The sequence below is a fragment of the Prionailurus viverrinus genome, chromosome C1, assembly GCF_022837055.1.
Source record: "Prionailurus viverrinus isolate Anna chromosome C1, UM_Priviv_1.0, whole genome shotgun sequence".
NCBI lineage: Eukaryota > Metazoa > Chordata > Mammalia > Carnivora > Felidae > Prionailurus > Prionailurus viverrinus.
The window spans coordinates 4,130,034-4,385,708 of record NC_062568.1 but is presented as its reverse complement, the minus strand read 5'-3'; the positions used below and the strand labels follow the sequence as shown (position 1 = coordinate 4,385,708).

General features: G+C 41.3%; 2 protein-coding genes across 19 annotated transcripts; one reads left to right on the top strand and one right to left on the bottom strand.

Annotated features, from left to right (window-relative positions):
- Nucleotides 1–16,866: 16,866 nt before the first annotated feature.
- TRIP12 (thyroid hormone receptor interactor 12) lies at nucleotides 16,867–157,744 on the bottom strand. 16 transcript variants are annotated; one of them, XM_047872864.1, is made up of 43 exons: nucleotides 156,716–156,858; nucleotides 117,040–117,186; nucleotides 101,294–101,419; nucleotides 99,802–100,457; nucleotides 99,655–99,714; nucleotides 85,791–85,896; nucleotides 82,431–82,567; nucleotides 76,488–76,571; nucleotides 75,301–75,396; nucleotides 65,711–65,859; nucleotides 63,116–63,151; nucleotides 62,940–63,035; nucleotides 61,950–62,042; nucleotides 61,584–61,745; nucleotides 59,650–59,718; nucleotides 59,393–59,558; nucleotides 56,298–56,415; nucleotides 56,024–56,183; nucleotides 54,050–54,203; nucleotides 52,714–52,942; nucleotides 52,272–52,390; nucleotides 49,762–49,969; nucleotides 47,112–47,212; nucleotides 46,707–46,881; nucleotides 45,142–45,283; nucleotides 44,139–44,330; nucleotides 42,497–42,648; nucleotides 40,647–40,819; nucleotides 40,199–40,272; nucleotides 39,918–40,117; nucleotides 39,138–39,265; nucleotides 37,394–37,545; nucleotides 36,362–36,504; nucleotides 35,123–35,279; nucleotides 33,678–33,776; nucleotides 27,213–27,327; nucleotides 26,748–26,902; nucleotides 25,848–26,012; nucleotides 22,460–22,624; nucleotides 20,551–20,664; nucleotides 18,799–18,893; nucleotides 18,167–18,270; nucleotides 16,867–17,410 (listed from the first exon to the last, which is right to left on the bottom strand). In XM_047872864.1, the coding sequence occupies exons 2-43, from the start codon at nucleotides 117,135–117,137 to the stop codon at nucleotides 17,214–17,216; spliced, it is 6,120 nt and encodes a 2,039-aa protein (XP_047728820.1). In that variant the 5' UTR covers nucleotides 117,138–117,186; nucleotides 156,716–156,858; the 3' UTR covers nucleotides 16,867–17,213. The 16 variants fall into 16 exon arrangements, with proteins under 16 accessions (XP_047728820.1, XP_047728821.1, XP_047728813.1 ...); XM_047872865.1 differs by having other exon boundaries at nucleotides 40,647–40,804; nucleotides 56,027–56,183; XM_047872857.1 differs by lacking the exon at nucleotides 156,716–156,858 and adding an exon at nucleotides 157,724–157,744 and having other exon boundaries at nucleotides 99,655–100,457.
- Nucleotides 156,919–253,793, top strand: FBXO36 (F-box protein 36). Of its 3 annotated transcripts, none has more exons than XM_047872872.1 (5): nucleotides 156,919–156,958; nucleotides 157,333–157,449; nucleotides 214,493–214,601; nucleotides 230,807–230,979; nucleotides 245,367–245,876. In XM_047872872.1, the coding sequence occupies exons 2-5, from the start codon at nucleotides 157,354–157,356 to the stop codon at nucleotides 245,553–245,555; spliced, it is 567 nt and encodes a 188-aa protein (XP_047728828.1). In that variant the 5' UTR covers nucleotides 156,919–156,958; nucleotides 157,333–157,353; the 3' UTR covers nucleotides 245,556–245,876. The 3 variants fall into 3 exon arrangements, with proteins under 3 accessions (XP_047728828.1, XP_047728829.1, XP_047728830.1); XM_047872873.1 differs by lacking the exon at nucleotides 156,919–156,958 and adding an exon at nucleotides 240,341–240,467 and having other exon boundaries at nucleotides 157,183–157,449; nucleotides 245,367–245,457; XM_047872874.1 differs by lacking the exons at nucleotides 156,919–156,958; nucleotides 245,367–245,876 and adding an exon at nucleotides 253,656–253,793 and having other exon boundaries at nucleotides 157,183–157,449.
- Nucleotides 253,794–255,675: the final 1,882 nt, after the last annotated feature.

Sequence of the window (255,675 nt, the reverse complement as noted above, 5' to 3'; positions counted from 1 at the left end):
GCTCTGCGATGAGCGGGGAGCCTGCTTAAGAGTCTTTCTCTCTCCCCCTCCGCCCCTCTCCCCCCATTCACGTGCTGTTCTTCTCTAAAAATAAAAATGAAAAAAAGAGGGGGGGGGAGCCACCTGGGTGGCTCAGTCAGTTTAGTGTCTGACTTCAGCTTAAGTCATGATCTCCCAGCTCACGAGTTTGAGCCCCGCGTCGGGCTCTGCGCTGATAGCTTGGAGCCTGGAGCCTGCTTCCGATTCTGGGTCTCCCTCTCTCTCTGCCCCTCCCCAAATCACGCTCTCTTTCTCTCTCAAAAATAAATAAACATTAAAAAAAAATGTTAACTTCTGTCTGTAAAATTATTATAATATGTAAGGTCTTAATAGGCCCAGTGACTGGGTCTAGAAAAGGACATGGATAGATGGAAAGAAACATCAAGCTGGAAAGAAATACATTGAAAGACAACATCGACGTCACGTTCAATATCAGTTTGCACTATGACCTGGTGGCCGAGAGAGCAAACGCAAGCTTGGGCTCCGTGGATGCAAGTCAAGGGTCTAATGAGAAGGCATCTCACATGGGACTGTGCCAGCCAGACCCGTCACTATCCTTTCAGTGCAAGCGCTACCATTTGGAGAGGGGACATGAACAAATGACAAGATGTCAGATATCTGAAGAGAGTGACACGGGCATTGTGTTCAAGGGACAGTGTGGGAAGTCGCTGGGAATGTCAGGAAACGTGTGAGGTGCCTCTGTGAGAAGAAAAGTATCAGGATGGGGAAATCAGAAGCAATGAGAGTCTATTCTATATATGTTAAGGGCCACCTCATGGAAAAGGGATGACATGTTATCTAGAATGATCTTGAAAGACTGGACTGGGATAAAAATCACCAGGAAAAAAAGAGGGAGATTCCAATTTCCTATCAAGATGAGTTTTTCTACCTAGAAACATCTTCCTCCTTTTGTTTGAATTTAGTCTCAACAGTAATTGAAAGCTGTTTAGATAAGCAAGCAATGTTTGGTATTCCCTTGGATGTTATCTTAAGAGAGATTTCTGTGAAATTACCAGTAATAAACCCAGGAAAAAATGGGAGAGCAGAGAGAAAGACTCATTTACTATAAACCATCCATTTTGTCCAAAGAAAATATAAATAAAGAACAAAGACTTCTATTAAATGTTTTTGTCACCGGGTTCAAAAAATCAGCTATGGAAATAAATATAAAATGCTTCTCCAGCAAAAAGAATTGGAAAAATCTTTTAATAATCAGAGCTTTTATTAAAAGAGAAAATGTTAATGTTTATTTCTGAGAGAGAGAGAGAGAGAGAGAGAGAGAGAGAGAGAGAGAGAGTGTGTGCAAGCAGGCAAAGGGCAGAGAGAGAGGAGGACAGAGGATCCAAAGCAGGCTCCATGCTGACAGCGAGAGCCCGATGTGGGGTTCGAACTCACAAACCCTGAGAAAATGACCTGAGCCAAATTTGGTTGCTTAAACGACTGAGCCCCCCGGGCGCCCCTAATAATTAGAGCTCTTAACGAATGGAACGGAAAGCAGGAGGGGTCAAGGGGTGAAGAACAGGGTCCTGGTTGAGGACATGGGGAAACATGTCACATTGGGTGGGAGGGGCGGGGGACAGCTCTAATGCCCCTGGAGCCACAGCTCTCTAGGCTCAGTCTGGGCTTGTCTTCAGCTTGTCTACATGATCAAGTTCCCGGACCTTTCTTGACCCCTTTTTTTTTTTTCATCTGAAACAGGAGAAAGCTGGACCAGATGATTGCTGAGAACTTCACTTGCTCTGACTGGTAGGTAGGATTCAGAGAGAGTTACCAATAGATGTCTGTTCCACACACTTCTGCATCCTTTTAACAATTAAAATGGGCCAACAGGGGTGTCTGGGTGGCTCAGTCGGTTAAGCGTGCAACTTAGGCTCAGCTCATGATCTCATGGTTTGTGAGTTCGAGCCCTGCATCAGGCTCTCTGCTGTCAGCACGGAGTGTGCTTGGGATCCTGTGTCCCCCTCTCACTCTGCCCCTCCTCCCCTCAAAAATAAATAACCTTTTTTTTTTTAATGGGCCAGCGCTGGGGTGCCTGGGTGGCCCGGTAGGCTGAGCATCCGACTCTTGATTACGGCTCAGGTCATGATCCCAGGGTCATGGGATCGAGCCCCACATTGGACTCCGCATAGAGTCCATTGGACTGAGCATAGAGCATGCTTAAGTCGCTCTCTTCCTCTGCCCCTCACCCCACTGTCTCTCTCAAATAAAAATTAAAATATATAATAAAATGGGCCCACGCTGAGACACTTGCCATCCTACTAGGCATAGAAATATTTCAAGAGCAGAGAAAACAGGATAAAACAAGTCTCTGTGAAAACACGACACATGTATTCAAACTTGACGTCTCTCAACAGGGGAATGAGACCCAGTCCGCCCATAACACCAACCACAACCTGGAAAGGTCACCAAACACTTGCACGGAATAAGTGCATTTTAAGCTGCGAGTGATTCACAGCACATTTTGTCACCTGCACCGAGAAAAGAAACGCCTCTGAATATTTAAATATGCTCCTAAAATATTAAGCACCTCCCACAGGCAGTGACATTGATATCTCTTCCCAACCCGAGAGTTCAATGTCCTTTTGACCACAGGAGGATCACAGGTGACAGCCTCCTCTCACTTGCAGGGGCTGCTGCCTGGACCCGCCCGCCCCCCCGCCCCCCACCCTGGCAGTGGCAGGTGACAAGGCCAGAAGCCCACTGCTTCCATTCCGTGCAGACCCGCAGGAAGGACCTGGGCACGTGGCCCTGCCCTCTGGTTTTTCTCTTTAAGCTGGAAACAGGAGTTTCCTTTTCTCATTGTTTTTTTTGTTTTTGTTTTCGTTTTTGGTTTTTTGTAGGAAAAGGCGTTCATTTTCTAACTTAGATGATGCCAAGTGTTTTTTTTTTGAGCCAAATAACGGAAAGGCTTCATGGCTCTGAAGGTGAACTTGGCTTAGGTACAAGGGCCTGCTACTCTGTTTTCTGTGGCTCTGAACTGATTTATTTTCTCTGGATTGCTCTCCACACAGCTGCTACTTCTCTGATTTATTTTCTCTGGATTGCACGCACACAGCTGCTTTTTTGCCTCAGGCTGTCCAATGCCTCTTCCTAGTTCGGGGACGTGGACCAATCATTTCGGTCTTCAAACCTCGGTCTCCTCATTTGTGAAACAGAATAAAAAGTCAGCCTCACAGGTGTGTGTTATAACAAATGCCACCAGCCAAGTGCTCTGCAAAGTGTGTCTCAGGACCATCCGCGTTCCCCGACCTCATCACTGACTGGGGCAGGTGGCTGTGTGGTCTCGTGGCTCAAGTTCTCCTCCCTGGAGTAAGGTCTGGGTTTAAATCCCAGACAGCATTGAGTTTAGGACCGAACCAGGTATGTGGAAGGCGCTCAGGTAATCATAATTAACTATGGTCACTGCAGACAGCAAAGTGCGACACAATCCTTTTTCGTAGGAGATTTAATGTTTATAAAATGAAAGAAAATTAAGAATTAGGCAGAAATCCACCTTCAGCAGATATTTTGAGTTGTAAGTAGAAGTTGCCCCAATAAATGAGTTGCATCCTTTCTTTACCAGTTAACTCTTCTCTTCATCGAGAAATTACTGTCCACTGCATCGAAACAAGGAGCTTGAGCGCTTTCAACAATAGCCAAAGTATGGAAAGAGCCTAAATGTCCATCAACTGACGAAGATGGTTAAAGATGCGTGTATATATACAAGGAAATACTACTCAGCAATGACAGAGAATGAAATGGAAGGTCTTATGCTGAGTGAAATAAGTCAGGAAGAGAAGGGCAGGTATCATATGTTTTCACACATATGTGGATCTTGAGAAACTTAACAGAAGACCAGAGGGAGGGGAAGGGGAAAATAGTTACAAACAGAGAGGTTGGAGGCAAACCGTAAGAGACTCTTAAATACAGAAAACAAACTGAGGGTGGACGGGGGCCTGGGGGAGAGGGGAAAACAGGTGGTGGGCATGGAGGGGGGCACTTGTTGGGATGAGCACTGGGTGTTTTATGGAAGCGATGAACCACAGGAATCTACCCCAAAAAACCAAGAGCACACTTTATACACTATATGTTAGCCAATGTGACAATAAATTATATTTTTAAAAAAATAATAAAAAATAAAATAGAATAATGCTGTGGGTTTGGTGCTGAAAGGAAAGAAAGAAAGAAAGAAAGAAAGAAAGAAAGAAAGAAAGAAAAGAAAGAAGAAAAAAAGAAAGGAAAGAGAAAGAAAGAAAGAAAGAAAGAAAGAGAAAGAAAGAAAGAAAGAAAGAAAGGAAATAAAGAGAAATAAAGAAAGGAAAGAAAGAAAGAAAGAAAGAAAGAAAGAAAAAGAAAGAAAGAAAGAAAGAAAGAAAGAAAGAAAAAAAGAAAGAAAGAAAGAGAAAGAAGAAAGAAAGAAAATAAAGAGAAAGAAAGAAAGAAAGAAAAAGAAAGAAAGAAAGAAAGAAAAAGAAAGGAAGAAAGAAAGAAAGAAGGAAAGAAAGGGAAAGAAAGAGAAAGGAAAGAAAGAAAGAAAGAAAGAAAGAAAGAAAGAAGAAAAAGAAAGAAAAAGAAAGAAAGGAAAGGACGGGACAGGAAAAGGAAAGGAACAGAACGGAACACGCTGCTTGGCCAGAATCTCTTCCCATTGTTAAAATGCAAGAGATGTAATTATATTTGTCATATTATTTCTCACATTCATAAAGGTGGGTGTACATATCACTAACTAGCCGTGACCTTGGATAAAAACAGTATTAAAACGAAAGCTCAAGATGGGAGAAAGATGATTTATGCAAATAGTATTTGAAAAGAAAAGCAACATTTGCTGAACGTTCTCTCTTTTAATCCTTGCAACCTTAAGAGAGGGGCCCTATTACCACCCCATTCTACAGAGGAGACAACTGAGGCTCTGGAAGAGTAACTAATATGCCTTAAATCCGTATTTAGAAAGAAATGGGATCGACTATTCACTAAAACCCCTCTGGCTCTAAGGTCTGCTGTCTCCTGTTCCCGTGTCTCTGCTGTGAAAATATAATATTAGCACAAGCCCAAAGCTACATGCTCATCCGTCTTCAGGTTAGAGGCTATAAGTATTTGTAAGTTTGGGGACACAAACTTGATAGGATTTTATCATCATCCATAGGGCAATACTTTGCTTCATTCAATTGGACACCTTCTCTTTCCCTAATTTTCCCTATTTTCATATACAGCAACTTTCATACATTTTTGAGTCCCTTGACTTTAAAAAAAAAAATTTTTTTTAATGTTTATTCACTTTTGAAGGAGAGAGAGACAGAGTGTGACTGGGGGAGGGGCAGAGAGAGAGGGAGACACAGAATCGGAAGCAGGCTCCAGGCTCAGCTGTGAGCACAGATCCGGAGGCGGGGCTCAAACCCATGAACCCTGAGATGCCGACCTGAGCCGAAGTCAGACGCTCAACTGGCCAAGCCACCCAGGCGCCTCTGTATTATTTTAAATGAAAAAACCCTTGTGATGTGGGGACTAGTTATCTTCCCATTTGCAGAAGAGGAAATTATTACGAGGGACTTCTGGGACCCTCTAGCAACTCTCCTCCCACGGAGGGGCCCGAGTCAACACCGTGAGAGCAATTCCAGCGCATTAAGCTGTTCCAGACTGGCCCACAGATCTATTCGGAACCCCCACTCTCCATTTCCATTTTTGCCACCGGGTGATTTGGAAACGTAATCGTCCCGTTCAACGTGTAAATGACTTGGCCACGCATGTCCACATGTCGCTGCCTGCCTGCCTCTTCAATGTTAGTACAGTAATTTTTTTTTTTTTTACAGTTTTGGAGGGGTTTTGTTTTTTTTTATGTATTTGTTTATTACTATTTATTATTTATTTATTTAATGTGTTTATTTGTTTATTGTTTTTTATTGTTATTGATTGTTTATATTTATATTCAAGTTAGTTAAGGGGTGCCTGGTGGCTCAGTCGGTTGAGTGTCTGACTTCACCTCAGGTCATGATCTCACAGCTTGTAGGTTCGAGCCCCACATCGGGTTCTGTGCTGACAGCTCGGAGCCTGGAGCCTGCTTCGGATTCTGTGTCCTCCTCTCTCTCTGCCCTTCCCTGCTTGTGCTCTGTGTGTGTGTGTGTGTGTGTGTCTCTCTCTCAAAAATAAATAAACAATTAAAGGAAAAAATTTAAATTCAAGTTAGTTAACATACAGTGTAGTCTTGGCCCCAGGAGTAGGACCCAGTGATTCACTGCTTACATACAACCCCCCCCCCCCCCCCCCCCCCCCCCCCCCCCGGTGCTCATCCCAGAGTGTCCTCCTTAATACCCATCCCCCTTTTGCCCCTCCTCACCCTTCCCCCATCTACCCCCACCCAGCAACCCTCAGTGTGTTCTCTGTATTTAAGAGACTCTTATGGTTTGCCTCCCTCTCTGTTTCTTATTTTTCCTTCCCTTCCGCTATGTTCATCTGTTGAGTTTCTCAAATTCCCCAAAGAGTGTAATCATACGATATCTGTCTTTCTCTGACTTCGTTTCCCTTAGCATAATACCCTCTAGTTCATAAAACAATACCAACTATACGTCTACATTTTAATTTTTTTAAGTAGATATAGAAAATAGAATTAAAAGAATTGATTCCAAAGACGACCGAAAGAAATTTTTTTTTACCGCAAGCCAGTCAGAAATACATTTGATGCTATAACTAATTATACACACGCATATACTTGTAACTGAAAGAAAAGCTTCACAAAAGAACAGTTACCCCTACCCCCTGGGATACCCTCTGCACTCCATTTCAATATTCTTTTTACACAAAGGCCATCTCTAGCTGCGGCCTTTGGGGAATCGACTTTTTTTTCTTTCGTTTCCTTTTTGCTTTTTTGTGTTTTCTACAGCCACCCCTTTCTGTATTATGACAAAGCAAACAACGAAACAAGAACAAAAATTTTTAAATCATTTTCTTTGAAGTAGCACTGGGCTCCAGCCAAGTTTGGTCATGGGGGAGAAAAACCAGGCTGGGCCCTTGATCCCTTTTCTAACCTGCTCCTGCAGGGTTCAAGGTCTTGTTGGAAACTACAGTAAATGCCTTCAACTCTCGCTCAGTGTTGAAAAATACGGAGAACGTTGACTGACAGCCCATGGAGCAGGCATGAGGAGGAAATTACAGAAGTAAAGTGTTCTCGCAAACTTAGGTGACAAAACCAGTTGTTGTGTTCAAGGCGGGGAGTGTGAGACCCAGAAGCAAAACTCACCTCTGCAGCTGCCACCCTCACTCATGAAGAGCAACTCGTCTGCCAAGCGGAATACTGAATGAAGTTGAACTCTTTGCATTTTGCTTTGTCCTGGAGAAGTGAAAAAATACATTCAGAGGACTTTTCTGTGGTTTCCATGGAAAGCTGACAAGCCGGTGCTGGAGGAACGTGATTCTAGTACCAGACCCAGCAACACTCACCAGCTCGATGTCTCCTCCCCTGTCGGGGACTTAGTTTGGGCTGTGGGTGCTAGGTGGCTTCTTGGGGACCCATCATAATTTAATCCTCATCATTTCCTGCTCTTTCTCCCCAGTTTGCCAGCTGGTCCAATTTTTACTCCCTTTTTGTTGTGGCAGGAAAACCGTGCCTATAAACCTGCAAGGACTTACTTGTATAAAGTGTTTGTTTGCTCTAAATCACTGAGGCTTGGCCACTGATACATAAAAGCCAAGCTCTTGGCATTCAAAAAAAGAACGGAACAGAAAAAACCAGACATCTACGTGTGCACACACACACATTGCCAAAAGCCTGTTTTGTTTTGTTGGAGGGGTGAGGGGCGAGAAGCTGTAATTATAAGACCGCTATCCATGAGAGATGCTCTACTTAGAAATCTGAAAGCCAGCAATTTTCTTGACTTTCTGCGCGGCCTTCCTACTCAAAACTCAGTGCACATAAAAGCTCCTGCTAGTGCTGAATGGCCAGGAAGGAACAGGAATCAGAAAGCAGGGATGGAGTGGGAGGGCAGAACTTTACTTTAATATTTCTGCATCATATCCTGTCCTTTGGGCATTGGGAGAGCCCTTGTACCCCTTCCTTTGGGATGGGGGTCTTAGTCACCAGCGTTTTGTCCGCCCTCCCTTGCCACAATTTCCATGAGCTTTAATCTCAACTGGGAATGAAGAGGGTTGAAAAACCATACTGAAGTGTTATAAATCTCACCCTATTTCTGGCATAAGTATGTGATCTTGAGGGGCACCTGGGTGGCTCAGTCGGTTGAGCGTCCGACTTCGGCTCAGGTCATGATCTCGCCGTCCGTGAGTTCGAGCCCCGCGTCGGGCTCTGGGCTGACGGCTCAGAGCCTGGATCCTGTTTCAGATTCTGTGTCTCCCTCTCTCTCTGACCCTCCCCCGTTCATGCTGTCTCTCCTGTCTCAAAAAGTAGTTAAAAAAAAATTACAAAAAAATAAATAAATAATAAAAATAATACAAAAGAAGTATGTGATCTTGACCAAGGTGGAGCAACACAATCATTGTTCAGACAGAAGGTGGGCTTGCTGTTCTAATGACCCTCCAGCTCCAAGAATCTACTCCAATGGCAACAGCTATAAACACCCCAGTCCCACCTGATCTCACTTCCTAACTTGACTACTGATAACTGAACCAACCACCCAAAACCCAGTAGGACTAACACTAAGATGAATTTAAATGACCAAGGCATAGGATCAAAATATTTATTCCTCACGCATTTTAGTACTGGCTACATGACCAAATGCAGGTTCAGAGTATTTCCAAAATAGACCCTGCGCTTCTCTTTTGGCCAGTTGAAAGTATGTAGGAAATAGTTATGTAATTTTGTTCAACTCACTTGGAAGACGACCTATGTACACTCTTAAATCAACTGCGTTGATGTGAAAAAGATAGGCCACGGACTGTGACAGATGTTAGGAGCTTAGGAGTTGAGAGCAGGAAGGGAATTTAGAGTTCATTTCATCTGCTCCCATTTCACAGATTAGAAAATACTCAGTGAAGGTTACGGGACTTATCCAAAGTCAAATTCAAGACAGAAGCCAAACTCTCAAAATTCAGAGCCCAGACATCAATCTACAATACCATGGCAGTTAAACAGAAATCTTCGTAACAAGTTTTATAATGTGGGAACAGATTCCACACTGAGATTCCACAGTATTTTGCCAGTATTTTACAAAATTCTGAACTTAAGCAAACGGCAACTTTAAGTTTACAAAAAACCTTCATCATCGAGAAAACACGATTACGGAAGTCAGAACCAGCCCCTGTAAATGTATCGGCAGTCATAAAAGGCGCTGTGTTGACTTTCCCTCTCCTGGACTGCCGGGTACTAAGAAATATATTACAACTCTCTACTTGCTATCCTCCAACTGATTAAAAAACAAAGTTTTGTTTCCCAAATGGACTTTTGTCTTCCCTGTAATATATCTATTATGCTGAGAGAAAGAAACATTAAGATCCTTTGTCATTCATTAGTTTTGCTATAACAGAGCTTTTTTTTTTCTTTTTTTTCCACTAACACTGATATTCCTAATCATTCCTAGCTCACCCTACTTGGTCACAAATCTAAGTTTCCTTCCTGAGCAACCTCTGATTTTTGTTTGGTCTTTCCAGGCCCAAGTGAACTATTTACCATAAAAATACAACTGGTGAATTTTTACAGACCCACATAGTTCAGCAATTGACTATATATATATATATATACTATATATATATATATATATATATATATATAAAAAACGTTTCAGTTCCATTTTGCTTTCTACTTGAAGTTCGAGTCCTTGAAGTCAGAGCACAGCTTCCACAGACAACCTGACTGGCAAAGAGGAAGGACCACAAATGTAGAACTCCTCATTTCTTCCATGACTATGTGCATGCCAGGCGTCATGCCAGGCACCAGAGGTGGGAAGACCCGGAGGGGTGGCATCTCCTGCAGATGGAAAAAAGGGAGCTCAAACACATCACGCTGCTAATTGACCAGAGAGCCTAGTGAAAAATCTCCCTGTAAAGAGAAAACAGTGTTTTTTCAAAAAGGCCTCTCTAAATTCATTGACTTTGGGACGGATGTCAAATGGACCGATGACTGAAGGTTTCCCCATCACACTTCCACCCATCCCCATGTGGTACCGTGAGATGGGCAAGAAAAATGGCGCGCTGGAAAGACCACAAAAATCCCAAGTTTTTACCTCTATTTGTCGAAACACCATTTAATGCTTTGGGAGGAAATGGATTTCATATTCCCTCCATCCATCTGGACTGTTATGCATCAGAACAATGGGGGACAAACGAATCTATTACGGCACTAAATTGTCCATGGAGGAAAGAAAGACTGTTTTGCCCACCCCATTAGCCTACAATGCAAAGAGACCAATTTACTTTGAGAAAGTAGTTCCAGAAAGTCGAAAACACTGGCTTGGGTATTTACTAATCATCTTCTAACATCGGTTAGCACTACTGAACTTTTCTAGATGAATTTAGTTAAGGTTGTTTTTAATTTGCAAAAGGGACAATTGTAACGACAGTTTCTGAATTTAAAGTTCTCTTAAGGTTGGTGGTCATTGGAAAGAAAAAAAAAGAGGAAATCCTCTTTCTAATGGTGTGGAAGTTCTCACATAAGTCAGGTGTCAGAACCTTAAAGATAATGTCCTCCCAATGCACGGAAGGAGGAAGGGGGAGCAAAGAATTGTGGCTTTTCTGACTAAATAATTGTTTCCCTCTTTTTTAAAAAATATAATTCATTGTCAAGTTGGCTAACATACAGTGTATACAGCGTGCTGTTGGGTTGGGGATAGATTGCTGTGATTCATCGCTTACATACAACGCCCAGTGCTCATCCAACAGGTGCCCTCCTCAATGCCCATCACCCATTTTCCCTCTCCTCCCGAGGACCCCCCCGCCATCAACCCTCAGTTTGTTCTCTGTATTCAAGAGTCTCTTATGTTTGCCTCCCTCTGTTTAAAACTATTTTTTCCCCTTCCCTTCCCCATGGTCTTCTGTTAGGTTTCACATTTTCCTCTTCCTATCCCTACCTTACGCCTCCTCGTAAGTCACAAAACGTTTTGATTTATTTACCAGAATTATCAGCTGAATATCTGAATGCTTCCTCAAAGCCGCCACACGCGGTCACTGTTTCTCAGCTGGAAGGACAACATCCTGATATTTGGGATCTCTCCAAGGGTTCAAGGGCATTCTGACCTGTCATGATGACAGCTACTGAGATTTTGAGCAGGAGCCAGGGAGGCCGAGTGCTTCACAACAGCCCCTCCCGCAGGGAGAGTTGTCAACCCACATGCCCATGATGCCCTCCTTGAGGAGCACTGGAAGACAATTCAAAGAATCGTACCCAAGACTGTGACAATACTAACATTGCAACATGACTTTAGACGACTGAACTGCTTTGGTCACCGCTGAGACCAGGGCGTGAGGTGAGGGATCGCGACTCTCCCTTGGAGGCGGGTTGGGGCTCCTCCTGGTCCCCAGCATGGTTCTCACCAAGCCCTCTACACGGCTCTGTGCAAGCTAGCATGCGGCCAGGGGCCGTGCCTCGATTCTAAGAGCTGTAAGTTCTGTTTCGCAAAGTGGAGTCAGGATGCACTTCGGGAATCGAGGCCTGGCTGGAAGAAATAGTTTTCACAAAGGCCCAAATTCCTTCGCATTTTAAGTGAACACCAGATGGAGTGCATGGGGCTTTCTCTTTATCACTGTTTATTTTAGACAGTCATTTCAAACAACCGCTTCTTGTGGCAACTCTCCACGGGACATTAAACATAAACACTGCCCCGTCCCTTTAGCAATCTCGACTGTTGTCGGCCCATGTATATTCCTTAGTACGAATTTTTTCATAAAATGAAACTTTTCTTTTTTAATGTTTATTTTTGAGAGAGACAGAGCATGAGGGTGGAAGGGCAGAGAGAGAGACACACACACACACACACACACACACAGAATTCAAAGCAGGCTCCAGGCTCCGAGCTGTCAGCACAGAGCCCCACGCCGGGCTCGAACTCACCAACGGTGATCATGACGTGAGCCACCCTGGCGCCCCGATAAAATAAAACTTCTTAATATAATGTCCTGAGGAATGTTTCGATGTAGGAGAGTAACCCAGAGAGTACTAGAACCCACTCCAGAAACAGAACTCCTGGGGAGAACACAATCACCCGGGTGTGCCTGGGCCTTGCAGCCACCACAGGGTATTTGAGATACAAACACCTTACATGCCTATCAAGGTTGCCTTCAGTCGTGAGGCGAATTCTTGGAGACCAAGTATGCATTTGGGGATTCTGGGAGCTGCATCCCTGAGGCCCCCACATAGGCAGAACAGCACCTCTTCAGGCTCCAGCCTTCAGTGCTCCGCAGAGCATGTGGGAGAGGTGGGAACACACAGCAGACGGCAGGAAGGTCACCAGCCTGGCTGAGGACAAGAAGGAATGGTGGTGAGAATGGCAATGAAATGTCCACCCCACCCCCACCCCAAAGCACTGGTCCCAAGCGGGTCTGAAGGCATACTGGGTCTTTCTACTGGAATACTGGCCCAACAATTGCCATCAAGACTCAAAACTTCTATTTAACCTGTTAACACACCAACACTGATTCATGCAGTTCCATCGACTAAAATTGTGAAGTTACTAGACACCTGCCCCTGCCGCCCCTGTCCCCCCGCCAGAACTGGTCATACAGACAGCTCAGCATTTGTTACCAACTTCACCTCCGCGCCAGTCTCGTTGATAGGCTTATACCTAATAGCACCTGTCACCTAGGATTTGAAGTCATTTTACAGACCAAGATTCATCGAGGGAAAAATGTGGTTTTGTCCTTAGGCAGGTAGATCAACACGGTATGTAAGAATGTGCGTGTGTGTGTTGTCTATCGTCCGTATTACGTATGGATTTCACTCACTCGTTCTCTTGAAAAGAGCAACAATCCACTCCCACCCTCAACTTCAGCCGTCACCCTTCCACAATATTTCCATCTCCTTTGCAATCCTAAGTCGATTCTATTTTTTGGTTTCAGTGAAACAGACTGATCCGGACACTTGTCAAGGGCACGGCGGCCAGTCACGAAAGCCAACAGTGACTTCTCAGTGGTCCAACCGGGAGGTCGCGCACAGGGTCACATCTCTCGATCCCAAAGGCACCACGTCCCTGCTGCATGGGAATATCTTACAAGTGTTAATCCTCACCCCCAGCAAGCAAGCATTAGAGTCATATCGGAGTAGATTTGTCTTAGAACTCTCTCCACTACCTGCCTCCAAAGAAGGCCAAGATTACTGTGTTACCGCCACAGAAAGCTTTCCAAAAATCACCCAAACAAGCACACAGCTTTCAGAAGAGCCCTCTAGTTGTGCAGAAGAGTTAATAAAACTGACCATGTAGGATAATGCTGTTTATTAAAAATATATTCAGGGAGAAGGAAGTCAGTGCATTTATGCAATTTTACATACACATCTATAGTTTGAGGTTCCATTATTCCAACAGTTCATATAAATCACTGTTTCAGGTAAGAGAAAAAAAATGCTTTACACAGGAGATCAGCAATTGGTTATAGGTTTGGTAATATGAGTAGGCTTGTTGTAAAAATAAAACCACCTCTTCCATTAGTAAAGAATGTCTCCTTTATGCAGAACAAGTCTTCAGAGTTAAGAACTTTGCTTGCATTAGCCTGAAGTTCTTGGAAAACAGCCAATCCTCCGTTTTCTAGAAATATAAATGCTATCTTTTGCCTGGATTTTTTTTTTCCTTTGAGGTAACAGAGGAAGCATTTCAGTGATCTGTCACCAGGTCATCCTTCTACTGGGTGTGCCCAACTACTGCAACGTCAAACCGAAGACTCGTACAGAGGCATTTCCGAGAATTAGAAATACAGAGCATGACATTTCCAAACAACGAACGTTCTCATTACAGGAGGGAAAAGAAAATGGGTCCAACAACCAAAGCCGAAGTAAAGGAAGTAAATCTTTGCTAATGGAGAAGGAACAAGGGCACCTGGGACCCCACGTAAGGATCTGGTTTGTGAATGCACGCTTATGCCTTGGCCCTGGAAGTCTCCCTTCTCAGTTACACACACTTTCCTGCAGTGTCAGGGACGTCCCCGTTCCCTGAGTTCGTAAGCACGGACAGGAATCGGGAGCATAGCCTCCACAGCTGATGAACCAACCAGAGGGAAGACAAACTTACAATTTATTTGCTGGCGATAATCCTTACTGTGTTAAATCAAGGGTTGCATCTAACTTCTGGGATGCAGACGCTGGGGCCTCTCCCTGGGTCTTCCGGTCTTTCTGCACAGGATGCCCCTGGGAAGGAACTCTGGACCAGGAAGTGACTGGTCAGTCAGGTGCTCCACCCCTTGTCATGTCATGTCCCCAACTCACGAGAACCGCCAAATGCAGGAGACAGGGACTTTAGGGATACTACCTTCTTAACAGAATGCTGAGGTCAAAGAAACTACTTCTCTGTCACTACAAATGCAGGAACCAGAGCTGAATCACAGGAAGAGAGAAATCTGTATTCTTACAGTGACTAGCTGTGTGAAAGTTTTCTGCTGGGTTCGGCTAAGGCATCTAGAACTCTGTGTCTGTTCCTGATTAGACTATCTAGAACTCACAATTAACTTTTTGGAGGGGCTGGGAAGAGGGAATTACATTTAATTACCTCTTCCTTCCTTCCTTATTGTGAAATAGTTTAAAAAAAAAAAAAAAAAGATGTTCTCATATACAAAAGAAAAAAAAAAGGCAGATCAGATCAGTAACTGTAAATGACACCACAACATAGTATTAGCTGTGACTAACCTCTGACTCCGTCTCAGCAAAAATTAAAGGGCAGTAAAATCTGTCTCTACCCAACTGTCTATGTGTATAAAGCATAGTTAGAAATCAGTGCTTGTTGGTAGGATTACTAAGCAAATAAATTTAAGGCAAAATCGGAGTAACAAGCAAATGAAATATACACTTTCTTCCCTACGATGCAGGATTAAGGTCTCTGCAAAGAGACGTTGCTTTAAAATGGGAAGAGTCTTCCTGCCCCCAATTAACAAAGGGTCCCACACATTAAGGAGTAAGCTAAACAGTAAAAAGCATTCAAACAGGTTAACTACCGACTTTGAAACCATCAACCTTCAGAGTTTGAGTCAAAACCATCAAATGTACTGGCTGATGCTGAAATCAACGAGGCCAAATCTGCCAGGGCCACAAGAGATCTGGATAAAACATCAAATACAGATATTTTGGTATGAAACATTGCTTTGTTTATACATGTCTAAAATTTAACAATGAACCCTTTAAAAAATGAGGAAACGCTATGTTCACACAAAAATCCTTGTGCTTAGTTGGTAAAAAGGTATCAGAACAGTTCTAAAACCAAGTGGCTCATTCTTGAACACAAATTTCACCTGATTAAACTGCTCGGCTCCTATGCTGTCAATGTCAGAACCGCAGAAACACAACAACTCCCCTTCTCGGACTTCATGGTAAAGCCGCTCCCTGGTCAGAGCCCCTGCAAGAACCAGGGAAAGACACCCCCTGAGCTCTGTCACCCTCAGTGGGGGGTCACTGCCCAAGTTCACTGTGAAAGTGGGGGGGGGGGGTGCTCCCAACAAGGCCATGTAAGTGTAAAATGACAAAATATCTAAAGAAAAGCAAGCTACTAAGTTTCTTTTCGGTGGAGGGAGGGATGGGAAACAAAGGGGCTTCTATACCAATTAAATCAGACTTTGGAACAGTCTGTAGAACAAGAGAGAATTGATTTCTCAAAGTTCAATAAAAAAAAAATTAGCTCATCTCTCATTTTCAAAAAGATACATTATGGAAATCCTCTCAAATTTATGCAACAGGCTTAATTATGAACCTTAGGAAGGAAGGAAACTCCTCCCATTTTCCTGCCAGATTTTATGTTCTTCAAGTTGCAGTCACAAATTCTCTCCCTAGTGGTATCAGCCATGATGTGAATCATGGAGATGGGACGATTTGCTTGCACTGAAATACGGCCACACAATGGAGAGTTATGCATACAGCACAGAACTATAACCGGAAAGGTGAAGCAAACTTTATTTATTTTCAGGTAAAAACATTAACCTGACGGATTATTGCAGATTTGAGAAATCAGCACATGAAACAACTGGACAGAGCTTTGCGGACAGGTGCTTGTATCGGTGCCGAGACAAAGGCTGAACTGTTTGTCCCAAGTTAGCCCTGGGAGGAGGGGAAGGGGAGAGAGGAAAAAAGACGACCACGAACAAAAACTTGAAAACAAGGACAAGGGAGTAAAAGCATTCTTGGACTCCAACGGGGAACGAAAACTGCTAATTTTGTTGAAAACGTTACATCAACTCAAAATGCTCTGGTCGTGGAATAAGAAAATACCGGCCAGCCCAAGCTGTAGACTTTTCAAGCTACACAGGAGTGAGCGGGCTTTCCTGGCCTCCCTTCCAGAAGCTGCTGTGGTTGCCAGAATCACCGTGTAAACAGTCCTACGGGGTCACTGGGCAAAGGCCAGCCATACCCTACAGCTATATTAAAACTAAGCTATGAGAAAGGTCTACCGAGCTACAAAGGCGGAATCACACTGACGATATATTTCAGTTCAATGAATTTTAAAATTATATCTTAATTTGAGAGAGAACACGGAACAACGGGAGCCCATGGCTAATGAAGATGTGACAGCCGTGAGTGTCGCACACAAAAAAACCCGTGTGGACCGCGGACAATACATGAACCGGGGAGGGAAATGAGAGGGGAGTGAGATGCACACAGAGCTAACCTACCGAACCGGATTTGTCAAACACACGTGAGCTTTCGTGTCTGTACTTATGTACAAGAGTGGTCTTTGGAGGAAACAAAACTGCAGACTTAGCTAGATGGACACACACAGCCCAGAATTAAACTGCACAGCGACATTTATTGTTTCAGCCTGAAAAACATCCCTTTTTTTTTAAATTTCACACAGCAAAGCAAGTTAAAAACTTCACTCATCAAATAAATGATAATTTAAACAAGAACTTGCTAAAGAAACCTCATCACAACAACGTTTTAGGGCCTGATCACTTTAAGTCCATGGGGCCATTAATGAATATCAACCAAGTGTCTCTTGTATAATCTGCAAGCCATTTTTCCTACAACAAGAAGGCGTAACATGTTTCCTTGACTCAGGTGATACATTTAGAAAAGAAATCATGATTTTTTTTTCTTTTGCTGTAACAGGCAGACACCGCATTTCTCGCTGTGATCAGGAAAGATGGAACGACTGCTGTCCTTCTCTGGCCGCGATCAACAGTTTCTCACGCATGATCTCAATGCTCGAGTAGTCCGGCAACTTAAGATAGTTCACACAAGTCATTACGGAGGGCAGGAAGTCATCCGGGTTTTCTGTCGATTCGAATGTCTTCCGGACAATTGTCAAAGGTGGATTCAAACTCCGGAAGCCTGAGCAGAAGGGGAAGGAAGAAAGACCAAGGGAAGTTAGTAAGTTAACAGGCCGCACACAGCTAACTCCGAGCCAGATGTTTTTTAGCCACAAGAAGAATCCGTCTGGAATCACAAACGTAGCCTTTCTGTGCTGCTACCATCAGGAAACGTCACGCTGCTTGGCTGTACGGTGTTACCACACACGCAAAGTGTTCCTTCTTGCTGGGCAATTACGTCTACACACGTGATGTACGTTTAGTGTATGGACCCCAACATCTGCTTTATTTACTGGAAAAAACCACTGTAGAATAAGGAGGCCAACAGCTCCTTCTGCTTTTTGGCTTTTAAAACCGAGTACCAATTTGACTCCTATTAGGACTGACTCACTCCTAGAAAAGTAGACTTTACAATGCATTCTCATCCAAGAGTCTGTAATGTACAGCTGGCCGGAGGATCTGAATTTCACCTAGAAGAGTAGCATTACGTGTTCATTAACAATCCTACTTCGGTGTGTTTAAGATGATCCCTATGAATCTCCCTGCCGGCCGAGAGCTCTCACATATCGCAAAGCCAATGGAAAACTCAAGAAACGTTAGGATACTAGAGTAACGAAAAGGCACTATTGGGTCAAATGCAGAATATCCTGCTGGTGGTACCGAAGTCTCTGTCCGTCTCTCCCTCTCTCTCTCTCCCTCCCTCCCCCCCCCCCCCCCCCCCCCCCCCCGACCCCACCACCACAGAATGGCAGCGGCCAGGCGCCTAGGGCACACCCACCTCCAACAGGCAGTCTCGGGCTACCGGTCACGAACTGGAGAAATAACCTCTGCTGCTCGTTATCAAAACTACTGAGAATCTCGAACAGGAACTTCACGGCGCGACTACAACAGAAACAAGTCAGCAAAATCATTTCAGCACGGGACTGTGCACCTTTCAATCACACCGCACCGCACCGCAGACTCTCAGAGCCAGCTGCAGACTACCAAATTTCAATACGACTACCTACGAATTTGCATTAGGACGCATTCGGAAACCAACGTAGTTTTCTGTTGTCACAGCTGGAATTCAAAGGGAATGATTACTGCTGTAACAAACAAGACTTGTCGGGAGTGTACGGATATTTCCATTTTACCGCCAACAAAAACGGGTAACGGGTTTGACCTGTATCCTCCTCTCTTTCCTCCTCCCTGTTCACTTACACAGAAATACCCGAAAAAGAAATCTTTGAGTCCTAAGGTCTTGATAGAAATGAGGCCAAAATATCAGAAAGCCTCCTTTAAAATAGGCAGACAAATTTAAAAACGGCACCCCCCTGTTGTTGTTCATAACGTACGTATACACACGCATGCACGCACACACCACCAAATTCTTGACCCTCAAACGAAAGCCCAGCAGATCCGGGTACTCACCTGTCGTGAGTGTAACCGTGGTCCGGCCTGCAGCACTCCATCAGTGTCTTTGCATCCCAAGTGTCTGCTTTACTGCCGCACAGGAGCTGGTCCAGCTGCGTGGTCACCCAACAGAAACAAATTACTAAGGACACGGCTGCATAACTCAGTGAAAACTCACAGGACATGCTGTTTTGCAGATGCCAATATAGCACAGGACTACCGTGCACCAAATCAAAGTATCATTTTCAATACCGAAAGTTCTGCGCAGGGACCTCTTTTTTCGACAACGTGCTCTTCTACTACGGTTACAGACTCAGCCTCCTCTTCTGGTGCCTTTAAAGGCACCCTGCCCACCTGCAGGGACTGGCTTCTCGAGAAGACTTTAATCGCAAACAAAACATACCTGAGACAAACCTTTGTTTAAGCTTTCCTAACGCCTCTCGTGTCTTTACAGGCTTTAACTCCATAACCTACATCTCGCCAGGGAGATTTCATAAATCCTGTTTTCTAGAAATGCCAGAAGCCAAGACACAGACTAGCGAGCTGGAGAGAGAAGTGGCAGAAAGCTGAACTGAGGCCCAGCCAACGGGCAGCTTCCTCACTTTGTACAGAGGCAGATGGCTGCCAGATGGTCGGCTGGGGCTGCCCGGGGACCAGGCAAGCCGTTCCAGGGGGAACAGGAGAAAGCAAGAAGTGCTTGCGTCCCCTTGGAAAATCTAACACCAGTTTCACATTAAGCCATCTTTTCTCTGGTGACCTGCCCACCTGCAGAAGGACTGCGTGCTTTGAGAAAATTTAATACCTACTACGCGTCACTCACTGGCAGGTACTCTATGTGTCCCGTTCAGTAAGACAGAGGTTATCCCGATCTTATGGACGAGGCAGTCGGGTCAGACACAACAGCCTAGACAAGGTCATACGGTGAAGCGGGAAGGACCAGAATTCAATTCCAGGAGCAACCCTTGCTGCTTTCAATTCCAGGTGACACTTAGTGCCTCAAAGCGTCAGCTACACCACATGCTCCCGCAAGCAGCAAATCAGAGTGGACATAAAAATCGTAACTGAGATTGAAATGCTACGTCCAAGTCATTCAAAGGGATCCGGATTCAGCCAGTAATATATGTGTAAAGTTATCATTCAAATACTAAACAAAAAGGATCCCAAACTGGAGAAACCCCACACCTCGCAGACCCTTTCTGTGCCATCTCCCCACTCGAGAGCAGTGTTCCAGATTCTTGTTGCACTTAAGAGGGCTGGAAAACTGCACACTCATTTGTCCCCACTCTTAACGGTACTTGCAACACTTCCTTAACTCCAAGAACGGACTCCAATCATAAAACAGTGTCGCACCCAATCCAGGAAGTTTAGGTTAAAAAAAAAAAGCGCGCTCTCCTCAGCGACCGCAAAGACGCGCATCCCATTCTGCACTGGCCGGCATCCAGGGTCAGGTGACCGACGACGAGGCTGGGCTCACCCAATCTCACACACAGACCCCACTCCAATACTTCAACTATAGTTAATATTTATACAATATAAAACGATATATTTATATTACATCGTATTACACTTAGCATTTGATACTCTTCTTTGCTCAGAAATGATCTTCTACCTTTACCAACATCCACCCCTCGGCTCACAAACCCACTCGGCTCGCCCCCCAGTTCTCTCGTTTGCAATCCTCTTCGGCCAGATGGCACAGAGACAGCGTGCTACGATTGCTACAGGTACACAGTGAGCAATGGGCAATTTCTTCAGACACAAGCTACTCACTTCTTCCGGGTAGAAGTACTGGAGGTGACTGAGTGGGAAGACAGATTCAAATCCATCTCTGAAGGAATCGAATTGCCTAGAAACGCCTTCATTTAGTGCCCAGAATATAACCAGCTGTAAAAAGAAAGGTCTTTTAAAAACCGTGACAAGATTTCCTATCTCTTTCCTACCCAGTACATGGCAAAGTACAGTGAAACATCCATCCCGATCACTTTAAAAACAACAGCAACAACAACAACAAAAAACCCCACACGAGTGAAGTTTCTAAAACATCTCTCAGAAAACCACATAAGAGATCTCTCAGGTCAACTTCTAACTCGGGGCCTGGCCAGCAAGAAAATGTAAAAACAATTACGATGAGCATTTATGTTTAGTGTGTTTTAAAAATTCATTTACATAAAACCCTGATGGCACAGAACGGTACCTTACTAGATGAGAAGCAGATGAAAGTTTCTCAAGAGGATAAAATGTTATTAAGAATTAAAGATAATGTGTCAAGATGCATAATAACCAACTGTGAAGTGTTCTGAATTTTTAATGTGAAATTTTTCTATCCAAATCCCGATTAAGTTCTTAGAACCCATGCTTCTGAAGTGGACCTTCACTTAGAAAAAGGCAAACTCTGGAAATGCAGTCACGTGACATTGAAAAGGAACAGAAAGCATCTGTTACTGGTTCAATGATATCTAGTCATCAATGACTCCAGCTAACCCACTGGGTTCAAGAAATACAGGACACACTCAGATAAAAATGAAAACAACAGCATTTTGCTGACAGAAAAATACAAGCATCATCACAAATTCTTTTCAGAGAACTTTAATCTGGACATTAACTCATCATTTACAAGTAAGCTGAAAGGTCAGCTTTCTCAAAGTTAGGAAAAGCAGCAGGTAAGTTTGATCAGATAGTCCTGTGAATATTAAAGAATGTGTTTAACAGTCACAGAACAGTTGGGTATGCCAAAAGATATCTGAAGACCTTGGCTATCTACTCTTTCTCTAACAGACGAAGAAACCAGAGCCATTTTTCAGAGGTTCTATCTAAAATCCCACTGTATGGGCACCTGGGTGGCTCAGTCGGTTAAGGGTCCGACTTCAGCTCAGGTCATGATCTCGCGGTTTGGGAGTTCGAGCCCTGTGCAGCTCTGTGCTGACAGCTCAGAGCCTGGAGCCTGCTTCGGATTCTGTGTCTCCCTCTCTCTCTGCCCCTCCCCCGCTTGTGCTCACTATCAAAAATAAATAAATATAATTTTTTTTTTTTTTTTTTTTAAATAAAATCCCACTGTAGGGTGGCAGAAAACCCGAGTCTGGGTATAGGTGGTTTTCTATCTTGAACCCAATGCTCTTTCCACTCAGGGTCAGAAATAAACCAAAAGAAACTTTTCAAAAAGCAGTAGTAAAGACCTATATAGCATGGAACTTAAAATACAATTTCTTTTTAATACAAAATTGTTTTCCCTTAATTTAACAAATATAGTCAAGGGCTATAGATTATCTGCAAGTCCTCACTACACCCATAAAAATGTGTTTGTGTGTGTGTGAAGAATAATGTCTAGTTTTGCCTTGACAGACAGAATGCAGTTTAATGAGAACACAAGTGATGGCTCCTTTTCACTGATTTGTTTTAAACGAAGACAATGAGAGTTTAGTAGTATTCAAACTTCAAGACAGAAAATTCAAGGTCATATATAAGGCTTCGTGAAATATCTGACACATTTTGTCAAGCGCAGACAGAAATGAGGGCCTGAAAAAGCGGATGTTGTGCAGTGATCTTGGGTGTCGAGGGTCTCAGGCAGGGGAGGCAGGCTCCCGGGACAGGTGCTTCCCCCTTCCCCCAGAACAGTGTCCACAGAAGTCCTGTGTCGCCCACCACGCTGGCCTTTTCCCCAAAGGGTGCCACAATTACGTACTCTTAAATATTCTTCTAAATTGTGGATAGTGACCGGTATATCCTTTCCTCCTTTCTTCAGTTCGATGTTGGGAAATCCTGGCAGAGTGAAATCCAATCCTAGATCCTCAACTGAGCAGCCGTTCATAGTCAGGGTTTCTAATGCATATTGTAGACTCTCTTTGGTCTAAACAAGGGGGATGGGAGATCAAGCACAGTAATTCAGTTGCTTGTATGTCTGTGTTTATAAAACAAAAGATATGCTAATACATTTTATGGGTTCCTTCAGCTCTTACAATACTTCTTTTATTGTCATATTTACACATGACACAGATCACAAAGGAAATAAGCACTTTAGAATCCAACTATTTTTATATGGGGGAAAAACAAGATCACTTAAGTGTTCCTTCAAGATGAGAGGTCTGCTACTCCATCTGACTGAATTTCAAATCACCTTGACAGAATGTCCCAATAGTTTACATGATGGTTAATTTAAGAGTAGCTAATAGGGCCAAACTTCTCCTAAATCCTATCTTAATCCTACACACACACACCCCAAATACCAAGCAATAGTTAGGAAACTGTAAATACAAATAACGTACTATCTACTAATGGTTATAATTAACATTCTTCCTGCTGCAAAGCTCAAGTCTAAGGAATACCCTGGGGATTCCTCATTCAATTACTTCAGGACTAGACGAACAGATCTGTATCCACAATGAAGAAAAGTTCCAACAAAGCCCTCAAGTCCTACTCTAAAGGCAAATATTAAAAAGCAATTTGTATTATTCACCTTTTTAAACGCTCAAGAATACGAAAGGCTTACGTAAAATTTCTTTAGATTAGAAATCAAAGACCAACATGCAGAACTGCAAATACTATCTGAAAATAAAGGTGTTCAGTATAGGAGGAAGGGGCCAAGTGACTTTCCAAACTGGGGATACCCGTACGTATGAAATTCCTAGCAGCCAAAGAGTCTAGGTACAAGAAATTAGTCATTTAAACTAAAAAAAGCTAGGAAGTTCTGGCTTACAGTCATTTTTAGAAGTTCTCATTTAAACTTAGTCATTCTTTAATTAAAAAAATATATATTTGTTTATTTATTTTGAGAGAGTGTGTGTGCACACTGATGAAGCCACCCAGGCATTTTTAAAATTAGTCATTTTTAAAAAGGGAAATAAAAGCTGCCTAGGATTCCACATGATTCAGAACGCAGGAGGGGTAACAGCACGAAGACTGAGGTATAATGTGCCTGGGGACTATGGCCGTCTGTCCTCGCCTGTAAAAGCCTGTGTTTACGTCTTTCCTCGGCCTCAGGTGCACATCTGAGGGCACCTGAATGAAGACCTTTCATTGCCATCATTGGGACACCTGGGTGACTCAGTCGGTGCAGCATCCGACTCCTCACCTCAGCTCAGGTCATGATCTCACAGTTCGTGCCCCACGTTGGGCTCTGCTTGGACAGCGCGGAACCTGCTCGGGACTCTCTCTCTCCCTCTCTGCCTCTTCCCTGCTCACTCTCACTCTCTCTCAAAATAAAAAAAATCGCTCTCATTGAGAGGAATCTAGAATATACAGTGTCCTCGAGATGCTTAAAAGAAATTCACTATTCGTTTTTTCAGATCTTACATTAAATCGAAGGCTAATAAGCTTTAGCCCATTTCCCATGTATCTTTTGAGGATTTAAACTACCGAGTTTGCTCCATCCATGTACTTTATAAACGATGAGGGGAGGGTTTGGAACCCACGCCATTCCTCACGTGCTGGATGAAAGTCGGTTAACATGGTACATCGGTTTCTGGAATCTGGTTTCCGTGCTGTACATTTTATACTTTTAAAGTGGCAACATCAAAAATAAAGATAAGAACAAATCTCAAAAGATATGAGGAAGAAAACCGGGTGGCATATTGCAAAATGTGTAACGGTGAAGGTTCCAGAGCAAACAGCCCGGGTGTGAACTCTCAGCCCTGCCCCCACTTCTAGGTATGTGACCTTGGCAGGTTACTCAGCTGGTCTGCCCTGGGTTTCTTGTGTGTAAGGCAGGAATATCAGAAAGACCTAAATCTCCCAGGGGCGTTGTGGATGAAATGAATTGATAGACATTAGGCACTTGGAACAGTGCCATGAGTTTTACTTTCTTTTCTTCCTTCATTTTCCCCTCATTATTTACCTAAGAGATAATCCTAAAGAGGACTGTATTAGTTATTAAAATTTATCAAGTTGGGAAGCGTAAATCTAATGGATTCTAGAAAACCTGAAGACAACAAACCTTACATGGCCTCTTTTAAATACCAATTTCTCCTAATAAAACATTTTTCCTCAAGTCACTCAAGTCACTCAAGTCAATAAGGGAGATAAAATTATTTCCCTTACAAATCATTTTCTTCTCTGATAACAAGGCATTCTAAAACCCATCTGTCTACAGTAAGCCCTTCTCCAGCTTATCAGGAGATGTGACGCTTCCCTACAGAATCTCCCCTATTCTTACTTTACATAATTTATAAAATGGGAGCTGCTTTAAAATCGGGCCGTGTTACATGCCCAGACATAGCTATTTGAGTCCGTGCCACTTTTGTCTTCTTCTAATGTCTGACGCAGAACTGCTATTAATCTCAGACTGGGTAAATAATCTTTAATGTGTTATCAATATATAAAGAATACACATTCATGATATAAAATGAAACATTACACATTCTAATAGCGAAATCTCAACAGGTGTTCCTGAGAAATAGAGAACACCTACCATGACCTTTAAAACTATTTTCCTGAGATCTTTCTAAAAACAGGCGGACTGTTCTTCTTTCCAGAAAAACCATCTATCCTAAGCATAGTTTTTATTGATTCAAATGCTTACTAAAAGAATTCAGGGGGGCCTGGGTGGCTCAGTCAGTTGACTCTCGATTTCAGCTCAGATCACGTTATCACGGTTTCGTGAGATCTAGAGCCACGTATCAGGCTCTGTGCGCTGAGCGTCCAGAGCCTGCTTGGGATTCTCTCTCTCCCCCCTCACTCTATGCTCCCCCCACCCCACTTGCATTCGCTCGCTCTCAAAACAAATAAATAAAAACTAAAAGAAAAAAAGAAAAAAAAAATAATTCAGTATGATAACACTACCTGTCCAGGTACGTAATGCCCATCTAAATTTAATAAACGAGAGCCCTATGGCTTCAAGTCAGGACTGTATCCTATTTGTTAATCAAGCTGTTTATTTATCACCTGCTGTTACTATAGGTCATCTTACCCACTGTGAAGTCTTCTCAGTTATTCTAATAAAAAAATTAGAACTCCTCTAAAATACGACATTAATATAAAATAATAACTGGATCAAATATAAAGCACTTAACAAAGACCTCATCTCGCAACGGTAAGAAAGTGATCCACTTGACCGCTTTCTTATCTTCTAGGCTCACCTGGGATTTATCTTGTTCAAGTCTTTTCTTCTGTCTGACAATGTCTTCTAGGTGATACACTGATCTGGCTACAACCGGGTCAATGTCAAACAAATCATGCGATGTCAGTGAAGTTTCTTGCCGTAGCATCCACTTATAAAAGGGTAAGCCAAGGGGAAGGTCCACCTGAAAGGGAATATACACAAAATAAAACAGTCATGCTAAGCTTCTAGAATTGCCTCAATTTTATAACTGACACTTTAAGAGATCATTTATAAAGGTTGAGTAGTACTCCCCCAAAACCCTCACATTTTGGAATGGTTTCTCTCATTACACACAACTGTTCCCATTTAAACCCAATTTGGAGCCCTGATATTGTGAAAAACTTAGTACACCGAAGAATCCTATTTAAAAAAACTGACGCTAAAAAGGTGATGGACATATATATTCTCCATAAGAGCCTCAAACTAAGAGATGTTTATAGGAATCTTACTCTATTTGGGGTGGTGTAAACTAAATTCCACTGAAGTTTGTATTACTGCACATTTGGAAGAAAAAGAAGTTAAAAGGAAGGACCAACTAATTAAAAATGAAAAAATGTAACTTCTAAAATAACTCAGGGCACCTGGGTGGCTCAGTTGGCTAAAGCATCTGACTCTTGGTTTCAGCTCAGGTCATGATCTCATGGTTGTTGAGTTCGAGTCCTGCACTGGGCTCTTCTCTCTCCTTCTCTCTCTGCCCCCCGCCCCTGCTCGCATGCATGCATACACTCTTTCTCTCACTCCAAATAAAGAAAAACATTTAAAAAATTCAAAAATAAAAATAAAAAATAAAATACAGCATTAAGTGCAGGGGATTAAGATACTTTCATAGGACAGGTACAAAACAAAACCGTCGACAAGCGAATAATCCTACACTTACCAATCTGAAATCCATGATCGCCTTGGCCATTAATTTGCCTAAGAAGCGAAACTTCATCTTAACCTTTGCGATATGAGCGGGCTTAGCCGTCCTACCAAAGGGAAGCGCAAACAGGCCCTGGAGGTTTTGAATGTACTTGGTCCCTTCTTGGCTTCCTATAAAATGAGCAAGTCACGAAACTTTAGGTGCGATTTCCCAGAACAAAACAAAATAAGACAAAACCTGGTTAACTAATAACACTTAAGAAATTCAGTATTCTCAAAATCAGAAGGCAGATCACAGAATGAAGACCTCTAGAGCCGGAAGGCTCTCTTATTTGATAACAGAGAAAACAAAGGCTAAAAGGTAAAAGGGATTGAGGTCGGAGAGCATGTGAGTTTATTAGAAGCTAAATATATTTAATGAACTGTAATGGCCCTTTTACCTGATGTGGAAAACCCACAGAAACTCACAAATTGATGGTACCTTTTGGATTGCTGAGAGTCACCTCTTCACCTCTCCAGAGACCCAAGTCGGCTCTCTGTAGTTCCTGAGATACAAGTGCATAAAACTCCAGTGTAGGCCCAAGACCGGTACCAACCTACAGGAGAACAAAAAGAGAACGATTTCAAACTTCAGATCTGACGCTGCCTTTTAGACCAGCCAACCTTTCTGCAACGCAGACGCTAACAGCAACCATTTTTTAGACGTGTTATTGCCCAGACCATCCTATCTTCCTTCCGTCTTGGTCGGCCAGAACAAGAACCAGCAGCCCTGTATTTCCTCTTTCTCCCCAGGACCTAACACTGTCACTGCAAGGGTCCGGCTCCTACACCGGTAACAGTGCCACTGCAGCTGTCCTGCCCCCGGGGAATAAGATGGCTTTGTCTGAGTACGAATCTCTTTCCCGAGCTCTCGTGGGTGAGCTGTTAGCCTGAAACCAGTTCAAATGTCATCTCCTCAGGAGAAGCCTCCTTTTCTGCCCAGTTACTCTGCCCACCCCCCTTTTTTTAGGATTTCTAGTTTAGCTACTTTAGTGCTTATCACATCATAGCACCGCAATTTTGTTACGGGCTCACGTTTCTCACTCGAGGATAACTTTAATTCACCTTTGTACCTTCAGTGGTGCCTGGGCACGCACCAGTCATTTAACAGAGGTTCGTTGAATAAAACAAGAATAAGGGAAGGCCAGAACCCACGCCAGCACCCACACGGCTAACTCAGCTTCGGAACCTCACGGTGCACTAGCAACTCCGGAGAGCTTTATCGGTATGTACACGGGATGGGGAGCATGTCCTGAAGACTCTCAACTGACAGGTCTGATTTAGAGCCTGGCCCAGCTCCAAGGCGACTGCACAGCCTTGAATGGAAACCCCTCCTCTGTGAGACATATCCTGTGTCCATGTTCACAGTCTCGTTATTCCTTCATGTTGCAAGGTCCTGCCAGCTCAGACCATAACTTAGATATTTGGCTAATGACAAGTTAGTATCATAGTTTATATGCTGCATCCACAGTCCTGGTGAAAAAAACAAGAGTTCCCTTATAGATCATTGTAAATAACTGGCCTTATTTTATTACCACAGTTACTTTTAAAAAGTGCCTCTACTAGTTCAAACGATAAGATGCAATCCACCAAATGTTTGACTCTAACTTTGCCAACAGTGATCTACCAGGCTGGATGCGGTGGCACCTTGGGGATCCACTTCCATCCCTTCGTTAGTTTTCCTCTACGGCAGTAAACGGCATCTGCGTTCACCCCAGACTCCAAAAAACCTTGGCTCATCTCTTTTTCACTCGCCGCATTCCAACCCATCGCTGAACACTGTAAGCCCCACCCTCACAATATATTCTAAACCGGTCACCGCCATCACCCCTCATCTGGGCTACCGCCAGCCCTCCTCCAGGGTCTCTGCACCAGCAAGCTTGGCGTCTCCTGTTCTAGGCTCACGGCGCTGACAGAGGCCTCCGTCTCTCGCAAAAGCAAAAGCTCAAGTTCTTCCACGCAGGCCTCCGTGACCCCTCCTACAGCTGGACTCCGACCTCCAGCCAGTCATTCTGCGACAGGCCAGGTCTCCGTGTCAGGGCTTTTGCTTCTCAGTTCTTTTGCTAGACACACCCTTCCCTAAATGGTAATGGCTCCCTTCCCCATCGTGATCCATCTCATTTAGATTTTTCTTCATCATGCGGCCTAACATATACATATGTTAATAATATTATTAACATAATAATTATTACATAATAATATGTAATAAGGAAGTGCATACTGGCCTTCCCAAACTGAACAAAGTTCTGAGATGGTAGGAATTTTGTATGTTTTGTTCTTCACTGAATACTGGGTAGTGGAGGAGAGGAAGAAGGGGAAAGAGAAGCAGAGAAAAGAAAAAACTGCAGTAACATCTGTCATCCACCAGAGGGCAGTTTAGAGCTGCTTAACTTTTTCTCCCTTTAGCATAATTATCCTAGGCGAAAGAGAAATCACAAATCAGATCAAATTCCTTCATCCAAATGATACTGTTCTTTTTAAAGGCAAAACAGACTTAAAATATTAAATGGCCTGGGTATCACTATAAACCTGTCACCACAGCAAATCTCTGTGAGGGTGGAAGGAACAGGTCGAAGCTGCCCTGGCATGGGGCGCCTGGGTGGCTCAGTTGGTTGGGCCTTGGACTTTGGCTCAGGTCATGATCTCGCTGTTTGTGAGTTCGAGCCCCACATCTGACTCTGTGCTGACAGCCCAGAGCCTGGAGCCTGCTTTGGATTCTGTGTCTCCATCTCTTTCTGCTCCTACCCCACTCGTGCTCTGTCTCTCTCTCAAAAATAAATAAAAACATTAAAAAAGAAAGAAAGAAAAAGATGCTCTGGCAATTCTTCCCAAGCCCTGCGCTGGCCAACAGTGCTGCTGTTCACAACCTGATCTTCTCAGGCATCTTTGTTCTACTCAGCCACTCCAGTAAAAAGGTAGGGAGTTTGCTTTTGCTTCATTTGTCTTTAAAGGAAAGAAAAGCATAAAGCTTTAGAAATCAAAACAGAGAAGACCAAGTTCTGACAACTTGTCTTACTCGAAGTGCTGCGAGTCTTTTTCTTTCAAAAGCTAACCCTTATGTACCAGCAATTACCATGTGCCACTGTTCTGTTCTGAGTGTTTTTCACACCTTAGCTCATTTAAGTCATTCTAACAACATGATGAAAAAGGTCCATTTCTTACACACTTGTTGAGGCATCACCGAGGAGTTTACATAACGTGCCCAACGTCACGGTCAGTCAGTGCCGGCACCAGGCTCCACAGTCCATGCTCCTAACGCTTCACCGCCCCAGAGGCTGGTCATTCGTAGCCCCAGCGAATCCTGAGGCTTGAAGACTCTCTGAGCCCAGAGACGGGTTTGGTTCTTCCCTGGCTCACCAATCATCCTTGTTCAAGCTAGGGCCCATTTTGATTGGACACTGTGAACTAGGATTCTTCTGGAGCTACTCTGAAGTCTTCCCAAAGGTCACCTGCATACTTGTATAGTTGAATAGGATTTATGATTTAGATACACCCTTTGTATCTAAAAAGACAGTACTCCTCCCAACCCCTGTTCCCCACTGAAGTCAGCTCCTGGAATCTTTTCCAGCGTCAGTAGTTAGGACCATCCATGAAGATTATAAGCTCATGATTTCTGCATCAGTAATTCATTCTTGATGATCCTCAGATCAATGTGATGCTACTCTGAACTTGTTTAGGCTCCATGTAAGATGCAATTTGAAGAGAGGCACAAAGGATGAGAGAGGAAAGGAAAGACATTCCTGGCAAGAAAACAGTATGTTGGAGTAAAAAAGTAGAAAGCATGTTAAAATAAATTCGGTAAAAGAAGTCAGAGCTGGAGCAGAGGTCTTGCAGTTTTATGAAGAAGAAACGTGGGCACGTAAACATCTAAATCCTGTATCCTCTGAGCAAGTGGCCCAATCACCTTGGAATCAAAACTCGATCCCAATATCTTATCCCAGCATGCAAGGCCTTGCCCCAATGTCCCCTCACCCCATCACTTCTGGAGCCGGTACTCACTTCTGCTGCTTACCACACCACCAAGCCCAATCCTTTGCTCAAGCCACAGTATTTTTTGGTCCCTTAATGCTCCCACTCTCTTCCATGAAGGTCTAACTCTATGGCCTACTGGTCCTCATGGCTCCCAGGACAGTTGTACTTGTGTGAAAGCCTCGTTCTCTTGACACCTATATCACTCATCGGCCATATACCTTTGTCCTAGGACTTCCCAACTACACCGTAATATCCTTTGACCTCTGTAATCCTTTGAATTCTGCTATAACCTGTATCACTAGGGCGCCGTATATTTCCCAGTACAGAAGTACTTAGAGTTTTAATTTTGATGACCGAAGACTCTCAAATTATCTTTTCAAAAGCCTTAAGGAGAAGATGAAAACGCTTAAGAAAATGAGTGAAAATTCAAAGTCATACTTAAAATTACTTGCATACTACAGGTCATACTGTAGACTATTAGAGATTGTGCTATAACCCACATTTTACAGATAAGAAAACCGAGAGACAGAGAGACTGGCTATTAGAAATAATTGGCGTAATAGAAGATTTGGATATTTTACGTCTCTAAGAGTTTCAGAAGTCTGAAAACTCTGAAGTTTTGTCTTAAAAATATTTAGGGGAAAGAGGGAGGAAAGTATCCCCAAGAAACTCCGTACTTCATGGTAAAAAGAGACAGAAAATAAGTATTTGGTGTACTGTCCTGGCTGTTTAAAAGCATCTCAAAAGAAATAAATGACAAAGATTAGAAAGGAAGTAAAACCATCTTCTTTCACAGCCGACACGACTGTCTAACAACACAGATCAGTAAACTGCACCTCTGGCCCACTTCCTGTTTTGTACAATCTGCAATCTAAGAATGGTTTTTACAATTTCAACGGTTGATAGAAAAATCTTGAATATTTCACAACATGTGAAAATTGTATGAACTATAAACTTCACTGACAAAATTTTATTGGAACATGGCCAGGCACATTTGTATACGTACTGTCTGTGGCCACGTTCACGCTTGTGCAAAGGTGAAACTGAGTAGCGGTGATGGGAGGCTGCAGGGCCCACACCACCTGAATCTGGCCCTTTATAGAAAAGCTTCCCAAGCCCTGGAATCCTAAGTGATGTATTACAAAGTTATTACAACTGGGGTGCTTGGGTGGCTCAGTCGGTTAAGTGCTGACTTCAGCTCAGGTCACGATCTTGCGGCTCCTGAGTTTGAGCCCCATGCCAGGCTCTGTACTGAAAGCCTGGAGCCTGCTTTGGAGTCTGTGTGTGTGTCTCTCTCTCTCTCTGCTCCTCCCCCACTCATGCTCGTGTGCACACACTCTCTCTCTCAAAAATAAAATAAATATTAAAAAAAAAAAATTTTAAGTTATTAGAATAATTAAGTTTAACAAGGTCGAAATCTGAGGGTCAGGGGAAAATTTCCTGGGCTATATAAAAGCACAAACTAGAAAAGAAGAATTGATGAATTGGATTTTATCACAATTAAAATCTTCTGCTCTTCCAAAGACCTTTCACGGGGGAACTGAAAGATGAAGTACAAACTGGAAAATATCTCTAAACACCTATCTCATGAAGACCTTGTGTCCAGAGTAATGAAAAACTCAACAACTTAATCATAAAACCCAATGATGAAAAAGTGTACAGAATGCTTGGGACACTTCTCCAGAGAACATGCATGAGTGGCCGATGAAACAAACGGGAATGAAAATATCATTAATCTTCAGAAAAGTGCAAATACAACACATTAAGACATCACTACAAACCCACCAAAATACCCCAAATTAAAAAGACAGTACCCAAGGGCTGGTGAGTATGTGAAGCAATTGAAATTTACACACTCCATCGCTGGTGGGAATGGAAAATGGCAAAGCTACTTTGGAAAACAGTTTGGTGTTTCTCATCAAGTAAACACATGTCTTACTAAATAACTTATCAATTCATCCCTGAACTATTTACCCACGAGAAAAAAAAAAAAAACCTAGGTCTACAAAGACTTGTACACAAATGTTCATAGCAGCATTATTCAGAAGTATCAAAAACTGGAAACTAGGGGTGCCTGGGTGGCTTAGTTGGTTGAGCGCCTGACTCTTGATTTCGGCTCAGGTCATGATCTCACGGTTTGTGAGTTCGAGCCCTGTGTCAGGCTCTGCGTGGATGGCACGGAGCCCGATTGGGATGCTCTCTCTTCCTCTCTCTCTGCCCCTGCCCCACCCGTGCACACTCGCACGCTCTCAGATAAAGAAACTAAAAAAAAACAACAACAAAACAAAACAAAACTGGAAACTAAAATGTGCATGCCCTAGTGATTGAACATTTTGTGAGATATCCCTACCATAGACTCATACCAGTGATAAAAGGAAACAAACTGATATATGGAACAACAGGATGAATCTGAAAAGCACTACGCACTAAGTGCTAGAAGAATGACACAAATGGCTACGCACCACAGGTGTCCACTGCCTACTGCACTGTGAAAAAGACAAAACTATGGGACAGAAAACAGACCAATCAATGGTTGCCTGGGGGTGCGGGTGGGGGTGGGGTGTGTACATTTGGCCACGAGAATTTGTACAATTAGAACTGGACATGTTAAAAGTGTGCATTTATTACATAGGTTATCTATTTCGGTAAATGTAAATTTTTAAAAAGGCAGTTCAAACATTCTGAAAGATACGGCTTAAAACACTCTTCCACTTTATCAACCTAACAACTGCACAAACATTCGTTCTTAGGCAAGAAAAAAAACTCTCTCTTAATATACAACTGAACTTTGGAAAATGGAGAGCTTAGATCACCAGCAGAGCACATCTCCAGTTTCCAGATAAATTTCCCAACCGTCTTTTAGAATTTCAGAGGACCAACAAACTCTTACGAAAGCACAAATGAAGCTGAAAAGCGTCAACACTCATAAGCTCACCTCATTCTCATACTGGATTTCTAACATGGCCCGCGAGCTCCCCAGATCCTGCATCACAGACTCGGCTTGTTTCAGCAGCTCCTCTCTGTTCACAGTACGCTAAAAAAAAAAAAAAAAAGAAAAAAAAAGAAAGAAAAAAGAAAGAAAGAACAAAAAAAAGAAAGAAAGAAAGAACAAGGATGAAGAAACTAGACTCATATTACACTATAATAAACAGGTGGCATTTATCGAAGTGCAAAAAAAAAAAAAAAAAAATCAATTCGGTTGTTTTAACTGTTTCTTTAAAGCACGCCTCAGAAAAGGGTAAGAGAGTGGCCGCACGGCTACAAACACAGACAGCGAGGCTACATGGGAAGTGTCCTCTTGAACCCACGACAGGTTCAGAAAATTCAAGGTGGAGAAGAAAGGATCTCTGTGACCTTGCCCAAGACCAGTGCAAGTCAGGGCTGCAGCTGCATGAACCACCCCCCAGGCACACGTACATTGACGTAACGGAGAAATAGGTATGGGGGTGGCTGCTGACACAGGGGAGTGGAAACTTCCTGGTTCCGACCTGCAGAAACTACAAACATCTACTCAGGAGATTCAGGAGGACAAGAGAGGTCCTGCTAGATTTCCAAATCCCACTAACACCACTGTTTACTCAATCCTAATGACACAAGTAAAAATAGAAATAGCAAAGCTTAAAAAAAAAAAAAAAAAACTACTTTTTGGTTTCTGCTTCTCATTCCTTCTAACTCCTCTTCTAATGTCATTATACTAATGGCTCTCATGAGTCTTGGAATGAAAGGTTTTGGAAGGACAGACCTGAGTAAGAATCTTCAGCACAAAAGAGGAAGATAAAAAGGCAGTGCAGGGTCAGCAATGTTGGATGGGGTCTCTGCAGGAATGGCTCAGAGCAGTGTGGTCAGATCTACGAATGTGCAGCCAAGATGAGAAGCCCAGGAAAATGAGATCAGCAGCACAGGGGCTGACTGGGCTTGAGCTGGGAATCACACCATGAATCCTGTTTCAGTCATTTCTGATCAGAGTGATTTGTGAAGGGAAGAAAGTGGATCTGATTAATTCTACCTACTGCATAAAGCATCAATTATAAAAGGGAGGCTACAGTTTGAGTTCGTAATTTAAAAAGGAAAAGAATCCTCACTAAGAGAAGACGAGATTCTTTGTTGGCACGAGAGAGGAAAAAGAATTGCAGACATTATTTCAGAAACAGGAAGAAGGGACTCTTACCTGCCGGGTGAAGAAGAACCACAAAGAGCCCAGTTCCAAGAGCTTGAGAGTAAAACATCCAGGTGAGAAATCAGACAAGCCAAGAGCTGGCTGTGGCTGAGCTGCGGCCCTGTGCCAACAGGCACGTTCAGGTGCACCCCATTTCTAGTTTCCCCATTACTTTCCAAAGGCCGGTTTGGTTTACCTTTGAATATCTGGGGGGAGAAACTTACTTTTTTTCTATCCAATCTAGGTGCAACTCTGCTATCTTGAGAATCAGACTGGTTGATTTCTGGGTTGGTGTCAAGTAATCTCTGCATCGCTCGGTCCCGATCAAACGCAGTTACGTAAAAAAGCATTTGCCGGGTATCAAAAGGGAAGAAAAATGGGCTGTAAAAAGATGCGATACAGATGATCTGAATTAGAATCAGAAACCATACAAACCCTTGTATTAGAAACAAGTTTTAATACGATACAGAATAATAACTGTAAACATAACCAAAAATGGTCTAGGCAAACTAATTTTGAACAATTTTCATAATTCTTTTATGAAATGTCTAAGTGATCAAGTAATAATGTATTAAGTAGTTTTTTGCTGTGAAATCTGAAATCCAACTATTCATATCAGGTCTATTCAAGATTATCTTTGATCTACCCAAAGACCTTCAGGATGCATAACACGACTAGAGAAATTTTAAATTTAAAATATAGTTTTAAGCCTGGTCACATTTCACTGCCATCCCATCCCCATACCACATATACACAAATAATAGATAATGGCTTTACTAGCTCACGATTTTCCTCCCAGCTTTGGCATTTCTAAGTCACTCAAGCATGCCAAACGGCCATGCTGATTTCCAACGAATGAACCCTACAGTAATACAGGTTCTATTGCTTCATGATGTAGGATTTTGGTAGTTCTTGACACAGAGTGGCTAAAAGCACTTCCTTTGAAGACCCCAATATTCAACATTTGTTCTGTCCAATACAGGTAGCCACATAAAGATGTGGCTATGTGGGACTAAAAACTAATTTCTAATTTACTTAATTTTAATTGATCTAAATGTAAACAACTGTGTGTGGCTACCGACTATCATACCGATCAGTGCAGTTCTATGGTCTGTGAGAATGTAAGTCTGGGCCCAAACAGGCACAGAAAAATCAACTGACTATACCTCTGGAGTCCCCATTTTGTGATGACAGGGGATTTTAATCTCCTTAACGATCCTTGTGTACTTTCCTATTTCACACACATAGATACACACTGCCACAAAGATCTTGTACGAGCCCCAGCTAGCCTCCTCTGGATGCTAGAGCCACTGAATATTCAGCAAGCTGTCATCAGATATGATAACGTCACTTAAACACATTTAAACAGGTTCATCAAAGACTATGCTTCTGTGACAAAATGTATAAAGACCAACACAACGATAACACTCCCAAAGTCGCCGTTTCAGAAATGATCGTCTTACCAGGTTTTTCCCAGTTCAGTCAGCCATGTTGGGATGTTTCCGGTCATGATCACTAGAGGATCTTGAAGCTGCCTGTTTGCTTTTGCTGTCAACTTACTGTTAATAAATTCACTAGTTGGAATAATCTCCTTGCACATTGCATTCTGTAAAATGTTAAAAAAAAAAACAAAACCCAAAAACAAAAAGGTCTGCATGCAGGAAAACATTAGGATTATATCCACTAACTCTTTCTTTACCTGCAAATATGTACCCAGAGTGCCTGGATTCCAGCCGGTTCCCAACATACAATACACAGCTTTCCACAGGAGTGTCCCAATCTAAATGACAACTTCTACAATGCCCAGCGGAATGACCGAACTGCTACAGGGCACCAGTACTGTCCCAGTCACTGATGCGGCAGCTAACGCTCATGCGAGGCCAATTCCTTCATTCTGCTTTGTATTGTATAAATATCAAAGGTAGTACTTAACTTTCACTTCATTTTTTACTTAATATATATTTTAACTTAGACAAATGTAACTTTTGTTTAATGGAGAAAGAATTTTAACTATGTAAATTCACATTCATATTTCTTGTTGCAGCCTACCTTAATAAAGTTACAGCTAGGAAAACATTAATCCAAAATATAGGCCAGCAACGAAAAGTGGGGGAGGGGCGCCTAGGTGGCTTAGTTGGTTGAGCGTCTGACTTCAGCTCGGGTCATGATCTCACAGTTCGTGACTTTGAGCCCCTCATTGGACTCACTGCTGTCAGGCTCCTCTGTCCTTCCCGTCCCTGATCTGTCCCAGCTTGTATTCTCTCAAAAAGAGTAAATAAACATTAAAAAAAAAAAAAAAAAAAAAGTGGGGGAGAAGCTCCCACTGTGAATAAATTGTATTTCACTGGGCTATGATCCCTGCATTTAACCGAATCATTATTTCTGTTTCTAGTACAACAGAAATTAAATTCATCAACTACTAGACAGAAAACTATGGGTAGTGTGCCGTGAACACCACACCATGGGAACCATCATCAGCGGGCCACATTACTCACATCATACAAGTAATACCAGTATCGACTGATGGCATGTAGAACTCTTAAAAGAAGAATCACATCTAACGACGGGTCTTCAAAAGTTATATTTTCAGGTGGCGTGGATATGAGGTAAACTTCTAAAGGATTTGATACCGATGGGCACACTCCATCTAGAGGGCAAAAGATCAAAGTTAAGTTTGATCAAGGTTACAAAGGCTATGCCAGTGGCACTGGTGTCACCTTATCACACCTAAAATAGTAAGCACAAGCTGTGAAGATGTAATGTTTGGTATCTTATTAGGGTATTGATAGCTTGAACATTTTTTCCCTTTTATCTTATACCAAAATCATCCAGGCTTATAAAAATTTCACTTGCCTCCCATATCAAAATAAACACTGACTGACTCATACGCATTTCCTCTTTCAACAGAAACAACAGCTAATAATAAAATAGCTGGGAAAGAATAAAGACAAAAGGAAAAATGTGTAAATTTAAATTCACAGATATAAATTTCTTGGATTTTTAATTTTTATATCCAGCTTAAAATGGCCATGTAAAATAGACAAACACTCCCAATTGTAAATCTGTAAGAGATTTGGTTATTTAATTCGAGGCTTAGGATAGAAAAGACTGTGATGATTTCTGAAGGGATCTAGGATGCTTTTCTTCTTAGATTTCACTTAGTAGCAGCATGGTGGGGAAGGGGGTTGTGGGGGTGTGGGCTGTTGCCATTTACTTTGTTACCATGCACAGGAATCAAAATCACAACATTATCACTACAGAAAACAAAGGGCAATTTCTAACACCAAAAACACAGAAATAAAAATTTCAAAATATAAACCCTTTAAAAAAGAACTTAGTTGTGGGGGAGGATGCGGGGGGGGGAGAACCACAGCAACAACGAACCCCAAAAATATTTGTTACAATGTCCTTATTTCTGAGGACCAGAAAAATTTTTAGCAATTGACACCATTTAGTTTGGAAATCCCTAATAGGGATGGTCTCTGTGCAACGACCCTGCAGCCAATGCCCCGAGGCACTGCCACTACCACAGAAAAAACGTGGAGGGTTGTCGGGGGTGGGGGTGGGGGTGGGGGTGGTGAACAAGCACATGTAGACTGGAAAGAAATACTACAAAAGAAAAGAGCTCAGACTGGGAGACGCTACTCCATTCAGTAGTCATTGTATTACCTGGCAAAACTTTTCATTTCTTCTAGAACTGTTAGAGTACAATAAATGATGAAAATGAAGCGCCTGCCTGACCACGATCAGTCTCTTCTTCAGTAAATGTGCTCTACTAATGAAATGTGTTTTAGCCTTCATGAAAACAAATTTTTCGGGGCGCCTGGGTGGCGCAGTCGGTTAAGCGTCCGACTTCAGCCAGGTCACGATCTCGCGGCCGTGAGTTCGAGCCCCGCGTCAGGCTCTGGGCTGATGGCTCAGAGCCTGGAGCCTGTTTCCGATTCTGTGTCTCCCTCTCTCTCTGCCCCTCCCCCGTTCATGCTCTGTCTCTCTCTGTCCCAAAAATAAATAAATGTTGAAAAAAAAAAAATTAAAAAAAAAAAAACAAATTTTTCATGGAAAGAGTATCTGAGTCTTTTCCAATTTTCTTTCCAAATTTAATTTTGCAGATACTTAATTTTTCATTTGTGGTAATTTTGTATTTTCTAAATTATAAAGATTTGACTGCTAGGTATAAATCAGAACAAGAAGTCTACTGCCCCATGGCGATGGGTTTTCCCGTCCCTTGCACGAACTTACCGTGCCATAACTCATCATGCTTTTTTGCATTTCTGGGGGATGTTTTTGTTGGAGCTGTTTGGGCTCTTCCTCTTTTACCACCAACACAATCTTTATTACTTTCTTCATCCTCTCGCACGGGTTTGTACCTAAATCGATTGGAGAGTACGTAAACTAAATGTAGATCTTAAGAATAAAAACCGTTCTACAGGGGCCAAAGGGTGACCCACAGACACTGGAGTTTCTAGAACTCTAAGATCTATCCAGTTTCTCTTGACTTCTGGGTCTGGAGAATTACCAACGGCACCGCTTCCAGAAAGAGACCACAAATAGACCACATTCCCAGGAGGGGCCACCTGAGGAACTCCGGGGGTGGTCCAGGGGAGAACAGATCTCTTTAATTAAATGTAAGTAGCAGACATTCATTCACAATGTGGGAAGCTGCATCCAAGTGCCTCTAAGGGCTTAAAGATGCCAAGCTGCTCATTACCCAAAGGAACTTCATCTTATGGAGATGTTTCTGTCTTATTTAAAGATCTGAAATGAATCTAAAAAGGTGATGTAAGCTAGGATTACTGCCCTTGAACAAACACGTTTTGTAGTTGACATAACGAAGGTAAGCACACACATACGTATGTGCATGCGTGTAGGCATTCGTGCAAAGTATTTGAAGTGGCTTTTGATAATAAAATGTAGGATTTGGGTCTCCTCCCCTTACTTAGGCCAGCCATTCATATGAATTCCCAAAACACACAAACAGTAACAAAGCTGATGAAAACAGAACGAAGTCATTTTACTTGCCATATTGTATGAGTCTTTGTCCAAATACCAGCTCTTCCCAGAGGATTGCTCTCATCGTCTGTGGACTCCCTTTCATCTTCAGCCTGTATACTGAACTGTCGGACTGCCTGATACACAGTCATGTTATACGGGAGCAAGTGTTCTCCAATGTAAAACTGTAGCCGGTGTCTCACATTTCCTGAATTTAAGAACTGAGCAGCCTAAATGAAGCAAAAGAAAATCCAGTTAAGCTACAGGCCCTGAACTTCATCCATTACAACATGGTGAGAACAGCACCTTACCAGAGACTCGTCTATTTCCTCATCAGAGCCATCATCATCACTGTCTTCATCATCTTCTCTTACTCTTCCATACCCTAAGGATGCAAGAAGGCTGTTAAATTTCTAGCAACTTTACATGCCAGGGCCCACATATACCGGTTAAACTAATATGCTCTTAGAAAAACACGTGTATACTACACCTTGACCTATGAAACAGAAGGATTCAAGAAAACGGTCACATACAAAATGCCATTCCCACTACCTTACATTCCAGCTGACTGTAAGCAGTCAGCTCCTAGGAAATTTACCACATTTCCACATACTACGTGTTAAATAAATGATGGGAAGCCGAGTTCCTGAAGCTAGGTTTGAACAGAAGTAGTAATACAAGGGAAATCATTTATATATCCCCCAATATTCCCAGCCCACATGTACGTATGGAAACAAAACACACATATAGGGAAAGTACCTCTGACCACAAGGTATCTCTCGATAGCTTGTACCAAAGCCAGGGGATCAATCTTGACAGGCCCACCCTTCCACTGTTTCACATTTGCACAGTCTGGATGTCTTTGTAACTGGCATTTTAACTGATGGGTGTTGAAAAATTTTAAAGCCTGTGATCCTCTGTTAAGAGAAAAGCTCAAGATAATTTGTGAAAAAAAGTTATTCTATTATTTTCAAAATCAACATAATAATTCACACAAAAGCAAGATAATACAAACTGCATTTTTTAAGGCACAAAATAAGCACTTACTTACCAGTTATGTAAATAGTGAAGTCAGCAATTTGACTTACTTAGTAAAGTTGTTAAAGTAAGAAATAAAAGAGGGTGTGTACGCACGCACATGAGAACATTAAATCATCATTCTCTGTCCTACCATAAATCCAAGCGGGCAGAAATCCCTCCCCACCGAGATTTAGCCATTTCTCTAGAATAAACATTCCGCAACCACTGTGCATGCTCACTTCCGCAGTATTTTGCCACTGCCTAACTAAGTTCTATGGATTTAAAAACAAAAGAAAAAGCCCTCTTTTTTGCTTTCAAATGCTTCTGCTACAAAATTACTTTAAAAACTACCCTTTACAATTTACTTCACTATATTCTTTTGAATGAAGCAGTTCAAGAGCTACACCAGTCTGACCCTGAAAATGAGAATTAATCGCTCATTTCTGAAAAAGGGCTGACAACATCAAGACACAGGCAGGCTTAAAATGCAGTTCTCTTTAAGATTCCAGAAGGCATGCAAACTGGGGTATTGGAGAGGAATATTGCATTAAACGGATACATATGTAAACATACAGACTTTACACAAATCTGGGTGAAAATGAAAAACGTCATGGTTTTCTCAGGCATAGATGAGATACCCCCTTGTTTCATAAAATCCTCCAGTAGGATGATTAAAACCGAATACCACTTTCTGTATTAATTTTCAAAGCCAGAAAAAGCTCTAGCCCACACTGCTCCCTCTATCTGATCCAGTAATGCATATTGTTTTAATTCAATCACAAATTTAAATGCTTCCAAATACATCAGACTGTGTATTTTTAAACCAAACTGATCTCAGGGGCACCTGGGGAGCTCAGTTCTTAAGCATCTGACTCTTGCTTTTTGGCTCCGGTCATGATCTCACAGTTCCTGAGATGGAGTCCCGTATGGGGCCTGCACTGGTAGCACGGAGCCTGCTTGAGATTCTGTCTCCCTCTGGCCCTACCCTGCACACACATGTTCGCACTCTCTCGCAAAATAAATAAACTCAAAACGACCAAACTAATTTCTTATTTTGTATGCTTCCAGTCGTGACATTCTAGAAACCTTGTAACATTCCATAAAATACAATAATGAACCTTCACAGTGAATTCTTTCTGTGGCACTTCATGAGTCCAGTAAAAGTACTATATTATAGAAAAAAATAGAAAGTTTTATTAAAACAAGAAAACTTCAAAATAAACTTATTTGTTAAAACCCATCAAAGGTATAATCACATCACACAGGAAATCCCAATACTGCACAGAATGCAAATATTTTATCATCCATGCCTGTAAAATTCACGGAGAAGCATTCTAGCTAGATTAAAGTAATGGAACACTAAGCTTATTACAGGTTGCCAACACAGTCATTGGGTTATAGATTTCCAAAACACCATGTTTAAAAAACACAAGGGGTGGATTTTAAATATAAAAAGTATTTTTCTTTAGCCATTACAACCAAATGGTCTTTGGGCAGATGAAGATATTACCAGACCTCTTGCCACTTGACCTCAACAAAATTAAGCACAAAGTCCAATGGCAAGGGCACACCCAAGCCATGATTCTTACCTGCCTCCTGTCCCATTCCCACTGGGGAAGTCATGTACTTTGACTGGAAACTGTTCCATCTGGCTGAGGCAGTTGTTCATCTTGTGAACTAATGCCAACAAAGGTGCATTACCCACTGGTTCTACTCTTCCAATGGGCTCTTCTCCAGGAAGCTGAAGTTATAAATAAACCAATCGGTTAAGCAAGGCCTCCTGAAAATGGAACACTGCTCAACAAGAAAATTTAACAGGCAGTTTTGCAGACGAGAACCATTCATTTATTCTCTTTTATCTCTTGATACATTTGGTTGGAATGGTTACTTCCAAATAAATTATTTCAAAATAGAGACGCTTTTTGCGCAGGTCCACAATCCTTTATTCCTAGTTCCTAGGTCCAAAGGGCTTGAAAACACAACTTGTGTGGTGGTGAAACCTGACCCAGACACAAGGCTATCTGCAGTCTTTACGTTTATTTAGTAGGAATATTCACATGCTTTGCTGCAAAAACATTTAATGTGTGTGGAGTGTTATTTATCCACTGGGATATCAGGTAATATCTATGTACTGTATTGAAGAACTTGTGAAAACCATCCAGCCCCAAGGAGTTTCAGGTAAGAGATTACATATCTACCTGTACATAATCTTAGGCATAGTATAAAACCACATCCAGTATTGCTACACATCTAATGCATCTCTAACAAATACCAACTCTGCCTCAGGTAGCTCAAGTTAAAACAATACAAGAGGGGTGCCTGGGTGGCTCAGTCAGTTAAGTGGCAAACTCTTCATTTAGGCTCAAGTTACGATCCCAGGGTGGTGAGATGGAGCCCCACATTGGGGTCCATGCTGGGCATGGAGACTGCTTGAGCTTCTCTTTCTCCCCCCTCTCTGCCCCTCCCCCCGCTCCCTTGCTCACTCTCTCTCAAAACTAACAACAAAATAAAAAAATTAAAATTTGAAAAAATAAAACAAGAAATGCTCAAAATGACTACAAACACTGAAAGGAAGGCATAGTGAAGTAGTTTCCACTAACACACAGAATCATCCTTAGCCCTACTACACAGAAGATCCAGAGACATCTCCAGGGATGCCTTATCTCAAGTAGTTGTCAACAAGTAGAATGATGTTAAGTCAATATTGTCCAAGAATAGGTACATTCTTGCTCTTACCCACTGAGGCTGAAGGTAGGGGAGCCTCTTTGTGGCCTCTGCTCTTGTAATCCAGATTGTAAGTGGTGACTAAGTACTCTCGAATACAACTGTTAATACTGTATTTTATATGCAAAATGGAAATGTCCACTCTATCTTACGTCTATAGCTAGGTTTACTGTATTTCCACTACAGTATGTTTAAAAACAAATATTGAGCATAAACACATTCACAAGTGAGAGACTACTATTAACGACTGGGCTTACAGGAAAAACAAAGACTCAGGATAACACAGATCATAAAAACTGTGGCACTGACACCATTAAATCACCATTCTGTTGCTTTACTAGTGTATGTGATCTATAAAAGACCAAGGAATCCAACTGTGTATCAGAAGCTAGAAGCTTTACCTGAGTATCTTGACCAGCACCTAATGGAAATCATGGAGATGAAAATACACACGTTAGTGAGCAAAGATTCCCGTAATAACATACACAAGCATTATAGACAACTTACTGGTGAAGAAAAGAATACATGAAGGAATCTCTTTAATCTGATCTCTCTGCTCACAGCATCCTTTTCACTTTTAGATGTCAAATAAAGCAACAGCTGCTTCACGAATCCACTATGCTGGATTTCAAATGATGAAACGTCTGACTCTGAGACTATGCTACGGATTTCTACAAGGCACTCAGCTCCACCATCCACCTGCAAGAGTTGGGAAGAGTATTTCTATGTTGATTTAAACAGTCCTTACTAAATGCACAATTTACACTTCCCCCAAAGGAACAGAATACATTCTCAACACCTTTAAAAAAGAAGGCAGGGGAAGTGATGCATTCTTGGTAGATCCTTGGAAAATACGATCTTAACCGGCATCCACACTACTAACATAGAAAAGTCTCACACTCAACCGACGTAAAACAAACAAAATAAATAAAGACAAACAATGAGAATATAAATTGAGGGGTAAAGAGAACACCAGAAGGAGAAGATTAAAACAGAATATGAAGTGTGGCTTTAAATTAATACATTTAAAACCTAGATGAAATGGACAATTTCTTGCAAAACATGTACTACTCAAATTGCTCAGGGTGCACAAAAAAATGTAAAAAGGCTAAGAATCAGATGAAATTTAAAGTTTATTCAACCTCCCTCTTCAACTACTATGAGACCCAGTTAGGTTAGGGAGGGTCCCATCCACTCTAATACCCAGAGTTGAGGAGATATACTCAAGGGACATTTCTCGAGTCTCTTCTTTTGTCAAGAAATACGAGTTGTGAAGAGAACAAAGTCAAGGAAGAGATTTCCCAGTACCGTTAATGATAAAATGATGAAGCACGAAAGTCAAGGGACCCGTTACAGAAACGTCAGTGCTAGAGGTACATGTCTAGCTAAAGAGTTGATCTAGGACAGCAAATCCGTGGAAAGCCAGAGAGTCATCGAGGGAGGAACAGGAAGACAGAAGAGATGCCAAAAGAGACTGTGAAGGACCAGCAAGGAGCACCCAACGCGGTACCTGGAGGTTGAGTTGTTCGGTCGCAGCACAAAGTCTCTGAAGGACATTCAGTGCAGGGTTGCTTCCATCCATGTTCTCAGAACTGAAGTAACGTTCTACAAATTTATGCGCTTGTTCCTTAATCCAACCTTTAATTTTTTCTCTGCACAAAGGAAAAACAAGATGTTAAGTTTAGTCTCAGTGTACAAAAAGGATTTCGACTGTAACTACCCAAAGGCAAACTGCTGCTACATTTTTAAAAAACCCTTTTGGGCCTATGCTTATAGATTCATGAACTCAGATTCCATATTAACCAAATTTAAGTGTCATTTTGAAAATGGGTTAAGGTGTACTAGAGAAATGCACAGGTACTTAAAATATATTTCAGGTCATGACATGAAACATATACAAAAAGTTCTAACTCCCTGGAACTCTACCACATTGATAGTTTCCTTCCTAACTATTCGCCTGATAACAACTTGACATGACTGTTTCATTGGGTACAGACACACTTGCTTTGTCCTTTATTTGTGTTCCTCGGAGAGGTGAGGTAAAGAACTATAGACCAGAAACATGCACCTGTTAGATGTACAATTAACTGAAACCTCGCTGCTTAAATTACAAATTCTGATGGCTTTAGAAATACACGTGCTTAATTATTAAATGAAATTCAGGAAAACAATAACCAACGCAACCAATCAACCAAACAAAAAGAGCCTGTTTCTTTGCCAGTGGAATCTGATTTTTAAAAATTTCTTGGTTGCAGAGGAAATAATCCATGTTGGCGTGCTACATCCAGAGTCAAAAGAACAACTCTAGAGGGTTTTTAAGAAATAATTGTTGGGGCGCCTGGGTGGCGCAGTCGGTTAAGCGTCCGACTTCAACCAGGTCACGATCTCGCGGTCCGTGAGTTCGAGCCCCGCGTCGGGCTCTGGGCTGATGGCTCAGAGCCTGGAGCCTGTTTCCGATTCTGTGTCTCCCTCTCTCTCTGACCCTCCCCCGTTCATGCTCTGTCTCTCTCTGTCCCAAAAATAAATAAAGGTTGAAAAAAAAAAATTAAAAAAAAAAAAAAAAAGAAAAAAAAAGAAATAATTGTTAATAGCCACAAATTGGTGTGTGAAACAGTTTAACTGATACAGTTCTAAATTTCTTAAGACCAACCAACCGACCTCTACTCTAAGATCTTTAAGTCCTAATGTAAAAGGGTAGAGGAAGGGGATCTGAGAAGCAGGTGAGTGTGTGTGCGTGTCTGTGTGTGCATGCAGAAAATGCCAGCTTTTACTTGTCTAGAATAAAACTGAGGAACAGGTTCCACAGGGAGAATTTATTTGGTTTTGAACGTCTACAACTCCCAACGAGAAATGCTGAAACATGTTTTAAGATGTAAGATTGAAATTCAGGACAAAGCCAGGCACGGAGTTCAAGAACTGAGAAATCTACTTCATCTTTGAGCAATACCACTACTGAGCATAAATTAAAGGTCTGTGTCCCATGTTTCATCTCCATACAATACACGTGCTGACTGAAATAATGCTCAGTTTTGCTAATCCCAAGCACAGAAGCAATAGATGATTCCCCCACTTCACCTATTATTGGAGATGGTGTCCTTTGAGGCAGCCCTGGCAAGACCACTGACTCCCGCGGTTCGTGCTGGTTCAATGTTGTTGCTGTTGGACTGTGCGCTTAACCTTCCCCACGTTTTTGGATTCAAGCTTGCCAGGAAAGAAGATTTAGGTGACTGAGTAGTGGTGGGGCTTTTAGCTATGAGAAGAAAAGGGAATAACGGTTAAACCACTTTAGCGTAACTGATGAAAACCAACTGAAATTTAACATTCCTGTTCTTATGAGATGAATTAGCTGAAACAACTTAGAACACGGAGTAAACTCCGGTGTACTTCAAAGCTATCAGCAGCTTTCGTGAGATACGTGTCTCTAACTGGTACCATCTTTCCCTCTGCCTTCCACCCCCACAGTGTCACCAAAGGAATTACCTTGATTGTCTACTTTGTCATCATCTCTTGGAGGTGAATACTTTGGCCTTCTTGGCCCTCGTTTTGGCAGTCGCTTTCTCTTTAGAACATCGCTTAATCGACTATCACATGAGAAAATATGGGAGAAGTTTAGCAATTACCACGATTTATTATCACTCACTGAAAAGCAAACTAAAATGGCAGAAACAAGGAGCTGTAAAACACTGCCATAACGGTATTTTTCATTCAGTGATTACCTATTTAATGCAGACTCTGCTCCAGTCATGATCTAAGAGGTACAGAGACACAGAAGATGATGCATTCAGAAAAAGCTATTTGACTATACTGAGCTACTAAAAGTAAAACCAAATAGACTATTTGAATAATCCTGTGGTAAACTCTTACTATAAAATGTTGTACACGTACAGAAAAGTACATAAAATAAATTTACAATGCAAAAATAAAAATTTAAAAAGACCTACGCTATCAAACTAGAAATAGAATGTTAAATCTGATTACCGTTATTTCTTCCCTAACCTAAATGACAAGAAGTAACACTCATGACATTGAGTGTTAATATTATCAAAATGCTTTCCTGACACTGCCCAAAGTAATTTCACAGTATACAACTGCCATAACATCCTAAATGAATTCATTTATAAATAGTTTAGGGATTAAAAAAAAAAAACACCTCAAAATTACCTATAAACAGATCAAATCATAGTATGAATAACCTATTCTGAATTAGAATACCTGAAATAGAACATACGTAGCCTGTCTTATTTTCACTATTCCTAACAGTAGAAAAAGTTTGAAATTATCAAATGATTCTTAGAATAACCAAACCATGTAAGATAGATAAGATGGGAAAAATGTTCTGGTTCAGTTGGTCTGTGACCCACAATAAAATTAGAAAAATCTGAAAAAGTTTTAAAGTTCTTCCAATATCTGATGTCTATTAAAAACACTAATGTGTTTGGGGAGCCTGGGTGATCAGTTGGTTAAGCGTCCAACTTTGGCTTAGGTCATGATCTCACAGCTTATGGGTTCGACCCCTGCATTGGGCTCTGTGTTGACAGCTCAGAGTCTTGAGCCTGCTTCTGATTCTGTGTCTCCCTCTATCTCTGTACCTCCCTTGCTCATGCTCTGTCTCTCTCTCTCAAAAATAAACATTAAAAAACAAACAAACAAACAAACAACAAAAAAACAACAACAGTAATGTGTTTATGCTTGACAAGCAAAATGAGTGAACGTCCAGATATGTATGGGTAAAATATTCCCCCTTTACAAATTTATATGAACTTTTCATTAGAAACCATATTAAAAAGAAATGGAACCACTTAAAACTCCAAAAGGTTGTTTCCGTTTTGTTTTGTATTGTTTTTTTTTTTTTAGAATTTTCAATTATTAGACTATAATCAAGTCTAATCCTTCAGTGGCTCAGAAACAGCGTCTTTCTCTGAGCTGCACCACATCTCACCAAGCGCCTGCTGTCTAGGGCACCATGCCTGCGGTAGCGGAAGTTACTACAGCAGCCAGGGGGAAGGAATGGGGCTGGAAAGGAAGGAAGAAGAGAGGCAGGCAGACAAATCCAACCGGAGAACAGAGAAGGTGGAGGGTCTCCAGTATTGTTCAGGCCCAATCTCACAGGACTGGATCCATGACACAGGCACCACCCAAACCTAGAAGTTTCCTAAAATAACAGCCACTGTGTCTGTCAGAAGTCCCAGCGGGTAGCCCAAGTCCAAATGCCAAAATTCATACTTAAGCTAGAGCGGATAACTGCCACCAGGTGGCACCAAAAGGAGCTGGATCCTTAGCTGGCCAGCTTCTTAGAACAATGGTACCTTGCAGTTCACAGAGGTTCAATTTTTGGACCTCACTTATTGACTATATGTTTCACCCAGATCCACGTTACAACTTAAAAGGAGTAAAAAGGAATATTACACGGAGTACACTCTGAATTCCAGAACCGAGTCTGGTTGATCATGCACCATTCTTACAGCCATATTAAGTTTCTGATGTCAAAGAAACAAAAACACTTTAGAGTATAATTTGTTTTAACCCAACAAAATGAAAGCTAATATGAGGGTTTGGTGGCGATGTTCTCAGTAGCACAGTACAACAAGGGGATTAAAAACAGATAAAGAGGTGGAAGCAGACACACTTAAGAACTCCCATTTTCCTTTATTAAGAGCAAAGTTCTCATTTGCCAATGGAAGATAAATGGGAAGTCAGGTTTTTTCCTGTACGTTCTAAAAATTCTGATTTTAAAAATTTTTCATATGTCACTACTTGGATGTCTCAAACCTGGAACGTATGCTACAATGCAGTAAATATTCGCAAGATCAGGGAATTAGAAATGAGGGCTCAAATCCTACATCTGTAAAAATCAGTGTGTGACTTTGACACATCATTAACTTCTCTGAGCCTCAGCTGCCTTCACCGTCCCTGGAAATACCTAGTATCTCTTGTGGTTCCTAAACACGGCTTTGTAATACATGTTCAGTTTCTTCCCACCCATTCCCATTAAAGGTCTAAGAAGATACAGACGGGAAAATACAAGGTGTACTCGCGAATATTTTACCATTTTATTCCCTATGGGAATCTCAGGTCCCAGGAGACAGTTAAAGGCAAAGAGCATAAAAACCACCACAGAACTCTGACTTACCCTTGAGGGCTCAGATCTAAAGAATCATCTCTGCTGTGCTGCAAGCTGGGAGATCCCACGTCAGCCGCAGCATTAGTGGCAGCCGTGGCTGTTCCACTGCTGACTGACGTCGTGGACCCCAAGGATCCTGACCCATTCGTACATGCCTTTGGTGGACTTGTCAACAAAGACTCTGATTCTGCTAAGTGTTTTACTTGATGCATTACACCTATACAGTAACAGATTTAAAAGAGTCAGTTTTAATTAGAACCACCTCCCACGATTACAAAATCCCTAAATGCTAAACAGGGAATGAATCAAAAGTATCCAGCGAATTGGGGGGGGGTAGGAGTGGGGGTGGAGGCCCTTAGGTGCCAGGGTTTTCAACTTGACCCATTCGAAAGAGTTGTAGGCAAATTCAACATTAAAGAAAGATATTGATATTGAAAGATAATTATTTTGAACATCATCTAATATTCAAAACCTGGTAACAGGAAGTTTTAATAGGGTCACACATAAATACCTAATGAAAATTCAAAATACCCATTATAAAAACAATCAACTACAAAAACACAGTAGCGCACCTGTGGTTCGATCGCCACAAGTAAAGAAAGACCTGCTACGATTATTAACCAGCTTCAAATGCTACAATGAGACGAAAGTAACCGTGACGCTGCTGCCAAAAGAGAGAACACCAGCAACCCAAGGATGGGGATTTTCACAACCTTGGAGGTGTACAAGGAGAGCCGAACTGTAACTCATGAAGGCAGGGGTTCATATCTGGGCTAGAATCACAGGAGAATGTAGGTGGGGCGGAGGGGAGTGCCACGAACCATTAACTGTATGCAAAGGTGTATGTCTGAGTATATGAGCGCATGTTCACACATTCACGTTTTTTCCGGGATAGAGTCCAGAGTTTTCCATCAGATTCTTAAAGCAAACAAAAAAACCTCACAAGACCGCAAGATGTCTGAATGATCTCAAACTTCAGGCATTGACTCCACAAATACTGTTTGCAGCAATCATATGCCAGACTGTGCGCAAGGTACTAAGAATATGACCATCGGTGAGAAAAATGGACTTAGGGCACTTACTGGGGAGAAAAAATAATTTTTATAAGAAATTGCAAATAGAGTAAACTGCTCCTCAGAGAGAAAACACAGTGCTGATGGAACACACAGCAGGAGGATCTAACACAGATTCTAGAAGGCAAGTCCTCAGGAAAAAAATGACAGGTGGAACTGGACAGAACAAATGCCAGATGCAAAGTAGCTGAACTAATCAAGCACCACCACCCCCCAAACTTCATAATGTATACACTATATGACTATCTGGGGGGTGGAAAATTCAATTTGATGGCATAGTGTTCTTATACATGTAAAAAGAAAAAAAAAATCACTTCGTGAAAAAGACATACTCTCATAAGACTTCCAAATCAGAGGGCGGAATATACCGAAAGGCAGAACTAAAGGCTAACACCAAAACCAAGATACAAAACAAATTATAAGATAATCCAAGGCTAAAAAAACCACATACCAAATGTTTATGTGAGCACAGAAACATCTATTCATACAGGCACCCCATTTGTAAACCACAGTTATGGAGTTTGCTTTCCACTTCAAATAAATATGCAGCACTGGAATTTTTTTTTGACTGTTTTTTAAACAAAACTAGTAAAAAATGGTGAAAGCCTCTTCCTATTTAATACTCTTACACTAACAGGACTACAGCATTCTCAAGATGTGAAGAGATACAGAGCCAGCATCAGGTGATGAAAGAAGGGAAAACAGACCATTTGCAGAAAGAACTAGAATTGTTGGTAAGATGGAAGATGAAGCTAAGGATTAATTCAGTATAAAAACACCATGATCTCCTGTGTCCTCGCAACACCAAAGTATCTCTAAAAGACCAAAAGAATTACAGAGACCTGTTTATGAGAAAGAACTTCTTTTAATATCTTGGAATGCTTGAAAAGGAGAAAACACCTGAATGAGCAACAAGAGTCTTTGAGGTCTTCAAAAAGAGAACAGACAAGTACCATCTCTCCTAGGCTGATTTCCACATTCAGATTCCTCAAATCAGGGAACCAGACCAGTTGCATACTAAAGATTTCAGTACATAAATAAATGGAGCCTAAAAATATTCCACTAGGCACACGACGAAGTAAATAATAATCCCTCTTACAAGTGTTCTGATCTACTAATGGGATTCACTGGGAAAGAAAGTGGCCTCTGACTTTCTCGAGGCGTCTTTATGGGAGCTGCACGTTATCTACATGAAAGGAAATGTTAATGATTACTTCTGGGCCATAAACATTCAAATCATTACAACTTACTGTTTATCAACAGACTGTGAATCTCACACAACTTGTATCAACAGATTTTACAAAGGACACACCCTGTATGTATGTGAGCTGTAAGGATGGAGACTTCTCACGTAAGAGGTTGTTCGGAATTAGAACTATACATGCCATTGCAATACTACGTAAACGAAAAGACTAGCCATTAATGAATGAGTATGGAGGACATTACCTTCTCTTCTGAAGTAAACACTAAAAATATCAGGTAACTTCTGCATTAAGATCTCTGCCATCTGAAGCGCTCCGACTACTATCTTCAGGTCTTGGCTTGACAGCATGGAAGCAATGTGACTAAAAAAAGAAAGCATTCATATATAAAACATCTGTCTGAATGTGAGAATTATTTTGGGCCATACTACTTTAACTCTGAGAGCAAAACATTTTAATTATGAAAACAGTCCACTACAACGACAAGTTTTTCTTAAACGCTCAACTTTTGCATTTGTTTTAGTCCTTCTCAAAGGTGTGTATGCATATAAAGAGACAAGGGGCTCCAGATACTACAAATAAACTGTTCTGTGCATATTTTTTCTATGTTGTCACTTTTAAGGTTTCTGAAATTACTTGCAGAGACTTGAATTTCTAAAAAGTCTTCACTATTTTCATGAACACACCTTGAAACAGCATGATTTTTCAGGACATCCTTCAGAAGTTCAGCATCCGCAAAATAAATTATCCTAAGAATTGCTCTAAGGCACTTATGTCTGACCGCAGGTCCTGCCGAGGAACTATACACTTCATAAAGGACACCGAATAACGTCTTAATGAAAGCCTTAGCCAGTTCCGGATCCTCTTTCATAAGCTGTGCTCGAGCATCATCCTTCTTTAACTCGGAATATCCGCCTGTTGTAAAAAAAACGGACAATCCTAAAGTGACAGACCTCAGAAACACAAGGAAGTAAACAACATAAAGCACGCAAGCTGCCGTGATTATCTGAAATGTTATTTTAAAAATTTGGTCATGTAACAAGTCAACTTATCTAATATGACTGACTAGGGTCTACAAAGATGCCACGAGCAGCGTTTAGACAAAATGTAGCCAGCTCGAAAGAACAAGCCACCAGCACACTGTACCTCTTATTTTAATAATATATACTTAACAAAACACTAAGGATGTTCAGTGTTAGCCACCTGAACCACTGGTAAGAAACAGAGTTCAAGTAATGGACAGAGGGTACGTGACTAGAAGCTACGGAAACACAAGATGATCTGTTGCTTTCCTTAGGGGGAATAAAGTACAGGGGAAAGGAAACTGATGAAAAGTAAGCTCTAGATGAGGGGTTGGCAAAGTCTGGTCCAAAGGCCCAATGTGGCCCAGCACCTATTTTTGTACAGCAAATCTTACCAGAACATAACCACGTGCGTTTGTTTACATATTGTATATGGGGGCTTTGGAGTCACAACAGCAGTGTCGAGTACAGGGACCGTGCTGTCCAAAAGGTTAAATATTTACTATCTGGCCCTTTCCAGAAAAAGTCTGCTGACCCCTGCATTCTAAACTAGAGCTGCAAAAGCAATAGATGGTATGTATCCCCAAGGACAAAGATAAATGTCAGAAACCTGAAAAAACAGTCAAATCATCTATTGGTCATTAGTTAAGAAGAGAACGTTCACGGGAAAGTATAATCTATAAGGTTGGAAAAACTAATCTGACAGGTGCAAGTGGATCTAGAGGTAAAAGAGGGAGAACAGGATCAGATAAAAAAACTGCATGGGCCAATTCTCGCTGGAATTCCGGAACACAGCAAACCACACAGCAGAAAAATAATGCGGAGGGTACCATTTCGGCAATCCTGGCTTATTCATCAATTAAAACACGATAGAAACAACAAGAAATTAATTACTCCTATGCAGCAGTCTTCAGCTTAAGAAAGACACTCAATGAAACAATCACCGCAAATATTATTCACATGACAGTATCGTACTACTATTAACTCGAAAGGTACTTACTAGTGTTAGTATTGGCTAAGGGGTTAGGTTTTCTCTGAATGGCACGTGCTGTTCCCGTGTCCTCATTGATTTGCTGCATAGAATTAAAATCAATAGTATAAACTCGTCCCAGAGTGGACAAGCTTATCTCATCCTCACCGACCTGATGGGCTGCCTGAGAGCAAAGAGAGAGAAACCTTGAATATAAACATGGAGAAATTTATTAACTTAAGACACAGTGGGGAACCTTCATAAACGCTAACTTACAGATTTATTGATCAGGTTTCAGATGGTGAAGTCAAAGAATATGGAAGATTTAATAGTGTGGATGTGACAACACTCATTTATTCAATAAATCATTTTTAATTAAACACAAATAAACACCACAGGCCCTTTTAGGCCCCTGGAGTCATAAATAAATACAGATAAATTCCTGATGAAAGATCCAGTCATGGAGAATCAGTGACATGAAGATGACACCATTTGTATTAAGGAAGCTTTTAAGACATTGCTGATAGAAAAAAAAATCGTTATCCATAAAATCTTAGTATCTAATTTTTAGGTTAAAATGTTATTTACATCATGGATTCTTAGCAGCCCACCAAAATCTTCTTTAAACAATATGCTCCTATAAAATTACCCTTAGATCAAAAGGCTTTCCATTTACACCATGCTCTAAGATTGAAAGGGACACAACTGGACCTGAGAGAGCAATGCTTAGGCTGTGCATGCAGGCACTGTCCGAAAAGAAAATGACACGCTTTGACACTACGTGCTTGACATAAGACAGCCAAAAGAAGTGACAGAATATTCATTTTTGTAACAGTCCGATGTATGGAATTCCTAGGTTAAGTGGCAGACAGGCCTCCAGGGAAGTATAAGAGAGTAAGCAAACAGGGAAAATGCAATTAATAAGAAAATGCTAAAAGAAGGCGGCTTAGCACTGACCACGTTAGACCATGACCTGCTTACACACTAAGAGAACACACAGTGGACCCATCACACCTAAAAGCTGACTCAAAACTTGGATGTTTTCAGAAGAACTTCTGATTTGGTAACAGTGGTTTCAAAGTTGGTTTTCAAAAATTTGGTTTTAAAAACTAACAGGTAGAAGACATCTTTAAAGAATGTCTCTTCAAGAGTGATGCTCTATAAAGATTCAAACATCACAGGTCAAAATTGGGAAAGATAGTATGACTTAAAGGTATCTCACACACTGAAAGTATTAGTAAATGATGCATGGTACCCCAATTAATGCTGTGACCAACAGTTCTTACACAGGGCGATTTTCCGGACCTGAAAATTTTTTGAAATATTCAATGCATACTTAACATGGAAGTAATGAAAAGAATAAAATCACACAAAAAATCTTCACAGGAAAACACTAAATATTTTTTGGTGCACCTCTCTCCTTTGTATTATTCCTTTTTCTATTATTTTGCTGAGCTCCCCAAAGAGCCACAAAATTTGATTATTACGTGGTCATTTATCATATCCCATTTTATGTCACTTAAAATTTATCCCAATGGATTACATGAGGCTAGTATGTATCAAAACCTACTTAACCATTTCACCTAGACTTTGATATGTAAGTTGTTTCCATGTTTTCGCTCTTTAGTAAGTGCTGAGAAACAGCGATTTGTATGCAAATCTTTGCTTATGGGAGGTTTTCTTCTGGGTAGGAGACAGAAGGGACTTTTAAACATTTGGCCTAACTCCTCCAATGTTTCCTTTCAGAGATGAGGAAACTATGGAACAAAGAACTTAAATTACTTGCTCCAAGTCAATCAGGTAGTTAGCAGCAGAAGCAGGACTAGAACATCATGTTTTCTGACCTGAACAGAAATGAGGACCTTGTTCTCAGGAGACAAAATGAGAGAATCTTGAGTTAATTCAAAAGCGAGCACATTGAAGTACACACATCCACCTCCCCACTCCATCCCTACACCCACTCTCCACCAAAATAAACATCTTTAAACGGTACGATGAAACTACTACCTCAATGATCCGGCTGTCAATCCTGTTATAGGGATGCCAAAGGCCACGGTCGTCACGCCACTGCCATATTGCACCATCCGTGTTCTGCGCATTTCCCTTCTTCAGCATGGTATCAACTGCAAAAATGCCTTCTTTTGGTAAACATGGCATAAGTTCGCTGAAAACAGAGGTGCAATTATTTTATTAAGTAGCTTCCTGAACTATGAAATGACAGACCTCTAAAGTGAAACACCCACCTATAAACCACAGTTACTACTGGCCCGATCCTTACCAAATCAGAGACGTCAGCTCGTACAGTTCTTGAGGGCTTCGTGGAACAAGATCAATCTGCTCCTGACAACTTCCATTAGAGGCACCGCACAGGAGGAAGTGAAGTGTTTCTGCAATATCTGTAAAACCAACAACAGAAACCAAAAGCTCACGAAAGTTAACGTAATAGGTAATCATTCCCGGGGGGGGGGGGGGGGGGGGGGGTGGCAATCAGAATTATTTTCTTAAAGTCAACTATACATGAAAAAAGTAAAATGAATTATTTTCTTACAAAACAATTACTACAGAAATTACAAGTCCAAATGAGTTATAATGAAAACTTAAAAAGAAATTTATGAAGATTTTAACAATTTCTTTCTAAAGACTTCAGTCTAGCAGTGCCTGGGTGGCTCAGTCAGTTAAGTGGCTAACTTCAGCTCAGTGGGGGTTCGAGCCCCGTGCCGGGCTCCATGCCGACAGCTCAGAGCCTGGAGCCTGCTTCAGAGTCTGTGTCTCCCTCTCTCTCTGACCCTCCCCGCCTTGTGCTCTGTCTCTCTTTCTCTCAAAAACAAACAAACAAACAAACAAACAAAAAAAAAAAAAAAAAAAAAAAAAGACTTCAGTCTCAAGTCCAGCTGTACATTTAATCACTAATCCACCCCCAGAGACTTGGGGAACTTTTAAATTTTGTGTTGCATTGAGGAACACAGTGCTTCGTGCAAAGGCACATTCAATGCACATTTTAATCCCCAATTCAAGTATATTCGTGTATTTGTCTTATACTGAAAACCCGGGGTCAAACACGGTAAAACCTATATGTTACAAGCATCTGAATGTTACCATACTGTGATCAGGAAGTAATTACTTACAAGACAAGCATGCCAACTTAATGCAAAGATCGTTAACATATCCTCTACCCTAAGTTTCCATTCTCAGAAGACATCAGTTTATAGAGTGATCTGCATGAAAACCAGTCTGATGTACGGATGCTGTGACATGAGGAAGCCCCCATTACCCACACAGGTTTAGTCATTCAAATAACTAAAAGTAACAAAGCTAGGTCTTTGTTTGTTGTGGCTGTTTCCGCAAATACCATACTATACGTGTGCAAAATGTAAACGTTTCATTGAAGTGTTTTATGTCCCGTAATTTCATAAAAATGTTATCAAAGAAAGTATTCACTACTGATTGGGGCAGAGTGTGGATAGTTAAATTGCTGCCCCACAGAAATTTCACTGACAGTGATTAGAAATATTCTAAATTTCTTGGGGTGCCAGGGTGGCTCAGCAGGTTAAGCATCCAGCGCTTGATTTCAGCTCAGGTCATGATCTCATGGTTTGTGAATTTGAGCCCCCGCATCGGGCTCTGCGCTAACAGTGCAAAGCATAGTTAGGATCCTCTCTCTCCCTGTCTCTCTGCCCCTCCTCTGCTTAAAGCTCTCTCTCTCAAGAATAAATATAAATTTAAAAAAATATTTTAAGTTTTTTGAAAAACTAGTTTTTCCAACTTTCCTAAGAAATGTGAATTCATGGCAATGTTACATTATAAGGACTCCTTAATTTTTTGAGAGATTAGAGGGTGACAAAATTTTTCCTTTGTGTTACTGCTGAACGAAGAAAACAAAGGTCTAGTGGCGTCCACATGATAAATGTGTGGCAAATTTCATGCATGGAGTATGCAAAAGGTGAAAATATTCATCATGAGGAAAAAAAATTCAACATGGTAAAGCAAACAAGTCAGTGAGCAACTTCCCAAACTGGTTTTAGGGAAATGCTGTGCACCACATGGTAACAAGAAATAATCTGCACTCAAACTTCAGGAAAGAGGGGAGATTCAAAGGGCTCCTAGGGATTTTAACAAGCAAAATGCACTGTGATGATTAAAGAAAAAGCTAAACCTTTCCTCAGCTTCTCACTTTGGTTATGACACGAGCTATGCAGTTTTCTCTGGAATACCAGGTTTGGGAGTGATTCACTGCATTAAGAGGAATCTTTTCAATAGAACACCTCAACAACACTATTTTTCTGCAAAATCCTGGGCCAATGTGCTTACTCACAAGAAATGTGACTAAATATAAAACTGACCCCCCCCCCCAAAATAGTATTATGTGACATATCTGAGGCAGTGACAACAAAGGCTATTTTGTCAGTGAATACCATCACCGCGGTGATGTCCTCAGAGATTAGAAGCACGAAATTACCCACTATAATACGCACTCCATACAAATGTGACCACTACTCTCCTAGCAATAACCCTAACATACAGATGCTTTCTGAGGCCCACTGTTTTCTGACATTAACCTGGGGAATCGAAGGTTTCTGAGACAGAAGCAATAGCAACACAGCAGTGCAGGGAAACTATATTTATAGATAAGGTTGAGAAAGGTTTAGAAAATACTAAAGCAGCAAAGATGAGAGATTCAACTGTGTAAAGAAGTTCCGAATTTTTGAGGGAGTAAAGCACTGTGAAATCAGATAAGGAAAAACTCTAATGGGGGCAGAAAGGACCACCTAGAAGCAGAAGACAAGCAGTTACTGGCAACATAAAATTCAAAATTCTCCCAATGAAGCGTCACTACATCATTGATATTGTAGAGAAGGCAATGATCTTGCACCTTTAGCCCTTGAATCACCTAGGATAAAATTTTAATATACTACATACCCAAACAATTGTATGTAAGGAGCACTACTATGTTGTTCCCACACAAATTTATTATATAGCAAAACCTTGCTTTGTGAGCATAATTTGTTCCAGAAACATGCTTGTAATCCAAAGCACTTGAATATCAAAGCGAATTTCAAGAACCGTTGGCTTAGCTGTGATCACGTGATGTTTGTCGACATGTACTAACTACTTGTACGGCAAGACGTCGCTCATCTATCAAGTTAAAATGTTAGAAATGTTTGCTCATCTTGCAGAACACTCGCAGAACAAGTTACTTGCAATCTAAGGATTTGCTGCGTCACGTTAACATTTTTCTTCCTTTACTACCCAGTGTCTGAGCTATTAGCAAGCTCTTCTACTTGCTTATGTTGGCTTTACTTAATAAACATTTAAAAAAAAAAACCAAAACAACCGCCTCTCTCGCCTACAGCAGGATAATAAAGTAGCACTTACTTTGCTTCATAAGTTGAACAGCTAAAGTCGGACAGTTGGAACACATCAGAGAAAACATGCGAACCACCATTATAAACATCCCAGAACTTAAAATTGGTGGGGTCACTACCAGTAGCTGTTGAACATTTGTAAGCAGATCTTTGGAGGCAACCTGCTGGAGTAAATTCTTCACAAACAGAAGGAAAAAAGATACTATTATATTGTGATTCAGCAATTTAACCTTTTCACAAAAATACCACCAAAGACTACATGCTCACCTCCTCATGTTGGAAGTTGTCCACCAGACGTGCAAAACAAAGGCAAGTGCTTTCAACCGACTTTTTGTCCTATTTTTTTTAATAAAAGAAAAAAGTTTGTTAATAGAAAACTATCTCATATTATTACCTAATTTTCTTCCTATCCCCAAATTCTTCAAGGCCAGCCCAATTAGATGGGCTCTGAAAACCCAATGAGCCTTTATAATAAGCAAGGTACAATCAGTAACACCATGATTTCAAAGCAAAGAGAATCACACTGAGAGAGCTTCTCTCCTCCGTTAAGGCCCCAAGAGATAAGAGAAAATATATAGAAAGGAAGGAACAACTTTTGTGCTTCTGCTAACTTAATACCTAAACACAAATTATAATAAAGATACCACTCTAAAAAAGCATTCCCCATAGAAAGGTTTAAAACCTATATACACTAAAAAGTTGGAAACAGTTCAGTATACAAGCATGAACCAGAGGTTTACTGATGATGTGCGAAACCAGGTGTAGATTTGTTGTATTCACTATGAAAAACTAGTGCAGTGGCCTCATTCAGAAAACATATGAAATGTCCTTATTAGAATGGGAAGAATAACTTAACAGCTAAGCAAGTGTTTTGACACTGCTATTTTTTCTTCCTATCGATCAAGGGGCTTCAGATATGAAAACCAGACGTGCTTGTATAAAAGAATAACTCTGGTGTTATAGAAGCCCTATGCCCTCACCATCAGTACTTCAGTCTAGACAGAGTGCTACAAACAACAGAGACCAACTACTAAACTTCTCTGATTCTCACACTTTATTTCCAAAGTAAGGTACTGAAATCACAGCCAACCCAAGAATATACTTCTATCCCTGATAAGCACAGGCCATCTCAGCCTAAGTTTTAACATTAAAGAAACAACGAATGGCCCGATTTGTGTCTTGATCATCTTAGAAGCAAAACATCTCAGAGTGACTCAATCATTATTTTATCTATCTTATATAAAGCCCTTATTTAGCATATTCTCTACCTAATTTTCCCAAAAAGATTTTAAACATATTTTGTAAAGGTGACTTAAAAGTCACATTTCCAAAAATCATTTTAGCAACAACACTTTAAAAAAATTGGTTTGCAGGGGCGCCTGGGTGGCTCAGTCGGTTGAGCGTCCGACTTCGGCTCAGGTCATGATCTCGTGGTCTGTGGGTTCGTGCTCCGAGTCGGGCTCTGTGCTGACAGCTCAGAGCCTGAAGCCTGCTTCAGATTCTGTGTCTCGCCCTCTCTCTGCCCCTCCCCTGCTCATGCTCTGTCTCTCTGTCTCTCTCTCTCTCTCTCTCAAAAATAAATAAACATTAAAAAGAATTAAAAAAAATTGATTTGCATTAAAAAAAATTTTTTTTGATTTCCCCACAATGAAGCTTAACTCACGGTCCTCCACACCAGGGTCTCCTGCTTCTCATCCTCCATCACCAGGCCCACCGCTTCCATCTCCCAAATAATGGCTCCTGCTCTTCCCCAACCTCAGACAGCCACAGTCTGCATTTTTTTTCCAGTTCATTTCTATTTGGGACACAGTCTCTTCTCACCTCCGATCTGAGCCCATAACTTCCTAGTCTTTCCTGACTAACCCAATGCCTTACAGGCGAGATGATCGTTCCGAAAGGAAATTCTGATTTTATCACACAAGAAACATTCAATGTTTGCTGAAATAACCATTCCATCCCTTAAAGTCAAAATACCTGAAGACATCAAGCATAAGAAATGCTGGTCATTTGGGTAAGCCCACCAAATTGTGTAACACTACCTAATGTGGTACGTGACTGGAAAGCACAGAGGAAAGAAACATGGATCAGAGTATTTCCAATTTATCTATCCAGTTGGAAGAGTGAAAGCCCTAGATGAAAGTGGCATTTTCAAAGATATAGTAGAAACATGTTATGACACACAAAACAGATTCATGTTTTACCTGATGGGTTAGCCTTTGGGTGAGCAACGGGAGGGAATCTGCCACAAAATGAAATTCATCCGGCGTGATACTCTGGCAGCAATTGGCGGCGATCGCTAGTGCATTTCTTTGGGCATTTATGCTGAAGAACTCTAGATACAGCAAGCAGTCCGCCAAACCACCCTAAAACACAGGAAACCGTTCAAGTGAAGAAATGCCCTCTAACAGCAACTAAACAAACAAACAAACAAGACTACTAAGAAGTCTAACACATCACTTTGGAAACATCATGCGTACCTTACAGAGATTGCAATCTAGGAGCTAGGACAAATGTGGATCTAAAATCCCCCTTGAAACGAAATACAGTCCTTGGGTGGCAACACCTACCGCCTGTAGAATGGCTTTACTGTGTCTGCGTGATAACATCTCCAAGGCGGTCAAGGCCTGCTCTGCCACATCAATACACTGAATAACCTGCAGCTGAGAATATAAAAATAGGTAACTTAAGCCCATCATTCAAGCTCTTTTCTAGTCGCTTATCTTCTACACGAATAAACAGTTATTTTCTCTAATTTCCATCAATCTGTATACTGCCTCTGACATGAAACCCACCATAGAAAACCAGTGATTTATGAGCTTAAGCTATAACATACAGTCACTATGGTTTCCTTCCGACTACCTTGCTCTGTTTTAGGACACAGAAAAATAGGTTTTCCATAGAGAGTAAGCTAAACCCAATGAAAGGACTTGAAATCTTCAGATTTACAATAAATGGGTGGTTTTATGTAACAAATTTTAAAAGTTAGCTTTTACGCTTTATATCCTATTCCAAGGTTATCAGACAATGCAAATTTTATTATGCATTAAAAAAGAAAGAGGCCCTTAAAACAGACCAAAAACACAACCTACCACAGGCCACATGAAAAAATTTCCTTTCTCCACTGACTCACTTTATGACCTTGAACAAGGCACTTTGTCTGTCTCAGCCTTCTCAGCTGTAAAATGAGGGTATAAATAGCTATCAACCTCATTGGGATATTTTCTAGAATGAGATTATTTTAATTAAGTGCTTGAAGTTCTTCTCTGAAAGATTTTATAGTAATGTGGTAAACTGCTTCCATTAAAAATTATAAAGCTGAAATGATTCTATGAAATGCTTTATTAGCATCAACTTTAAACTACTGGTCTGCTAAACATAAAATATTTTTCTGGAATCTTGGCTAAAAAATATACTTTGACTAGAAAATAGACACTAAAAAAATGTCCTTTAAGGTGGCCTTACAATGTGATGTACCACTTTAGAATTTAGAAGTCAAGAGTCCTCGACTGGATTCCCCTACACCTGCTACCGAACGAGCTGAGCAAAAGCAGGATTACCTTTTCTAAGAAGACGGGAATTGCATCTACGACAACAGCAGATGATCGAGGAAGTGCTTCCATCATGTATGTTAAGGCTCGACAAGCATGGTTCATCTGGAAAACAAGAAGGCACTTTTACTCAATGAGAGCCCAACATTTAAATTTGGGATATTCAAAATATACCACATACTTACAATATCGAAATTATGTTCCATCTGCAGTAATGTTATCTGTTAAAAAAGATAACAAAGTGTTAGAAGCTATCTATATTCTTAGAGGAAAGCCCTAGAAGAACGGTTTCTTCCTCTATGTCAACGGAAATGGAAAGTATCATTCAAGACTTTTATCATACAAAAATAACATCAAGATAAAACCTAGCACACACACAAGAAATGATTTATATTAAGGACGGCATGACTCACAGACTATAGAGCTCACTTCGGAACTCTGCTAGATGATCATCCCCTTTCATGATCCAGGTCAACAAGAAAGCTTTCTTGTCACCTATAACCAACTACTCTGGTTACCTCCAGCCCCCCTTCAGAATCCCAGGCATCAATAAATACTTAATACATAAACGAACAGACCGGCAATGCACTGATGTTTGTGAACAGCTGTCAGTACAGAGTCAAGGCCAATGCTTCATCTCTTGTAAATAAGCTTCTCTACAAGTTGAACCAAACACCATTTAACTCAGCTGTAATATGCACAGTAGTATAGAATCTAAACACAAAATTGATCACATCAGAAACAAATTATGCACTAATTAAAACCCAAGTTAATGTAATTATTCTACAAATACAGGAGAGAGTCTAAATATTTTATTTACTTTCTCTTGTGGAAACGTCCTTAAGCAAATTTCAGCCATGTTTTTCAAAGGTGGGAATACCCCTATACAGAAGTATATATGTATATATGTAAATTGTCCATCCTCCTGAAGCAGCCAAAGCTACCAAAGAAATTTCCTATTTGGGGAAGCAATGTGTCACGGTCTTCTAGTTCTAAATGGAAAAATTTTAATGCGTAGAATTTAAGCTATAAAGTACCTTTCAATTAAATTATTTAATAATGGACGTGAGATATTCTAATACAATATTCATTTCACAGGAGTGCCTTCTCAGCTTTGAATTATGCTCGGTAAGGTATACACACATACTAAAGGACCTGATAACTTTTTGTTAAAACGCACACACAAACACGTACACACATGCCCCATTTTGGGGTTCAGTGGCACTCAAAACCATCCACAATCAGTCATCTAAAACACCCACTATAAACTGAAAGGGGTTGTTAACGTTAACAAGAAAAGAAACAAGTTCTTCAATTCTTAAGGTAGAATGAACCTTACAGACCATGTTTGGGAAAAACTGCTATAGATTCCTCATCACCAAAAATGACTACAGTCACACAAGTGAATGGTGATGGATGGATATATAATCACAATATTCAATTATGATACAAGATAAATCTGGCCGATTCATTAACAGCAGTCAGTATTAATAGCAAGAGCTGACTTGTACAGGCCTACTGAGCACTCAAATCTAATCAACAACTAAGAAATTAAGTAAATTACATTATGTGCCAACATCTGTGCCTAGATTTAATAACCTCTTTATCCGACTAATAAAAACTGCATTTTAGGTAACATAAGATAAACCTAGCTCTTTGTGGTTATTTTGTAACGAGGGGGGAAATGAGTGGGGTGAGTGTGAATATTAACAGAGGCAAAATGTAAAGACAGAAAAATAAATACTGCTTTCATTACACATTCAGAAATCAACATTCCAGCCTTCAACAGAATGGCACTGGTAATATTTAAATGCTAGTGTCCATTACCCAGAGGTCTGCGTGGCAGAAGGTAAAGAAACCGGCCCATCCTTTATCACCCCTGCCAGAGCGGAGCCACCCAACAAGAACGGACAGAACAAAGACCATGTCACCCTGTGTTTCAATGAGCTCATTCAACTACCCCCACGATCTGATAATGTGATCAAGTGGGGCGATCCCATATCAACCAAATTTCCGTCAACAAGACTTAACATGACACTTATTTTTAACTTCCAAGGTAAAATATGCTGAGTGTGTTCATGATGTTTATGTTAGTCTTTTAGTCGACTTAAATTTTAATTTTCAATTATAGCCAAGTGTTCTCATCTTGAACTCAGAAAACTACCAAGCCACTATTTAAGACTCAGGGGCACATATTTAGTAGTGGCAATTTCTCTTCCTGTTGTTTTCCATTAAAAGGCTTAAGCGATTAAGATGTTAATAAAATTTTAAACATCAACTCACAACCGTGTTGAAAAGTCACCAGAAGATTTTTTTGTTTTGTTTCTTTGATGTTTGCTTAACGTAACACCTAACCTGGAAGGATTCACGTGGTATTCTGGCTTGAATGCTCTGCCATTGCATACAATTATCAAACATGAAACCTTTGTGACCCACAAAGCCAGCCCACAAGCGAGCCGTTTAGTACTGCGTATGTATCACCAGTTTAAAAGAGAAAGCGTGTCAATTTTGGCGCAGTAAGTCTAGGTCCTACCCGATGGGACAAACGACTGGAAATTGAAGACGAGTCATTTACATATCAAAGATGGGTAACTACTTACAAAGAAGTAGTTGAGCAGATGTACTGATTCATTATTACCATCAGTCACGAGATCTCTAAGCATGAAGCCACAATCCGCTCTTAGTTCTACCGTATTTTAAAATTCACGATGACACTAATTGTGCTTTCACGGTAGCATCCAGAGAACAACTAAGGTAGAAAGAGGGGGGATGTCTCTTACCAAAGCAGGAACGACACTCTTGACGGGAAACCCTCCCAGCGTCTCTTCATTTCCCATGACCAATAACTGACACATTTCGATAACCGCCTGGAGTTGCTGGCTTTCATCACTCGCCTGCAGTCCTTGCAGAAGCTGCTGGGCCTTAGAGCCTTCACAGGAAAGAAAATCGTCATTTTCAAACATGCAAGGCAACGGTTCCTCGGTATAAGGTGGGACTCTACGTGGTAGCTGGCTGCTTGTCTTCTTTGGATCCCCATGAAAGGCTGGATCTATTCCAGTGCTAACACAGGGTGCTGATACTTCAAGGCAGAATTAAATGAGTTGGATTTAGTCTACCTTAAAGTGATCTCACGGTATTTACAGATTTTTGTCTTTTAATTTTCCTTTTAAATCAGACAAGCTGACTGGCTCTTACTAGCTGAAACAAAAAAATGGTATCTGTGAGATGAATATAAATTGTTACCTTTAACATGTATTTTTTTTATAAAACCTGTTAAGTTTATTTATTTATTTTTAGAGACAGAGTGAGTGAGCGAGCGAGCAGGGCAGGGGCAGAGAGAAGGAGAGAGAGAGATCCCAAGCCGACTCCGTGCTGTCAGCGCAGCAAGGCCTGACGTGGGCCTTGATCCCACAAACCCCGAGATCATGACCTGAGCCAGAATCAAGAGCCAGACGCTTAACTGAGGGAGCCACCCAGGCGCCCGTGCGATGTCCTGTCTTAAAAGGAAATGCCGCATACCTCTAAAGACCTGGTCAGCATAAATGGAATCCAGGTTAACAGAGGGCAAGAAAATAAAGACAGATGGAGCAATGCATCTAAGGAAAGAGATTGCAGAGAATGAAGCAGTTCTAAAAACAGGAAAAGACTGGGTTTTTCACCTGCTCTCATTCCCAGTGCAGATGCTGCCATCAGAGTGCGAGAGAGTACTTTCACTTTTAAGGCTCAAATCCATTGCCCAAACAACTGAAAGACACTAAGATTCAGCCACCACAGAGAAAGACTTGTCAGTGAACTGGATAACATACTCAAAAATAAAGTGTGTTTCAAATTTTCACGAACATCTTCCTACTTGTGAGCATGGTTAACTCGATTAATGCTAACTAAATTATAACTGATGCTACTTCAGGCCCCTTCTCTTCCTATACCTTTTCAAGTTGTTTGTGTATGGGATTTTTCCACTCCTGTATTATTAATGAAATGGCTTAGAAATGGCACACATTTGGAAACTGTCCAATGAATGTGGAATTCACATGAAAACCAAAGTTTCTTTAAAACTGAATTAAGTTACAGTGATCTTGGGGCGCGTGGGTGGTGCAGTCGGTTAAGCGTCCGACTTCAGCCAGGTCACGATCTCGCGGTCCGTGAGTTCGAGCCCCGTGTCAGGCTCTGGGCTGATGGCTCAGAGCCTGGAGCCTGTTTCCGATTCTTTGTCTCCCTCTCTCTCTGCCCCTCCCCCGTTCATGCTCTGTCTCTCTCTGTCCCAAAAATAGATAAACGTTGAAAAAAAAAAAAAGTTACAGTGATCTTCCTGGATGGCATAGCCTTTCAAAGGGACACATGGTGATCCTTGAAAGATTTATTTTTCTCTATCGTGTAAGACTGTGGCTAGTGAACTGGACAGCTATTACTGCCTACATAACTTTAACATAACTAAGAGTCAATCCAACAACAGACCGCAAGAAAGTCAAATTCATATGGCTTGCCATCTTTAAACTTTTCCAAATAACGTCAGTTCCAGTAGAGCAGGCTAATCGTTTCTGAGTTGAAATGTGAAAGGCCAAACAAATGAATGGAAAGTAAACTAATGAAAACAAAAGAATCCTCGGTGGCTTCTAGATTTGCTTTTCAAGGATGAAACAGCTCATAAAAGTATACACTAATAGCACAACCACCTAAAATAGGAAAAACGGACACATGCCACTGGCTGCCTTATCAACACAGATGTCTTATCAGCACTGGATGTCTAGGACATAGATGATGTTAGCATGATCAAAATCATCAACAATAACCACTGAACCTTTAGGATGTTCCTAAAAACACCCTAAACCAAACCAAAAATGACAATAAAAAGCCAAAGCTATCGTTTATGCTCTGATCAATTTTGGTTTTAGAACCTCTTTGTACTCTTAAAAATTGCTGAAGAGCCCCAAAGCACTCTTGTTTATGTGGTTTATATCTGCTGATATTTATAAATATGTTTGGAATTAAAAGAGAAAATTTTTAACTATTTGTTAAATCATGACATATTAATATAAACAAAATTTGTGTGAAAACCACCCTACCTTCTAAAACAAAAAAATTCAGAGCTGACTACGTTTTCTGTTGCAAATCATTTAAAGGTCAAGAATACAAAAAGAACAAAACAAAACAAAACAAAAAAACTAGCAACAACAACAAAACCAGCGGTATGACCACCTCTGCATCTACTGTCAATCTGTGGCAACACGGTTTGAGATGAAGAATGTGGAGAACACGGGCGCCAGTTTTCACAAAGACTATTAAAAAGACATGTACTTACTGGTAAAGACAATACAGTTAATAACTTTGCTTAGCAAGGGCATCCTCACGTAAAAAAAAATGGAGTTATTTTACTAGGAGCCTATGGTATTGAAAACTACAGTGACTGTTCGTGCAGTTTGGAGCCACTGCTTTGATTCTTTCAATCAAACACCGACACTTTTACCTACCACAGCTTTTGCACCATCAACATCAACAAAATTCAAACGTGAAACAAAGTAGAAGAGGCAAAACCTCAGCAATTACTACTAGAGTTCTGGCCTATGGATTCAACGTTAGGGTTTCAGGAACAGCCAGCAATCCACGGACGCACACTTTAAGAACCACCATCACAGGGGCGCCTGGGTGGCGCAGTCGGTTAAGCGTCCGACTTCAGCCAGGTCACGATCTTGCGGTCCGCGAGTTCGAGCCCCGCGTCGGGCTCTGGGCTGATGGCTCAGAGCCTGGAGCCTGTTTCCGATTCTGTGTCTCCCTCTCTCTCTGCCCCTCCCCCGTTCATGCTCTGTCTCTCTCTGTCCCAAAAATAAAATAAACGTTGAAAAGAAAAAAAAAAAAAAAGCCCTTTTAAGAACCACCATCACAGATCAGGGTTGGTAGGCAAACATTTTTTATAAAGAGCCAGATATTAATATTTTCGGCTTTAGAAGCCATAGGGTCTCCGCTGCAACTATTCAACCCGAGCACAAAGGCAAAAAGAGACAATACGTAAACAGATAAGCATGGCTGTCTGTATTCCAATAAAACTTTACGTACACTAGAATCTGATGTTCATTGAATTTTCACGTGTCAGAAAATATTACTTTTGAAAGTTTTTCAGCCATTTAAAAATATAAACATCATTTTTATTAGTTCACAGACTCTATAAAACCAAGCAGGAGGCTGAATTTGGCCACTGGGCAGCAGTTTGTCAACTGCTGATATGGATGGAGAGAACCCATAGTACTGCTGGGAGTCACAGGAAGCTGATGTTTCCAACTGGTCCAATGTTTCCATTGGTCCCACCGGACATGTGCTCAGTTCTAGAGCTGTGAAGAGGGCTAGGGATGAATCAGAAGTTTTGGTAAGACAGAACAAAACCTCGTGCATTCTCACGGTGCTCCAGAAGACAAAAGTCCCTACAGAGGGAGGAGGCCTGCTTCAAATATGTACAGTCAGTAGGCCCTACCCCCCAAGACATCTACAATATTTTCAAATTGCATAATGAATGAAGTCTCAGTCGACAGAGACCTGCAAGGTTCTCAATCAACACCGTGGGAGGGTCACAACATACAAACAGCGATGAGCCAGAGGTGTAACGAGTCATACAAAAATTGCAATTCTAGTCAAAACAAGCTAATGCCCTGAAGGGAACAAACTGATTAGCATCTGACCCTTAATATTTAAATACAGAAAAGGGGAAACCTTTACAGTAGAAAACCTCACTTGGGGTCTCTCCAGTTCTTCTATACAAAATGTCTAGCACATAAATAACTACTAGACACATGAAGAGGCAGGAAAATGTGACAGATAATCAAGAGAGAAAAAAATGGAAACAGACCAACATCATTAGAATTTGAAAACTTTTTTTTTTTTTAACTTTTTTAATGTTTTAAATTAATTTCTGAGAAAGAGAGACAGAGTATGAGCGGGGGAGAACAGAGAAAGGGAGACACAGAATCTGAAGCAGGCTCCACGCTCTGAGCTGTCGGCACAGAGTATGACATGAGGCTTGAACTCACGAACCGTGAGATCATGACCTGAGCTGCTGTTGGACCCTTAACTGATGAGCCACCCAGGTGCCCCTAATTTGAAAAGTATTTTATGACACACATAACCAAAACTGCAAATATAACCAAAGATAGACAACATGAATAAAAATGTAAAGCATTTAATAGAAAACCAGAATCTACAAAACAAAATCAAGTTATCTGTCCAGAAGTGGAAGTATCTGAAATTAAAAACTCATTGGTGGGTTTACCAAAAGATTAAAGATTTCAGCAGAAAAAAGAATTAGTGAAATCTGAAAACTGATCAATAGAAAGTTTTCAAACTGGACAAAAGGGAAAAAAAATAATAAAGTAAAATAGAGCCAGAGAAACATGCTGGATGAAGCCCAAAGTCTGAACATGTATGATCTTGATACTCCCAGAAGGAAAGAAAGAGGAATATATGAAGAGACCATAAGAGAAGCAGTTATTTCATGAGATAATGGCCAAGAATTTTCCAAACTGATGAAAGGTATCAAACTCACAGACTCAAATGCTCAGTCAAACCTATGCAAATTAAAAATAAGTCACTAGGCTGAATACAAACTATTAAGAATTAATACTAATTTGAAAAAAACAAATCTTAAAAGCCAGAAGAAAAAAGACATTGCCTCGGAAGGGCACCAGTAAGACTTCTAAATAGCAACTATGGAAACCAGAAGACATTACAAAGTGCTAAATGAGAATTTTATAGCTGGGGAAAATATATTTTCAAAATTAAGGCAAATCAAGGATTTCTCAAAAGCAGAGAAAAATCATTACTAGCAGTCATTCACCACATCAAACAAAGTTCTTCAGGCTGAAGGGAAACTTCTGATTAGAAGACAGGAACTGTAGGAGGGAATTAAGAGCACTGAAAATGTATGTGGACAAAGGAATATGGATGATCTACAACAAAAATTAGGTCTTACTGTGTTTACTAACACATGTATAAGCATAACAAATTAAAACAACAGCATAGAGGATGGCAGGAGGTAAAAAGAGCAAAGATGTTGTACTCCTTACATTGTCTGGGATGTGGTAAAGTATTAATATAAGGTTGGCTATAATAAACCAAGGACACGCATTAACATCTCTACAGTAACCACTAACCGAGGTCTACAAGGATATATACCTAAAAGGTTAGAAGAAAAAAAAAAAAATGACACCACGTTGTTTGTTAAAGAAATACAAAAAGGTACAACTTCAAAAAAGGCTGATTTATAATAATCTATCCTAAAGATGACGCAGGAAAAAATACAAAAGCTGTGTTTTACTACTGCAATACAAGGAAGACTGGAAATGACCTGAATGCTCAACAGAGGACATGCTAAATAAACTTCAGCCCCACGGCGGAGCACTATGCAGCAGCTATAGAAAGTGAACCCCAAAATATTGTTAAGAGCAACATAAAGCATATAAAGTTTACTACTCTTATCTTAAAAAGGCAGCGCGTGTGTGGAATAGAGAATATGAATTTGTTTTTGTTTTCTAAAGTAAATAACAGAAGGACAAGCCATAAAGTTAACAAAGGTTTTTTTGTGTGGGAGGAGGAAGCAAGGCAAAGGGAATCGCAAAAGATGATAAGACGTCTCTAAACATACCTTATTTATTAATAATTTGACTTTTTAAAGCATGTGAACATCCCATAAGTATAAAATTGAAGTTAAAACTTAAAAGCAATCTCTAAGAGTTAAAAGCAACACAAAGCAAATGAACCAAACCAATGTGGCAGCCTGAATATAGAAGCAATCATTTCAAATTACTTTGAAATCCAAAAATCGGACCACAAAGTGAGTCCCAACAAACACCATAAGAAAAACCGTTCAAAAATTAAAACATTCTCATTCATATTACTTTTGGTGTTACACTGAAGTTTGTACTGTAGGAGAAAGTAAACAGAGGACTATGATATTATCACTGGGAACTGGAATTTGTGGCATGGGAGATACACGATAAAGGTAAATAAAAATCTTGCAGCCTAAAATTTGAATTGGCATTAAAAGTAGGAACTCCTTATTTTTATTTTAAAAGATAAAATACAATTATTTTCTAGGTTTGTTCATTACAAGCATCCAATAACAAAGATCACCCAGATATAAACGAATATACCTAGACTCTAGGCAATGGGCTCTAAATACTATTTCATGTAAAAGAAACCAGGGTGTTCTGAAAAAATCCCTAATTTCAGATATTTGGGGTGGGGGTGGTGCCTGACATATCAGAGAGGAAGGAAATTAACAAAAACTACTGGGATCAAATCAAAAAGATTCAGAAGCCAACCTAAAAAAGACGCCATTGCCCAACATGACAATTTAATCGGTAAAAACCACAGAAATGTCTAAAAACATGTCTGCACTTGACAGTGATATTTAAAACCACAATGGCACTTTGGAGGAAGCAAAAACCAACTACTTTCCAAACTGGTAAATAAAGGCGAGACAACCACTTTTCCTGTTACTCTTCTGTGTAGCAGAATAGAAGGGAGATACTCTTAATAGATTTCTACTTAAAAATCACCTCTTTTACTTCTAATAAATGAAGTCTGGTCATCAGATGTGAGGTACCATCATTTTATACTCCCTGTCATCTAGACACTGAGTTTTGATGGCAGAAGAGACAATCAGACTTTAAGGTACCTTCTCGTATTAGAACCCACTACCACTTCAGCAGTCTTTCCCCACCAAGGGACTAAAGAAAGAATCAAACTTGAATCTGAAAAATCCTCTGGATCCAACTGCCAGTTTATAGAAAAACACACTGATGATATTCAACAGATGGAAACTTGACACCCATCAGACGGTAATTATTAAAGGAATCACTAGTTTAATTTTTTGGGTATGATAACGATAATCTGGGGGTGTGTATGTGTGTTTTAAGGGGCATTACCTTGAGCTACATGATAAAATGTTTATAGGTAATATTATATAATGTCTGGGATTCATTTCAAACAATGTGGGAGAAGGGATGTGGGCAAGGGTAAAGACAAAGACTGGCCGTGGAGTAGGCAGTGCTGAAGCTGGGTCACAGGCCTGGGGGGACAACACTTCTTTCTACTCTGGTTCTAATCTATGGCCCACATTAATTTCATATGCAATGGTCAACCCTTAATATGGGTTTGAGATACTTTACTCTTAATACTCTCAGGCAGCCCGGCAACATGTTTTCTTCCTAGCCTTTTCTAAGAAATAAATGAAGTGGCAAAATAAATGCATCAAATTTCTCTCAAGAGAAAAAAAAAAAAAGACAACAAAGAAGAACTTAAACACACTAACTGATGGCAATGTACAGATCACATTTTGGTCCTGATTCAAACAAAAATTTTAACTGGATTTCTGAGAGGCCTAGAGCATTTGCACTCTAAACAGGCATTTAATAAAAGTAAGGATTCCTCTTCACAGGACCACAACACTGTCTAAAAACTTTTGTCCTTATAGTTACAAATTCAATGACATGCAAATGAAATGGTGCCTAGGACTGCCTGAAAAAGGATTTGAGAGAAAGGTTGAGGATGTAACTGAAACAACAGTTGCTGTGGACTGGTAATTGTTGATGGGTTCATGGTTCATGGAGGTTAGTCTACTACTATACCCTCAACTTTGGGGTGTATTTGATCATTTCTGTAATAAATATGTCCTTCCCCTTTCCTAAGGCCTTCAGTGGTTCCTAAGTACATGTACTGGGTTAAACCCCACACTGGCCCAAGGCCTGCCAAGCCCTACCTGACCTGTCAAGTATCTACCCCTCATAGATTTCATCTTTTACAGCTTAACTCGTTCCGCAGGCCCCTCCTGCTATGTCTCCAACATGCCAAGCTAATTCCCACCTGTGGTGGCGCACTTCATCTCCCCTCAGACCCGTGTGGGGCTGGCTTCCTCACTTAAGGATCCACAAACTCACCCTGCCTCTGAGAAGGTTTCTCTCACCAGCCGACTGACATCCTTGTTTTGTTCTGTTTTCCTTCACTGCACTGATGCTATCTGAAATTTTTCTATAGGCCAGCTGTCTTCCTCATTGTCAGGGTCACCCTCTAGCATGGAAGCTCCATATGGGAAAAACTCTGTATATTATCCTGTTTATGATTCAGGACAATCCCAGTACCTAATAAATGACACTAAATCAAAATCCTCACTCAGAAGTTCGTGAGAACTTTGCAAAAGGGCACTATCTGAGAGCTGAGTGTCAGCGCAGCAAAAGCAAAACCACACCAAACCCAAATACCAGCTGCTTCTTAAATTTCCTGTCAAATGCTAAGGCCAGAAACTTGAAAAGGACTTAAGTATAAATACACACATGTGAGCATATGTCCGCACAGCGCATCAGGTTTAAAAAACAAAAAACAAAACAAAAAACACCTTAGAATACTTGATGGAAAATTCTATGAGCACATATTAGTAAGGTCAGAGTTAATAGGTTTCAGTTAACACTTCAGAAATTTTAAAGTTAATCAAGACAAGTCTAAAAATAGCCTGCTGATTCTATGGAAAACATTATCAATGGAGTTATTAAAAAATGCTTAAATGCAAATTTTGTTTAAGAAAGCTAAAGATAGTATGCTATACCAAAAGAATTTAACTGGATTTGTAATTATGCAAAAGTTATTCTTGTTACAAACTGCCACTTCAAGAGTCACTGTTTTGTCTACCATATATGACAAGATCTCTGGATTATAATATGTTAATTTGATTAAATGAGTCGAGCGACTCGTAATTCTGCTGAGAAATCTTTTCTCTAAGGCTCAGCTCTACGACTGTCTCATGGATTAAATTTTATTATGCCACAAAAAAATTCAAGATTCAAACGTATGCAAATCATGCAATCAGATGCTATAATATAATCAATGCAATCATTTGAGATTCTTTACTATCCTAGAGTTAAACAAAGATCCAATCTTGCCATAAACTCTGGATGGTTTTCTAATGATTCCAATTCAGTAATCAAAAATAAAAGTACAAGGGGCGCCTGGATGGCTCAGTCAGTTAAGCGTCCAACATCAGCTCAGGTCATGATCTCACGGTTTGTGGGTTCAAGCCCCACGTCGGGCTCTGTGCTGACAGCTCGGAGCCTGGAGCCTGCTTCTGATTCTGTATCTCCCTCTCTCTGCCCCTCCCCCGCTCACACTTGTGTGTGCGTGTCTCTCTCTGACAAAAAATAAAAGTACAGAAGAACTTCGAGTTGATGTGTTTAAAGGCAAGAATGCGCACAAACCCTATTTTTAAAAACAAGTTAATATTCGTGAAAAGCTCCTTACATGAAAGCCTCTTTACATCAATACATAAACAGTAAAAACAGCACTCAACTATTGAAGGTTTTGGAGGGGGAGGGCAAATTCAAAAGTATTCACTTACTAGCTCCGCTTCCAATTGTTCTATGGAAAAGCTGTGACATCCGAGGACCAAGAGGGCCAAACAGATGAGGGGGAAGACCCCTGGCCTCTAACAAAGCTAAAGAAAAAAGAAAGGCGGGAGGAATAATTGAATTATGAATGCAGCTGATCTTACCTAAAAATTTCAAGCAACTGATTCATCTCACATAACTGATTTAGACAATGTTACTTCCCATTTCTAACTTTAAGAGAAAGTACCTTAAACTTTCAAGATCATTCTTAAACATTAATATATAAGTTACAACACCCATGTGCCGCTCCACGGCATCTTAAGGTTTTATGGAGGTACTAAATATTAGTGCCAGAGGGGACTGTCTCAAATGATCCAAGAAAAACCCAGAGTACATATTTATTTTGAAAAAATTATAGGTTAAGTACCCTTGTGTTGTTTTCCCTGTAATATTATCTACCAATCAAACACTGGTCATGAGATCCTCTAAAAACATGAAAAATTATTTTTATAATGTCTGTAAAGAGAAAAAATGGGCTCACAAGACCTCTAGTCAAAAGAGACTGCTGTAAAAGTTACTTTAGGAACTTAAAGCGATCTGAAAGTGATTTATAAATGTTTCTTATAAGCCTCACACTGGGGATCTAGCATATAAACCAACTATCTGAAGACAATAAAAATACATACCCATCCACCTGTAAAGAGTGTATACATAATATAAGGTTGCTTCTTCAAAAGCACATTAAAATACCTGGTGTTTATGTATACACTTCGCATTCATTTTTAAATGCTGACCAAGAACACAAAAGAACAAACACAAAAAGCACCCCACTGGATGTATTATGTTAATCAGGCACCATGCAGCAATATACTCAACTATCCCCTTTTCAAGATCTTTCTTAATTTATTACCAGCTACACAAGCAAACATAATAAAGAACAATTTAAAAACATAAAAAATAAACATATAAGATTTTGTTTAAACAATAAAACTAAAGAGTGAGACAGATCATCTTCCAAATCCAAATCATCACTAAATAAGCAGCTTTTTTTTTGGGGGGGGGGGGGGGGGGGGAGTACAGGCATTGCTAGATTATGTTTAAATGAGCTTATCTGAATTAATTTCAACAAAGCACAGAAGTAACAGGTGGCATCTGGTAATGGCTTCTTGTTTCTTATAAGCTCATTAACCGTCTTTACCTTGTAATCGTCCCATCTCGGAATCATCGGATTCACTCTCCCCAGAGGTGGTCATGCCCACAGCCCCTGCAACAGAACTAGAAGCTTCAAAGGGAGGGAAAAAAGAAGGTGAGGGTTAGGAGAGGAATATTCACACTTATTATGCCTGGTTTATCTTAAAAAAAGAAAAAGAGTTTTACGGACTATAGTGAATCATGGCAATTAAATGTGTCTGCCCACTGCACACTCAACTGTTCTTCTAGATTTCATCCTGTAGCTTTTATGAACAAGATGGCTCAACTATCTTAGTGTTCAAGAAGCATAAAACTACAACCTTTACATCGCATTCATACACGGCTTTGACAGATTCCTCACGCCTTGTCCTGAACTCGCCTACCAAAAGTCCGCGAAGTTCATACTGCCAAAACCACTGTGGTATTTAATGGCTGGGCAATTAGTCACAAACAGAACAGAAAGCAAAACTGACATTTGGGGGACATGTTCCGTGTAGATGAGTGTCTTCTTCGGTCTAACTTATTTCTGGACTGCAGCCTCGACACAATCCCTTACACGTTTTAAGGATGTGCAGATTACACGCTTATTTCCAGGACCAAATACTGAAGATACACATTAACTAACAGCCCAGCACTGAAATACAAAAGGGAGGACAGCTAGGATGTCAGAACAAGTGCAGAAAAACAAGAGCTCAGATTTAGAAGGATTCTACTCCCCAAAAAGCTAACCTGAACAATGATTCGGTCTAAGCAGAGAGGTGGAGTCTGTTACGAACCTGCCCTGATGAAACACTATAGATAGTCCTGTAAAACCAGCAGTTGTTCTGTTCCTCCTCTCCATGTCCGCTGAGTCTTTAAGCAGTTTTTCTACACAATTAACCCATGTTATGTCCGCATTATCCACAATACCCTAAACCCTGCACACTTGCCAGATGACGACAGGTCAGCCCAAAACAATATTGCTGATTGTTAAAAGAAGCGCAGAGATAACGTGAATTTACAGAGCTTTTCTGAAAAGATGCTAACATACCAGCCACCAACTGTGTATTTTCTTAGTAGTTTTCTTCACACCTCATTAAGTATCTTCTATGATTTCACTGGGATTTTTAGAAAATTCATCAAAAAAATGGGTGATTTAAGAACAAGAGTTCTCAAACGGCGGCCCACGGGCCAAATTCGATCCAGCACATCATTCCGTCAATAAAATTTTATTGAAACACAACCAAACTCATTCTTTAACAAGTTGCCTGTGTCTGCTTTCAGTCTACAACCACAGAGCTGGGTAGTTCCAACAGAGCTGATATAAAGCCTAAAATATCAACTGTCTGGCCCTTCACCAGAAAGGTTAGCAACCCCATGGTTTATAGTTACAGGCGAACCAGAAACGCTCATATAAAAGCGTATCAGAGCTTGACAAAATGCATACTTTGGATGAAGAAAAAAGAGTAACAACACTCTCTAATGCCACCTACACATGGCATGTATAAAATGCTCACCATACGCAGGCTGTGTCTGTTTCCTCACAACCATACAAGAGGGTATCGTGAGCTTTTTCGCACATGTGAGCAAACTAAGGCCTTGTAACTTGGAGTGCACTTGCCCGAGGTCAGACAGCTAACGATGGAGCACAGATGCGAGCACAAGTGGCCTGACTCTTCATAGGCTGTTCTCAAGTACTGCATTCTATTGCCCCCCTGAATATATTCTGCAGTACTGATTTTTTTATTCCAGTACAGCTGCTTCTTCATATTCAACAGAAATCTTGTTAACAAATACTGTTATTATATTTTTTTAATTTTTTTAAATGTTTCCTTATTTTTGAGAGAGAGAGAGACAGACAGACAGACAGACAGAGACAGAGTATAAGCAGAAGAGGAGCAGAGAGAAGGAGACACAGAATCTGAAGCAGGCTCCGGGCTCTGAGCTGTCAATACGGAGCCTGGTGTGGGGCTCGAACTCACGAACTGTGAGATCGTGACCTGAGCCGAAGTCGGGACGCTTAACTGACTGAGCCACCCAGGCGCCCCAACAAATACTGCTAGTAAGGTCCCAATTATGACTTCATTTGTTAAAGTGACTCTTATGCTTGCTTTTAAACTTTTCCAAGTATGTGGAGAGCAAACAAAAAGCTTTGACAAATGATTTTTTAAAAAAAATTTTTTTTTTAATGTTTATTTTTGAGACAGAGAGAGACAGAGCATGAACGGGGGAGGGTCAGAGAGAGGGAGACACAGACCCTGAAACAGGCTTCAGGCTCCGAGTGGTCAGCACAGAGCCCAACGCAGGGCTCGAACTCACAGATCGCGAGATCATGACCTGAGCCAAAGTCGGACGCTTAACCGACTGAGCCACCCAGGCGCCCCATGAGGTAGATTTTTTTTAATGTACATTCTGGTACCACACCTTTAAGGGAAAAAAAAAAACCCAAAAATTCACTTGGGAAGGTAATGCTGGTTTTTTCAGTTTCTGTATTAGAGGGTCACCATAAGAAGAGGCAAGGATATTCTGATTTTTCATGGAAGTGGAGGGCCTGTTTTAACAGAAATCAGTCACTGAACCCAAAGGAAAAAAGATCCTTCGCCAGCCCACTGAAGGCAAGTATCAAGCATTAGGGTACTAAAGTGCCCTGTGAGAATCACAAAGTTAGATAACCAGTCTGTGAGTAGCGGGTCTGTAAAGTCATGCAGGCAAGGAGGTGTCATCAACCAACAGTCAATGACAAAGTTCTTTAGTCGAGGCGTCAAACCTCCTCGGGCAACATGCACAAGATCTCTCCTGATACAAATATAAAAACAAGACCATCAAGCAGAGAAAATGTGATGCCAGATTGTAAGAGGTGTCCATCTTTTTTTGCTGACGTTTACACCAGTTATCTCCCCATCTACTCTTATCTCTCCCATCTTCACAGCACCTCGAAAGACAGTTTCTAATACACAGCTGAACGAAAACAATGGAAAAAATATTGTTTAAATTAGAACACAAGAAATTTATCCCAGAGCCCCATGGTTTTACACTTTAACTGATAAAGCCTCTTATGCAGAAAGAAGTGATAAAATATTAGAAAGCTGACAGAGTTCAATTTTACTGGACAGGAACCTCCAAGGGTTCACCAGATACCTAAGTACAAGAAGCAACGGGAAGATGTTTTTCTGAAGCGTAATAAAAACTTTTGAGGAGAACCAAAACAGTCACTGTCAGTAATGTAATTCTGCCTTATTATAGGCCCTGGTATCAGGTGATACGGAAGCAATCTAACTTTTAGTGATTCTAAACAAAATTAGGAAGATAAAAACTTAAAAAACTGGGTTGCTTTCTTTTTACAAAATGACCCTGTTTATTTCTTGTGAAATTAGGATTCTCAATGCAAAATCAGGTGCCAGGACATGGGCTATTTTTCCTTGCCATCTGATTGCTTTGCAGGTGTAAGGAAGAATATTTCTCACTGTGGTGTCTCTAGTATTTGCAAGACTTCACCAGCACTATGAAAAGGTACACAGTTCTGATAAAGTCAAAAACGAGACCCGCCCCCCCCCAACTCGTGGGCAAGCATGGAGAACACTTAACTTTCAACTCCAAGAGCTGGCATCTCTTCCACAAAGAGCCAAGAAGTTGTGCTCCATAGAACATTATGTTTCAAGGTGACCGAGCAGGCACACTGTTGTCAACAAATGTTCTTAAGAGTCAACGACACTGGCAAAGTCAGGGTGATATGAACAAGTTTGCCCAAGATGAAGCAACGTTTTCTCACTACACATGTAAAAAGAAGTAAGTTTATTTTACTGATTTCATTAAAATAGATCAGAAAGATGGGATCTCTATAAATAAGTAACACTGGGGATAAAAAACCACACCAAAAACACTGAAGAGATTAAACCAATCTCCTTAAATGAGTAAAAACATTATTTCAAAATAAATGTTTCCAATAAACGGCGTCTTCTACCAACTGTCTAAGAGCTTCCTGATAACGGATGCTTCGCAAAAGATGCTCTACGTTACCATCGTGGATTTATATTCCGCGCTAACTTAGAGGGTTTTATTTTTCTTTGAATTCCAATTTTGCATACTGAGAAACTAAAGCACATTGCACTGAAGACTTAAAGCTAATAAGGAATCTGCCTCTTTCCGCAGCACTACTGTAGTGAGCTGGCAGAGAAAGTATTCCTGCAGGATCCATAAGGCATCCTGCTTCCAAAATAAAATTAACTAGTGCTGCTCAAACACCAGTCAGCGTGCCACATGCATCTTTTACAGAAACTTGGAAAACACCTAGATCACACTGTGATTGCAAGTAAGAACGACAATGAACACAAGCCTTCGGGGGGCAGGCGTACCCACCTAATCCCTTGAAGGTTTTATCCTCTTAGGTATACATGCCAGGGATCAAAGTTTTACACACCACCTCCTCACTCTGGCCTCCAATTATATCCGTACGGATTAAACAAACTCTCGTGACTACGGGGGAAGCAGAATGATACAGCCTTTATAAATGCGCCCTTATTTTTGAAAACCTGGATTTGGGAGCCCCACACCTCCAGGCAAGCTCAACTATCATGTGTCTCAGTTTTTCCTCGTTTCCAAAATTAGGGTAACAGCACTCACACCTCAGCATACTGTTTTGAATATTAAAAGAGAATATACATGGAGCTCTCAATACCCTGTCTGCAGCAGCCTACAACTTTATAAACGCTGGCTACGGTAATTCCTGTAACGAGTCCACTTTAACACCACGCTCAGCAGCGCCATCTGTGTTGTCCGCACGGGAACTGCCCCACTTCCATATGCAGATGCGAAATAAACACTAAGACATTGGGAAGCACAGCCCGTGTGGCATGAAGAGTTTCAACGAGTTGTACTACAATGGACTGGACTTTCCCTCAAATTTAAACTTTCAGAAAAACTAGTCTAAAGAAAAGCACGTGAGAAAAGTCCCCTCCTACCAGAAGAAGTGCTTCAAGTTCACGGTTCCGTTTATCATACAAAAGCAAGAAAGACAGTAGCAAAAACGTTAAGGTGGACAGAAAGTGCAGACAAAAAGCACAAACCATGAATAGCTGCGGGCAAACTCGAAGCTTCCTGGCAAACTAGGACACAGGCTCCACCACAGGGATGAGAGAGAACTAGCACATATACTAACGTTACAGTAAGTGGAAGTGCTCTGTTAAAGTCAGTCCTTACCTAAACCTAAGCCCATGTGTATCATTCGGACATAAGGGACTCATCATACCCAAGTTCATAATGATAGACTGTGACATTTTTCCATCTGTACTTACCGTTAGTGAAAAATGCTCACAACAAGCTACATTTTACAACTGTCATCCACAATTAATCTTTGAATTATTAGTCTCCTATTCGTATTGGTGATCAATACATATTTAAAGCTGAAAGGGGTGGGGGGCAGCCTAATTTTTGTTGTGCTGAGGTATCAAGAAGAATAAAAATAAGCCCATAAAAACATAAATAGCATTCTTCAAGTTCCTTCCAAACTGAATACGTCTTACTTTTTAGAGGCTACAACATATTCTACATCAAAATTTACACATATACGAAGAAGCAATTCAAGCCACATCCTTACATTCTGATTATAAACTCAAATTTTCACACAAATAATGGGCAACTATTGTATGTCCGCATGGGCAGTGAAGAATCTTAAACAGAGAGTGACTTATCTTACCTAAAAGCCTTTTGAATGTAATCATCACAAACTTGGATTTGGAAAAGAATTAAAACAAAAACAAACGAACAAACCAAAAAACAAATGAATCCGACTAATCAAAAAAGCCCAAACCTATAAAGTAAAGCCAAAGAGAACCAAAAGCTTATTTGATGGTAACATCGAGTATATTTCTGTCCCCTCTCTTGCATTATATTTGGTACGCCTACAAAGCAGTTGCTCTCTAAATAAATCTGTAAGACACATAAACGCATCTCGGGGCTAGAAGTGCCAATCTACCTGCAGCTCCCTGGGGGGTTTCGTCTGTCCGCGCAGCTGAAGAATTTACTGTCTCCTGGTTGCTTTCAGGGTCCGCCATTTTCTCCTGTCGACGAGCTTCAGCTGCTCCTCGTTTGCCCAGGCCAGAGCCCCGCCGACTGCAACAGAGAGATGCCATCATAGGCGGCACTACCAGTGACCAGGAGCAATGTCCACACAGCACAAAGCTCCAATGCATGGAGCACAAAGCCAGTTTCTTCTTTTTACATAAAAATTGTTGCAGAAAATCACTATGGGTAACAACCAAGACTTTGTATATTTAAAATTCTTCCAAGTTACGTCGCATTCACAATACACGCTTTTGTGTCGCTATGAGCTGTGGTCATCTTTACAGACAAAAATGATTTTTAAACACTTCAACCAAATGGAAAAGTGACTCCTGCTGAGAGAATTCAACCATTTGAAATAGATCCCTACTTCCAGGCTAAATAGTGGAGCAATATACAGACTTTACACTTGACAATGAGGGGGAAGGAAAGTGGAAGACAAAAAGGTCGGGGCTGGGGGCGGGGGGAAGGTAGGGATTCCCATCACTAAGTTCCAGACAACTTTAATCATCAACAAAAAATAACTATCCCAATAATGAGCAAGAGTTCCATCTTTTAAAATAAAGGATTAAAGGGGCGCCTGGGTGGTTCAGTCAGTTAAGCGTCCGACTTCAGCTCAGGTCATGATCTCGTGGTCAGCGAGTTCGAGCCCCGCATCAGGCCCTGTGCTGACAGATCAGAGCCTGGAGCCTGCTTCCGATTCTGTGTCTCCCTCTCTCTCTGCCTCTCTCAAAAATGAATAAATGTTCGAAGGAAGGAAGGAAGGAAGATATAATATTTATAAATACATACAGATGACACTGAGGAAGACACTGGTTTCGGATTAAGTAACAGTGTAATATGCATCAGAACATCAATCAATCATCTCTCATAAAGCAAGTAACATTTTACTGATGACAATTTTTTCTATTTTAAAAGAGAAATCAGTAAGCAAATTAGGTAAAAACAAAAGATTTCCCCAGGTTATTACAACTTGGTACTGTTTAAATATGTAGCCTCCAAAGTACCTTAGGAAATGAAGAAAGACACTAAGGAAATGTTTTAGACCAAAGTCAATCTGCAGTGGAATTGGATGCTGGCTAGTAAAGAACAAGAAGAAGGCAGCAGGCATAAGTGACATGGAAATGAAGGCTCTGAATCTCCAGACAGTGCTAGAAGAGTCTGTAATCCCCCCTACACGGGAATTTGCTTAGCCAATCTTCTCTTCCACGGAAACAGCTCACTGCAAACCCAATTTACCAAGCTACCACTTAGTGGGATTCAAATTAATCCATCTATTTAACATTCAATTTGCACCAACCCCGTAACACACGCCATGCTGAACACTTGGGTGGCTGCCCTCAAAGAGTCACTGGTCTACAGAGATGAAGACACACCCGTAGCAGGCTATGAAAGCACTAAATTCAAGAGGCATCTCAACTAATTCAGAAAAAATTCGAGATGAAGAGGTCTCCGGGCAGGTGGCTAGCTTGCTTGTGTAGAGCATAAGCACGTAAACTGTAAGTAACGTGACATGCTCTAAGAAAGTGGTCATGAACAGAAGGCAGCAAAGATGGGACCCTTAGATTACCTGACTTCACATCAACCTAAAATTAATTTTCAACCACAGCGAATTCAGTTTACCTCTCAGATGATAAACTCTGGGTAAAAACTGGATTCAAAATCTAGCCCAAAATAAGACAAACCCTTTGAGGAACTGAGACATTTTCTCAAAAGAGTTCTTGGAAAACTATGGCCAAGAAACCTCAAAGGCCAACAGGTACACTAACTCCACAGATTTTAACCAGTACATTAAATAATCCAGATAGAAGCAGAAAATAAGGGGAAAAACACAGTTAAAGTGGAACAAGTCCTTTTCTTCTGACCTATAACAAGTCTCACTGCTTCCTTACGTCCCCACTGGACCCGGCACTGAGAGCAGTCAATGTCTCTTACCTTAGAGCGGAAACAAGAGCTAAGCCCTTTTAGCTCACCTGAGGGAGAGTAGGGGAAAAGGACACTCAAACCCTCTGCCCCACCACTGTTTCGTGACACACTTCGTAGAAAGAACAAACTACATATAAAAGAGTGAATAATTAGCTTTGCAAGGGCATCTGAGCAACTGACCACGCCCCAAAATGTGAGGCAACTGTAAGAAATTTTTTTTAACTTTAACTTCAGATTCTCAATCAGTTAACAAAAGCATGTGACAGAACGCACCGTGTCACACACAAAGGTAGTGGATTTCCTGAAAATGAGATCCCATCCAGCAACTGAGGGAAACGGGGACTGGAGTCCTGAAAAGCACACACGCAGAACCTACATCCGGCCTCCAGGGGTAGGTGTCGTCCTACATGTGAAAGTGAAGCATCTCTCTCCCCCTGATCCATTCAACTCCAGTGGTGCCCACATTTTCAGAAACTAAGTAGGCAATGGTACAGCCATTAAAACAGGCATCCCTTTTGATCCATTAATCACACTACCGGGAAATTTAGCTACCTTTACAAAATAACCCAAATCTGCATAAAGATGCTCATTAGAGATTTATTGGCCGACTGGAACTCTGAAAACAGCCTCAAGTCCAACTACTGGCAATAACTCTGTGAAAATGTTGTAGCAACAGAAGACAAGACAGATGGTTAAGAGTGTTGTCAAAAAATAGCATGAGGGGCGCCTGGGTGGCTCAGTTGATTATGCGCCTGAGTTTGGCTCAGGTCTTGATCTCACGGGGCTCATGGATTCGAGCCCCACGTCAGGCTCTGTGCGGACAGTGCAGAGCCTGCAGCCTGCTTCAGATTCTGTGTCTCCCTCTCTCTCTGCCCCTCCCCCGTTCACACGCGGTCTGTCTCTCAAAAATAAACATTAAAAAAAGTTGTGTTTTTTTAAATTTTTTTTTTTAAACGTTTATTTATTTTTGAGACAGAGAGAGAGCATGAAGGGGGGAGGATCAGAGAGAGGGAGACACAGAATCTGAAACAGGCCCCAGGCTCTGAGCTGTCAGCACAGAGCCCGACACAGGGCTCAAACTCACGGAGCGCGAGATCATGACCTGAGCCGAAGTCGGCCGCTTAACTGACCGAGTCATCCAGGCGCCCCTAAAAAAAGTTTTTTAAACTAGCATGAATAAAGCTTAGCAAAAACATATAAACACTGGGGAAGAATTCATTTACATAGGACAAATAAATGTCAAGTGAAATTTCAGTAAGTTTTGAAAACTTGTAAAAGGAAAGATTTTGATCAGAGTGGAACAGAAGACGGCAAACTGATCATAAACCGGGAAAACCCCATGTGTTACCTGGCACTAGCACAGGAGCCCGTGGTCTTTTGGCGTGTGCTCCGCCTCAAACTGGGGAGCTCAGCAGGTGGGGATTCACTGCGCTTCTTGGTAGATTTTCTTAAACCTATACGTGTGAAATGCAAGATCAGTTTTTGTTTTTAAAAGTTATCGTAAATTAAAAAGTGCAAAACTCTTCAGGTCAGAAGACCGCAGCATCTTCCGTGGCCTTTGTAGCACTCTACCAGGGTCCCTTCCCAGTTGGCCTTTACTTACCTGACTCATACTGGCAAAGCTAACACGGGACACGCCGCACTCCTGGTCAGGATAGAACCTTCTCACGTAAGCCCAACCTTGACTCAAGCTATGCCACCCCACGAGTGACAGTACTTCTTCTCTCATCCTATCCCCTTAAATGTTCTGATCACAGCTGTACCGTTCCACTAACTAAGCCAAGAGATTTTCTTTTTCGCATTTACTACGTATTTCAGGTTTTTACTAAGTTGAAAAAATTGCCTAAATTTCATTCTCATTCATTAGCACTTTATTACATGGCCTTTAAACTGTCCCATTTCACCTAGTTTATATAAAGTTCGTCAATTAAGACTACGAGAGCACAAAATGCTTTCTTTTCTTTACACCACCCCATCAACAAGGAATATACACTGGAGCTGAAGGCTATCAGGATGTCCAATATACAGATAACTGGATAATTCGGGGTCAAAAGTAAATCAAGCACACTTCACATGTCATTCTAGAAGCTAACTGATACCCTTTATAGGGTTAACAGAACCTAAAAAGGTACAGCATTAGGTAAAGGTAAAGTTTATTACTATTTTATAAACAACGGTGAAGCAGTCAGAGTGCTGTTCGCCCTTCCCCCCGCCCCCCCCCCCCCCCCCAACAACGTTATCATCCATGATGACACGCTGGGCAGTGTGCTGGACCTAAACAAAGATCTCCAACAGTGAAAGATCTCCAAAGTCAAAAAGCCTATTTCCAGGAGAAGTACAGCATCATCTGACAGAGCCCTTACCTTTATCTGAGACTAATTACATAGTAATAACAACTCTCTAGCTCACTTGTTATTTCCCCCAGGAAGTTCTAATGTTTTGGACCATTTCACTGCTTCACAGTGGAAAGATCAGAAATTCCTTACTCCCGACTAGGATAAAGACACCAGTAACGGCCTGGATAAGAGGTGGTTTTTAAAAAAAAAAAAAAAAAAAAAATCCAGACATCTTCTTGGGCTTCTAGCTGCTTAATTTAAAACTTCAGTTCATTTAAGTTGGGATGGTCCCCATACCACGTATAATAAAAGCTGCTAAGTAAAAACAGCACACTACTAAAGAATCTTTAAATACCAAACAGAAGTTATGCAGACAAAAATCGATGTTTAGACAGGCATTACTACCATTCAGAAATCTAAACCAAACCTTCCACGCCTTTTTTTTGTCTCCCCCAGAGTAACTTTTGGGAAATTTTACGCAGACTCCTCCAACTAGCATAAAAGGACCAAGCTGAAACTTTAATTGGGGAAAGACTGGCCTAAGAGTTTCTTAAATTTCAATTGTGTTTTTAGACTGATTTTCTACACAGCATATCACCACAGTTCCTCGGTGCAATCACCAATCTATGCCTGATACCCTATACTAGCTTTCCTCTGCCTGGACATACACCCCGTCATCTGCAAGACGAACATGGCACGTGGACAGATTACGGGACTAGCCTCATGTATTCAGCTAATTTAATCTGTAAACAACTCAGAAATTATTTTTAAAGAATGTTTTAGAAAATATTCCACTCATCTATTTGAATTGTGCAACTAAGTTAGAATAGACTAAAAATGTACAATTTACAGAAAAAATGAGTGCACACTGCATATGAACACTCCACAGTGTTTTTTTACCTCTAAAGCACTTTAAAATCCCTTGTTATTATCACTAATATTACTTAATATGATACTAAATGTCTTTATACATATACCGTGATACAGCAATGGACATTAGCAAACATTTTTGTACCTATTCAGTGACATCCCCCCAAAAATTCAAATAAACACACTGTGGGTTACTCCTATATTGCTAATGAGGTGACAGTATAGTTTTTGACCAAACTTTTACACTTTCACTACCCATACCCTACTTTAGACTTCAGTGTTTAACTTTCTTTTAAATAATTTCACGCATATGTCATTTTCTTATGATAAAATGTACTCACTTTAAATTACGGGGTTCAATATGGAGTTTAACAAACGTACCGACCCATATAACCAACACGACAATCAAGACAGGATGTCTCCATCGCTCCAAAAAGTCCCTTCATGCTCCTTGCTGCTAATTCCCTCCCCCACATTTCGGACCTCTGGACACCACTCGTGTGCCTGTCTGGCATTACTGCCTCTTCTAGAATTTCATAAAAATGGGAGTCCTGTAGTATTTTGGAGATGAATTCACATTGCTGCACAGATAAGTAGTCCATTCCTTTCTATTGTGGAGAAGTATCCCTTCGTATGGATGTGCCACAATCTTCATCCATTCTTGGTATTAAAATTTAAGAGAAACGTACTAAACTGCAGAAAAGTAGGACAAAGGAGAACCACAACAACAGAGTAGATAGATATTTTTAACAGGTATTATAATCCCGCTGCAAAGTAAAATGGCTGTCAGGCTACGTGACATGACTCCATTTAGCCTGATAAACTAGGAGAACCCCAAACGTTCTGTTTTCTGAAAGGCAATCCAATGGTAAAGGAGCTGCTACATGTAACGCTTTGGTGGAAAAGAGGTCTCTATCTGTAACATTACCTGAACCCAGGATGGGAGACAAAACTAGCGGTTGTATGTATCTCTGCTCCAAAATCTGGAACAGGGGAACACCTCACAATTGGCAAAGAGTGATAATTAATAACTTTTCAGTATTTCTAGGCAAATCAAGTCAAATGTTGGAAGAACTCTACAAATTCTCCCTCCCAAATCTAAAACATGTTAAGATTAGAAATGTCAAACTTTCGGGGAAAAAGGAAAGCTGAAGTAGTGTGGCAAACCAAGCTCTGCCTAGAAATGGGGAGAGCTTAACTTTCTTTTGGCCATTCAGCTGTCAGTTCTAGAACATTTTTTTTCTAAGTGAAGTATACCATCAAGCCTCTTTGTTTTTAATGTTTATTTTTGAGAGAGACAGAGATTGGGGGGGGGGGGGGGGGGGAGGGACAGAAAATCCAAAGCAAGCTCTGCTGCTGACAGCAGTAAGCCCAATGGGAGGCTTGAACTCACAGACCACGAGATCACGACCGAGCCAAAGTCGGGATGCTTAACCGACTAAGCCACACCCAGGTGCCCTAGAACATACTGTCTTCACAATATTAGACTGGCTTTAGTTTTCAAAAGCACTTTCAGATATAAAGTTATGATTATTCTTACTTTTCAGACACAAAAATATTAACTGACTTGCTTAAAGGTGCGTAACCCAGCCAACTACACAATTCCTAAGCTTATTTTGAAGCAAAACAGAGGCTACTACATCTTTACTGTACTTCTGGAAAAGCATTAAAATTACAACTCTACCCCCACAATAGTGATTTGTTCAAGGCCCAAGGAAATGAGGGGCTTTCTTACAAGTGAAATTCATTAATGACTGGATAGTAATCTTGGGGAAGGTAGGGTGAGGGAGCCGTAACACAGGCTGGGGACCGACAGGGTCATCTTTATTTGAGCTCCTGGATCCAGCCAAGCCTGAAGCAAACCAATCTCCTGACTTTACCAGTCATGTGAACTGACTGGTGTATATATGTATGTATGCCACATATCATATAATATAGGTCATAGAATATATTTACCTTATATAACACAGAATTATATTAAAATTATAAAAAGGCAGGTGTTGACAAACTGCAGCCTATGGGCCAAATCCATCTGGCAGCCTGTTTTTGTGCATCCCACTAGCTAGGAATGGTTTTTTACATTTTTAGTAAGTTGTTAAAAAGAAGATGTGACAAAAAACTTATGTGGCCAGTAAAACCTAAAATATTTACTTTATGGGACTTTACAGAAAATATATACTGACCTGGACTTTGAAGAGAAAAAGGAAGAACAGTATACGGACTCATCTAAACTTCAAAAATCAGTTAAATATTTAAAAAATAAGAACTTGTCCCCCCCCCCCCAAAAAATAGAAACAAAAACCTCTTGTGTTTTAAAAAGAAAAACAAGGGGCGCCTGGGTGACTCAGTTGGTGTCCAACTTTGGCTCAGGTCATGATCTCACAGTTCATGAGTGCAAGCCCTACGTCAGGCTCTGTGCTGACAGCTTGGAGCCTGGAGCCTGCTTCCGATTCTGTGTCTCCCCCTCTCTCTCAAAAATAAACATTAAGAAAAATTTAAAAATAAAGAAAAGAAAAATAAGACTAGAAAAATAAGCTAAGCAGTATTAGTTTCAGTCCTAATTTTTCTAGATTATTAGTTATTTTGATTTTTTTACTTCTAAGTTTTGCAATATTCCCACAGATAACAAATACATCTCCATTTTAAAATGGAGTAGACAAACCAAGGAATAAGGTACACAAACCAGTATTTAAAACAAGGGTATTCAAAATCAATTCATTTATATTTAAAGGTATCAAAGGATGATCAGGAATGATTTTTGAAACACAAATCCCCAATTTGTTTATACATTTTAAAAAGCTATGAAGTATCCATTTATTTACACATGTTGAATCTATTTCAAAAGGTTTTCAGAAAGACTTGTTTTTTCTTCATAAAGGGAAAAACCAAATAACATGACTATTATCGCACATGGAGACTTCAATTTAGAATCCTGCAATGGGGCCATTTTGCTACTGGAAAAAGTGAACCAAATAAAGAGAATTAACTAACAGTGGGAATATTTTCAGTAACTAGATCTTGATCCCTTCAGCCAAAACAGAATTGTGAGAACCTGGTATAACTTGGTAGTGTTGCGTGTCTACTTTCAAGTATATACATCCCTACTAATTAATGGTTACTTTACCAAAATAAATTCACAAAATGGAAAGTAACCTATCCTATTAAAAGGGATCATAGATGTTTATTTTAAAATCACTCAATAACAATAAAAGATAAGTTTTGCAGATGACAGTAAGCTAATTCCCAAATGGAATTTTCTAAGCCAAGTTTTTATTTCCTAGTCAATGCAATTTCATGCATGGAGTTGGCAATACAAATTAAAAACATTAGACATGTACAAAGATATTCATCTAAGCATTGTTTTTAATAATGAGACACTGGAAAAGAGCTAAATGTCCAATAATAGGGAATGGTTAAATAAACACCAGTATAGTAATAAAAACTGCAGAACACAGTATTAGCTAATAAGGATTTGAACAACTGGCATTTTACCCTATTAGTGGGAATGTAAATTCATATATTTCTAGGGGCAATTTCAAAATAAATCAGTATTTAAAAAGAACATAACCAGAAACCTAACAAGGAGATAATGATGTAAATTACAAAGCTCTAGTCAATATAAAAATTTAGAACAATATAAATTGGGAATGAGCTAAATTAGAGTACATCCATTTACAGCCATTAAAATGATATAGTTTTTTTGAAAGGAAAAAATCTATTAATAAGCGTGTAGGCAAATAAAAGCACTTTGGTTTCTTCATACCAAAAACACGGATGCTACCTCATTCTGTTGTCGCAAGGACAGAATTTAGTGTGTGTCACATGTCCAGCATGGAGCCTGGCTTATAATATTAGGGCATTCTACTGTCACACAGAGCAAGCTCCAACTTTTGAACAAGTATGTGCATAAACATCAAAAAGTATGTGACTTCCGGCTAAAGACAGACTGAATACACATGCATTCGCTTCTGTCCTCTCCTAGAGCTCCACTAAAATGGCATTAAAAGAATCTGAGGCAGGGGCACCTGGGTGGCTCAGTCAGTTAAGCATCTGACTCAATTTCAGCTCAGGTCATGATCTCACAGCTGGTGAATTCATGCCCCCATCAGGCTCTGTGCTGACAGTGAGGAGCCTGCTTGGGATTCTCTCTCTCTCTCTCTCTCTCTCTCTCTCTCTCTGCCCTCTACCCTGCTTGCTCTCTCTCAAAATAAATAAAGAAACTTTAAAAAAAAAAAAAAAAGAATCTGAGGCATAAAACCACAAGGATGAGAAGAAGAGATTACTATCGCAATACAATTTTACAAGATGAAAAGCAGAAATTTTAGCACGAGAAATTCCAGAAAACTGAGATAAATTGCCAATGAGAGGGCCACTCAAAATCTCACAAAGGTTCAGGAATTGATGGTACCAGGTACCTCTGGGATGGCTCTGGAATTAAAACTGAGGATTGGTTGACAGGCTGCTTATAAAGCAGTCAGATCCCCAGATCCCCTCCCCCACTTGTACAGCTGGGTAACTGTCCCTCTGCTGACCCAGCAAAACACAAGACCTCTATTCTTAAGAAAGTATAAAACAAAGAAATTCTCAAAGGACGGAGTTGCATATAGGTGCACCATATCAAAATAAGAGGAGGGCAGGAAGATCAAGCATCAACAAGACATATTAGATGACAGGTGGCCTCTTTTCCTGCTCAGCCCCCAGACCTCGGTCAGGTCCGCTTTTAACTCCAGGCAGGAGCATAAAGGAATCTTCTCTGTGGAATTTTACCAAAGAAAAAGATCTAAAAATAATGATAGAGGAGGTTTTGTAATGACTAAACCAACCAGATCACTAGAGAATGAGTTTCAGTCAAATCTCATCTCTGTGCTCAGAGCTGACAAATTGGATTTTTGGTCCCCATACACTTGAGTATGAGGAAACAACCAGGAATTACCAAAGCCTGAGGAAATTTCCCGGTATGAAAATCAAAACCAAACCAACCTCCCTCCCCAAAAAAACGTCATAAGAGAATAGTGCAAAGAAAACTCACCATTAATGTCGTCAAAAAAAGAAAGGCGTCCGTAACAAAAAGGAAATGAGAACAAAATAATCTCTTGAAAATAGAGAGCAAACAAAAAAAACTCAATAGAAAGGCTGGAAGAAGTTGAAGAAATCTACCAGAAAGCAGAACAAAAAAGTAAATCAAGAATGAAAAGACCAGAACTTTCCAAGAGGATAATCATCCAAAACAACAGGAGATCTAGAAAGAGAAAGAAACAAGGATACAGTGAACAACCATTTCGGTTTGCTTGGTTCTAATCCAGGTTTTAAGGTGAGAGTCCCAAGGGAAACCAGGGCTGCGGGGTACCCTAACAAGAAATGAAAACCCAAAGGGAAGGCAGTATCATGACACAGAGGTAAAGAGCTGCAAGATTCCAGAAAAATGGGTTACATATACAACAGATTAGGAATCAGAATGTTTCCAGTAAAAAACGCTTAAAAATAATGTAATTCTTCAAAATTCTTAAGAAAAATAATTTCTAACTCAGAACTCTATGTTCATTCAAACAAGTATCAAGGTTAATATACTTTCAGACATTCAAGATCTGAAAAATCAATAAATAAAAGGCCTTTAAAAATCTTGTATGCACGCTTTCTTAGAAAGCAAGTGGAAGTGAGGTTCCATCACACAAAATAGTAATCCAGGAAAGACAATGTGGGATCTATTAACAGAAAACTAAACCAAAGACTGAAGAAACCAAAGACTGAAGAAAATACCCTGGCTAAATAAAAACAGTCCACAGGCATAAAAGAACAGCCATCCAGAGACTTTATTTCTTTAGGAAAATTTAACAAACACAAGTAGACAGCTTGAAAAAGATTTAGACAATTAGCAAAGAGTTTGGAGTAATGGGTTCACAGAAAAGGAAAACAACATCAACAAAATAATTATTTAAATCAAGAAAAACAAAAATATTTAAGAAAGGAACCCTTCTGACACGACTGTAAATGGCATTTCTGTCTCCATACAAACATCAGGCACTGATCATGACGGGGCAAATGGGAAGTGTATGCAGTGTGTGCTTGGTGGGTACAGAGGTGCGGTAACTTTCATAAAGGGTGTGTAACAGAGCACACGTTGGAGGGGGGAGAAAAGCAACAAATAAACATGAGTACATAATCCAAACACATGGAAAGAGATACCAAAATAATCCAATGGGGAAGGGCAATGTGGCGGGAAGACTGTTTTTTCCTAATCAATTTATATGTAACTTCAGTAAAAAGTAATCTGACCAAAAAAATTCTTATTCTAACATGGCATACAAAAATACATACCATGGTTGGTTAAAATTCACTGGGTAAAATAAAACAAAGCCTTCTCAACAAAGAAGCTGATGATACTTGTTTCCATTCAATGTTCTTGAATTTGGCAACTCATTTTCCTAATTTAATTTTTTTAAAGCCTCAAAATTATTAGGAATCATTGGTGATTTTTCAAAGTAATTACATACTAGAATTATTACAGTGTTAAATTGCCAAATTAGTTCAACAGCTGTCTTACCATATAGAAAACTGTCACCACTTCATTCTTTTCCCTTTAAGCTCCTCAGCCAACACCTCAGGAGGTGGAAAAATAATTTAATTATATAAGCTCGGCATGTATGACCCTATAAGACTCTAGGTGAAACCAAGAGTGTAACTCTTAAATTCTCTCCTTCTCAACTCATTCTTATTTCTTCCTTCCAGGCTGGAGGTGCAAAGCACCATGTCTCAGTCTCGGGCTGACGGTAGAGTCCTGATCTAGACTGAATTACCTTCCCAGAATTCTGCATCCGCCTGGTTCTTGTCTAGTTCTAATAATGGCCACAGGCTGCATGCAAGGCACCAGAAGAGTAGAAAACTCAAGCTGGAAATAAGCTGATAACTGCTGCTATGTTATTAATAATGTGCACATGGTGTCCACTTAACTAATGAGAGGAAACCAGATCTGCAAACAGACATATCAGACTAGAAATATCTTTACGTTTTTCCATAAAGAAGTTCCGTAACAGCCCAGATTTTGATCACAAACTTTCTTACATTTCTATGCCATCCATCACCTACTACACTCAACACGTACTTTGAAACAGTCCTATTATTTCAAATTTAGCTTAAAAAGGCAAATTAGCAAAATAGATCTTGAAGCCATTAATAATTGTAAAAACATTTGGAGATACATTAAGATATAAAATATTTTCCAAAATCATTTGAGTCATTACATTGCCCCACTGGTTATACATTTACGCTACGTAAATTTTGAGAAGGTCTGTTTGCTTACGTTTAACAACACAGAGCAAGAATAATTTCCTAATGCATATTAAAAATTGTCACGTAACACTATCCTTTCTGGGGCATTCTCAAGACTTCAACCAACTGATACAGTGTGTGACCTTTGCCACTGAGCTATTTTGATCAGTTGCAGCTGGCAAGCCACAAGGCTTTGGGAAGCCCATCACAAAAGTAGCTGTTTCACTAGTTCTCCTGCCAACTCTAATTCCTCAGCAGGAACCTGCCCATCAGTCTGTGAACAGTTGCCGAACCAGCACATTGGGAAAGGTCTTCTTGCTTAAGTGTCCCAACTAAATGTATTGTATCATTTCCCAAAGGTGCTCCTTGGACTACTGCTGTCTCCCGAGGTAATGACCTGTGGTCAGGCAAATCTGTAAACTACGAGGTTAAGCAGAAGTTACCATGAGGTTTCTCACAGCCTTCGATGTGTTAACGCGTATGCTCCACCTCCCGGAGTAGTATTTGGAGTAGTATTTGGCTGTGGGAAATGAGTTTTCACAAAGTATCATGTAAGTACTGATCCATGAAGTTTTACTGACCAATCAGATCAGTGAGCCTTTACCTAAGAAAACATACCATATTCTAATTAACAGGTTCACTGAATGCTAACAAGTTGAAGAAAACAAGTAACTACCCAACTTGGAATGCTTTCTATCTCACAAAGTGGTCTACTCCATTTTTTGGGTAACTTGCAGATTCTGGTTCCCCGAGATACACTAATCAGAAATCTGCCTCTCAACCTCTACCCACTGAATCTAATCTTGTCCCCGGGTTGACGTGCAGGGTGGGGCGGGAGGGGATTCCTCATGCATAAAGAGCCCTTCAAATATATGGCAGTAACTCTCAAGTCACCATTTTATATGTCTGCATGGCACGTTAATTTTACGAAGTTATTTTTACATTCTTTTATTGATGCTTCACAAGAATATTGTTTTACATGTAACATCAGGGGCTAGGCTGCTACTGTAACTATAGCCGAATGATTGGCCCAAACACACAAAACTAAGAAGAAGTAATATAACTAAATCAAGACCTTCCAAATTTAAAAATAGCTATGCTTTAAACTGATCACAGGCTAGGATTTATCAGTCCTTCATTCTCAAAAGGTTGCTGAATGTTTTCTGTCTTAAGACACTCAACTTCTAGTGTACACTCTAAATTCTATAACGCATCTCATATACTAATAAGCACTATGCTAAGTCTGCTCATTTATTCCTCGAATAAACGGTTATGCCCATTTATAAGGAAAAGATGACGAGCTTTCCCACAGTTGCCAGCTGATAAAAGAGCAGAACTAGAATTCAAACCCAGGGTTTTTACCTGTATAATAAGAGTTCACTATCCCCAAAATGCCATTTCTTGAAACTCAAGAGATCCCCCAAAACTACCTTACTTTGCCCCTATGTTCTTAAGTAAAATTACCAAGTACTGTCAATTCTATCGCAGTATTGCTTCTTACTTTACAAACTCTTTCCCGAAGTGACACACGTAATCATGCCTAAAATCCACCCTGCCCTGTCTGACTTCAAGAAGCCTTCCTAGATTTAGCTCACCCAATCTACTCAATCCTATGCTTCTAGTGTCATGACTGATTTCTGGAACCAGATGGCCTGGGTTTCACTCTTGGCTCTATCACTTCTAAGTTCTGTGACCTTGGGCAGGCAACCTGACCACTGTCCCTGAGTCTCCTTACCTGTAAGAATAGTATCTGCCACACGGGGCTGATGAGGAGTAAACGACATGATCCGTGTAAACTATTTACAAGTTATCAGGCACTTGTAAGAACATTACACGTAAATATTCCCTACTATTTTGTTCTGAAATGATTTTCACCTATTTGAAAATAAACAAATCTGTAGTGAATGGTAGGATATAAATCCTTGGGTTCACACAACATTCACCTCTGAAGATGAATCAATCCCAGTAAAGAAGGATCAAACTGGGTTTCGTCTCCTCTGGGAACTTAACGTCTCTTAACGACCCAAAACACGGCGTATCAGCACAAGACAGAGCTCCCAAGGTTGAAAAGGAAGCGGCAAAGAGAAGCTGTGGCTTCAAGTCACGCGTAGCCTCCATCTTCCGATCGCTGCTCTGCCATCTGTGAGACACGTTACCCGTGCAAGTTCTCACCTCATGAAATACGTTTCCTTAATAACTATCCTTAAGCACCATTTTTTAAAAAAAAGTAAGTGGATGGCCTATGTAAAATACCTCGTACTTATCAGATGCTAAGGAATTGCACCTTCTCTTGTTTCAACAGCGTAGGGCTCAGAACTAGGGTAGTGGTCGTGAAAATGGGAAAGTGGTATTTGTGACCATACAACACATAGAGATTTTGTGAAACTGAGGAAGATAATCCAAGGGGAGTTTTAAACTACTCCGTTTGTGACCACGTGCAGAGTGAGTTTCATAGACTGTTTTATTACAGCAGAGGGGTAGGTGGCAACAGGACATTCAGTGCTTTCTCACTTAGAGAAACCAAGGACAACCCACCGGGGGCTGGGTTTTCTTTGAAAACTCCTGTTAACAGACTGAAGAAAAGAAAACGAGTGACCAAGAAGAGTTGAGGACATGACACTCGAGAACAATCTGAACTCACCCTGCACTGGACTCCCCAGAAAAAAGAGCTGAAAGTGGTAAGCTCTTCAAGTAAAGCCAATTGGAAAGCAGAAGTGGAGAAGTGAATTCCACTGAACATGCCACAAACTCAACCTGGCCTGATGGCTGTGGAGGTCACGCAGCTACTACAATGGGTACGTACGTATGTACATGTGTACATATGTATGCGCGCGCGCGCACACACACTCTCACACTTCTCTACTTCCTTAAAAACAGAGAAGAAGAGGTATAAAAGGGATAAGCTAACTCCAAGTGCCTAGAAAACCTTGGCAGATCCAACGGGACAGTTGGCTGTGCCCTTTTTTACCTGGCTTTTAATTCCCTTTTGACTTGAAGATACCAATCTTTTTTTTTTTTTTAAGGTTTATTTTGTGGGGGGAGGGGCAGAGAGAGAAGGGGAGAGTGAGAATCCCAAGCAGGCTCCGTGCTCTCAACACAGAGCTCAATGTGGGGCTCCAACCCACAAACTGTGAGATCACGACCTGAGCTGAAGTCAGATGCTTAACCGACTGAGCCACCCAGGTGCCCCTCGAGATACCAATCTTAATCTTAATCCAGTATCTGTACCTTGAAATTCAAAAGATTTTAGACAGATGTAAAGTGTATTTAAAATACTAAATTGGGAGTGCCTGGATGGCTCAGTCGGTTGGGCATCTAACTCTTGATTTTTGGCTTAGGTCGTGATCTCACAGTTTGTGGGATTGAGCCCCATGCCAGACTCTGAGCCGGCAGAGCAGAGCCTGCTTGGGATTCTCTCCTTCTACTCTGGCTCTCCCCCACACCCCCGCATGCACTCTCTCTCAAAATAAATAAACTCTAAAAACTTAAAATAAAATGCCAAACTGAACAAAATGCTGCAACGTAAAAGATGTTATTTTCACAATAACCCTATGGTACAGATTAAAGACAAGATTTTATGTGGTGCCTACTAGTATTCCTATCACAGTTCAGCTAATATTGAATCAAGTGAAAGTACAGATAGTAGGGTTAAAGGAAACAGTGCTGACAATTGGCTGTGATTCAATATTAGGTTAGGCTGATTCAATATTAGCTAAACTTTGACAAGAATACTAGCACGCTATATAGAATTGTCAAGAACCAAGAAAAGGTTCTAGCCCTAACAAAATATAAATCTAAAATGTTCTATGAGGGCAAGGAAAAAAAAGACGGTCAAAAGCAAGCTTCCTGGATAAATACTACAAAAGTTAAATGCTTAAAAAAAACTATACATAAGGGCTATATCATTCTTTTGTGTGTTTTAGATTTCTCAAAATAGGAAAAAGAAAAGAACACCCTTCAGTGTGACAGCAATCATGTAACTGAAGAGGACCGCCACCAGTCCTAATCATTCTAATGACATGAACATTTGGCTTCCCTGAAGAAGCCTTTTGACAAAAAGAGAAAGAGAAAAGTGCCTCAAGATCCCTATCTCCCATCTAGTTTGTTTCTCTGCTTGAAATGTTATTATTCCCGAATGTTAGCTCTCTTCCGCGGTTCAAGAGGGCAACACTCTTTCCCATTTATGTGGGACAAAACAAAGCCAGTGTAGGGAACATAAGAGGTATTCATCTTTAGACCAGACTCCTTCAAGGCCACAAAACAGGACATGTGAATAAGGCTTAATTTATACGAGGATACATTTATTTTGAAAACTTAGCTCACTCAGTATTTCCATACATCAAGAAATGTATCATCCCCAAAACACAACCCACCATGTGATTTTTGATCATGGTCCAAAGCGACTCATAACTGAAATAACTTTCTGGTCTGCTTATAGAAAATCCAACTTGATGTCCTGCCCTGATAACAGGAAATAAGTTAAGAACTATAAGGAGAAAGACACAGGCACTAAAATGTGACCACTTAGTAATAATAAGAAGGCAGCATTTCTTACCGGTTTCCTTCAAACTAAAGGCAGCATCAATTATTATGCACTGTTACAAACAGATCCGGTAATAAACCTGAGACTGCCTCAGGCCGGAAAAAAAGCAAAACAAATCTGACTACCTTGAAAGCATAGTCACTTCTGACAAACCAAGAAACATTTCATTTTAAAAAGAGATGTCGCCATCCACTTACTTGCCAATTTGGCCTGTAATCCAGAAGGGCCAGGTTTTGATGTCTCTGACTTAGAAGACCCTGGAAGAGACAGTTTGGTTTTAGGAAGGCTAACTTTAGGGCTGAAACGAGCAGCCCAATCGAATTTTGAAGAGCCACCAGTTTTACTCTGTTCCTTTTCCCTGCTACTTCTTCTGGGACTGGGACTGGATGCCGAACGGGAACGCCTGGCCTTGTTCTGGTCTTTTCCTTGTTTCACCCTGGCCCCTGGTGGCACGGCGGAGGAGGCCGAGGCAACAGCGGAAGAGGAGGAGGAAGTAGAGGCGGCAGAGGAAGAATCAGTGATGGAGCTGCACCCAGCCTTGGCCGAGGCGGCGGATTTTGAAGCCAGCTTGGTGGGTTTTGCAGATCGCTCTTCGGCACCAGTGGACTCAGACACAGAACCACTCTTTATACAAGAACTCTCTGTCCTCTTTCTTTTCTGACTCCGTGAACTGCCAGCGGCCCCACTCTTTCTGGTGTGAGCCTTACTTGTCGATGGCGAGTGTGCAGATTTCAGTTGTTGCTCCTGGTCTAAATGTCTCTTCTTTGACTTACTATGTGGCTTATTCGTTTCTGAGGGGGATTCAGTACGCTGAAGTGCTTTCGGTTTTTTGGCAGAGCTGGGAGAGTTGGTCCTGTTGTAGTCTGGACTAGCACTGCGTTTCACTCCTCGAGAATTGTCTTTCTTAGGCACCTGCCCCGTTTTTTGCCTTTCTGAAGGATTGGCTCTGTCTGGATCCTCTGGTTGTGGAACTATGACAGCAGATGATGAACTGCAGCTTCTGACAGGGTAGATAAGAAGAGAGTTAGTATCGGCCGGCCATCATTAAACCTGTCCTATAATACTTATTAACTTCTCAAATCTATGCAATAAATGCTTTAAAAATAAAAAAGGTGCAAAAGTTTTCCTGATTGAGTCCAGGGCTTAATAAATACAGGTTTTCAAATGGTTCAAAACTGGGGGCAGTGGGGGGGGGGGGGGATAGGTGTAACTTTAAATGGCTAAATATTTGATGACATGGTCAAATATTTGATTAGATCAGGGCATTTCTTCAGCCCAAAGATTACTGACACTAACCTCCCCACCAATCACAAAACATGAATTAAATTTACAAGAAAAAGAATGCTTAGAACCAGTTGAAGCTAGAATACTGACGCTCTATTTGTAAATACAACTTCTTTGTCAAAGCTTTAAATAACCATTAATGTATGCACTTTCGTATGCAAATGAAGGCAAGAAAGTTTTATAGTATTGTGTTACTCCTTTCTAAAAGACTCCTACCAATTAGATCTTAAGAAATCAATGACCTTTGGCTCTGCCAATAAAAAACCTAAGGGTTTCGGGGGGGAAAAAAAGGTAAAATGGCATTTCGGATGCCTATAAAAGTTTGTTAAACAAACAGGTTCTCTAAGCAAGGGCAAAACTGCATTGTCTAGAGTCCGCTGCACTGACACCACTGCAAAGATAATCAACTATTAACCCTCAAAGTTACATTCAGGGAACAATGAAAATACCTATCACAACATTTTGGGATAACCTGCTAAATTTTAATATTATGCAATGATTCAAATGCAAATAATTCTGCCTTGAAAATGTACAAGCAATGTGAAGATTTACCTTTTAGAAAGGTGTCCCCTTGACAGTTCAGAAGTAGTATTAGACTGCACTTTGGGTGCCTTAGAATTAGATTTTCTACTCTCAGGAGGGCTATATCCCTTATGTTTTGCCTGCCCTAAATGTGACCTGTCAGCAGAAAATCAAAACAGAAATCTATCAGGACACTGAGATGCAAATACAGCACTGAAAGTGAAATATGTTTTCATTTTTTTAAAAAGCCTCCCAATGCTTCATTATTGACTACCCTTTTCCCAAATATTTCCAAAACTAAGTTATTGCTCTACCAAATACCCTTGCAAAAAAACTTGCCTTAGAACCGACTCAATACCCAAGAGTTAAATCAATCTTATTACCACTTTTCTTGACTGAGTAGCAATATTAGAGTTACTTAAGCAACAAAGAATTTTTCAACAGTTTTACTGCAAATTCACATATGCTAAATTTTTGCAAAGCACAAATCCAGACTTTAGATCTAAACCCTACTTTTAATAGATAACGTGAGTATAACAGCTTAAAAGCTTTGGGGAAGAGGCAGTCTGTGACCCATCCCTACAATGCTGCCGATTCCCAATTTGTAGAATTCAGGTTAGCACAGTAAATGCAGAGACAGATGAAATCAATTCTCAAACAGATTTTACACAGAAAATCATCAGAAGCACTCAACAGTAAATAAACTTACATGAAATCAATAGAGTGATATTTGCTAAGAATGTAATGTACTAATCAATAAAAAAAAGTACAACAAAAACCAAGTCCTAGAGAAAGAGATAAAGAATTGACCACAAAATATTCCAAACACATTCAAAAGATTCCATTACTGATATATGGTTAGGTTATATTTATAATAAGACATATTCTTGTGCCAGCATTGTTCTAAGAGCAAGTTTGCAGGACATGAATAAACTGTTTTTCAGCGGTTAGGTTTTTTTTTTTAACCTCAGGCAATGATTACATTAGATTTACATAAGCAATAAAAAGAGAGCATGCATTAATATATACCCAGAAAAGCTGGTGTTACAGAGGTGAGGGGTATTAACATAACAGATGCAACTATTGTAATTCACAGACAACATCCATCCTTCATGTAAGGAACATAAAAGAGCATATTCTAATGAGAATAACAAAGTCTCATTAATACCAAAGCTGTTTACTCTGTTAAAAAAAAAATCTTTCAAAGGTTTTAATTCTAACATCATCTCAAAGGAACTTATAAATCAGTCACTGAAACCTCACATGATGATTCTAATTGAATCTGTAAGAATGCCAGAGTTCTTAACATATCATACAAGTTCCACCATTTCTTCAAAAAGATCCTCTAAGGTTTCTCGTCTCTTATTTTTTTTCTTCCATTTTTCCAGAAGAGTTCAATACTGGATTCTTGAAAGAAGATATGAAATTAGCTTCTCAATAAAAAAGAAATATTTTTGGATCCATAATACCACTTTCATTTTTAAGATTCTAATAAATGATAGACTAGAACTCTCCAAAGACTTACTAGAATAGGTCAACTACTAAAAAACTCTAAGCTGGTCTTTTCAAGTGTCTTAGTCTTGTGGGCTTAGTCTTTTCAAGTGACTGTAGTAATGAATACAAGTATTTTTCAAGCTACTTAATATTTTTTCTGTGTAGCCAAGCTGAACCTTGTAAGATTTATCCACTGTGATTTAGTTTATGCATTTTTCCTAAATAGTCTTCCAATGCAGAGTGAAATTTTGTTTTAACCCATGGGTTTCCTAATATAGAGATTTAATTTCTGGGAACTGCTTTTGGTTTTGTTACATTTCTACTAACAGATCTGAGAGTTGTATATAAAAAAAAAAAAAAAAAGGAAAGAAAAAAATGAAATGAGTAAATTTTCAAATCATCCCATAATTACTTTTTAAAAGGTATGTTCTGTTTTCAGGGTGTACAATTTAATATCCATGGAACAATACTTATAAATTATGTCATTCTTATTTTAGTAAAGTTTGCTAAGGATTAATTTTTTAACTAAATCACAATTTCTACTTCATTATAAAATTTAAAATACCCCTTGCTATGTTCCTTGATTATAATTTTAAAATCATTTTAAAAGAAAACTTTAAAGTCTAAAGTTAGACTACTTTGTGGTAACGTTCACTTAAATATTCAAATGGCAATCTTAAAAATGTGAATCATTAACATATTCCTAGTTAGGTGTCAAAAGAAGGAAGGGAATTCATTCTCTTTGTCAACAGATTTTGACCAACATTAACCCAATGCCTACAGTGGTATAGAAGTAGCTGTCCTCCTCTTTGTAAAGAAATTGTTCCCTGATCTTAAATACATCTAACTTTACAGGACTTAAATCAACTCCTGAATTTCTATTGTCCTTACTCACACCATCAAGGAACTAAAGAATTTATCAGTTCAATGCTCAACATTAGATTACAAAAGGAAAAAAAAAATCCACCCATTTTAGAAAGTGAAACTCACAAAACTAGCTTAAATACAACAACGCCCACAATGATCTGACTGCACCTTTCCTAAAATTAAGCGCAATAGTCTCACTGAGGCCTGGTTAAAAATATTTTAAGATACAAAATACTGATCGCTACTGTTCTTCTGCCTATTGTTTAAGAGGGGCTTAATACATTTTCTGTAAAGGATAGTACTTATGGCTTTGTGGGCAATATGTAAATAAATGGGCAGGGCTATGTTCCAATCAAATTTTTATTTACAAAAACAGGCAGGAAGCTGGATTTGTCCCATGGGTCATACAGAGCATGCCAGTCCTTGGCTTACCACAAGAGAGTAAGCAAACAGATGGTACCATAAAGAGACAATATGGGGCCTCCCAAAGTGGGGTTCTGCTTTATTATGCCCATTTATAAATTATTAAAGCTCAGAATACTGTAAAGTAAATCTCCATAAAATAATAACACCTAATCTAGCAGACCCAATCAGAATATCACAGTATTCAGCACTAAACAAGCCTTGATGCCTTTTAGCTCATTTCAACAACTCCCTGATTTATCAGACCTTAATGCTCAACATTAATCTTTATTAAAAAGCATAATCTAAGTCCCAGTAAAATTTATATCCACGATAAATCAAATTTGCAAGAATAACACAGTAAAATTCATGACAAAATCTTTTTGACAGCACCAGAATGAGCCCATTTAGTAAAATACAACCCAAGGATAGGCAGATAAATGGGTGGGTGTGTATGTTCAGGAGCTTTTATATCATCCTATGGATATTCCTGAGGAAAAAGCTCACTTTCTGCAAAATCTAAAAATAATCGGGCTAATGGTGGAAATAAGATTAGGCATAGTGCACTCAAACCTATGTTATTTTATGATCACATTCCTAACAAAAACATCACCAACTTTAAAGATTAAATCTCCCCTAACATTTGCACCGAATAATCACAGTTGGTCCACTCTTTGGGATCTTATATTTGCGCTTTCTCCTTTCGAGTGTGAATTTTTAGACATTTTCTCTTAAGACCAGCTTCGACAAAATTAAAAAAATACAATTCCGGGGGAGACATTCCTTTTTCTCATTTTCTTCCTTTATAAATACAGGAGTAAATGGTTTTGAGCTTCCTTAGAGTGTTTAACCAGGCAAAGTGTGGTGGTTCTAGAAGTCACTGAAATAGCACTTCCTGCAAATGAATTCTTTAAATCATTTTTGTAAGATTTTTAAGCTTTTTCATAAGATCTTCATAAATAACCAAATCTTCCACTTTAATTGAAAGGCTATCCCATTTCAGTCCATATATTACCACTGGAGGAAATACTGCCTATGAGCCAACAGTGCTTCCACATTATATTGACATCATTTCCCTATTTAGCAAGTGTATAAAGGCCAGATCACATTAAACAAACCCAGCTGACAAGAAAACAGACCAATCAACTCTGGGTTATGTGCTTCCAAGACTCAAATGCCTCTTGTTGCCTTTTAGGAAAATCATAGTGACTGCCCCTGTCTAGATACTTTAATTTACTTTTACTGCTATTTATTAAAATAGTTGGTAGTCCAAAGGGTTAAAAACCATCTCTAATCCAGAGGGCATCTAAGAAAGGGCAAAATCTTGTATCAAAGAACTCTTCTTCTCTTAATGGTAGATAAAATGAGTGGCTAGTTACAAGTAGTTAATACATCACGTCTTAAATTTTGTCTGAAATTACTTTTCGTGCCAGACATATTCACAATTCAAATACATGTACATACTACCAAACAAATTATTCGGGGCTTCATTAAATCTCCAAATGTTTTTTGTGTGTATACAGACACACATGCATTTTTATGCCTTTATATTTTATATACACAATGAACATCATCATTTTGTCTTCTGAAAATTAAATGCTTTGTTTATAGTGTTCATAAATTAAATGCACGTTTTAAATAAGTCACTGATTTGCAATCATCAGGCTGCAAAGTTCAGTTAAAGCACTTTAAACAAAAAGCTCACTAATGTTCTCAGCAAAATGCACTGTTTTTCTATTCTGATCACAAAATGGAAGCTGATTAGTCTGACCAGTGTTCCCATGTTTAGTTATGGCAAAAATGCCAGCCTAATGGATTCTGTAATTTACGGTAAAGAACTCCTTATTTATCTCATAAAACAATGTTTTAAACATCACTGGCTCTCCCCTCTAGGGAACATTTTGAAAACATGTTAGGGAACAGGGTGCTACTGCCATTTAGCGAGTGTGGACCTAGAGGTAAAAGATGCCAGCCATGCAAGTATACAGAACAGCAGGACCCCATGAAAGACTGTCCCATGACCCAGACCGCAAGTAGCCTTGGTAATATATGAAAACCTTAGGAGAAAACTTGAAATCTGGCCATGATATAGGTAAAATAGATGCTCATAACTTCTCGGCTTCTATTCGTTTTGCATGGTGTTTATATACCATTTCTCCAGTTATCCATGGGAATCAACAGAAGATTACCTTTTGGCAGCTCTACCATGGGTCATGTATCATTCTGAAGAAGTCTACAAAGAAAATGCTGCTTATGGCATTTAAGCATGTTCCTGTAGCTGTCACATTCAATAAATTCAGACGCAGAGGCAAGCGTCTGAAAACAGTGCCATCTTGTGTCAAGGCACCCAAGCATTTAACCTACTGAGATCTTATTATCTTGAAATGAATTAAGAAACACAAAATATCCGTCTAAACAGTTTAGAAACATAAAATGTTTCTAAATATATAAAACGTAACGTAAAAATAAACAAGTAGAAGGAAAACAACTGATAAACAAAAGCGGCATCATAATAAAGAGGTTGACCTGATATGATACACATTACAGAGTGGGAGGGAGCACTAGAGGGGACAGGACGGAGTTGAGAACTACTGGAACAAACTACTCATTTCAACAGATTTGTCAGGTTTGCCAACTCAAATATATGCAAGTCATGACAAGGCATATAAATATGGATAACACACAGTCTAGTTCCTGTCCTCAAAGAGGTCAGTGCCTCATAAAACAAAGTGATCTACCAGATGCTATTAAGTTCTCAACAAAGGGAAAAATTACTTCTAGGAGGAGAATATAGGCTTTATAGACTACATGGCATTTAAACCACACCCCGAAGAATGAAAAGCTGAAGAAAAAGAATGTTCGAGTCAAGCGCAGAGTATAGGGAAAGGCAGGGGCAGGAAAACATGAAACCCACATGGCACCTGGCAAATGATACGAATTTCCCGGAGCACAGAGCTACATTAGGAAACAAGGTTGAAAGGACAGGCCAGGGTTTAAATGCCTTGTCAAAGGATCTAGATTTTGTCCTTAGTAAGGCTGGCACTAGGAGACTGACAGAGCTGGAAACAGTGAGGCAAAAGCAAAATTTCTGTTATGTTCAACTACCCAGGGTATACTAAGGACAGGTGAGTAAACAGAAGTACTCACTTCACTGTGTAACAAGAACAAGGTAGAAGGACTGCACGTAATTAAAACTGTGGAAAAAGTCGGCCCACAGAAGGGAACATACAGCTCGTTATACTTGCACCGTCCCCCCCCCCCCACACACACACACCATTTTACAAAGTAGTTGGGTAAGGAGTATAAAAACTAAGATAATCCAAAGTAAATTAGTCATTAGTGATAGATGAGTGATGTAGTATTGGGTATTTCATAGCTAGACTGGCTTTTATAACTGAGTAAAACTTATTAAGACCACCCCAGAACACATACATTTAAAGGTATGACTATGTGATAAACATTAATTTTTTTAACTGTGTTATCCAACTTAATTCTCAGATGACACTCAAGGCAGGTCTATTTCCATTTTAAAGATGTAGGAAATGAGGCTTGCACAAAATCACCCAGTCCCTAGGCAAGGAAAGGTACGAATGAGCCCAGGCATTCTGACTCTCTCAATCTGAAACCTGGCAGCTGTACCTAGGGACTCAGGGGGAAAAGTAAAAGGCCTATATCCATAGCTATGAAGTTTTTTCCTTCAGCTTCAGAGCTGGTACCTCTGTCCCTAATTGTATACATGTCAGATGAAATGGCTTAAGGTTTTACAGATGATATGTGAGAAAAATGGAAGAAAAGATGTCAAAAAAGGAGACCTCCTGCTTTCTTTTGCTTTCCCTATTACCAAAAAACTGCCTTCCATAGGTGATGCTAAACTTGCTGTTCAACTATTGAAGAAGCTTTTGTATATATTCATTTTTTCATTCACACTAACACTCTTCTAGGAATGCATTCCGATATGGAGAAAACATGTGTGAAACTGGTGTGAACATCAGATTCCCTCATATTGAGGGACAGAAGGATCAGAGCAAAGCCTCAGTAAGGATAAGAAATAATCTACAGCAGCTGACATCTTACAGGTTCCCAATATGCTTATGATACGACCTTTTTTTTATGATGTGACTTTTAAACAAAATCTCACAGTTGGTGAATAAAGCAAGATACCTATACTGCAAAGAAAGTTAGCAAAACACATGAGATATTACTCTGTTGGTCCAAGAAAGAACTTAACACGGGTAACTATTAAGAATCCAACGTGTTGGGGGAACCTGGGTGGCTCAATCAGTTAAGCGTCCAACTTTGGCTCAGGTCATGATCTCACGATTCTTAAGTTTAAGCCCCACATGGGGCTCTGTGCTGACAGCTCAGAGCCTGGAGCCTACTTCAGATTCTGTGTCTCCCTCTGTCTCTGCCCCTGCCCTTCTCATGCTCGGTCTCCCTCTCTCTCAAACACACACACACACACACACACACACTCCACTGTGCCTAACTTCCAACTACAATAAAGTAGCTTCTGTTCCTCCTCAGACCAAGGCAACCATGCCAGTGTTTAACACAACCTTGTAAGGGTGCCTGGGTGGCTCAGTTAAGCATCTGATTTTGGCTCAGGTCATGAACTCATGGTTCATAAGTTCAAGTCCCGTGTTGGGCTTTCTGCTGTCAGTCACAGAGCCCACCTCGGATCCTGTCCCCCACCCCCCACCCCACTTGTGCTCTTTCTCTGTGTTTCTCAAAATAAACAAATAAACAAAACACACTACCACAACTCTGTAAACCTTGCCTCCAAAGGTTGTCCAAAGGCATGATGGGACAGACAGGCCTTCTCAGCATTACCAAAGCATCACTAGAAGTGAAAAAGTATATGCAAATATGGTTCTGTGGCTGAAACTCAAGAGTATCTAATTACAGCAGTAAGATTCACCATTATTAAAAGAAGCAAGTTAGCAAGTTACCTGGCTAACTCTAGTATACATGTTTATAAAAGTGGTTTCAATTTGGTCCTAAGAAACAATGAGGTCATTTTCACACCACATTAACTCCGTCTCTCTTTAATGTTCTCCTCCTCCCAAAGAAGATAAAGCTTGAACTTCCATCTGCCTCAGCAAAGGTCAGGATAAAAAAAAGACAAAAGGTACGTGCAAAAAAAAGAATAGGAAAATGGTATCCATACTGGTTGAGTAGGAGAATGAAGAAAACATACCAGACGCATGGCTATGTTGCACCAAGTAGAATAGAGGGGAACGAAGGGTCTGTTGTAGACATGGGAGGAAGAATGAAAAATGTTTCAAGGGCCTCTGACAGCTATAATGTGCCGTTTACAAATACCCCATTTCTCCTCTGAGCGGAACACACGGTGGGGGGGCACTTGCCGAACTACTCGGAAGTTATGTGCAGCCGCATAACTTGCTCTGTCAAGGGAACGTGAGTGGAAATGAAACCCTTCTGGGGGAAGCCTTGGAGAGCCGGGGAGCAATTCAGCGTGCTCTCTTGTCAGAGCAATGCTACCCGAGTACCGAGTGCCCAGACTCCGCGAGCAGGGCCTGCAGCTGATCCAAGATGGCATGTCCGCTGGCGGCTCGATTGTCACCTATAGGGATTACTGAGCTGTGTGCTCCCGCGGCAGGGTGCTCCAGCCCACCCTGTTACACAGCCCATTTCGACCGTGCCCTATTTCAGTTCTTCCTTCACTGCAGTCAATCACCTTCGCATGACCTTTCCCATAAAAGGCAGTCCTATCTCTGGGCCTAGAAATGCCAAGAAAGTAAACCTTCTTATTTGGAGCCCATACCAGTATTTGTTGAACACCTACCACTTAAGAGCAAAGTAACAAGTGACATAAAAAATTACAAATACAATCCACGCCCTGTAACTAATGACACCACGTGTCAAGTAAAGAGAGACAAATATAGCTGACATGTAACACCTGCTTTGCAACTGCTTCTTCAATTCAGCCTTCAGAGGCCAAATCAATGAGGTCATCACTAGAAATGTTTCTCACCTGACTCTAATAATCACCTGCACGCCCATTTCCCCCACTGAGTTGGAACAGCTTATAACAAAGGCTATTCTACTCTCAGTTTGATAACTACCAGCCAGCATGAGGCTTACTAGCATGGTGTTCTACAAACGAATGAGAACAACCTTACACTGAGTTGGGCTTACAAGTACATTAAGGCAGGACAGGACTCCTTAAAGCCAAAAGAGGCTTGATTGAAATAATGCACACACATCTCCAGATTGATTGAACACAATAGCTGATCAATCAAACCTAGAGAAGGCAAGAGTCTACACAGCTCTCAAGAACTAAAAGACTGAAACTTCACAGAACTTTAATACACACATACTAATATATTTGTTTTTCTGTCTGTCCATCTTCTCCCCTAACGCAGGAGATGTGCAGTTGGCTACTTCAGATTCGCATCTTCTCTTTGCTACCAGGAAAGAGAGAGCGTACAGTCTGAATCATGTGACCACCCCAGCCCCATCAATGAACTCAGAAAGATGGGAGAGTTGCAGATGCTCCAAGCTTTGGCAAAAGCCTGGCCGGCGCTGGCGATGGACAGTCAAGAGCTGAGTTAAGATCATGTTGGAAGAGAATAACTAGGGGCACCTGGGTGGCTCAGTTGGCTAAGCGTCTAACTTGGTTCAAGCTCAGGTCATGACCTCATGGTTTCGGGAGTTCGAGCCCCACGTCAGACTCTGCGCTGACCGTGGAGAGCCTGCTTGGGATTCCGGTCTCTCCCTCTCTCTCCACCCCTCCCCGGCTCACCCTGTCTCTGTTTCTCTCAAAATAAATAAATAAAACTTAAAAAAAAAAAAAACAAACAACAAAAACAGAGTAAGTACCATTCAAAACACATGGGTGAAGAACTGAGGGAGATCATTCAACAAAAGAGGGTTACTGTGACAAGAGGGGCTCATGTCAGCTGAATGCTTTAAAGGTCAGTTCTCCTGTACAGTGGTACAAAGGGGGATTAACAAACTTATTGGTATGCTTATACCAAAAAATATTCTCAAACAAAAAAATATTTTCATTCAGATCTCATTCCTCAAACCTGAACATCTGTCCAATGTTTAACCTTGTTAGTATAAAAACACCAAGAAAATTAATGTGATTTTTTTCATTATTAAATTAACAGAAAAATGCACAGTGAAAATAACATGAATAGAATGATGAGAAAAAGCACTCTTTTTCCTGATGGTGATTAAGTAAATGGGTTAAAAAAAACTTATGTGAAACAAACTGTAAAAAAACAAACAAACAAAAAAACTCCCTTTGACCAAGTGGAGACACCTGAGGGGCACCTGGGTGGCTCAGTCAGTTATGTACCCAACTCTTGATTTCAGCCCAGGTCACGATCTCAGGGTCATGGGATGGAGCCTATACTGAGTATGCAGCCTGCTTAGGAGTCTCTTTCTCCCTCCCTCTCCCGCTCCTGTTCTCTTAAAAAAAAAAAAAAAAGAGGGGCGCCTGGGTGGCGCAGTCGGCTAAGCGTCCGACTTCAGCCAGGTCACGATCTCGCGGCCCGTGAGTTCGAGCCCCGCGTCAGGCTCTGGGTTGATGGCTCGGAGCCTGGAGCCTGTTTCCCATTCTGTGTCTCCCTCTCTCTGCCCCTCCCCCGTTCATGCTCTGCCTCTCTCTGTCCCAAAAAATAAATAAACGTTGAAAAAAAAAAAAAAAATTAAAAAAAAAAAAAAAAAGACACACCTGAAATACAAACATTTAAGCCTACGCAGAAATTTTGCCCATTACAACCACTATCCAAAAACTAAAAAGTCAATCTGGAAAACATTGTATAGTGGTTCAGCAAATCATGTGGCCATTTGTAACAATTACCAAAAAAATTGTAATGATGTGAGAAAATGTTTGTTAAGATGCTGAGTTTTGAACAAAGCAGGATCCAAAACCGTATTTATAGTGTAATCAGCTACATGCTAAGCTGTATTTTAAAGGCAAATAAAAACCAAAATGTTAACACAGACCTATCTCCCGATACTTATTTTTGTGCTTTTCTGTATCCATCCCACTGAAATAGATTTTTTTTTTTAATTTTTTTTTTTCAACGTTTATTTATTTTTGGGACAGAGAGAGACAGAGCATGAATGGGGGAGGGGCAGAGAGAGAGGGAGACACAGATCGGAAACAGGCTCCAGGCTCTGAGCCATCAGCCCAGAGCCTGACGCGGGGCTCGAACTCATGGACCGTGAGATCGTGACCTGGCTGAAGTCGGACGCTTAACCGAATGCGCCACCCAGGCGCCCCTGAAATAGATTTTTAAGCGAAACACAAATCTATTTCCTTTCTGTATAATTAACACTGGCTAAAAAAAAAATCCCTGCTCTGACAAGGCTAAGAAAAAGTTATAACCTATAGATCTCATAATCGAGGTTTTACTCTGTAATGAATAACTAAAACTTTGAAGACAAATTTTTTTTAATGGGGCTGGGCAGGTGGAGAGGACTGGATTCAATCATTTCCTCACTCCATTAAAAAATCCAATAGAGTACAGAAAAGAACAGATCACCTATAAACCAAAAAACTACACAAGAAACGGAAAGGAAAATAATAGAGGAGGAAGTCTAGTTAATATATGGACAGAGGAGGACAGGGGAAACAGAGCAGAGAAAATAACCAGGAGATATGAAATACATCCCAAAGATCCAAATTCCTTTTAGCTTAAGAATGAATGAAAACTAGTCTCCTAAAAAGAAAGGAAACCGTAAATGACCTTGATTTGGGGGATGGGCAGGACCGGTCACAGGAAGGACACTATGCAAAGAAGAGCCTAATGCAAGTCTGAAAGAAAACAGTGAATAAAAAAATGAATGCATTTAAAAATTCTAGGAGGGAAATACTGCTACTGAAGTCCTCAACTGAATGAGTGGAGGTTTTTCCATTATACATACTTCATACCCTCTTCCAAGTCCTTCATCATAGGAACTGAGCGGTTTGTGCAGTAAAAACAGTTTGGCGTGACGAAAATAATCACTGACTTAGAGTCAAGTGGTTGGAAATCAGGTCCTGACTCTACATACTAGTTGTAGAATGCTGAGCAAACTACCACACTCAGAGAACAGGGGTTACCTACTTATTAGCAGAGCTCCTCTGAGTCTCTACTAAAAGAAGGCGTATAAAAACATTTGGGAGCACTCCACCAGGGCACTATTGTAGTGGCTGCTCTTGTGCCCATCAGCTGAAATGCTGCACCGCTATGAATACATTTTCAAGACCACGTCTATTTTTGAGTCAAAAGCCTAATAGCAGCATTTTACTCAGGAAAGCTGATCAACAGGAGTCAGCTAAAGAGAACGAAAATACAGTTGTAACTGCTCCCTCCCAATTTATCCCAATCTTCTCTGTCTCCCCCAAATCGAAAAAGAGGTTTCTTAGAGGTTAGTTCACTTCTAGTATAGCACAGTCTACAAGGGCTTCCAATGTCATTCTGGGCTTCGATGAAAAGGTCCTTTCCAGGTTCAAGATTCTATCATGAGCAAAGAATCAAGCTGAGAGGGGAAAATAAAATTCAAATGAACAAATTTGCATTCTTAGTCAAACTGGTTCAGACTTTTTTGGCTAATAGTCTAAATTTATACGTCATAGTCATTAATTACACTTATCCACATAAAAAGAGGAAAAATATATCTATTCAGAGTTATTACTGAATTATGGTATAGCCACACAATGGAACATAAAGACTTTAAAAGTCATGTTTTTAAAACAATTTTAAGGACACAGAAAATGACACAAATGATTCTGGGTTTCTAAAAGGTGGGGGGGGGGGGAACTGGCCCTCCTCTGTGTGCTAATTTTCTGGGGAAATGTTTTTTGAAGATATGTGAAAGTTGAAATTGTAAAAACAGAAATGGGCTACATTATGGAAAGAGAGAAGGGATTAAAGTATAAAAACCCTAAGTATACTCTGCTTTATTTTCTTCAGCATGTTTTCTGCCATTCCAAACACATTTTTTTTTTCCAAGCACATTTTTAAATTCTACACTTATCCTTCACAACTGAGTTACAATTTTTTTTTCAACGTTATTACTAAAGTATGGCTGACAAATCATATTAATTTCAGGTGTGCAACAGTCATTTGACAGGTCTACACATGACTCGGTGCTCACCATAGTTAGGTGTGGTCACCATCTGTCACCATATATTACAATATTACTGACTATATTTTCTCTATGCTGTCCTTTTCACATCTGTGACTTATTTTAATACTGAAAGTTTGTACCTTTAATCCCCTTCACCTATTTCACCCATCCTGCCACCCACTCCTCTCCTCTCTGGCAACTACCAATTTGTTCTCTGTATGAGTCTGTTTCTGTTTTTTGTTTGTTTGTTGTTTTTTTTAGATTATACATATAAGTGAAAGCACATGGTAGTGTCTTTCTCTGACTGACTTAATTCACTTAGCATGATTCCCTCTAGGTCCATCCATGTTGCTGCAAATGTCAAGATCTCATTCTCTTTTATAGCTGAGTTATATTCCATTGTACATATATACACCACATCTTCTGAATCCATCATTCTAATGATGGGTACTTAGGTTGCTTCCGTATTTTGGCTATTACAATGAACACAGGGATGCATGTTTGAAATTAGTGTTTTTGTTTTCTTAGGGTAAATACCCAGCAAGAGAATTACTAGACTGCATGGTAATTCTATTTTTAATTTTCTGAAGAACTTACATACTGTTTTCCACAGTGGCTGCACCAACTGAACTAATCATTGACAGACTTAAAGCAAATAAACTATAGCAAAAATGTGCCATTCTACAAATAAGTAAGAGTTCTATCTTGATTACAACTTTGTCTTAGTTCTTTAAACCAATACATCTTAATAACTAATATTAACCATTTCCATTTCTATTTCTTGCTCATATTTTTAAAATACATTAATACAATAAAATAGTTAACACCAATGGGTAGAAAAAGATAAAGGCGCTGAAAACATCGCTGTGGATTTTAGAACCAGTGTACTATGTGAGACACCAAACTGTCACTCACGTGCAAGAGTCCAAATAGAACCTGAGTATTACTATGTAAAACTGCAGTTGTTCAAAAGGTAAAAGTTACTGATTTTTTTTCTGCTTTTTAAAAAAATCTCTACATGGGGCTCGAACTCACGAGATCAAGAGTCATGTGCTCTCCCGATGGAGCTAGCCAGGCACCCCCAAATTGGTACAGGTTATTTACGTGTAAACACAAGCATATATATATATATATATATATATATATATATATATATATATACATATATAGCAATAAAAAAGACGAAGGAAAAACATGCCAGGGTTAACAGTGTAAGTCAGAAGTGGATTGTGGAATTATGGTTTTTTCCTTTATACTCTTCTTATTCTCTAAATTCACCAAAATTAACATGCCATGCTTTACAATGGGGGAAGGATATTTTTTAATCAACAGAAAATAAAGTGTCGCTACTCCAACGAATAATCTGATTGTAAAATAAAGCAAAAAACAATTTCAGAACAGAACTCTGCACACTAAGCGTTGTGCTAGCAATGTAACATACTACAGATTGCTGATGTTAACCAACAGCCCTATGAAACAGATCTCCCCACTGCGTGGGGAGGTGTCCTAAACTCCAAGGTGTCCTAAAAGATACAACAAAGGACACGCAGCTATTTAATGGCAGAGGCAGTAATTTCACACAATGCTGTGCTCGTCCAAAGTCCATATGCTCACCTACTAAAAGAGCCTGATGTCAGCAGGATCGGTTTCAATATATTCCTTACATGTGACATTTAAAAACTTTCCTTATAGGGGCACTGGGTGGCTCAGTCGGTTAAGCGTCCGACCTCGGCTTAGGTCATGATCTCACGGTGCGTGGGTTCGAGCCCCATGTCAGGCTCTGTGCTGACAGCTCAGAACCTGGACCTACTTCGGATTCTGTGTCTCCCTCTGTCTCTGCCCCTCCGCTGCTCACGCTCTCTCTCGTTCAAAATAAATAAATAAATAAAACATTAAAAAAAAGTTTTTTAGGGGCGCGTGGGTGGCTCAGTCGGTTAAGCGGCCGACTTCAGCTCAGGTCATGATCTCGCGGTCCGTGAGTTCGAGCCCCGCGTCGGGCTCTGTGCTGACAGCTCAGAGCCTGGAACCTGTTTCAGATTCTGTGTGTCCCTCTCTCTGACCCTCCCCCGTTCATGCTGTCTCTCTCTGTCTCAAAAATAAATAAACGTTAAAAAAAAAAATTTTTTTTTTTAAAGTTTTTTTATAATTTGCTAGACAATATACACATGGTAGTGTCTCCAAATGTTGTGTCAGATAATCGTATCAGAACCTTGCCATGATTTATTGCAAGCTAAACATGGATTGGAGAGGAAGGCTTTGCAAGTGAGGTTCTGAGTATTTTATACATACAATGACAGTCTCTGGCTAAATCAGACAAGGAATTTTCCATTCCACAGAATGCATCTGATTCTTCACACTACCCCCCTAGGCAAGTACTCTAACTGAAAAACCGGCGAAACACCATACCACTGAGAAAACGAGAATGGAGAGGCCCACAAAGTCAGACTGCCTCACCAGCCTGTCGGTACCTACACGCTGGCAAAAAATAAGATGGGGAAAAGACTCAAAAGCTAGTTATCAGAACTCAAGGTCTTAAAACAAACGAAGCTTCCTTTCAATAAAGTAAATAAAGACCTGCATAAAGAAAAGGCACCACAAACGATCGAAAGACACGCTGTAGCATGTTTAAGAGAGTGAGGAGAAAGGGCAAGCACAACAGGACATACCATATGCTAACGACCCTTGAATCAGATTTCTGATAATGTCAGTGACTGGCAACTATTTTTTGAGCCTAGCGCATTTGGAAAATGATGAAAGAACTGCTTTGAATTCCAGTTTTGTTTGTGTTACTTGGCTCAAAAAATTAGGAAAAAATTACCCATTTGCAGTGAACCATTTAATTTTCTGTCCTCAAAATGAGGCTTTTAAAAAGTTTTTTTTTTTTTCAGCACTTACTTTTCAAATTACTATCCAATACATACCTTCCTCCTATCGAGTCGTCTTGTGGTTGGGCCCCGGCAGTGTTCCTCTGTGAACGTCGCAGTGACCCCCCTGGATTGTTATTAGGCCGGTTGGACATTGGCACCTCTCTCTTGAAGGGACATACCCTTTCTAGACACTACCATTCACTGAAAAGAAAAATGAGAAAAAATTATCAGCTATATGTGGTACACCACAGAAACCAGATAAGGGGCAACAAAGATGAAGGGGTTTCAGGTCAGCAATTTATACGGCCAAACTGATGCTACACTGTCTTATCTGAAATCTGATTAATGTCATATAAGATGTCAAGAATATACCAAATTCAAGGCATGTGGTCCAGAGCCCAGCACATAAAATTAACATAGATTTCTCATGGAACACCCAGGAAATTCTCAATTCAAAGAAAACAGGGCACAAGCAGAAATTTGTCTTTGCTTCTCCATTTCTTATAGTGTGTAGGAAAGGGCACTACACCCAGCATCAGACCACTCTGGCTCAAGTCCTGTGACAGAACAGGTATTAAAGGGGTCTGTCTGCCTTTGTACAAATCAGAGCCTCCAGCCTCCAACTCCTCAGCCACAGAATAAACAACATGTCATGCCTACTTCACAGTATTGCTGTGAATAACAAATGACATCATAAATGCAAAGGAAACTGTAACACTATGGAGAAATGAGGAGAAAGGGGCTGAAGTCCAGTGAACTAAGAAATGGTCCCAGATATCCTGGATTTCAACATTAGCTGTGCTGGCTGTGACCTTGGACAAAACACTTAATCTCTCAATTTCTTTTTACCTCTTCTGTGAAATCAGTGTATCACCTATCCCACAGAGTTGTTAGCAATATGATATTGAGAACATAATTCACAAATATAACAATTTAACTCGAAACACAGTTCTTAATCCATGTGAACTTTCTATTAGAAATTTATTATGTAGAAAAAATGCTGATACCCAAAGAAAATCAAGTTAACTGATAAACAGGCCCTTATCACCATCATAGAAAGAACCACAATTTGTGTAAATCAAATCTTCACAATTTTTAAGCCTCCAGTCAAACTCCAACTAGACTTCTTTCATTCTGTTTACTGGGGAGGGAAAAGAACGCATGTGACATCACAGGACACAGTGCCAAAGACAATGCAAATTACTCACGACTAAATCTATTACTGGATTTTGTTTTAAGAGCTTCCATGCTCTAGAACAAGAAGTGGGTTCTCTTTGGAGTTACATATTGACCCAACTCAGCAGCAGAAAAAGATGGTTTCTGTCACATATGCCCACATCATCATCAATATACTAAATAAACTCTGGTCAGAAAGTTCAAATTACTCATGTACTAACTGTCAACTTTGGAAAGAAAAAACAGGGAACAGTACAAAACACTGAGAGAAAGACTGAATTTACATGTATCAATGTGGAAAGATCTCCCCCAAGATATATTAGAGGGTAAACACTATAAAACTCCTGGCTGTGTGTATGCGGATTTAAAAGACTGCATATGTATCCTTATCTATTGTCTACACATTGCAAACTTAATACTGCTTGCCTTTCAGAAAGAGGACCTGGGGTCTGAGGTCTCAGATGAAAAGAGTCACTGCTGTTATCTAGCATAATAAACCATAATAACAATAAACCACAATAAGCCATGAGGTAGGTCACTCTAGCAGAGTAGTTAGAAATGCACGGCCTCGGCCCCCGAGTCAAACTGCCTCTGGCTGAGTTTGAGTCCTGACTCTACGAGCAACAAGTTGTGTGGCCTTGTACATACACTTCTCTGCTTCAGTCTACCAAATGGGGATAAAGAACTTACCTCATAGAGCAGTTGGGAGGACTAAGTGACAAATCCACGCAAACCACTTACCACGGTGCCTACGCTATTCCGAAGGCTCAGTACATATTAACGATTACTCTTATTACTATAGATGCTTATCGCAAATAAATAGGACCCTTGTGGCCAAATAACGCATTGGGGGAAACTTCATAAAAACCACTATCAAGGTGAGTCTTACATTTCTAGAGATAGAGTTTCAAAGTGAATTTTGCTATAAACACAATCAATAGTGCTTTTAAGTAAGGATTAATTACACAATAACCTGAGAAGTTTTGTCAAAATATGAACGCCCAGCTTCTGCCCTCAGAGATTCTGATTCTGTGGGGACAAGGACCGGAAACATTTTAAAAGACCTCTCCTGGCAGTACCGCACCCGCGAACAACCGCACCCTATTCAGGAATTAAGCAAAAGCCATTCTATCTCAGGATTCGCCCAAGAAGCTTTACTATTCAAACATCACAGTGCCATTTCACTTGGACCCTCAACAGCATGGAAACAAGAGAAGAGCAAGCTACTGCTGCCTTCACTTTAAAAAGCAAAGAAGACTGTTAGTGACCAAGACTGGTAGGTCTCACTAGCCTACCTCCCGCTCTGAAATGCACACTGTAGGTCACGGGATGTTAAGTCATTCAAAGGGATGGAAGCGACACTGGTCATTCGGACCCACAGTTACGGAAGGCACCTTAACAACACTCCCGACTTCTTCCGAGTTTGTCCACCAGTACCGGTGACCGTTACCATTACCAGCCCATGGCCTGTTCACAGATAACTCTTGCTAAAGACAGAAAGGGTGGTGGCAAATAAGAAGACAGTTATTTACCCAAGTGCTAACTGTTTTTTAAGGAAAGCTGCCAGGCTCTGTTCAACTCTGGAGTACGAAACCCCAAAAAGTAAATCTATGATTAACATAAAATATATACAGGACCTCCCCCTCTGCCAGATTACCAATAAATCCAAAGCTGGAAGGGACCATCCAGGGCGACCAACTTCAACCCTTTACCAATCCAAAAAAGTTCAAGCCATCTGTTGAGGATCTAGTCCTCTGAATCTGACACGGAGATCTATCCCTTCCGGAGATCACCACTACCTCAACTTCAACCAAACTGAACTCCTCTGGCTCCAGGTAAGAGCCCAAATATTTTCACCATACAGTGATTTTTTCCTTCTTGTTATACTCTTATGCCTACTGCATTTTATTAACTAAATTTTAGGGGCGCCTGGGTGGCGCAGTCGGTTAAGCGTCCGACTTCAGCCAGGTCACGATCTCGCGGTCCGTGAGTTCGAGCCCCGCGTCGGGCTCTGGGCTGATGGCTCGGAGCCTGGAGCCTGTTTCCGATTCTGTGTCTCCCTCTCCCTCTGCCCCTCCCCCGTTCATGCTCTGTCTCTCTCTGTCCCAAAAATAAATAAAAAACGTCGAAAAAAAAAAAAAATTTTAAAACACACACGTGTGAGTTACACCAATATAGAAGCTATATCATAGCTATAATTTGTGTTTTAAGAACCTGAAATGAGTATGAACTCAAAAGATTCCATCTTAAAGCTGAAACTATAAGTTTTAAGTCCAACCTGTTAATAACCCTATCAAGTCCTGAAACATCCTACTCTTCTAACATACTACCTTCATTTCTGTGAAAATAATCACATAAAACCTCTGATACTAAATCCTAAAATATTCAAATAAAATAGATGGCATATAGGACTCTGACCTCAACGGGAAAAGCATAAAAACACTAATGGGTATGTTCACGACTATAAAACTCACGATGACTTTGTTCCCAGCTAAGTGGCCAACAAACTTACTCATTGTTCAGGTTAAACAGCATTTGAATTTTATGTGAAAAGTACTTAGCTCTTCAGGCAAATAGAACTCTTTCAGGAAATCCAGAACGGCATATTAATCTATACTTAAAAATGCACTCTTAAAATTTTAAAAGAAGGATATTCTTTCAAGGAAATTTCAACTGTAGTCATTCTGGAAACTGATTTCCCTCTAATTCTGCTAATTCAAAATCACAGAAAAGAGATTAAGATGGGGGGGGGGGGAGATTAAAAAAAAAAAAAAAAAAGATTCAGGAGCACCTGGGTGGCACAGTTGGTTAAGCATCTCTTGAATTGCAGCTCAGGTCATGATCTCACAGTTCATGAGATCGAGCCCCACACCTGGCTCTGTGGTGACAGCACCGAGCTTGCTTGGGATTCTCTCCCTCTCTCTGCCCCTCCCCCGCTCTCTCTCTCCTCTCTCAAAATAAATAAACTTTAACAGAGAAAATAAAATGAAATAAGCCAACCACTCACTTAGTGTAAAACTCAGAACACCAAGAGAAATGGATTACAAAAATTAACTTTAGGATGTAGTAGTTCTTCCTAATCAAATGGCCAAGTATGAAAGGAAAATACGAAAAGGAATACCACAGAGGTTCGTTAGTACTTATGCAGAATTTTTATCACATGAAGGACATTTGACAGACTGGAAAACCAATCTCCAACTTAGTAACCCAGAACAGTGAGCTAGCTAATTCGTAAGTGTCATCACTACCTATTACCTATTTAAGAGGAGACACTGAAACTAAAAAAGGCTGCATTATTTCACAGTAAAGATGGTAACATTTTAAAAAGCTACAATGTATGTCCCACACACAATGTCTGCAGAAAAGTTTTCCGCGTCCAGAACTGACACTGAAAGTGAATCTTATTTATCTGCTGTCTCCCCAGCACCCCATTTCTTAGGCACTCTATTTAGACGTGGGCCTGCAAAGGGCACTTGGTTTGGCTTCAGATTCTGAAACTAGAGTTTAATAACACCAGTGATAAACACAACTGCGTTAACACTTTACTCCTCTGTTTATTCTATTAAGCAAAATTTAAATGTGCCAATGAGCCTTATAAACCATTTTATTATTCCTACTTTCCAAATAAGGAAAGGGAAGTGTTACAAAATTAAGTAGCCTCTGTGTGTACGGAGTAAAGGCATATAGACTTTCAGACTGCAGGTAACGGCATCCAGAACCGCAGATGTGAACAACTGCATATACTAGATTAAAACAAAAAGTCCAGACTTAGGAGCAGGTATGGGAAGTTAAACATCCCAGTGGCAGTATTAAACTCCACAATAAAATGGAATAGAAGTCACCCTTGTTTACGAAAACAAAAAGCCATTTTTGCAGAAGAATGTCAAGGACTTCAAACAACACTATCTTTAATGAATAACCTTTCAGCTTCCTGAAGAGCAAGGGGTTGAGAGGTACGAGAGAGACAAAACAATCCCCGCTCACAAGGAGCAGAAATGAGGAAGAAGAGCCACTGAGTACAGGGAAAAGGGCCAAGTGACTTGAGAACTGGGTCAGCTAAGTGTCTGATTCAATGTAGGGGCATCAAACCCAATCCAGTGTTATGATGGAATACTGAATGTTGTACAACACACAAAGTAATTTCAAATTATATATTTTAACACTAGAAAATAATATTTAGTGGAAAATACAGGTTTTAAAGGGAAAACTAAAATAAAAACAATTATGGGTAATGTTTATTCCGTGCTTACCATATACAAGGCTAAATGCTTTTTTATTTAATTTTCACAACAACCTTACCAAAAATAGGTACTGGAAATTCACTTCCTTCAAAGAAACTGTGGCACACGCTAAGTTAAAATAACCCTACCACCACAAAGCTAACAAGAAACTGGGTCAGCACCAAACACAGATTTGACCTCAAGTCCATGCTCTTTGTGACTATGTTACATGGCTGAACAAATAAAAATAATTACCTTTTTTAAAGAGTCAAAACATTAGAGAACCATGACCTTTCCAAGCTTGGAAGATATCCAGAAGATTCTAATCCTTTCACAGTTCTTTGAGAAAATCATTGTTAACTGCCCAATCCTGAAATGAATTATCAGAAATTATACTAAATGATACAAGAGGCAATATCAAAGGTAATATTGTAAACAGAGAAGAAAAGGTGACTTAATTTTGCCCTTACTCCATTGAGAAGGCTCAGCTTAAAGAGGGCCAAGAAGGATGGCACACAGGAATGAAGATATCACAACGGAGGAGTACTGAGTAAGTCGTCAGCGCTCAAACACGGGATCTGGGAAGAACTTGGACCTGGAAACAAATCTGATCTGTATCATGAAGGGCCTAAAAACTCAAAATTACTAGTTTAAGACCTACAGATAAGGAGGCAGATCAACTATTCAGCTACCAAACAGATCTAAGGATAGATAAATGAGGGCCTGATAACGATGGAAGGTGAAATGATGAAGAGATGGCAGTCAAAGGTTGAAACGATAAAATCTAGGCAATCAAAAAAGAGAATATGGGTCTGTGGTTATCCAACTTCAGCATGCATATGAATAGAAACACTAATCTGAAATGCCTTTCAGGTTCCTTGCTGTGGTAACAAGGGTTGAAAGTTATCTAAAAAGTAAAGAAAGCAAATCCTTTCAGTATCAAATGAAACATTAGCAGGCTCACTTAGGAATTAATTTTCTAGAGAAGACTAGCATCAACTTTGCTATATACTATTATTTAGGGGTTCTGACAATGAATTCACAGGTTGACTTGCAGATCTGTGTCTAGTGGAAATACCACAGGAACTTCTACAACAGCTGATAAGATAACCCCAAAGAGTGCAGCCTGTTGCCCTGTAGGACACCAGTAAACTTATTCTAAAATCCTTTATCAAATTTCCTTTAAATACCCAGTTCCCCAGATGCTTTTAAACCAGCTTTCCCTAACAGGTTCCCCTTCATTAATTAGTGAGCTGAATAAAATCTTTACTACGTGTTCATTCTATAGTTCTAAGTTCTGCTTTTAACTTCAGAAAACCATAAGAAATGGTAGTAACATTACCCAAGGAAACCAATGGGGCAAAAAAAAGTCTAATGTCAAACATGTCCAGTTTGAGTTATTATGTAGGATACTTAGGTGAAGAGTTCCAGCATACAGATGGAAATAAAGATCTGGAATTAAGTAGTTAAGGGTAATGTGTAGATGATAAAAATGATCAATGTGTAGAAGGTGAAACCAAGATAATCAAGGAGACTTCACTTCCTCAATGAAAAGTATGCAACAGGCCCAGGATGAAACTTTAGGAAACACCGAAATCTAAGGAAAACAGAAAAGGAAGAATTCAGATGAGGAGAATCAAAGTATGGGGGAAAAACATTGAAAATATGAAACAAAAACAAAAAGTATGGGGAAAAAATCAGGAAGGTGGTATTGCAGACACTAAGTGGAATAAGATAGGCAGAAAGAACAGACACACAAGACGGAACAGTGTCCATCAGATTTGGATACTGGTGAGAGTTGTTTCTAGAAATGGAGGGGAGGAGAACGTATGACTAAGTTAAATGGACAGTAAATACTAAATGCTAGCCTATAAAGAGGGCAGAGAAGAGACAGCCAACCAAGTAAGGGCAGCAGGTTTGACCAAGGCCACATGGTGTGATCTTCATTTCTAAAAAAATGTCTTGAACATGTTTATGTCATAAGGATAAAAATTACTGAAAGGGCTGGAAACGGCGTATAGTTTACTAACAATATCCTATAGGAGGAAAACAGAATTAAGAGCATAAGCCTCAGATAAGAAAGGTACATCAATCTCCAAGGCAAGACAAGATAAATGGAAGCAAGGAAGTACATGCCTAGCTTGACTGAATCTGTGACTAACAGGTATGAGAAAAATAAGAGAGAATGGAGATTTCAAAGAGTTTACCTAAAGTAAAACAGAGGAAGGAGCTATGGGAAAGGATGACTGCCCAGCAGCACTAAGAACGTACATGAGAGTAGAAACCATAAACTTATGTTCAATCCATACCTGATGGAATTATCTCATTTATGCAAGAGGATATCCTCATCCAAAGAGTCAACTGCTCAAGAGCCTACATCTATTTAGGGATATACAGACCTGACAGCAGAATCCAGCTCTCCAGAACGCCAGTGGAAAATATACTTTACACATGCTATTCTACTCCAAAAAATTAACCACTTTTTGCTTATTGATCTGTGGACAGCTAATCCATTTACAGAGGGGCAAATAGAATACACCTGACCCACCACGGTCTGAACTCTGAATAACTTCTATACTATGCTTTCATTTACAAAGTGCAAATTAAAAACTAAAATGCCTACAACAAACCCTCGATCTTTTAAGTATCACCCAACACCTACCAACTAAATTCAACACTGGGCACAGGAAGGGATGCCAACACCCCCATTTTACAATTGTAATATGCCTTAAGAATCTACCTTACGTGCCATCTGGCAAGAGTTCATGAGATTAATTTTGGCATTATTCTTACAAAGCATATTATTCAACAAGACTTGAGATTCACAATGGACTCTGTCAATACATTAATTAGTATATAAGAAACTCCGATATTTCTTGGGTCTAAGCACACTTGATTCAAAAGATTTTTGGACATAACCCAGACACAACAGTTATCTCCCAGAAAGGAGACAGCGTGGTGAAAGCTCTTCATTTCCCTTCCTGAAATCAAGCAAAATGAATAAAAGCTTAAAAATTCATAAAAAAATCCCACGTATAATGAAGCCAGAGAAAAGTGGACTATACCCTAAATCATAGAAGACAATTCAACAGATACAATAAAATCTATACCAAAAACAGGAAAGAGGTAAAGACCATGGAGTTTTTAAAGAAGAAAAAGGTAAGAATACCTCAAGGGTTTCCATCAATGATCCTTTCCTGGAAAAAACAGAATTGCAGAGCAAGGGCAACAAAAGATCAAAGTGCCTTCTCCTTAGGGGCCAATTTCACAAGCAGTGGGACAGGAGGGAGGTGTACCTACTAAAAAGGAGGCAGGCTCGCCATTTGTGTTTAACAGCACCCTGATTAATCAGGACAAAAAACAGCCTAGAAATGGAGAGAGAAGCAGGAAAGGGAAACAGCAACTCCAAAATTAAGATCAGCTGGGGAAACAATCACCAACCCACCACGCAAAAGGTAGCACACGGGCTCCGCACTGAGATGATCTGTTCTGCTCAAAAGGAGAATGACCAAAAGCAAAACTGAAAATGAACTGCAGGGCAGAAGAAGAAATCTGAATTGGGCAAACAACTGAAGGAGACAAAAAAGGAGGACATGGGTAATAAAAGAAACAGAAGAAAAAACACTATTGTACAATGTTAAAAACAGGTTATAAAACAGAAAGACAACCTTAAGATTTTTAAAAAGGAAAATGCTCTATGCACTACAAATGGAACTACTGTCACAGGACACATCTACATATATATTATACATGTAAATAATAACTGGCTTAAATATTACTAATAAAGAATACGTTAAAAAAAACCTTTAAATCATCTACCTTGTTAGAACAGGACCCTTTGATGCCTTTCACATTCTGAACCATGTACCTATTTCCCTATTCAAAAAATTCTTCACACAATTACATATGTTGTAATTTTAACACTTAGTGGGTAAGAATAACCAAGAAAAAAAATTAAAATACTAGCCATGTTGAGATTATTTTCTCATTTTCATTTCTTTTAGTCATGTGGCCTCATTACTAAAAACTGCAGAAAAATTCAAAACGTGATTTTCAAAGGTTTCCACACCCCAGATACATGTTTATTTAAAAAAAAAAAAAGTAATCTGTAATTCAAATCCTGTTTCCAAGTAAATGGAGTTCTTACTGCCTAAAACACAGACCACAAGGAATGACATGCTGAATCAGCCAGAGATCGTGTATCCATCACTGCACCAAAAATCTATTTTGTGGAATACTATACTATGATCAGCCAATTTATCACAAAGAGATACAATCCAGTCCAGCTACTTCTAAAATGCAGAGCACCTCATTCTTTAATATAAATCCTGTCTTAGCTCCTATCGCTTCTACAATCCTTCAAAACACTAACTACATTTAATAGAGCATTTCTTTCTTGTTGTTAAGGCCTCAAGATTATAGACTAGAGTCAGCAAGTTTCGGCCCATGTGCCCAAGATGGCTCACAGACCCAGTTTTAACAGGTCTCAATCCTGCGGGCTACCATAATTAGCCAGTCGGTGGTGGGGGTAGAAGGTCAGCTTATCACCAGCATTTTTAGTACATCCTCTTAAAGATGTTCTTTCCTACCCACCCAGGAATGAAGAGACAAAAGGGAAAGGTTATGGACCAGCTAGCCTCTAAAATCTGATTCCGCTCTCAATTTTGTAACACTCTAGCCTAACATTTTAGCTTTTCTTAAATGGGGTATATTGTGTAAATTCTTCCTCATAAAGACCTAGTAACACCACAATCAGACACAGTGATTATCAAAAGGAAAGAACTACTGAAGGAAGGAGGGAAGAATAATCAGTAAAATGCCTCTCTCCACCAGGGATAGGAAGGGATAGGAAGATGCCCACTGGGTAAGAATCACAGTCATTGAAAGTAAAACGCGAAGTATCCTGTAGTTTACAGCAAGGTGCTCCCCATGGATAAAAACAATTTTGTTTGGTAAATGACCTTTAGAATACATGTAATAAGGCAATTTCAGAATATTTTCTTCAATACATGTATGTTCTCATCACTGCTGCGAACTCCACCATAATAATGAAACCAGAGAGGTTAATTTATTTAAGACTGCTTGTATTAAAAAGTCTACCTCGCCTGCCTGGCAACAACAAAAAATATTTCAACACTGTGATAATCATGGATTGGTACCAACTTTTTGAAACAACGATATGTAACCTGTAATCAACAGTGTTAGATCCTGAAGCATTTTCAGGAACAAATACTACTAAGTTTGTGGTTAGGCTCAGGGAACACAAAACTAAAAAATTTAACTCAAAAGTTGGGGAAAGAAGATACAGACTGTAACTTTAATATAAAGCAGAAAAATGCACAGTGCCAAATTTTTGTTTAAAATTATCTATGTCACAGGAGAAAAATTAATTAATTTTAAAAATTCTGTATGTTATAGGAATTGTATGTAAATTTGAAAATAGTCTCAGACAGTATTTTTCAAAGGTTAAAAAAAGCCTCACATTTAGAATGTCATAACCTCGGGGCGCCTGGGTGGCTCAGTCGGTTGGGCATCTGACTTCGGCTCAGGTCATGATCTCGCGGTCCGTGGGTTCGAGCCCCGTGTCGGGCTCTGTGCTGACAGTTCAGAGCCTGGAGCCTGTTTTAGATTCTGTGTCTCCCTCTCTCTCTCTGACCCTCTCTCCCATTCATGCTCTGTCTCTGTCTCAAAAATAAATAAATCTTAAAAAAAAAAAAAAAAAAAGAATGTCATAAACTCTACAGACCAGTGCTCCACATTTCTACAAACAGTAGCATTTTTACAAAACATAAGTAGGTGCTGGAGGGCCTGGGTGGCTCAGTCAGTTTAAGTGTCTGACTTTGGCTCAGGTCATAATCTCACGGTTCTTGAGTTCAAACCCCGCGTGGGGCTCTGTGCTGACAGCTCAGAGCCTGGAACATGCTTCGGAATCTGTGTCTCCCTCCTCTCTGTCCCTCACGATCGCACTCTGTCTCGCTCTCTCTCAAAAATAAACGAACATTAAAAATTAAAAATAAACAGGTGCTAAGGACTGCCTCCATAATGAGCCAGAACATGTAACAAACCTATAACCAAGAAAAATATTAAAGCTGTTGTTTCCTGGGCGCCTGGGTGGCTCAGTCGGTTAAGCATCCAACTCTTCATCTTGGCTCAGATCATAACCTCACGGTTCATGCAATCAAGCCCGGCATCAGGCTCTGCACTCAGAGCACACAGCCTGCGTGGGATTCTCTCTCCCTCACTCTGCCCCTGCTCATGCTTGCTCTCTGCTCTCTCTCAAAATAATAAACTTAAAAAAAAAAAAAAAAAGCTGTTGTTCCCAAACCTAAGTTTTTTTTAAATACAGGTTCCTGGGCCCTATCAGAATGGGGGTAAAGGGAAACCAAAGCTGATTTTTTTTTAAAGACCCTTACATTATTCCAATTCAGCTAGGTCTGAGAACTGACACAGGTTACACCATTCTCTTGCTATCATTACACCTCACCTAATCCTCCACAATCTTTACATGACTCTTCTACATCCCATAGCTAAAACCTGCACTCATCTTCTTAGAATCCAGCATTCCACTTCTAGGAATCTTCAGGGAATCTAAAGAAAGACTTGCACAAGTATGCAAGAATATATGTGATCAAGATGCTAGCTGCAGTATGTCACAGAGGAAAAACTGGAGAGAATCCAAATGTTTTCAGGAGGGGAATAGTGAAATAGCCACACTGCTGCAAGTCTACGGCAGGCCCAGAAGTCCTAAAAACAAAGAGGTAAACATAAATGCTGCACTCAGACGAAGGGCAGAACTCAGTAAATTCCCTCAACAAGTATTTTCAAGCTTTCACAGGCATTGGCATAACCTTTGTCTGGATGGAGCTCATGCTCAATTGGGAAGACGAAGATAACCCAGCTATCTGCACATTGTGGTAACTGCCAGGAAAGATGGAATAGGAGAAAAATAGGACAAAGTAGAGAGTAACAGGAAGGGGGAAGGAAAGGTTGACTCATCAGGTATTACTTCTCTGAAGATCATATGTTAAGCTGAGACCTGAGGATAAGAACAAAACAGGGAAAAATTCCATGTATTTGTCTGTACATATGTAGGGGGAAAAGTCCATAAAAAGATACCTTAAATGTCAACAGTAGAGCAGAGAGGGAAGCTTATAAAGGGCATCTATTTCTTTAATTAGTTCGAATCATGGCTCCAGCATAAACCATGTTACCTTGGAGAAATTTCTTACCTACCAAAGCCTTAGTTTTCTCACCTATAAAATGAGGATACCTGTATCTCATTAAGTTATTAAAATTAACTGAAAATTGGGGCGCCTGGGTGGCTCAGTCAGCTGAGTGTCCAACTTCACTCAGGTCTTGGATCTCGTGGTTGATGGGTACAAGCCCCGCATTGGGCTCTGTGCTGCCAGCTCAGAGCCCGGACCCTGCTTCAAATTCTGTGTCTCCCTCTCTCTCTGCCCCTCCCCCACTCGCATTCTTTCTCTCTCAAAAATAAACATTGAAAAAAATTTTTAATGGGAAAAATGACCAGAGTTATTACAAAAAAAAATATTAACTGAAAGTAGAACACTTAGAAAATACAGTAAGCAAACCGCGGCGGGGGGGGGGGGGGGGCGGGGTGGAGAGGAGAGAACATGTACGTACTAAGTTTTAAGAGATACATCAACAAAATGCAGTATGGAAAGTTTGAACACTGGATGGATATTTACAGATCTTAAAGAACTATGTTTTATTATACAACCATGGTATTAAGCTTATGTCTTTAAAAAGAGTTCTCATCTTTCAGAGAAGCAGACTGAAACATTTACAGATCAAATAACAACTAAAAAAATTTGCTTCAAAGTAACTGAGGCGGGGTTAAGAGTATGGTGATGGAGTGGCCAGGAGCTAATGGTGTCAGAGCTGGGTTGTGGGTCCACAGAGCTTCAAGAGACAGTTCTATTTCTGTATGTTTGAAACCCTCCATAACAACAGTCTCTTAGAGAAAGAGTGAGCACTCAAATATATGTTACTATCATCTCTGGAGGGGAAAGGAAGACTGTTGCTTTTGTTTCCAGAGTCATCACCACTTGCTTTTTTAAAAAAAATGTCCATTGAGAGTTCTCTATCAGAAATGAGAAAAATTGAGCTTCTGGATATAGAACAAATCATCCTTGACCTAAATGTGTCAACCTACATTTCATTAATTCATCCTTTAAATCCCTGTTGCCCGACTCCCAACTCTAACAGTGTAAAATTATCAAAGAAAACATGCCTCTCAGAGGTGAAGATACAAAAGAAAACAAACCCTGTCCCCCATCCGTGCGGGAAGTGGCCACAGTGACTGGACATCTTCCCACAGTCCTGTTTTCATAGTTCCTGAGTGGAGAAGTACTCCCTCCTCATACATCATATGAAGCTGAGTACGAGTCTTCTGATACTATGAGATCCAACTGCCTCACAGTAAACTCCAGAGGATGCAGAATCAATTCCACACTCTGCCCAACTATCTGCAGCGGAGCTCAACAGCGATCACATGACTCCATTCTAGCACAACACCTCCACCTTAGGCTTTCCGCCCTTCAGCATCCTGCTAAATCACAAGTACTGACTAACGGGCGCCTTAAGCAGTAACATGTAAATAACATGTAAACACGGAATATGATGAAATAAAGTGAAACAACCCTGGGGTGGAACAATAAGGTATATTAACAAAAGCCCTTCTTCTAAACGGAGCACTGGATCTGTTACATACACACGAGTGGACACAGCCAGCAATAATTGAGCTACAAAGAGTCTTTGGCACACTACAGTCGATACAGACAGGCGATTCTCCTGCTTTCTAGCCTAAAACAAAAATTTCTTAGCTGAATAAAAGGATTAAATCAAAAAATTAAAAGCCACTTTCAAATCAATAGTTATCATCCTTAACATGGCACAAATGTAAAATGAACAGAATTCGTACAACAGGCTAGTTGTATAAATCCAATTCCCTTTCTGAACTCATTTTAATCTTTTTCACTTCTCTCTCACTACTTTCTCCCCAACAATTTGTTATGAAAATTTTCAAAATACAAAAATTTGAAAGAACTGTTTAATAAACACCCATAATTCCATCACCTAGCTTTTTACAAGTAGTGGTGTGTTAATCTCCTTTATCACATATGTATCCCTATCTATTCACCTATACATCCCTGTCTGGCCAAATGTCCATCCTATTTCTGATGCATTTCAAAGTTAAGTTGCAGACATCATTATACTTTGTGTATATCACTAAGTAACATGAAAATTTTGTTTCAAATTTTGTTACATTTACAAACAGTGAAATGCACAAATCTTAAGCATAAAATTTAATGAATTTTGTCAAATGCATACACCTAATCCTAAATGTGTTAACTAAACCCTTATCAAATAGAATACCACTCAAGAAAGTTTCTGTGCTCCCACCCAATCCTGCACTTTTCCCAACTCTCAAAGTGCTGTTCTAATTTTTCTCAGAGATTAGTTTTGCCTATTTTCCAATTTCATGTAAATTTAACCACAGAATGTGCACTCCTTTGCACAAAGCTTCCTTGACTCTGTATATCCTGAGATTCATTCACGTGGCTGAGTGTTATCAGTTTTTACTGCTAAGTAGTATTCCACTGTATGATTATATCACATTTTGTTTATCCATTCTTCTGTTAGCAAACACATGAACTGTTTCTAAGTTTGGGCCATTATGAATGAAGCTGCTACAAACATTCCTCTGGAAGTCTTTTCATAGATATATGCTTTCATTTTTCTTAAGTAAATACTAAGAGCAAAATATCTAGATCATCGTGAAGATTATGATTAACTTTTTTTAAACATTTTTAAATGTTTGTTTATTTTTGAGAGTGCGCACGCATGCATGTGAGCAGGGGAGGGGCAGAGAGAGAGGAAGACCCAGAATCCAAAATATGCTCCAGGCTCTGAGTGGTCAGCCCAGAGCCTGATGCAAGGCTTGAACCCACAGACTGTGAGATCATGACCTGGGCTGAGTCAGATGCTTAACTGACTGAGCCACCCAGGCACCCTAACAATTATAATTAACTTTTAAATTTTTTTTTTTAACGTTTATTTATTTTTGAGACAGAGAGAGAGACAGAGCATGAACGGGGGGAGGGGCAGAGGGAGAGGGAGACACAGAATCGGAAGCAGGCTCTCCAGGCTCCGAGCCATCAGCCCAGAGCCCGACGCGGGGCTCGAACTCACGGACCGCGAGATCGTGACCTGAGCTGAAAGTCGGACGCTTAACCGACTGAGCCACCCAGGTGCCCCTATAATTAACTTTTAAAAGAACCACAAAACCTTTCCGAAAGCAGCTATACTATTTTACAGTCCTATCGATAAGTATACAATTTCAAGTTGCTCCATAACCTTGTCAACACATGGTGTTAGTCTTTTAAAATTTAACCATTCTGATGGAGGTATAGTGGTATCTCACTGATCTAATTTAGATTTCCTTAACGATGAATGATGTTGATCACTTGTTTGAAGCTTTTCCCCACTTTACTCTCCAAACCCAAATTACTCAAGAACCTAATCTTATTTCAAATTTTGGTCATCATCAATTTATTAAAAACAACCCACTATGAGCTACACCTTGAGGATTAAAATGACCAGATATATCCCTAATCCTCATTCCACTCAATTGCTAAATCAGGGGAGCCTGGGTGGCTCAGTCGGATGAACGTCCAACTTTGGCTCAGGTCATGATCTCGCGGTCTGTGAGTTCGAGCCACGTGTCTGGCTCTGTGCTGACAGCTCACAGCCTGGAGCCTGCTTCGGATTCTGGGTCTCCCTCTCCCTCTGCCCCTCCCCCACTCATGCTCTGTCAAAAATAAATAAACATTAAAAAAAAATTTTTTTTAAATTGCTAAATCAACTTGCTAAGCAGTGAGGACAGGAAGAGTCACTGATGGAGAGAAAAGAGAAAGTAAAAAACCAAATCTGAAAGCTACACATGCCTTGCCAAGATTTCCTGTCATATTCTGAATAATCTGAAATTTCAATAATCTGAATAATCCAAGAAACTTCAAACCGGAGTATTCCAAATCTTGCCAATTTTTCAGTACAGGGCGGCTCAATATTTAGCCTGCCTAACACTGATTTAGGGATCTCATTAAAATGCAGGTTCTTATTAAAATATAAGTACAGGCCTGGTGTGATGCATTTCTAACAAGTTCCCTTGCCAGGCGAAGGGCTACATTTTTGGTAGCAAAGTTTTTGTGCACTTAAATACCTGCCAGAAGCCAAAGCACATCTTCTCTGGATAAAGGCTCCTTTATTCCAGGTTCAGGAAACCTCTACAAATAAACTACATGGTGAATACCACACAGAGTATACATAAGTAAACAAGGCACCATGAACAAGAACTTGCAAAAACAAACAACAGAAACAGTCACATAGATTTCAGATATTAGAATTATCAGGCAAATCTTAAAATTCTATGTTTAAAGATATAGAGACAAAATTGAAAAAGCCAAAGGCGGGGTGGGGCGCGCCTGGGTGGCTCAGTGGGTTAAGCGTCCAAGTTCAGCTCAGCTCATGATCTCATGGTTCATGGGTTCCAACCCCACGTCGGTATCTGTGCTGACAGCTCAGAGCCTGGAGCCTGCTTCGGATTCTATGTCTCTCTCTCTCTCTCTCTCTCTCTCTCTCTCTCTGCACTCCCCCCACCCCGCTCATGCTCTCTCTTTCAAAAATAAAATAAACATTAAAAAATTTTAATAAAAAAAAGCCAAAGGTATCAAGGAAACTATTAAAAGGACAAGTATGAAAGAAAACCAAAATGAACTTCTAATATGTGTATAAAAATAAAGCTCAATAGACAGATCTGGCAACAAACATTAAGACCAAAATTACAGAGAATTCAACACAGAAGCCAACAGATTAAAAATGAAGATATACTGAGGATAAAGTAAGACGTTCAAACATAACATTTACAATCGCAAAAGTACAAGAATGAAGGCATTGTAGAGGCATATCTAAACATTTAATGGCTTGGAATCTTCTAGCACTGGTGCTCTCACTGGTGTTCTCTACCAACGCTTAAACTCAAGAAGCCCAAATGATCTTAAACGGGATACATAAAAAGACATTTACCTAGACATGTCATAAGGAAATGACAAAGTATCAAAGATAGAGAAAATCTATCTAAGGAAAGGAGAGAAATTATTTTTTACAGACTCTCAGCTGACCTCTTGACAGCAATGATGGAAGCCAGAAGACAGTGGAATTATTTTCTTCAGCACACTAAAGATATGTGCCAACTGAGAATTCTATACCATATGAAATTATCTTTTAAGAATTAAGCTTTTGTCAGATTAAAAACTGAGTTTTTCCACCAGCAATAAAATTACCCCACATACAGTACTGCAAAAATAAAGGTGACAGATAAATGTAAATGAACATACACTATCTAGTAAGGTTTTAAAAACTGATTAAAGGGGTGCCTGGGTGACTCAGTTGGCTGAGCGTCCAACTTTCGCTCAGGTCATGATCTCATGGCTGGTGAGTTCGAACGCCGTGTTGGGCTCCATGCTGACAGCTCGGAGCCCAGAGCCTGCTTCGGATTCTGTGTCTCCCTCTCTCTGCCCCTCTCCCACTCGCTGTCTCTCTCAAAAATAAATAAAAACATCAAAATAAACAAATAAAAACATTAAAGTATGGGGCACCTGGGTAGCACAGTCAATTGAGCATCTGACTTCAGCTAGGTCATGACCTCATGGTTCATATGTTTGAGCCCCCACATGGGTTCTCTGCCATCAGCCCAGAGCCCGAATCGGATCCTCTGTCCCCCACCCCCACCCTGGCCCTGCCCCTCCCCAGCTTGTGCTCGCTCACTCAAAAATAAACATTAAAAAAAAAATCTTGCCTTAAATTTCTCAATGTTTCTGCGTATTACAGAAGAGATCTGAAGAGCTCCATGGCATTTTGCAAACTGAACTATGACATTAAATACAAGGGGTACGCATACTAGACAACCACGTTTCATCGGTTTCTCTCTATGCAATGTATTCCCACAGATTCCTACAGAAGCTGCCACATACTACATGATAAGCCCCTATATCCCACAACACCCACAAGTTAACTAGGGCTCAGGAGACTGTAAATGACCTATGCTGGACTACTCAAGAGTCCTTCCCCAAGATTCTCTGGGTACCTAGACTGTTAAGGGTAAAGCCTGGCATTATAATGGCTATGTTTAACACAGCCTCATTAGGAAGCAGTCTTGAGAGAAAGGGACAAAGCAGACACACACGGGGTAGAGACAACAGGTAAGACTATCTGAACTGTTGGTTTCAGTTTGTTGTTCCTGAGGCCCAGCTTCCTGATTCCATCCTTAAAAGATTTCATGAGACACAGATGGGTAGTTAGTCGATCTCAAGTAACCAACAGCTCCAGGTGACCCAGCGTTCAATTAATGCTTAAAGTTTTGTTTTGTTTTTTTAAGTCCTACTTTACTTTTCAGGCATCCAAATTGAGATGTTCTTTTAATCCCTACTCATTCATGGAGATTCAGTGTTTCCTCCAATAACAAAGACAAAACTACTAAGTTTTTGTATATTGTTGTTCTATATGAATACTTTGTATACGTCTAACACATGACTTTCTTTAATCCTAGCAATTCCAGAACTATAGCAAGATTACTCATATCTAACAGACGAGATTCAAAGGAAATCCAACTGTGCTCAAGTATCTAAAATTGAAACCAGATTACAACTCCAGTCTTCTCTCAGACGAATTTACTTATACAATGCTTTTTTTTAAAAGTATATGCATCGGGGCACCTGGGTGGCTCAGTCGGTTGAGCATCCGACTTCGGCTCAGATCATGATCTCGCGGTTTGTGAGTTCGAGCCCCCCACCGGGCTCTGTGCTGACAGCTCCGAGCCTGCAGCCTGCTTCAGATTCTGTCTCTCCTCCTCTCTCTGCCCCTCCCCTAGTCTGTCTCTCAATAACAAATAAACGTTAAAAAAAAAAAAAATTTATTTTTTAAATTAAAAAAAGTATGCATCAAACCTAGTTTGTAACTTTCCATTTGTAATACACTACATATAACCCTTAGTGAAAAAAAATTCAAAATTAAGTGGTAACACATACAGTAACACTAAAATAACATACCACTCTAAAAACCGTACTAAATAGCATTGCTGAATATGCTAAAATCAGTATCAAGGAATCAAAATTCAGTATCTTCTTTCCCCATCCTTTATTAAAATTTAAGGGAGAAAAATATTAAGATGAAATACAACTAATACCAGTACCCACTTGCAGTAGGAGTAAAAGAGAAAGAGAACCAAATGAAACCAGAACCAAACTTCTATGCGTAGTCATTTCTCACACAAACACACAAAAAAAACAAGGAAAAAAAACAAAACAAAACTAGGAAGAAAGGTAGAAAGAGAAGGTAATACCAAAACATAAAACAGGACAATTAGGTTTCTCCTGGAAAAAAAGAATCACAAAACCAGTAAGAATAAACCAAGCGATTAAAGGGTTAAGAAAGATTTCATTTTGTGCTGTGCTGAGACAGCAGCTAGCCCTGGCCCTTTTTTAAAGTAAGGTGAGGGAGGGGCACCTGGTGGCTTAGTCGGTTAAGTGTCCAACTTCGGCTCAGGTCACGATCTTGCGGTTTGTGAATTCGAGTCCCAGGTTGGGCTCTGTGCTGACAGTGCAGAGCCTGGAGCCTGCTTCGGATTCTGTTCTCCCTCTCTCTCTCTCTGCCCCTCCCCTGCTGTGTTGTCTCTTTCTCTACCTCAAAAACGAGTAAACATTCAAAATTAATAATAATAAATAAATAAATAAAAATAAAGAAGATGAGCAGATAGTGATGATGCTATTAGAATCTTGGGTAACATGCATGTAAGACCTAAAGGAAGTCTGGGAAGCTCAGACCAATGAAAAACCAAACTGTAAAGTACCTAGAATGAAAACTAATAGACTACTACTGGAAGAACTATTACAAAAGAACAACCCAATCCTTCCTTAGGGGAGGCAATACACCTCCCAGGGATGCAAGCAGGAAAACTCTTATGGATAAGAAGGTATTTTCGGGGCAGCCGGGGGGACTCGCTCAGTCGTTAGGTGTCTGCCTCTCAGTTTCACCTCAGGTCATGGTCTCACAACTCATGAGTCTGTGCCCTACAGAGCCCGGGCAGTACGACACCTGCTTGGGATTCTCTCTCTCCCCGCTCTCTACCCCTACCCCGCTTGCGCTCTCTCTCAAAATAAATAAACTAAAAAAAAAAAACAAAAACCCAAATATTTGTCCAGAAGAGAGAGGGACTGGAAGGCAAGGAGAGCATTTCAGACAGAGAAACAGCTTCAGAAGGACTTAGGAACATAGATGAATGAATAGATGAATGAATGAATGAATGAATGAATGAATGAATGAATGAATGAACGAACGAACAGAAAATAGCCGGCTAGGGTCTAAGAGGAGAGTCTGAAAACACCTTAACAACAGAAATGACAAAAGACACTCCAAAGACAGAAATCATACCTAAACACTTCCAACTAAACCGCATTCCAGATACAGTAGAGTGTTAATAGGTATGTTTTAAAACAAAACATTCTGTATAAAATTCTAAATAAGAAAAAGGATATTAGTCTGTAGAAGCCAATCAAAAATTCAATTTTTATCGGTTCGTTGGACTTCTACCTTGGAAAAGCAGAAAGAACTCCTAAGTTGCTCCCTACCATGGAGAATTAGCCCTCCGAATTTGGTTCTGAAGTACATGTGGCATCTTCCAAGAACAGTTTCCTATCCTGCCTTGTTCAGGTGACACTGTTACAGCCAACAAAGAAGCAGAGTTTCTAGTTAATAGGATGTTTAACTTCAACTAATAATAACTTCAAATAGAAAAATTATCATAAGGGATGAACCCTCCTTGGAGGACAAATCCAAGTAACAGGGGGTTCCCATGTATAGTCCCACATTACACAATGGGCAAGACTGGTCTTACCTGGTATGATTTTAAGTAACAGAAAGCACATTATCTCCAAATTGTCAATTCTAAAACTTAAACTAAAATGTACAGAATCCAGTGAGTACAGGGTCTATTTTGGAGCGATGAAAGTGTTCTGAAAGTAGACAGTGGTGATGGTTGCACAACTCTGAATATATTAAAAATGCTGTAGACTTTAAACGGGTGAATTGTATGGCATATGAATTACATTATCTGGATAAAGCAGTTTTAAAAATTCTGTTCTGCTTTGAAAGTGGTTCCTGCCTTCCGAAGTATTGCATAAAAAGGAAAACTCCAAAGCTGTTGCTTTGGGATCTTCATATATGTCAACAAATAAAATGTAACATGCCAGACTCTTCCCAATAGGTATTGAAAGGTACTGCAAACCAAATGACATTTAAAGACAAATAATCATTGTTTGTTAAGAATGAAAAGACTCCTATATATAATGGAATCTATTTTTTAACGCATTTACTAAATCTGACTGATAATCCAATTTCTTCACTACTTATACATCCTCCTATTCTCTAATAAATGATGCACTTATACATCTTCCTATTCTCTAATAAATGATGCCTTCTTCCTTCATAGTCCTCACACTGTTTAGGAAGTCAATAGCTTTTTCCTGTTTCCCAACATTGCTATTATATATAAAAATAAAATAAAAACCAGAGGTACTTACATAGGAACTAACAACTATATTTCATAGTATCTCACACTTGATCAATTTAAGCATTATTAACGTTTTTTAAAGCAAACAAAACAATTAAACCCAACTCATCTGTTCCAAATGAAGTTCTTCTAGGACTCACAAGTCCAGTGATCCAAAAGAAGTACTAGTTTACCTTGTAACAAAACTTTAACAAACCCTAAAGACTGAGAGGCAAATATTCAAGACAAATATGCAGACTCATAAAAATGAATTCAATCAACAGAATTTTGCAGTCCAACTGTGCAAAAGGCATTAATGTGTCTTTTAAGTCAGAAATATTACTTTAAAGGGAGACCTGGGTGGCTCAGCTGGTTAAGCAATCCGACTCTTGACTTCAGCTCAGGTCATGATCTCAGAGTTTGTGGGATCAAGCCCCACATTGGGCTCTGTGCTAACAACATAGAGCCTGCTCGGGATCCTCTCTCTCCCTCTTTCTCCGCCTTTCTTACATGCGTGCACTCTAATAAACTTAAATAAAAAATAAATTGTAAAAAATAAAATAGATAAAAAGGGAAAGAAAGGGGTGCCTGGGTGGCTCAGTTGTTGCAACTCTTGACCTCAGGGTTGTGAGTTCAAGCTCTGAGTTGGGCTTGGTGCTGGGCATGAAGCCTACTTAAAAAAATAATATAAAATAATAATATAAAAATTAAAAAAAGGGAAAGAAATAAATAAAAGGAAAGGAAGATTGCCCTGAAGTTTAAAAAAAAAAACTGTAAAGATGGCAAGCATACTATTAACTCCAGGGAGGTTTAGATTAATGCCCTTAGACTACAGTTCTTTATTGAATAATTTTCTTTTTATTCCTCTTATACAAATTAAGAAAAACTATCTCTGTTCCTGGCTTACAAACTATTTGAAATACACCCACAGATCTGAAAGTGCGAGGCAGGGAACCACATGAACGCAAGTCATTTTACACCCCTGTCCACCAGGAGAATCATCTCATGTGTGAAGCATTTTGTAGCAGGGCCTTTACCTACATTTCTCACATTTGAGCCTTTACATCAGTCACACCTGTTTCTTTGAGAGAAGGGAAAAGGGAGGAGGAGGGGGATACCAAGGCCCACACTCACTGTATGGTATAGGGGAGTCCACAGGTTTTACTCAGCTGCTCAATTCTTGATTACCCTACTTCCTAGTTCCTAGGCCTTAGGCACTAGGAAAAAGGGAAAAATAGTCTCTCCCTTAGGGAACTTACATTCCACTGGGGAGGCAGAAACAGTAACACTGGATAGCACAGGAAGAAAATTAAAACAATTAGAAAGAATAAAGGAGGGGGGACTACAGGCAGGAGAAGGCAGAAGATAACATTCCCTACCCTAATTCCATGTACCCCACTCTCTTCCCTGCTAAAAGAATCCTGCCTTATAGGGGGGTACAAATCCATTCACCTCTGAGGAAGTAGGCTACTCCCCTGGCCCTAAAGGATGAGTCATGATTGGGCCAAAGCCAGTATTTTTTCTCAAACTGCATGATTAGAGCCTTGAAATCAATTAAGACCAGGGGTTCATAATCAGGAGTTCATGAACTTAGATTCTAAAGAATATAATTTCACTAACCTCTAACTGAAATTTAACATTTCCCTCCATCATGAATAGGCAACAAACCACAGCATTATTGGCAGTACCTTTGGCCTTGCACCAAGAGAAATCACAGATATTATCCTATCACATTACAATTGTTGCACATACCTCAAGATATCATTTACACTCATCACTACTCTGAACAGCTGCTAGATCATGTTATTGAAAGTGAAAATAAAGAAACATATTACTGCATTACAACATACTAGTTTAGCAGTTTAAGAGATAGATTCAACATTCTGATATACTGGAGTTTTTGTCTTATGCAATTATTTCAGGATTTAAAAATACTTTTTTGAGGAGTGTACTGCTTAAGACTGCTACAGGGGTCCACACCACAAAAAAAGGTTAAGAATTCTCAGACTTAAAAGATCATAATCAGAGGTTTTAAATGAAATAGAAAATAGAAAATAGCGTGCCTAATGCTTAAGTACTGTTTGTGAAATTTCAGTTGCATACACGTATCTACACATACACTGGAAATGCAAAGTAGGGCATTTCTTATCATGGATTGCAGATCCAAAGAATTCAAAAATCAGTGGTTTAAACCTATCTTCATACAACAATACCATTACTCATATTTGTTTTTGACAGAGGTATACCCTAGCTCTTCCCCAATAAGAGGTATGGTAACATATGCTGGGCTTCCTCTAGGAATACTTTTGCTTTCTGGATTTTAAATAAAAGGCCCCAGGAGGTAGCCAGCTGGATCATAGAACATGCAGCTCTTCATCTTGGGGTTATGAGTTCAAGTCCCACACTGGGCATCGAGCTTCCTTTTAAAAAAAAAAAAAAAGGGGGGCACCTGGGTGGCTCAGTCAGTTGAGTGTCTGACTTTGGCTCAGGTCATGATCTCGCAGTCTGTGAGTTCAAGCCCCGTGTCGGGCTCTGTGCTGACAGCTCAGAGCCTGGAGCCTGCTTCGGATTCTGTGTCTCCCTCTCTCTCTGACCCTCCCCCATTCATGCTCTGTCTCTCCCTGTCTCAAAAATAAACATTAAAAAATTAATTAATTAATTAAAAAAAAGGCCCACATCTCCTTCCTGCCTCAAATGTGATGAACATAATGACTTCAAGCCATGACGCAGCTATGCAGTGTCCATGAGAACCACTTGTTAACAGTGGCAGAGCAGAAACAGAGTTTGATCCTTGCTGGAACCACTACATACCTGAACCACGTCATAGGAGGAAAAATAAACCTCGAACTGCTTAAGGTCCAGTCAAGTTTTCTATTACCTGCAGGTGAAACTTCCTATCAAAGAGATTATTATGTATAATGGATAGGGTGGCCAAATAAGGCCTCTTCGAGGGGTAACTTCTGAGCCAAGACCTCAGACATGAGGAGACAGATGCAGAAGATCTAGAAGAGCATTCCAGGCAGCACAAAGGGCCACTAAAAGGTGAAAGAAGAGCTAAGGTCAGAGAGGTTGGCGAGAGGCAGAACAGAAAGGAGTCCTATGGAGCATTCTAACTCTCCCACCAAATGCTACCACGTGCACACACACCTGTCTCTCTCTCTCTCTCTCTCTCTCCCTCTCTCTCTCTCTCTCTCACTCACACACACACACACACACACACACCTCTCTCTCTCACACACACACACACCTGTCTCATACACATGCACACCTCTCACACACAAGAATGTTTTCCAAGTTAATACAAATGGATAAATACCCCTCATTCTAAAACTTAGTACAAAGCGGTTCCTTAAAGTATTAACAACAGTTTTTTTAAAAATCTGCCAAAACAATTAGACAAGTAAATATAAAGTAAACAACAAAGAACAAAACAGAGAAATGTGCATCATATAACAGCATGAGGAAAAACATAACATGGACCCCTTTTTATTAAAACAAAAGCTAGAAAAAAAACACAAAAATGTTTACACTGGTGTGTCAGGTAGAAACATTATGGACGGGTTCTTAATTTTCTCTTTATATTTTTCTTTATTCAAATTTATTGACTGTACTTTATTATCAGAAATAAATGCCTCACAAAATCCATCCAGGATCCTGGAACAGAAAGACACTAGATAAAAACTAAGGAAATCCAAATAAAGTGTGGGTAGTAATAATCTACCAATACTGGTACATTAATTGAGTCAAAAATACACTCATGCTAAGATCTTAAGAAAAGGGAAACAGGGTGAGGAGTATAAGGTAACTATCTCTCCAACTTTTTTATAAATCTAAGACTACTCTTTAACGTTTTTTATTTATTTTTGGGACAGAGAGAAACAGAGCATGAACGGGGGAGGGGCAGAGAGAGAGGGAGACACAGAATCGGAAACAGGCTCCAGGCTCCGAGCCATCAGCCCAGAGCCTGACGCGGGGCTCGAACTCACGGACCGCGAGATCGTGACCTGGCTGAAGTCGGACGCTTAACCGACTGCGCCACCCAGGTGCCCCTAAGACTACTCTTTAAAAAGAGGTGTTTCGGGGGCGCCTGGGCGGCTCAGTGGGTTAAGTGTCCAACTTCAGCTCAAGTCACGATCTTAGGGTTGGTGGGTTCAAGCCCCACGTCGGGCTCTGTGCTGACAGCTCAGAGCTTGGAGCCTGCTTCAAATTCTGTGTCTCCCTCTCTCTCTGCCCCTCCCCTGCCCGTGCTCTGTCTCTCTCAAAAATAAAATAAACATTAAAAAAAATGTTTTAATAAATCCAAGAAGAGGTGTTTTGTGGTTTTTTGGGTTTTTTAATGTTTAAGTCCTCTCACCTAAGACTCTTCAAGCACGCAGGCACAGACAGAAGGAATCATTAATAAGGAATAGCAGGCAAAAGCAGAGAAGGCATTTAGGAAAAAAAAAAAGATTATATGTTGAAAGTTAAGGGCAAAAGATTTTGTACAATAGGTCTTCAGGGCACACAATAGGCCCTTACTTGTTGCAGAATAAGGCTCTCACTTATCGTACCCTTTTCAGAAACCAGTTTAAAGTATCTTTTTTAAAAGGTCTTATTGATCCCCTCCACTAAAAAGTGCTGAGAATACATCTTTAAAATGAGCTACCAGAATTATCACCTTCTTAAAGCCACGCAACGCAAGCCTTCACTCAGAACTTACTTGCTTAATGCACAATTCTAGGAAGTGATTTTGCAACTCAACACATATTAAAAGCCAGGGGAAGTAGGGGGAACACACAGAGTACCGCAACATATACAAGACCACCAGCCAGCAAGGGAGGGGCAAGGCGCACTCACTGTATGAAGCAAGTAATTCCTTAAAAAGCAGGCTATTTAGGAGGGTCCGACTGCCAATAGTAATGTTCAGTAATGACAGCCTAGAGTCAGGAACAAAACCCATTCGCAACATTCTGAAAAGTCAAAAGTGTATTAATGACTGGTAAAGAGCCACATGAAAAAAAAAAAGTGTTCACTGCACTGACCTTTTTTCCGATTTTACATGTATTTCCTTAAAAAAAAAAAAAAGGCTTTTTATTGATTAAAAAACTTTTAAAAGAGAAAACAGACTTATCTTCTAACGATATAAAAATTTGACCTTGGAACTGGATAAAGGGAATATGGGATATTCTTTACACTACTTTTACAACATTTTTAGGAGTCTGAAGTTATATCAAAAAGCCATCAAAACAGGGGCGCCTGGGTGGCGCAGTCGGTTAAGCGTCCGACTTCAGCCAGGTCACGAACTCGCGGTCCGTTAGTTCGAGCCCCGCGTCAGGCTCTGGGCTGATGGCTCAGAGCCTGGAGCCTGTTTCCGATTCTGTGTCTCCCTCTCTCTCTGCCCCTCCCCCGTTCATGCTCTGTCTCTCTCTGTCCCAAAAATAAATAAACGTTGAAAAAAAAATTTAAAAAAAAAAAAAAAAAAAAAGAAAAAAAAAAAAAAGCCATCAAAACAAAAAACCTTAAGCCATATCACACATCTAACACTGACCTTACTGAAACTATTAGTAGTCAAAGAGACTATAATTAGCAACGATAAAATCTTTGAACCTGGATCAGATGTACATACGGTCCCCAAAAAACTTTTCCAAACACTTCATGTTAGTCCAGGTCAGGATACTTTTCCTTTCAACCTTTAAAGTGTCATTTTAATTGTCCATTAAATTTACTAACACCTAAATTATAACATCTGAAAAACAATAAATTCACACCCTGTTGACTGTAATTTTAGACATTTACAGCAACTGTGACAATAAGCCATCATTTAAAAGAACTATTATATGGTTCTGTTATATAGAATAAAAGCTACTATTAAACTCCTTCTAGGAGCCAATACCTAATCAAAAAAAATTGTAATCATAGCAACTACCATCTGATCACTTCACTGTGAACAAGGTACTGTGCTAAGCACTTCACTCTCTCGTTACAAACTCAAAAGAATCCTGTAAAGTAAGATTTTTCTATCATTTGCACCTTAATAACTTGTCCGATTTGAGTTCAAACAACCGGGAAACCGGGACCAAATTCATCTTGCTGTTGAGTCCACCGAACCTATCAAATTATCTCCTTCAACCTTAAGACTCTACCACTTACGTAATTCCAAGATGATGTCAGAGAAACCCATCTTCTCAAACCTCTTTTTAGACAATCAACAAAGGAAAATAGAAATGCTTCCTCTCAAAAAGAATGATTATTAACAAATAAGAACACATCAAGCACTTATCCTACAGTAGCCACTATTTTACAGTTTACACATTAACTAATTTAATCCTCACAACAAGCCTACGATAGGTATTACTATTATTCCCATTTTCCAAATGGAAAAACTAAAGCCGAAATAAAGTGACTGACCCAAGGTCACAAAGTTAATGGTATCAGAGCCAGGGTTTAAATGAAATCCCAGTCTTTGTCCTTAGCCATTTACACCAAATTCCTTCATCGCTTAGACATTATCACACGATCTTTAGAACACATAGATGCCATTTCAAATTCCTGTGAACAAAGTAAAGGTAGCAAGTAATACCGTGGAACGGGGGCTGGCAAACTGGCACACAGGCCAAATCAGGACCGCTGCTTCACCCTGTAGATCACTTTCATTAAAACAAAGTCAGTGGCTGCTTCTGCCCCACAACAGCAGGGTAACTGCAACAGAGACTACATGACCCACACAGCCCAAGATATTTGCTGTCCCGCACCTCGTAAAAAAAGTTTACTGACCCTGGTTCTGGAAGACAGGGTATAAGCCTTCCTCTAAACTATCCGAATTAATATACATTTTTTTCTTCATCAATATAACAACAGCAGCAGCTATACCATTTATCAAGTATATACTACCTATGCAAGATTCTAATACCAACCCATTTTATTCAAAAGAAAGCAAAGTCTCAGAGGGTTTAAATGACTTATCCAAGATCACATAGCTAGAACAGGGAGGATCTTAAATACAGAGTTTCTGGCTTCAAGGCCCATATTTTCTATATGGCACCGCCTTCAAAATATGTAAATGTGTATAGCCATAAAAAAGCAAAATTGTCCGAGGAAACTGACTGAAGTTTCATGATAAAAATGCCAACTTTAAAAAGAGAAATGTTCATGTAAATGTATGCACTGATTAATTGACTCATACTTCCATCTCATTTTCCATTATACTATATTTATATAATCCCTGTTATCCCAGTTGGGGTTATGAATAACTCAAAGCATAGGGATACTCAAAGCATAGGGATACTCAAAAGCATAGGATACTCAAAGCATAGGAAGAATATGGTACATTCTGCCTATGTAATGTCATGGGGCAAAAAAACTACTAAAACAAACACAGAATCTAGAATGTATTTACTCAGTACAACGAACTCTCCTTGGCCACCAAAAATGACATCCTCTTCTGACACAGACACTCACCCACCTTCATTACACTTCTGGTCTAGAATGTCCAACTCTCTTCTATTTACCCACTTACCTATCCATCCCCACCCCACCCACCTCTTCATTTCCCATCCCAGTCCCCTGGATACTGACCTACACACCACTGAGCTAAGGAAAGAATGCAACAGAGGTTGGTTGCTATGATTCATAAAGCCTTTTTCTTTATTTTTATCCCATTAATCTCCCACACCATGACTGCTAAGGCTATATTATGCATATCTATAGTGAAAGCCACATCAGAAATACAACATGGAATTGATTTTAGAGTTAAATGTGGTCATCTTACCTATCTTCAGAATCCCAAATCTTGATCTAGGACTTTAAGTCAGTAGTATTCAAAAATATTTATTAATACATACCCTTTGATTATTTATACACATTAATTCTATGCCCACTGCTAACTTCAGACTACCTTAACTGAGAGCAAACATGTCTTTACATGAGTATTTTTCTAGGTGTGAGTACAGCAGCTGCTGAAACCAACATAATTTTTTTCTACTGGACCAGGATTCTAATACTGGACCACAAAACAGACATAATTGCAGAAGTTTTTTTTAGAACTATTGTTTTGCTAAGTCTCTATGTGTTCTTTAAAAGAACTACAGATTAGGACGTTCCTAACTATAAAACTCTTAATATGGAAACTTCCCAAATCCTTTACTCTCACATCAAAAATTTAAATCAACTCAGCAGGCATCCTGAAAAAAGTTCTAAGTATCTCTAAATATAGTAAACTCTGAAAAGTTAATTGTGCATTATGAATCATCTTATTTTTCTTTTTCAGTCACACAAAAAAACTAACACACGCTGAATAGAAGTAAATGCAGAAGTAGGAGGCCCATCCACCAGAAAAGAAATGCTGCTATTCCAGCCAATGTTAAATTGACCAATTCCTTAACTGATTCAAGAAGCATAAATTGGGTATCATTTAAAACTAGTGCCACCACAAAGATCCCAAATGATAGCGTCTTATCTCTCCCGAAATTCCTTTCAGAAAACTTAGTGTGTGTAATGAGAAGATACCTGGAGAAAACATGGCCTGACCTAATATACAGGCAGCTGAAAAGTAACACTAGATGGTTCAAAGAGGCAGAAGCAGATTATCTTACACGGCCACACCAAAGGCTGAAATTCCCCAAGTCTTACCTCATAGCAGCAACTGGAAGGGCAAACTTAAAGACGGGGTGAAGAGTAAAGTAGAAAAAAGAATGAACTCTGCAACTGACAGTTTAGTTTTCTGAGAAAAGTATGCTGACGTCAAAATATGTAAATCAACACTAAAGTTCCTAAAGACACTTGAGAAATAATTAGGAACAAGTCTGATCACAAAGGTAAGAACTACGGACTCTTCTCCAAAATCAGCCTAATTGTTGCCATCTACTGGGAGGAAGGCAGAAATGCTGCGGGTCAGGGACAGAGGGGGAGATGTCAAGTCCCTAACTCCTTTTTGAGACGAGGCTGCTTTCCCCAACTGGGCAGAAGAAATGGAAATACAGGTTTACTAAAAGAAAAATTAGACAGCTGCATGAATACCTTACATTAAAAAACACCCATGTCTCTTGTAGCAGTAAAATACACAGCCTTCACAAATGTCTCTATTCTACAGTCCACAAAATCCCACAAATTTTGCACTCTATAACTTGAACAGGTATTTAATTCATGAATTTGCACTAACTGCTAGCATCTCTGCTATTTCCCCATAAAAATAAAATGAATGCAAACTGCAGTCAGCAAAGTCTACGAGCATAATCTAGAAAGAAAAGCTGCTGGAAGAAAGCTAAATGTTACTGCTACCAGACCCCTGAATGAAAGTATTATTCTCTGCATCTTCAGTTTCCCTCCAGTCACCATCTAACTTCATTTCCCAATTTTGAAATCCTATCTTGCCTACTCTTGAAAAAGGTATAACAGTCTACTAATACATCAAACTGGAGTGCTATGCAAATATTTTACCAAGATATTTAGCTTGATGAAACAGGGAATATTAATTTGCACTTTTTAAAAGTACGTAAATACTTAAGCCACAACGTGCTTTTTTAAAAACGTCATTTTTTCTTTTACTGCATTAGATGTTTAGCAGAAGTTTCTTTTACACCTGACATTACTGAGTAACTCACAAAAAGTCATGTTATTAATTCTGGACCAGTACTCTGAATTTAAAAAGAAAAAATCTCTGAATAAACAATAGATGAATGTGTTAAGACAAAATGATTGCCAGCTTCCACTAAAGATTCCATGACTGGACAGGAGCAACAGGAGTCCTTTAGACATCGCCTGCTTATTTACTGGAAGTATTCTAACTACTAAGTAGGGACACTAAACAACAAGTTTTACCTCCACGGCTTCTATCACCCCAAAACTTACCACAAACACGCCTATAACATACAGTCCTAGAAAGGGAAGCAATTTCATTGAAAGACAAATAAAATCGGGGCGCCTGGGTGGCGCAGTTGGTTAAGCCTCCGACTTCAGCCAGGTCACGATCTCGCGGTCCGTGAGTTCGAGCCCCGCGTCGGGCTCTGGGCTGATGGCTCAGAGCCTGGAGCCTGTTTCCGATTCTGTGTCTCCCTCTCTCTCTGCCCCTCCCCCGTTCATGCTCTGTCTCTCTCTGTCCCAAAAATAAATAAACGTTGAAAAAAAAAAAAATTTTAAAAAAAAAGAAAGACAAATAAAATCTAAAAGCACTTTTTCTTTGCAGTTCACCTACAAAGTAAATATGCCCGTACACTTTTTTCATGTTGTCACAGCCTATTCAGGGATTAACAATAAAGTCAACATGTCTATTTGTTAAAGCTAATTTCTTGATCTCCCATTTAAGAACCTCAATCAACACAGCCTGAATTTTCTGTTAGTTCATAAATATGGATCCTCTACTGCAAAGGGCTAGTTTAGCTTCCCATCAGCCCCTCGCCTCAATTACACCTTTGCAAGTTACCCATTCTTCTCTACCTACCCAAACGATCAAGGCCAGTTCAAGTAGCAAGTCTTCCTCAGTAACTGCAACCTAGGACTGAATCTCTCTCTAAACCTCCGAGGGCCCACTGTATAAAAAACTCAACTTTGTACTTAGTAACAAATATGCACAATGTTAAATGTTGTGTTCTACTATCATAGTTTGAACTCGTTTGCAGTAAAGGACATTCCAACGTAAGAGATCTTTTATAAATCTCCTATTTCTCTTCCGCACTCTTCAAGAAGGCAAACCTGGTATGGAACCAGAAATGCACATGGATTAGTTGCTGAGGAAATATCTGCACAATGAAAGTACTTCCAACAATTTATTCGGTAAAGCCAAATTTTGTGCCCTAATTCTTCTGTTTCTTAATTTAGATTCTCCTATCAGGTTTCCTAAACGTAGAAAACCTGCATTTAGAATATCTACGGGATACTTCTCGATGCTAAACGCTATACTATATATAGTTACCAAGTTTGAGAAGTGTTTTTCAACTAAATGAAACAAAAACTCAGGACAGGAACCTTCTGTATTCCTCCCAGCAGAGACCTGGCACACAGTAGCACTTGATAAATATGTATCGATAAATATGCTTTTATCTACTGGTAAACAGAATTCTCAAATGCTAAACCTAACATCACAAAGTCAGTAAAATGGTCTACTGTCTTATCAGTCCCTTAAGTGCGTATTTTAATGAACCTAATTCTGAAAAATTTATATTCTAGCATCCTACACTCAGCTACCAAACCCTGAGAAACGAAAATAAGCAAGCAGACAGAAACCATGGCAAATGGTGCTAATAATACTTCATAATATAGTTTCTCAATGTGTCACCGAAACGAACTCTATCCCTGCCCATATACCATGCAGGTTAGGAGCCTTGTGCCAGCCACTGTGGGCATGGAAAAATTAAACCTTTAGCACAAGAAGCCAAAAATTTACTTAAGAAGAAGTAAGCAACTAATTATTTAAGGCAGATGGTGAAAGCAATAACTAGTAAAATGTTATGGAAGAAAGAAGTGAAGGGGCGCCTGGGTGGCGCAGTCGGTTAAGCGTCCGACTTCAGCCAGGTCACGAACTCGCGGTCCGTGAGTTCGAGCCCCGCGTCGGGCTCTGGGCTGATGGCTCAGAGCCTGGAGCCTGTTTCCGATTTTGTGTCTCCCTCTCTCTGCCCCTCCCCCGTTCATGCTCTGTCTTTCTCTGTCCCAAAAATAAATAAACATTGAAAAAAAAAATTTAAAAAAAAAAAAAAAAAAAGAAAGAAATGAAGAGTAAAACTCTTACAGTAGCTACCCAAAGAAAAAGTTAAATGTGTAAATGTCACTACAAGAGATACAAGATGAGAGAAGGGTATCAGTCCAGGTGGACTCAACAGTCAAAGTCCAGGCAAGAATGCTGAGGTTCCTGGAGTGTGTTCAGAAGGAATGAACAGCTCAATCTGCTCACATCCAGCCCAGGGCACAACACAGACAAGATTGTAAAATACTGGGGCCGTAGCAGAAGTTACAGCATGTTCACAGATTTACTACTTACAAGGAAAAGTACAAACACTTGGTTTTCAGGAAGATTAACAAAAGGGGGAGGGGGAGCTCCATATGATCTCCACAAACCTGCTCTTTAAGGACACAAAACAGCTTAAATTACAACTCAACAGTGAATTTCAGAAGGGCTACCTGAAAAAATTCATTTTCGGTTTTCCAGGGCATCACATATGTTTACCAGGATAAGGACTTCAAATTGAGTTAATTTGACCTTAAGAAGTTATAGCACAAGGTACATCTATTTATTCAGAATGCTGCCCACGGGTGGAATGAGTAGGACTTTTGAAGTCAGGGTAGAACTCATTGGTTACCACAGCCAACAAGTTGATTAAAATACACATTGAAATGCTTTAACTTCAAGTCTTGAAGGCTTGCTGATAGACACTTCAGCTTATAAATAGCCTTCAAAGTATGTTTTGGGTAGTAACCCAAATTTATAGAAGTACATCCTTTCTAAAAACAAAACAAAAATAAACTCAAAGTGAGGTATAAAACTCAGCTTTGTACTTAATACACACGTCAAAATCTATTTAGGGCCTCAATCTAGCATTTAAATGATCAACTATTATATGTAAACAAGGGCCAATCACAGAATATAAATGGCTTGTCCTAATTTTTTTCATATGTGATTTAAAATAATTTGCAGTCTCTAAAATACAAATCAACAGATTAAAAAGAAAACTTCTATAATCATTTTTAGGATTAACTAGGATTCAAAATGTTTGTCAAAACAAGACAGACATTAAACCCTTACAAAGTATTTTCACTTACAGTAATATTTTATTCTCACAAGACTTACTCCTCCAAGAAGCATTCAAAGATTCCTTATTATAGGCCAGACACTGTGCTAGATACTAGGGATTAAAAAGGGGGAAGACTGGCTTTAAGGAATTCATAATCGACTAAGGAATATGATATACTCAAAGACTTTCAAGTCTACATATGTAACAGAAGTATGCTCTAGGTAGAAGGGTGTTAACAAATGAGGCAATGGTCAGTGCTGCAACGAACCAGTGGAGGAAGAGCCCTGTGTTCCAATCTAGCTTTGGAGCCTAATCTCCTAAGTAGTGTCTAGCATACAAATGACAATTAAATCTAGGTGGCAATTAGCCACGCTCAGATTAGGTACTTGAAACTCACAAAGGTTAAATTATTTGTCCAAGGTCACAAAGACCGAGGAAAAGGCAGTCAAGATTGCAGCCCAAGTCTACACTCAAATCAGATGTTCACTTGAATAGTGCTGTTCACTAATGAGAGGACAGGGTAGCAGGCAGTTTTTTTCACTCTAGTCCACTAACATGATGTTTGAATTCAAACAGAGCTGCAGAACTATTTACCAATAGCTTCTGCACACTCAGACAAAATAGGTAGGTCTGAATAATGGACAAGTTCCTTTTTCTTCTGGCCAATCCAGTTTAATGAAACTGTAAGAATCCCTACCCAAAGCTGAAAGGCCTCAGAGAAGAACTACAAAGCAGATTTATTTCAGCCTAGGAAACAACTTCTTTTGCCAATAACCTAAAATCAAGTTAGGATATTGGGTTTAATTAAAGAACTGCATTTTTGAAAATCCAGGACACTGGCCAAGTTAAATTTTACTTAAAAAATCAAGAGACTGGTTCAGCAGAAGTATACTTACCTATTTACTGTTAAGTAGCAGCAAGCACCCACTATGTGTCAGAGTAACCCAGCAAACCAGGCAGAGATTATAAAGAACAATTGCTAGGAGTTTGTGCCTTCAAGAAATCTGTGACACAGCTGTTTGAACTATACAGAGGCAACGAAAGAAAATACACAAATGTAAAGCTCATGTCAAATGTTACGAACTACAAGTATCAAGATTACATTACAATTGACAGATTATACTTATTGTATAATATCCATCAGATTCTTTCTTACTGTTAAGCCCTCTCCAGCAGTCAGGAAGATATGAAGAGGCTGGGATCACCAAAGCAAATAGCATCCTGAGGAATCTGTTGAGACCAAGAAACTTTCCAAGCAGGAAGATTGGTTGCACAGTCAGCAAGACTAGGTTAACATTATTGGTTTGGAGTGGGAAGGAAAATGGGTGTTATTTTCAACGAGGCTTATGAGTGCACCTGCATGCAAAACACAGTTGATACAAGATAATCCTGGACTTGGGGAAACCTATAATCCAGTCAGGAAACAAACGCAACACATGTCAACAAATCTAACACTATAATCCCAAAATGGAGCCTATTTAGATAACCAAGAAATAAATGGGAAAGATCCTGGGATAGAAGGGTTTGAGGACGTGCTAGGAAGGGGTGAGCTGAAGCGAACCTAAAATGGTTTAAATAAAGGAAAAGTGCAGGTCAGTCTGGCAGTAACAGGAACCTGAGAGAAGATGAAAAGCAACAAACAGGTTGCTTTTTTCAACCTGAGTCCAGCAAATTTCCTCAGCAAATGGAAAAATAAAAGGGCAACTGGTATTCTATTTGCTCGAAAAGATCATCATCCACCTAAAAGAAAAAAACAAAACACCTCCTCCCCAAATTCTGTAAAAAAAAAAAAAAAAAATAGATTTGGCAAGGTTTTCCCTTCATTGTAGACTCTGACATTATAAAGTCAATTCCGTAAGAGCCACGATCCGAAACAGGTACATGTGTTATCGATAATGAAAATGTAAAGAAATTTCTCTAAATATGATTAACAAATTTATTCAGGAGAAAGTATGGTAGAAATCTACCATGCTGATGCAAAAAACCGAAAACCAAGACCAAAACCAACCAATCAACCCAAGAGTAACTTAACAGAAACTGGGCCCAAGTTCCACTACCAACTTAACAGCAGTTTCAAAAAAATAAGTTGCTGTAACTTATCTTACATCAAGGTCACCGCCCCCCCACCCTTCACCATCACTGGTGAAAAGCTCTAAGTGTTCTTAATGGCCTCAAAGAGCAAATGTAATTTTCTAAAACTAATGATAACATATTACACTTATTTAGCAGTTTGCAATTTTTCACAGCCATTGTATCCACTGGGTCTCACAACCACCCAGTGAGGTAAAGACAGTGACTGCCCACCCCCATTTTACAGATAACTGGAGACCAGATAGGATAAGTGAGAAGCTCAAGGTCACACAGCTACTGTCAGTGGGTGAATTCCCATGAGTTTGTGTCTCTTTGCTAGGATGATGTGATTAAAATAGGATCAGAAAATCTTACGTAGATAACATTAACCCAGTAATCTTAAAAGTTAGAATGGAAAAGTAAACATTACTTCAAATTTACTTTGCTAGGTGAAAGCATTGATTTTACACTGGCCTAGCATCCCTTTCACTTTTTTAAAATAATTATTTTAGTTTAGCAGCTTCTAGAACTCTAACTGCCTGAAGTATTCCAAAACTTAGAAAGTAAATGAAAAACTAAAACAAAAAGCCTGTTCACGACACAAACTTAAACAGTAATTGTCAGCAGAGCAGACTCAAAAACCACTCAAACTCCTTAGAAACTGGGAATGGAACAGAAACAATGATAATGTTTATTACAGTCCTTAAATTCTTACGGATACTGGCACATTCATAGAAAGGCAGATGTGAACAAAGCCCACAACCTCAACTTCCAACCATGTTAATATGCTCTCTTAAGCATAAAATAAATGAAATAAAAACTCTGCCAACAATCTCACAAAGATGATGTAAAAGCCCAATTCTATCTTTCTGGGGTTGAACATGGAGCAGGGTTGTTTCAAAACGAAGAACTGGAAATTTTGTTTACTCTAAAATTCCCAATACTGATCTCTTTGCATAATCTAAGTATGAAAATAAATCTCAATAAAACCATCTGCAACTTATTGTCTCTACATCTGATAAGGCCATTCCTCAATCCTAGCTGCTCCCTCCACACACACACACACACACACACACACACACACACACACACACACCCCACCCCGTGTAAATGCGACACACACACACACACAGGCCTCATATATAGGCCTCTTGCCTTTTCCTCCAACAACTAGGACCTTTGTTCAGAGCGTCGGTTTTTTGCCCCACTCAATGGCTCTTTCAACTTTCCACCCTATATTTTTTGTTTTGTTTTGTTTTTAGAGAGGAGATCCTCAGCCTCCACTTCCTGGGTCTTTAAAAAATGAAATGCCAAAAATATCTATAGAGAGACTGGAGAGCAATAGAAAGTTGAACACAGCACTAAAGGGCCTACAAAACGGAGTAAAGCCCGGGGATCGGGTGATTTGGCAACCCAGGCAGGATCCGGGGAAGGCCGACTAGGAAAGGAGACAGCAGGGGAGCAGTTAGACGGCCACTCAGAACACATTCGCTGCGCTATTAAACGTACCCCCCGCACCCCTCACACACGAACGTTTACTCACTGCCACAGTCCCTCCTTCAATTAACTAACGAAGCAATTAAACTATACCCACCGCCAGACACGATGCTGAAGCTAACCGTCCCCAAAGTAAAGCGACGTTACCAAAAACCAACCAACCTGTCTTAAGGGTTTAGGAGCAGCCCCTTCCGTTCTCTCCTTACCACACAAGGGTAACCAATTCCCCTCCCGTCCCGTCCCCCCCCCCCCAAACCCGCCCCGGCCGTTCAAATGTGTTATTTCCTCCCGATTTGCATGTGTTTTTAAATCTTTATTTTCTCCCCTCTAGCAAATTAAGGATTTCTGTTCTTCTGAGGAAGGAAGCGCCACGAAGGGCAGGATTGGGGATTTTCCAACCTTCGTTATTTGAAGTCCCCTCTAACTTGTTTCTGAACTAAAAACCCACTCACTATGGAGGAGGATGGAGGAGAGGGTGAACTGAATGGGCAAACGATATAATAGGTTTTATGTAATCCACATATAAATAAATTAATCGCCTGACTCGCCTTGAATACTAATACGATTGGAGTGACAATTGGTCCACCTCCCTCCCAAGTCCTGAACCCCCACCCCCCATTTCCATCCTGATCTATTTAGAAGCATGCTCTGCTCCTCTCAGCCAAGTTTCTCGGCCTCTTTTCCAGCCCCCCTGCACGCCCGTCTCGTCGCAATCCTCACTCAGCCTCAACTTCCCACGGCTAAAGAAGCAGCCCAGCGCAGACCCCGTCTCCGGGCTCGCCCGCCCACAACCCTTCCCCTTGGCAGGAAACCCCTTACTGCGGTCTAAAGTCACTCCGGCCTCTCCCTCCTCTGACCCTCGCTTCCCACAACTGTTGTCACTCGAGCTGCTCCCTAGTTTCCATTTCCGGGCCGTCCCCGGCCCTGGAGCCTCTCCTCTCCCGGTTTCCGGGCCCCCCATCCCATTTCCGGGGAACCCTTGCCGTCTTCACACCCCCCACCTGCACTTCCGGCCCCCCACTTTCTCGCTTCCTAGAGGCCCTCCAAGCTCCAAAGCCCACTTCCGGCCCCCCCGGCCACCACCGAGCTCCCCAAGACCCGCACGCCTTACCCCGGTTCCGTGAAGGGCCCTCCTCATCGCGGGGGGCCTGAGCGGGGACCCAGCGAACCCTCCTCCCCCCCCCCCCCGCTCCCGCCCGGCCCCGGTCTCCCTCGAGCGTCTCGCCCGTCAACCCCCGACCCGGTCCTTCCGCGGCCCCGCCGCCGCCGGGAGCAGGCCGAGCGGGGGCCGAATCGCGGCGATGACACAACCAGGCTTCCTGGGACTTTCTGTTCCAGCTCCTCCCCACCCCCCCCCCTCGCCGCCCCCCCAGCCCCTCACCCCCTCGTACAACCCCCTCCCCCAAGCCTGGCCCGGCCACTCAGACCTGCGCCCCAATTACCTAGTTGGGCCCCAAAGTCTCCGGTCCGGACTCGGTGGCGCGGCAGTAACTTCCACTCGCTCCCCCCACCCCCCCCCCGGCGGCGGCGGCGGCGGCGGCTCCTCGGGTCCCTTCAATTATCAGCTGAGCCGCAGCACCGCGGCCGGCGTGCGCCTCCGCCCGCGCCGCCTCCCTCCCCGCCCGTTCCAACACCCTCCGGGAACTACTTTGCCCGCTGCCCCCGGATCACGGGCTCGTCCGCGGGTAAGGCCCCGCTGCTTACACGCAACCCATCACATCGCCCCTCCCTCCCCCACCGCCCGGCGTGACTCTCCCGGCGGCCTGAGCTCTCCTCCCGATCCCTTCGAGGGACCAGGAAGGGGAATGTGGGTCTCCGCTTGATATCCCTCCGCCGGGGTCACCCCCTCCCCTCCGTGGCAGCAGGAACTAATTCCCCTTCGGGTCACCGGGGACCTGAGGGTGGAAATCTCACGGATCAGTGTTCCCTCTGACTCTTAGGAGAAGGGGCTATCACCCTAAGGAAGAAACCCCCTGCTAGCTCAAAACCGGGTTCGATTTAAACTAGGGCTTTGGCCCCATGACCCCAATCAAGCCCCGCCCCTTCCTGGTTGTCTTAGCGACGGCGGTGGCGTCCCAAGATGGCGTCGTGGCTGCCGGAGACTCTGTTCGAAATTGTAGGACAAGGCCCAGCGCCGAGCAAAGACTATTACCAGTTATTGGTCACCCGGTCCCAGGCAAGTGCGAGGCGCGGTTTACCCTCTCTAAGCTCCCTGCCGCCCCGGTGGAGCGCGGAACGCTAGCCCCGCTAGGCCGAGAGCGACTGTGGCCCGCCGGAAGCGTCCGGTCCCAGCTCCGAGCCGGGAGATTTCCCTCGTCACCTCGGCCTCCTCGGCCGGCTCCTCCGTAGTCCGCGTGCCTTTTCCCACCCCAAGGGCCGCTCGTCCCTGGCGAGCTTTCCTGCCTCCCCACATCGCACCCCGCTCCCTTCCTGCCACCGAGGGTTCCTACCCGCAGAGTTCCCTCCGCGCGAAGAGAAAAACAGGCGTCCCCGGCTTGCGTGCAGCCTCACCTCAGCGTGGGAAGGAGAGAAAGAAAGACTCAGCCAAGTGTCCCAAGGAGGAGCCGGCAGGGGAGGGGAGAAAGGGAAGATCTCTTTTCCAGGGTAGGAGTTAATCATGGGGGATTTTTAAAATCTCATTGTGGTCTTTACGGGTACCACGACCACATCAAAACTTCCTTATTTCTAGTAGGAATTGATCGTTGAGAGCTCTCCCCTTACCTTTTTGGAGCCCCTTCTATCCCATTGAAAGTGTGCGGGGGGTGGTACAAAAATGTTTCAGCTGCTCTGCGCGTCGGCCCCACCCATAATGACATCTGCTCCACAACAATAAGACCGAGGATTATGTTATCGCTGGAGTGAAGTAACCATCAGCCTATTTTTATGACTACTTTAGCTATTTAAGGTGGGCTTTTGGATGATTTATTGTGCCCATGAAATGATCAAGTTGAACTGGGCCTCCACTCGGAACCCGTTTTCTGATTCCTGGCTGAGCTTAAGCCTGTCACTGAGATAAAGCACCTTGTACTTTAATAGATGGTATTTCTATAAAATGAAATTTAGAACTTTGTATATATTTGTTTTAGTGTAGATCTTGAATATTGCATCAGTTTTCCCGTGAGCCCTTAAGTAGGTAGAGAATGCTTTTTTTATAGCTTCAAAAGCATCTTTTAAAGTAAAAATAATACATATTTTATTGTTTAAACTTGAGATGTTTAAATACTGCAAGTGTAGTGTCAGTAATAAAAGCGTGATAGCCTATCAAACTTAAATATTTGATTGAACATTTTGGGGGGAATTTTTACACATTTAATTAGAATTTCTTAAAAGCTGAAATTCACTGTTTTGTACATTTTGGGACTATCTTCCATTTGTTCTAAGAGGTATGATCCTAACAGTTTCTTACTTTCTAACATTAGTGATTGAAAGCAATAACATGTTACCATAGTCATACTTCATTTTCTCTTTTCATCTACCTCACGTAAGTTAAAATGTTCTAATGTTTACAGTCTTTTCCATAATTTGTCTTTTAAACATTTTTTTGAGAGTTTTCTTTTTCTTGAAGGTCTGGTATTACAAGTGTTATAATGTTGTAAGCCTCAACAAATGAATAGTTGTTTACTTTTTTATTTTAGTAAATTAACCATTAAGAGTGCCTGGCATTAGTTTTCCCCAGGAATGCTTCCCTTGTTGATGTCGTTCAGACTTTGCTCTGTAGTCTAACTTGGGCACATGCCTGTGTTTTATGAAATCCCCCCTCCCCCCACGCAAGTATTCTTAATTTTTTCTCTTTCCTTTTTTTTTTTTTTTTTTAACAGATCAAAAACTGGTTTTTATTTCAGGCCCTATTCTTCCTGTCAATCGCTTCTATAAAAAATCCTTTTCAAGCTGATCCATTTTCTTTTTTAAGCAGATGGAATATATCCACTATAGTTCTACCAGTGAGAGTTCATCTCAAATCTGATTAATTCACTCTCTTTTTAAAGTAAAATTTGTTGTAAAAAATAGTAAGCCAAAAAAATAGTCTTTTCAGTCAACCGTCTTGAGAATATGCTATTTTCTAACCACAGGATAATTTTTCTAAGTCTCAGCACAGGAAACCAAACATCCACTAAGAGGTGGTCTGACATAAATAAGGACTAAAAGACTAGAATTAAACTATGTTTTATAAGATGGACTTTTTCTGGAATGACTTTGTAAAATTTTTCCTTTCTCTTTCTTCTTTTATTTTTAAAAAAATATTGTATGTTATTCAAAATATACCCCAGATTTAGATAGATCTTTCTTTCCCTCTGATTCTCTTTTTTATTCTTTTTCACTGCTTTTATTTTTATTGACTTTAAATTCAAATGATTGCACATTTGACATGGATTTGAAGACAGGTATCTCTCTCATTAGGGTCAGACCATGGTTGGTATAGCACAGAATATAAATGTTGTACATAAATATTTTCTTTGCTTCTTATACAGTAACATTAAATATATATTTTAATGCTTATAGAGGCATTCCCAGTTAACAACTTGATGCTATGATGTTTTGTTTTTTTCCCAAGAAAGGAACTTATAGAATATAGCTTGTGGTTAATATGGCTTCTCAAATTCAATTTTTTTTTTTTTTTATGTTTATTTACTTATTTTGAGAGACAGCAAGCAGGGTGTGCAAGTTGAGGAGGGTTGACAGAAAGGAAGAGAGAGAATCCCAAGCAGGCTCTGCAGTGACAGCACAGCCCCCAATGCTGGGGACTTACAGACTGAGACTCAGACTTACAAACTGGGAAATCATGACCTGAGCCAAAATCAAGAGTTAGTCGCTTAACCAACTGAGCCACCAGGCACCCTTCAAATTCGATCTTTATAATGATCTTAGAAAAATCAATGCCCTGCTTTCTAAATCAAAGGTTTACCCAATTATTTTCACCTAGTTTTAGTAGTAAATATATTTTCTTATGTTGGTTTCTAATTCTTTGAAAACTAGTAGATTAATAGTAAGAGCTGGAAAGAACCTGGAATGTTATTTAGGCAAGGGATATTCCACACTTCACCTCTAAGAAAATCTTGAATCGTGACCCTTTGCTTAATTATAATCAGCAAGTTGGCATTTACTATGGGGATGCAAAGTATAAGATTTCTGCCTTCAAAGAGTTCATCTTTCATTCCACCAATATGTATTAAGCACCTTTTAAAGTTTATTTATTTATTTTAAGAGAGAGAGCGATTCCCAAGCAGCCTTGGAGCCCAGCACAGGGCATGAACTGTGAGATCAAGACCTGAGCTGAAATCAAGAGGCTGATGTTTAACTGATTGAGCCACCCAGGTGCCCAAGCACCTTTTATATACCTTTTATATGTACTGTTCTAGATGCTGGGGAAACATCAGTGAACCAAACAAAAGTCCCTCCTCTCTGAAGCATATAATCTAGGTAGGAGCAAACAGTTAGTGATTTGATTTATATAAACACTGAAATAGTTGTTTTTTTTTTTTAAGAACAGAGGAAGTTCATCGCCAAGTTAATGAGTAGCACAGATGCTTTAAAATCCGAGTCCAGGGACACCTAGGTGGCTCAGTCGGTTGAGTATCTGACCTTGGCTCGGGTCAGGATCTCCCGGTTTGTGGTTTCCAGCCCTGCGTCGGGCTCTGTGCTGACAGCTCAGAGCCTGGAGCCTGCCTCAGATTCTGTCTCCCTCTGTCTCTGCCCCTCTCCCCCCCTTCTCTCCCTCTCCCCCCCCTTCTCTCCCTCTCTCAAAAATAAATAAACATTAAAAAAACTTTTTAAATAAATTGTGAGTTCAGAGGAAACAAAAATCCCTTTAGGCTAGGAGGCTCAGGAGGGTACTATTATCAATATTTGACTCTTGAAATTCTATCTTCTTCGTTCTCTTGAAATGGAAGTATTGCTTAAGGTGGTCACAACTAGTGGCTTAGGTTTAATGTGACAAATACTGGAAAACTGCGGGAAGCATTAACTGTAAGCTAAGTAGATGAGAATTGGCGGATACTGGCCTCTTGCACCTGTGTTAGACGGTTGTCCCTGGAGCAGCAACGTGTGATAGTCACCCCAGCAAATGAAAAGAGGAAGAATTGCATAATAGATGACCTTAATTTACCAATTTTACTTAATCCTCCTAAAGACTCCAATAAGATACCTAAAGCAATGTCATCTGAAAAAAAATTCCACAAGTTCATTCCCCCCAAAATAACCAATATCTTTGACATGCTTTAGAGTTGCAGCACTGACAGACTGAAAACACCTGAGGTCGCAGGCCAACCTCTGACAGGAAACTGTCTTCTCCAAAGACTTCTGAAAAAGGAATGAAAACTAGACTTGGTGAGAATGCCTGGGTGGCTCAGTCGGTTAAGCTACGGACTCTTGGTTTCAGCTCAGGTCATGATCTTGTGGTTGTAGGACTGAGCCCCATCTCGGGCTCCATGCTGAGTGTGGAGCCTGCTTGGAATTCTCTCTCTCTCTCTCTCTCTCTCTCTCTCTCTCTCTCTCTCTCTGCCCCTCCCACACACAGGCTCTCTCCAAATAAATAAATTAAAAAAAAAGAAACTAGACTTGGTGACTGATGTTTAGACTTTGCAACAAAGAATCCTGCAGGTACTACTTAAAACTGCACAGCAATTTTAAAGATGTAAGATTCAAGTACAGCCTAATAAAAATGTTAATACATACACCCTTTGACCCTGCAAATCCATTTCTAGGATTTTCTATGCAAAAATGCTTTCACATAAGTACTAGGATCTGTGAGCAAGAAGCTCACCAGAGTGAAATAATTGTAAAAACATCTTTCCATTAGTGGAAATTTGGTTAAACTGTGAATCATTCATACCGTAGAATACTCTGCAACCTTTTCAAAAACAACGTGCCAGATCTCTTCAGTAGACCAAATCTTAAGCAAGAAAAGCAAGTTGCTGGGTTAAACATATCCTATAGGAAAAAACAGCCACCAGAGTAGTTACATTTTTTTTAATAAATGTTAATGGCGTTTAAATAAGTGTAAGAGGAAACAGCTGAAGTGCATCACTCAGAGATGGAATTAGTGATTGCTTTCACTTCCTGCATTATGTATTTTTTTTTTTATTTTTGAGAGCGAGACAGCACAAGCTGGGGAGGGGCAGAGAAAGAGGGAGACAGAATCTGAAGCAGGCTCCAGGCTCTGAGCGGTCAGCACAGAGCCCAACGCGGGGCTCAAAGTCATGAACCGTGAGATCGTGACCTGAGCTGAAGTTGGACGCTCGGCCAACTGAGCCACCCAGGGGCCCCTGCATTATGTGTTTTTGAAAGATCCGAGTTTTTGCACAATGAGCATTTATTTTTGTAATCAGAGAAATGCAGGAAAAATGAAAATGGAAGCAGATAACACTTACTCTGAGCAGTCCTGCTCCGTACGTTAGCTTCCACCTGCTGTACCGGTACCACCGTTCAGCCACCTCCCACCTTAAATAATGAGCAGCATTAATAACTGTGTCACCAGATTCTACTGATGGGGGGAGGGGTTCTAATTCAACAAGTTTAGAAGGTGCAAATGGGTTAATGGCTACTTAGGAAATTTTAAGGTCTAGAAACTTCTGATTTTACATTTTTTGCTTTTGTCTTTTGTTTTTTAATGTAGCTGATAATTACTTTTGAGAAAGTACAACTTTGTTCTCTTGCTTTGTTGCGGATGACATAGTATTATTGAGCTAAAAAGATATAGAAAAGAAAATAAGGCAGAGGTCATCCACTGAATAGATTTATATGCCCCACCCCATAAAGCTTAAAGAACAGAACCTCTCAAGTAATCTAAAATTATACCAACTAGGGATGCCTGGCTGGCTCAGTCAGTGGTGCATGCGACTCTTGATCTCAGGGTTGTGGATTCGAGCCCCACGTTGGGTGTAGAGATTACTTAAAACTTTCTAAATAAATAAAAGTGTATTAACTCGACACCAGGTTGCACATTTTGGAAGTAGGATGGGGTGCAGTCAACTTGTTATCATGATGGCATTTTCCCAGAGGCCCCAGGAGCCCCTAAATCATGCCATACTCTAGCCCTGCTTCCCACATAGGGTCCCCAAGAATCACATACATGGAGAAGATACAGCAGAGGGGAGTAAACGTACATTCCCCTTTTGCTTCTGGTTACTCTTGCCTTGTCCCTAAGGGGACGTCTCCCCCTGATGGACTGAAGTCATGCCATTATCTCTGACATCAAGCTATTGCGCCCATTCTGCCCAATGGCCACCAGCCACAGCCAAAACGTTTCCACGCAGAACTGCCGTTCCTTTTTTTTTTTTTTTTTTTTAATGTTTATTTTATTTTTGAGACAGAGCACGAGCTGAGGAGGGGCAGAAAGGGAGACACAGAATCTGAAGCAGGGCTCTAGGCGCCACGCTGTCAGCACAGAGCCCTATGCGGCGCTCGAGCCCACGAACCATGAGAGATCCTGACCTGAGCCAAAGTCTGACACCTCACCGGCTGAGCCACCCCGGCTCCCCTGCCGCCCCTTTAAAAGTCCAAAACTCAGCGGAATGCTTGCCTTAGTTTATTTTCCTCTTGCCTATTATTTACGATTTGACCTATCCCCCTCTTTGGGGGCTGTCTCTTTGTCTCCCAAAGCTCCTTGTTCTTCCCTCTGCTGTTAAATATAGGCTTTTCCCCTCTTCACTCTTGGAACGTCCGGTCCTCTGCTCCAGGCCCTCCTCGGGAGTGTTCTGGTTTTCCCACCTCTTTCTGACCTGCAGCGACCTACACCTGCCCTGAGCTCCCTGCCCTGCCCCACGGGTTCCGCCAGGTGTTCACGCCTCCTGCATTGTCCTTCCATTCCTCAGACCTGACACCCTTCGGAAAAATGATTCCCAGCCCGTGACACTCCAGGAGGTACCCGATTCGAATTGTCAAGTGGCTTTTCATCAGAAATGGAAATTCCTTTTCATTTTCCAAAGTGACGTGGCACTTTTGGGGAGAGGGGGGATAAAATAATACAAATAAGCTGATCAAATTCTTAAACATTACAATATTCAGTGCCTTACCATATTAGAAGCCAGTTGTCCAGTGACTCCTAAACCCTCATTTCAAAATTACACGAGGGCCCGACAGAGCGCCAGGATCATATCTTTTCTCAGGTAAATCGTTCATTCAGCACCTATGAGCACCTACTCATTCTGGGCAGTTAATTTGGTCTCACCCTACACTGACACAGATTTGTCTCCTAATTATATGGGGCAGTAGAGCACTTAATTGGGAGTCACTGAGTCATGGGTTCTTTTATTCCTCCTGCTAGCCTGCAAGCTCTTGACCTGGGGCAAGGCACTTCATTTTTCTGGGCCCCAGTTGCCTCATCAACGTTGTAAGTTTCCTAGTCCAAGAGATCACGAAGGTTTATTCCATTTCTAAAATGCTGTTTTGCATGAAAGTGGTATTTCATCCTGGAAACAGCACTCGATTTTTTTTTTTTTTTTTGAGAAAAATTAGATTTGCATTGAAGATTCTATATTAGTAGCTATGTGACCTGGTATAAGTCTCCACCTGCCTGAGGTTCCATCTCTTCATCTGTAAAATGAGCCATTCAGCTCTTGGCTATTTCACAGATACAGTAAAAGCCAGATATATATATATACATAAAGCACTCCAGGCCAGTGTTTTTCAAAGAGAGGTTGTCTGATCAAATAGGATTGGAAAATCCTGGGTCAAACACAGTCTATTTGCTTCTCTTCTCCGGAATTTGTCAGAGCCTTTCAAATCCTGCTGTCCACCATGAATCTCTCAAGAGGAGACTGTACCTTGGAGCTTTTCCTATAGGCTTGTGACTCTGGAACCCCCTTTTCTCTGAGTATCTCAGGAGCTGAGGTTCTGGGGAATATTCACTGCAAAATACCTACCAGTGTGCCTGGTACAGAGCGGCCAACTACCGAGGAAATGTTTCTTGTGTTGTTTCCTTCCAATGCCAAACCAGCCAAATTTCACCTTTTCCATAAAAGGATTATAGTAACTCTTTACTCACCTCCTATTTTATTTTTATTTTTTATGTTTACAATTAGCTTATGTTTCCACAAAGTACCTATTGGTGTTTTGATTGGGATTGCAATGAATATATAGCTTCATTTGTGGTGAATTGACATCTTTATGATATCAAGTTTCCAATCAACAAATACAGTATACCCATTTTCTAGAATTTTTTTAGGTATTCTTTAATTTTGGTCAACAATATCTTATAGTATGGAAATCTTATATTTTTGGTAGATTTCTAGGTGTTTACCTATTTTATCGTAAGTTATATTGCTTCTTAAAATTGTATTTTCTATTTATGGCTACTAATGAAAACAATTGATTTTAGGGGTGCATGGGTGGCTCACATCACGATCTCATGGTTTCCCAGTTCTAGCCCCGCATCGGGCTCTGTGTTGACAGCTCAAAGCCTGGAGCCCGCTTCAGATTCTGTGTCTCCCTCTCTTTCTGCCCCTCCCCTACTCGTTCTCCCTTTCTCTTTCTCTCTCTCTCTTTCAAAAATAAAAACATTAAAAAATTTTTTAATAAAACAATTGATTTTTGCTTCCAGTAAATTTCCTTTTATCTGGTGATCTTACCAAGTCACTTACTAATTTTAAAAATGTGTAACTTTTTAGATTTTCTGACACGTTCTTGTCTTCTGTGAATAGTGACATGTTTCTTCCTTTCTGAGCCTCCTATCTTATTTGTCCTTACCTTATGACATTGGCTAAGACTGCCACTAAAATGTTGAAGAAAGATGATGACACCAGGCATTCTGTCTTGCTGTTAGACTTATGGGAAAGGCTTTCAGTATTTTGCCATAAAGTATGATGTGTGCTGTAGATTTTTTAAATCACATTTAAGGTGTTTCATTTCATGTTTGCTGAAAGTTTCTATTTTGCATGAATAAATGAATTTTATTTACAAAAAAAAATAGGACTTTAAGCTATATGCTAAAATTCAAGGTTGCTGTTTTTCTCTAAGTTATTATTTAGGTTATTATAAACTGAGTGCTTCCTGACTCCAGGATCACCATTCTCACCATTCCTTAAACAACACCTATCATTAGGGGCACCTGGGTGGCTCGGTCGGTTAAGCGTCTGACTTCGGCTCAGGTCATGATCTCGCGGTCTGTGAGTTTGAACCCCACGTCAGGCTCTGTGCTGACAGCTCAGAGCCTGGGGGTTGCTTCAGATTCTGTGTCTCCCTCTCTGTCTCTGTCCCTCCCTCGCCTAGGCTTGCTCTTTCTCTCTCTCTCTCTCTCAAAAATAAACATTAAAAAAAGAAAAGAAAAGAAAATGCCTCCTAACATTTGAGCCTGGGTAGCTCAGTCTGTTTAGCATCTGACTCTAGATTTCAGATCAGCTCATGATCTCACAGTTCCGTGGGATCACCACCAGTCTGCAGTAGGGCTCTGCCCTCACAGCCTGGCACCCATTTGGGATTCTCTCTCTGCCCCTCCCCTGAGTGTGCTTCATGCTTTCTTTCTCTCTCAGAATAAACGAACAAACAAAGAAAATTCCCACTTACCATTTGAGATCAGTACGGAAATAAACAACCATTGAATAGTATCTTACATGGATCAAAGAGCTAAATGTTATACACACAAACGTACACTATGAAAGTACCATAAGAAAATAAGGGAGAATATCATTTGAGTCTGGAGGTAGAGTATACACAAGACTCTGAATCTGGAAGCCAGAAAGGAGAAGAATGGCAGATCAAGTACCTACAAAATAAAGTTTTGTGGGTGCCTGCCTGGCTCACACAGTAGAGAACGTGACTCTTGATCTCAGGGTTATATGTTTGAGCCCCACACTCGGTGTCCAGATTACTTCAAAATAAAAAAAATTTTAATAAAAAGGTTTTGTTTCATGAATAATACTTAAAATTAATAAATTGCCTGGGAGAAAATGTTGGCCGCATATTTAGGCAAAGAGTTCATATACTTCAGTATCCAAAGATTATTAATTGTACCAATTTGACAAAACTCAACTTTCGTTTATGATTTAAAAAGAAAAAAAAAAACCTCTCAGCAAAGCAGTGTAGACGGAACATACCTCAAAATAATAAAGGCCATATACTGTATGACAAGCCCACAGCTAACATCATACTCAGTGGTGATAACTGAAAGTTTTAATTGTAAGGTCAGAAGACAAGGATGCACACTCATCACTTTTATGCAACATAGTACTGGAAATCCTAGGCAGGGCAATTAGGCAAGGGCAAGAAATGACAGGTTCCAAATTGCAAAGGAGTACATAAAACCGTCCCTGTTTGTAGATGACATGGGAAACTCCGAAGGTTCCATCAGAAAACCGTTAGAACTAGTAAACAAATTCAGGAAAGTCGCAGAATACCAAATCTATACACAAAAGTCTGTTGCATTTCTATACACTAATAAAGAACTATCAGAAAAAGAAATTGAGAAAACAGTCCCAGGGTGCCTGGTCAGTTAAGTGTCTGTCTCTTGGTTTCAGGTCCTGATCTTGCATTTCCGTGAGTTCGAGCCCTGCGTCGGACTCCGCGCTGAGGGTGCAAAGCCTGCTTGGGATTCTCTCTCTCCCTCTCTCTGCCCCTCTCCCTAGCTTGCACTCCCTCACTCTTTCTCAAAATAAATAAACTTCAAAAGAAATATTTAAAAATAAATAAAAATTAAAAAACCGATGTGGGATTGGCACCAAAATACACCTACAGATCGATGGAACAGAATAGAGAGCCCAGAAATAAACCCACACCTATATGGTCAATTGATCTATGATAAAGGAACCAAAAATACACTCTGGAGAAAGGAAAGTTTCCTCAGTAAATGATTTTGGGAAAATTGGACAGACGTGCAAAAGAATGAAAATAGATCACTGTCTCATACCGTACACAAACTCAAAATGGACTAAAGACTTGAATAGAAGACCTGAAATCATAAAATCCTGGAAGAAAACATAGGCAGTAAGCTGCCATAAGTCTTGGGGATGATTTTTTAAATCTGCTACCCAAAGCAAAAGCCACAAAAGCCAAAATGTAAACAAGTTGGACTATATTGAACTTAAAAGCCTCAGGGCACCTGGGTGGTCGGTTAGTTAAGCAGCCAACTCTTGATTTCAGCTCAGGTCGTGATCTCACTGAGATTGAACCTCACATTGGGCTCTGCACTGACAGCATGGAGCCTGCTTAGAATTCTGTCTTTCTCTCTTCTGCCACAGCCTGCTTGGGATTCTGTCTTCCTCTCTCTCTACCCCTCCCCCCACTCAAAATAAATAAACTTTTTTTTAAATAAAGAGACCAAGCATTTTTTAAATTTTTTAAATGTTTAATGTTTAGTTATTTTTGAGAGAGAGAGAGAGCGTGCACAAGTGGGGAAGGGTCAGAGAGAGAGGGAGACACAGAATCTGAAGCAAGCTCCAGGCTCTGAGCTGTCAGCACAGAGCCCGGCATGGGGCTCGAACTTCGAGATCGTGACCTGGGCCAAAGTTGGATGCGTAACTGGGTGAGCCACCCAGGTGCCCCAAAATAAATAAACATTTTCAAAAATTAAAAATAGAACCACCATATGACCCAGCAATTTGACTTCTGGATATTTGTCCAAAGAAAATAAAAACACTAATTCAAAAAGATAGATGCACCCCCATGTTCATTGCAGCATTATTTATCATAGCCAAGATACGGAAACACACAGTGTAAGTGTCCAACAGTGGATGAATGGACAAAGCAGTTATATACATACACACACATACACACACAAAGAGTGGAATATTTTTCAGCCATAAAAGAGAATGAAATTTTTGGGCGCCTTTGTGTCTCAGTCCATTAAGCATCCGACTTTTGATCTCAGCTCAGGTCTTAATCTCAGGGTCATGAGTCAAGCCCCACATTGGGCTCTGCGCTGGGCATGAAGCCTACTTAAAAAGATCCTGCCATTTGCAAAAACATAGATGGGACCCAGAGGGTATTATGCTAAATGAAATAAGTCAGAGAAAGACAAAAATACCATATGATCTCTCTTATATGTGAAATCTAAGATACACACGCGTGCGCGTGCACACACACACACACACACACATATATATACACCACACTCATAGAGAACAAACAGATTGATGATTGCCAGAGGCAGGGAGTGGGGAATGGGAGAAATGGGTGAACTTTTTTTTTTAGATTAAACAAATTGAATATTTAAAGAAGTGAATAACTATGCTAGTATTCTAACATCTCCATAACATTTAGAAATTCTAAACGGTTTATCGGATTATTTAGGAATTTGGAGAGATTGGTAGCATTCTTCACTTTCAAAAGTGCCTGGGTGGCTCAGTAAGTTAAGCGTTTGACTCTTGATTTCTGCTCAGGTCATGATCTCTCAGTTTCATGAGATCAAGTCCCGAGTCACTCTGCACTGACAGCGTGGAGCCTGCTTGAGATTCTCTCTCTTCCTCCCTCTCTCTACTTCTCCCCTACTCGCATGTTCATACGCTCTTTCTCTCTCAAAATAAATTAATAAACTTTTTAACAAGTTATGATTTAACATTGAAATAGATTCCCTGCTTACTTAGGTAAAAGGTCAGTTTGGTCTCTCTCTCTCTGTGTCTCTCAAAATAAATAAATAAACTTAAAAAAATTTTTTTAAAGAGGTGCCTGGGTGTCACAGTTGGCTAAGCATCCAACTCTTCGTTTCAGCTCAACTCGTGATCTCACAGTTCATGACTTCAAGCCCCACATCAGGCTCTGGGCTGATGGTGCAGTCTGCTTTGGGATTCTGCCTCTCCTTTCTCCCCCTCCCCTGCTTTTGTGCTTGCTCTCTCTCAAGTAAATAAACTTAAAATAATTTTTTTTTAAAGATGTTTGGGGGGTGCCTGGGTGGCTCAGTCGGTTAAGCGTCCAACTTCGGCTCAGGTCATGATCTTGCAGTTTGTGAGTTTGAGCCCCACGTCGGGCTCTGTGCTGACAGCTCAGAGCCTGGAACCTGCTTCCGATTCTCTGTCTCCCTCTCTCTGCCCCTCCCCTGTTCACCCTCTGTCTCTCAATAATAAATAAACATTAAAAAAAATTTTTAAATAAAAAATTAAAAGATGCTTGGTTTTTTTCTTACTGTATATCTCAATGAACAATTATTCACCTAAGAACCATATTAAAATCCAGAAATAGAATTTGCTTGATCCCTCTAAAGCCACCTCTTAATAACAAACCTAATTGTTGTAATAAAATTAAACATCGAGTGCTTATAACAGGTGAGGCATTTAATCCTTGAAACAAGCTTACAGAATGGGTACGATTATTACATAGGTGAGAAACTGGGATTTAGAGAGCTTAAATGAATTGCCTGGGATCCATCCATTATGACCAAGCAGAGAATAACCTTTGGCCAGTCTTACTTAGGCTTTTTCTCAATGCCACAGCTACATCTCAGCTTGGTTTCCATTTAAAACAAAATAATCTTTCAATGAAAACAATGAATGACTCAGAATGATTCAGAGATTAATATGCAACAAATTACTCTTGGATTATTTTCCTTCATATTGTCACTTTAAAATAAAAATCACATCCTTGACCCTACCTCCCTTTTATTGAGAGAGAGAGAGAGAGAGAGAGAGAGAGAGAGAGAGAATGTTAAGTAGGCTCCATGCCCAGCTGAGCCTGACATGGAGCTCAATCCCACACCCCTGGGATCATGACATGATCCAAAATCAAGAGTTGGATGCTGAGCTTAACCAACTGAGCCACCCAGGCATCCCCACGTCCTTTCTGTCTCTCACCTCCTCTTTTCCTTCACAAAGTACTCACTGCTTCTATGACCTTTCTCTCATTCATTCCTTAAGACAACTCCTACCTCCCTCTTACTCCTGGTATGTTACTCAGTAATCTAGAATTGTTAAATCTAAAGGATGTCTTATGACCTTAGCATACTTGACGTTTCATGCTGTTGATCAGCCTTTTCTTGAAATGCTTCCCTTTGTTATAGTCCATGGATTCTTTCTTGGTTTCTTCTAGGTTTATGGCAACTGAAGTGCTTCTTGCCTTCATGACCACATTAATGTTGCTATTTCTAAAGTCTGTATTTGTGCCTTAGCTTTTCTCAATCTATTCTGCCTTTAAAAAAAAAAAAAAGAAAAGAAAAGAAAAAGCAAGGTCATTGGGGTTGATTCTAATCCAATATGGCTGGTGTCCTTATAAAAAGAGATTAAGACACAGACATGCACAGACAGGAGACCATGTGAAGACACAGGGAGGAACTAGCCATTTACATGTCAAGGAGAAAGTTTTCAGCAGAGGCCGACCCTGCCAACACCTTGACTTCTACCTTCCAGAACTATGAGAAAATAAACTTATGTTTCAGCCATCTAGTCTGGAGTACTTTGTTAGGACAACTCTAGCAGTATAATTTTCTAAAGTTAAAGAGTCATCTGAATTAAAGTTGTTTTTTGTTTTTGAACAGATAAGTGAATACTCATGAAGAGAAAAAAGCCTTGTCAGACTCATTCATTATAACCTTGAAAGGGGGATTTGGAAGAATTGATGCAGTCTATTTTTGGCTTTAACATGTTTAAGATTATATTCTATAGGAAACACCCATTTATTAGGGAATCAGTTTACAACCATCCTATAAAGGCTCACTGGACAGAGGACCAACCTCAGAGCATAGTTATGAAAATACATGCTGACTTGGAGAATGGGGGGTCAGGACAAAGTGGCCAATGATCTAGGGGGAAAAAGAAGAGGGGGCACCTGGGTGGCTCTGTCAGTTAAGCGTCCAACTCTTGATTTCGGCTCAGGTCATGGTCTCACGGCCCGTGAGGTCAAGCCCTGCATCCCCGCACTGTCAGCACAGAGCCCACTTGAGATTTTCTCTTTCCTTCTCTGTCTCCGCATCCCCCCCACCCCCCGCCGCCCTGCTAGCACGTGTTCTTTCTGTCTCTCTCTCTGTCTCTCTCTCTCAAAATAAATAAACATTTAAAGAAGAAGAAGAAACATACCATTTCATTTGCCTTAAAACCCATTTGCCAAAATGGTTTATGTATTAGAGGGTAGGATCAGCATTGTTAACGTAGATTCCTTACCAATATGGACAAACGGTAAGAGAGCCACAGAATTTTGATTAAGAGTGTCAAGCGCTTGGGGCAGAGTAGTAACTACTAAAAGGGAATTCTTGCTCTGTAATCTTGCTCAGTCTGGCCGATGAATATTTTAGGAGTGATTATCAAGCGCTGAAATAAAAAAGTAGCCTTGCAAGAGGGGGAGGCGCCATCATGAGAGGCAAGAACAGAAGTGCAGAAATCAGCAACCGTAAGTTCATCTTCCAGTTACGCTTACCGCTAGCCAGTCCCTGGGCCCCACTTCTAAGCTCTGGATTCAAGAATGTAGAAGACTCACAGTTGAGTAGTAAAGAGAAAGATAATTAGGAAATAGAATCCATTCATATAGGTTAAAATAATTATACGATTATTTAACTACACAGGTAGATCTGGGTTATTTAATGGTACTTTTTTTTTTTTAAGAATGATTTCATCATAATTGATGATAATCAGCTATTCTCCATTAACTCAGCAGGGCTCAAAACGAGAGGCATTAGCCCCCACCGCAGCGTGTGGGATTTGGGTTAAACGTAGGGAAGAACTGGCTCAGTGGGACGAATGACTACGAAAGGATATGGAATTTCCTACGTGGGAGAGCTTTAAAATGGTCTCACAAGTGTCGAGGCAATAAATAAATATTTGCAAATTAATAAAGGAAATAACATTGCAGAAAAATGGGCAAGGAACATGAAGAAACTGAAATACATAACTAATAAACACGAAAAGATGCTTAATCTTACTAGTGATCAAGGAAATACAATTTAAAAAACCACAAGAGAGGGGCACCTGGCCGACTCCGTTGGTGGAGCACATGACTCTCGATCTCGAGGTTGTGAGTTCAAGCCCCACTTTGGGCGTGGAGCCTACTTTTTAAAAAAACTTAAAAAATAAAACCACAAGATAGAAATTTCTCTACTGGCAAACAATTGAAACTACCCAAGTTGGCAAAGTTCCGAAAGGGCTTCTTTCAGTGTTTGCTGCACACCAAGTCCCGGACGTGCCAACAGTCCAAAGATGAGTTCCTTTCCCTCAGGAAGCTTGCGGTCTAGTGGGGAGACAGGTGACAGCAAGGTCACGTAGCAGAGATCTGAGCTGCCTGGTGAGGGAATTGGAGGGAATCCTGATAAGTCAGCACATCAGGGAAGACTCAGTGAAAACTACTAGATGTGAGCTTGAGACCAAGACGGAAAAGCCAGGGATGGGCCTTTGCGCAAACGCGTGAGCACAGAGCTTGTTCCAGAACAAGTCCTAAGTATTGTCTTCTTGCAGGATGTGAAGCGGGGTGCCAGGACCACTGAGCGGCAGCCAGAGAGCAGATCAGGAAGTTCCTGACAAATCAAGCCTTAAGACTTGATATAGCCCAGGGCACCTGGCTGCAGTCTGTAGAGCCTGTGACTCTTGATCTCGGGGTTGTGAGTTCAAGTCCCATGTGGGCTGTACAGATTACTTAAAAAAATAAAATCTCAAAACAAAAAAACAAAAAAAACTTGATTCAGCGAGTCAGTGGTTTTCATATTACCCTTTGGTTTTGCAAACAAATGTACCTCTGAGGTTGCACAAGCATTTTATTCAAATAACCTCTTCGGGAATATTTTTCACTAATTTAAAACTTCTTATACAAAAGAAATACCTACACCCTCAGATATTTTATATACCAAATTTTAATGCCTTAACTCGTGCTTCCAAAATCTAGATGAACATGTTCTGGTGGAGGCCAGAGGAAAGCATCTATCATCGCTGTGAACACAGGAGAATTTCTTACAAATGTGTCATTGTTTCAGAAGGTTGAGCTCTGACCAACCCTCTTTGGATTCATGCCTGTACAAGGCAGGTATAATCAGAGCAGAGAGGAAACCTGAAAATCAGAAGCTCAGACTTACCAGCTCAGCACAGAATCTTGGAACTGAGAATTCACAAAAACACACTGACCACCTTGTGATAAGAACACTCAGGGACAGAGTTTTTTTGTTGTTGTTGTTGTTTTTTTTTTTTTTTTTAATTTTTTTTTTCAACGTTTATTTATTTTTGGGACAGAGAGAGACAGAGCATGAACGGGGGAGGGGCAGAGAGAGAGGGAGACACAGAATCAGAAACAGGCTCCAGGCTCTGAGCCATCAGCCCAGAGCCCGACGCGGGGCTCGAACTCCCGGACGGTGAGATCGTGACCTGGCTGAAGTCGGACGCTTAACCGACTGCGCCACCCAGGCGCCCCAGGGACAGAGTTTTAACGCATAGTAATTTTCAACGATTTTTGTCTAAATTTGGTATCTGTGATAAGGAGACAGGAATTTGGTAGATATTGTTAATGACTCAACTATGAAACACAATTCTTACTGCTCACATTTATGAATCTTCTGGATCCTTTGAATTGAAGGATATCTGAAAATTAGCAACATGAATTTTTAAATTTCTTATTTCAATTCATTTATACAACAAATGCTCAAGTGCTTTCTGTGTACAGGATGCTACAGTGGGGAGCGGTGGGGAGCAGAAGTTCATGTTCTCTGCCCTCATGGAGCTAGATGCTAATCATACAAACACGTAAGCCAAACTAAGATGGGAACCAAAGAAGATGTCCACCATGGTAAGTGCTGTCAAGGAGACACTTAAATGCTCAGGAACGTGGCCTGGTCAGGGAGGTCAGGGAAGGCTCTCCAGAGGAAGTGAAGCTTGATCTGCCATCTGGAAGACTGGGTGAATGGAAAGAAGGCCAGTGCAGCTAGGGTGCAGAGAACAGAGTGGTGAACATCAGGAGTGTTGTCGTGATTCTGAGAGAACCAGACGCCATTGATCTTTAAGAGGGTGACGCGGCTGGCATACCACATTCCAGTGATTGTGAGACACGCTTGTTTTTACGTCTTAATATCTCCCAAATCAACATTTACTGAGCATTTTTTTTTTTCTGGACTATACATGAAATAATGATGCAATTTACCGTCGGCATTTTAACGAGTTGATGAAATATGTTAATCAGGTTTGCATTTTTAAAAGATCACTGGGGATAGAATGTGGAGAACGGATTTATGATTATCTGCATGGATCAGAGTTTTCTTTTTATTTTATCGTCAAATGCAGAACTTAACTGACTACTCGTCCTAACACTAATGGTCTTCCTCTCTATTTCACTGCCTAATTTCAAAGTGCTGTTTTTAGGAGAATAGTTTCTGTGTTCTTGTTAACTTGATGATATTATTAATCTGAATTTGAAAAGAACGTCAGGGGCACCCGGGTGGCTCAGTTGGCTAAGCATCTGACTCTTGGTTTCGGCTCAGGTTTATGATTTTACGGTCATGAGATCTAGCCCTGCACTGTCAGCACAGAGCCTGCTTGAGATTGTCTCTCTCCCTCTCTCTCTCTCTCTCTCTCTCTGTCTCTGCCCCTCTCCCCCACACATGTGCTCTATCTCAAAATAAGTAAACTTAAAAAAAAAACTATCTTCATCAAATACTCCTTTTGTCCAATAGAGAAACATAAATTGATGTAGTCCCACATAAATAGATATACATAAAATCTGTACAGAATTTCCCTTAATAAAAGGGTTCTGCTATGAAAAAGTTTGGAAACTCCTATTCTAGGTAATAAGGATGAAACAAGACTTCTTGCAGAGGAGAATGGCATGAATGCAGCCGTACTACAGAACTGTGACTCTGGCCCCAGCTGTGTAGACAACACAAGGGAGAGGGAGACAGCTTCTGGGAGAATGGAAGAGAGACGGGCAGTCAGGCTCCTGAAATGGTCTCATTTTCTTTTTATTTAAAAAAAGGTTTTTTAATGTTTGTTTATTTTTAAGAGACAGAGAGAGACAGAATGTGAGTGGGGGAGGGCAGAGAGAGAGGGAGACAGGGAATCCAAAGCAGGCTCCAGGCTCCGAGCCGTCAGCACAGAGCCCGACGCGGGGCTCGAACTCACAGACCTGGAGCTCATGACCCGAGCCGAAGTCGGACACTTACCCAACTGAGCCACCCAGGCGCCCCTGGTCTCATTTTCTTATGAAAGAAGAAAACACGAAAAGATGTAGGTAATACTTTCTACTTCATAATAATGTTTTAAGGATTTTATGTATACAAACTCTTGACTCAATTTCCTTCCTGCCTTATGTTATTTTTTTGGTACATTCCTGTAGTTCCAAGATGAGTCTTTCTCTTCTCTGAAACTATTAAAATGTCTCTTTGGCATTTGTTTTTAAAGGGAGACGTTGGCATTCAACAGGAAAAAGTTATTTACACATCCATATCCTTTTATGCCAGACTCTGTCTCAGGGGCTGGCTCCAGCCCCTCCGTTACTCTCTTCCACATGGTCACTACTTCCCGCAGCTACAAAAGATTCTTTCTTCCCTGAAGATGGCAGCCATCTTGGCCTTTACACAGGCTCCACATAAGACACCCTAAAGGAGCTAAGAGCAGTTGGATGCATTTTTCGTGCTTTTGTATTTTGCCTACCGTGTAACATTTATTTTTCTGAATTAATACACTTTATCTCACCAGTGACTAAAGAATATAAAAATAAATCAGGGGCGTCTGGGTGGCTCAGTCGGTTAAGCATCCAACTTCAGCTCAGGTTGTGACCTCACGGTTTGTGGGTTCGAGCACCGCATTGGGCTCTGTGCGGACGGCTCGGAGCCTGGAGCCTGCTTCAGATTCTGTGCCTCTCTCTCTGCCCCTAACCCGCTCTCTCTCTCTCTCTCTCTCTCAAAAATAAACATAAAAAAATCTTTAAAATTTTTTTAAAAGTAAATAAAAATAAATAAATCAAATAAAAATTATTCCTCAATATTGCCTTTGAATACTGATTTTCTTTGTACCTTTTTTTCTTTTTTGGAAAGAGGTTACTAACACTAAGACTACCATCATAACTAAGAACATCTGATGAATCTAGAAAGACACAGTAAACACATCTTTTTCTTTTTCAAGTTTCTTTAGGGGTGCCTGGGTGGCTCAGTCAGTTGAATTGACTCTTGGTTTCAGCTTTGGTCATGATCTCAGGGTCATGGGCTCGAACCTCGTGTTGGGTTCTGCGCTCCACGCTGAGCATGGAACCTGCTTGAGATTCTCGCTCCGTCTGGAGGCGCCTGGGTGGCTCAGCCAGTTGGGCATCCAACTTCGGCACAGGTCATGATCAAGCCCCATGTCAGGCTCTGTGCTGACAGCTCGGAGCCTGAAGCCTGCTTCGGATTCTGTGTCTCCCTCTCTCTCTGCCCTTCCCTCACTCATGTTCTGTCTCTCTCTCCTTCAAAAATAAATAAACATTAAAAAAAAAAAAATGATTCTCTCTCCCTCTGCCCCTCTCCCCCACTCACTCTCTAAAACAAACTTTACTTACTTATTATGTATGTATTTATTTATTTAGAGTGGGTGCGTGTGAGTGGGGGAGGGTAGAGACAGAGGATCCCAAGCAGGCCCCACGCTATCAGTGCAGAGCCCAACATGGGGCTCGATGCCGCAAACCACGACATCATGACCTGAGCTGAGATCAAGGGTCGGATGCTTAACCGACTGAGCCACCCAGCGTCCATACTCATCCATATCATAGTACTCACTGCAGCATCCTATGCCTTTTGAGTAGCAAGTCCGCCGTAATGGTTAGATGTCTATTTTATTTGTGGAGAAATTGGCTGTACAACCTGAGTAGGTACGTGTTACGATTGAATCGTGTCCTCCCCAAAAGAGACGTTGGAGTCCTAACCCCCACTACCTCGGATAGTGACCTGATTTAGAAATAGGATTGTCACCGATATTGTTAGTTAAGATAAGGCCATGCTGGAGTAGGGTGGACACTGCTCCAGTCTGACTGGTGTCTTTAAGAAGACAGCCGTGTGAAGACAGACACAGAAGGCCATGTGATGACTGAAGATCGTCAGTAAAACACAGAAGCTGGAAGAGGCAAGACAGGGTGCAAAGAGAGCAGGGCTCTGCCAGTACCAGGATTTCTGACTTCCAGCCTCCAGAACTGTGAGACACTGCATTTCTATTGTTTTAAGCCACCCAGTTTGTGGTCCTCTGTTAAAACAGTCGTGGGAAACTAATACAATATGTAAGGATATTTGTTACCTACCTATTTGATTCGCCTGAATATGTCAGTGGGAAAACACAGTTGTCTGGATAGTCCGTCATTACATACCGTGGCTAAGTCCCGTCTGAGATAAGTCACCATCTGCGCCATGCAGTTGCTCTGTCCCTCCCCTTGCCAGTTAATTGGACCAACATAGACACCTGTCTTTGGGCCATCGAATCCACTGGTTGACCAGCAACTGTATGACTTGTGTGGCCTAGCGTGACAAGCTGATCCTTCTTTTGAAAGTTTGGACAAGAACTGGGGTGCCGGGGTGGCTCAGTCGGTCAAGGCTCAGGTCATGATCTCGTGGTTCACTGGTTCCAGCCCCAGCGTCGGGCTCTGTGCTGACAGCTCACAGCCTGGAGCCTGCTTCGGATTCTGTGTCTCCCTCTCTCTCTGCCCCTGCCCCACTCACGCTGTCTCTCTCTCTCTCTCTCTCTCTCTCTCTCTCTCTCTCTCTCAAAAATAAACATTAAAAAAAAATTTTTTTTAACTTAAAATTTGGACAAGCACTTAAAGTGATATAGCCAATTCGCTGCAGGGAACTGAAATAGAAAAGTAAAGAGGAAGTTTAAGATGGCCATTCTGAACCATATGGAAGCTACTGGGCAAGGGACATGGCCATAGGTGGATGTGGTGGCACAGAGGAGGGGGATTGTTAGGCACAGCACAGAGCCTGGCTTTGGGGATGTGGCCGAGATGGCACGTTGCCTCTCCACAGCCATTCCCACCCTTTAGAAAAGAACCGAACTCGTAGTTGGGCTGAGAGCTGCCTGGCTAAAGACCGCAGGTCCCACCTCCCTAGTAGCTAGGTAAGATCTTGAAGCTAAGCATTCAAGACTTGCAGGAAATTTCCTTAAGGGTGGGGTGGGGTGAGGGGCCTCTCCAGCTGGCTGCCTGGAAATAAAATCGGAGGCAAGGAGTAGAAGGAATAATGGGAAACACCTCATCCTCACCACCAGCACCACCCCGTCCTGGCACAGCATGGAGCTTCCTAGAGCACAGAAAATCGTGCTCTCTGCCACTCCCCCGTATACTATGTTTTGTCCCTTTATCTCTTTTCCTTCTTGTCTTTACCTTTCCTGACTTAAATGTTAGTCAAGCCCTTTGGGACTTAATGCCGTGGGTCTTCATCATGAGGAAATACCTGGATAGTGATCATAGGACTCTTAGCGGCTCAGCTCTGCCCCAAAGACTTGAGGATGTTGCAGGTGCTGGAGGCCCCAGGACTAGCCTGGTTTCACTCAGCAGAAGCTCGAGGGGCTTTCCTGCTCCCTACCACGAGACTCCAGCATTCCCCCTCCCTCCTGGTCTCTGGGTCTCTGTGTCTCTGTGTCCTTCCACTTATACTGTCCCTACCAGCTCCTCAGTTCTGGACTTCTAGTTCCATTTCCTCCAGAGAGAGGATCTTGTGTTTTTCTTCAGCCACTCGTCCCCGTTGAGTTTTTCCCAGCAGGCCTCCTCCTTGGCTGCAGTCAAGCCTCTGTATTGCATGTCCTTGGGTCATATGTGTAGAGTTGATGTTTTTGCCACCAGTATCTGCCTCCCTTCTTGTAATAGTGTCCCCATCATCCTACTTCATGTTCACTGCATGTGGTCCAAGTAGCTGTACCTGACGTCATCGGTGGTCGTGGTTATTGAGAAATGGGCCGACAACCCAACTGAAGCCAATTTGATATCAAAATTGTTGAGGGAGGAGCGTTTCCTTTGCCCCCAACTCGGAGCTGTAGTGATACGAGCCTGGAGCTACAATCAGCCATCTTGTCATCACCAAAGAACTCCAAACTTGTCACCACCAGGGACAGCCTGCCTGCAGATGCAGCCAACACAGAGGAGGAAGAAGCCAAGAGATAAAGAGAGATCGGGGTCTTTGTGGCCTCGTTTGCAGCCTCTGGAGCCAGCTGGGCCTATGGCTTTGTAAGCCAATAAGCTTCTCCTCTTTTTCACTCAAACCAGGTTGACAGGGTTTTCCGTCACCTAAAACTGAAAACGTGCTAACTGGTCCAGGTCAGGTGGTCACCCCAGTCCAACCTGCAGCAGCTAGGGTAGCACACCAGATGTCACTTGCAGAACCAAGTAAGCTCAAAGACGTTCAGCCCCAGAGACGGGAAGGGTGGGTGAGACAGGGAGTTCGATGCTTAGCTTCTCCAATATAAATAAGGGTGTGCAAGGCAAGTTTAAAAGTTTTGAGTTCTTAGGGCGCCTGAGCCTGGGCGGCACCATCGGTTAAGCGTCTGACTTTGGCTCAGGTCACGATCTCCTGGTTCGTGAGTTCGAGCCCCGCGTCGGGCTCTCTGCTGTCAGTACAGAGCCCGCTTTGGATCCTCTGCCCACTCTTCCCTCACTCAAGCACGCATCTACTCTCTCTCTCTCTCTCTCTCTCAAAAACAAATGGTTTTTAAAAAGTTTTGAGTTCTTAAATTATGATGGCCATTGTTAGAAGGCTGTTATTATTGTTAAAGCACGTGAGTAGGTATGTGAAGCATTTTGGAGCCTTGGCCCATTGGCAACCTTGCTGGCACGCTGTGGCCATGCACTTGAACCTAGACAGACTGCTGACATAGCCATCGCCCAAGCTCTTTTCATGAAAACTGCATGAGGTTGTGTGTGCTGAATAAAGGGGCCTGCCACAGAGTAGTATGTGTTTGCTGAATTAAATGCTTCCCACCTTTCTTGAAGACAACCTCTCCCACATTCTCCACACTTAGAAACCAGCTGTGTTTAAGGAATTAACGCAAAATCAAAACTAAAATAAAGCTGGCAAACAAAAGAGATGTTTGTGTAGATGTTCTAGGCAAATCCCACAAACACTTGCATTTATTTAAAGTTCCATGTCTGACTTTCCAGTTGTCTTGTAAATATCAAATAGTATTCCAATGAGAAATACAGTGTCACTCCTTTAAACATGAGGATGTTGGGGCGCCCGGGTGGCTCAGTGGGTTCAGCGTCCCACTTTGGCTCAGGTCATGATCTCACAGTTTGTGAGTTCAATCCCCATGTCGGGCTCTGTGCTGTTGGTTCAGATCCCGGAGCTTGCTTTGGATTGTGTCTCCCTCTCTCTGTGCCCCTCCCCCGCTCACACTCTGTCTCTCAAAAAAATGAATAAATGTTAAAAAATTTAAAAAAAACAAAAACATGAGGATGTCACATGAGTTGCTTAAGGCAAAAAGAATCATTTTATTAGTACCTAAAAATCTAGATGATTACTGTTTTAAATATAAAAGATAAAGTGGGACGCTTGGCTGGCTAAGTGAGTGGGTTGTGCAACTCTTGATCTCAGGGTCATGGGTTCGAGCCCCACATTGTGTGTAGAGATGACTTTAAAAAAATTAAAAAATTAAAAATAAATTAAAAAATAAAAAGCAATTTCTGCTAGAGGCTAGCAAACTGGTATTTTTTTAATGTTTACTTATTTTGAGAAAAAGTGTGTGCACTCGCACGTGCGAGCAGTGGAGGGGCAAAGAGAGAGGGAGAGAGAGAATCCCAAGCAGGCTCCGCACTGTCAGTGCCGAGCCCGACGCAGGGAACTGTGAGATCATGACCTGAGTCGAAATCAAGAGTCAGACACTTAACCGACTGAGCCACCCAGGTGCCCCACAAACTGGTATTTTTTAAGTATAAGAAAATGAGGAGTTCAGTTAGGCTTATTCAGAAAAGAAACTTGATAGACTTAGGGATTTGTGGGCTATAATTTGAAATTAGCTAAAGATCATTGTTGGGTTTTTGGGGAGGAAAATGAAGAAGGAAATTAGTGTGAACGTGGCTTATTAGTGTTCGATTTTAGATGAGAAAGGGTGAGCAATATTGACAAAACCATACATTGGATGGAGGGGGCGTGGGGGGAATTGGCATGGGCAGGGGGGAGGCAGGGAGACAGCAGTGTGGTAAAAGGGAGCTTATAAAAAAAAAAAACGTAACGAATACTGCCAGCATGACATGGTAGTTAAACATGGATTCTATAAACAGACTCCGGCATTTACTAGCTTATGGATTACAGGCAGGTTACTACCCTTCTGCCTCAGTTTGTTCTTCTAAAAATGGGTCTAGGGCGCCTGGCTTACTCAGAAGAGCATCCGACTCTGGATCTTGGGGTTGTGGGTTCAGGCCCCTCATTGTGTGTAGGGATTATTTACAGATAAAGTCTTTATAAATAAATAAATATTTAATAGAGGCACCTGACTGGCTCACTCAGTGGAGTATGTGAATCTTGATCCCAGGGTTGTGAGTTCGAGCCCCACGTTGGGTGTAAAGATCACTTAAAAATAAAATCTTAAAAAAATAAATAGTAAAAAAAATGTAGTGAAGAACAAAAGGGAACCGTGTGGCCCTTTGAGACATCACTGTGAAGCACTGGGCCGTGACCATTCTGAGTCTGAGAAGACAGTAGTCTTCTCGTTGGGGGTCTCCGGGAATCATTTCCAGGAGGTAAGCAGAGGGAATATGACTCCACAAACAGAGTAATAAAGTGGCCATACGACAATTATGAGAGAAACGTAGCAAGGGTCGCCTGTGTCCCTACAAAAACCAAAGAGAAGGGAGGGACTGAATTGGCATACTCAGAAGGGGGAAATCCTATTGGTGTAAGAATCCCTCCATTGGGAGTGAAGGAGACTGGCCGGCCAGGGTGTCAAAGGAAAACTAGCACTGGAGATATTAGTGAAGGGTAGGAAGGTGCAGATCCCGTGCCCTTTTCCCATCCCACATTCCCGTCGTCTTCCCCCAGGAGGACCCCTGGACTTCGGGGAATGCCGCAGAAGCAGTTCTAGTCTCACCTGGGACAGAGAGCTCATTTCAGCAGGGCTGCCCCCAGTTAAGGTCTCAGACACAAGCATTCCGGGACTGTTAGGGCAGTGCCCAGGCTGTGGTGACACCCAGCCTTGGGTGACAGACATGTCTCTGGAGCCCAGGAGTAGAGATACAGCTCTAGGCTCCAAGCAGAAGGTTTTGAAGGAGATTATTTGTAAAGCACACAAAACCTTCCCTCAGCCACAAAGGACCTTTCCTTCCTCAGGGACAGCAAACTTGCAGGATGGACAGACAGCCCAACCCAGCTGGTCCTGGAAGGGGACCTAGAGCACCTGGGGGTGAGCCACTGATGGGTAGCAGTCACTCCCCCCCAACTGCCTATTAAAATAAAATGAAAAATATCAACGATCACAGAGGTGATAGGGTTTTTTAAATTATATAACGTATTGTCAAGTTAGCTAATATACAGTGTATACAGTGTGCTCTTGGCTTCGGGAGTAGATTCCCATGATTCATCGCTTACATACAACACCCAGCGCTCATCCCAACAGGTGCCCTCCTCAATGCAAAGTAATAGGGTTTGTGTGTGTGTGTGTGTGTGTGTGTGTGTGTGTGTGTGTAAAACTTAAAAAATATTGAGAAGTAGAAAGACAAAAGTTTTTAAATTATCTTGCCACCTACTTTCACATTTTTGACTTTTCCTTTCTGTCTTTTCTCTGTGTGTTTATGTTTTCTATGTTGTTAAGCTATGTTAAATTGCTGTGTTAACATGTGTTCTCTGGGCTATATTTTTTCTCTCTACTGGATTATATTCTTTCATAGTCATTTTAAATAATTGCACGATACTCACATATATACATATACGTACATGTACACAGACATGTATCTATCTCATAAATAAGACTGGGGTAAACATAAAAGAAATAAATAATAAAAAATGAATACAAATAAAATGATAAAAATGGGTCTAACAATGATACCTCATAGTCTATGAGGAATAAATGGACGAATAAATATAAAGAGCCTAGAACAATGCCTGGCAAATAGTAAGTGCCATGTGTGTGGTTTTTTATTACCATTATTATTAATAAGGCTGTTTAATTGATTGGAAATGGGGACATTTAATACTAGAACGCTACTTGTTCCTCATTTTCATGTCAGTTGAATGTCCACTTTTTAAAAAATCTTGGAGCGAAGAACACATAGTGTCTGACAGGACCAATGGCTCATTTCAGAATTGAAGTCAGATTCTCTTCCAAACTGGGTTCTTCATTTCTCTAGACTCACTGACCCCTCCCTCCCTCCCTCCTTCTATACTGCTGGCCCCTCCCTCCCTCCCTCCCTCCTCGATGGGGCCCTCTTCCCCACCCCCACCACGGTCATGTCCTGTCGGGTTAGAAGCCCAGCTTGCCCTCCCTCCCTCTCGTGTTCATCCCTCATTCCCCCCCCACATGGCTCCCATGGTGCCTCCCACCAGTGCCACTGTGTCTCCCACTTGATCTCCCATCCAGTGCCATCCTCCTTCCTGCCCACCAGTGCCAGATGAATCCTCCAAAATACTGAGGGGGAAACTAACAGCCGATCCTACTCATTCAGAGACTCCGTACTTGTGAATTTGCTCGCTAAAATGCCTGCGTAGCCCCCACATCCATATTCTCTCGACGCTTCTTCAGTCATTCTTGGACCCGCGCAGAGCTAATGCTGACTCCACCCGCTGGCGTGTTCCCAGCTGAGATGGGACCAGACAACACCTGCCTTCGTGTTTCAGTTCTCACTGGGTAAACAAGCAAGTGTCCATTTCGTGGTCTCTTCGGTGCCATGTTTTTCTTATGTTTGTGCTTTTTTTTGTTTGGTGAGTTTGGTATTTAAGTTGGCCCCAGACATAGTCCTGAAGTGCTGTCCGGTGCCCCTAAGTGGGGGAAGGCTGTGATGTGCCTGATGCAGGAAATACGTGCGTTAGATAAGCTTCGTCCAGACATGAGTGATTGTGCTTTTGGCTGTGAGGTCCGTACGAATGAATCGACAGCATATATTAAAGTATCTGTAAACATATACACTCATAAAACAAGGTTATGTATTGATCAGTTGATAAAAATGTGACCAGAGACTCGCAGGAACCTACCCTTGTATTTCCCATAGGGCAAGGATTCGGTATTTGCTGATTCAGCAATGGTGGCGACTTTCTAGACCCTGAGTACCGGGAATAATGAGAATCAGCTGTACACATACACATCCGGAGACTTTCCTGAATATTCGGTTCTCCGTTTCATTTGCATGATAGTGATCTACACGACCTGGCCCCATTTCCCACTCCTAACTTGTCTCCTAATACTCTGCCACAAAGTCTCTGTTCCAATCAAATCACATTTTTTTTTTTCCTGCCCAGATTTCAGCCGCTGCTCCTCCCCCTACTTCCATCTCCACACCTGTGAGGAATCCACCCAGGTGCAAGCAGAAAGACAGGCACATGACCCACACCTGGCCAATCATGACACCCCCACCACCCCCACCCCCACCCCCACCCACCCCCCACCCCCCCCACCCCCACCCCCCCCCCCCCCCCCCCCGCCCCTTGCCTCCGGGACACATGTGGGTGGTTGACAGACTGGCTCCATGCAATTATTCCCTGAGATCTTCCACCCTCAATTAGGAAGAGTTAGTTTATCATTTCTTGGAGGATCCTCACACTGGATGATAGAGGCTTGGAGTTTCTAGCTGCCAGGCTCCCCACTGCATAAGTGACACACATTTACAATAGAAGATAATGAGGCCAACAACAGAGAGGAGCAGAGACAGAAGGAAAGGGAAAGAGCTGATAATCTGATGCTGTCATTTTGCACCCCCACCTAGATCCCGTCGTGCCTGGGGCCAGCCATGCCGCTGTCTTTCCAAGTTATATAACCCGACACGACTGCTTTCTTATTTAAACTTCTCCGGATTGAATTTCTGTCTCTTGAGATCAGCAGTCCTGAATAATACACCCAGACACTTTTGATCTATCTGGAATGCACTCTAGCACTCTCCCCTAACTCACGAGTTTGTCCCTAACTTGGATTTCTTTTTTTGTGCAAAATTTAGTGTACCTGGACTTCCTTCTGTAAATCGCCTCTGCGAGATTTTTCAGTTCAGGACTATTCCTATCTTGGATCGATGGTAAAAGAGGAAACTGGGAACTGGGCAGACAGAAAGGAAGGGAGGAAAACAGGAGTAGCAATTTTGCAGGGCAGCCCAAGAGGGAGAAGGGAAGCAGAGACAGGTAACACAGCCCTTAGAGCTGCACCTCCATGGGTCATGTGTGATCCACTGAGCCAGGTCTTAAAACGTGCTGTGAACTAACCCTATGCAGTCTTGTTTATGGAGGGCCCATCCTCATGGAGACACCATTTCCTCACCTCTGTCCATCCGTCTTTGCTCTGTCCATCGCCCTCCACCTGGAACACCCTTTCCCCAATCTTTGCTTGGCCGTGCATCCTGTTCTTAGGTCTGCATCCTCTCTGCCAGGAATCCCCTAAACCGGGCCTTCGTCAGGGTTAAGTTTGAGGAAAGAGCTTGAGAAATACTAGGTCAAATAAGGTTACCCCTAATTTTTCCTTCTTAAACATCCAAGTGATCCTGGATAGTGGCAGCCAACAGCATGAAGTCATAAAAGCAAAAATAAATGTGTGTTTGAATAAGCAGCAAGACACCGAAGAGAGTATCTCGACATGATCAACAGGGCAACATCAGTTTCTTAGTGTCTCATTCAGATTAATGGGGGAGAGAAAGAATTTCTTTTCTAGCTAACCAGAGATGGTAAATGGAAGTTAGCCTTTCCTAATGCAAGCTGCATAGACTAAAGGTGGCGAAGACGTAAGGTCTATGTTCAGCTTACACGTGGTCATGAATCTAGCTCTTAGCATAATTCTAAGCACACAGTGGAAATTCAGTAAACATTTGCTGGATTAATAAACATTAACCCTCTTTACTATAATATTTTAGAAGAAAGTACAGAACACAAAAATGGCACAAAACGAAGTAGCCACGAGGTAGGGAGTCTGGTCGAGAAGGGTTTTATTGATGTGTCTCTAGGATATGAATCTTAAAAAAAAAAAAAAAAAAAAGGAATAGATCTTTTCTAGGAATTCTAGGCAGGAGGGACCCACTAGCAAATTCACTGCATTGCAGAACCACAAGTGATGTGTTGAAATGTGGAATATAGTCAGGGGATTCATACAAGGTGATGCTGATGAAGGTCACTGGCTGGGGGACTGCACGTGCCACATCCAGTTTTTTTACTATGGACACCCTTTAAAGGATTTGGTGGGGGAAAAGAGAGAGAAAGAGAGAGAGAGAGAGTAAGGACCATCATATTCACATTAGCATTTTAGTAAGAAGCCCTTGGCTGCCATGTTTGAGAGTAGCCTGGATTGGTTCAAGCACGGAGGCAGAGAGTCATGAGATTTTATCTTGATCCTCAAGAGCACAGTGGAGACGAAGGGGATGGCAAGAGTTGTTATGGAAGTGAAATTCATAGAATTTGGTCATGCAGGCGGTGTCTTGATGAGAGAAAGGTAAATGATTCAACCGGTGCCACCAAAATAAGGAACGCGGGAGGAAGTATTTGTAAGAGAAGATGATGAGACCGATTTTTTTCATAGTTGATTGTAACATGCTGGTGGATTACCCAGATGAGTATGCGGAGTAAGCAGCTGGCTAATTTACTAAGACTCGGGAGATCAGGAGTGAAAATACAGATTTTGACTCAGCAGCATTAAAGCTATGGATGAGATTACCTGGAGGAGAAGAGAAGTCAGCTAAGGACAGAGCTTTAACACTGAAGCACAAGTCAAGGCAGAGTAACAGTTATGTCCCCGCATTTGCATGTTCTTTATACTTTTGCGGGGGTTGGTGTATACATCACTGATATTAGTGGTATGCACTAAAACAGGCTATTTGAGAATAGGTTACATATTTTCCTTTGTAAGTAATAAAATGCGTTGGCAGTGAGAACAGTTGGATAACAGGGTTGGTAGGGACTTGGGAAATGACACCTCTTGCATGACATTGACAGGGATGTAAGTTGGTACATCCTTCCCGGGGCAGAAACTCTTGGCTGTCCCCAATATCCATTTTCCCTTGTCCTCAGCAAAAGAACACCTGACTTTTAACTGAACATAAAGGCATCCAAGGAAAAATGACTTACAGTTCCCAGCCTGCCCTGCAGCGAGGTGTAGCCACATGAGCAAATTCTGGCCAATAGATGTTGCCCGAGTGGTGAGTTTGACTTCACAGAAGAGTCCCTGGGATTTGACCCTTTTTGTCCCTTTCCCTTTCCTGCTGGCTGGAGTGCAGATTCAATGGCTAGAATTTAAGCAGCCACCTCACACCATGCTGAAGAAGCCATGTTCTGAAATGGTGGTGCACCAAAATGGAAGGTGCCTGGTCCCCTGGGTCATGGACCGCCTCCTCTTCTGGGTAACCTTCTGTCTCGTGTAAGCCATCTTGTTGGGTGTTCTCTCGAAGTCAGCTGAACCTAATCCTGACAGATCTGCTTCCCAAGGGCAGTTTAGCAATATTTTGTCAAGTTGTGTTGTGTCCTTTACCCTCCTACCAGCCCACCTCAGGGAATTTACCTCTAGGAGATAATTACACACATTTGAAATGACACGTCAATGGGATATTCATCTCAGCATTATTTACAACAACCCAAAAGTAAAGTGGGGCAAGCTGAAAGTCCTTCAAAAGAAAATTGATTAAGCAGAGTATGTATACTTCCGTGTAAGGGAACACCGTGAAGCCACTGAAAATGATGATGTTTTATTTAGACATCACAGGAATACATGTCTGTGACATAGAGTAAAAGAAGACTTCACAAATGAGCATGTTAAGTATTATCCCAATTATGTAAAACTAATATATGCACATATACAAACACACAAATCCATCTGTAAATGTTTGTAGAGTCTGAGTAATGTTTGGAGAATGTAAGATACACTTAATGCTTGAAAATGGGATTTTAGATTTTGGTTTCTTTTTGACTTCCCCTCCATGCTTTGTACCATTGAGTGGCTTTTTTTTTTTTTTTTAAAGTAGGCTCTGTGTTCGGGGCGCCTGGGTGGCTCAGTCGGTTAAGCGGCCGACTTCGGCTCAGGTCACGATCTCACGGTCCGTGAGTTCGAGCCTCGCGTCGGGCTCTGTGCTGACAGCTCAGAGCCTGGAGCCTGTTTCAGATTCTGTGTCTCCCTCTCTCTCTGCCCCTCCCCTGTTCATGCTCTGTCTCTCTCTGTCTCAAAAATTAATAAATGTTAAAAAAAAAATTTAAAGTAGGCTCCGTGTTCAGTGTGGGGCTTGAACCCACGACTCTGAGATTAAGAGGCGCTTGCTCTACCGACTGAGTCAGCCAGGCACCCCCTCTCGTGCTTTGTATTCTTATTTGAACTGTTTACTATCAGCCTTATCACTGTTATAAAAAACCGTAAAGGTTTTTTTGATGTTTTAAAATGTTCTCTTTAAAAAATTAATACCATTAAGAAAGTAATGTGGGGAATTATTGCCAGCAAACTGTTCAGGAAGGGGTGTGGCCAATATTGCTAAAAGCCAGATAAATGAAAACACGCTCCAGGAAAACTGACTCACCTTTTTTTGTGGTTAGCCCATAGTAGGTGGAGACATCCTAATTGGCAGATTTTTAAGCTTTCTACTGAAAAAATAATTGGAGCTTAGATGATTACCTTAATGGAGAATATATTTCAATTCTTCCATTTTACTTTTTATAGATCTGGGGAGTTGAGATGGGAAAAGGAGATACATTTACGTTTTCAGGGTAAACTTCAGTCATTCAGGATACCTCGGTTTTATTTTTTTGTTAGAAAAATATCCACAGTAATTTTTAGTAAGTCTAGCAAGATATTCATTGATGCACACAGTGTAAGAACAATGCCACTGAAGATTTGAAAGTTTTTTTTTTTTTTTTTCCCAGTAGGCTTCATGCCCAACATGGGGCTTGAACTCACTACCCTGAGATTGAGTCACATACTCTACTGACTGAGCCAGCCAGGTGTCTCTGAAGTTTTGAGTTTTTATTTTCTTTTATAGATTTTTTAAAAATGTTTATTTATTTTTGAGAGAGAAAGGGGGAGAGAGAGAGAGAGAGAGAGAGAGGGAGAGGGAGGGAGAATGCGAGTTGGAGAGGAGCAGAGAGAGAGGGAAACACAGAATCCGAAAGCAGGGTCCAGGCTCTGAGCCGTCAGCACAGAGCCAGATGCAGGGCTTGAACCCACAAGTCGTGAGCTCATGACCTGAGCCAAAATCGAACACTTAACCGACTGAGCCGCCCAAGCGCACCCCCCCCCCCTTTTTTTAAGAGCAAGCAAGCAGGGAGAAAGGGGCAAAAGAAGAAAGAAAACCTTAAACAGGCTCCGCACCCAGTATGGAACCTGACACAGGGCTCAATCCCATGACCTTGGGATCATAACCCACACCCAAATCAAGAGCCAGAGGCACAACTGACTGAACCACCCAGGCGCCCCAACTGTTGAGTTTTTAAAGATGGGTTCCTACCCCCAGAGCAACTGTGCAGTTTATCTCCCCACCCTAACCTCAGATTACTGATTATATTTTATGTTTTATTTCATTTTATTTTTTGTTACAAAAAGCTTAATTTATTTACAAAGAAATGCAATGCACTTATACAATTCATAGCAGTTAAACGGAAATAAAATAGCGGAGCACCCTGAAGAGGTTAAGGCTGATTTTAATCTATTTATTAAAGGCCTGTTCACTGTAGTATTTCCCAATTTTAAAATTCTAAAACATATCTTTCCTTTTTTTTTTTTTTAAGTTTATTTATTTACCTTGAGAGAGACAGAGATAGCACAAGTGAGGGAGGGGCAGAGAGAGGACAGAGAGAGAATCCCAAGCAGGCTCCATGCAGCCAGCACCCATCCCGATGCAGGGGCTCAAACCCCGGAAGCCGAGAGATCACGACCTGAGTCGAAACCAAGCATCGGACGTTTAACCAACCGAGCCACCCTGGTACCCCTCTTTTCTTTCTTTTTTTTTTTTTTTTTAATTTGAAAGATTGCCTCCCAGTCTGCAAACATTTTAGCCCTTTTGTGGAGTTTAATCTTTTTCTCTTTTATGGCCATTTAAGTAACTCTGCAGGAGAATTCCTTCTTCATTTTCATCGAGTTGATTTCCCTAGCACTGGCCCTTACTTAGCATTTCCAAAACGAAGACAAGCAGCAGGCAGCCATTATTTGGTACCCCCCACACACTTCTCTTAGATCTGGCAGGCCATAAAATCATAAGATGTGGCTGAATTGCAGTCTTAATTTTTAAATTATTTAATATGCTTAAATATGATTAAAGTACTTAATTTTACTTAACAGAAAATAGTCTGCCCATTCACACAACAGTGCTTTTGTGGTATTTTCATAATAAGGATTTCTAGGGGTGCCTGGGTGGCTCAGTCGGTTGAGCTTCTGACTTCGGCTCAGGTCATGGTCTCGCGGTTCGTGAGTTTGAGCCCCGCGTCGGGCTCTGTGCTGACAGCTCGGAGCCTGGAGCCTGCTCCGGATTCTGTGTTTCCCTCTCTCTGATCCTTTCCTGCTCATGCTCTGTCTCTCTCTGTCTCTCAGAAAATGAATAAACGTTAAAAAAAAAAAAAATTGATAATAAGGATTTCTCAGTTTAGATTTAGATTGCCTGGTATCTCTAGTTTATTCTTTTCTGATTTTTAAATGAAATACATAAATGCATAATGAGTGTACATAGCAAGGTATGTTTAAACAGAAACAAATTAACGTATATACAAATGTTTATGAATATAAATCTATGAATATAAATTCCAATATAAATATTACTTGAATTTTGTATCTTCCAGTGTATAGCTTTATGCAGTTTATATCCCACATAGGGATGACTTCTTTTTTTAAATGTTGTTTTATTTATTTCCAATCTTATTTTTATCATATACAGATATTTTGTCTGTTTTAAAAATTAAAAATATTTTTTTCTTTTCCAATTTTTATTTATTTTTTTAAATTATCTTTTTTAATGTTTTTATTTATTTTTGACAGAGAGATATAGCACAAACAGGAGACGGGCAGAGAGAGAGGGAGACACAGAATCCCAAGCAGGCCCCAGACTCTGAGCTGTCAGCCCAAAACCCACAAACCGTGAGATCATGACCTGAGCTGAAGTTGGATGCTTAACCGAATGAGCCACCCACGTGCCCCTCAAATTTTTATTTAAATTCTAGTTCATTCACAAGGACTTCTTTTTTATATATTCTTTTTTAAAAAACGTTCATTTATTTAGTTTGAGAGAGCAAGAGCACATGAGTTGGGGAGGGGCAAAGAGCGAGAATCCCAAGCAAGCTCCATGCTGTCAGTGGGGCTCACACTCACAAACCTTGAGACCATGACCTGAGCCGAAATCAAGAGTCTGATGCTTAACAGACTGAGCCATGCAGGTGCCCCGACGATGACCTCCAAAGCCTAAAAACCTTATTGTCATTTCCAACATTATAGTCTACTCGAAAAACCTCTGACCTCTCTTGATTTGATTTCTGCCATTTCCTGGCTGTGTGGTGTGGGATAAGTCAATGCATTAATTTATTCAATGATTCGTTCAACAAGCACTTATTGGTATCAACTCTGTGCCTTTCACCAAGGGTGCTCTTCAAACTAAAAAAAAAAAAAAAAAAAGTCTCCAACTAAGACCTGGAGGTTGTTTTGGAGGGTAGTGGCAGTCCCAAAAGATAAACAAATAATTATAGTTCAGATAACTACTGGGCTATTCAGCAGATACCGTGAAGCTTGGGTGGAATTGGAGCCGTAGAAATCCCTTCTGGGATGTGAAGAGGGCATTCTCGGCCATCCTGTGCAAAGACAGGGGGACATTACAAGGCAAGGAATCCTTGGAGAACTTAGCCTTAGAAATATGGGAGGATTCTGAGAAGAGGAGGAATCAAGAGAGGGAATCAAATGCTGCAGAGTATAGTAAAATAAGGTGGGTGTGCCCTTTGATACAAACTTGGGAGGATCCTGGTAACATTTGCAAGATGAATTCAGTGACATGATAGGTGTGAATGGAGAAAGAGGAAATAAGGACAAGGCAAGTGGACAATTTTTCTAAGAAAACTGTTTGTAAAGGGAAGGGTCAGAGAAGGCTCCAACTGTAGGGAAAGCAGGCCCAAAGGATTATATGGTTGTCAGAGAGGAGAGGTTTGAATATGTTTAAGGCTAAGAGGAAGAAGCCAATGGAAAAGGAAATGATGAAACAGAAGGAAAGAGACATAGAATAATTGGGGTAACACGAGCTTCCATGTCAGACCGACGTACATCAGATCTTGTTAGCTCTGTGACCTTGGCCCTCTGAACCTCACCTTCCTCAACGGGAAAATGAAAACCTGATACGTGAATGAAGTTTCTTCATTCATTCATAAAATTCACTTTCCAGGCAGATGCTGACCATGCAGAGAAGAGAAGACACTTGCCCTTTGCTTGCTAGGATGTTACAGACCGGTGGATGCAGTCGTGAGGAATAGAAATAAATTAGATATTTAGGAGGTCAAAAATTTTTTTTGAAGACTTGGTTATTGTTTGGATCCGGGGGAATAAAGAAAGCTATACAGTAGACAGTGGGGTGGGCATGTTGAACTATTTGGCTCAGTCATACAGAAGTCCTCATATTCCATGGTTGAGGGCGTTTCTCTCTCTCAGCAGGTGTTAATGAGAACACATGTAGCCCCAATTGCCACCGACAGCCAAGTCGTGACCATACGGGAACCGGGCTTTAGCTGAAGCCAATACTGCCTGAGCCTGAGAAAGCAGAGCAATGGAAAAACCTAGATCGCTGATGACGTACTTGAACCACTGATCACACGCCGTGCCTGGGCCTCCCCTCTCTCTAGACTCCATTTCAGCCTGCTAGTCAGGGTTGTCTGTTAAATGTAGCCAAAAGCATCCTAACAGTTATAGGTTGATCTGAGAATAAAGTGAAATATGTACAGCATTCGGTGTTTCAATGAGGTAAATTTAATTTTTGCTAATTATTGCTATTAATTAATTAACATTGTTATTGATTCCCAGGTTCTTGGACAAATGGTAATACCCATAAGTTGGCAAACTTTCTACCGGGCCAGATAGGAAATATTTTAGGCACTGTAGGCCACGTATGGTGTGTATAGTATACTCTTCTTTGTGTTTTGTTTTTTCTTTTTTAAAAATGTAGGAACCATTTTTGCTCAAGCTATGGGCATATTTGGCCTATTGGCTGGAATTTGTGGACCCCTAACAATGCCATTCACTGATACAAGAATCCAGGAAGAGGAGGCTTGGAGAAGATATTGAATTCTGTTTTAAATATATTAAGGTAGCATAGCACATCCAGGTAGAGATGCTCATTAGGCTAAGAGATCTGGGCTGGAGATATAAATGGTGAATCATTAGCACATAGATGGTAGAAATCCAGGGAGGAAGTCAGGGATGGATCGATCACCCAGGAAGACTACCAGTAAGATAAGGAAAAAGCTAAGGAAGAACCTACAGAGAGCCCTGAACTCCAGGATTGGAGTGAAGGTCACAGTCCCACATGAGGTTAACCAGGAACCCGACAAGAAGGAGACCAGTCTCTAGTACAGTCGTTTATGTGCTGTGATGGACTTCTGCAAAGGATTCTATAAGCACACACGGAGAGGCATCTAACCAGCCTGAGCTTGAAAAGGAAACTCCAAATGTCACGCGTTAACAGTCTTGTGAGATGCCTGGGAATTAGTCAAGTATCCTAGGCAGAAGGAACAGCCTGTACAAAAGCACAAGAAGAGTAGGAGACAAATACAAGGGCTGGTATGTAGGTAGACTACAATGTAACTTCAGACATAGGCTGGAGAGATAAGGACCGGCCAGATCAGGAATGTTTTATACGCAATGCCAATGCCTTGAGAGGGATGGGGATCCGTGTAAGAGTTTCAGGTAGAGGACTGACACAATCACATTGATGTCTTAGAAGCTTAGAAGCGGCATTCTAGCAGCAGATGTATGAATGATGACTTCTGGGAGGATAGACCGGGGAGGAAGGAGGTGGAGAATGGAAAAGCTCTGTACTTGCCCAAGGGGAAAACATTTAAGGTACTTAGTAATGTGCTGGAAAATGTTTTACAACTAACTGGGGGCGTTGGGGGCGGGGGGGGGGGGTTGCTGATTTGTGGCAATTGCCAATTTCTGTGTGTAAATATTTCTGTCATGCCCAAACCAAGGCAAGTCGTGGGAATATAGAGAAAGGGTGGATTAAGAGATTTAGGAGTTGAATTGAGACTTGGTGACCAATTGAGTGGAGAATGAAGAAGTACAGGCTCTTTTAGATTTCTTGTTTTATGAGCTTGTGACTAGGATTGGCATATCACTGAAATAGGGTAAAGAGAGCAAATCTGTATGGTCTCTCTCCCTCCCCTGCTAGAATGTAAACTCCATGAGCACGGGGACTTTTAATCATTTCTTATGCTGCTCTATCCCTAGCACACAGAACAAGTGCATGGCGCATGGTTGACAGTAAATATTTGTTGAATGAATGAATGAATGAATGTTTCACAATTAAACCACTAAAGAGATCACTGCTGACTTAAGCAGTGTCCTCTAAGCAGTACAGAGCCAGGCTGCAGTGGGCTGAAAAGTGATGGGATGAGGAATTAGAGATAATGCATAGACTACTGTTGAAAAAGGCTTGTCTGCGGGGCACCTGGGTGGCGCAGTCGGTTAAGCGTCCGACTTCAGCCAGGTCACGATCTCGCGGTCCGTGAGTTTGAGCCCCGCGTCGGGCTCTGGGCTGATGGCTCAGAGCCTGGAGCCTGTTTCCGATTCTGTGTCTCCCTCTCTCTCTGCCCCTCCCCCGTTCATGCTCTGTCTCTCTCTGTGCAAAAATAAATAAACATTGAAAAAAAATTTTTTTTTAAAAAAAGAAAAAGGCTTGTCTGAAAAACCGGAGATATGTTGGACAGCAGCCAACTGGAGGAAAATTTACATTACTTTGTCTCAGGAAGAAAGAATCTTAGCATGGAGCTTGAGGACTGGCCCAGGGGAGTAGATCAGAACTCTGAGACCTAGACCTTGCATAAAAATCACGGGCCCAAATAAAAAGATAAGAGCTGAGCCCGCAGGAGAGGGAAGGAAGGAGGGGAGATGAGGGGTGTTAAATAACAAAAATTCAACTGAGTAAATTTTAAAGATCTAATAGACTTTACTAATCAATTCATGCATCAGGCAGCATCCCATCTTGCAAGTAAAGAGGAGGTCCAAGGAGCTCTACCGGCAGAAGTGGGGCAAGACAATTAGCAAAAGAAAAGAAAGGATTATTTCAGGCAAGGTCACTTTCCCTAGGGGGAGAGCAGGGGGTCTTATTTGATGGATTATCTCATCCTCCTCTGGAGAGGAGGATGGAGAAGGCCCAGGTGACAGGTGACCTCCTTTGTGCTGACCAGAAAATGCCGGACTGACTGGTTAAGGTCACATATCTGGGGGATGTTGAAACTGCAGTTAGGTTAAGTAGTAAGTTCTGTTTGGTGACTTGTTGGCCTAAGTGACTCCATTTTGGACCTGTGATTTTCTTTTTAACAGGAGATAAGGTGGGTTCTGTCCAAGATCAGAAGTCAGGGAATGGAACCAGAAAAATCTAGATTGTGGATGCTTACGAATGATTTTTGATCGATTCCAATTTAGGTTAAACAGAAAGGACCATGGGTTGCTTGGCCAGCTGTTAAACCTGAGAATGGAAACTTGTATATATTGACAAGAAAACTTGCCAAAGTTTGCATTTGTGGTCATTAATGTAACTCGGGAAAAGAAGTATTTGAATCAACTGTGTTTCATTTAAATTTCTTCAAGAAAATGTTTTTTCTCCCCACGAGAACATTTCATAAATCATTTTAATTACTGTACCTAATATAAATATTTTTAGGCATTATTTTATTTTAAATTATACGTTTAAAAGGTTATGCTATCACACCAGACTGTGGGCCACACAAAACCTGAAATTTGATTGAGGACTTCTTGAATTTTCGTATCGCGTTTTCCCTCGAAGCTCCGCTTTCCTCCCTTAAATCAGCTTCATTCAGTGCCTTCGGGGAGTTTCCCAAGATCAGGCTTTGAGATGCAAGGCCCCAGCATTTTAAATTTCAAAAGCCCAAACTGGGTGGGGGTTGGGCGCCTAAAAGTTTTGGCATATAAGATTGCTCCTCTCCCTATTCTCTAATCGAGAAAACCTTCCAGATTGCAGAGGGAAGAGAGGTTCAGGGAGGAGGGAAAGAGGAGTTAGATGCTGCTGGTTCACCTGAAGAGTCCTTGACCATTTCCTTCCAAGGTGGTTTGGGGATGAAGGTCAAAACCCCAGTGGACTCCCCAGGTAGACTGAAGTTCCCAGAGCTGAACAGACCTTCGCCATTCTCCTCCCCACCAGGTGAGGCAGGTGAATAGGAATCTGCTAAGGGGTCTCGGGTGCCCTCCTACCCCAGCAGGTGGCCAAAGAAGGCGGTGTCTGGACGCTCTTTGTCTCCTGCAGGACTCAGGTGTCATAGGGCACCTCCTTCTGCGGGCCACTAGCGGGAGGAAATGTTGCCAAAAGAGGACCAAGAGGAGACCGCTGCAGCCCTTACCTGTGACCCGTTCCATGATAACCCAGAACTGACGGGATGGAGGGCAGCTCACCCGTTGCTGGCTCATACGTGGCACAGAGGACTCCCCACTCCTCAGAAACTTGGACTCAGCCTCAGTAGAGAGGAAAGAGGTGCCAAAGGGACGGAGATTAGATTTAGGAAACATGTTTTCTTCGGGTTGGGATGGAGAGAGAAACCTACCAGAAAAATTTTATTTCTTGCACACAAGTGTTAAGCCAGTGAGTGTCCTATTTACTACAATATCATAACAATATAGATTCTAAGTAGTTAAAGCCATATATTCATTTTACAAGTCACATAAGTAGTTGTTTTATATTACTTTGTGTTCATATTCTAGCTCTACAGATATGATCTTCTTAAGTAAGACTTAGTCACTTTTTATACCGCCCTCTTCCATGAACAGTTGGCCGGCTCACTGCTTTGCGCAGAGGAGAGGGACACAGTAAATATTTATTTGACTGATAAATGTCTTGACTCGCATAAATGGATATGTGACCATCACTATAGACCCTTTGAAGATCTGATTCAAATCTCTTGGGAAGTTTGAGCATATATTGAGGGCTAAGTGTTTTCCAGAGAGAATAGAGAACATTTGTTAACCCGGCGGGTCATTTGAATGGCGGACAAATAAGATCTTTTACTAACTGTTAATGATGCAAAGAAAGTGACTCAAACTAAGTCGTGAAGAATGAGTTTTTCGGGAGGACAAGGCAGGGGAGGACACTCTAGGCATCGGACATGCGTATGCAAATCCATGGCGGTATAATCCAAACATGGCACCTACACACAACTCACTGGGGTAGTGATGAGACATGACACTGGCCAGCGAGACGGGATGATGATCATCCGGAGGCCAATTTCTCATTGCGTTTGCTAGCATCTTCCAGGTGGAAGACGCACTGGGCTCCAGACAAGATCTTCTAAGGGGCTGGCTATTAGAAAGCATCCAGACATGAAAACAAATACATGAGTGAATATCAAAGCACTTGAAGAACATGTCCATGATTGCTTTTTTGCTCTTCTTCTCCCTTACAATCTGCAAGTTAGGAGGAAAGTCCGTTCGATGTAACCCTGGGGTTATGCAATACGGTACAGGCAGAATTTGTCTCCAGTGAGCAACTCAGCTTTAGGGTAGGTTGCTGGAAAAGGATTTTCCTTACCAACCTGTTGGTTGGGAAGGGCTACACGGGGCATGTCGGGTGAGAAGCAAAGCAGTTTACTGGCTCCTGTGTCTCACCGTCTGGCTTCGCAAGGGCTCAAATGACACCTGCTCCAATCACCCAATTTAAATGGAACCCCCGTCCCTGCTCAGTACTCCTTGTCTGGCTTTCCTAGTTTGTTTTTCTTCACAGCATTTACCTAATGTTCTAACACACTATGAAATATATTTACTTGTTTTGCTTACTTACCCCATACCCCATAAATGTAAGCTCCACGGGCACAGGGCTTTGTCAGTTTTGCTAGAACAACACAACGCCCTCTGTGCTTGTGGCCTGTGAAGGGAATGAAATGCTCTGACATCTCAGCACATCAGTCACACCCCCACCCAGAGTAAGTGAAAGACCCATCCAATGCCACATAGTTATGATTTGCAGATTAACACCTTCAGGTTTATAAACACCACTGCTTCCTTGCATATCGTGGACGTTGAAAAGTTAAGGCTTTTCATCATTCCAATAAGGCAAGATGTTGAACAGATTTAGAGGCTTTGGGGTCAGGCAGACCTGGACTCAAATCCCACTGAGCAGTGAATGAGTTAGAGCCAGTTTTTCATCCGTAAAATGTACAACGGCACTGACCTCCCTTGTTGTAAAGATTAAATAAGATTAAGTCCAAAGAACATGGCATGTGACTCAGGGTGGGCACTTAAAAACCTGTTATTATTTTATCATAATCATTTTGGGAGCTGTATTAGTCTGCTAGGGCCGCCATAACAAAATACCACAAGTTGGGTGGCTTCAACAACAGAAATTTATTTTCTCATAGTTTTGAAGGGTAGAAGCCAAGATCAAAGGCTTGGTGGGTTTGGTTTCTCCTGAGGCCTCTCTCCTGGGCTTGCAATGGCCACCTTCTCACTGTGGCCCCTTGTGGTCTTTCTTCTGAAAGTGCACATCCCCATTGTCTCTTCCTCTTCTTATAAGGATGTCAGTCATGGGACATCTGGGTGGCTCAGTCAGGTAAGCGTCCGACTCTTGATTTCAGCTCAGGTCATAATCAGTTCATGAGTTGGAGCCCCGTGTCGGGCTCTGTGCTGACAGCATGGAGCCTGCTTGGGATTTTCTGTCTCCCTTTCTCTTTCTTTCTCTCTGATCCTCCCCAATTGTGCGCTCGCTCTCTCTCTCTCTCTCTCTCTCTCTCTCAAAATAAATAAACATTAAAAATATATATATATCAATCATATTGGATTAGGACCCACTCGTAAGATCTCATTTACCTGTTTAACCTTTACCCTTTCAAAGGCCCTGTCCCCAAATACAACTACACTGGGGGTTAGGGCTGCAGCATAGGAATATCAGAGGGACACAGTTCAGTCCATAACAGAAGGTGAGGAAGGTTTGCACAAAGTACCTCCAATTGTGATATATTTAATAATTATATTTAATTCCCAGAAACACACGTACTTTATGGGTCTTTTTTGACTCGCAGATAGGGGCTGAGAAGGGAATAGATGGAAATATTCAGTAGCAGGTGTTCATCTTACAAACAAGAAGAAAGAAACCATAAGGAAGAGGGAAACACGACATGTGGAGAGAGCCTGAGAGGGGGCACACAAGTAAAACCAGGAAGTGGCCCCTTCCCGAGTGGTTGGACCCTACCTGGGGCTGCATTTGCAGAAGCAGTAATACAGAATGGGTGAGGAACAAGAGGAAACACAGCTAGTAGCTGCTGTTGACAGAGAGGTGAGAGAGAGAAAGAGAGAAGGAGACTGTGTTTCTGATAAGTAAATGTTTATCTCATCGAGAGAGAAACTGTCAGTTTCTCTGGGTCCATACTGTTCCATCATTCCGTGCCAGGGAATTAGGCACATGTAGAGCTACCGCTAACTAGACCTCCAGGAAACTTGGGGAAATTTTAAGTTTTCTGCCAGTAGATTACTATCTTGTTACCAGAAGTAAAAGCAAAAGCATCTTCGAGTTGTAAATAGTAATTTTATGGAGAAGCAGGTTGTGAGTTAGCGGCATGTGCATCCCGAGACGGGCTCCGTGAAGCGGGGCTGTAGACACCTGGGCCTTCTGCCTGCTCGGTCACTTTTCCTGCCCTTATCCAGGAAGGTTTTGGAGAGATTCTATTCTTTTTTCTGGGCATTGTTCCAGAAGATAATATTGTGCTAATACAAAGGTAAAAAAAAAAAAAAAAAAAAAAAAGCAATTGCAGCTGTGTTCAGACTTTCTTCTTCTTCTTCTTCTTTTTTTTTTTTTTGCTTTGATCTTACTGTTTATAGAGTACTTTGGATTTCTTTGAGATTTTTAGCACGCCCACCTGGCAAACCCACTTACTGTTTTGGGGTCAGTCCTCTGCAAAGCGTGTGTTAGAACTGACTGGCGTGGCCCTGCCTCACACTGTCTTTCTGCACTTGGGGATGAGCCCACCATCTCCAGCCTGAGAAAATTGCGGGTTTCATCAAGTTCTCCGACGAGCGCTGCAAGAGTGGATCTGCGCTGCTTCTAAACCTGGGGAGCTGCGTCTGTGTTTCTAACCTCTTACGGAAACACATTCCAGCGCTGATTTTATAGAACAGAAACACAAAACCGTATCTGGTGCTCTGCTAAGCACATTTACATGTACCATTTCATTTTAATCCTCCCAGAAGTTGTGATGGATATGAGCAAGCAGGCAGAGACTATGAGACCTGCCCAAGGTCACCCTGGTACTAAATCTCAACACTGGAATGTCCCTCTGGGTCCAAAATAGCTGCTTGAACACCCTTGAAACCCCATTTGTGTCTTCACGGTGTAGGACCACAGTCAGTCAGTGACGTCCCATCCACTTTGCTGTGACATGTTTTATCCTCTTATTGCTGCCTTTTTTTTTTTTTAATTAAGTAATTTCTAAGACCAACGTGGGGTTTGAACTCATGACCTCGAGATCAAGAGTCACATGCTCTACCAACTGAGCCAGCCAGGTTCCCTATCCTCTTACTGCTTATATGACTTGTTCTTCCGGTATCATAAGTATGTGCGATTTTGCCCCTGTTTTCTTTTGGAAAGATTTTTATCATTAGCATGTGTAGTTTTCTTGCATAGCCTTCTTTTGTGCAAAATCTTGTGGAAGTTTTGCTTTCAGAAAATCTTCCTAATGTTGTATAGTGTCTGGGGTATACATGCCCAAGTTTTTATGCATGGTAAGGAGGAAATTACAGTCGTCATGCATTCTGTAGGACCTCCAATTTGCTTTATTGTAATAGAATGTTTTTCTAGAAGGAATATTGCTTAAAGCTCCATTTCTGGGTCTCAAAACTTAGGAGGAGGAAACAAAACTAATAGCTACAACCTCTATAGTGAGTTATCAAGTTAAAATAATAGCTTCTAATGAGTCAGAATCTGGAATTCTGATTCCAGGATTTCAGTGTGAAAATAAAGATGATATTAAAAACATGTATAATCAAAAAATAAATCCGGAGAACACACTAGTGGTTGCCAGAGGGGAAGAGGGTGAAGGGATGGGTGAAATAGGTGAAGGGGATTAAGAGGTAAAAAAAACTTCCAGTATTGGTGCGCCTGGGTGGCTCAGTCAGTTAAGTGCCCGACTCTTGATTTCGGCTCACGGTTTTGTGGGTTCGAGCCCCACATTGGGCTCTGTGCTGACAGTGCAGAACCTGCTTGGGACTCTCCCTCTGTCTCTCTCTCTGCCCCTCCCCCACAGCGCTGTCTTTGTCTCTCTCTAAATAAACTTAAAAAAATAATAATAAAAAGAAAAATACGTCCAGTATTAAAATAAATGAGTCACAGAGATGAAAAGCACAGCATAGGGAATATAGTCAATAATATTGAACTATCGTTGCATGGTGACAGATGGTAACAGCACTCGATGAGCATTGCATAACGTACAAAATTGTGCTGTGTTTTGCACCTAAAACTGATATAACATTGGATGTCAACTGCCTTTCAATAATAAATAATAATAAAAAGCATGCATAATCATGCTCAGTGTGGTACTATCCCTGGTCCCTGTACCATTTTCTAAATGAAAATGGTATTTCAAAAAAAATTTTTTTAATGTTTATTTATTTTTGAGAGAGAGACAGAGCTTGAGCAGGAGAGGCAGAGAGAGGGAGACACCCCGCTTATCAAGGTATGATTTTTAAAAAAATTTTTTTAAGTTTATTTATTTATTTTGAGAGCGACAGAGTGAATGGGGGAAGAGTAGAGAGGGGGGGTGCGAGACAGAGAATTCCAAGGAGGCTCCACGCTGCCAGTGCAGAGCCCAATGCGGGGCTCAAACCCACAAAACTGTAAGATCATGACCTGAGCCAAAACCAAGAGTCAGACGCTTAACCAACTGAGCCACCCAGGCACCCCAATGTATGCTTTTAATATAGTAAAAATCACCCTGTATAGGTTTCATGAGCTTGACAAATGAAATACCAGCGCCATAGTAAAGATAGAGAATATCTTTATCAACCCATGATTTCCCTCATGTCCCTTTCTGGTCACATTCCCCTCTCCCATCCCCATCCCTTTAGTACCACTCATCTGATTTCTGTTTTGCCTTTTCCAACATGTCCTAAATGGGATTAGACAGTCTGTAGCCTTTTATGTCCAGCTTCTTTCACTTAACATAATTCTTTTGAGATTCAACCATGTGATTGCACATATCAGCAGTTCCTTTTATTGCTGAGTAATATTTAGTCATATGGATGTATTTATCTATCATAAAATGATAGATATTTTGGTTGTTTCCAAGTTAGAGCTGTTACAGATAAAGTTGCTTTAAATATTTCCATGTTTCCAAGTTTTTTATATTTATAGAGTCATATTTATCAATCTTCTCTTTCCTGACTTTTGGGTTTTTTTTAATTTTTATTTATTTTTAATTTTTTTAAATGTTTATTTTTGAGAGAGAGAGAGAGACACACACACACACAGAATGAGCAGAGGAGGGGCAGAGAGAGGGAGACAGAATCCCAAGCAGGCTCAAGGCTCTGAGCTGTCAGCACAGAATCCCACGCGGGCCTCAAACCCATGAGCTGTGAAATCTTGACCTGAGCCGAAGTCAGATGCTTAACCAACTGAGCCACCCAGGCGCCCCTGGTTTTTGGGTTTTTAACATAGGTGGAAAGATAATAAAGAATTTACCAGGTTTCCTTTTAGTAATTTTATGGTCTCATTTTTAGCATGTAGATCTTTGATCTGTTTGGAGTTTATCTTGGTCGTTAGGGATAAATCAATTTTTTTTTTCCTCCAAATGGCCACTCAGTTGTCCCCAGATTCCTAAATCAATCTTTCTAATCTGATTTAGGAAACTGTTTTATAATTATTTTTAATTATTTATAATTTATAATTTAATACAAATATTTTAATTTATTACAGTTATTTGTGTTTATCACTGCTATTCAATTAAAGCTAAAAATTAGGACCCTATTTTTCTTTAAAATTTATTTATTTATAATCTCTACACCCAATGTGGGGCTTGAACTCACAACCCTGAGATTAAGAGTCGCGAGTTCCACCAACTGAGCCAGCCAGACGCCCTTAAAACCTATTTTTCTTTAAACTTTCAAATACAAACCTAGTAAATTCAAATATAAATCAAGTAATTATGAATGAAAATTAAAAACACTGAGTTCCATTATCCTTTGATAAACATTTAATGAGCTACTTACAGTTAACAAATTATAATCTCTTAAACTTTTAAGCACTATTTACAAACTTAATCAGATTATCTTAGAAATTATCAATTAAAGCCATGGAACTTATAAATTTAATAAAATTAAGTTCTCTTAAATGTAAATACCATTTGCAACTTAATTAAATCATCTTAAACATTTCAAACTATACCACAAATTTAATGTCTTTTATTTTCTCAAGCATTTCTAAATTCTAAAGAGACATAATTACAAATCTAACAAAACCAAACCAACTGTTTGAAAAACTGCAATGAAACAAATGTAAAAATATAGATCAAACTCTTTTAAACTTTTAGATATCTTAAAATCATGATAAACTTAATAGATATTCCTAAGTTTAAATATTGACTACCAACTCAATCATTTATATTATCCTATATATTTAAATTAAATTAAGAAATATATATATCAGATTCTGTGTAGCATTGTAAACATCTTAAGAATACACTAAGTACAGCTTCTAGTTAAAAAACTGTTATATACCTTCCCTCCCTCGGGCAACACCACTAAAATGACAATTACAGGGTTTTCCTAAAGCATAAACCCACAAAGACAAAGAGAATGGGAAAGGCAACAATTTTGCGTGCTAGAAGTTGGATGACCTACTAGAAGCTGATTTAACAGGCCTGACAAAGCTAAAATCTAAGCTCGTGGTGGGCAAGTGGAGAAGCCATCAGATTTGTACCCCAGAGTCTCAGAGCAGCAAAGCTCAAGAATGGGTAGGAGTGGTTTTTTTTGCTTTTGTTTTTAATGTTTATTTATTTTTGACAGAGAGAGAGACAGAGCATGAGCAGGGGAAGGGCAGAGAGGGAGACACAGAATCCGAAGCAGGCTCCAGGCTCTGAGCTGTCAGCACAGAGCCCGACGTAGGGCTCGAACTCATAGACCGCTAGATCATGACCTGAGCCCAAGTCGGACGCTCAACCAACTGAGCCACCCAGGCGTCCCAGGAGTGGGTTCTTTTGAAAGCAAGGGTAAAGAAGGACCTGGCAACAGTAGAAATGATTGGAATTCTGTTTGAGATGTTACAACCACCTTCTTCATATCCTCCCCTCCTCTGCACAACCAACAACAGTTTTGCTTCACCCCCCAGAAGACTGGAAGTTTGGTCTCTGGAGGAGTATGTATGTATGTGTGTACTCTGGAGGAGTATGTATGGCCTCAGGCCCCCAGGCCACTGGGACAGAGGGACTCAGTGTTAAATATGGCAAGAGATTAAATGAAAATCCAAATACTGATTTAGGAGACTCACTCTGACTCTCCCAAGGCTCAGGAGGGAAAAAACTAGAAGATTCGTCCCTGGAGAATCAGACCGGCCAAGTAACGAGATCAAAAGGTATTAATAGTCAGGATCCTCCAACCAGAGAGCCCCAGCAGGTCACCCTATAAAGAAGTCTTCCTTTGAACAAGCCCTGCTCAAATGCCAGAACTTCCGATCAGCTTCCTAGCACCCCACTCCTGAATACCCATGCACATCTAAGAATTATCAGGCTTTTGAGGAAAGGCAAATCAAATCATCAATACCACCATGAACAACAAAATCCAGGAAATATAATTTTGGAAAAAGTAAAGAATGCACACAGACAGAGCAAAATACTTATCAGTAATGTTCCCAGCAGGATAAGAAGAGGTTTTGTATCCATGAAACAAGAATAGAACACAATAAAAAAGTAGCATTCAGAAAAAGTTAAACACCTTTTAAAAAATAAAAAATATGATAGGAAAAAAATGAAAAACTCAACAGAAGGGTTGGAATATAAAATTGAGGAAATCTCCTAGAGAAAAAGAACCAAAGATAAGAGATGGAAAACAGGGAAAAAATAAAAGAATTAGACCAGGACATCCAATACCTGAAAAAAAGGAATTCCTGAGAAACACTGTACAAGAAAATGTCCTAAACCTGAAGTGTACCCAAATTAAAAGCTCTTACTGAGTGCCCTACATAATGAATGATTAAAGATTCGTATCAGTGATCTCAAGCAAGGTCCACTGAGGAGACAGAAACCATACTGTTATTTTACCAAGGACAATTTATTATAAAGAATTGTTAATGAATAGAAGACGGTTAACAACTTAAAAGGAGCAAAAGGGGGCAAAAACCCGTGCACAAATGTTTACAGAAACTTTATCCATAAGAGCCAGAAACTGAAAACAACTCAGAAGCCCAAGCATGAGAGCAGCAGCTTGGAAGAAAATCCAGAAGCTACAAGGAAGTAGGGGTGAATCTGAGACGTTTACAGCCCTCCCAAAGTAGAAATCAAAAGGAAGCCGGCTCTACAGAACTGCAAAGCCAGCTGAAGAGTTCAATACTGTATTGCTGTTATCACCATGTTCTTGATGTCATGGAGGACGATATTCTGAGTCAGACATTGAAACTCTCATTCAAAGAATGATCCAGAAGACTCAGATTCTGAATACGGGGGAGTTTCAGGAATACCTTCATTTGTTTATTCCACTTATATTTTCCTTTTTTAAGTATACACACGGGCAATATAACTTTATTATATTTAGCAAAATACAGAGACCCCTGGGTGGTTCAGTTGGTTAAGCGACCGACTCTAGATTTCAGCTCAGGTCATGATCTCACGGTTCATGAGATCATGCCCCACATCAGGCACTGTGCTGCCAGTGCAGAGCCTGCTTGGGATTCTCTCTCTCCCTCTGTCTCTTCTTCTCCCCTGCTTATGTGCATGCATTCTCTCTTTTTCTCTCTCAAAAATAAATATTTAAAAAATTAATAAAAATAAAAATTAAAAAAATACATATATTGTGTCAATATAATCTATAAAATTAATGAAGTAATTCAAATGCTAAGAAAAACATAATAAAGTACATGTCTAGTGAAGAACAAAAGAGACTTTCAATAAATATAAGTGATTAAAAAAACATTGTACTTCGATTTTTTTGGACAGAGCTATTTCTACATGACACATAAAATAATACCGTGACATACAATGGCTGGTGTATTCGATCTGATGAAATATGGTATTATTTCACATAAACACATCCAACGGAAAAGAGGTTCCCAACACAGTGACAGTGCTCTGGCTCCTCCTCCCCACAACTTATGGCTTCTGTGTCCTCCAGATGACAGCTGTCATCTCAACCTGGCTCCCCTCTTAGTCACAAAATGGCTACAGTAACTCCAGCAGTTACATCAAAGCACAACGGCCGGTGTCCAAAAACGGGATGTGTTTCTCTGTATAAGTGATAAAATCTTCTGGAAGCTTCTGCTGACTTCTGGTGTCTCATTGGCCAAAATTTTATCACATGCCCATGCCCATACCAATCACTGGTGAGGGTATGGAGGGAACTACCGGAAATGACTTAGACCAATCATGTCCTGCCTTCTGGAGCTAGAGATGAGGCCTGCAATCTGTGCATAAGCTATGCAGAAGAGAGAGTTTGCTGGACAAATCAGGGCTCCTCTAGAAAAGGCAGGTGGGTGGCAACCAACAAAGACTGCTATCAATTCCTAATCACATTCATCGTGTTTGAAATTTACTACTTAACAAAATTTTTAATGTTTATTTTTTAAAGACACACACACACACACACACACACACACACACACACACACACAGAGCAAGTGGGGGAGGGGCAGAGATAGAGGGAGACACAGAATCCAAAGCAGGCTCCAGGCTCGGAGCTGTCAGCACAGAGCCCGATGCAGAGCTTGAATTCACCAACCGTGATATGACCTGAGCTGAAGTCTGGTGCTTAACAGACTGAGCCACCCAGGTGCCCCTGAAATTTACTAATTTGATTCTCCAAGGGCAACTTCATTTGTGAATTCTTGAAGGAAAGAACTATTTCAACACAATCCTTGTTAATTTCAGTTTATTCCATTCTTATTTCAACCTCAGACTCCTCTCCATTTTAAATAATGTTGCTTTTATTCCTAAGGTTTTAATTCCTAGTGATTACTACCATCCCAGAGTGAAAATTTGGATGGCTGAAAATCTAAGTTTCGCTGTGTTTATACAAATTGAACCAAACATAGAGGAACACATATTTGATGTTGTAAATTTACCCCAAAAACATATCAGAATTATGGGCTATTTTAAATAAGGTGAAATAAAATAAACTATCTTCATAGTACATCTAAAAAAATAACACCTTTCTACCTTCTGGAAAACCAGTGCTTTGTGAGTTTTTGAGTGGTATCGAAAGGTAAAGTTACATGCGGAGTTTACCTAGCAGTCCTAACTTCTCCATTTCTCAGTAGGCTGTTCAGATAACAAAATTCTTCTTCACCTAATAACAGATCTGATTCCCAAGCTCTCCATGACACAGAATCTCAAACCCCACTCTGTGAAATCCCCTAATTATACATGATGTCCAAAGCAGGGAGAAACTTGATCTGTTAGAATAACAATAGTCTGCAAGACAAAGCAGAGACAGCCGTGTGCTCACTTACAAAACTATTTCCTAGACAGACGCTGAGAAAGATTTGGAATCTCCCACTGGCTGTGTGGTATCTGGCAAGTTACTCTAACCCTTCCTAAGTAACTTTGTTTTTAACTAGATAGATGACAGATAGATGATTCTTCTTGATTATGCTGTTGAAGAACTACAGCAAAGAGCATGCAATTCTTAATGATTACTGAAGATTAAAAAAAAATCGAACATCAGGTCAGAGTGAAAAACTGAAATAAATTATGTCTTGTGAAGAACACGATCAGGAAAGCAAACCTCGCTGCGTAAGAGCGAATATTGTTAGCTAGTTGATGAGAAAGAAGATGTTTGGGATTTGGGGCTGAGTTGGTTTCTATGGATATGAAGGACTGACCAGCAGGTGAACAAGAGGAGAAGGGAGAAAGAGGCAAGGACCCACCTCTATGGGGCACACTCCATATCTGGCATCGGGCTGGGGGCTTTGGATTTCTCCCGTGTCATCCCTCCAAGAGTCATCATCATTATTTCCATTTTGGAGATGAGGAAACCGAGGCCCAAAAAGATGAAGACATTTGCCCAAGGTATCTGATAGAAAACAAGGTTTAAACCCAGACCCATCTAATCGCAGAGTCTCTGCTTTTCTCCCATTAGTAGGATTTCTCAGCCAGTGTAGTGGTGGGAGCACAGTCTCAACCCTGGGGGAAGGCGGGGGTGTGCATTGTCCAAATATACTCAGATGCTGAGATGCCCAGCTGGGCCCACTTTTTTTCCCGTGTCCCCTCAAGGGCTGCCTAGTGAGTTGCTGTCCCAGTGGTGGAAAGGACCTAACGTTTAGGGGCCTTCACCAGATGAACGACAAATGCCTCCTCATCTTGCCTTCGTAACCGGTGAAGGAGAGATGCCAGGGGGTTAATGAGAAATCTTTGACCTCTCTTTTCAAAGTAAGCTCAGGGGCACGTGGGTGGCTCCGTCGGTGGAGCGTCCGACTCTTGATTTCAGCTCAGGTCATGATCTCGCGGTTCATGAGATCATGACAGGCTCACAGTGCAGAGCCTGCTTGGGGTTCTCTCTCTCCCTCTCTCTGCCCTGTCCCCCCTGCTTTCCCTCTCTCGCAAAATAAATAAGCATTAAAACAACAACGACAACAAAGTAAGCTCAATGTCCAAGTTTATTACAAAGATATACTGGAAATATATAGAAGTCTAAAAACATGCTATATATAAATTAAAATGTTAAAGAATTCTGCCAGCGATCATGTGTTTTCTACTAAGATATCAAATCCTGGTGCGTATCCTCTGAGGAGGCTGCCTGCCCATCCTTCCTGGAGCGGGTATGAGGCCCTATACGAGAAGTAGACGGGGCGACACCAGAAGATTCCCCGAGCCTCCGAAACGGATGCGAGTTATCTCAGCTGTCCACGGTGGGTTTCTCCATTCATAAAAAGACAGTCGTGTACTGCTCACAGGCAGTCGGGAGATTCGGGGGACCCGGGGAGAGGACAGTGAAGCCCATGTGACAGCCATATCTCAACTTGCAAAAACCAGCGTAAGCCCCTCAGCAGCTTGTCTTGCGTGTTCGTTAACAAAACATGCACGGTTAATAAGAACAAGATGCTTAAAACAATATTTATAGGCTTGAACATTTTCAAAATAGAGTTAAATACATGACAATAGCTATGTATGAATATATGAGCTAAAATGAGCTGATGAGCTAATATCTAGCTAATAAGTAGCAATCAGTTCACAAATATTTGGGGATACCTCATAGCTCCGCTCCCTTCAAACTCCATCTGGCATGTTATATTTGCTCCCACTCTGATGTTCCTTCCCTCTGCATGTATAAATACTTTCCTTTCAATATTTGGATTAGTGGTGTATACACTTGTGAGCCTTTTAACAAATCATCATTAGCATTGTTCTGTGTTATTTTTTCACATAATATTTTATTGGCTGTGAAATATTCCATCATCTAAATGTGCCATCATTATTTAATTAGTCCCAGCTGGCAAACCCTTAGGTCAGTTCTGATTTTTCATTGTCATAATTAACCTATGGCAAACACATGGAAAATGCTATGCACATTTTCTGGCAAATTCCTCAGGATAACTTCTTTTTTTAAAAAAAAAGTTATTTATTTATTTTGAGAGAGAGAGAGAGAGGCAGGGAGGGCAGAGAGAGGGGGAAAGAGAGAGAATCTCAAGCAGGCTCCACACTGTCAATGCAGAGCCCAATGTGGGACTCAGGCTCAAGAACCATGAGATCATGACCTGAGCCAAAATCAAGACTTGGACACTTAATCAACCGAGCCACCCAGGTGCCCCAACAAAGGATACATTCTTAACAAGTAGAATGTTTGGGTCAAAAGGCATGAATGGCCTTTTGATAGGTATTTGCCAAACCAATATTAGCTTTTTATGTACTGCCCTGTAGAGATGACCCAATGACTGTAGGATAAAGGTCATACTTGAAGAAAGCTTCGGGCCTCAACAAACCCTATGTTTATGAGTTCGAAGGGAGGAGGCTTGGACTCTGGGTCTAGCCAGTCATCTTTCTTTAGGCTAGTGTTACATTCTCAGTAATTCACTTCAGATACGTCAGAGGAGCCGTAGGATGCTGATCTGTGCGCAAGTTGACTTGAGTTTGTGCCCTGAGGCTTCTCCCTCTAGAGGCCATTATTGGCAAGCACTTCAAATGTGGCCTTCTAAATCAGTACCGGAGGGTTGATGAATTAGTATACTAAATGTTGGAAATAATTTTTCACTGATGAAACAAATGAGTAACAAGCAAGATATGAGGCTGATAAATAAGATTGAACAAGTGTCTCTCTGCCTTTCTTAATGTTTTGTTATCGGGGCGCCTAGGTGGCTCCGTCGATTAAGAGTCTGACTTCGGCTCAGGTCATGATCTTTCGGTTCGGTGAGCTCGAGTCCTGCGTGGGGTCTCTGTGCTGACAGCTCGGATCCTGGAGCCTGCTTCGGATTCTGTGTCTTTACCTCTCTCTCTGCCCCTCCCCCACTCGTGCTCTGTCTCTCTTGCTCTCAAAAATAACACATAAAAAAAAAAGTAAATGTTTTGTTATTTATTTATTTTACTTTAATTCCGGAGTAGTTAACACACACTGTTATATTCATAGCAGGAGTACAATATAGCGATTCAACAACTCTATGCATCTCTCCGCCTTTTTTTGAACAATGTTCAGAAGTAAGCTTGGTCGTATAACATTGCTGGAGTAGTGATTGGTCTAGAACTCCATCTGTTCCCGAATCGTGCACCTAACTAAGTGATCTGGCTAGAACTGTGGCTGATTATGTCATTGTAACATAGGTGTGCTTGTAGCAGAGAGAAACTTTCCCGTGAAGGTTCCCGCACAGTGCCCCAGTGGTTGGCGAGGACGGGACTCCACTGATCTTCCAGAAACGTAGTTTGGACTTTTGTGCCTGCTTGGTGACATGGCAGAATTCAATCTGAGACTCGCTTTCCTTGTAACATACCTCCTGGTGGTATGGCCACAGGGAGAGACAACCCACCACTTCTTTTTTTTTTTCTTAATGTTTATTTATTTTTGAGAGAGAGAGAGAGAGAGAGAGAGAGAGAGACGGAGAACAAGCAGGGGAGGGGCAGAGAGAGACAGAGTCACAGAATCTGAAACAGGCTCCAGGCTCTGAGCCGTCAGCCCGGAGCCGCCGCGGGGCTCAAACTCACCAGCTGCGAGTTCATGACCTGAGCTGAAGTCAGACGCTTAACCCACCGAGCCACCCAGGCGCCCCAAGACTTTAGAGTTTTGTAACGTACACATTCTTTCCCGCTTATCTATAGCAATCAGCACAACATCCAAATGAACAGTAACCCTTTAAAGGACCTACCTGCTGTTGGGCAGGGTGCTAGGTAGGGTGGCATAGCACATCTCCATGGTCCTGAGAGATGGCAGTTATCCTTCAGATATCAGGGAAGGGGAGACAGGTGGGAGATGAGCCTCAGGAGATGATAGGACGCAGGGAGGCAGCTCTAGAAGGAGAGGAAAGCTGGCTGAAGCCCAGGCCTGTAAGCAAGGGGGCAAGGAGTAAGAAGCAAGGAGAAGGTCTGGCACTTCAAAGGCTGGGGGTGGGGGTGGGGGTGGGGGTGGGGGTGGGGGTGGGGGTGGGGGTGGGGGTGGGGGTGGGGGTGAGGGTGGGGGTGGGGGGGTGGTTCCAGAACAACCAAGAAGGGCCAAAGAATTAGTAGGGATGTGAGTTCTCTAGGAACTCTTCGTGTCTTTTGCTCACAGTGGCCCAAAAAAGGTACACCAAGACTTGTGAGGACCCCAGGGAGCAATGGGTGGGTGGGGATAGGGGAGAGGAAATAAATAAAGGGAGGCCCCGTAGCAAGCTTTACCTGCTTTAGCAATTTTGCCTTGGGCAGAGTCTTCCTGACGGCAATTTTAACCTCACGTGGCAATGCTAGGGAGAGAGGAAGCCAACCAGTTTCTCCGCACTGTCTCCTAACCCATCTCTTCCCCCGAAGCCCTCATCTAAGTGTAGAAAGAAGCTGGTTTGTTTGGTGGAAGTTTTACGATCTCAATTAACTACCGAGTTCCATGACAGGTTGAAAAACGTGAGATAAATTGAATAAGCTTCACGGGGCTCCTCATTAGGGCCAAGGGCTGACACTGCCATGAAATCAACATAGAACTTAGGTGCGGTTCGTAACCAGGGAAATGAGGTTTGCTTCGGTTTGCTTCAAACAAACCACCATGCTCGTAGAAGACAAATGGACTATGGGCAGATCCATTACCAAGAAGTGTCCTGGTTACGGAATGACACTTACACGCATCAAACAAAGCACAATGGTGCTTTCCCCAGCCCTGGCCGTGTAACTGTCCTTTCCCTATGAGTAAAATATCCACTCATCCCGTCTGCCCCGTAGACAGGAAGGGAGGCAGAGAGTGGAGCGGAGCAATTACTTTGGAACCGGCTTCCCAAGTTAGAGAATCTCTACTCAGAGATCCTCAAGAGACAGATAGCCATCTGGGTCTGTGTGGTTTAACATCCACTGACTTCACAGATTTTTCTTTTTTAATTTTTTTAATGCTTATTTTTGAGAGAGAGAGTGTGAGCAGGGTAGGGGCAGAGAGAGAAGAAGACACAGAATCTGAAGCAGGCTCCAGGCTCTAAGCTGCCAGCACAGAGCCGGAAGTGAGGCTCGAACTCACGAACTGTGAGGTCATGACCTAAACCGAAGTTGGAGGCTTAACCGACTGAGCACCCCCCAGCGCCCCGACTTGATAGATTTTTAAGATGCCTTCCAGCACTTGGATTTTGTGACTCTGATCTCTAAGGGAAATGTGAGACGCACAGACCTCCTTTCTAATTTGATGTGATGCTGGATTGCAAAGTCATAGCTGATGTTGGACACACAGCCTTATGTGCCTACTGCCACGAGTTTTCAAAATCCCAGACTGAAGTGTAGCTGTTGGTATTGAGATCAGCTTTAATTTCTCTCCCCTTCTATCCAATCACAGGTAATCTTTAGATGGTGGAAGATCTCTCTGAGGAGTGAGCATCGATCAGCAAAGCCTGGAGAAGCAAAAGACACTCACGAAGAGTTCCTAGAGAACTCCCACCTCCAAGGTCAGAAAGGGAGCACATTATATATACTTACTGCTAAATTCTCTTTACAATAGTGATAGATTTTCTTGCAGAAATATCCAACATATCATCATTTGAACTATTGATATGTAATTATGTACTTAAAGACAGAAAATTGTTAACATACCCCGAAATTTCTCTTGGGAAAAATCTCCCAAGTGTTTAAGGTTCTATAGGTTAACGTGTTCATTCCACTAATAATCTCAAATTGCGTAAATGTAATTTTTTGCTGTAGCATTTAATTATAATAGGTTTCCTTTAGTTAAAAATGAATTAAAAGCTTATGTGAAAATGTAATCAAATTATCAAATCCTTGAAGGCTTATGCATTTTGCATTTAAAATTGCTACCATTTTTTTTCATTTTTCAGTTTTATTTTTTTACATTTTTATTAATGATTTATTTTTTATTTAAAAAAAATTTTTTTTTAACGTTTATTTATTTTTGAGACAGAGAGAGACAGAGCATGAAGGGGGGAGGGGCAGAGACAGAAGGAGACACAGAATCAGAAGCAGGCTCCAGGCTCTGAGCCATCAGCTCAGAGCCTGATGCGGGGCTCGAACTCACGGACCGCAAGATCGTGACCTGAGCTGAAGTCGGACACTTAACCGACTGCACCACCCAGGCGCCCCAATGATTTATTTTTTAATTTGCATCCAGGTTAGTTAGCATACGGTGCAACAATGGTTTTAGGAGTAGATTCCTTAATGCCTCTTACCTATTTAGCCCATCCCCCCTCCTACAACCCCTCTAGCAACCCTCTGTTTGTTCTCTATGTTTAAGAGTCTCTTCTGTTTTGTCCCCCTCCCTGTTTTTATGTTATTTTTGCTTCCTTTCCGTTATGTTCATCTGTTTTGTCTCTTAAAGTCCTCATATGAGTGAAGTCATATGATAGTTGTCTTTCTCTAATTTCGCTTAGCATAATACCCTCTAGTTCCATCCACGTGGTTGCAAATGGCAAGATTTCAATCTTTTTGATTGCTGAGTAATGCTCCATCATATATATATATATATATATATATATATATATGTATATATATATACCACACCTTCTTTATCCATTCATCCATTGATGGATATTTGGGCTCTTTCCATACCTCATCTATCGTCGATAGTGCTGCTATAAACATTGAGGTGTATGTGCCCCTTCGAAACAGCACACCTGTATCTCTTGCTACCATTTTTTTAAATATCAAAGTTTGCTTCAAGAAATAACCTTGGGGTGCCTGGATGGCTCAGTCAGTTGAGTGTCCAACTTCGGCTCAGGTGATGATCTCACAGCCCTTGAATTTGAGCCCTGCGTTGGGCTCACTGCTGTCAGTGCAGAGCCTTCTTCGGATCCTCTGTCTCCCTCTCTCTCTGCCCACCCCCCAAATAAATAAACATTAAAAAAAGAAAAAAAAAGAAAAGAAAAAGAAATAGCCTTAATTAGGTAGCATGTGGACTAAATAGAAATTGCCCTGAGTTTCCCCTTTGCTGTTTTGCTTTTCACAGTATGAAAATTTCAAATACAAATCAAACAATGGTTTTGAACAAACTCTCATGTACCCATAACCTGGCTTCAATAATACTCAAAATATAGCCAAACCTCTACACAAAGCCACTGTTCCCACTGAATTCGTTTGCGGCAAATCTCAATTGTTACATCATTTTATCCCAAACTACTTGAGTAGGTGTCTTTAAAAAGGATTCCTTTTAACTAAACTCCCTAATAATAATTTACTTTAATTATAAAAATTTAAAGCTAGAAGGCATTATAGAGATTTTTATTTCATTAGGAGTTAATATCAAGGAACTTTTACATATGCATTCTCATTTTATTGTTACAATATCCTTGTAAAATCACGAGTATTATCCCCATTTCACAGACGAGACTCAGAATGCTATGGTTTTCCAGGGCTCCACAGCTAACCTCAGACATTGCCAGGACTAAGCACTGAGAGCCAAAAAATCAAGTATATCAATCTTATTTTTAAAGACACCTTCTGGGTGGATCTTTGATAATCAACCCTCTTAAAGATATTCTATATTTAAATTATAACGTGTAAGAGTTGTTGTTTTAGACAGAGAGTAGGTTTTGTCTTGTTTTGTTTCATTAAATCTTTGAAAGTCTGAATTGATTGCCTTCAATTTCTGATATTGCATACATCTTTCTTTGTTAACCTCTTTACAGCAGGTATTTATAATATGCATTAGTGGTTTAAAAAGAATCATGTTGGGGAAAGACTGTCCACTTTTTAAAAAAATTTCTTTCTTTTTTTAATGTTAATTTATTTTTGAGAGAGAGAGAGAGACAGAGCACGAGCAGGGGAGGAGAAGCAAGAGAGAGGGAAACACAGAATCCGAAGTAGGCTCCAGACTCTGAGCTGTCAGCACAGAGCCTGACGCGGGTCTGGAACTCGCTAACTGTGAGATCATGACCTGAGCCGAAGTCAGCTGCTTAACCAACTGAGCCACCCAGGCGCCCCCCCAGACTGGTAATTTTAAGATGGTTTTTCAAGCTCAGGGACCATGTCTTATTAATCATTACCTTTTCTTTTTTACATTTAAAAAAAAGTTTATTTTTGAGAGAGAGAGAGAGAGAGAGACAGAGCATGAGCAGGGGAGGGGCAGAAAGAGAGGGAGACAGAATCTGAAGCAGGCTCTAGGCTCTGAGCTATCAGCACAGAGCCCAATGCAGGGCTCGAACCCACGAACCATGAGATCATGACTTGAGGTGAAGTTGGACGCTTAACTGACTGAGCCACTAGGTGCTCTGAAAATCTGTTTCCTTTCCCCTTCCAGCTTCTAGAGGCACCTACATTCCATGGTTTCTGGCCTCTTCTTCCATCTTTAAAGCCAGTGATGGCCTGTCCAATCTTTCTTGCTCTGACACTCCTTCAGTGGTCACATGTCCCCTCCTCTGCTGACTCTACCCCTCCTGCCTCCCTCCTTCCTTCCTAAGGACCTTCGTGATTGAATTGGGTCCACCCAGTTGATCTGTGAGATAGGTGATCTCCCCATCTCAAGACCTTTTTTTAATTTTTTCATTATTACTATTATTATGTTTATTTATTTTAAGAGAGAGAGAGAGAGGCAGAGAGAGAGAGGGAGATACAGAATCCGAAGCAGGCTCCAGGCTCTGAGCTATCAGCACCAAGCCCAACTTGGGACTGGAACCCAAAAGCCAAGAGATCATGACCTGAGCCAAAGTCCGACACCCAACTGACTGAGCCACCCAGGCATCCCTCTCAAGATCTTTAATCACACCTGCAGAGGCCCTTTTGCCATATAAGGTCACATATTCACAGCTTCTGGAGATTAGGATACAGGGCATCTTTGGCAGGGCCATTATGCTGCCTACCACAGTGATATGTGTCACAATCTAAATTGCAAAATAAAAAACATTGCCGAACCCCCCCCCCAGATTTGCATTTATTTTTTATTTTTTTAAGTAGTCTCTACACCCAACAGGGGGCTGGAACTCATGACCCCAAGATTGAGAGTCTGGTGTCCTACCAACTGAGCCAGCTAGCCGCTCCTAGATTTCCATCTTTAAAGGACAAAATTCACAAGTTTATTATTTAAAAAGTCATTCATGGGGGAACCTGGGTGATTCAGTTGGTTCAGCATCCAACCTGATTTTGGCTCAGGTCATGATCCCGGGGTTGTGGGCTCGAGCCCCTAGTCCAGCTCTGTGCTGAGCTTGGAGCTTGCTTAAGATTTCCTCTTTCGGTCTACCCTCCCCCACCCCCCCCCCCCCCATTCAGGGGGTTTAGTCTCTTTGGATATCAGTTTCCTCAACTGTTGATAATGGAAATAATAAAAGCATTTCACACATAGGGTCCTTATGAGGAGTAATTGAATGAAGTGCTTAGAATTTGCCGAACACGTACCAACTGGCTATCACAGTTTTTAAAATTTGACAAGTGAAAATTCCTTCTCTCTTCCTCTAAGCTCTGTTCCCCTGAGGTAACTACTATAAATAACTTCATTCTTTGCATTTGAATTCTTTCTGCTTGGGATTGTGTGTGTGTTTGTTTGCAGAAATAGAATCTTTCATTCCTTGATTTGTTTTTGCACTGATTATATTGTGAACATTTTTCCGTGAGCATACGTAAAGAAGTACCTTGTCCTTTTCCAAGACTGTATGGTATTTTATTGTAGAAACATACAATCCTCAATTGATGGGCATTTTCAAAAGCCTTTGGGCACATTCTGGGACGTATTTATCTTTGAACACTTACGTGAGAACTCCTGGAATTGCTGGAACTAAAGAAATGTACATTATAATTTTGATAGAGTATTTTGAGTATTTTTTAAAATTTTATTTTAATGTTTATTTATTTATTTTTGAAAGAGAAAGAGAGAGAGAGAGAGACAGACAGAGAGAGACAGACAGAGAGAGACAGACCATGAGCAGGGGAGGGGTAGAGGGAGAGGGAGACACAGAGTCTGAAGCAGACCCCAGGCTCCGAGTTGTCAGCACAGAGCTCGATGTGGAGCTTGAACCCATGACCCGTGAGATCAACATCTGAGCTGAAGTTGGACCCTTAACCAACTGAGCCACCCAGGCACCCCAGAGTATTTTTTTTTTTTTTATTGAATCTAGAGTTCAGGGCTAACTTGACCGAGGATGGTACTTCTGTTAGCTGGCTTGAGTAGCCCTGTCATGGGATACAGCACAAATGCCATCTATAATTTATCTGACCTTTATAATTACGCTAGTTTGGAAAGCATTTCAAATTGGGTGATTTGCATTATTTCAAGTTTTATTCATAAAATGAGACTTCATTAATATTTTGATGTCACCATATTTTAATTTTGAGTAATTCAAAGCTTGAGTAATTCAAAATGCCAATTACTTCACTGTTCTCTCGCACACACAAAACTGTTCTCTGAAAAACTGCTGTATTAATTATACTCCATCCACCAGGATATGGTTTTCTTGCACCTTTGCCATCACTAATTAGATATTACTATTCTTTTTCATCTTTTGCAGCCAGATGGTGAAAATAGTGTCATATTTAATTAACATTTTCCTGATAACTAGTAAGTTGAGCATCCTGTCATGTTGAATTACCATTTATATCCTTTCAGTAATTTGCCTGTCTGTATTCTTTGTCCACTTGTCTATGAAGTTTGAATTTTTTTTTTTCCTGAGACCTTAAAAAATCTGAAGAAACATCTATGGATTTTTTCCTCTCACTTAAATAAATAGGAATAATCAGAAAATTAGCTATTGGAAATTTTTTTTTTTTTTAATTTTTTTTTTTTTTCAACGTTTATTTATTTTTGGGACAGAGAGAGACAGAGCATGAATGGGGGAGGGGCAGAGAGAGAAGGAGACACAGAATTGGAAACAGGCTCCAGGCTCCGAGCCATCAGCCCAGAGCCCGACGCGGGGCTCGAACTCACGGGCCGCGAGATCGTGACCTGGCTGAAGTCGGACGCTTAACCGACTGCGCCACCCAGGCGCCCCGCTATTGGAAATATTTTAAAAAACTGAGTCTAAGGCAAAAATCTGCCTATATAAACTCCACTCAAAGTGCTGATTCATGGGTTGAAGTTGAATCCAACCTAAAAATAAGTTGTTTTCCAACTTATGTCCCTTTTATAGTTGGTTGCTTTGATCTTCGAATGAGGTATAAGTAGTGGTTAAGTATTTAGGCCAATCCACAAAAATCCCTGTGATAAAACCAAATGGCTTCAACAACCGTATCTTCTGAACCAAACGACAAAGTTTCTTGTTTCTGCCGTTGCTTGTGAAAGGAAACATGGGTGATATGGTGATGTAGTATAGACGTCAAAGAATGGAAATTCTCTTGGACATTTAGATGATTTATGAGGAAAATGGGACTGCACGTTCGAAATGGGGACTATAATGGAAAGTTGATAACTCGAATAAACACTAATAATCCTGAAATATTGGCCTGTGGTCAGATTCTAAGAATATTGGTACACCGGAAATAAGAGAGTGGGAAACAGATGTTCTTGCCTTATTCCCAAACCTGTGCCAGGCCCACACCATGGATCCGTGATCCATTTTCTCTGGGTTCCTTCTTCACTTAGCCTGTATCTCAGACTTTGACTTGGGACTTTATTTTCTCAGGCCTACCCACCACCTCTTAGTCAACTCCCCTCCTTCTCTCTGGCCTCTTCAATCAGCTGGTCCTTGTCTTCAGCCTGGATTTGTAGTTTCTGCCTGCCTGGGGTAGGGATCTGTGGGTAGAGGTGGGGTAGGAGAGTGTTAGAGGCAAAAGCACTTCGACGAAGTGTGGGAGCCTAGCTCTGGGCTACAGAGCAGGGAAAGCAGATCTGAGTAAGACTTGTTGTATTTTATTATTTTTTTATTGACTAATTTTTTGAGATAATACACATAGTAAAGCAAAAATTAAATCAGTTTAAAAAGATTTTTAAAATAGGGGCGCCTGGGTGGCTCGGTCGAATGTCCCACTCTTGATTTCAGTTTAGGTCATGGGTCTCACTCTTCATGAGTTTGAGCCCCATGTCAGGCTCCATGCTGACAGTGTAAAACCTGCGTGGGATTCTCTCTCTCTCTCTCTCTCTCTCTCTCTCTCTCTCTCTCTCAATACTCAATAACATAAATAAACTTAAAAAACAAACAATTTTAGAATAAAAGTAAGTCTCCCTCTGATCTCATGTTCAGTTCCTGTGACAACCATCAGTAACAGTTTCTTGAATATCCTTCCAGAAATGGTCTATGCATATATACAAAATCTATTAACCCAAAAAGAAGAATCTTATACATTGTGTTCTATACCTTGCCCTTTGAAAGCTTTAAAATTCAGAAATATCTTAAACCTACAAAACAGAAGAAAACCCAACACCAATAACAAAAGATGTTAGCATTTGTCACATTTACTTCATTTATCCAAATTATCAAATATGTTGGTGTATTTTGCTCATAATCTCCTCTTCTTTCAATGGCTGTAGTGTCTGTAGTGCTGTTCTAGTTTTCATCCCTTGATAATGATAATTTGTGCTTTCTCCTTTTTTTTTTCTTTGTGGCCCCTTGTTAGGGGTTTATTTGTTTTATTATTTTTTTTCAAAGAACTTTTAGCTCTGTTAATTTTCTATTTACTTACTTACTTACTTACTTTATTTATTTATTTATTTATTTATTATTTTTGATTCCTGTTCTTACCTTTATTATTTCTTTCCTACTACTTCCACTAGGTCTGATTTGTTCTTCTCTCAGCTTCTTGAGATAGAAGCTTAAATCATTGTTCTCAGCCATTTTCGCCCTAAACTTTCTTTAAGTGTAGCTATATTAGTCTTGATAAGTTCTATCTTTATTCTCATTCAGTTTAAAATATCTCCTAAGTTCCATTTTGATTTTTTCTTTGACCCATTGGTTATTTAGAAACATTTTGTTCAATTTCCAGGTAGTTGGAATTTTTTTGGTTACTTTTTTTTTTTATTTCTAGCTGGTAACAAAGGATCAGAGAATCTACTCTAAATGGTTTTAACTTTGTCGTCATCTCTTCTCAGGGCCATATTAATCTTCCTTTATCATCCTAGTTTCATTATACATGCTGCCGAAGTGAGCCCCATATTTACTTAATATCTTTTAAAAACATAAAATCATTACATATACAGTCAAATTTCTACCTCTTCCCTATTTTCCCTCCATTCCCTTCTACTGCGATTTTCATTTCCAAGGATATTCTATTATACATAAATAATACATAGTATTTTTAGATGTTTAACATTTTATTATTTTTTTTTTAATTTTTTTTTCAACATTTATTTATTTTTGGGACAGAGAGAGACAGAGTATGAACCGGGGAGGGGCAGAGAGAGAGGGAGACACAGAATCGGAAACAGGCTCCAGGCTCTGAGCCATCAGCCCAGAGCCTGACGCGGGGCTCGAACTCACGGACCGCGAGATCGTGACCTGGCTGAAGTCGGACGCTTAACCGACTGCGCCACCCAGGCGCCCCGATGTTTAACGTTTTACATAAATGGCATCCTAATATATCATTTTCCAACTTTGCTTTATTATTCAACACTGGTTTTGAGATTTATTCATGTTGATGTATGTAGGTCTAGTTCATTCATCTCAGTAGTTAATGGTATTCTATTATAAACCATAGTTTACTCAAACATCTCCCTTACTGAGGGTTGTTAGGTGGTTTCCACTTTGTTGCAACAACACATCTTCATTTACCCTTGTGTAATGTGTGAATGTTTCTTTAAGTTGGGTGTGTAGAAGTGTATTCGTCAAGTTGTAGGATATGTGCCTCTTCAGCTTTACCAGGGAATGACAATCTCCTCTCCAAGGGGGTTAAATCAGTTTATACTCTCGTTGGCATTTCATGAGAGATGTTATTTCTTTATATTCCTACCAACATTTGCTGTAATCAGAGATACATGTTAATTTTTGCCAAACTGGGTGTGTAAATTCCCTGATTATTAATGAGGTTGAATGTCTTTTCTTACATTTATTAACGATGTGGGTCTTCCCTTCTGAGAAGTGCTAGTTCACTTCTTTGCCTGTTTCCACTTTTTGGTTGTTTATCCTTTTTTCTATTGATTGTAGGAATTTTTTTACATGCATATTTTGAATACTAAGTTTGGTTAAATGTGCTGCAGAGGTTTCACCAAGTTTTTGGTTCATCTTGTCACCTTGTTTATGTGTTTTTACCCACATAGAGGTTTGCGATTTTAATGTAGTTCAAATTTGTCAACCTCTTTTTATAAATGTTTTTGAAAATGATTTATTTATTTAAAAAAAGTTTATTTATTTATTTTGCAAGAGAGCAAGAGAGCAAGGGAGGGGCACGGGAGGGGCAGGAGAGGGGCAGAGAGAGACGGAAAGAGAGAATCCCAAGCAGGTTCCACACTGTCAGTGCAGAGCCCTCCTCGGGGCTTGATCTGACCGATCATGAGATCGTGACCTGAGCTGAAATCCAGAGTCAGATGCTAACTGACCGAGCCACCCAGGCACCCCTTGTCAGTCTTTTAATATATGGCTTATACTTTTGTGTTTTAAGACATCTTTCCCTTCTCTGATTTCGTGAGGATATACTCCTATTTTTAATTGAACTATCTTACAACTTGTTCCTCATATTTTAGTCTTTAACTTATCTCAAGTGTATTTTTGGCTATGATGAGATGAGAAGTTTTACGTTTTTTCTGTATTTATAGGACAGGATCTTTAGTTTGTCTCCCACCAACACTACACTGCTTTAATTACCATCTTTATAGTAAGTTTTCTTACCTGCTAAAATGAATTCATCTTCCTCCTCCTCCGTTTCTTTACAAAAAAAGAACTGTTTACCTGTTCTTGACTTTTTACTCTGCATATGAGTTTTAAGGCCAGCTGGTAAAGCTATGCAAAGATCCCTGTTGAGATTTTAATTGGAATTGGGTGGAATTTCTAGATTTTTGAGGACAGAATTGTCATCCTTTGGTCTTCTCAAAATGAGCATGGTATAGGTCTCCATTGATTTAGGTCTTCTTTTACGTAGAGTTTTAACGTTTTCTTCACATCGGTCTTATTTGACCTTTAAACATGTTTTGCTCAAATTCTTCCCGGGTAGTTGGTGATTTTTTTTTTTTTTTTTGTAGCTACGAGTAGGATCATGTAGGGGCACTTGGGTGCCTCAGCCGGTTAAGCTTCTGACTCTTGGTTTTGGCGCAGGTCATGATCTTGCGGTTCTGTGGGTTCGGGCCCCACATCAGGCTCTGAGCTGCTGGCGGTGGCAGGGAACCTGCTTGGGATTCTCTCTCTCTCTCTCTCTCTCTCTCTCTCTCTCTGCCCCTCCCCCACCCATGCTGTCTCTGTCTCTCTCAAAATAAACACACTTTTAAAAAAAGAATAAAATCAGGTAAAAAATCCACTTTAATTCTGTTTTAAGTTTTAAAGATTAAAATTCGAAACGATTAAAATTCTGTTTTAAGATTATGTAAAACTTGGATGTGTTTCCCAAGTCAAAACTGTAAAACAATGTACCTACAGAGGTTTGGTTTCGTCCCTATCTGTTCCGCCTTTTCCTTCCCTTTCCCTAGGCTAACCGCTTGTGTTTGTTATAGACATTTTCAGTGATTCTTTGTGCCGATATAAACAAATTCATATACATATGTGTTTGTATCCCCTTAACTTGTTATACCAATGGTAGCGTTCTACCCCTACCGTTTCCGCCAGGATATCCTGGAGATCACTTCATGCCTCTAGAGATCTTCCTCCCCCTCCTCTTCCTTCTTCTTTTCTTTCACAGCTGCATAGTATTTCTTTGTGTGAATGCACCAGAATCCTAGTGATGAAATCTTGGGTTCTTTCCAATCTTGTGATAATACGAAGAGTGCCAAAATGCATAACCTTGTGCATGGGTTGTTTCATATTTAGGCAATATGTTTGTGAGATTACTGGGTCAAAAGACAAATGCGTATTAAGTCATCACTTTGAATTAATTGTTGCTGGTATACAGAGAAGCGATGCTGACCATTTTCAGTAGAATTTCTTTTTTTGTTTTACTTTTTTTTTAAATGTTTATTTATTTTTGAGAGTGGGGGGGGGGAGGGGCAGAGAGAGAGGGAGACACAGAATCTGAAGCAGGCTCCAGGCTCTGAGCTTCCAGCACAGAGCCCAACGTGGGGCTCGAACTCACAAACTGCGAGATCATGACCTGAGCCAAAGTCGGACGCTTAACCGACTGAACCACCCAGGTGCCCCTAGAATTTCTTTTTTTTTAAATGTTTATTTAATTTGAGAGAGAGCGAGAGCAAGAGATGGTAAAGGAGAGGGGCAGAGAGAGAGGGAGAAAGAGAATCCCAAGCAGGCTCCTTGCTGTCAGCACAGAGCCCAACGTGAGGCTTGTTCTCATGAACTGTGGGATCATGACCTGAGCTGAAATCAAGAGTTGGATGCTTAACTGACAGAGCCACCCAGGTGCCCCAATTTCCTAAGAGTTTTTATTCATAAATAGGGGTTAGAACTCACGAAATAATTTTTCTGTATTTTTGAGATGATCATTTTTCCTCCTATAAACCTATTTGTTTATATGGTGAATTATATTAAATAGTCTTCCAAAGTTATTGCATCCTTGGATTATCCTGGGATTAACTATCCTGGTCACAATTTATCTATTTATTTTATATATTGATAGATTGAATTTCCTAATTAGAATTTTTTTATTTAGAACTAGAATTTTTATTTATTTAGAATTTTTGCCATGTATGCTCCTAAGTGATTTTCCAGATGCAAATTTTCTTCTTGCCTACCATCATTTCTAGTTTAAGCAACCTCATAATGTGAGTTGGGGGTTTCCTTCTACTTCTATTCTTTGGGACAAATTACCTAAGATATGGATTGTCTGTTCTCTGGGAGTTTATTTTTTTTAAAAATTTTTTTTTTTTTTTTCAACGTTTATTTATTTTTGGGACAGAGAGAGACAGAGCATGAACGGGGGAGGGGCAGAGAGAGACGGAGACACAGAATGGAAACAGGCTCCAGGCTCCGAGCCATCAGCCCAGAGCCCGACGCGGGGCTCGAACTCACAGACGGCGAGATCGTGACCTGGCTGAAGTCGGACGCTTAACCGACTGCGCCACCCAGGCGCCTGTTCTCTGGGAGTTTATTAAAGGCTCACAAGCAGTGTAGATCTGAAGCTTTGCTTGACGGTTTTCCTCTTTAATCCAATCCGTGGTTTCAAAGTTTTTACTGGTTATAGTCTCTCAGGTTTTCTTTTTCTTCTTGAGTCAGAATTGATAAATTATATATTTCTGAGGGGTTGTCCAGTAGGTCTGATTTTATGTTAGTTAGTGTAACAATATTTCTAAGTCCCTGTTGTAGCCAATTCTTCATGAGTCTTGGGCTTCACCTCCTGGGCTCTTGGTTCCATCGTCTGAGCCATCTTCCTTGTCCACAAAAGATAACCCATCTTTGCAGGTTTTGTTTTCTCAGCCTACTTCCTGTTGGTAGGAATTTGAGAGTCCAAAGTCTTTTTCCTTTTCCACTGCCTCTGACCCTTCCAGTTCAAGCTGGCAGGCGGTGTTTCCACCAGTAGAATTCTCTTAAAACTTCATGTGTTGTCTATTGCTGTTACTGGGGTTCACTCCATTAAATAAAACCACACCTACACACCTTTGTTTTTGTTTTGTTTTTTTAATTTTTGTTTGTTTGTTTTTGTTTTTATTTTTATTTATTTAAAAAATTTTCTTTAACGTTTATTTATTTTTGAGACAGAGAGAGACAAAGCATGAACAGGGGAGGGGCAGAGAGAGAGGGAGACACAGAATCTGAAACAGGCTCCAGGCTCTGAGCTGTCAGCACAGAGCCCGACGCAGGGCTCGAACTCACGGACCGTGAGATCATGACCTGAGCCGAAGTCAGACGCTTAACCGACCAAGCCACCCAGGCGCCCCTGTTTTTGTTTTTAGATAAGCCCTTCTTTAACTTGGTTTCTGTGCTTGCCTCCTGAGTGGCAATACCCTTCAGCTTTTTGAAAGCTCTAAAATTTGACTGAATGGTTCTTAACAAAGCATTTTCCAGCCACGCCCTCAGCTTCATCTTCAGACCATATTTTCCTGAGATTTTTCCAAATTTGACTTTTGCCTGAGAGGCATTCCTTAATTTTTTTTTTAATTTTTATTATTTTCGTTTGTTTCTCTTTTTTTAATTTAAATTTAATTTTTTTTTAAATTTACATCCAAATTAGTTAGCATATAGTGCAACAATGCTTTCAGGAGTAGATTCCTTAGTGCCCCTTACCCATTTAGCCCATCTCCCCTCCCACAACCCCTCCAGTAACCCTCAGTTTGTTCTCCATATTTATGAGTCTCTTCTGTTTTGTCCCCCTCCCTGTTTTTATATTATTTTTGCTCCCCTTCCCTGATGTTCATCTGTTTTGTGTCTTAAAGTCCTCATATGAGTGAGTGAAGTCATATGATTTTTGTCTTTCTCTGACTAATTTCACTTAGCATAATACCCTCCAGTTCCATCTATGTAGTTGCAAATGCCAAGATTTCATTCTTTTTGATTGCCGAGTAATACTCCATCATTTATTTATACCACACCTCCTCTATCCATTCATCCATCGATGGACATTTGGGCTCTTTCCATGCTTTGGCTATTGTTGATAGTGCTGCTATAAACATGGGGGTGCATGTGTCCCTTTGAAACAGCACACCTGTATCCCTTGGATAAATGCCTAGTGGTACAATTGCTGGGTCGTAGGGTAGTTCTATTTTTAGTTTTTTGAGGAACGAACCTCGATACTGTTTTCCAGAGTGGCTGCACCAGCTTGCATTCCCAAGGCATTCCTTAATTTTAGCATTGTTTGCCATCTGACGAGGCACAGAATATTCTAGACCAGCAAATCCTGGCAGCTTTGTAAGAAACCTTCTTTAGCTTCTCTCTTTGCTCTCACATTTTACTTTAAGCAGCAAGAAGAAATCAGACAGCATGTTCAACACCTTGCTTGGAAATCTACATAGCTGAATCACATCTCCTTAAGTCTGTTTCCTGCTTTGCATATCTCAGTAGGCAATAATGTAACTGAACTTTCTGCCACTACATGACAAGGATCTGTCCTCCAGTTTTTAATAATATTTTCTTCACTTTCCTTTAAACTCTTGCCTATAAAGCCTCCTCAGAGTCCATCAAGCATCTACTAACAGCTATTAATTAATTAATTATAGTATTTATTGAAAGCTCTTCATCCTTGCACTTAACACCCTCCTCAAACTCATTCAGATTTTCTGTACAATTGCCAATTTCAAAGCTACTCCCACATCTTGGGTTTCCATTATGGCACCACAACACTTGGAGGCACCCAAATTTTTATTGTCTATTGTTGTGTAACAAATTACCCTGAAACTTAATTGGTTAAAACAATAATAAATGTTTATTAACTCAAACGGTGTCTGTGGGTCAGGAATTTGAGAGCAGCTTAGCTCCATCGTGCGATTCAGGGTCTTGTATGGTGTCGTGTGGAGCCTCGGTCATCTGAAGGCTCGGCTGGGGCTTGAGGCTCGAATCCCTTGAGGACTCCCATAGATGGCTGACAAATAAGTGGTGGTTGTAGCTGGGAAGTTTCAATTTCTTTCCCCATGGGCCTCTCCAGAACACTGCTGAGCATTGTTAGCATATGGCAGTTGGCTTCTCCCAGTGTGAGTGATCCCAGAGGCAGCAGCAAGACAGAATGCCCTCTGTCTTTTACGACCAAGACTTGGAATGTCGTTCATACACTATCCTATTGGTCACATAGGTCACCTCTAATTCAGTGTGGGAGGGAGACACAGAAAAATGAGCCCAGGAGAAGACAATCTGTGGTGCCACCTTGGAAGCTGGTCGCCACATAGTCCAACATGAAGACAGTGATTTTGCTTTTCAAAATGGATTTTGTTTTACCTTTTTTTTTTGTTGTTATTTCAAAAGAAATAAATGTTGGTTACATACAACTGAACACAAATACTTTTATATATCATTTTGTATATCCTTTTTAATTATATATTTTATAGTATAAATACTTTTATGTATCCTAAAATACTGGTATATATCCTTTTCTAGTTTTTACATTTTGAGGACTTTACTGGTAGAGAATTCCTAAAGTAAATCTGAGTCTTCATTGAACATGTTTTCCTGGCATTGTAAAATGGACAAACATCTCCAGTTATATTAAGGGATGTTTTATTGCACTCAGGGCTTCTCTTCTCCCTCCAATAAGTAAGCACCACTTTTTCTTCTTATTCTGCTGGTGGGCTAGGAGTTGTCCACAATAACTATCCTTTAGAGTTGACGGGGCTGTTTTTCCCTGAGGAAAGCCCTTGGACTTTCGAAGCGCCTTGAATTGGAACCACTTGGGATTCAGAAGCAACTAAAACCCTTAATGCCCTAGAGTGCTTGACTGACCAGTTCGGGAGAGAAATCACATATGCCTGGCTCTTCCAAGTTGCACAGTTAGAGTTTTTGCATAAATATGGTCCACACCTTACATCCATTCTGAAATCGGAGACCCATCAACCAGTTGAATCAGTTCTGCCGACTCCTCCAGGGGGCCCAGTGTTCCTGACAGCTCCATCCCGCCTACTCCAGGAGGAATGTTCCAGGCTGAGGAAGGAAGGTGGTCCCCCAAATCTTGGGTATTTAGTCTTATGTAGAGTAGAGCGTTCTCTGTCTTTGAAGAACAGGTCTCTAGAAAGGCTAGTTATAGTGGTGCTTTCAGAGTCCGGATGGAAAACATGAGCCCCAAGAAACCAAAAACGTCCCTGCTTTGGGATCCCTGGAATCCACCTGCTTATTCCATCATCACAATGTTTTCCTCTCTTGTATAAGGAGGTAGCGTGCTTTCCTTCCTTCTTCCCTTCCTTCCTACCTAGATGTAAAAAAATTACACTGGTAATACAGGTTTATTGTAGAAATATTAGAAAACACAAATAAACAAAAGGGAGCGAAGTGAAAGTCACCATCCAGATTTAACCACGTTAAAATTTGAATATATATCCTTCCAAACATTGAAGGTTTTTCCGGGTTAAAAAAAGAACCAAGCTAGTACTTTCTTGCACTGAACATGCTTAGGTAGGACCATTATATGGGCTGATTCTTTGTGAACTATTCCCTAACTTGGAAATGACTGAAAAAGCATACAAAACATTAGGCAAAAGTTAACACAATTTTCATGAAATATCCACTTATTTTCCTCTTTCTATTTTTTTCCCCCTATTATGTAAAGATGGGGATGAAAGAAGGTAAAGAGGAAAGAAGAAAGTTTGGTGGAGAAACACGTTTAGCAATGAGAGAAGAAAACTCAACTCAAATGAAGAGATATTGACATGTTTCAGGCCAATCAGGGGAGACGGAGGGTGGCAGAAAACCCACGTGGACCAGCATCTTTGCCCAGTCAGGGATGAGGCTAAGGGAGGCACTGAGACTAGTTAAGTCAGTTGTCTGAAGTTGGTGCTGATGAAATCAAGGGATGCAGTTCATCACTGCGTTCAACAGTGAGTGTCCCTCAAAGGTTCTGATCTCACCGCGGGGACAGCAGTTGGAAACAAATGTCTCACAAAGGCATATCACGAGTCCCAGGGGCAGCTTGGTGACAGTAGGAATGACTTGGTCTAATCCAACATTACCCCCCAGGGGGAAGAATGCCCTAGAGCCCGTCTTACTGATACAGGTCGTGGTTTTTACCTGACTGCACATGATAACCTTGTTGGTTTGTTGGTTTCTTTGAATTGCAGTTCAAATTGCCTTAATATTTGGTGCAAGAGTATTAGACTATGTCTTCAATTTATGTGAAGGTAAATTTGACTTCCTTGAACGGCTCTCAGACAATTTGCTCCTGAGTATCATTTCTTATCTGGATCTTGAAGATATTGCCAGGCTTTCTCAAACATCACGCAGATTTGCAAAGGTAACAGATAATTATTTTGTGTCTATAAAGGTTTTTCCTTGTGGTTCCTCAAAGTTTTAATTTTTCTTTCTTTTCGCTTTATTCTTCCTTTCCTTCCCTTCCCTTCCCTTCCCTTCCCTTCCCTTCCCCTCCCCTCCCCTCCCCTCCCCTCCCCTCCCCTCCCTTCCCTTCCCTTCCCTTCCTTTCCTTCCTTCCTTTCTTCCTTACTTCCTTCCTTCCTTCCTCTCTTTCTTCTTCTTCTCTTTTTAAACATAGCAGTGGTTTATTGTTTGCATTTATTTTAGCAAGCATTTGTTGAATACTTAATCATGAGCACTGTTTTAAGCACAGAGGCAGCAGAGGTGAAAAAACATTATTTCTGCCCTCCAGAAATTTACAGTCTAATAGGAGAGATCCAAATAAATACAAATTATTACAATTTAGTGTGAACAGTTCAACAAGGGATGCATGTATGAGGTACAAAGACAGTGCAAAGTCATTTCCTCTGCCAGGCTTCACAGAAAGGGCTATTTTATCTGGGTTTTCAGGAGGAAAATAAGAGTTCACCAGGTGGTCTGGAAGACTAGGGGCATTTCAGGTCAAGGGGCATTCCAAGTTCAGGCAGAGGCATGGCCACATGAAAGAATAAGGTAAGTAGTGGCTGCCCCTTATGTACCTCCATTTCTTCCACTAACCGTCCTTTGCAGAATTATCTATGCACGGTGTGGATGGTTTTGGAGAATTGTTCTTCATGACGTTCTCATGAACAGGTTCTTCAGCCTGTTCTCCATGCCCCAGGCTGACCAAATGGACTCTCTCACTACGCTGAATCCTCAGCAGAATGACACGAGATCAGAAGACACGCTTGGTGCAATGTCAGGGCCTTGATGCAACCATTATTGGTTCCTCTCCCTGGATCCTGGAAGGTGCCTTGGTTCCTGCCCCTTTAGCTCTTCTTAGACACACATACTGTCCTTCCATTAAATCCTTTTTTGGCTTAAATTAATCAGAGTTGGAGTTTGTTTGAAATGGAAGAAACCTAGGTTAGTATTTAGTTATAATATACTGGGGCACAATGACCATTTATAAAAGAGCATGCAACGTTTCCCAGATGACTTAAATCATAATCTTTTTTTTTTAAGAAGTATTCATCTATTTTTATTTTATTTTATTTTACTTTGTTTTGTTTCATTTCATTTCTATTTTATTTTATTTTATTTTATCTTATTTTATTTTATTTTATTTTATTAAGTAGGCTCCATACCCAATGTGGGGCTTGAACTCAGGACCCTGAGATCAAGAGCTGCATGCTCTACCGACTGAGCCAGCCAGGCGCCCCTAAATCATAATAATCTTATTATCTAGAGAGTCAATGCTTTTGTCGCAATCATGCCATAATATTTCTTGATTTTCATATATTAATTTAAAATAATATGTTTGATATTATTTGATGCATCCCCTTTGAGAATAAAAGCGTATATTTTTTACTGGGTTTCCCCCCTAAAAATGGAGAGCCAGAAGCAAGTATTAGAGCAGTCACTGTATATTTTTTTGCCGTTAAAAAATGTATTAACGTGAAGGTCGGCTGCTGATAAGAAGCTGATTATTCATACTTTCGGTGCAGAAGAATTTAAAATACGTAAAATGTACTAGTGGGGATCTATGGAAAGCTTTTGCTAGGGCCTGCGCTTGTTCCTGAAATGAAATGGAAGAATTTGACAGAAAATGGCAGCAACTGCAGTGTCTTCTGGAATTTATTCCTTGTGCTGAGCACCTGTCTTCCTTCTAGGTTTTGCTCACTTCCACTCTCGATTACTCTCCCTCTCAGGGTCCTGCCATTATTTCAGTGCGGTCTTGGAAATACCCTCCGTAATTTACCTGCTGCTCTAAAGTAAGGCTTTTCTAGGTTGCTGATTTCAGCTCTCAGTATCCTTGCAGAGCAGAATTATTAGGAGACGGAGCCTGGTCCAAGGCTGCTGCTGTTTTTCTCTCCAAGCAATATTAACCACTCATTTCTATCTTCGGTCTACATTTTACTTACTTTTCACCTGCATTTAGAAACGATTTTTATTTACCTGTTTGTCCTATCATTTATTTACTACATTATCTTATTAGTGAAAAGAAGAAAGCTTCCTTTTCCAATTCCTGCGGACAAATTTATTAGCAAGTTATTTGTGACTGCGTCCAACCCTTTCCTCTGATCTCGGGGAGGGAGGTGTTCCTCTCTTGTGCGAGGCCCGGGCCACCTGCCACCTGGCTCCAAAGTCCAACCTGGGGAACTTCAGTCTGTCGCTCGTCTCCTTTCTCTTCTGTGTTGTTGCTGCTGTTTTTAAAAGCCTTTTCTGTTTATAAATCATTTTAGATCTGTAAGTGTTGCAAAGGCAATACAGAGGGTTCGCATATGCTAACATCTTACGTAACCAGGACATTTATCAAAACTAAGCAATTAATATTGATATAATACTGTTATGGGATAGCCATAGGCTTTATTCGTATTTCATCGTTTTTTCCACTAATGTTCTTTTGCCATGCCAGGATCCAGTCTGGGATACTATGTTGCATTTAGTTCCTATCTTTAAATCTTTCTTTCAATTGTTTTTTCCTCTCCGTGCATTCATTTTCTCAAATCAGTCTTCATCCTGCAGAAACCAAAAACTCTTGACTCGATTTGTAGCCAATCTCTTTCCTCTTCTCTTTGGGAAAACAAAACAAAACAGTTTACAGAACAATTCACCCTCAGCGAACTAGCGTCATCAATAGAAGTGATTTTGTATAATCCATGATGAAATGAGAACAGTAAGTAAATGCGACATGAAGAGTTGGTTATCAGGCGAAATTTATTCCATTTAAATGATCATCCTTTATTGGAGGTTAGGCCTTCCTATCCTGGGGAGAGTTAAAATGCCCCCCCCCTTTTTTTGTATTAAATAGTGACCTGAAAACGTGATCATTTTAACAAATTATCCTTATTGGAAAAATAAAAAAATTAGCTACCTTATTTTGGTTCTTAATTTTGTTTCTAGAAATTTCACTGGTCTTCCAGCAGCCCAAGTATTCCAAATGCCACTAGTCCACGGTCACCCTACGTCATCGTCTGTTCCCTCCTCTCTCCGTGCCTCCTAAATATCCCTGGCCTCGTTCACAGTGTAACCCTGTCCTTGTCACATCTAAAGGACCTGTTTCGGGCCTTCCTCTTCCTGACCCATCTCTGCTTCCAGGATTCTCTGCTGGGTTTTCTTGTGGCCATCCCTTCACTGGCCTGTCTTCCACGTGTGGCCGTAAAATGCACTCCAGTCATGTCACTATCCTGCTTAGTGACCCTTAGTGACTTCCCGTCATTTCCTGAACGAGGTCCAGACTTTTAGCTGCCACATCAGGCAATGGTTCCCTGGCCTTGCCTCCTGCCTATGGCCCCAACCAGGTAAATTATTTGCAGCTCTCTTGTGTGCTGTTCCCTCTTCCAGGAAAGTCCTCCTTCTGACCCACCACTCTTAACAGCCACCATCTGCTCTTGCTCTGATTCCATGTTGACCCAACCACAGGGCTTCCGTGGGTACGCACCTGAAAGTCTGGCTGCCGGATGATTCTATTTCTCAGGGTAAAACAGGAGGCATCCTCTGGGAGCTTGGCTAACCCGAGCACACCCCTGAGGGGTAAATCCGAGGCCAGGGGGTATGGGAAGGTCAGCCTGAGGGCCAGCCCTGGGATTGCTAGGAGCTCATTTAAGGTCATGCTGCCACAGGGGACCTGCCTGGGGGCCTGCTGGCTTGCCCCAGGTGGCACCAGACCTTGGCGGTATCCTTTTTCTGCAAACTGCAGCAGATTAGACCCAAAGAACGTCCCCCTCAGCTAGATGAGACACTGAAGCCCAGACAGCACAGGGACAATGGTGACCGGTATATTCATCTTGGTTGTGCCTCGGGAACTGTTACAGGCTCCCTATGACCGTGATTCCCAAGTCTGCCAAGTAGGCGAGGTACCCAGGGAGCAGGTGAAAATAGAGGGGCTAGGCCCACACCCTGAGGGGGGTAGGCGGGTCTGAGGTGGACCCAGCATCCGTGCTCTTGATGTGTTTGCTTATATTTACAGCAACCCAATTCTGAGTTCAGTCCAAGAATTTGACCGGTTGATATTAAAATGGTACATATAGGAGCAGCTGGGTGGCTCAGTTGGTTGAGCCTCCGACTTCAGCTCAGGTCATGATCTCACAGTTCATGAGTTCGAGCCCACATCGCTGCTGTTAGCCCAGAGCCTGCTTCAGATCCTCTGTCCCTTTCTCTCTCTACCCCTCCCCAACTCGAGCTCCCCCCCCCCCCACGCCCAAAAGATAAATAAAACATTAAAAAAGCTACAGATAAAAGGTCTCTAAAAGGCTGGAAGTTAGGGTGGGGGAGTGTGGGGGGGTATTTTCCTATCTTTACTGTGTACAGGTATTGTGGGGTGTTTTGCTTCGATTATTATGCAAGAAGAATCTTAAGTGATTATGGCTCATTATACTATTCATTTCTATTTGTAATTCACTCTTTTCCCTTATTGGAGTACTTTTAGAGTAGGATGAGAGTATAGGGAAGTATAAAAGTAAACAATCCTGGCTGCTTTCTGCTCAAAACCGAGTGTGGTGGTGTCCTGACAGACAGCTGGGTTCTGTTCTTCGATCGGCCACTTCCCACTAGGAGCCTTGGGCAGCGCCCTTATCCTTTCAGAGCCTTAATTTCCCCCTTTGTAAAAGGAGAGGTCTTAACCAGTTAAGCCCTGGGATCCCTTTCGACTTTCAGATAGCATCGTGTGTGTTAAGTTCACGCACCACCGCCAGGGGGAGCTAACTCCACGATTAGCTGTGCCTTGGATCAAAGCCCCTGGAACCATAGTCAAGATGTAGACCTTGTGTTTTTCAGCCTGGCATCTCCCAAGCTAAGAGCCCCAGGGTTTGGAAGGCTTAGATGAGGGTATTTTGCAGACTAATTTGTAGTATAAGACAAATCGTAAATATTTCCAGTATAAAATATGAGTCACGAATGGAGTTACACTGGTGGAGATTTCAGCTCTCTTTTGAGAATTCTTTTCTCTTCCTCCAAACCTCGTAGTTTTCTCCCATAATCCTCATTATAGGAGACACACTCAGATATCCTGAAATGTGTCGTGTTGGTCATGGGGTAGTCATCCCCGTGTGAGAGTTCAAATCTTTTAAAGGAGGATCAGAGGATCCATTTTGTTTTGTTATTATTAAGACATTTCCTGAGAGTTTCCCTTTATCGTTTGTGTTTAGAATATGTTGTGATCTCAGTTGGGAAATCAGACCTTGAGGGACTGTTGAAGATAGGATGACAGATGACGAATATCAAAATGTTTGGGGGGCTGTCACTATCATGTGTGAATGTGTAATCGTTTTTGCTTCGATGTTTATGCAAGAAGAATCTTAAGTGATTATGGCTCATTATACTATTCATTTCTATTTGTAATTCACTCTTTTGCCTTATTGGAGTACTTTTAGAGTAGGATGAGAGTATAGGGAAGTATAAAAGTAAACAATCCTGGCTGCTTTCTGCTCATAACCAAGTGTGATGGTGTCCTGACGTAGAGGTAATGCTGACCTGTTTTCCCCTTCCCAGAAGGAAGTTAGGACGCACGAACGCAAACAGGACAGAGCCAAGGCCAGGCCCGGAGTGGTGCCAGTGGGATGCTTGGCTGCCTGGGGCTGGGGGCAGAGTGGGCAGTACGTGGCTGGGTATGCGCCAGGTGGACTGAAATGGTGGCTGCCGGTAGGCAGACAGAAATCAGGGGCACTCATAGTTTCCCTCTGGGTGGCTGTGGAATGCTGCTGGGGTGGGTCCCAGGGTGCTCAGCGTGGGTTGTAGCTTGTGAGGGGCAGGTATAGATGGTGGTGGCGACAGGCAGAGCAGGAGTGTGTCCAGGGCAGGGGCAGACACAGAACGTACCTTGTGTCTGGGGATGCCTGGCAATCGTTCAGGCCTTCCTCCCAGAGACAAGGGAGGCAGCTGGGCTTCCCCACCCACCATGTTCACCACAAGGTTTGGGGCTTCAGCCCTTCGATGTCGTGCTAATCACACCATGTCTAAGCCCACGGGTTAGGGAGTGAAGGCTATTGCTCTCCTGACCTCCTGCTAGCCAGAGCTGGCTGCTCAGGGGACCATCTGGGATGACAGCACTGTGCCCAATGAAAGAATGGGTGGGTCCAGTTCTCTTCAGTTTGGTTTCAATGATCTGGAGGGAGAGAACATTCTAGAACTTGTTCCGAAAGGATGGTCAGTTTGGCCTTGTTAGTTTCATTCCAGCATTAGCACAGAGCATATTGTAAGGACTTAATTGTGAATCTGTCTTCTGTAGTATTCTCTTAGTATTCCTCATGCCTGGCAAATAGAGGTTCTGAAGAAACGTCTGCGTAGACGGAGAGAGGATAGATAGATGTTTTGGTTCTTCAGATCCTTAAGTTTATCTAAGTGACTAATTAGAAGAAAAAGAACATTTTTCTCTGGTCTTAATTTCTGTGAACAGGAATTAATTAATCACATTATTCATTGTCCATAAATAGGTAGTTCCTTCTCTGGTGTTAATTTCTATGAACAGGAATTAATTAATCACATTATTCATTGTCCATAAATAGGTGGTTCCTTGATGTCTCTGGATTCGTATTTGACTTCTCATTCTTCCATTCTGTGAACTGATGGTCTTTCTTGGTTTTCCCCAGACTCCCAACCATGGCAGCTGAACTGTCTACCCAGTGGTAGCTACATGCTTACGGGGCCTCTTTCTAGTGTCTTTTTTTAAAAAATTTTTAATGTTTATTTATTTTTTGAGAGAGAGAGAGTAAGCTCCAGTGGGGGAGGGGGAGAGAGAGAGAGGGAGAGAATCCCAAGCAGTCTCTGCAACATGAGTGCAGAGCCCAATGCAGGGCTCTAACTCATGAACTGTGAGATCATGGCCTGAGCCAAAACCAAGAGTCAGATGCTTAACCAACCAAGCCACCCAGACATCCCTTTTAGTGTCTTCTGAGAAAGGGGTGAGGTAGCAGGCCGTTCTGTCTCCCTTTCCTGCTTGTTAATTATATATATCTCATGTGCTTTACATATGTTATTCCTTTTAAAAAAAAAACATTTTTTTAATGTTTATTTATTTTTGAGAGAGAGAGAGAGAGAGACAGAATGAGAGTAGGGGACGGACAAAGAGAGAGGGAGACACAGAATCTGAAGCAGGTTCCAGGCTCTGAGCTTTCAGCACAGAGACCAATGAGAGGCTCGAACTCATGAGCTATGAGATCATGACCTGAGCCGAAGTCAGATGCTTAACTGACTGAGCCACCCAGGCGCCCCACAAATGTTAGTCCTAAGCTGCACTAAAAGTTTAGTATCATTTCCATAGAATCATAACTGTCATTTACTGAGTGCCTGCTATGTGCTAAGCACCGAATACGTAATTCGATGTAATCCTTAAGCAGCCCTGTGAGGTGGATGGCAGAGAATATCTTGTCCTGACTTTATACAGAAGGAAACAGAGGTTCAGATAAAGTCCACAGCTGGGGAGCAGTGGAGCCAGGTACTGTACCTGGGAAATCTTACCCCAAAGCTGTTGTGCTAAAATCACTTCATTCTGCTTCTTAGATGACCAAGCACAAGGCTGGATGTGGAGACAGGCTCAGAGCAATTAAGTATTACGTCCAGGTTTAGTTAATTATTAAGTGGCAGGGCCAGAATTCAAATCAACTATGTTCACTAGTCCGCTTCAGTACCTGAAAAACATAAAGAAAAAGAGTCTGCCTTTTATAAAATTGGAGATAAGTATGGGAATGTGTTTCTTCCCTCCGTAGATAGGAACTACAGCGGGTAGGTACCACAATGACAGACCATCGTTTTGAAAGGGTTTTCTTCCTCCGGCCACATGGAAGCATCCATTGGCAGCAATGTGTAAATGGGGTTCCTCCCCATCTTAAGATACATGTCCGGGTTTTTGGTCCGGTCTATTTCAAAGTCTTCGTTATCCTTTATGCTGTGTTACCTATACGACTGTGAACACTTGGCTTTCTTTTCCATGTAGCTTTATATATTTGTCTACGAGTCATTCCCAATGACCACGTTCACCATCATGGAATTTAAACTAACGGAAGGGAAGATGTCAGAAGGTAGCTTGAGCCCCGTACCAGTTTATTATTTAACTGATGGGATTACGTGAAGTGATTCTGTTTTGGGTGAGTTTCTCTGTAAGAAGGGACCCATCATTATCTTGTGAAGGACTCAAAGCTCATAGCCATCCTTAAACTGCAATTAGATAGCATAGGCCAAATATACTAAGAATCTCAAGAGCTTTGTGCAATAGCGATGTTAGCATAAGACTAAGTTCTAGATTGTGACTTGGGATAACACACAACCCCCAAACCCCAGTGGCTTAACACAATAATAGCTGGGTTTTTTTTTTTTTTCATCCACAATTCTTACCCACTGTGGGTCTATGGTCTTTATGCTCTGCACAAAGTCCCTCAGGCACTCAGGCTTAGAGAGAACCCCACTGTCTCCTACTGCGCCATCTGAAATGCGAGGTCTCCTCAGACAATATGGAAGAGAAGAGGTTCGTGCACTATGTTGTTAACGCTTTTTTGGAAAGATTTTATTTCTAAGTAATCTCTACACCCCACCTGGGGCTCAAACTCACAATCCTGAGATCAAGAGTTGCACGCTCCACCGACTGAGCCAGGCAGGCGCCCCTCACGTGCGATGTTCTGAAATTTTGCAGCCCCCTGACTGCCAGGAACAGGGAAGTGTGGGAGAACAGGTGCAATACTCGCATAGCCCCCCTAGCTGTGCGGCAAACCAGCTATCCAGGGTAGACGAGGGTGCACCTCCAGATTCGTCTATCCCAAGGCAGGATCGTGAGAGTGTGGTGTCTTTTTTTTAAAAATTTTTTTTTTTCAACGTTTATTTATTTTTGGGACAGAGAGAGACAGAGCATGAACGGGGGAGGGGCAGAGAGAGAGGGAAACACAGAATCAGAAGCAGGCTCCAGGCTCTGAGCCATCAGCCCAGAGCCCGACGCGGGGCTCGAACTCACTGACCGCGAGATCGTGACCTGGCTGAAGTCGGACGCTTAACCGACTGCGCCACCCAGGCGCCCCAGAGAGTGTGGTGTCTTGAACACAGTTCCCTGCTTTAACATCGTCAATACGAGATGCAAGAGGCCTTCGTACTTTTGCTTATTATCTTTTCTGTGTTTCTCGGGACCCTATTCCGTGAGCATGGGTCTGGCATCAAGAACCGACTCAGAACCAAAGACTACATCCTACTTATATAAAATACCCTTTGTCTAAGAAACTGAGTGTCTTAGTCTCTTTTACCCTCCAAGATGTCTATTTTACAGCCTCTTCTCTCTCCCCAAGTCTCCTTCATCCTCGCTCTTGGCTGATTTTCTGGCTTCTTATTTCACGGAGGAGTTAGAAGCCGTCACCAGGGATCCGTTGTTCCCTCCCCAGCTCTACCCTCTGCTCCGTGAGCTTCCTGTTACAGGTGAGAAGTTCTCCCTCTTATTACCTACACTCACACTTCCACTTGTGCATCTCAACTCCTCTGTTCAACTACTTTGCTCGCGCGGCTGTCCTTTTTTACCCTCTGTCACTAGTCTTATCCTCTCTACTGGATCATTCCCATCAGCACAGAAATTAGAAAGAGAAAATGCCTTGACCTGATTCCCTGTTCTGCCCTCCAAGCAAAATTCCCTCAAAAGAGTGTCTGTACTTGCCATAGCCGCTTCCTCTCCTCTCCTTTCTTGAACTCGCTAGCCAGGCGTTCATCCCCACTGTGCCATTGAAACGGCTCGTGTCGAGGTCGCCGTTGTCCCTGATCTTGCAAAAACACCAGCCAGTCTCAAGTTCCGACCTTTTCAACAGCATCTGACCCCCTGGATTGCTATCTGGGTTTTCTTCCTTATTCTCAGTCTCCCTTGCTGAAAAATTTTCTATTTTTTGACTGCTTAATGTTGGAATGTCCTAGACATTGGGCATTTTCTCTATCTATGGTCACACCTACATGATAGCATCTGATCCCAGGGCTTTAAATAGTATTTACCTATTGATAATTTTCTTTATTTTTAAATGTTTTTATTTGTTTTGAGGGAGACAGAGAAAGAGAGAGAGAACATGCACACAAGCATGGGCAGGAGAGGGGCAGAGAGAGAGGGAGAGAGAGAATCCCACGCAGGCTCTGTGCTCTGAGTGCAGAGCCCATCACAGAGCTTGAACCCACAAACCCTGAGATCATGACCTGAGCTGAAATAAGAATGAGATGCTTAACCAACGGAGCCACCCAGGCGCCCCTACTTATTGATAATTTTCAAATATATGTTTCCAGTCCAGGTTGCCCCCTTGAACTCCTTACTTTTATGTCTAATTGCATGCTCCACACTTACACCTAGATGTAGTATAGACATCTCAGATCTGACACGTCAAAACCAGACTTACTGATGTCCCTCCACACACACCTGTTTACCAACTCTACCTCTCCCACAGTGTTATTTTCTCGGTCATTGGCAACACCACTCACCCAGCTGCTTAAGCCAAAGAGCTCATCATTAGTTCTTCTCTTTCCTCTACTCATTGAATTCGTTCGCAAGTCTCATGAGCTCTACCTTCAAAATATACCTACAATCCGGCCATTTCTCACCTCCTCCTTTGTCATCACCCCATTACATGCCATTCTCATGTCTTCCTAGATTTTCCAATAAGAACACAATAGATTTATTTGCTTTCCCCTGGTGGGGAAGACAGGATACCTTCTTCATTTTGTATCAGGATTATGTTAGTTCTCTAGCCGTGGAATTTACTTATATCACAGAGCTATTTTTTAAAAATATTTAATAGTATTTATGTATTTACTTATTTAATTTTTGAGAGAACGAGAGACAGAGTATTAGCGGGAGAGGGGCAGAGAGAGAGAGAGAGAGGGAGACACAGGATCCGAAGCAGGCTCCAGGCTCTGGGCTGTCCACACAGAGCCCGATTCGGGGCCTGAACCCACGAACTGTGAGATCATGACCTGAGCCGAAGTTGGACGCTCAACTGGCTGAGCCACCCGGGTGCCCCCATCACAGAGCTGTTGATCGTATCACTTTCCTATGTGCTGGTCAACATTGTAGACATCGTGCTGATGAGCAGGAAGCAGCAGATACCTCAGGTGCCTTCGCAAGGTGCGTGTACGTCAAGGACTTGGAGATGAACTGTGCAAAAACTGAGGGGCCTGCCATCTCTAGACATGACCTGAGATCCCGTGCCTTGGATCTACTTCCTGCTGTAAGCTCTTTGTGGACCATAAGCTCTACCACAGCTCTTTGTGGATCGTTTTTCGGTTTCAAGGTACATGCACAGTTTGAGTTTGCTTCTCCGTGAAGACCTAAAGCTGCCAGTGGCAAGGGGAGCCCAGCTCCTGGTCCTGACTGTGGTGTAAGCAGCAGTGCTTCTGGCTTCTCATGGTCCAGAAGATTCAGTGATGCTCAGAGGGTCTTCAGCCTACCTGGCAGTGGCCTGTCCAGATCCTTGCTGAGACCTGTGTTGTGCCTCCATAGGAAAATTATAGCTTATATCCCAGGGTTTTAGAGTACAGACAAGCATTCATTTGGAGAAAACTGTTCTGCTTTCGAAAAACAGCTCTTGGGTTCCTATGGGGTTGAGGCTACTGTTTTGGCCAGATGGTCAAAGTCTTGAAAAGAACAAGATTTGGAGATTTGTGATGATTCCTAGGAAAGAGGTATTTGGACGGATTTCTCAGAATCAGCCAAAAGATACAGATATCTGTGTCCCACGTGACTTCTCATCAAAAGGCACTTGATGCAGAGGAAGTTTTCAGTTATTAGATGGGGAAGATGCTCTGCCCTGTGGCTGTCCGTCAGCTTGTTTCCCTGGCCACCCTAATGTTTGCTGGGTTCATAACCAAAATGCCCAGTGGCAAGGATGGGGCCTGTGTGTGGACTCAGAAGGAGCCTCCTCTTATCAAGAGGAATCTGGCTACTGTCACAGGAGAGACGAACACTGAGCCCTCAACAGTGCTGGACTCTAGGGCATCCAGCCGGGAAGTCAGTGGCGGGTGAGTAACACCGGATTCTTCATCATGGAGGAGGCAGCCATTTATCCTCCCTGGATCCTGGTTCTATTCTAGATAGGCATCTGCTTTCCTTGCGTGCTGTGGTTCTTCAGCAGCATCGTGCGTAAACTGACTGAATGCCTTGCTTTCCATCGTATCCCTAGCGAGATTGCTTCAGACTATTTTGCTGTAATAAATAACTTATTAAAGAAATCAACATAAATCCATATATAAGTAAGCCAATGAACACAAAGTTCCTTGCTCTGGGCATATGCTCCGTCAACGACAGATCCTTCAGGGGTCCACAGGCTTCTCGCCTTTCTGTCTCCTTCGGAGAGGAGTCTTCGTGGGTGTGCCTACAGATGGGGTACGTCTGAGAGGGTCTTGAGCAGGACACAGGAGCCCAGGCCAGCGTGCCCTGGCACCACTGGCTTAAAGGAACTCCAGGCACCTTACTGACTGTCCACCACGCCTAGCCCTTTCCACTTCCGGATTTTCACAGATGACGACCACTGAATGGAACTGATGAAAAGGGAAATCGGGTTGCTGATTAGCTCCCCGGAGCACAGAACCGGCACAGGAAGGATGGAGTCAGGCAGTGTCTGTCACCGAGGCCCACGTGGAACCCCCCTTAGGGCACGATTTGTACAGCCAGAGTGCCTGCTGTGTGTAACACCAGATATCCGAGCACCTTTAAATGTTCCTATTGCGTAGACCAAAAAGCCATGGCGAATGCCAAGGTGGGTGATACTAAATAAATATAATAGAAGCTTTACCTTCGGGAAGGATTTGGGGCATGTTATGGAAGGGGTCAGGATATCTGCACGTTAACAGTGTTTAATAGGAGGACACTGTTGAGGGCAAAAGTGCCATAAATAATGGTGCCAACCGAAAATGTCACACTAGGTAAATGTCATCATTTACCTTTGTCACAGTAAAAACAAAATGCTGATATTTTCTGGATGATTTATATGTTTCATGTTATAAGAACGACTACTCGGGGCGCCCGGGTGGCTCAGTCGGTTGAGCGTCAGACTTCGGCTCAGGTTTGTGGGTTTGAGCCCCTTGTAGGGCTCTGTGCTCACAGCGCAGAGCCTGGAGCCTGTTTGTAATTCTGTCTGTCTGTCTCTCTCTCTCTTTCTCTCTGCCCCTCCCCCATTTTCCCTCTGTCTCTCTCTGTCTCTCAAAAATAAATAAATGTTAAGAAAAAAAAAATGTCATACTAGAAAGTCCTGGCTAAATGGAAGCTAAACTGTGGCCGCACTGAACTTGGAGGGAGGACAAAATGGCCTCATGCAGATCTTGGGCCAGAGGGGTCTTATCTGTCCTTTAGCCTCATGGCTTCCAGTTAAAGCCCCAGGCTGCAGAGGAACATCTCAGAGAAGTTTCTCCCCAGACAATGGCTCACTTTGCCATGTGCTGGATGGGCCCAGTGAGTACACAGAATTGTGTGATTCTGGTACACGGTGTGATGTCACAGTGTGCAAAGGACTCAGAGCAAAACTCGTGGATGGGACCCTGGCACCAGGAATGGGGGCAGGTTGGCTGTCTGAGGGCTGCTTGTTCATTATGAGCCCATCTGCTACCAAGCAGCCTGCAGTAAACTAAGCCGTCAGCTGTATGAGCCCAGTGAAGAGATGGCTTAAGTGAAGGTTTAAGATGGAGGCAAGTTGGGGCGCTTGGGTGGCTGTCAGTTAAGCGTCCGACTTCAGCTCAGGTCACCATCTCACTGCTCCTGAGTTTCAGCCCCGCCTTCTGTGCTGACAGCCCAGAGCCTGGAGTCTGCTTCTGATTCTGTGTCTCCCTCTCTCTCTGCCTCTCCCCTGCTCATGCTCTCTCTCTCTCTCTCTCTCAAAAAAATAGACACTAAAAACCATTTTTTAAATGGAGGCAAGCTTAGCAGGAGTTAGCAACGCTCCCACTCTCGAAGCTGCTGTAGCGCTTGGTGGAAGGTTGGTGGGCCATACCATTATCAGCCTGTATTGCATGGTTAATTGGAAACTGACGCTATAACGTGGTGTTTATAAATTAACTACATAACGTGGTGTATGCACTATTTCCCGCTGTCGTGTATTTTTCGTCTTAAATGAGAGCAGGGCTTGGTTTGCTCCCCGAATCAAACGCCGCCTTGTCCTTTTAAGCATTTGGGCACTTGCCTTTCCTCCAAGAGGAAAGAAAGGAGGCAAGAACTGTGTCTTGTACGTCTTCATGCTCAGGTAATGTTTCCTGCAGTGTCTTCACCGGCCGTGAGAATCAGGTAGTGATTTTGTGAGGGAATGACTCTTCCCTACCCGGGGACCGACGTAACCCACCTCTGCCTTTTTCCACCCACAGCTGTGCATGTCGGACGAGCTGTGGGAGAAGATAGTTCACTCTTGCTGTGACACCATCACACCTGACATGAGGGCCCTGGCCAAGGATATGGGCTGGAGGCAGATGTTCTTCACCAACAAGCTGCAGCTCCAGCGGCAGATCCGCAAGAGGAAACAGAAACAAGGGAGCCACAGAACCGGTCACCTTTAGGGACACATCTTCCCACCTGCAGGAGGGCCGAGAGAGACGGCTGTCTTTTTCTTCTGCGTCCCAATCTCTTCTGTTTCCTTCGACTGAGCACTAAGATTTCCTTCGATTTGAACTGGCTGGTTCAAGGACCCACCCGAGAAGCATACGCAGCCGGTGTTGGCGCACAGGTGCACCAAGACCCGACTCGGCAGTGCCTTACCTAAACCGCAGTCTCCTGCAGTGAGGGTCAAGTTCGTGGCCCCTGCAAAGGGCTGCATGACAGGAAGCCCTTGATACCCATAAGAGGCTTCTGCTGTACAGGAAACAAACAATAAATGATTATTAGCAGGTTTTTTTTTTTTTTACTACATATCCGTAGTTTTTTTTTCTGGCATTTGAAAGGCGTCCCGAGCTTTTGAATCTTTCCCCAATGGAGGTGGCTTTGTGTCCTCCCCCCCTGCCCCCCCCCCCCCCAGGGAACGGGGAGGGGCAGGGGCCACGGGAGGCAGTTGGCAGTCTGGTGAGCGTAGCTGCCTTCCCAGCTCTCTTGCCCTACATTTGAATTCAGGGCCCCATCCTGTGGGCCCCGGGATGCCACGCTCCATTCCTGCGTGGGGACAACCCCAGATCTGGCCCTGCGGCGAGCCCAGCATTCTGCCTGCGGACCCCTCTCCAGAGCCCACCTTCCCAGGACTTCACGTGGCCAGATAGAGCTGCCAGCTTTTCTCAGAGGGATGCTGTTTCCCCAAAGGAATGTGATGGGTAATTTAGAAAGTGCTTTCTCCCTGAGCTGTCCTGAGGATGAAGTACCCCCAGATAATGACACTCTTAGCGCAAATAATCTAATGACTCCTTTTAGGTGACAGAAAAAAGTAGCTGTCAACCTCCCATCACCTTCTTCACCGTTACCATTTCTTCTTCCCTACGACCTCCACCTTAGTGCCTAGAAGAGATCATCTATGCTGCACCTGTTCCCCGTGCAGGGGAATTTCCTGTGATGCCCCGAGACCTCCCACACGGGCTGTTCTCCACGCCTGAGTCCTTCCGAACGGCTCATGGCTGTGGCTTGGTGACACCTTCTTTCTCTCTCTTTTTTTTTTACCAAAACCTGTGCTAATATCAAACCAGATTTTAACTCCCATCCCTTAAAACTCACACCCATGAAACTCGGAGATTTTCCAGCAACATCTGTGAGATCAAGCGCAGTCTGCTTCCTGTCAAAGTTGTGCCTGGATGGAGTCCAGGCAAAGAGCAAAGATTTAATGGGTGAGAGACCCAGGCCTCATTCCCCACCCGGGAGAGATCTGTCAGGGTGACGCAGGTGACTGGCCGGCAGGCGGAGGGCATGCACTTCGTCACGGGCCCTGCACCCTTGTTTCTCCCCGAGGTCCCTGAGGTCGCTCAGGGCCAGCTGTTTAGTGCCAGAACACAGATTAATACCACGTGTGTGCAACGACTGTGTGTGTGCACAACTTGGTGTGCAACATAACTACATAAATATAAAATTACAACTCATTCGTCGCCGATGCAAATATGTCAACAGCTTAAGCATTGCATATCTAGTGTTTAATCAACTGACAGACTCTGAAAGTTTATGGGCGGGCACAACATTCTAGATTCAATATGAATTTGTGTTTGGAAGAACACAAATGTGGCCATTTGAAAACTGTTATTACCTACGTAAAATATAATGTAAAAATGGGTGCTGAAAGTAAATAGCAATGAAAAGGGAGTTATTCATACATTGACTGTTGTTAGATAGGACTTTAAATAACATAGGTTACTAGATTATTCTGGGGATTATTTGCCCTAATGATTTGGGTGCCTTATTACCTGATTATAATTTTTTTTTTTTTGTCAACCTATAGACAGTATCACCAACCTACTATCCTGCAGGGGACCAGTATCCTCAGCAGCTGATACATCTTGCCCCTCTTCGCCAGCCTCATTCTCCATGTTTGATCCCACGTGACGATCCCACTGGATGGGAACAGGCAGGTCTGGTGTTGGTCTCTGCCTCACTTGACAGCTTTCATGTAGACAAATTAATCTGCTTTGCTTATGACACACCATTTCACAGTGAAATGCTGCAGCATCGTATAATCTTGCCCTTTCTCATATTTTCAGTCAAAAGTGTTCCTACTCTGTTATCATTTACCGTTGTCACAGTAAAAGCAAAATGCTGATATTTTCTGGATGATTTATATGTTTCGTGTTATAAGAACGACTACTTGGGGCGCCCGGGTGGCTCAGTCGGTTAAGCATCCAACTTCGGCTCAGGTCATGATCTCACAGTTTGTGAGTTCGAGCCCTGCATTGGGCTCTGTGCTGATAGCTCACAGCCCAGAGCCTCCTTCGGATTCTGTGTCTCCCTCTCTCTCTCTGCCCTCCCCTGCTCATGCTCCGTCTCTGTCTATCAAAAATAAATAAACATTAAAAAAAAATGACCACTTAACAACAGCAAATGTGAAAACTTATAAACAACAAAAAATATATTTTACTTACTGCTTTTTTCCTGAACAAGTTAGCTCGGTACTTGCATTCAACCTCACTTATGTGGAATCCAAATGATCAATTTTGGATTATTGATCAAAATAGTGATTCTGAGTAGGCTCAAGATGTAGACAGAGACTATGAATTGAGTGAAGGGTGGGAAGCAGGGGTGGGACAACTTAACCAGTCACCACTCATCATTGTTTTCCCAGCTGCTTCTGTCCAAGATGGTCACCAGCCCTCATTAATTACCCCAAACTGACTCCCACGACGCCCAAGACTAACATAGAACAACCTTAACTAAAAACAGAAAACCTTTGTGCGACAGTTTTTTGCTCTGAGCTCTAAGATGATGCCATTTATCCGCAGTTTGTGTTAAGATAATATACTGTGGGAGAATGTCCAAGCTTTTCAGTTCGGAGCCATTGGTGAAATAAGAGTGAATGTCTTCGTTATTAAAAACGGTACGTAGACAGGCTACCACCACATGAACGAGAAAACATGCCCCTGCAGTTAAAACATAACATTATGCATGAGGTCATCTTAGAAAGTAAAACTGATATCTTAGCTTTATGTATTTATTGTTTTGAAACGAGATCATCCATACCGCGGGATGGCAGTCATTTGCCCTTCCTTGCAACATGGAACCCTCAGGGCCGGGAGCTACCAAAGACTCCGTGTTCCCTGCTTATCCTGTTCCCAGATCCATGTTTCTTCCACATAGGTCTCCATTCAGAAAAGTAATTTGCAGTTGTGAAATTTGTTCCACCCATCCAGGAAGTCTTATAGCCATAGATCCATGGTCACAGAATGAGTTAGAATAAGCTTAGAAATAGTAACGGTAATGGTAGTGGCAGCTTTCATTCGTTGAATGCCTACTGTGTGCCAAGAAACAGGTAGTAACCAACTTAATTCTTGCAGCAACCCTTGAAGGTAAGTGATTATTATTTCTGTCTTAGAGATCAGAGATCTACCAACTATGGTGTAGGTCTAATTTGATTAGCGCCTCTTTCTGTAGAATAAAGTTTTATTGGGACATAGTTTAAGCATCATCTATGGCCACTTTCACATTACGGTGGCAGTAATTGGGAGTCACAATACAGACTGTATGGCCTGCAAGGCTCAACTTATTCTCAAAGAGGACAAATTAATTTTCCCAAGGTGTCGTAACTAATAAGTGGTAAAACTGATATTTAAATCTGTACTGAAAGTCTGTGTGCTTAACCACAAAAACCACATACCACTTCTCTTTGCGGAGCCAACACCTCATTTGACCAATGGAATTTGAAAAGGTGATAGGATTTGCCCAAGGTCATTTGAAATAATTAGAGGGCCTTGAGCATAATATAAGAGACCATTCTAATTTAGTTGTCCAGGGAATATTCCAAGCTTTTGATGAACTAAGTTGTTTTTTTTTTAATTTTGATTTTAATTCCAGTGTAGTTAAGACTGTTATATTCGTTTCAGGTGGACAATATAATGATTCAACAATTCCACATATTATTATCAAGATAAGTGTGCTCTGAATCCCCTTCAAGACCCATTACACCCATCCTCCCCACCCACCTCCACTCTGTTAACCATCTGATTGTTCTCTATATAGTTGAGAGTCTGGGGGTGCCCGGTGGCTCAGTCAGTTGAACGTCTGACTCTTGATTTTGGCATAGGTCATGATCTCACAGTTAATGGGATTGAGCCCCGCATCGGGCTCTGCACTGGCCAAATGGAGCCTGCTTGGGATCCTGTCCCTCCCTCTTCTCTCTGCCCCTTTCCCGCTCACGCTCTTTCTCTTTTTCTCAAAATAAATAAATAAACTTAAAAAAAAAAAAAGAGTCTGTTTTTGGTTTGTCTCTCTCTCCTTTGTTTGCTGGGTTTTTTTTCTTAAATTCCACATACAAGTGAAATCATATGGTGTTTGTCTTTGTCCAACTGGTTTATTTCACTTAGCATAATACTCTCTAGATCAATCCATGTTGTTACAAATGGCAAGGTTTCATTCTTTTTTATAGCTGAATAATATTCCATTGTGTGTGTGTGTGTGTGTGTGTGTGTGTGTGTATATATATATATATATATATACACACACACAACATATTCTTTATCCACTTATCTATCAATGGACACTTGGGCTGCTTTCATAATTTGGCTATTTTATTTATTTTTTATTTATTTATTTTTTTAGAAAATGTTTATTTATTTTTGACAGAGAGAGAGACAGAGCATGAGCCAGGGAGAGGCAGAGAGAGAGGGAGACACAGAATCCGAAGCAGGCTCCAGGCTCTGAGCTGTCAGCACAGAGCCCGATGCGGGGCTCGAACTCACAGACCGCAAGCTCATGATCTGAGCTGAAGTCAGATGCTCGACAGACTGAGCCACACAGGCACCCCTGTAATTTGGCTATTTTAAGTAATGCTGCAATAGCCATGGGGTGCACGTATCCCTTCAAAGTAGTGTTTTTGTATTCTTTGGATACTCCGTGAAATTACTGGATCATAGGGTAGTTCTATTTTTAACTTTTTGAGGCAACTCCATACTGTTTTCCACAGGGGCTGCACCAGTGTGCGTTCCCACCCACAGCACATGAGCGTTCTTTTTCTCCACATCTCTGCCAACACTTGTTGTTTCTTGTGTGTTTGATTTTACCCATTCTGACGGGTGTCAGGTGATCTCTCATTATGGTCTTGATTTGCATTTCCTTGGTGATGAGTGGTGTTGAGCATCTTTTCATGTGTCTGTTGGCCATCTGTATTTTTTCTTTGGAGAAATATCTGTTCATGTATTCTGCCCATTTTCCCATTGGATTATTTGGGGGGTTTTGGTGTTGAGTTGTAAAAGTTCTTTATATATTTTGAATAGTAACCCTTTATTGGATATGTCATTGGTAAATATCTTCTCGCACTCAGTAGGTTGTTGTTTAGTTTTATTGGTTGTTTCCTTTGCTGTGCAGGAGCTTTTTACTTTAATGCAGTCCCAATAATTTATTTTTGCTTCTATTTCCCTTGCCTCAGAGAATATATTTAGAAAAATGTTGCTACATCTGACGTCTTTAAATTTCTGCCTGTGCTCTCTTCTAGGATTTTTATGGCTTCATGTTTCACATTTAGGTCTTGAATCCATTTTGAGTTTATAGTTGTGTGTGATGTAAAAGGGTCCAGTTTCATTGTTGCACGCGTAGCTGTCCAGTTTTCCCAACACTGTTTGTAGAAGGGACTGCCTTTTTCCCACTGCATGTTCTTGCCTCCTTCATCAAAGATTAATTGACCATATAATTGTGGGTTTATTTCTGAGCTCTCTATTCTGTTCTATTGATCTATGTGTCTATTTTTGTGCCAGTACCATACTGCTTTGATTACTACTGCTTTGTAATATAACTTGAAGCCTGGAATTGTGGTATCTCCAGTTTTGTTTTTTCCTTTGTCAAGATTACTTTGGCTATTTGGGGTCTTCTGTGGTTCTATACACATTTTAGGGATTATTTGTTCTCGTTCTGTGAAAAATGCTGTTGGTATTTGATAGGGATTGCATCAAATCTGTAGATTGCTTTGGGTAGTATAGACATTTTAACAGTATTTGTTCTTCCTTCCAATCCATGAGCATGGAATATCTTTCCATTTGTTTGTGTCGTCTTCAATTTCATCAGTGATTTATAGTTTTCAGAGTACAGATCTCTCACCACTTTGGTTAAGTTTTTTCCTAGGCATTTTATTATATTTAGTGCAGTTGTAAATAGGATTGTTTTCTTAATTTCTCTTTCTGTGGCATCATTATCAGTGTATAGAAATGCAGCGGATTTCTGTACATTGATTTGTATCCTGCAACTTTATTGAACTCATTTATTAGTTCTAGTAGTTTTTTTGCTGGAGCCTTGAGGGTTTTCTATCTATAGTATCATGTCATTTGAAAACAATGAACGTTTTACTTCTTCCTTACCAATTGGGATGCCTTTTATTTCTTTTTGTTGTCTGATTGCCGTGGCTAGGACTTCCAGTACTGTGCTGAATAAAAGTGGTGAGAGTGGGCATACGTATCTTCTTGCTGACTTTAGGGGAAAAGCTCTTAGTTTTCCCCCATTGAATGTGATGTTAGCTGTGGTTTTTTTGTGTAAGGTCTTTATTATGTTGAGGTATGTTCCCTTTAAACACACTTTGTTGAGGGTTTTTTTGTTAATTAAAAAAAATTTATTTTACATTTACATCCAAATTAGTTAGCATATAGTGCAACAATGACTTTAGGAGTGGATTCCTTAGTGCCCTTCCCCCATTAACCCATCCCCCCTCCCACAATGCCTCCTGTAATCCTCAGTTTGTTCTCCATATTTATGAGTCTCTTCTGTTTTGTCCCCCTCCCTGTTTTTATATTATTTTTGTTTCCCTTCCCTGATGTTCATCTGTTTTGTGTCTTAAAGTCCTCATATGAGTGAGTGAAGTCATATGATTTTTGTCTTTCTCTGACTAATTTCACTTAGCATAATACCCTCCAGTTCCATCCACATAGTTGCAAATGGCAAGATTTCATTCTTTTTGATTGCCGAGTAATACTCCATTGTATACCACATCTTCTTTATCCATTCATTCATTGATGGACATTTGGGCTCTTTCCATCCTTTGGCTATTGTTGATAGTGCTGCCATAAACATGGGGGTGCATGTGTCCCTTCAAAACAGCACACCTGTATCCCTTGGATAAGTGCCTCGTAGTGCAATCGCTGGGTCGTAGGGTAGTTCTATTTTCAGTTTTTTGAGGAACCTCCATATTCCAGAGTGGCTGCACCAGCTTGCATCCCCATGTTGAGGGTTTTTATCATGAATTGCTGTTGTAGTTTGTTAAATGCTTTTTTTCTGCATCTATTGAAATGATCATATGGTTTATCCTTGTTGATGTGATGTATCACATTGATTGATCTGTGAATGGCAAACCACTCCTGCATCCTGGGAATAAATCCCACCTGATTGTGGTGAATGATTTTTTAAAACATATTGTTGGATTTGGTTTGCCAATATTTTGTTGAAGATTTTTCCATCTATGTTCTTTTTTTAAGTTTTATTTGGTTTTGAGAGCGAGAGAGAGCAGGGGGTGGGGAGAGAGAGAGAGAGGGAGAGAAAGAATCCCAGGCAGTCTCCATGAAGAGCTTGATGTGGGGCTCAATCCCACGAACCATGAGATTATGATCTGAGCCAAAATCAAGAGCCGGACGCTTAACTGACTGAACCACCCAAATGCCCCTCCATCTATTTTCTTGATGAATTAAATTATTGCCCATTTTTTTCTATAAATAAATATCTTAAGTTCATTTAATAATAAGGAGTAAATTCTTTTTCAAAATCCTCACACAATCTTCAGGAAAATTAAGGGATTGAGTGGAGTGTTCGATATGGCTCACTAGGACCTTCCAGGCTCAGTCTCCTCCTCTTCCTGCCACTCCCTGCAGTTGGGAACCAGTCCGTCCCAAGGACTCGTATATTTTTCAACTTCACCTGACAACAGGAGGGGCTCCCCAGGGCCAGTTTGAGACCCTCAACCCAACCCTCCCTGCTTGTCATTATCGGAAGTCAATACCGTTCATCTGTGGCACCTTGAATGCTTTTCCAGTGATGTCTGCCCTCCGTATGACCCAGTTCTCCCTTCCTAGGTGACAAACGCAGCTGCTGCTCAGCCTTTGTCATTCGACACCAGCATTCTCACCCCTCGCTGTTTGTGGACATTTTGACTTTGGAGGCCTCGGGTCCACAGAAGCCACACTCCAACACGGCCAACATGGCCGGTTATTCTGAAGCATTCACATCTGAGATTTCTGGGGTGAGGCCACCTCCCCTTCGAGGGAAGTCTTCTTTCCTCCACTGGCTCCGAGCACTTGTGACTCTTTGCTCTGCTCTAACCTGGGCCTCCTCAGACCCATCTCTTCCTGTTCATCTAGTAGCCCCTCACTGGCTGTACTTGGCTGCCTGCCCTCTCTGGACTCCGTGATCAGTGACACCCTCAGTGACACCTGACCGCTCTTCCCCTTTCAGCCTGGGCTGGCAGACTACTTCCTCTTCCCTGCGGCTGACTGCAGAGCATTGCCGGAGAGCATCCTAAGATGCGCCTCTTTGGTGCACTACAGAGACCGACCCAGCTCATCTGGCCTCCCGCCATTGCTGCGACAGCCCACTTACTGTCTCATCCACTTCCTGGACTCCTCCCGGTGGGTCCTCAAGCCGTGCCTCCCACGTGGCAGCAATGAAGTTACCAGTGTAAACCGCACAGCTTCTTTTCTCTCCTGCTCTAAATCTCCCCGTCCTTGGTCCCGCCTTTTCTTCTTCCCACCTTCAGAGGCAGGCGTCACCTTATTTCCAGTGCTCACCCCTTCCTGTTGGCAGGGACCCCGGTCCTTCCCCCTCCGTGTTCTCCTGTACCTTCAGGCTGTCCTCTTCACAGATTCCCGTCTCTTTCCTTCCCTTACATGTACCCATCATTCCTTGGAAGAAGCTTCACTTCACCCTACTGTCCTTCGTGCCATCCTGTTTCTCTCCTCGGCGGCCACCAAACTTCTTCGACTGTTCGTTTACCAGCCGCCCCCCCTCCACCTGCTCCCACTCTGTCCTCTGCTCTTCCTGCATTGGCCTTGCCCTCCCTCGGCAGTCTTTGGAAGCCACCCCCTTAGCTGCTGCCCTGACTCTCCTTATTAATTCATTTCCAAACACCATTTGTTAGTTACTCTGCGCCAGGCACTGGACTCAGCCCCCCGGGGACGCTCGTCTAAATAGAACACAGCCCTACCCACCAGCAAGTTCACGGTCAGTAAACACTCGGCTTTTTTCTCCTTTAACATCCAAGGTTCTTCACTAGCCAGCTTCACTTCCTAACCCACTGCTCCTTTCCTTCCACCTTGGAAGGATTCTTCTATTCCCGCCCCTAATCGTCCTGCACACGTGCCTCTACTTACCTCCAGGTTACTTCTCCAGGCTGTTCCAAGCCTGTGTGGTGTGATGCTGCACGAGAGAGAGACTGCTGGTGCTCCAGCTCACCAACACCAAACACAGCTCATCAAGAGGGCTTTCACCAGGTGCTTCGCAGACTTCTGCTTTGTGCCCAGTTGGAGACACTGTGCCAAGGGCTTGGGAATGGCTTGAAGAAGGGCCCCTGTCCTCATGGTGCTTGCTCGGTGATGGCAGTGGAGGGGGGTACAGAGGGTCGGAGGGTAATAGTTTGAAACCCTTTCCTCGGAGATTCTGATATGCACCCCTGGGTGTGTGTGTGCCGGGGGGCGGGGCGGTATTCTCTGCTCCATCCTGTTCTTACTGGACACGTGCCTCCATGAGGACACTTGAGACGCACTGTCTGACCGTCAACCTTGTCTCCCACTTTGCAGAGGTTGGGCTTAGCGGTGTGAACTTGACAGCTTCTTTTCTTAGCGTGTCTGTCAAGGTCTTGTACAATGCTCGCCTACTTTCTCAGCCTGGTCACAGCCCTAATCCTGATTACTTCAGGTGCCTGTTGAACCTGAACTTCTCCTGGGCTTTCCCGAGTCTGTGGTTTTGCTCACTTGGGTCTCTCCTTGCCCCTGTCACACTGCCAGCCCCTAACTTAATCATACCTGGCCTCCGAGGCCACTTCAACTTCCAATGACCCTGTCCTTCAGATTCCTCTAACAGGCAGTTCTCAAAGTGCGG

What these genes read in the sequence shown, in the direction of transcription:
- FBXO36 (XM_047872872.1), top strand. Translation starts at nt 157,354, where the DNA reads ATGGCGTCGTGGCTGCCGGAGACTCTGTTCGAAATTGTAGGACAAGGC. An exon ending in AGAGAACTCCCACCTCCAAG is followed by an intron (nt 214,602 to 230,806) that starts GTCAGAAAGGGA and finishes TTTGAATTGCAG; the next exon opens with TTCAAATTGCCTTAATATTT. An exon ending in CATCACGCAGATTTGCAAAG is followed by an intron (nt 230,980 to 245,366) that starts GTAACAGATAAT and finishes TTCCACCCACAG; the next exon opens with CTGTGCATGTCGGACGAGCT.
- TRIP12 (XM_047872857.1), bottom strand. Translation starts at nt 117,137, where the DNA reads ATGTCCAACCGGCCTAATAACAATCCAGGGGGGTCACTGCGACGTTCA. An exon ending in TGGAACATAATTTCGATATT is followed by an intron (nt 63,036 to 63,115) that starts GTAAGTATGTGG and finishes CTTGTTTTCCAG; the next exon opens with ATGAACCATGCTTGTCGAGC. An exon ending in TTGAACAAGATAAATCCCAG is followed by an intron (nt 22,625 to 25,847) that starts GTGAGCCTAGAA and finishes CCCCTTGTTTAG; the next exon opens with ACCAAAGAGAGTCTACAATA.